The sequence below is a fragment of the Etheostoma spectabile genome, chromosome 15, assembly GCF_008692095.1.
Source record: "Etheostoma spectabile isolate EspeVRDwgs_2016 chromosome 15, UIUC_Espe_1.0, whole genome shotgun sequence".
NCBI classification, from domain to species: Eukaryota; Metazoa; Chordata; class Actinopteri; order Perciformes; family Percidae; genus Etheostoma; species Etheostoma spectabile.
In genome coordinates, this window is record NC_045747.1 from 24,885,252 (window position 1) to 25,113,743 (window position 228,492).

A 228,492-nucleotide genomic window follows, 5' to 3' on the forward strand; every position below is an offset into this window, starting at 1 on the left:
CAGAGGAGTCCTGCCGGCTCGGTCGAGGGCGTCCACACGGGCTCCTGACCAGACACCACAACAAAACACAAAACTCTCAGTTAAACATATCGTATCCACACACTCTTCATTCTAACTGAATATGTATCACACTAGAGTTTATTAACTCTGTTTTACCTGTCTGTTTATAATTAGGGTGTTATATAGTGTGTATAATGTATATGTTACTATAACTGTTATTCTAGTTTTTCTAGTTCTTATGATACTTTTTGTATATTTTTCCTATTTTGATTTGTGTATTTGTCTTATTCTGATGTGTGTGAAGTTTTTTGAGCTGCTGTAGCAAGGGAATTTCCCTAGTGCGGGATTTATAAAGTCTATCTAAACTTATCTAAACTCTTAAAGCAGAGATTCCCAACCAGGGGTACTTGTTGTTGCCATGTGAAAAGATTGGAGAGTAGTAAAAAAAAAAATTACGATTTGATTTAAAGAATATATCCACATATTAAGAGGGTTAACACTGTAACACCTGAACACTACATACTGCAGTCGTATGAGAGTGAAAACTAGTCAGCAAGCGAGCTGTTGCTTGAGCACAGAAGTTTAAACAGGTATCCAAAAGTCGTGAATAAAAAGTTCAAATAATTAGCTAACGGTAACGTTAAAGGTGCCGTAGGTAGGATTGCGAAGATCCAGGACTTAGCCAACAAATTTGAACATCGACAACTTCTCAGTCCCTCCCCGCTTTCCGCTAAAGCCCCAAAACGGTCTCCTAAGCCCCTCCCCCCACGAGGGAGAGCTGTGCATGATGGATAGAGCGGGAGGAAACCTATCTGCAGCTCGTGCGCGGAAGGGAGGACGCTATGAAACACATGTGCATGAATAAATAAAAGAAAAAGGGTCTTTTGCATGGCAAGTTCAGTTTCTTTTTTTTTTAAGATTACCACTTTTAGCAAGTTCAGTTTCACAGCCCCCCTAGATGGTTCCCTCCACAAGACTAATTTATTTGCATGTATATATGATTGGAAAACTGAGTTACATGCATGTGTGCACACAGAATTCAACACATCTACAGCGGTCTCACCTCCTCTCAGCAAAGTGGTGATTACAGGCACATGGTTGGTACAGGCCGCTGCAGAAACACACGTGAAAATGGGCGAGTTGCAACACAAAATGCAAGAATCAACACTTGTTGCATGCAAAACCATCACGAAAACTGCCTTTATGTCATTCTGCTGAATTGCTGTTCATGTTTAGCAGCTGCACAGTTGTGTGTCAAAGTGAAACCACAGTCATATGCATTATTGGCCACAGTGCTGCAGGTTTTACGGGCCGTGGGGATTGTTCTCTCTTACCCAGATGGAGGGGGGTATTCCCCAGACTGTCTCGCTGGTTGGGGTCAGCGCCGTGGCTCAGCAACAATTGCACTACAGACATAAAAAAATATATTGGATTAACTGTCGCTGATGCTAAAAATGCATTATACAATAAAGGGGAAGTGTATAAACAAATTAATGAATGTCAGAAATATTTGCAGTATGGTGAACAAACTGGTTTTCTAACTGAAACTTACATTTGGGATTTCCTATAACACTGTCACAATAGTTAATCACCAACCTACCTATGCTCTCATTGCCATTACAGGAAGAGAAATGGAGGGCTGTCCTCCCCTTGTCGTCTGCTGCACAGGGGTCTATGTCATCTTGCAGGAGCTTTCGAACTGGAATAACACAATTGTATTAGGAAAACACAACCGTTTTTCATCTGGCCCTCACACCACTTGCAGGGCATTTTACTGCATCACCTCACTGTTGTTACCTGTGTCGATGTCATTGCTGTTTGCTGCTTCCCTCAGTCTTTTCACAGCTGTGGAGATAAGACCATCAAAGTGACAAGTATGTAAATAAGGCTTTGTGATGAGATGAATGGGGTCATATTGCAGGACATCGGAGCAACAAAGACTTCATTCATGTAACCTTGGACATCCACCAGGGCCAAAATTGAAAACTTGACTTGTACATACATATCAACTAACTGATTACTTTTAGTACTTATTTTAACCCAAACAAAAGCAAAATAAACGGGAGAAAGTTTCAGGATGAACTTTGACATCTCATCTTTTAACTTTTGTAAGAAATGTTTCACTGGATAGAATCTGCAGATTAACTTAAATGGCACTTCTTTCTTTTACATTATCAGTTAGAAGGAACTCTTGTGGTAATATAGTGACGTTTATACGTGCATAAGAGTGTGCGTGCTTACGCAAGGGTTTGTTGTATGTGCAAGTCAAGTATTACATTTTGGCCTAGGCGGTTTCACATAGTGGATAACATGTTATGCCTCAGAAAATCAGAGATGAGATTAGATAGCTACTGAGATTTTCGTCATTACATCATACTCTGACACACAGTTATCTTACATGTTTTCTTCTGGTATTCACTGCATAACACTGTAATAAAACTAAATTGCCTTTATCTGTTAAGAGTATATCTATATTTCTCATACGTATTTATTTTAAGTCACCATAACCCAACTGTCATTTGAATAAAATCCCCATACTCACAAACCTATAAATCTAAATATTATTAAACACAACACACAGTTTATAAGCTGACAGGAAGTAAATTGGGGAGCAAGCTGTTGCTTAGCAATGGAATTACATTACGTAGGTCTCACAATACTTGTTATCTATATTTTATATTCATAGGACAAACCCACCTGTAAAATTCTGTTTATAATAGTATTCATTTCTATATTTATTCAGTACATATCCATGTCCTACACTTATGGAACCAGTGTTTATCCTGCACCTGCTGCTATTGCACTTCTGGTTAGACCTGAACTGCATTTTGTTGCCTTGTACCTGTGTAATGACAATAAAGTTGAATCTAATCTAATCTAATCTATAAATTGTAGCTAAAACAATGTAGCTAACGGCTAACGTTAGCACTCTCCAAACCACAAACAAATTCTGGTTTATTAAGTTTAAGTTACTAGAAAATGTGACTGTCCCTTACCATAGATGTCTTTACCCATAGGACCGAGGTTCCGGAAGACTCTGTGGTGCCTCCTGGTCCTGGTCCCCGTCACCTTCCCCATCTTGCTCGCCACCCCACCGGCTCCACCGAGCTCACCTCGCCCCGGCTCCCACAACAAGTGCAGGTACCGGACTTCTTTGTCGTCTCTCTGGTCGACTCGACCCAACACCACCTTGCCCTCGCCAGTCCCACTTATCCCGAACCCCACAGCGGCGGTACCCCCCGGGTCCATCCTCTCCAGGTCACACCGCGGCTCTCGGTCCAACACCTCCCGGGTTTCGTCCTCGGGTCCCCGCTCCACCATGTACTCCCCCTCGGAGCTCGAGCGGTCGTTGTCCGAGGCTGTCGCAACGATTGGGCTCCACCCGTCCATGCTTTATCGTGACATAGGTATGTTGTGTTTCTACTACGGTCCTTACTACTACTATTACTACCGCCAAAGCAAAAGGAAATACAGTCGCCTTTAATTTTGGGCAATATGACAGCTGCGCCGTCAGCGGCGCCATGGGGCCATTGCGCGGCACGTCAACACAGAAACTCCCCCCATTTAAGTCTTTGTATCCTGGGTAATTTGCAGTATTTCAACAGCAGAAGACGTTTCCTTTACAGCACCAAAATGTCCACTATTTCACTTCTTCATTATCGGGTAAAACAAGGTAGTAAAATACACACTGATTGTACGGTTAACAGCGCCCAGTGCAATGACGGCCAATCAGATTCCGTGTTGTTCATTTGCTCCTGTCCAATAGGAGCTACGCAAACGGGAAGCCAATCAAACAGTCCTTGTGCTGGACCAGTTGATCAGCGCATGCGCACCGTGAAATACTATAGTCGACAAAACATACAAACATATTTCCTCTTTAATGTAAGTCTCATCAGGTAACATGTAAAATGCATAATCATTTTTGACACACCCACCCACCACCTATACAACTTCATATAATCTAGATTTCCATGATATAAAAATGACATAATATAAAGTATATCCATATTTTGTGAGGAATGACAATAAAGGGACATTCAATGGACAAAGTGCCTCTCCAGTGATATGCAATAGACACCCAAGAGGTTGCATGATGATAATAAAGTCAGAGGGGCCACAAAGTAATTACTAAAAGAGAAAGAAGACATGGTTATGCTTCTTTCTTTTCTTTTTTTAAGACTTTTCAATCATCTTTGATTATTTCTTGTGAATTACTGGATCATTTTTTACTTCTTTGGACATTTAAACACAATCAAAATAAAGAAAGGAAAATAACTCTTTGGTTAAAAAAAAGTCATGTGCCATTCATTGTCTGTGTAAGCAGCCGTGCAATGAATTCTGGTAGTTGGAGTCGAGTTGCTCGCGCCTCATTTGCATAAAGTTAAGGTCCAGGCTACTGGACTTTCTACTCCAGCTTGACTCTCCACCTCTCGAAAACTCAGATTTATTTTTAATGTGACGGTTGTCAACTAAAATGAAGACGGGTTCATCACCTGCAGCTCTCTCACATAACATGTTTTCAGAAACACATTTCGGTGAGCTATTTCATGTGTTTTCAAACGAGCCGCCATGTTGGCCGGTTTTTAAATTCAGGAGCAGACGGCCCACGAGTACAGCAGTCATCCAATCAGGTTCAGCCAGAGTGGTTGCCTGAGGGTGTAGCCTGTTTTCCTTACTTGTCATTGAAGAGAAATTGATAACTGCCCGTCACAAGCCCATCAAGAATGTGGACACGTACCATTAGACATTTACATCTGGTGACGAGGGTTTCTAAGACGAATTTGCCGTACTTTTAGGGTATAGTATCCTGTCAAAATATTTGGTTTTGTGGAGGGAATTATGGGTGCTGGAGGTAGCGAGTTTGAGTAACTTAAACAGCATCAGAGGCATGGCTTTAAAACACTGGAGAAGAACAATCAGGAGTCAAGTTTCAGTCCTGAGGACTCGGAGGCTCCGGCTTGGGCCAGGCAGTTGGGGAATGCGGGGTCAGCCACGGATGTGCCTGCATCTCGCTCAGTAGGCATCAGTCCAGCGTCACGTATGTGCTGCCACGGCTGTTTGATGTGAGCGACACCCTGCTGCTGCAAGTATCCCTGCTGACAGAACAGCGGCGGCTTTCGGTGGGTAAGGGCCGAACGGAAACATGATTCTAAAATGAGAAAGCACAGGAATGAATCTGCTGTTCTATCATCTCCTATTATACAAGCTTGTTAGTCATGACTAATGTTGTTTCGCATTGCCAGACCTTCTTCCACAGAAGGTCTGGCTAGTCCACACAGCATTCAGGGATGGGAGAAAACATGCTCTGGTTTATTGGCATTTTTTAAAAAACCAATCACAATCGTCTTGGGCGGGGCTAAGTGCCAGACAGTGCATCTGCAAAATAGCCTCAAGAAGGAAGTCGTTTTAGTGAAACACGTGTACGTTCAAAAGTAGTTTTAGTCGTGAAACAGAAAACTCAGATTGGACAGATAGTCTAGCTAGCGGTCTGGATTTACCCTGCAGAGATCTGAGGACCAGGTAACCATAGTCCTCAGATTGGACAGATAGCTGTCTGGATTTACCCTGCAGAGATCTGAGGACCAGGTAACCAGAGTCCTCAGATTGGACAGATAGTCCTAGCTAGCTGTCTGGATTTACCCTGCAGAGATCTGAGGACCAGGTAACCATAGTCCTCAGAAATCCACCGGAGGTTAGAACGCCAACACAAAAGAAAGAGGAAGGGGACTGACATCCGGCTGGAAAAGAGACCACCAGAGCAATCACGGAGGTGGAACACGGTGGATGGAGACTATAACTAATGGACTGTATCTTGAGTTTCTTGGCCCACTTTGTTGCTTGGCAGCATCATCCGCATTAGATCAGGCGATCTGGCAATCCGGCTATCCGCCGCAAGGTTTTGCAGCGCTGGGAGTGTCACATACAGTATATGGCCTTTTTAAAATTTTTATTTTTATTAATTCCAAAATTAGTGTTAAATTCATATTTTAAAAATAGTATTTGCAGCACAAACACACAGCTTTACCCGCGTAGAAGGCCCTGAGGTCAGTCTGGACGCAGTGCTCCAGGAAGCGCCGCAAAGGCTGGATGTGAGATACGGGACTATCCCATTCAGCGAGGAAGTCCTCGACCATGTGATGGATCGCCTTGGGCCTCGGTAAAGCCCAGCCAGAGGGACGGAGCTTCATTTCTTCCTCTGGGGAAAACAAACAAAAGAACTTACATTAATCTTCAATCCGAGTCAAAACTGCAGTAATTTTACTCCTAAGAAGGGACACTTTTTAACGGGACAGCATTTCTACTCACCAGTAGGAAGTGTGTCATAGTAGTATAAAACAGGGTGCAGAAAGTTGGATTTCCACGCTTTGGTCCAGTCTCCTTCCGTCCTTTCCGGCCCCAGATAATCTATCTTCTTCTTCCCGTACTGCATGACTAGAACGATCAGTCCATGGCGTGAGACCTCGTGGCCCGAGAGATTGGAGAACTGAGGCAAGGCCTGGAGTGTAAACTCTTCCACGTATTCACAGTGAGAGCTTAGAGTCAAGGAGACAAGGAAGGAACAAAATATGTTGAGCTTAAAATTTAAAAAAAAAGGGACTACACTGTGCATTTGTTTATTGTGGAAAAAGGTCAGGCAATGTCATTTCCAGCAAGATAATTTGGTGTTTTTAGGTCTATGGAGAGCAACATTCAATGTAATCAGTATACACAGGGAGTGTGTATACTAGAGTATAACAGACTTAGAGGATGAATAAATAACCAGTTGTTGCAATTCTACTCTGGATCAACAAAAGTACTTTCATTTTCAGGATAGTGGAAGGATCTCTGTGTGTTACCGTTCTCAAAATACCTTTTACTACTACTTCTTACTACTTTTACTTACTACTTACCTGCTACTTTAAACAACAAATAACGTCGAGCGAGCATATGGAAGCGAATAAGCGACATAAGTCTTTGAATTTTAACAGCCACTGAATACTTAATATTGACATTTTTATTTTGAAAATTATGTATCTGAATTTATTTGTTCTGAATTCACCAAGAATTTTCAAATTTAAATTTCAAAGAGGTGAATTCAGAACAAATAAATTCAGATACATAATTTTCAAAATAAAAATTTCAATATTAAGTATTCAGTGGCTGTTAAAATTCAAAGACTTATGTCGCTTATTCGCTTCCATACGAGCAAGCTTGACGATTAAAATGTCAAGTTTTGAAGAAAATCGTGCAACAGAGCAGGTCTGCTTGGCTCATTTGGTGAATGATTGTAAAGATTTACAAATATGTTTACGGCATTTACTCTCTAACTAGGACGTTTCAGGGATTGCTGTGGATGAAGTTAAATGGAGATTCACTGGTCAGAGCAAATGAGGTTATATCAAAATAACACATGCTCACCCTCGGAGAAGTATAACGTCCCCCAGCACCTCAAACATTTGGTACGGCCCAGAAGCCTCGCCGACCCGCTTCAGAATCCAGGACTGCAGCTGCGATGTCAACAGTTTTGTCGAGGGCCACGGGTTACTATGGTAACGTTGTTCAAGTACACGATGTACAGCACGCACTGTGGCAGAAAATCAATACAATGTATTTAAATATCACCTAATTTACATAATTGGCACAAAGGGCTGTTTTATTCAAATGCACAACCGTCCACTGTGTTTGTCTGCAGTGTAACTGTGTCGTGGTCCACGTTTGACCACACACCCAATCACAATGTTTCTGTAAACGTGTTCAGCTAGAAACCCAAAATCTGTAAGACCCTTTTACAAGATAACCCTTTTGAAACGAGTCAGCTGGAAACCCTTGCGTTGTCCTCCCAGGTCAAAAACTTTGACATTTTCGACATTTCCTTTTTCAGACTTTATTTCAGTTTTCACTACCACCACCTTACTACCACTAGTTTACACTACTTTTTGGAATTCATGGTCAATAACCCTCATTTATATAGAATTATACCTAATATTTGAGCTAAAAAAGCAGAAATTATTAATTATTTGGACTAATAGTTAAGATCAGAGAAATAAAAATGATCAATTGTACTTGCAAAGAGCGTTGTAAGGAATCCAATCCATTTTGTGTGGTAATTTAGTTTAAAAAGAAACCCATATATTAGATACAGACATTTTTTAAAGGGGTCAAATGTGACCCGAGGACAACAGGAGGGTTAAAAGTCAGAGACAGTGTTTTTAAGCAGCTCATTGAGTTAATGTTATTTTGAGCTTGCTAGCTACAGCTGATAAAATCAGCTAGCAACAGTTTTAATCCACAACTGTGTGTGGCCTAAAAATAAGAAGCCTGGTTTGCTTTGTCTAACTCTGTCTGGAATAAACTGCGTAATGTGACTGACAGGCGTAGCAACAGTTAGTGATGGCCAAAGGAAGCTTCATGAACCAGTGTGTTTATTTTCTGAGCCCACTAGATGGCGCTCTTGGTTTTAAGAGAAAGGCCAAAGGCTGTATTTTGTAAATGTGCTGTATTTATATAGCGCTTTTCCAGTCTTAACAACTGCTCAAAGCCCTTTTACATCTACAGGAAACATTCACCATTCACACACATTCATACACTGTGGCCGGGGCTGCCGTACAAGGTGCCACCTGCTCATCAGATAAACAATCATACACATTCACACTCCGATGCGCAGCACCGGGGGCAACTCGGGGTTCAGTGTCTTGCCCAAGGACACTTCGACAATGACTGCAGGGGCGGGGATCGAACCACCAACCTTCCGATTGGCAGGCAACCGCAGGCAACCGCTCTACCACTGAGCCACAGCCGCCCACTGTAAAGGCATTACAGTTCAGTGTATTCTCAACCAACTGTTGAACAGCGAGCGCCATCAAGTGGGCTCAGAAAATAAAGACACTGGTTCATGAAGCTTCGTTCGGCCATCACTAGCAACAGTAGCTAAGAGGAACAGGGCTTAGCAAACCGTCAATAGACCCAATCACAATGATTGTTAACAATAAAGTCCAGGTAGAAAACCCAGGCCTGTACATAACATTTTTTTAGCGTTGAGCAAACGGGGACGAATATCAACTGAATATTCTCTCGTCTCATTCATCTAAAATGCACGTTTGATGCATTTATACGTCAACACTTTGACTAACTGGGTGACCTAATTTATACTAAAGAAAATGACACCACCCAAACTAGCAGTCAGTCCAACTGATGGTGAGATGTTGCTGTTTTTAACACTAGAATTGATTTAACAAAGATGCTAGCAAGGCAACACAGTCCAGACAATAAGCACATCAGAGACAATAGATAGCTCACGCCTCAGTGTTTAACTAAATATCTTTAAACAGAAATATTCTGATTTCACATTTCTCCGCAATTCAAATCCACGGATATGGTCTACCCGAAAGTGTAAAAGCGCGACGTCATGGGGATTCGGTCTATTGACTACATGTCTTGCATTTGGAAACAGACCAAGATGTGATAGCTATGGCAGAAAGGATGCTATGAACAAATGATGCGGTGTTTATTTTAAAAATGTCACAAAATGGCAAACATCTCATCCTCACTAAGGGGGAGGAGGAAATAGGGCAGAGAGGACAATACATACACACATACACACATACATACATACATACATACACACACATACATACATACATACATGCCCACCTGGACTTAAATTCACACCTGGTCACTTTATCACTTTAACACTGGACTGTGTCACAATTATCACTTTAATAATAATTTATGGTCTTTTCTTTGTTTATTTGACAAACGTTCTTATTGTTGTTATTATTATTGTTATTTTGCTGTCTTTATACTGTCTTTTTTATCTATTTTTTGTTTCTTTTTCCTGCTAAAACTGCTGCTGGAACTTTAAATTTCCTCGCGGGAGTCATCCCAAAAGGATTAATAAAGAGAAGTCTAAGTCTAAGGCTGAATCCCATTTCTCTGTCTTACCCCTTACCCCTACCCCTTGGCCCTTGAAACCAAGGGGTGAGGGCTAGGGGTGAAAACATCCCCCTATGAAATGGGACACCACTTGGTTACATCACCATACAGAATTGATCACAAACTTCCAAGATGGCGTCTCTGTCTGTCAACTTTGTGGGTTTTGACAACAGTGTCACATGCATTTATATATTTATAAATATTATAGTTATTTTATGTTCACTTTGGTGGTGCAGAGGCAGATGTTATCTGTGTAGTACTTAGGTCTGTTTGTCTCTCTGGTCAACGCGGCAGCCATTGTTGAAAGTGTGTTTTCAAGTGAGGTCGCGTCCACGCTTGGTTTCTAGGGGTATACACCCCTTGGTCTATCCCCTTCCCCTAGGTATTGGGACACCACTAGGTCCCGCGTGAACGCGCAAAAACTAGGGGAAGGGGTAAGGGGTAAGGGGTAGGGGTAAGACGAAGGATTGGGATTCAGCCTAAGTCTAGTCTAAGTCTATCTGTTGGCCTTTCACCTGTGTACCGGAATCCATGGACGAAGCCGCCGGCAGACGAGCGGTAGTCTCTGGAGTGAGCAGCCGTTCCCAGCACAAACAGGCCAGGAGTGCTCTTCCCTTCATACCAGGCTGTCACCTGCGGCAAACGCCCTTTGGCATTGTCACTTTTCGGTGGGCAGGTAGAGCTGGGGAGATGGAACATCATATAAATCAAACAGCTTGGACTTTTTAAACATAGTAACATGATACAAGAGAAGGGCATTGCATTAAAGTATGGATGTTGACAAAATACAGTATAGACTAACAGTGTGGATTCAGAAGTAAAAATGCAAATGTTCTTTAGCGCGGAATCAAATGTTTTACGATCATGGTTCTTCTCGTAGCTGGTTGGCTCAGATCCGTGCTCTTTGTATAAGCATTTTCTGAAACAATGGAGATATTGAACGGGAAAAAGTTACTTCCAGAACCAGAGCCATTAAAAAAAGTGGGCGGTCACTGTTGAGCTTTATAAGCCTACTGTAGTGAATGCGACTGTGTAGTTGAATTTCACACATATCTTGAGTCTCTTAATTTAATAACTAATAAAAAAGCTAGATTCATCCTTGATCTATCCCCCAATTTATTTAATTAAGTACCTCTGTTTTAACATTTTATACGCCTTTGCAAATCTGTCACATTCCTATTTCTTTTTACTATTACTACGATGTCTATTTCATGCTTTTATTTATCCTGTGCCACTTTTATTACTATTGTTTCTTGATTTATATAAGTTGTAATCCCTTTCCCATAAGCTCATATGTTGAACTGCTTTGTCTGAATGTTTGTAATGTTATCTGTTAATAAAAGAAATAAAAAATAAAAATATTTAGTGAATGTGACATACATAAATCACCATGTTGCTAAGTGTGGTTCCACACACCTTTGATTAGACATGTGATTTACTGCCCTTAGTCACCGCAGGTAACGTTAACTGTTCGGGGAGCACGGCCCCTTTAAATGTTGGGAATGCGTGATGACGTTGGCATTAGGCTCAGCACCTTATTCTGTTTATACGTTTTTCCTGTGAAATAAACAGGCCACGCATTTGTGTGCTCTCAACGTGAGAAATTGTCTCCTGCATCTTGCTGCAATTTCCACACTACCATGTTACGTAAGCCCATACCTGTCAAATATGCTGAAGTTGAATCGGAAGCCAAGGCATCGAATCACTCGGTCGTAGGGCTTCCGCAAAGAGAAGTTGTCGATGTAATACCCTGGCAGTTCTTCTCCTGTCACATCTGAGCTGTTCTTCTGTCCCTGGTGTTGAAGGAACTTCTTTAAAGTCACGTACAACTGTCCCTTCTTCTCTTTCTTCTTTTTACCTGACCTCGTCCTGCCTTGCTCCGTTCGTTGAGCGAGGACTATTTTGTCCAGGTGTGCCTCCAACAACCCATCAAGGGACTTCAGCTGATATGTGTCTATGAGCTCATTATTCACAGCTCTGAAAAACAAATAAAGTTCACTTGTGGTAAATTGGGAAATAGATAAAAGTAACTGATTAACAGTTAGCTTAAATTAATGCATAAACCGTTGAAATAGTTAGCTAAAAGTAATAGATAAACAGTGTAAATTGTTAGCTGCAATTAATGGATGCACGTTTCAAGAGTTAGCTAAAAGTATTGGATTAATGTTTCAAAAGTTAGCTAAAAGTAATGGATTAATGTTTCAAAAGTTAGCTAAAAGTATTGGATAAATGTGTCTAAAGTTAGCTAAAAGTATTGGATAAATGTGTCAAAAGTTAGCTAAAAGTATTGGATAAATGTGTCAAGAGTTAGCTAAAAGTAATGGATAAATGTGTCAAGATTTAGCTAAAAGTAATGGATAAATGTGTCAAGAGTTAGCTAAAAGTAATGGATAAATGTGTCAAGATTTAGCTAAAAGTATTGGATAAATGTGTCAAGATTTAGCTAAAAGTAATGGATAAATGTGTCTAGAGTTCGCTAAAAGTAATGGATACACAGTTGAAATAGTAAAAGTAACGGATTTCAAATAAGTAGCTAAAAGAAATAGGTTAAAATATCCATCCTCTGCCGCACAGACATAACCAAAATAACCTTTACATTGACAATTCAATTGTATGCAAAGAATATAGTAAATATCCACTGTGGGATCTACATCTGGTTTTAGACCACCGATGTACAAGTAAAGCAAAATCACAATGACTGTAAAGACAAGGGAAGAAATGACCAAATATTTAGCGCTACCTGAGATCTCCAACGTAATGTGTTTGCCAAGCGAGTCGAACGGGGCTGGAGCTGATCATGTGCACATGACTTGCTCTTCCCAAGATGCTCTGGGCTGTTTCAAACGCCGAGTTCCCCTTGCCCAGAATCAGCACGGACTGGTCCTTGTAGTCCTCAGGATTAGTGGAGATGGACTCGTAGCCTTCGACCAGGTGAGACCCGACAAACTCTACCTTGTGAGGAACCCACAAACCTGTGGCTGCCAGAAGGACGCTGAGGGAGAGAAGTACAACATGAAGCAATCCGAAAGCCAAACTAATTTTAGTCTGCATCTACACTACTACGCTTTGGTTTAAAAACCGAACATCTTTCGTTCCGTCTACGCCTCACTTAAATACTCCAGAGTTTGCAAGCCCCTAAAACGGAGAAATTTGCAAACACGGATGTCACACACACACACACACACACACACACACACACACACACACACACACACACACACCACACACACCACACACACACACACACACACACACCACCACACACACACACCACACACACACACACACACACACACACACACCACACACACACACACACACACACACACACACACACACACACACACACACACACACACACACACACCACACACACACACACACTTTGAGGTTGCAACTTTCTGGTTGGTCTGGACTTCATCCGTTGACTTCATCTTGAACCAGAGTTGTTCGGACCAATCAAATTGTGAGGGCGGGCTTTAAACAGTAACCACGTCACCAAAGAGTGCTTGGGTTGAATTAATTTACAACAAAGATGGCTGCCACCGGAGAATTGAGATGGGTAGATTCCACCATTGCGTATGGTATAGAAGATATCAACAGCGCATTCATTTTAAAAGAGGAACAGAGAGCCGCAGTTAAGACATTTTTTCGATCGGAAAGATGTTTTTGCCGTTCTACCTACAGGACTCTGCAATAGTTCAACATACGTCACATACTCCGTTGCTCTAATTGGTTGTAGGTCTATCCGTTGCTCTGATTGGTTGTAGGTCTATCCGTTGCTCTGATTGGTTGTAGGTCTATCCGTTGCTCTGATTGGTTGTAGGCCTATGTAAATGTAAATGTGCTGTATTTTATATAGCGCTTTTCTAGTCTTAACGACCACTCTAAGCGCTTTTACATAGTACAGGATACATTCACCATTCACACACATTCATACACTGTGGCCGAGGCTGCCGTACAAGGTGCCACCTGCTCATCAGATACACACTCACACACATTCACACACACTCACACACATTCACACTCCGATGACGCAGCATCGGGGGCAACTCGGGGTTCAGTGTCTTGCCCAAGGACACTTTGACATGGGACTGCAGGGCCAGGGATTGAATGCCTCAATGCGTTGTTCTGATCGGTTGTAGGTTTATCCAATTGAGTGCAGAGGCATTTTCTTTCCTGGTTCGGTTGAAACACACTTCATAATCACAGCCCAAAGGAGCAGAATCAGACCGAGTATGTCGACGTCAGGCTACTGCTGCCCCAGGTTTGGTTTGACGACGCCGGGGTTAGATTAGATTAGATTAGATTATACTTTATTCATCCCACAACGGGGAAATTTTGTTGTTACAGCAGCAGCATTTTTTTTCAATAACAGCAAAAAAAACAAAAACACACAAACAAGTAAGCACACACTTTGTGGTCAGGTCTGGTACAAACCTTTGGAAACGATGGTCGCCTTGCAGTCACCTTACACATTACTTTCAGTAAGAGTTCTACCTCGTTGTCGGTCCAAACAAAGAAGAATAAATCCCTTGTCTTATTTTTTGCCATTGTTGCTATTCCTACATAGTTTCTTCTGCAACTTCAAGCAACTACCACAGCAACTACCTCAGCAACTACCACCAACCGGGCGGATTACACATGCTGCTCGGAGATTAGCTCGGCTACTGGAGCTTAAACTCTTGTGTGCACGGAGATTGTTTTTTTGGCAACAAACAACCCTCAAAACCAAAAGCAATTATTGTAATTGTAGCGTCAGCGAAGCAGACTACCTGCATGTGTAGTCCGACGCATGTTGATCAGTCAGGATGTATCTTCTGCCGGCGGCTGACTGCGCTGCCCTGATCCTTCCGATGTCCACCCCATACCGGACCTTCAGCCCGAGCTCCTTCACGAACATGGACAGGTAGAGCGGGAAGGCGTCCGCTGGCGGGTAAAAGTCCCCGCTCACTCTCTTGAGCAGCAGGTCAGGTCTGTCGCTCAGCAACGAGTTCCAATCGTGGCGCAGGTTGAATTCTCGGTTCTGCCTTCCTGTGTGGATCTTGTTAATACTAATCAGCTTCCTGTGCCTGGGATACCTTGGACACACAGAGCAGAGCAGAAAAGGCACGTATCAAAGGTGATTGAGGACGGTTAGGACGTGTCAAAGGTGATTCAGGACGGTTAGGACGTATCAAAGGTGATTCAGGACGGTTAGGACGTGTCAAAGGTGATTGAGGACGGTTAGGACGTGTCAAAGGTGATTGAGGACGGTTAGGACGTGTCAAAGGTGATTGAGGACGGTTAGGACGTGTCAAAGGTGATTGAGGACGGTTAGGACATGTCAAAGTTCATTTAGGACGTGTCAAAGGTGATTCAGGACGGTTAGGACATGTCAAAGGTGATTCAGGACGGTTAGGACGTGTCAAAGGTGATTCAGGACGGTTAGGACGTGTCAAAGGTATTCAGGACAGTAAGGACGTGTCAAAGGGTTCAGGACGTAAGGACGTGTCAAAGGTGATTGAGGACGGTTAGGACTTGTCAAAGGTGATTGAGGACAGTAAGACGGTCAAAGGTGATTGAGGACGGTTAGGACGTGTCAAAGGTCATTCAGGACGGTTAGGACATGTCAAAGGTGATTCAGGACGGTTAGGACGTGTCAAAGGGGATTGAGGACGGTTAGGACGTGTCAAAGGTGATTGAGGACGGTTAGGACGTGTCAAAGGTGATTGAGGACGGTTAGGACGTGTCAAAGGTGATTGAGGACGGTTAGGACGTGTCAAAGGTGATTGAGGACGGTTAGGACGTGTCAAAGGTGATTGAGGACGGTTAGGACGTGTCAAAGGTGATTGAGGACAGTAAGGACGTGTCAAAGGTGATTGAGGACGGTTAGGACGTGTCAAAGGTCATTCAGGACGGTTAGGACATGTCAAAGTTCATTTAGGACGTGTCAAAGGTGATTCAGGACGGTTAGGACATGTCAAAGGTCATTCAGGACGGTTAGGACGTGTCAAAGGTGATTCAGGACGGTTAGGACGTGTCAAAGGTGATTCAGGACAGTAAGGACGTGTCAAAGGGATTGAGGACGGTTAGGACGTGTCAAAGGTGATTGAGAACGGTTAGGACGTGTCAAAGGGGATTCAGGACAGTAAGGACGTGTCAAAGGGATTCAGGACGGTTAGGACGTGTCAAAGGTGATTCAGGACAGTAAGGACGTGTCAAAGGTGATTCAGGATGGTAAGGACGTGTCAAAGGTGATTCAGGACGGTTAGGACGTGTCAAAGGTGATTGAGGACAGTAAGGACGTGTCAAAGGTGATTCAGGACGGTAAGGACGTGTCAAAGGTCATTCAGGACGGTTAGGACGTGTCAAAGGTGATTCAGGACGGTTAGGACGTGTCAAAGGTGATTGAGGACGGTTAGGACGTGTCAAAGGTGATTGAGGACAGTAAGGACGTGTCAAAGGTGATTCAGGACGGTAGGACGTGTCAAAGGTCATTCAGACGTTAGGACGTGTCAAAAGGGCATTCAAGCGGTAGGACGTGTCAAAGGTGATTGAGGACGTTAGGACGTGTCAAAGGTGATTGAGGACGGTTAGGACATGTCAAAGGTGATTGAGGACGGTTAGGACGTGTCAAAGGTGATTGAGGACGGTTAGGACGTGTCAAAGGGGATTGAGGACGGTTAGGACGTGTCAAAGGGGATTGAGGATGGTTAGGACGTGTCAAAGGGGATTGAGGACGGTTAGGACGTGTCAAAGGTGATTCAGGACGGTTAGGACGTGTCAAAGGTGATTGAGGACGGTAAGGACGTGTCAAAGGTCATTCAGGACGGTAAGGACGTGTCAAAGGTCATTCAGGACGGTTAGGACGTGTCAAAGGTGATTCAGGACGGTTAGGACGTGTCAAAGGTGATTGAGGACGGTTAGGACGTGTCAAAGGTGATTGAGGACAGTAAGGACGTGTCAAAGGTGATTCAGGACGGTAAGGACGTGTCAAAGGTCATTCAAGACGGTTAGGACGTGTCAAGGTCATTCAGACGGTTAGGACGTGTCAAAGGTGATTGAGGACGTTAGGACGTGTCAAAGGTATTGAGGACGGTTAGGACATGTCAAGGGATTGAGGACGTTAGACTGTCAAAGGTGATTGAGGACGGTTAGGACTTGTCAAGGGGATTGAGGACGTTTAGTGTCAAGGATTTGGGACGGTTAGGACTGTCAAAGGTGATTGAGACGGTAAGGAGTTCCAATTGATTGAAGACGTTAGACTGTCAAGGTCATTCAGGACGTTAGGACGTGTCAAGGTGATTCAGGGCTAGGACATGTCAAGGGATTGAGGACGGTTAGGACTTTCAAGTGATTGAGACGTAAGAGTGTCAAAGTGATTGAGACGTTAGGACGTGTCAAAGGGCATTCAGGACGTTAGGACGTGTCAAGGTGATTCAGGACGTTAGACTGTCAAAGGTCATTCAGACGGTTAGGACGTGTCAAAGGTCATTCAGGACGGTTAGACGTGTCAAGTCTTCAGACGTTGAACTAAGTTCAACCTGCACATTGTTTATTTACATTTTAGCATACTATTTAAGCGTTGCACATTTTGTTTTCCCTTCCTGTATATATCAAATATTTGTTCTTATATTTATTCCTATTATTATTATTATTATTTTATTTTATATTCTGTATATGTATGTTTGTATATTTTATCCTAGTATTCATTTATGTTATATCTGTGTTGGTTACTGATGTACGTGTGCTGCTGTACCATAATTTCCCATTTTTGGGGACCATATCTCATCTACTATCTATCTATCATCTATCTACTATCTACTATCTATCTAATCTATTATCTATCTATCTATCTATTGATCTATCCTCCATCCATCCAATCTAGACAGGGAAAGTGTCTCATTTTATATCCTGTAGTCGAATTATTGTAGTATTGTACATTTCCAGGTTAAGCTGACAGCGCATTGCCCCTCACCCTCTACTCTCTGTGTTTTTCTGAAAATCCCATCGCTACGGGAAACATCTAGACTACACGCTGAAAATTGCACGTGTTGAAGAAAATTTGGATTTTGCAATAAGGCAGGCCGGCTCTGGCATTTCTAACGGGGACGTTTGGCGAACGATTGGTGGGATTGCTGTGAACGAAGTACACAGAGATCCACTGGTCTAGCTGAAAAAAGCTCACGTTACCGTCTTGTGTGAACAGTTAACTTGTGTTTTCTTTTGCGGGGTGCAAGAGTTCCTTCCTGAGACTACTTAGCAGAGCCACTGTCACTGTGTCCGGAGCTAAGCGCCGCCCTAACAACTGTAATTGTTTTTGTTTTTTTTGAGGACAAGGAAAAAAGTATAAAGGCTGTGTTATACAGAGAAAGACAGACTCAAAGGGTAACACTTTAAAGAAGAAGTGTGAATGTGTAGTGTCAAAAAATAGACACGAAAGGCAGCGCTACATCTAACTAGATCGGTTTAATTAGTGTGAAGAAGAGTCCAAGGAGGCGAAAGGTAACGTCTCTAAAAATAGAGTCGTGAAGGGTAGAGACACTGAGGGGGATCACCAAAGGAGCACTAACATGGACTGATTAGTGGAAGGTAGTCTCAAGTTTACACTTGTGTTTTATCTATTTTATGACTTTATTTATTTACTTTTTTTTTTTTGAGGATCCTTGTGTTTTATCTGTTTAACTGGTTTTGTGTAAAGCACTTTGAATTGCCCTGTTGCTGAAATGTGCTCTACAGATAAAGCTGCCTTGCCTTGCCTAAAGAAATGCAAACAACCCAGAGCTTTTTTTCCCCCTCTTATCCCAGAATGCATCTGTGACGTAGCCAGAGCTTCCTCCACAGCGCTGTGGAGATGTGATGCGGAGATGCTGGAAATGTGAGACTATTACCATATGACATGCTTCCATAAAGTTTCCTACTTGTTAAAGAAGCTGCCCGGTCCGGAGTTCCTCTCCAAGATGATGTAGTCTCTCTCAGCCTTGGAGAGGAAGTACCCCATCTGCAGACCCGCGGGCCCGGCTCCGAGCACGCAGTAGTCATGGTGGCGGGTGCCGTTGTTGGGGGGGTCATCAGAAGAGCATCTGACACAGCCGAACAGGATGAAGAGGATAAAACAAGGAAGGTTCGAATCCATAACCTGTTGGACAGGACATGAGGCAACGTGGTCATTTTTAGAGCTGCAAAGAGTCATCGAGTAGTTGTCATCTACTAAATTAATCGGCAATTATTTTGATAATAAATTAATCAGTTTGAGGTAAAAAGCATCTTGATTGCAGCTTCTGAATATTCCGGAGGTATGCTCCATTTACGGCAGCTATACGCACTTTTTTTTTCAAGCCATTTGATAAACAAATAAATTGTGAAAACCATGAGGGTCACCAAGTAAAAAAAAAATCATATAGACATAGTTTTATATCTAACTGTTCCACTGTCATTATCATTCTGAAGCCTGAACACAACTAATATTGAGGATGAGTAATTCTCACTTCTGACAACAACAAAAAAAGAGTAAAAAATTGTCTGATGTTGCTATGTTTGAGTTTCATAACTTAAAGGGGTAAAGTAGGAATTTGGCAAGGAAACATCTTTATTAATCCTAAAACAAACTGCTCCAAACACGCCCTCATACTGTGCTTCTGACTGGCTAGTAGTCCTTACCTAGGTACTGTCAGGGCCCTCATACTCTGCTTCTGACTGGCTAGTAGTCCTTACCTAGGTACTGTCAGGACACGCCCTCATTCTCTGCTTCTGACTGGCTAGTAGTCCTTACCTAGGTACTGTCAGGGCCCTCATACTCTGCTTCTGACTGGCTAGTAGTCCTTACCTAGGTACTGTCAGGGCACGCCCTCATACTCTGCTTCTGACTGGCTAGTAGTCCTTACCTAGGTACTGTCAGGACCCTCATACTCTGCTTCTGACTGGCTAGTAGTCCTTACCTAGGTACTGTCAGGACCCTCATACTCTGCTGACTGGCTAGTACCTACTAGGTACTGTCAGCTATTCGCTTTGTAGAGCCTACTAGGTACTGCCAGGGCCCTCATACTCTGCTTCGGACTGGCTAGTAAAGGGGTAGGGTAGGAATTTGGCATGTAAAGAGCTTTATTAATCCTAAAACGAAGGGGATATTCCCCAGTAACTTCAGTGATTTACCGGTCCAGTCAGAGAGACAGAGGCGAAACAACGCCAAGTTAAAGTTACTTTAACATTTAAAAAATGCGGGGCTTTTTAGAAAACATTGGGGGCGCTGAAGCCCCCCTCCGCCCCTGGCTAGGACCCTTAACCCTTGTGTTGTCTTCCCATCAACCATTTTTTTTTTGTGACTTGTTTTTCAAAAGATTGTCACTTTAAAAAAAAAAAAAATTGTTGCAAATTTCCAATGTTATTGTCGATTTTTCGGCACTTTTTTTGTGACATTTTTTTCTTTTTTTTTCCTCAAAAAGCTATAAAATTAAAGACCCAAATTTAAATGAAAAATAGAGAACTGATCATTTATTTTACTTGTAAAGAGTAATGGTTGTATATGGAACTATCCACGTTATGTTTGTGGACAGTAGTGAAAGAAAACCAGATTTCTGATATGGAAAATTTTTGAAAATGGGTCAAATCTGACCCGAGGACCACAGGAGGGTTAAGAATAGGAAACTTCTGGCAAAAAAAAAAAAAAAAAAAAAAAAATCTACATTATGCATTTGGATGGATCTGGTACAATTGGGACCATTGTGGTGACATAATTCTACATTAATTCAGTCATATTTTAAAAAAAGCCTATGATTTTAGCACTTGTATCATTTGCTTCATTCCAAGCCTGCATGGGCATGTGGGCCATAATTTGGGAACTGGCAACATCGACTAGATTTGTGGCTCGCTCCTCTGGAACATACACAAATTCAGCTCAACATTATTATGGCGTTAAAACTAGTTCTAGACGCGTTGCCAGTCCGCTTATTCAGCGATGTGAAACAGGAATAGGTGTAAACGGGGTAGGAAGCAGCGGTGGGCGCGTGGAAGAATCCCCCGGCTCTCCACCAACTCTCCCCCCGAGCCTGAGGTCCTCTTCTGGGGATGCGGCGGCTGCCATCGCCCGCTGAACCAGATGTGAGCTCGGCTACATTACAACACACGACAACACGCAAACATACGTTACCTTTGTTATATTAGTCGATCCCTCGAGCGCAACATCTGTAGTTTAGCATGTATCAAACCTGTCGAGACTGCTACATAATTGCGCTTTTGCATCTTAAAGGACAATTCACTGGTAGGCTAAGACCGTACTGTTTAAGGGTAGAAGCCCCCCCCCCCCCTTCCCCTGGATAACACAAACCCACGGAGAGCTCTTTGCATAAGGGGCGTGGTTATAAAAATCATAGAATAGAATAGAATAGAAGAGAAAAATAGGCAAGGCAGCTTTGTTTGTAGAGCACATTTCAGCAACAGGGCAATTCAAAGTGCTTTACACGAAATCAGTTAAAACACAAGAATAAAAATTTACAGTGCAGTGTAAGAAATTAAACATTGAAAAAATGAACATTTCAAGAAAGGCAGCATCAAAAAGAAAGGTCTTCAGCCGTGATTTAAAAGAACTGAGAGTAGCAGCGGATCTGCAGGTTTCTGGGAGTTTGTTCCAGATATGAGGAGCATAGAAACTGAACGCTGCTTCACCCTGTATAGAATACATATAGAATAGATATATAATAGATATAGAATAGAATAGAAGAGAATGAAGCCTAGTATCTGACCAGTTGTGATGAGTTATGTGTATGAACCAGTGGTGTAAAGTACATTTACATAACCCTCATCTTGTCCTCGGGTCAAATTGACCCGTTTTCCTATATCAATGTTCTTCTTAATTCCCCAAAATAACATGATTGATTCCAAACAACGCTCTTTGGCAAGTACACATCTCTACTTTCATTAATTTTGGGGCGTCTTATTCAATTTTATAGCATTTGGAAAACAAATGGAAGTGTTTTTGAAATAGTATTGAGTGAAAGTTGACATATTCCAGTCTGTGATTATCATCAACATCCATTCCTTTAATTTTAGTCTAAATAATTACTAATTTCTGCTTTTCTAACTCCAACACTAGGTATAATTTCCTATAAATGAGGTTTATTGACCATAAATTCCAAAAATAACTAAAGTTAATAAGTAAGTGTTACCTAGGTACTGTCAGGGCCCTCATACTCTGCTTCTGACTGGCTAGTAGTCCTTACCTAGGTACTGTCAGGGCCCTCATACTCTGCTTCTGACTGGCTAGTAGTCCTTACCTAGGTACTGTCAGGGCCCTCATACTCTGCTTCTGACTGGCTAGTAGTCCTTACCTAGGTACTGTCAGGGCCCTCATACTCTGCTTCTGACTGGCTAGTAGTCCTTACCTAGGTACTGTCAGGGCCCTCATACTCTGCTTCTGACTGGCTAGTAGTCCTTACCTAGCTACTACACGCCCTCATACTCATGCTATGTGCAGTACAACAAAAACATGGTGTTTTTTGAAAATAAAACCACATAAACCTATTCAGGTACAACCTCTAAATACAATTATGAACCTGTAAACAGTCCCCTTCAAACCAAAGTGCGGAGTATGGATTGGTAGCTGGAGAGAGATCACCTCCTGGGCGTTGCCAGGGGCTCTTGAGCAAGGCACAGTACGCCCCCCCCCCCCCCCCCCCCACACACACACACACACACAAACACACACACACACCCCGACATCTCTCCATTTATGCATGAATAGGTCCTGCTCAGGACCATGTGTTTGTGTGTGTGTTTGTGTGTGTGCGTGTGTGTGTGTGTGTGTGTGTGTGTGCGTGTGTGTATTTCAGGCCTGTGTGTAGTGATTACTAACAAAACAGACATAACATTGTAATTTCCCCACTGGGGATCAATAAACAGTATAAATTATAATTATTAATATTGTCTGGATGCCTGCGGGCCTTTTCACAGCCTATTACTCAACACAGTTGCAGGTTATTCTCATTACATAATTCACACTTATCTAATGTTTTACTTACGATTTAAACAAACGATATTGTTGTTACGTGGCTCACATCTTGCTGATAAAAACCTTTTAGTCGCCCTCAGGTGGAGGACGTGGGGCGAGCATGAGGAATGAGCATGCACCTGAAACTGCTTGTTCCCCTGAGTGTTTGTTTAAGATTGGTTTTTACTTGTACTTTGTTTTTTACTATGTTTTTTTCCACTTGCTTAAAACATCTGGATACTTCTACCTCTACTGAGAATACTGCACAGTGGCAGCTCTGGGGGGGGCAAATATTTTCATATACTTTTAACCCCACCTTTATCCCTTTTTTCGGGATAAAGGTGGGGTTTTTCAATATAATCCATGTGCAGTGATAGATATGAGTATTTGTCTTCTACAAACAAACCATATGGAAGGTTTTTGGTCAGTCTTGCATAAAGTACTTGAAAGTAATACTTGAGTAGTACCAGTAGTATTCTCTATTGATTTATTGTGACAATGGTTCGGCCCTCAGACCTTCTTTAAACCAACAATCCACTGAAGTGTATCTGAATTTCCCCTTTTGAGTTGTCTTTAGTCACGGGCTCAACGCCTGGCTGTGAAGGACCTTGAGCTTTTGATTTCTGCCTTATCATGTTTTTCCGATTTTCCCCTCATCATGTTTTAAACATCTGCTCAGTCATGTTTGAGCCTCGGCAGCAGTGTGTTAACTGTAATGTGAGTCAGCAGTCCCACTTCCCCTTGGACTCGGCGGGGCTGTATAAAAGAGGCAGGAGAGCGAGCTGTGGGAACACAGACGAGCTTTTACTCAGCAGACTCAACTCTCACGGGAACAACCAGCGGGACTACAGCTCGTCACAGGTGTGTAAGGTATGTACATTTCATTCTATCTGACCCTTTGTCACTTGTCAGGCTGCTATTGTTAATAAGAACTTGTTCTTAATGACTTAAAAAATGTTAAATGCATTGTTATTCATATTGAAAGTGTTTCATTTAACCATTTAAACTTTCATTACAGTCTGTAGAGACGGAGACCATGAAGAGTGCAAGGAAAAATGACATAGGGGACGTTGGCAGGTGGGACAATTTATTTAAAAAGTACATTTTAATGACACTGAGCTGTTTGATTTTGAAGTGAAATGTTTTTTTTATGCTTTTATACATATGCTCCTTCTGATGCTGGGTCCTTTTTGTGTTCTATTTGAAAAAACGAAAAGAAAAGAAAACTCCTGCACACGCTTAGGACATGCAGAGGGGAGAGTGGGGGGGGGGGGGGGGGGGCTTGTGGCTCGGAGGTGGAGTGGTACTCATAACCACGAGGTTGGCGGTTCAATCCCAGGCTCTTTCAGCTAAATGTCCAAGTGTCCCTGAGCAAGACACAGAACCACAAGTTGCACCCCGGATGCTGCATAAGACAGCTGTCCACTGCTACTAATACTTAGGATGGGTTAAAAAAACAGAAATAACATGTCACTACATTGTACTGTGTGTACATATGTGACTAGTAAGTATCTGTGTGTGTTGGAATTTTCTTTTTTTCCTTCTTTTTGAAATGGATCTTCTGAGGATTTAATTCCCTGCCCCACATTAGGAGACCAAGCAAGTTGTGTGCGTGTCGCCGTCTTCACATCTTGTCTTTTTTGTGTTCTGGCGCTCAGGGATTTATCAGAGCAGCTGAAAGCCGTCACTCAGCACGTCCACGTCCGAGCTGAAAACACACAGCTGATGCTGAGTTACCAGAGGGGACAGATCACCCTGCCACAGTACAAGGTAAACGCGTTCACTGTAACTACCTCATTATTGTCTGTTAACTGTTTCTTGATGTTTAAAATGTCCCAAAAAAGTGGATCTTTATGGTTATGCTTGCTTTTAAAAATTAAAGTGCTCATATTAGGCACATTTTCCGGTTCATACTTGTATTCAGAGGTTATACCAGCACAGGTTTATGTGGTTTAATTAAAAAAAAAACATATTTTTGTTCACTCTGCTGCAGCTCCTCTTTTCACCCTGTGTGTTGAGCTCTCTGTTTTAGCTACAGAGTGAGACATCTCACTTCTGTTCCATCTTTGTAAGGACTACTAGCCAGTCAGAAGCAGAGCATGAGGGCGTACCCTGACAGTATCTAGGTAAGGACTACTAGCCAGTCAGAATCAGAGTAGGAGGGCCCTGACAGTACCTAGGTAAGAACTACTAGCCAGTCAGAATCAGAGTAGGAGGGCCCTGACAGTACCTAGGTAAGGACTACTAGCCAGTCAGAAGCCGAGTATGAGGGCGTGCTATGCTAGCAGCTAGGCGAGCATTATAACGTGTGTTACAAAGTGAGTCACGTTTGTCTCTGAAGTAAAGAATTTGGTCTTTTTCACTTTTTAAAACAATAGCGTGCACTAAAAAGCAAAATAACAGACAAAGGAAAGGGAAAAAAAGCCCAATGTAAAGCATATTATGAGCACTTCAAACTATTTTTTTAAATTTTTTTTAAAAAGGTAGAAAAAAGAAGTACATCTTGATCAAAGCTCCCCCTCCTGTTACAGTTTAGTGAATGGATGAGGTTACTTTTATTTGATATTCTTAGTTTTTTGTTGCTTCAGATGTTTTTGTTGTCGTTGTATTTATCATCTGGGTTATTTTCTTATTTTATTTGTATAGTGCTTGGAATTACTTGTAAAATTGGAGTGAAACAAGCAATATAAAATTGCCTGTTTTGTATTTAAAAGCATTGAATATAATAATACTAATACCAATCTTCCTGCTTCCGCCAGGCCCTGTTGTGCTCCCTCTACATGATCTACAAAGCGCTAGAAGAGGAGATGGACAGGAACTCCTCCCATCCAGCTGTGGCCCCGATATACTTCCCCCAGGAACTGGCCCGTCTGGAAACCTTAGAACAGGACCTGGAGCATTTCCTGGGCTCGGACTGGAGGAAGAAGGTCGTCGTTCCCGCAGCCACACTCCGATATGAACAGAGACTCCGTAAAGTGAGTAGAGAGTCTTTGAAAGCAGCACTTGGGTAAAAGTACAAGCATCTTAACCAGAAAATGACTTTGGTAGAAGTTAACGTCTCTGAACAGGGACATCCTAAAACGCTTAACGTGGTTCAATGTACATAAACAACGACCAATCATCACCATATTTGCCATGGCCATATCTCCTCATGAACACTTAAACCTGTCAAAAAAACTAAACTGAAATCCAAACGATTATAGAAGTTATCTCACGTTGACGTTTTCTTCTTCATTGGTGTCTATGGCGAGGAAAAGGCTCAACGTGGTTTAATGGACCCAAACAATAATAAATGATTACCAAATTTCTCTCTCATGTTGATCTCTATAACCAGTGAAAACTGGCAAAAAATCTAACCCAAAGTCCTATTATTATGGACGTTAGCTGACATTAGGCGTTAAGCTTTTTCCTTACCGCATCCCTTAATGAAGCAGACACGCTTCACGTCAGCTAACGTCCGTAATAACAGGACTGTGGGTTCGATTTTTTGCCAGTTTTCACTGGTTATAAGAAGCGATATTTGAGAGAAATATAGTGATAATTGGTGGTGGTTTAATGAGTAGGCTACATTAAACCACGTTAAGCTTCTTCACGTATTAGACACATCAGACCTCTGCTCAGGTTGAAGGCGGGCCCGAGATGAGAATTTATTACGTCACAAATTTCATCCACCAATAAGAATGACAAGCGGTCATCTGTCCTCCCTAACAGGGGTAACACAGCTGACAGCAGACTCATGCTACTTTTACAGGTGGTCGGCTATTTTCATAAACAAACATTTCAACCTCTCCGTTTTCTAAAATACCATCGTGCACAGCTGTCAGTTTTCAGAGAAGTGTTCATTTACATGTACCCTTATATAGAAAGGCAAGGCAGCTTTATCTGTAGAGCACATTTCAGCAACAGGGCAATTCAAAGTGCTTTACACAGAATCAGTTAAACAGCTAAAACACAAGTATAAACAGTTAAAAGTAAAAACATTAAGACAGATAAAACCCTAATCTAACCCTAACCCTAACCCCCTAACCCTAACCCTAAACCCTAACCCCAACACACTATACCTAACCCTAACCCTAACCCTAAACCCCTAACCCCAACACACTAAACCTAACCCTAACCCCCTAACCCTAACCCTAAACCCCTAACCCTAACCCTAAACCCCTAACCCTAACCCTAAACCCCTAACCCCAACACACTAAACCTAACCCTAACCCCCTAACCCTAACCCTAAACCCCTAACCCTAACCCTAAACCCCTAACCCTAACCTTAACCCTAACCCCCTAACCCCAACACACTAAACCTAACCCTAACCCTAACCCCCTAACCCTAACCTTAACCCTAACCCCCTAACCCCAACACACTAAACCTAACCCTAACCCCCTAACCCTAAACCCCTAACCTTAACCCTAACCCTAACCCTAACCCTAAACCCTTAACTCTAACCCCCTAACTCTAAACCCCTAACCACTAACCCTAACCCCAACCCACTAAACCTAACCCTAACCCCCTAACCCTAACCCATTCACTGCATTCTACCCTAACCTAACCCACTAAACCTAACCCTAACCCCCTAACCTAACCCCTAACCCTACATTACAGTCACACACTGGTACACAAGCATTTTATTGCATAGTCATATCATTTTTTTGAACTATATATTTGAACAAGTGGGCTAATCCTATTTTGAGGAGCCATCATTTAAGTTAACATAACAGTTATATACTGGTACACAAGCATTTATTGCATAGTCATATGTAGAATTAATTTTTTTGAACTTCATAATTTATAAGAAGGCTAATCCTATTTTGAGTAGCTATTATTTAAGTTATTGCTGGGGTGGTCTCGTGTGGGGTCGGTGGGGACCCCCAGGTAAGGAGATGTCTCTGGTTCTTGCTTTAATAGAACCACCTATTGGTGGTACATCGCCATTCTCTTCCAGATCCTAACCCCCCCAACCCTAACCCCCTAACCCTAACCCTAAACCCCTAACCCCTAACCCACTAACCCTAACCCTAAACCCCTTAACCCTAACCCCAACCCACTAACCCTAACCCTAAACCCCTAACCCCAACCCACTAAACCTAACCCTAACCCCAATCCTAACCCTAACCCCCTAACCCACTTGAGACTACCTTCCCACTAATTAGTCCATGTTAGCGCTGCCTTTCGTGATCACCCTCAGTGTCTCTACCCTTCACGACTCTATTTTTAGAGACGATACCTTTCGTCTCCTTGGACTCTTCTTCTCACTAATTAAGCCGATCTAGCGCTGCCTTTATATATATATTAAAGCAGCAAACATACATCAGTCATACAGCACAGAATATAAATTTAAAAGAAATACTAGGATACAATATACATACATACATACATACATACAATGTACAGAGAACAAAAATTTCAATATATACAGGTTGGGAAAACAAAATGTGCAACTGCTTAAATAGTATGTTAAAATGTAAATAATCCAATAATAAAAAAAAAAACTGAATAAAACCCAAATCTGAGTGATTTCACATACTTTAATTCTTTACACATCATGCAGAAACTTTATGTGACAGTTTATCGTTTGTACATTCTGCCTTAAAATCCAGATCTTACTGAGGCTCCATTTACACTGCCATGTTTCGTAACGTTCTGGTGTACTGGGCATGGGCGTGCCGGGGTAAACACGAGGCAGCATGTATACCCAATGCTGGTAGTTGCCAGGGTTGCCACAGTAACGTTAGTGGCTAGTCTCGGAACGAGACGAATGACCGATCCGGCAGCGAAGCGTTGGCGTCAGTTTTTCCAAAAGGTCTCATTTTGCAGCCGTTGAGACTGCAACACAACGCCGCAGATTCCAAACCAAACCGGGTCAGAAGTGATTCCAAACGTCTCCGGTTGAGGGGCTTGGAAACGCCGGAGCATGGGGAATGAGAGGGGGAAGCGCCAGAGGAGGGGGAATGAGAGGGCTGGAAACGCCAGAGCAGGCGGAATGAGAGCGCTGGAAACGCCAGAGCAGGGGGAATGAGAGGGGAAAAAGCGCTGCCTTTCGTGTCTTATTTTCGACACTACACATTCACACTTTTTCTTTAAAGTGTTACCCTTCGAGTCTTTCTTTCTCTGTATAACACAACCTTTATACTTATTCGTGCAGCCCTGACTCAGGGTAGATGTTGTGAAATAACAGCCGGGCGTGTATATATATTTCCAGATCGGCGAGGAGAGCCCAGAGCTGTTGTTGCCCCACGCCTACACTCGCTACCTCGGCGACCTATCGGGCGGTCAAGTGCTGGGGAAGATTACCCAGAAATCTCTGGGGCTGAGCTCCACCGACGGCCTTTCGTTCTTCTCCTTCCCCGGAGTGAGCAGCCCCAACCGCTTCAAGCAGCTGTACAGGAGCCGGATGAACAGCGTGGAGCTGACGGAGGAGCAGAGGGCGGCGCTGCTGCAGGAGGCCGTCGCCGCCTTCGAGCTCAACATCCAGGTGAGGAAGGGAGGAGCACCGGGGCCGCGTGCAATCAATCGCATTTTAATCGTGATTTCTTATCGAAAGTAGTGTTCAGATAATTATCTTAAGTAGATAGATAGATAGATAGATAAGTAGATAGATAGATAGATAGATAGATAGATAGATAGATAGATATTGATCCCAAAAAAAATGGGAAATGATGGTGTTAAAGCAGCAAACATACATCAGTCATACAGCACAGAATATAAATTTAAAAGAAATACTAGGATACAATATACATACATACATACATACAATGTACAGAGAACAAAAATTTCAATATATACAGGTTGGGAAAACAAAATGTGCAACTGCTTAAATAGTAAGTTAAAATGTAAATAATCCAATTGTGCAGGTTGCCCTTAGTGCAGTATTGTGGAGTATCTATCTATCTATCTAAAGTAAAAGTACTAATTCCACACCGTAAACATCCTCTGTTATAAGTAAAAGTACTAATACCACACGGTAAACATCCTCTGTTATAAGTAAAAGTACTAATACCACACCGTAAACATCCTCTGTTATAAGTAAAAGTACTAATACCACACCGTAAACATCCTCTGTTACAAGTAAAAGTACTAATACCACACCGTAAACATCCTCTGTTACAAGTAAAAGTACTAATACCACACCGTAAACATCCTCTGTTACAAGTAAAAGTCCTGCATTGGAAATGTTACTTAAGTAAAAGTATGTACAGTAAGTATTATCAGGGAAATGTAATTTAACCCTTGTGTTGTCTTCCCGTCCTCCATGCACATTTTTCTGAGTCAAAACGTAAATTAAAGCGTTTGTTTCTCTGTCAAATTATTCAACGCGGAACAATCCTCCCAATTTAGAAAGTGTAATTTTAGAAAGTGTAAAAAACGGTTGTGTTTAAACGGTTTTATCATTTCAGCTGGACTTGTAGGCCGTTATACTGTTGTTTAATTTAGCTCATTATAAAAAATCTGATTATATAAACTGTGAGAAAAATCTCAATTTATAAAGTAACTAATGCTGTCAGATGAATGTAGTGCAGTAAAAAGTTCAATATTTCTCTCTGAAATGTAGTGGAGTAGAAGTAGAAAGTGCCATGAAAAGAAAAGACTCAAGTAAAGTACAAGTACCTCAACATTTTGACTTAAGTACAGTACTGGAGTAAATGTAATTAGTTACATTACACTGGTGACTTAATGGAAAAAATAAGCGATGACACACACACTTTGGCGCCTCCCGAAGGCTAAACTCACTCAGCCAACATTTCAATACACTTTTAACTATTTATTTTAAAGGGAATTCAACCGGAAATTATGAGAGTATTAAAGGAAAGGTCAGTTCAAGGTGATTTAACTATTGATTTGTTTCTCTGTTCTTTAAGTTCAAAAAGTGCAACATCTTTCCAAACGTCAATGAGTACTCGTGTTGAATAAAAAGACACTAAACCTTATTAAAAAAATAAAGTTTAGTAACTCCTGACCATGTATATGTAGTGTCCGTTACTAGTAAGAGTCCAGAAGTGACACCGATACTAGGAGGAGAAAAAGAGGAACTGAATCTGTCAACCAGCTGATACATTTTCATGTCTTTTTCTACAGGTTTTTGATGACTTGCAGAAAATGTTGAGCGTCTCATCAGAAACAGCGGATCAATCAGAGGGCAACGTGGTCAAAACTGTGTGGTTTCCATCAAGACCCATCATGCAATTCACCGTGGGATTGTGCGTGGCACTGACCACGATTGGAATGGGAATCTACGCCTTTTAGACTTTACTGATGTCATTTATATGCACACATAGCATGTGGATTATCACTTAATTTATGCAAATCCTTAACCTTTTCCTCCGTTCTTTGGTGAAATAGGATAGATCTGTTGATGTGTGTTTTCATCTGGTTTTGTTTCTCTTTTCTTCTTTCACAACATACAGTTGATTGCTTAAGATCAAATAATCAACAGACATTTTTGTCTCCTCTATAAACTCAAATAACAGCTGGGAAGTGATTCTCCACTTGTCCTTTTTATGAACTTCATTAAACAATCTGTAAACACTGGAAAAAAACTTGACTTTTGTGTTAATAAAAAAAAAAACTGAATAAAACCCAAATCTGAGTGATTTCACATACTTTAATTCTTTACACATCATGCAGAAACTTTATGTGACAGTTTATCGTTTGTATACATTCTGCCTTAAAATCCAGATCTTACTGAGGCTCCATTTACACTGCCATGTTTCGTAACGTTCTGGTGTACTGGGCATGGGCGTGCCGGGGTAAACACGAGGCAGCATGTATACCCAATGCTGGTAGTTGCCAGGGTTGCCACAGTAACGTTAGTGGCTAGTCTCGGGACGAGACGAATGACTGATCCGGCAGCGAAGCGTTGGCGTCAGTTTTTCCAAAAGGTCTCATTTTGCAGCCGTTGAGACTGCAACACAACGCCGCAGATTCCAAACCAAACCGGGTCAGAAGTGATTCCAAACGTCTCCGGTTGAGGGGCTTGGAAACGCCGGAGCATGGGGAATGAGAGGGGGAAGCGCCAGAGGAGGGGGAATGAGAGGGCTGGAAACGCCAGAGCAGGCGGAATGAGAGCGCTGGAAACGCCAGAGCAGGGGGAATGAGAGCGCTGGAAACGCCAGAGCAGGCGGAATGAGAGCGCTGGAAATGCCAGAGCAGGGGGAATGAGAGGGGAAAAAGGCCGGAGCAGGGGGAATGAGAAAGGTAAACGCCAGAGGGGAAACGCCAGAGCAGGGGGAATGAGAAGGGGAAATGCCAGAGGGAAGCGCTGGAGCAGGGGGAATGAGAGGGGGCGAAACGCCGGAGCAGGGGGAATGAGAAGGAAAAGCCAGAGGGGAAGCGCTGGAGCAGGGGGAATGAGAGGGGGAACGCAGCCAAAGATATTTGGTTTTTAAACCAACCCGTAGCGGTGCACTGTAAATGTAGCCTGAGTCGATCCCAACAGTTTCCACGACCGAGGGATTATTCTACAGCTTTTTATCTGCAGATACACAAAAAGCCCCGATAGGCAGAACACGACAAAACTATTTACATCAACAACACGGTCTCTACTTGACTCGGTAGAGCACCTTCCTCTGCATGCGGTGCTGCAGCTCGCCGCGCCGCAACATCAGCTGGAGGACTTTGTAGATGGCGTGCTCCGGATACTTCTGCAAACACGGGAGAATACAGAGATTACCGGCTGTGGCTAGGGATGGGTTAAAATAAAAAATAAAAAACTAACAACGATTTTCAAATTCAAAATCATTTCTTTATTTGAAGGATCCGATATTGACTCACAAACGCCTGAAATGCTCTTTTAAAAGGCTCTGTTTTAAAGCTGGTGTGAAGAGGTTAGCATCATATGAAACTAGACGACCTACGGAATCCATATCACGCTAATAACGCTCCAAATCTAGGCTGAATATTGAAAAAAAAGCACTTTTACACATTTTTTTCCGGTGTCTACGCAACAGTTTCGAGGTCACTTCTCAACACTGAACACACACACACGTAAATAAAATATATTTATTAGAGTAGATATTGAATCAAATAGACCTTAGACCTTAAATGGTAACTACCATTTTTTTCAACCAGGACCCTATTATTTTATGTTTTTTGTGTCTAAGTGACTGATGGGAACAACAATCTTTGACATCGCTCCAGTATTAAGCGAGATCGCTGCAGTTGGCAAGCGCAAAATAAGCTACAATGTTAGTGAATAGGGCATTTTCCATCTTTATTTACCTTCACTAAAATACTCATTTTGCCGCTGACCTGCTCAGATTATTATTCTAAGTCGGTGGATAAAAGAGTCAGCTATATTAAACGTAACATAAAAGCACTCCAGATTCTATCTTCAATGAAAATAAATGTATTGTCGTCTTTGCTGCTTTGTCTTGTTTTAATACACTAAACTGAATTTCATTTCCTACGCAAGTTGCCTTTGAGCTCTGTACTAATTACACCCCCCCCCCCCCCGTTCCTCTCGCCTGAGGCGATACACAACCCTCGATACAAATCTACATATTTCTATGAAGGTAAATATGGTGCAAAATGTGAGAGCACGTAGATGCAATATGAGCACTTGTAGATTATGGTTTGAAAAGCTTGTTAAAATAGTTGAGTGGACTGCCAGCTGAACCAGCGCCCTGAGCAGTTGGGGGTTATTGCCTTGCTCAAGGGCACCTGGCAGTGACAAGGACGTGAAGTGGCATCTCTCCAGCCACCAGTCCACATTCCATACTTTTTGGTCCATACGGGGACTTGAACCAGTGACCCTCCGGTTCCCAACCCAACTCCCTACGGACTGAACTACTGCCAAAACGAATTTGTCCCTGTGGACTTAGTCTGTGGAGCTCTGAGCCAACAGGAGGGGGGGGGGGGGTGAGAACAGATTGTCTTCTACAAGCTCCCAAACCATATTCTACAAGTGCTCACATCGCATCTACGTGCTCTCACATTTTGCACCATATTTACCTTCATATATATTTCTATGTAACATGAATGGGAAATGTCATTATTATCCCCCCCCCCCCCCCCTCCATTCTGGTATTGAATGACCGTACAGGTCACACAATCTTCATCACTAATTAACAGGAACAGCGTGATAAAAGCCCAGCTTTGGTGGTCTCGGGCTGACCTGTTTGGTGAAGTCTTGGACGATGCTGTGCTCCGACACCTGCGAGCCGATGGCGAAGCGTCTCTTCAGCTGCTTCTCAACGCGCGAGATCACTTCCTGGTCTTCCTGGGAGGTGAAGCCCTCCACTCCTAAGAGACAAAACGTGTTTGAAAAAAAAGTGTTAAAAACGTAAAAATCATTGAATTGTTGCACCGTTTCCTAGTTTAAAGCCGTGCCCTGTGGGCATGGACTGCAGCAACACCGTCTGGCTCCAATTGCATTGCAGTCGCATTGCATAACAATTATGCATTTTGAGAAGAAATTTATTTTTATGCAGATATACTGTATGTGATATATGTGATGACAAGATTACGATATCAGGGAGCTGCAAATCTGGCCCCTTGAAAAAGTGCTAAACATGTCTGTATGTTGCATAAAAACTGGTTTTATGATTTGCCAAAGGGCAAAACCCAACGGTAACGATGTGGTTTCTACGCATATGTAAAATAAGGAGCTCCGTTGCATAAGTTTTGATTATTTACAGTTTTTAGTACAATATATGTACATACTGTATATCCAATGCAATTAAGTTTATCCAGCGATATCTTAATTGTAGCCTACTGCTAATGAAGTTTGTAAGTGACCGCGCTATTTTATGTGGTTTCCAAGTTTTTTCCAAGTTGAAAAGCTTTTAAAAGCCGTCCTTAGAAAAAAAAATTAAAAAAAAAAGGTCTGTAGTCTTCTGACGTCAGACCTAATCTCCTTAAACACGCCTTGGCAATCACCAAAGGTCGTAAAATCTGTTTTATGCAACACTGAGGCATATTTAACACATTTTAAACATGGCTGCTTTGGCCTTTGGGCCAAATTTGCAGCGCCTTGACATCTGCATCTTTTCCTCACATTTAAACCTACAGTACCAGTCAAAATGTTTCGACACAGTTTCCCGTTGACTGGAATGAGAAAGTGGGTCCAAACTTCTGACTGGTACGATACATCTGCATCACATGTAATATGGATGCATTTGTTTTAACAAAACAGGAGCATGTAAATACAACGTTTACAAAAACGCTTTACAGTAGTTTATCAGAAGTTACTATACACATATCTCTATGCAGGAAAGATGCGATTTGGCTTCTTCAGAGCTTCTTGTGATGTGTAAACCTTGTTTCTGTCACTCCAACAGCTTTCCAGTAGTTTCTTAGCAGAAGTTCTATTACACATATATCTATGCAGGAAAGATGACCTTAATAAGAAAGGTTTTGGGCCTTTCTAAAAATGTTATTAATGCTTCAACCCAGCCGCCTCACAACACCGCCACTACTTGTCATATATATCGTCATCGATATATATTAACTGGTGCAATAAACACATCGGAAAGACATTTTGTGTGTTAGTTGAAAGGAAATATCAGAATACTGCACTTTAAAATGTAACCGTGGTTCTTTTTTAGAGGTGATTATTATATTCAAATCAGTGTTTCACTTTACAGTGGACAAATTAAAAAAGATAATTTAAAAGATGTCCGATCACTCCAGTCACAGATAAAACACACTGAGAGACACACACACACACAAACCAACACACACCTGAGAGACTGCCCGACAGCGCTGCGTCCAGCGTGGAAACCTGGAAGAGTCGGAGGGCCTCGTCCACCTCTTCCTCTCCGGCCACGGCCTGCAGCTTCATCTTGGCCAGCGACTCGGCGATACGCACGACGGCCTCCAGCTGCCTGAAGGGACACACACGTAAAACCAGTACCAGAGATGAGCACTCACATGTCAGAAAGGTGGGAGTGAAAAAGGTACATGTCCATCACTGACAAGGATCTTATGGTTTTGAATTCAATTAGGTATACACAAGCTTTGAGCTTTTTTTGTCTTATAAAAAAGTGCTAAGAGACAAAAACATACACCCGTTTTCCCCATGCCTAAAGGTACACACACATTTTTTTTGTAATTTTCCGTTTAGTGAACATATTTGTTGCTGCTTGTGTAGATGTGGAAACCAGCGTATTAATGTACCTGACAGTGATGGGGATGGAGGGCCGCTTGTCGCTCTCTCTTTCGTGCTCCCTTGCGCCGCTCCTCATCACCACGTATCGGTTCTTCAGCTTCTCCGCCGCCGCCGCTGACAGCCGCGGGCCGCATTTACTACGAGAAAACATCCAGAGCGAACAGCATTAATGAGTCGAATAAAAGCGCAAATAACTTAAAAGGTCCCATGACATGGAGTTCTTTGGATGCTTTCATATAGACCTTAGTGGTTCCTAATACTGTAACTTAAGTCTCTTTTATATAGACCTTAGTGGTCCCCTAATACTGTATCTGAAGTCTCTTTTATATAGACCTTAGTGGTCCCCTAATACTGTATCTGAAGTCTCATTTATATAGACCTTAGTGGTCCCCTAATACTGTGTCTGAAGTCTCTTTTATATATACCTTAGTGGTCCCCCAATACTGTATCTGAAGTCTCTTTTATATAGACCTTAGTGGTCCCCTAATACTGTATCTGAAGTCTCTTTTATATAGACCTTAGTGGCCCCTAATACTGGATCTGAAGTTTTTAATATTAAGTGCCACTATGCTTGTTGAAAGCCATGATATCTCTCTTATGGGTAGTCAAAATTCTCTGGGTGGACAGAGCAGAGAAAGGGGAGGTAATCTTGCCCCTTATGAGGTCATAAGGAGCAAGATTCCAGATCGGCCCGTCTGAGCTTTCACTTTCTCAAAGGCAGAGCAGGATACCCAGGGCTCGGTTTAGACCTGGGGGGCCATAGGCAGGCTGGGGGAACTCATATTCATGTTCTTAAACCTCATGAAGTGAATTTTTCATGCCATGGGACCTTTAACAGTGAGAACATCTAGCCTTTTGTGTAGTCAGGAATACAAGTTTAGACGAGACTCACGTTCTGGCGTAGGCGATGTATTTCTTGAAGGTGGCCAGTGGAATCTCGCCCTCGACCCCTTCGGTCTGCGTCCGAGCGCTCAGGTGAACATTCATCACGTGGCGAGCCAGCGTCTGCAGACAAACAGGAGGGTTAAAAGAGCGTTAATGTTGCCGCAGTCTGTCTCCGCAGGGGACATCCAGACAGCCTAGCTAGACTATCTGTCCATCCTGCGGTCTGGCGATGCGAGACGTACGTCGCCGCGGCTCGCAGGGATTTAAAGCAGCAAACCTCTCACCATGTCTCTCTGATGGTCGTGGTGGTCTTTGATGATGAAGATCATGTCGAAACGGGACAAGATGGTGGGCATGAAGTCGATGTTGTCCTCCCCCTTGGTGTCGTCCCAGCGGCCAAACACGGAGTTAGCCGCCGCCAGCACCGAGCAGCGAGAGTTCAGGGTGGTGGTGATGCCGGCCTGCGGGGAGTCATGGGGTTAGTTTGCTCCGTTTCCTTCCCGGTACGTTAATAAAAAAGGGATAGTCCTGATGTTTTTAAGTGTGCTTGTTCAGAAATTACATCATTTTACTGTAATGCAGCCTTTAAAAACATATCCAACATTTACAAAAGATATCTAGCCTAATATATTGATGTTGATATAACATCGATATATTTCCCAGCCCTAAACATAAAAATCTGTAAGTGTACGCTACGGTATGTTTAGAATATTTGCACCGCTTTACGACGGGGAGCCATGAGACTCCGTTGACAAAAACAAAAAGGGAGAGCGCAGAGATGATGGATTCAGTTCCCCGTCGTAAAGGGATTTCCACACGGGGAGCAACACTCTGCCCGCGCAGTCGCGGTGATCTGGTGGTCTACCACGCTCCTCACGTGAAGGACGCTCCGCAGTCAAACGCCAGGCGATCACCGCGTGTACCAAACATCCCTAATGAACTTTAATCCCTAGCGACGTCACGGCGCTTGTGTAGGTAAACGTTCAACACAATCTGCAGCGGCCGCGTGACGAGCACGAACGCGACACCGACTACGGAGAAGTGCCTCGAACAACCACACTGCAAAACATTCCCTAACCCTCTCTTCAAAAAGGCCATTGTGTGGTTACCTTGGCGATGGAGATGGTCTGCTGCTCCATGGCTTCGTGGATGGCCACTCTGTCGTCCTCTCTCATCTGGAAAACAAAAAGTGGTTTCGTCTTTAATCCCGGGACACAAACTAAGTTAAAGTTCCTCGTGCTGTTACACCAGATTCTTCTTTTTTTTTTTTTTTTTTTTACCTTGTCAAACTCATCGATGCACACGACCCCGCCGTCGGCCAGCACCATGGCCCCCCCCTCCATGATGAAGCCGCGAGTGTTGGGGTCCCTGAGCACGGAGGCGGTGAGGCCGGCCGCACTGCTGCCTTTCCCCGAGGTGTAAACCTGACAGGACACGGGAAACAATGAGCGTCGGCGGGCCAACCGGCATGAGAGCAGACCACTGCAGGAGGAAGCGGCGCCGGCGAGCGGATACCTACCCCGATAGGCGAGCATCTCTCCACAAACTTGAGCAGCTGAGACTTGGCTGTGCCGGGATCTCCGAGCATCAGCAGGTTGATGTCGCCCCTACGAGTGAGACCGTCGGGCAGCCTGGAAACGGACAGGAAGCAAAAGAAAAAGGAGGTGACACCTGCGACATGGCGGTCTGACGACGCATCATCTCCATAGCGACAACTCCGAGTACTTCCGTTCTAACTTTCAGGTTTTTTTTGTAGTTGGATATCATTTGTGGCGTCTTAAAATATGAACAAGGGTAGAGATCGTGAGATACTTGCATGTCTAGTAGAGATGACGCGGCAAAAATAAACACTTTCTCTGCATTTATACGATTTTTTTTTAAATACTCATTCATCAGAATCATTTAAATTATTCAAATAAATTATTCTGATAAATGAAGATTTAAAAAAAACAAAAAAAAAACGACTGTCAACCATGTTATGAGTGTTGCATAGTCTGACCACCAGAGGACGCTCTACAACATCCCCTCTTGCGTTGTGAATCCAGTCTCTAGAGACCGGACCAGCGCTGCTGTGGAGCCGGTTCAGACCGCGAAAACATATCCCTGCACCGCTCTAAAACAGTTAATTGAAGTGGGCCCTATGAAGAAGGTTTCCACCCGACTGTGCTGATCTGAAAGGCGGCCTCACCTCTTCCTTGAACCCCCAAACAGCAGACAGGTGATGGCCTTCTTCAGGTCCTCGCTGCCGTAGATGGAGGGAGCGACGGAGCGGGCCAGAGAGCCGTAGACGTTGGGAGAAGCAGCCAGCGCTCGCAGCTCCTCCTCCTCCAGCGGGGACACGGAGCCGGTAGCACCACGACCTGGGAAAGCAACAAGTCCTTCATTTATTTCCCAAAACACAGAGACCTTCGCCATCCTAATGTCCAGAGACGGTGAGATCCACAGTTTTCACAGTGAAAGCAGAATCCTGAAGTCCCTCTTTACCTGCGCCCTCGGTGTCCACCTGGATGCCAACCACTCGCAGGTAGGACGCACGAATGCCCACGCCGGCACTTTTCTCATTGCCTCTGGCCTTCGTGGCCGCCATCTTTTTGATGGAGTAGATGCCCATGATGGTCACTCTGTTGCCCGGGACAACACGGTCACACAGATACCTGGAGGAGGAGGAGGAGGGAGGAGGAGAGGGAATTGGTTTGAGCCGACAATCCCACAGACCAGATGAATTCAAAGCGGTAGCTCGGGGGGGGGCTGCTTACCGGTCGCAGTAGAGCTGCAGGTGGCGGGGCATCTCTCCGTGAGGAACCGCGTCCGGAGACTCCTGCAGGCGGAGGGTCTGGAAGTCGACGCAAACGCAGCGGTCTGGGATGATGAAGTAGGGGTCCACAGGACACTTCGCGCCGGCATTCTCACTGAGAAAAAAGAGAAAAAAAAAAGATGTTTGACGGATGGGGGGAATAACAATTAAACCAGGGACACAAATATCCTTTAACTCTTAGAGAATGAACCTGTGGAAGGTCGGTGCTTACATGATCCTGTCTAACATCAATAGATACGTTACGGCTAGAGCATTCCATCTTTTTGCAGCAGAAAGCTAAGGCTCATGTCTTCTGCGTCATTGCGTTGCCGATTTACACTCGAGATGAAGTAAGGGTTGTCACGAACCACTTTAGCCTATTAGGTGCTCTAAGCGATGTTGGGTGACGTCACTTATTGTCAAACAAAATGGAGACTAGCTATTTATAATGACATGATTCTAAAAACAATATTTAAAAAATAAAAAACAGACTATACCAGTTGAATAGTTTGTCCACCAGAGGGCGCTCTACAACGTCCATGTTGGCAACACTGACTTCTTTTTTATGTGTTTTTGTTCACAGGACTTTAAGTTTCATATCTTAAGTTTGTATTTTTATACATTTTATTTATCAGACCTTTAATATATTTTAACGTTCCTCTGTGACAATAAAACAAATGATTGTCTTATTTTAGTGAGAACTCAAATAACGAATGTTAGGGAAACCTGTTTGTTCTGTAATGCGTTTCTGGATTTCTTTTTAAATATATATTGGTCGAGATCAAGGCATATCGTATTTTTAAATAACTAAATATTCGTATCAGTATTGGCCTTCAAACTTTTTATCGATCGGGCTTCACCGCTCTACCAGGCGAGCTACCCAGGCACCATTCTATCGCAGATGAAACGGACCTTGACTCAACCTTTTAGCCCAGGTTGTACTGATTTTAAGGAGGAAGCACTTGAAGATGTTCAGAGATGACTCTCAACAGGCAAAAGTAGCATCGGCGGCGCTGGCCGGAAGAGGAGGGACTGCCGTGCATCGGCGGCCGTACTCACCTGTTGCACTTGCGCGGCAGAGCGTAGCCCTGCAGGCCCGGGGGCAGAGGGATGTTGTTGATGATGCCGCGACAGCCGCGACACTGCAGACACACCTTGGTGGCCTTGGCCCTCACCGCCGTGGCCGAGATGATGATGCCGTGCACCTTCACCATACGAGACACCTGCTCGGACTACAAAAGGACACAAAATTACGCCAAAAATAAATAAATAAGTGAGACAGTGATAACTATGGAAAATATAATTCCCTTTTTTCTATTAAAATGTGCATGTATATGCGGTTATTTACAAGGTACCCCAACTTAAAAGGTCCCATGACATGGTGCTCTTTGGATGCTTTTATATAGACCTTAGTGGTCCCTAATACTGTATCTGAAGTCTCTTTTATATAGACCTTAGTGGTCCCTAATACTGTATCTGAAGTCTCTTTTATATAGACCTTAGTGGTCCCTAATACTGTATCTGAAGTCTCTTTTATATAGACCTTAGTGGTCCCTAATACTGTATCTGAAGTCTCTTTTATATAGACCTTAGTGGTCCCTAATACTGTATCTGAAGTCTCTTTTATATAGACCTTAGTGGTCCCTAATACTGTATCTGAAGTCTTTTATATAGACCTTAGTGGTCCTAATACTGTATCTGAAGTCTCTTTATATAGACCTAGTGGTCCCTAATACTGTATCTGAAGTCTCTTTTATATAGACCTTAGTGGTCCCTAATACTGTATCTGAAGTCTCTTTTATATAGACCTTAGTGGTCCCTAATACTGTATCTGAAGTCTCTTTTATATAGACCTTAGTGGTCCCTAATACTGTATCTGAAGTCTCTTTTATATGACCTTAGTGGTCCCTAATACTGATCTGAAGTCTCTTTTATATAGATCTTAGTGGTCCCCTAATACTGTATCTGAATCTCTTTAATATAGCCCTTAGTGGCCCCTAACACTGTATCTGAAGTCTCTTATATAGACCGTAGTGGTCCCCTAATACTGTATCTGAAGTCTCTTTTATGTAGACCTTAGTGGTCCCCTAATACTGGATCTGAAGTCTCTTTTATTTAGACCTTAGTGGTCCCTAATACTGTATCTGAAGTCTCTTTTATATAGACCTTAGTGGTCCCCTAATACTGTATCTGAAGTCTCTTTTATATAGACCTTAGTGGTCCCTAATACTGTATCTGAAGTCTCTTTTATATAGACCTTAGTGGTCCCTAATACTGTATCTGAAGTCTCTTTTATATAGACCTTAGTGGTCCCTAATACTGTATCTGAAGTCTCTTTTATATAGATCTTAGTGGTCCCCTAATACTGTATCTGAAGTCTCTTTAATATAGACCTTAGTGGCCCCTAACACTGTATCTGAAGTCTCTTATATAGACCGTAGTGGTCCCCTAATACTGTATCTGAAGTCTCTTTTATGTAGACCTTAGTGGTCCCCTAATACTGGATCTGAAGTCTCTTTTATTTAGACCTTAGTGGTCCCTAATACTGTATCTGAAGTCTCTTTTATATAGACCTTAGTGGTCCCCTAATACTGTATCTGAAGTCTCTTTTATATAGACCTTAGTGGTCCCCTAATACTGTATCTGACAGTCTCTTTTATATAGACCTTTGTGGTCCCCTAATACTGTATCTGAAGTCTCTTTATATAGACCTTAGTGGTCCCTAATACTGTATCTGAAGTCTCTTTTATATAGACCTTAGTCGTCCCCTAATACTGTATCTGAAGTCTCTTTTATATAGACCTTAGTGGTCCCTAATACTGTATCTGAAGTCTCTTTTATATAGACCTTAGTGGTCCCTAATACTGTATCTGAAGTCTCTTTTATATAGACCTTAGTGGTCCCTAATACTGTATCTGAAGTCTCTTTTATATAGACCTTAGTGGTCCCTAATACTGTATCTGAAGTCTCTTTTATATAGACCTCAGTGGTCCCTAATACTGTATCTGAAGTCTCTTTTATATAGACCTTAGTGGTCCCCTAATACTGTATCTGAAGTCTCCTTTATATAGACCTTAGTGGTCCCCTAATACTGTATCTGAAGTCTCTTTTATATAGACCTTAGTGGTCCCCTAATACTGTATCTGAAGTCTCTTTTATATAGACCTTAGTGGTCCCTAATACTGTATCTGAAGTCTCTTTTATATAGACCTTAGTGGTCCCCTAATACTGTATCTGAAGTCTCCTTATATAGACCTTAGTGGTCCCCTAATACTGTATCTGAAGTCTCTTTTATATAGACCTTAGTGGTCCCCTAATACTGTATCTGAAGTCTCTTTTATATAGACCTTAGTGGTCCCTAATACTGTGTCTGAAGTCTCTTTATATAGACCTTAGTGGCCCCTAATACTGTGTCTGAAGTCTCTTTTATATAGACCTTAGTGGTCCCCTAATACTGTATCTGAAGTCTCTTTCCTAAAATCCAGCCTTGGTGCAGAATTCCAGCCACTAGAGCCAGTCCCACAATGAGCTTTTCCTTAGTATGTGCCATTTTTGGGGGTGAGGGGGGGGACAAAGAGGTATGCGGGTACCTTAAGTCCACGGATGGAAGCGTGATGTGCGTCGCTCTTCAACATGACCTGGATGTCCTGGACCGTCTCGTCCCCTGCGGGCCGGGGCCGGGTCACCTCGTCGGCGACCTCCTTGGCCGCTTCCTCCAGCTGGGAATCAGACCACACTGTCATGGGGGAGTCGCCATGGCAACTCAGGCTGCGAGACACAAATCTGAACCGTTTTCAAATACCTTCTATTTCAGAAATGTGGTTCTCGTTCAACCAAGCTGTCAAAACCCAATAACGTGGATGGCTCCACACAGCGCTCGTCATAAGTAACATCAATGTCCAGTTGACGACTTTTATTGAGTTTTGGTGTTTTGTTTGATTTAAAAAGCATTTACAGAAAAAGGAAAACAGTTGAAAAAAGTGACAAAGATGTTAGGAAAAGCAAACAATGTTAACCCTCGTGTCGTCTTCACCTCCGGGACCCTCATGGTCCCTCGGGTCAAACTGACCCGGGACGTATTTGGGGTTTTAAAAACAATTCTGAAAAAGATTTTTACTTCATAATCTATTAACAAATGTCTTTATCTCAGTTTCCAACAGCTGAGATAACATCTATGTTTAGGGAATGCATCAGTCTCTACTAGCACACTATTAAACATGGAAGTGGGGTTTGTTGTTTGTCATAAGGTTATAATTCATGTTAAAAATCCACTATGGAAACAACATAAGTGTCATATCCAGAATAATGTTCTGAGTCAGGAATACATGTTTATCTCAGGAAATAAGGAAAGGACGCTGATAGAAGGTGTAAAAAAAAATGGAACTTGGACCATTTTTATCTTGTAAAAATTTGAAATGGGTCAACTATTAGACAGCACAACAAGCACTTCAAACGTACATTTTTTTTTAATTTTATTTTTATATTGTATTGATGTATACTATTGTAGTGCATTTGTGATATTGTATTTATTCTCTAGTTTTTAATGGGTAAGATGGCGAGTGCGAGCACTGTTATTTCCATTTCTTTGGATGAAATAAACTTGACTTTGACCCGAATACCATACGAGGGTTAAAAAAAAAAAAAAAGCCCAGGAGAAACAAAACCATCAGGACAAGTGACAAAAATGTGGGAAACGGTGACAAAGACATCGGGGGAGGGGGAGCAACTTGTCAGAAACCAGCCCCAAAACATTGAAAAATACTTTTCATTTTACATTTTTTGACCCAGAAAAACAAGAAAAAAGAAGCTGCACTGGCCGACTGGAAGGCAACAGGGTTTTAGGATTTGGGGGAAAGGTTGGGGTCCACGTGGCACCGGTTATTGACTCACCAGCGGCAGGTTGTCCGACGGCACCTTGTAGAGACAGTCGGACAGGTCCTCGTCGAAGCTGGCCAGGTCCTCCATCTCCACCTCCACCCAGTACTCCCCCAGGGTGTAGTGCCTCTTCAGATCATCCCTGGGTCAAAGAGAAAGAGGGAAAGCACATGAGTGACGTGGTAATAAAAGGAACTAATGCTCTCAGAACCAATAGTATCTCATTTATATTGATATTCGGAGCTGTGTGACTGATTTTGATTCTACAGAACTTCTACCGTTGTACAATTGAGAGTATACTGACAGGTAACATCGGTGTGTGGTTCGGTTCGGCTACTTCACATGATCGTAATCTTCTGACAAAGGTGGTCAAAACTGCGTCTAAAATCATCGGCGTTCCACTTGAACCGTTGCAACATATTTACTGGAAACGTAGTACTAAGAAGGCACGTAGTATTATGCAGGATTCTAGTCATCCTGCGTACAACCTCTTCTCCCCCCTTCCATCAGGGAGACGTTTGCAGAGTATCCAAACGCGTACATCACGTTGTAGGGATAGTTTTTATCCTCAGGTAATAAGGTTACTGAATGAGGGCACAGCAGGTAGGAGGGCTGGGGTCTGGATTTAGTCACTTAGCCACTGTTTATTGTGGTGGTTTAATGGTTTTATATTATTATTATTATTGTTATTATAACGGTTACTGTTGACTGGTGCTGAGAGAGTGCAATAAGGCATATTGTATTTCATTAATGTGGTACGCTGTACTAAGGTGCATATGACAATAAACTTGAACTTGATGCTTTAACACTATAATTTCCCATTTTATTGGGATCTATCTATCTATCTATCTATCTATCTATCTATCGTTTAATGAAACACACCTGCCAATGAAGCTACTTTAATTGACCGGCTATTGTAAGTACAGGTACACTGATTTACTGCTGCACTAATTTAAAATGGAAGACCCCAAGAACATGGAGAGAATTGAATAGTACGACTGAGCTCCAGAAATGCTGAATCGTGCATCGATTAGTCGACTAATCGATTAGTCGATCAACATAAAAAAAATCATAGCCAACTATTTTGAATAATCCATTAAACGTTGATGTAATTTTTAATGCAAGACAGGCAGAAAATTATATTTTTTTAGCCTCCGAATCTGAGTTTGGGACAACTAAAAGACATTTAAAGACATCATCTTGGACTTTGACAGACTGGGGAGGACATTTTTCTACCCACAATGCAACTCAGTAACTTCCCACTGTATTAGCACACGTTCTTGGTATTTTTTTTCCAAGTCACACGCCCAAACTGAGATAACTTTGACATTTTTTCAGACTTAAAAATAAAGAAGCGCCTCCAGATTCACTTAATAAAAACAGTTTTCACAGGATGAGTAGTTACATCTCATGATGTCGAAACTTCACATGTAAACTGGGTTGAATGTTCCTTTAATATAGGTGCGTGCTTCATGACGTTTATACACCAAATCCTTATGATTCACCCCCCTCTTACAACTTTAATCACCTTAACCCAGTCTTCTGTTACTACCCCACCTGTATTTATACGTGAAGCCGGTGCGGTCGGTCCCCACTCGGAACTGGCGGAGGAACTCGCGGAACCGTTTCTTGATCTGGATCCTCTTATGTCCGCCTTGGTCCACGCCGGGTCCCTCTCCGCCTCCGAAGCTGTCGCTGAAGTACACTCCCGGGTCGTCGAAGCCGGACATGCTGAGTCCACCAGGTCGCAGAACCACACGGCGCGAGGGAAAGCTGAAGCCGTGGACTGGTTTCTCTTAATTTTGAAGAAAAACACGCTGGATGTGAAGAGACAGAGACAAAGCTGCTCAGAGAGTCTGTTCCGCGGCAAAAACGGATCTGCTTCCTGTCTGTTTTCCCGCGACTCGCTTCTCGCAACGCCCCCGTTCTGGGCTCTGATTGGCTGGAAGCCGGCACCGCCTGCTGCTATTGGTCAGAGTGGCTTTGCGGAGGCGTGTCTTCAGGATACAGGCGGAGTTTGTGAGGACTGGTGGCGCGAAAAAGGACAACAGCAGGAGGAGGCATAGACAGTTAAAGAAAAGGAGGAGGAGGAGGAGGAGGAGGAGGAAGCATGTGGACTATCAGCAACAATGTGCCACAAAGAAGCATGAATAACACACAAAAAAAACACGTTTAACACATAAAACTACTGCAAAAACTTTGAAAATACAATTTTTTTTTAACTGAAAGGCATTGCTCAGAATGTGCCTTGCTAAATTTTTTCAAATGTGAATTTAATTTCTATAGCATGCGTCATAGTATTTTTTATAAAGTGTATTTACTGTTAAAAAGAAAATTAAAGCAATGACAGATGAACAACTAAACACGGTTGCTTTCTTTCTTACCAAGATTTAGATGAAATCTGTATTTACAATGGGCATAGTTTCAGTAAAATGATCTTCAACTAGGTCAGTATTAGATGCTCAATGCTGTCATGTAATCTTGCATACAAGATCTATCTCCACAGCGCTGTGAAGTACCATGAAACAGCCCTGAACTCACCATCGCCAAGCTCACCTGACTCCATATAAATAAACAGTAATTTTATCATCGTAAAACTCACTTCATTCAAATTCAACAGAAACAAAAAACAACTGTCAAAAGCCGCCTTGTTTCCTCTTTCCACTGTTACAACAATCACCACTTTGGTCTGGTTGAAATAAACCCTTAACTCACCCATTTACATGTGGAAACATGTTGGCTCTATACACGCTAAAAGTGATGATTATTTACATGGAGCCTGGTGGGTTTAGTGATGGGGATTTCTGGGTCGTTTCATGTTAAACAAAAAGGATCTTACTCTTTAAGAGAAACGTCTATCTCTGTAGGGATCCTTTCCATAATGTTTTCAGACACTTATATACTTATATATTCTAATCTGAAACAGAACATTCAGTGGATGGAAACTGACGATGACTATTTGCCCCAACATTGCAACCCGGTCCACGGGTGCCAGTTATAGCGATCTCACTCAATAATGGACCAATATTGGAGATTTTTGTTCCCATTAGCATCTGGTAAGGATGCCTCCTGGGTTCTAGGCATGTCCAGCTGGGAGGAGGCCCCGGGGAAGACCCAGGACTAGGTGGAGGGATTATATCTCCAACCTGGCCTGGGAACGCCTCAGGACCCCCCAGTCGGAGCTGGTTGATGTGGCTCGGGAAAGGGAAGTTTGGGGTCCCCTGCTGGAGCTGCTGCCCCCCGAGACCCGATACCGGATAAGTGGACGAAGATGGATAAATGGATGGATGTTCCCATTAGTCACTTAGCAATTCATGGAAAGTAGGGTCCAGGTTGAAAAATACCATAATTACGCTTAAATATCTTCATGATTCAGATGGTTCAGATTAATTTTGCATGTTGAAAAACACCAAAATTAACCTTAAATAAACACGTGTCAACATATAAAAAGAATTAATAGAATCTCCTTCATGTAATTCTTTTGTGGGATGAATGAAATGAACAACCCTTTTTCTTAAAATGCAAACACCTTCACATGTTGGCAAATGTGCTTTATTCAGCTAAGCAAAGACAAAAATAACTTTGACTTCTGTTGACCTACAAATGTAACTAATATTTCCATCATTGACATTCATAGGTCTTGAGTAACAGGCGCCACAATCTGTAAGAGCAAGCGCTTCATCGTTGTTCAGTAACTCATTCTGGTTCCTGGGTCTGTCTGACTCCTGCTTACTTGTCCCGTTTCAGGAGACGACTCCGTGCTTTCTGCCCGTCTGGATGAAAGCGTCGACGCAGTGGTCGATGTCTTCGTTTGTGTGGGCGGCGGAAATCTGGACGCGGATCCTGGCTTTGCCCTTTGGTACGACTGGGAAGGAGAATCCAATCACATACACTCCTGTGGAGGGAAGAGACGAGAAGAGAGTGAGAACAGAGTCTGAGGAACTTTTCTGTGGATGTCAAGAAGGTTTATTCACATCTATCTATAAATCGGTGTGTCTCTGTGCGCGTGTCCCCACACATGTGCAGTACAGTGGCGGGGGGGGCGGGGAGTTCTCTTAACACTGCCATGGGAGTTGCTGAATCCCTACAAAGCTTATTGATTGGGCTTTTACTAGCTGCAGATGTCAGGGCAAAAACTGATCATCTGCCAAAACTCATTGCAGTCTACCCTACATGCAAATAATTAAATAGGGGACACGCTGAGTCTCTAGATGAGCCACAGCGTGACCTAAAACTACCGCAATGTGTGAGTGCTACAGGAAAACAAAAGGGGAGCACGTTCCCAGATGAAACTGGTTGAGAAGTTCCCAGCCCAGTGGGTCCGGTTTCCACGGCGGTCTCACCCAGCTTCAGCATATCATCGGCCATCAGGGAGGCCAGCCGCGCGTCGCCCAGCATCACAGGACAGATCGGGTGAGCCGAGCCTGCGATGGTGAAGCCGGCCTCAGTCATCTTGTTCCTGAACCTTAATGGATAGCAGAGAAAGACTTTTTGGTTTTTACAGTAAATATTACAGAAGGAAAACAATGCAAGGGCCCATTCAGACCAGAGAAAGTGACCCAGCGGCGCGAGTGTCTCCGAAATGGCCCCTTTGTGTGACATCCTGTGTTATTAAACCCCCTAACCTACCCATAATCCTGTGAAATATACATAAGTACATCACATGCATATATCTTTTTTTTCCATTATGGTTGTTGAACTGCTTCCCGTTCTGAGCGTCTCTCTTCCACGAAAGACTTCCTCCTGAGAGTCCCTGTGGATTATATTTTGCTGTGAAGTTAGATGGCGGCGGGTGTTTTTTTTCCCCACTCTAAGTTACGAGCCAAGTTTTTTTTTAACCTGAGCTGTTCGGGGCGCTTCTGCAAAAACACACAATAAGGCACTCAGAGACGCAACACTCAGAAGGAGTAGGAGAGGTAGCGCAGGTCCTTCATCCCGGCCGCTGTCAGACTCTACAACACCTGCACTACCTGAGGATGTTGGAGTTTTCTGTTCCTGTTTTTCTCCCAGCTACATCACACACTTTCTGTTCATCGTTAATATCGGTATTTATATGATTTTATTACAAGTACTTACTTTTCAATATTTATGGTCTCAGGTTTATATAATTTATATTATGCTGCCTACTCTTGCTTCATTTCTCTAATTACACATTCAACTTAATTTGAACGTCACTTACATCGCAATATTGTTTCTCTTATCATGGCAACCGCACTTTAAAATTCCTTTATTTGACGCCCTTTTGCTTACTCAGCCCACCATATTATCATTGTCTATTGCTTGCCTGTTTTTCTTGTGTGCTTACTTGTTTGTGTGTTATTGGTTGTTTTTTTTTTTGTTATTGAAAAAATGCTGCTGCTGTAACAACAAAATTTCCCCGTCGTGGGATGAATAAAGTATAATCTAATCTAATCTAAGATGTGTGGTAGACCGTTGAAGCAGCTCCTGATGTGTTCGTGGATTTTGTGTGTTCTTTAGTCATTTTTAGTTTTTTAATAGTTATCTAATCTTTTGTTTGTAATCTATCCTATTTGCTAGTTATTGTATATTCTGTATGTGTGATGTGTGTCTTAAAGTATTTTGTCGCGGTAGCACTGAAATTTCCACAATTTGGGATTAATAAAGTCTAATCTAATCTAAAAGCAGCGAGGAAATCGCTTCACTTTCATTAACCTTGTGTTGTCTTCCAGTCGACCTGGAAATTTACTTTGCTGTGTAAAAATTTAACTTTTTTTTTAATGCTTTCTCTTTTTTGAAACTTTTGTCACCTTTCCCAATGTTTTGACGTTTTAGTCAGTTTATTCTGCACTTTTTCTGACGTTCTTTTATCAATATTTTTTCAAACGCTATAAAATTGACTAAAACAGCCAAATTCAAAGAAAGTAGTGAACTGATCATTTAATTGACTTGTTAAGAGCGTTGTACAGAACCATCCACGTTATTTCTTTTGACAATTTGGTTTAAAGAAACCCAAATTTCTGGTATAGAAACCTTTTGAAAATGAGTCAAATTAGACCCGAGGACAGCATGAGGGTTAAATCCAATCCCAAGAAGCCACCCCAGGGTGCTAAAACTCGCCCTGTCTCATCGGCACCAGTCGCACCACACTGTTACTTTTGTGTGACAGACTAATAAATGGTGAAAGTTTTGGAACAGTGAAAAAGAAAATATCTCTAATGTGTTGTATATAATGATATTGTTGAAGATAGTGTGTTTTCTCAAGACCTTATTCACGAAATTCTATCTGGGTCACATTTGAAATGCAACATTTGTTTAGTATTCATGTTTTGTCTGGAGTGTAGCTCACACTTGCATAATGGGGCCTGAAGGCAGCATGTGTGTGTCCCTGAACGAGGTTATGAAACAAAATGCCCAACACCTTTATTTCGCTTCACATCTAGAACTGTGCCGACAGTGCAAATATTAGCTTATTTAATACCAGAACAAAGCCTTTTCTTCAGTTACCCCTCCTGGGTGTTTGCCGTATCATTTCCATGGGCAGATACGTTACCTACATACGTACCTAAAAAATAAAAGATGAATGCCCTTTGTTTTGCCAGAGGGCAGATACAACAGCTGTAATGTACAACCCTCCTACACCTAATTTTTCCAATGACTACTACCAAATACAGGAGGTTCTGGCTCAGAATTATGAGCTGAATGAGTTAAAAACAGGGATTTGATATGTATACACAATTTAACTGCAGGATTATTTGTTTATGGTGTGTTTAAAATCAGGTGTTTTTCACATGGATTCGGTGACAAGAATACATACACAGTCAACGCAAAAGACATAGCGCACGTCATGTGTTCTACGAGATGAGAGACAAACACTGCAGGGACAAAGACATGGTGTTAGAGGTGCGTTACCGCCACTGGGTTATAATCTCATTATAATCTCTATAATCAGTTTCTATGGGGAGCACCTGAGTCAAGTGCAACATCTAGTGGTAACACTTGGTATACCGGTTCAGTGTTTGGCTTAGTATCAAACTGGTTGGAAACGATTACGCCGGCCCAAGCCTAGTAGCTCACTTAGGAAGAGGAGTAGGGCCACATGTGGAAGCATGTATTGAGTTCTGAGTGGAAAGTCAGTGTAATTTAAGAAAAAAAGTTAGAATTTTGGGGTGCCTGGATAGCACACCTGGTAGAGCGTGCACCCCATGTACAAAGGCTCAGTCCTTGTCACAGCGGCCGCAGGATTGATGTCTTTCCTCTCTCTCTCTCTCTCTCTCTCTCTCTCTCTCTCTCTCGCTCTCTCTCTCTCACATCTTTAGCTGTTCTATATAATAATTCAGGGGCTGCAGCCTTTGGAGGCCACGAAGGCTGAAGGGAACGGTCTTCGAAATGAGACGGTCTGGTCTGCAGAGCATTTCCGGTTTGCATCAAAAGCGCCGCTCCTGTCGCCTAGCAACCTTGACAGCTGTAGCTGATAAGTGATCAGAAAATGTACCGGAGCGTTGTCGAAATGTACTGGAGGAGAAAGTACAGATAATTGCTGCAAAACCAAAATGAAGAAAAAGGGAAAGGTATGCATTGTTGATTCTACTTACTGTAAGTAAAGTACAGATACGTGAAAATGTACTTTAGTACAGTAATGAAGTATTTGTACTTTGTTACATTTCACCACTGAATATAACGCAATACTTCCTGACGCTGAGGCGTTGAAAAATGTTTTTTTCCGCTCACAGGCGCTAAAAAAAAGTCATATAAGTATTCCAATGACTCCGAAGCTGTTCAGTTAAAGTAATTAAAGCTTAAAAAAAACTGCATACCGGTAATTTCCCTTTAATAATAAAATAGCAGAGGAAAATAAAAAAAATAAAAAATGTTGGTTGCTTCTGATTGAATGCTTAAATGAATGGAGGCTGCGTTTGTGGACCGCATTTGAAGGAGCCTTTGGAATTAAATTAAATGGGACGGCCTGCGTTGCGCTGGTGTGATCTACGAAGGCTGCAGCCTCTGAATTGGGACAGAGCTTTAGAATAGTTTCAAAAATGATGACTCCAATGGAATTGTTTGTACTCCGACCGGTTTCAAGTTTAACACAGTTTGGGTTTCTGTGGTGACCGCTGTGCTTCCAGGCGCTTGTTGTGTTGCAGCCACGGAGCACAGTAAGCCGTGTGTGGCTTTATTTTACACTGAAAAAAACCCATGAACTGGAAATCACCATTGAATCAAAATAAAAATAAAAACTCCACCCCTAAAAGAAACTGGAATTGAGAATTCATAAGAACCGGAAAAGAAAGAATCGGAATTGTAATGCGAACTGGAATCACAAAACAAACCCAACCCTGGAAATAAAGTCAGCTTTACGTGAAAAAAACAACATGACGGGGGGGGGGGGGGGACCTCTAGCTCACCCAGTAAGAGCATTGCCCCATGTTGGCTGAGTGCTGGATGTCATCCCCCCATCTCTCTACCCCTTTCATGTCTATCCACTGTCCCTACAATAAAAGGAAAAGCCCTAAAAATATATCTTGAAAAAGATAAATAAACATTATGTTTCCTCCCTGAGAATCTTGACTCACAGGAATACATAAACGCAGATTACTAGTGATGGCCAAAGGAAGCTTCATGAACCAGTGTGTTTATACTGAGCCCACTAGATGGCGCTCTTGGTTTTAAGAGAAAGGCCAAAGGCATTACAGTTCAGTGTATTCTCAACCAACTGTTGAACAGCGAGCTCAGAAAATAAAGACACTGGCTCATGAAGCTTCATTCGGCCATCACTACAGATTACCCCCCCCCCCCCCCCAATTTAGATCAAACGCACCTCATGGTTTTGGCCGTCATGCTCTGTGAGATCTCATTGGAGGCGAGCAGCAACTCCACCGCTCGCAGGGCGCTGCCCACCACCGGGGGGGGGAGGGAGTTGGAGAACAGGTAGGGCCGCGAGCGCTGCCTCAGCAGATCGATGAGAGGCTTAGGCCCAACCGTGTAGCCACCTGGAAGAGAAAGCGGACGAGACGTTAGGTCTGGAGGATTAGTAACATAATGGTGGAAAAATACAGCATGTAGGGACATTTTAGGGCAGGGGTCTTCAACAGGGGGTCTGTACTGCATGGGGTTCCGCGAAAGTTTTGGTTGATTAGACTTTTTTTTTTATATTGCCCCCCCCCTGCAATTTTTTCCACTAATTGAAATGTCTTTAAATACACATTAACATGAATTCAACACACTGTAGTAAACAGATAAATGGAGGCAGAAGATGTCTTTCAGTCATCAATGCACACATGGCACTATAGGACCAGTTTGATATAACACAATTTTATACAATATATATAATTAGGGGGTCCCCGCTCCATCTCGCCATCCGTTTGGGGGTCCTTGGCCTGGAAAACGTTGAAGACCCCTGTTTTAAGGCGTTCCATTTGTACTCGGAAGTCGGATTTTTCAGTAATCGAAACCTGGACAAACACTGAGTACCCCTAGCTAAAAATCCAACATGGCTGCCCCCGGGCATCAACAGTAGTGAAAGCTGGGGTAACACACTGTTATAAGCACTTCTGTCTTATTTATGTCTCACTAAATCGTACACGCAGCGCTGTTAATCTTTTGTGGATATGTTAACGCATTAATTTCAACTGGCATTGCTAACAATGGCTAGCCTGGCTAGAGCCCATGAAAACAATGAACATACAGAGAGCGTTGTGTGGAGCTGATAGTCTAAATGAGCTGTGTAGTTACTCATTTGGCAATGGCTTGAATGTAACGGACGTTCGTATCAAAAAGTTACGCACTAAAGCGTGAATGTCACACTGATTTTACATTCACTCAGCTTAGGTGGTGCACAAAACGGCTCGGGTGCTGCACCTTGCACTGGTAGGGAAAACCCTGACTTTCCATGCAACAAAAGCTATTTTTAGTCTCTCAAATACGAAGAGTTCCTGCTCTTTTCTATTTGAAACCATGTTAATCTGAATGTCTTTGGTTTTTGGACCACACAAGACATTTAAAGACATCACCTCGGACTTTGAGAAACTGGAATGGAAATTTGTTGCTATTGTCTGACTGATTTTATAGACCAGACCCTTCATTGAGAAACTAATCGGCAGATTAATAATCAGATTAATTGTTCGTTGCAGCCCTAATAACAACGGTATAAGACAATAATATGCCAGGTGGTGTGTTTTCATCTTGTAGGACCTTGTATCTCTGGAGTTCCTCGCCCCCAAGTGGCCAAAGAACATCAGTGCAGCTGTAAAGCTTTATGTTTGAGGAGAAACAACAAACTGGCCAAAGTCACAGGCCAGACGGGGACAGGCCAGACGGGGACAGGCCAGACCGGGACATACCAGCGGCTCCTCCCAGAGCTTTCCCCAGGGTGGAGTTTACAATGTGAACTCTGTCCATCACTCCCAGGAGCTCGTCCGTTCCTCTGAAAATTACAGAGAAGCACCATTAATTACTCCCCTCATAATACAATCAAACAACATTGCTTATTGTTGTTGTTACAATATGTTGAAAGTTGTAATTAGCAGTTGTAGTCAAGACCACCTAAAACGGGTCAAGGCCAGACCAGTGCAAATCCCACGCTGCATGACATGATATAATGTGGAAAATGTTAACAAAAGGCACTCCTCAGAATCAGAATCAGATTTATTTGCCAGGTATGATTACACATACGAGGAATTTGACTAAGGTTGGAGCAAGCCTCCGGGCGGCAGCTATTGAACAGCGCCACCACACGCTTTCCCGAAAAAGGATCAATGCAGACAACAACATAGTATACAATACATCACAACACCGTCACAACATAATGCACAAGACAACACACAGTACATGTGATCACATGAAGGAATATTTTGAGGTGACGGGGGAGGGTGGAAAAAAACAAGAAACCAAGGCAGTCAGACGGAAGCGGGGAGGGATGGGGGAGGGCGTGTATGGTGCGGTGTAAGATAATGAGTTGTGTGTGGGAATATGAGGCGTCAAATTGGCCTGAAAGAGCCACATTCCCAAAAAACAAACCAACACAGAAAACTAATTTAGATTTGTCTTCATTCACCTGTTTTGTGTATCGCGAGAAAGACCTTGATAAAACAATACAAAGGCAGATGTGGTCTGGATGTTCTTGAAATAAAATCTTATCTGATGGTATACTACAAATAAAACATGAATTAGAATGCAAAAAGAAATGCATCTTTTTGCATTTTTGCGTTACTCTGGATCTTACCCACCTGCCCCGGGGCCCCAGGAAACCGGTGGCGTGGCATTCGTCTATGAACACCATGGCTCCGTACTGCTCCGCCAGGTCACAGATTCCTGTTAGGGGAGCCACGTCTCCGTCCATGGAGAAGACTCCATCCGTCACCACCAGGCGCATACGAGACGACTGAGGAGGACCAAACAGACTCATGACCTAGTCTAGACCAGGACTCTGGGATGTTATTTATCTCCCAGGTCTTTCCATAAAGAGCAGGTCTAGACCAGAACTCTGGGATGTTATTTATCTCCCAGGTCTTTCCATAAAGAGCAGGTCTAGACTCTGGGATGTTATTTACAGAAACCCAACAGTTCCCACCAAGAGCAAGCACTAGGACACAGAGGCAAGGAGACACTTCCTTTAACTCAGAAAGGCAGAAACCTCGAGCAGAACTATGGCTCAGGGTGGGGGGCATCTGCCTCGACCGGTTGGGGGTGAGAGAAAGAGACAGAGACACAGACAGACAGACAGACAGAGAGAGACATGGAGAATTGTAGCAGAGGGTGTGGAGCAGGAACATGGAGGCAGCAGGTGACTCCAACCACAGATCCAGAGCCAGAAACACCTGCAGGAAGCAATAGGAGGAGAGAGGAGAGGGGCGAGAGAGCACAAGACTCCGGGAAAGGGAAGAAGCCGAGTATGAAATGAACATGCTGTGAGACTGACCTGTGTGACCTCGTCTGTCCATTAAATCTATTATGTCTCTCAGATGGGGACAGTTGTGCTGAGCATTAATCATCATCATTGCCGTGTCTTGTCAATATCGCTCGTTTTTTCCACAAAGTGCACACACCACAGACTGTAAAAAGAATGGACGTTGCATCTGTGAAATTTTTGGCTTGTGGGCGGCTGTTTTGAAGCATGGCGCTTGGCGATACGGGGGCCCGCCATCTTGGTTTTTTGCAACAGTGTTTGACAGTTTTTGATGAGAGGGTGGAGCTGGGGAGGATGAGGCGGCCAAGCCAGTGTTGCCTATGGGTGGAATGGCGCTGCGCTAAGCTAAACGCTAGAGAGGGAAAGTTGTGATTTTCAACCCTTCTAAAGCGAGTCGTCCAGTGGGTATTGTTGGAGCTAAATCCTGCTCCGGTCTCAGGGGTCAGTCAATTAATAGTCAGAATCTCAGATGTTGATGTGTGAATCCGTTTTATTACGTAGAATATATTCTAGAGACAAAATAAAGAGATCAAGCTAACAAAGCTCTCCTCCAAATTTGTCTGTCTCTTTTACTCCGGCACCCCCGGTCTTATTCAATAAGGGTGGGGTCTCTTGGTCACAGTGGTGTGATATGTTCGTGTGCTTATTCGCTATCTTTCCATTGGTATGTGACTGACAGTTTATGACCTTTTCAGGACCTCCAGAGAAACTGTTGGGCTGGGAGGAGGAACTGCAACCAGGGACAGGATGAATCTAATCATCAATCCTGCTTCTGACACATTTGGTAGAGCTGAGTTATGACCTCTTATATTAAAGAACAGAAGTATTGCAAAACAACTTACTGCCTGAATGACAAACTCAATGCATGACCAACGTGTCATCATTTATGTTGAAATAATGTTTTTGCCTTTTGGCTTAAATGTTTAATGCAACTCACACACAATGTTTAAGCACATATAACATTTTAAATTCCAACAATATTGACCGACGGGTAAACGTGGACCTCCGGGTACCGACACCAGAGCTTGTAATTAACACCCCACCACGTGCCAAATGTGGGAGAATTTTGCCATTGGTGGGTAAAACTGTCTACCTGCCACCTTGGCAGCCAATGAGAATTGTGGATTGTGGGCCTATCAGCTAAATGCTTAAGAGAGAGGGCGCCCACCTGCCAACCCAAAGGGTGCCATCACTCAACTGACCATCCCACGGAGTCCCATCGGTGCCTGAAGTACGTATTCATTGAGGGATATCTACATCTAGTCCTACACAACGTATCTTCAATACTTGATCATCACTCACAGAATATCACTCACTTATCACATGTTCAACTACTATTATCCGTGGCAAACGTATTCATTAAATGCGCAGACATAACGTTCGTTTCCATGCCGTTCCCACACACCTGAGACTCTTTGAGCTTGCTCTCCAGATCACTGAGGTCCATGTGTTTGTAGCGCAGCCTCTTTGCTCGACACAGTCGGATCCCATCGATGATGGAGGCGTGGTTTAGCTCATCAGACAGCACCGCGTCATCCGGGCCCAACAGAACCTGTGTAAGAGTAACAGGATACGTCACTGCTGCCAGCAGGAGAGATCTTTCTGTTCTGGTCCCATGCTTTAAAGGGTAAAACATGACGACATACCTCAAACAGTCCAGCGTTAGCATCAAAACAGCTAGCATAGAGGATGCAGTCCTCCTTCTCATGGAACTCGGCTAGCTTCTGCTCCAGATTCTTGTGTAGATCCTATGAACACAGAGTGAGACTTAGCTGCAATTTGGCTACATGTGTTATGTTGTTTTTCATTTTTGGGCTGGGTTTTTGAAAAATAATTGATTTTCCGATTTCAAATCGACTTTTTAATTTGAAATAACCAAAATTATAAAGCAGCACATATCACAATAGACACAAAACTGATTAAATATCCTCCTCCTATCCTATCCTATTCCTCATATCATGCAGCCTTGTTCAAGACCTTGTGAATCGATTCAGAAAGCCATTGACGATACCCAGCCCTAGTTGATGTGCTGATTAAGTGCCGACACAGCCGTCATACCTGTGTGCCACAGATGAATCTGACAGAGCTCAACCCTGCACCATATGACTTCAGAGCATCAATCCCCGCCTGCACCACCTCCGGGTGGCTGGACAGTCCCAGGTAGTTGTTGGCACAGAAATTCAAAATGCCTGAGAGACAAAGACAGAGCTTAGATGGAAAGCATGAAACCAAAAGGTAAAAAAAAAGGTATATCAATATAAACAGTAACCTCTGTGAGCAACTCCAATTGTGTCCGTCTTTTAGTTAGGCGAGTGACAATAAAACCAACATTTCAGGACAAAAGAGTCAGAGAAAACAAAGCGTGGGACCGAGGCGTTGCCATTCAGATTGATTGAACAGAGCTGGTTTCACACATGAGGGGCCACTGCCGAAAGTCAAAGGGCCATTCATAAATCAGCAGAGTCCATTTATGGGAAAGCTTCATCCTGAACAGATTAACTGCTGCAATTTGTCAATTTATGCTTTCTTTTACTAATGAAAGCTGAGTACCTAACAGCTTACTGTTGGTGTTATAAACCACGTTAAGACCTTTTAAGACCAACATTACTCCGACCTATTTGAGATTAGCTCATTCGCTTTTAAAAGGCTGTGTGGTAGGGTGGGTGGGGGTTGTATTTAATAATCTTTATAACTGTCTTTCTGTACCTTTTTCTCAATAAAAAGATGAAAAAAGTAGTGTGAAACAAGAAATGTGTGTCCTTCAGACATTTAAACCGTTACACAACTGAAGTTAACTATAGTTGGAGTCAAGTTCATGAAGGTAACACTGGGGCAGAGTGCCAACTGCAACTGTGACATACACATAGAATAGAAATAGTACGTTAAAAAATACGCAAAAGACTCTAAAAATGTCTACAATATAACAGTTTTGGAAAAGAAAAGAAGGCTTTGGTTGTGAAAAACCTACTAGCGCCTAACGACTAGAGTTAGAAACTATATTTCTATCCAGAATGTCTTCCCCATGGTGCGTTTAAGGTCTTATTGCTCCCATGTATAATGAAGGCTAGCGTACTGTGTCCAGTTCGCTGCTATTGGTCATATCCGGACACTTTCAGCCTGACGCACCTTCTGGTCTTTTCGCAATACTTTACATTTCCTATCAACACCAAAATGTTAACAGAACTGATGTATAGCCATCTTACAATCTACGTATGAATTGTCCTCGTACATGGACATTTAGATGTCAAATTAGTGTATGAAATGAGGGAAATACGTAAGAACGCAGGGGCGATGTATTTTCCTCTTCTATTTTTACTGAACTGGACATTAAGGAGCTCTTATTGCATAATTCAGAGTTGTTGAAGCATGGTATTTTATTGGAAAGGAGAAGTAAGATCCAGTAGTTTTGACAGCATTGGTGGGACTTTCTTTAACTAACTGTCTGTAGCGGTGTGTCCGGTTATGGTCAACTGTAGCCAACGGCTGATTTACCGGCGATAGCGTCCTTTACCCGGCTCTTGGGAAGTAAAAGTTAAAGTAACGGGTTAAAACTATATACCGTTAGAAAGGTAAGAAGTCACACGATAGTTTTACACCATTCTATTAACTTAAAACATCAACATTTACATTCGTATTTTAACAGATAGTTTGAAAGAACGTAATAGCCAATAAGTGTCCGAACGTGGACACAGTGACGTTACCACGGTTACCTACCAACTGCTGACGTTACTACTGTTAACTACCAACAACTGACGTTACTAACGCTACTGTTAACTACCGTTACTACTGTTAACCACTAACTACTGACGTTACTAACGCTACTGTTAACTACCGTTACTACTGTTAACCACTAACTACTGACGTTACTAACGCTACTGTTAACTACCGTTACTACTGTTAACCACTAACTACTGACGTTACTAACGCTACTGTTAACTACCGTTACTACTGTTAACCACTAACTACTGACGTTACTAACGCTACTGTTAACTACCGTTACTACTGTTAACCACTAACTACTGACGTTACTAACGCTACTGTTAACTACCGTTACTACTGTTAACTTAACTACCAACTACTGACGTTACTACCGTTAACTACCAACTGCTGACGTTCCTACTGTTAACTTAACTACCCACTACTGACGTTACTACCGTTAACTACCCACTACTGACGTTTCTACCGTTGACTACCAACTGCTGACGTTACGTTCCTACTCACTGCTACGGCTGCCGTCCACGTTGATGTGAGGTCCCTGCTTTGACGTAATGACCCTCTCCGCTTTCCATGTCCCCGCGGCTCGGATACCGTCGAGCTCGCTCTCCAGCACGGCTCTGGCTTCCGCGACAGCGGCGAAGTTCCGGTTCAACGCCGAGGACGAGATCCGGACGACACCCCGGGCTGGTTTCACCAAACTCCGGGTAACTTGTCCGAGAGACATGGCTGTGTGGAGTAGCGTGCGCTTGGGGCGTCAAACTGAACGTGCATGAAGGTAGAACGTACGGACCGAACGTTGCGTCACAAAACAAAGGTAGGCGTATGTGCGGTGAGCCAATCAGAGGTCAGGGCACTTGCGAGGTGGATTGTTATTATCCAATCAGATTTCAGTGTGTTTACTATAGATAGGCTTTAGATATGTATGTCCACACACACACACACACCACACACACACACACACACACACACACACACACACACACACACACACACACACACACACACACACACACATAAATGTGCTATTTAATGTCACAATGTTTGGTGTTTTGAATAAGGCAGAATGTTGTTGGTCCGCAGAAAAATGACTGAGAATTAATAGGGTCTTAAAATATAAATGAAATAAACCTAATAGAGGACTGTTACATAAACTGTATTATGTATGTATTATGTACTCCTATTTTATTTACTGTATGTATTTTTAATGCATTATCAATATGGCCCTTGCTGTTTTGGATGTTTATATGGTTTTCGAGGAATGAAAAATGAATATACGGTACGAGAACTTGTATGTACTGAATTGTTCTTAATAAAGTTTAGTGGGGAATAGTTTGAATGTGACCTGCTGCAATGTTTAGTTTCCTTTTTGTCTCTTTCTTGTTTTTTCAAAACAACTTTATCTAATTGTATTTAAAAACACACACACACACACACACACACACACACACACACACACACACACACATTGTGTTCCAACTAGGCTAGAAAAGCACATTTCTTGTGTAACCTTATACACACACTAACCCTGGTTAACCTCTGTGTAATGAATTGCCTTGCATTGTCTTTTTAATTTCTATGGATCTTTCTGTAAAAACTCTGAATTTAAGCATTTCTTATCGGTTTTCCTTTGTCTATCATCTATATAACACTTCTCCTCCCTGAAGATATGAGTGAACCTACCTTGAACCAATCCTGCGGTACTCTCTTATCGTTCTACTCTCTCGTGTTCTACTGTTTGTGAAATATCCCTGTGTGTCTCATTACACCTTTACAACCTTGTGAAGGTATCCCTGCTTCGCGCCGCTTTGTTCTCCGAGCTCGCCACTAAAAGAGGTCAGAGGTCAGAGAGATGATAGGATACGAAACCACAACACAACCATGTCTGGATTGTTTCCTAACAACAGGCTAAAACAAGATGCATAGACATGTCGGAACTTTATTGTCTATTTTGTGTTGTTGTGTTTTACATATTTTATACTGATGAGATGGGTGCCTGAAATAAAGTCAAATTGTAATGCAGCTCTAAAAAACATGGAACTGTACTGCACATATTGATAATTTGATGTTAAATGGAGGTCGGTTTCTGTAGAAGTCTGGGAGAAAGTGACCCACTTCTCACTTGATTTATTAGCTCAGTAAACATTTTCATAATGAGTTCATGGTCTCAATCATTAGTTTTAAGTCTCCTGCAACACAGAATGATGTTCATCTTCTTGTCTCATTGATTTTAAAATCGGCGATAAAGCAGGGGGGTGAAAGTGTGTAACGTAACATCTCCACAAACCATCGGGTGACGTCACACATGCTCTGTCCATTAATATTAATAGCCTATGGTAAAACCAATGCTTGTGTTTCAGCGTCATAACATACATGCAGGGGCGGCTGTGGCTCAGTGGTACAGCGGTTGCCTGCCAGTTAGAAGGTTGGTGGTTTAATCCCTGGCTCTGCAGTCTCATGTCGAAGTGTCCTTGGGCAAAACATTAAACCCCAAGTTGCCTCTGATACTGCGCCATCGGAGTGTGAATGTGTGTGAGTGTGTATCTGATGAGCAGGTGGCACCTTGTACGGCAGCCTCGGCCACAGTGTAGGAATTTGTGTGAATGGTGAGTGGTTCCTGTACTATGTAAAAGCGCTTTGAGTAGTTGTTAAGACTAGAAAACCGTTATATAAATACAGCACATTTACATACAGTATATGGGAAAGTAAGTATCTCCAAAATGTGACTGTGTGTCTCTGGCTGTCATTAACAAACCCTGAGGGGAATGTTCAGGACCAAAGCTACAAGTCGACCTGAATCAACGACAGGAATTAAACAAGATTTGCAGAGGCTCCAAACCTGCAAAGCCAAGAATTGGATTATAGAGTAAGACACCTTAATGAAGAACAGCAGGGTGTCCAGTTAATAGTTTCAGTTTATTATGTGACAGCAGTCTGTCATGGCTTCCTGTTAAACAAACATCTTCACACGGGAATGTTGGATGTAAAAAATCAAACTATTTTGTTACATAACAGCCGAGTTTCTCTTACATACGAGTTACCAGCGTTTGCTTCTTTGACAGGGACGTTGTTTTTGTAGCCCGTTGTCATGTTTTACAATATATATTTATATCACAGCACTATAATACATAACCAATGTTGTAAAAGGTTTTTTTTCTGTAACAATATCTTCTCTTTCTTTTTTCTAACAGCAGGAATGTAAGTAGAGATGTTCCGATACCGATACCAGTATCGATATCGCCTCTGATACTGCTTAAAATGCTAGTATCGGTATCGGGAAGTACTGCAGTTTAAGCACCGATCCGATACCACATAATAAAGCCCTGAAGAAAATCTACGTTAAGGTAATTAATTTATGTTCTTTTTCTGTTATAACTGACTGTCAAACTGGATGATAAAAGAAAGTTCATTGTTGGAGAGTTTAACCTGAGCCAGACCGACAACAAAGATAGAAATCATATCACATCCATACAGGGATAGTAGTATACAGCTGTTAAAACAATACTAAGATATATGACCCACTGGTGTCACATCAGTACTCGATATCGGCCAATATCAGAATCGCTATCGGGATTAAAAAACGGTATCGGACCATCTCTAAATGTAACCATAGAAAATGTGCAAATTTTTGCTTTCCACACACGGGCAAACCCTCATAACAACGGGAAGTAAAAACCTCTGCCCCTCATCAGTACATTACATTACATGACATTTAGCTGACGCTATTATCCAAAGCAACTCACAATTCCTATATATATGTCAGAGGTTGCACGCCTCTGGAGCAACTAGGGGTTAAGTGTCTTGCTCAGGGACACATTGGCTGATGTATCGCAGTGGAAATCGAACCCGGGGTCTCCCACACCAAAGGCATGTGTCCACTCTGCCATCATCATCCCATGTGTCCACTGCGCCGTCATCACCCCATCGAATAACATTATCATGAGTAGACATTTGCTCCGCAGTAAAGAGCAGTATACACAACTGAGACGTCCTTCCCCAGATCCGTAATATGTAATTCCCACGTCGAATGTGCCAATCATCCGTCCGTCTAAAAGAGATCCCTACGTTTGTCAGCCGACGGCGCCGGAGCTTCGGGGGTGCTGTTAGTTTGGCGGGTGTAGGACTAAGACTCGGAGTGGTTGGCGTCCTGCGGGGAAGCTCTCACCGATGGCAGACGCTCGGCTGCTTTGGCTCTTTCTGCCAAAAACCTGTCGAACTCTGCGGAGGGAGAGCAGCAGGATTAGGTGGGATTACACTTCATCGGTTATCTGAAGTACATTTACTGAAAGGAAGAATGGGATAAAGAAGTAGGGAGGAAAAATGGGATTTTATGACATGATGCTGGTGTGAATAAATGAGAAAAATACCAGCTAAGTCTTTTGTAACGGCGGTGCACGGTCGGGAATCAGTGACTACGTTTACAAGTTGGCCCTGTAGCTCCAAATTTAGCCAGTCAATTAAAAAAATCATTTTCCTTTTTAAACAGTCAAAGTGCCGAAGCTAGTGTGGACACTGCCATTACAACAAACTACACACCAAATACACAGGAGGCTTTACGTACACAATGACGCCTCCGATACTGCAGGTGTAAGTGAATGGCAAATAAAACAATGGTTGATTTAAAACCACAAAAAACAAGTGTGAAGAGCCTCACCTTCACTGGTTACACCGTCTGAATCCTCAAAGTCATCATACTGTGTCACAGAGAGAAGAGACAGACGTGGACACACATGCAGGCTGGTGAGTTAGGCGATTTCAGGTTAAACAAAAAGGATCTCAACCTTTAATGAAAGCTCTATCTCTGTGGAGATCATTTCCATAATAATCTGAGCCTGTCAGCGGCAAAAACAGAACTTTTAGCCACTGCAGCGGTCTTGCTTGGACTAATTTGATAAAATGCTGTCCCCAAAAGTCACTTAGACTTTGGGTCCAGGGTCTAGTTTGAAAAATACACAAGTTACCTTTTAAGTGTTGAAAAGAAACACAATTGTCCTTTAGTGTGAAAGAAATAAACAGGAAAAGAATTGCAGTAAAACCAAATACGTTTTGAGTAAAAATGTAGGAATCCAGCCATTTACCTCGTCATCCAACTCCAGCCATTTCTCAATATCATCCATAACAGTGGACTGGTTGATAGGAATCTATGAAAGAAAAATATGAAGCGCTTGAACTTTACATAACATGAAGCAGTGTTTCCCACAGATCAGACAGCAATTTGTGGCGGGGGGTGGGGGGGGGCATATTTGTATATTTGTGACGCCATTACGCAATCATTTGCATAAAGCTTATTGGTTGTGTCAGCAAGGTAGATTAAAAGAAATACAAATCTTTAACCAAATAATCACAAATTCAATACAGGATACTGCTCCTCTGCTCCTCACAAAACAGATTCAGAGAGAGGTGACTGTTTTGGCTCGCTGGACAATAATCTACTGACGACCTTTCTACAGAAAGGCGTTATCTTTTCAACGGAAAGGAGCTGTCTTTTCTACGGAAAGGCGCCAGATTTGTCATTAGTCACTTTTGTGAGAAAAACAAAGTTGCTAAGTCAGCAACACTGCACTGTTTTCATGGAGACAGGCGCTGTGTGCACGGAGGGGAGGGGCTGTATGTGTGTGTGTAGAGTGACAGAGAGACGGAGGAGAGCAGGGAAAGGAAAGCCAGCTGACTGAATGCGAGGTTCAAATAGAGTTACAAAAAAAACAATTAATAATAAAAACAAAATTCAATGTGTGGCGGCCGGTGTTGACTGTGTGGCGCACCGCCACAAATGGGTCTGTGTGTGGGAAACACTGTGAAGATGTAACAGAACTACCAAACCATAAGGAAACACACACACACACACACACACACACACAGGAACAACCACGTAGGGAAGCATTGCATGACAGGAATGACACCGATGGAGCATATCAGGACAGTGCAACCCAAACGTCGTCATGCTCCAAAAAACATCTTACTGCCCTCTCTGCAAATAAAAACATGCAAACCATTGCGTTTTATCTCAATACCTGAACCCAAAAAGTGACCAAACACAAGCAATCCAGATTAAAGCAAAAGTACACCGCAACCGCACGACAAAGCCGAGAGACAGAGGGTGTGGGAAGAGGATTCGATGTGAGACCAGGACACGTTGTGGACACGGACCCACCATTCCCCTTTTAATCATCCAATCTAACTTTGGTGAGGAGCTGCGGGTGGAGGCCGGGCTGTCGTCCTTCACACACGGACAGAGAGTTCATTTAAGAGGAAAACAGTTGCGGAGACAAAAGCAACAAACACATTTACTCAAATCACGATTCTCCAAATCCTCGATTTCAACATCTGATGCCCCAGTCGGAGCCAGCAGATGGCAGCAGGGTACTTTGCAACAACAGTTCAGGTTTAAAAAGGTTGAAGGAAACTGAGGCACTTGAGAGGGTGAAGTTTAAGAAGCCTTTGATATCTCCTTGGCTATGAAGTCAATAAAACATGCCAACACATTCGGCCATTAAGGCCTTCCTCAAGGCATGTACAAAATGGTCTTGCTTGTGGGCTGTCTCTTATAACTCCATTGGCAAGTGATCACATGGTCAATATGCAAAGATAAAGAAGTCACATGATTAGTATAAACAGTGGGGCCGCACAAAATATATATATATTTTTTTTAAAGGTCCCATGGCATGAAAATGTCACTTTATGAGTTTTTTTTTAATTAATATGAGTTCCCCCAGCCTGCCTATGATCCCCCAGTGGCTAGAAATGGTGATAGGTGTAAACCGGGCCCTGGGTATCCTGCCGATCTGGAATCATCTGACCTCTTTAACGCCCCTTTCTCTGCTTTGATCAAAATTAACCAAATTATCAGTAGTGGCCCATAGGGGTCCATAGGGGGGGGCGGCCCTTGTGGCATTTGCCCAAATTCCAGATGGCCAGTCCGTCACTGCATGTAAGGCATACAGCATGATCCAAAGTACTGGGGTTTTCATAGCAAAAAGCTAGAAAAGTGTCCTAAGCCAAATTGGCAATTTCCACACTGAATTTCTCCAGTGGTCCCGACGGTCACACGACAGACAAGAAACAGATCATCTCAGACATCTTGTGACTCAAGCTGCTCCACTGTGTAACACCTCATTACACCGACTCTCTGCTTACCGTTGGAGCGTTGTGCAGCCGGCGGTGCTGAGCCTGAGCCGGGCCGTCCACTGCACCTTCACACTGCTCGCTGGAACACAACATTTGCACACCGGTTAAGTGCCATTTAAGCCAATAATTTCGGTTTAACACAATGAAATGCTGGCACCTGTCTTGAAAAGGAATTAGAGGGACTGAGCGATCAGACCTCAAAACAAAGATCAACGTATTTGCAAATGCCGATGCTGAGAATTTGCTAAAGAAAAAGCTGCGTGAGTGCTTTGTGTCAGATTGTTAATTTTCTCCTGATGCGTTTGTCTGAAAAATGCCATTTTAGTGTCAGAATATTCTGGCGATATGTGGCCTGTGAGAAATGGCTCCAATATTTACTTTGGTGACTAGGAGGTGAAATATACTACCTAATGTGTGTTCACGTTTACTTCTCCAATTGGACCTGCCGCTGACCCAGATACAGGAAGTTACTCTGATTTGAGTCTGGATTCACCCTGCAAAGACCTGAGGAGCAGGTAACCATAGTCCTCAGAAATCCACCGGAGTTTAAAATTACAACACAAAGAAAGAGGAAGGTAACGGACATCTGGACGAAAATGAGGGACATCCGGCGAAATTTTCCAGCGGCACCTAAACAATACCAGAAGTGGAACATTGTCGACATAGACTACGCTAACTATGAGTACTAATGTAACCTGCTCTCAATGGGAATCACTGTTTTAGTTGATACCAAAAATACAATCTTTAACTTTTACAAATTAAAGATCATAAGGTCTGTCTGTACCTTGGTCTTTGTGGAGTTGAGACATTGAAGTTTTGTGACAACGGGTCGTCTGATTCACTTGTACCTGCAAAAAGAACGGCGTTTAAAGAGAATTACGGTCAATTTGAACACGTAGCTCTGTTGTTCGTAAATGTGGAGTGCTGTCAGTAGAGACACAAATGAAAACAATCTGCTACAGCGTGTTATCCTCCTGCTAGAGTTAGCACCCAACAGGCTTGAATAGGGCCAGTTTTAAACGTGTTTTTATCCTCTAAACATGCTCTAAATGTCATTGCAAGTGCCAACCCATGTGCAGTTATTCCTAATCTATCTAGAAAGAGGAACACACGTTGTAGACAGCACAGATTGTTTACTTTTTCTTGCTACTGACAGTGCTCCAAATTTACTAACAACAGAGCTACGTATCGAAATTGACTGAAATTGTCCTTTAAGTTAGCAGTGCATAGGATAAGTAGACGCATTCGTACACTGAACATGTGCAGGATGTGGGTATGCATGAAGACTGAGGTACTCACTAAGTCTCGCCATCTGACTGGACACACTGTCCGCCTTTGAGAGGCTGTACGCGCTGTCATTGGTAACTGACGCGATCCCTGATTGGCTGACGGACTCTGGTGTCAAGTCGAGGTCTGCCAGGTTGACGTATGTGTGACTCTGGAGGGACGAAAAGTCAAAGTCCAAGACTCAATTATATCATAACATTAGGAGTGTTGAGTTCAGAAGGAATGACAACCAATTTGAATAATACGGCCATGTTCTTTACCTTCTCTGCCGAGTTTTGACCATTTGGTATTCGTCTTTCAAACCTATAAACACCAGAACAAAGGAATGTCAAAAGGCAAAATACAACCGGTTAAAATATAACAGTCCTTTTCATTTTCTGGAATATTAGTTATATAGCACTTGATAAGCATTTAACAAATAGTACTTTCCAGATTAAAAAATTAAAATATATGACATACAAAAATTAGGAACATGAGAGTACATATTTCAACTGAGCCCATACAGTAAACAAGGAAATAAGATAAGATGTCAATAAAAAATAATTTGTGAAAATGCAACAAAAATTCCTAAAATGATAATACTAATCTAGCATGATTTAAATATGTAATGAACATAAAGTCCAAAATAAAACACCATAAAATAGTTATATACAGAGGAAATGTGAAGTAAGGCAATAACGGAAAAGAAAACATGTAAAGGTGAGTTTTAAGGAGGCACTGCACAGCGACAATGGAGCGGGACGTGGTTCCATAAAAAAGGGTTTCTGCAGGTTCCACCAAGTCGTCAAATTTAAGCCTTTTTAACACAACTATGAATGAAATTTAAACAATCAAAATCCGTTTTTTTTATGGCTGTGGTACAAACCGAAAGAGACCAAATAACACTAAAGCAGATTGGCCGCAATATAAGTTGCATGTTGGTCTCATGTTTAGTTGTAATACGAGAAATTATAGTGGACAGAAAGAACTATAACACAACAGGAAAACACTCTAAGTTGCTGCAGCAGCATTTCAATGAGCGTTAGGACTAGCGTTACACGGACATAGGAAAATTAAGACCGGTTGAAAATTATTCAAGCCCTAGAACACAATTTTAGACTTCATAAGACACCCTGATGAAAAAGGTTGGTGGAACAGCTAGCAGATTTTGATAAGCTGATCAATATAAGATGAAAATAAGAGAGTATAAGGTGATTAAATATTGTTAACCTGTGGTAGCGTGTGAAGGCGGTGTTCATCTCATCGTTCGCTGCCAGCAACTCTTCGATCAGCCTCTCCTCGCTGAGCCTGGGGACGATCTTCACTATCCTGTCTTGCATTTCCTTACATACTGTGTATAACTGCTAATGACACAACCAGACAAAGAATGCGTGGGCGGGGGTTTGGGGGGGCAGATGCAACACAAAATAAATAAAGTACTAGATCAGGTAAGGGCAACTCCACATACTCTCCACATGACTGGAAGGGAATGAGATACTTCACATTAATAAAGGTTAACAGTATGGTTCCAGAAGGGAAGAATCCACTTCATTTTCTCTGGAAGGATTTTGATTATTAACCATAATGTCTAAAGTAGGGATGCACCGAATCCAGCATTCGGCTTAACGTAGGTGAACCGTTCGATGCAGTAGGCTGTGAGAAAGTGAAAATGGAACTTGTGAGCACAAAAAAAACTGTAGTTTGGCAGTACTTTCAGTCAAAGGAAGGCGATTCAAGTCGAGCAACATGTTCAATTTGCAATGGCGACTTACAACAGTACACAACATGGCCGCTGTTACAACATTTGCATATGAAACAGCCGAAAGAATACGAGTTGTGCATGAAGGAATCTATAGACAGCAGCCAAAATGCAGCAACTTCAGGCACGGCAAAGGAAGGCCGGTCCCACTGAGGACGGGAGGAGGATCTGGATTCGGTGCATCCCTAGTCCAAACCCACCGAGGTAGACTGACCACGGGCTACCAGATTGTGAAAAGATGGTTTATGTTCCGGTAGAAGCCACAAGTTTGCATGAAATTAACCTTGTTTTACTACCCACAACCCTAAGCGTAACAGGTGGAGCTCGCTGTTACCATGGAAATGTTTCCCTCACACGTAAACAGCTGGTGAGATGCTTCCATTGAAGTCTATGATCGTTTCTGTACACAGTCTTGTACCTCGGCCTTTTTTTGTTGTTCTCTTTTGAGCCGAATCAAATGTTTTAGGGTGGCGATTCAACTTGAGCTGGTCTTATAAAATAAATAAATAACCAAACTCCTGCAAACCACCCCGGTAAATAATGAACTATGGCTTTCCTGCCCACAAACAACAAATGCAGATACTCCAACTGTATGCAGACTACGGTTACTGTAGAGCGAAATGCAACTTTTCTTTGAAATCCCCACTCTGAGAGGTTCAGTCAAGAGTCCAGTTATTAGTCCCCTCCCACAGAGAGCTGGGTTGAGTTCTGTAGTGGGAGGGAACGCTAATGTAATCCAGTCCAGTTTATCCCATTTGTGCCGGATGCTTCGCGCCGACACATTACATCTACCGCCGGTTACTGCGTCGCGCAACTCTGAACCTCCTGCCGGCTGCTGCTGGCGCGGCATTTTGTATTCGTCGGCCTTTTCATGACGCGTGCAGCAGAGCACTGGTTCAAATACGCATGAGGCGGGTCTTGTTGGCTATTTAAAGCCATGTGACCACCCAAATGTACTGTGGTTTGCTGAAAATCATGTCAATCAACCAGAAATACATGTGTGTTTGTTTTTTAATTTTTGAGAGACGAGTGAAAAACTGGCTAATAAGAGGAGGATTTTGACAGCGAGGGCAGTGACGTTGAGTTGGAAGATAGTGAGGAGTTTGAGAGGGAGGATGTGGTAGATGATGATGATGAAGAAGTGATGGATGATCCTTTGGATAGAGCACAGGAGTGGGATTTGTGGGACACAGACGGAGAGGAGGAGGATGGCTTTAAAGGATTCCAGGTAGACTGGAGAACCGAGGGTTACCAGCCGCACAAGGCTAGATTTACAGCAATGTTTGCCAGTGACGACCCGCCTCGATGGCCAAGCTCAAAACTCGTCATGTAAGGATTTTCTAGAACGTCATTAAAGAAATTGAATGAGGAAAATCCCTTATGAAACCAGAGCCGTTCCAGCACTGTTGTGCTCTATAAAAACCAGTTTTTGTTTTTTGTTTTTATACCTCCAGCAGCTCCATGTCGGCTTGTTTTACCGTGACGGGATCCAGCTGACTCATCATGTCTGACATCATAGTCAGGTTGGTTCGCACCACTCCCAGCTCTGTCTTCAGCTGTTTAATCTGGAAGAAAAACAAAAATCAATGTCCTGAATACATGCAGCCATAGTAACTCCTTGCAAAGGCAAAGGGATTGCTGGGGGCACACAAGAGTTGTGAAGCAGCATTTCTTCAGCCAAAATGGAAAAAAGACCAGCGATTTATGTGGAAACCGTGTGATTAAATACCAAACATCTGTCTCTAGTGTAGCAAGGCCATCACCTGGCTGGGAGTGAAAGCAGTGTTTCCCTCTAGGGCCAGTTTTAGCTCAGAAGTCTGGGGTGGGATGAGCGGAGGTTTGGAAGAGAGGCGCACAGCAGGGAGAGTAGTGACAGCAGGCCCGTTCCCGGGCAACGTCTGCCAAGCAAAGGCACAGAAATAACCCGAAAGAAGAATTACCAAAGATATTAGCACCCAAATTTTATTTATATTGCAGATTTATCTGTCCATTGTTTTCTCGATCAATCGATTAGTTGTTTGGTTCATAAAATGAGGAGCCCACAAAGACGTCCTCAAATGTCTCATTGATATTTAGTTTACTGTCAGTGAAGAAACTAGAAAACATTGTCCCCACTGTGGGACAAATAAAGGTTTTTCTTATCTTATCTTATCAAGCTGCACACTTTAGATTTAGATCATCAAAATAGCTGGCGATTAATTTAATAGTTCACAACTAATCGATTAATCTTTGCAGCTCCAACCCAAATATCAGCAGTGAGTGCACACCAGCAAAGCTTGTACCTTTTGGGGGGCTTGGACGGGTGTGTAGCCGTCCAGCTCTGTCATGGGGAACTCGAGTCCCTTCCGCCGCAGGTCTTCGTACACGGACACCACGCCCGTCAGGTCGGGTGAGCTGCGGAATGCATCCGCCCACGCCTCGACAAGAGAAAAGCACACATTACAACCAGACATTTGAGCAATGTGACCACGCCAAGAATGACATGACAACATCTCTATTGCTATGCCATGCTGCCTCTGGTATGTCTTTTCCACCCAGGCTAACCAGGTGCTGGTTCTGGTTCTGGTGCTGTTGACAGTTCGGTGCTGGTTCTACTCGCCAGTTATCTAAGAACCAGCTCGATTTTCCAGATCTTGTGTGTGTAGTAGCATATGGCTAACACACCAATGGGAGTGGCAGAAGCTGGACATTTTAACCACTTATTTATTACTTTTATCTAACTATTCCAACTGTTTATTATTTAACATTAACCTGAGAGCCAGAGTAGGGCTTCGGCACAACGTGACTGCAACGCGTCATGACAATCAACCATAATGGAGGACTACATACCCGGTACTTTTGCTCCTGGCTTTACAAATTCCCACTGGATTTCAAAGACGGGCCTCGACAGCTCTTTGGGACCGCTACGGACCGAGGATACGTTTTAAGAAGAAAGGGAATTATCTCGCATAATTTAACTTTTTTATTATAATCTTTTGCTAGATTGCGATGGCAACATCAGCAGCGTCAAGCAAAACACCGTTAGGGTGAACAGACGTCCCGGTTTGACCGGGGCGGTCCCAATTTTCCCGACAAAAAGCCCATCGGGACCTGCTCCCAGCGCTGAGTTGGAACCCGTGTTCTTGGCCCAGAGCCAGGTTTATTTGTGTGGAAAAGCAAAGAACCGGTTTAATATTTGGCACTGACTCCGAACCAGCACCAGAACTGCCTTGGTGGAAAGGACATATGTGTTGCCAAACATGTCACGTGGCTCTCTCTCTTTTTTTTTTTTTTTTACCTGTATGATGCCGAGCACTCGGTCATGCAGCACTAATGGAGGGTTGTTTCTCGGGATGATCGCCCGGACCAGAACCCCCTCTACAAAGTCCCGCGTCGTCACCAGGATGTGAAACCTGTATCCGCAGTTCTTCACACACGTCTCCAGCACCTAACGTGAGAAGCAGACGTGGAGAATCAGCAGGAAAAGGCCTAAATATACTATAAGACAAGGGGTACCGGGACAGGCGGAGCGTGAGGGCGATAAAGGGTTGCGGCTAGAAGGGATACAGGGATATGTGTCGAGCCTTCTTAGTGTTTTAAAAATAGCTATTTTGAGGCTAGCATAAAGCCCCTGGCTCTCCCATTCAAAAGGCCATTTGACCTAAAACGAGTACGGCACATTTTAAAAGTGCTTTCACAAAAAGTCCCTAGGTTGCATTTTGGGGGAAATGAGTTACAATGCAGGAACAAAGACTCACAGTGAGCGCCAGCATAACCTCCTTGAAGTTCTTGTTCCCCACAATCCTTTTCTTTAGGGCTCTGATCGCGTCTCTGGGTCTGTAATCAGAGGATTTTTCAAAAGTCAGAGAGGCATGTCACCTCCAGAAGACCAATTTGTTCCTGATTTGTCGACAGATAACACACACACACGTACACACACACATATACACACACACACCCATACACACCCTTCCTCTAAGCTGTTGATCATGTCACAGATCTCCATGTTGAGTGCCCAGTCTTCTGCCGGCAGGCTGGAGCCGGTCGCATTCTCTGTGGGAAATAAATGGATAAACAATGTTGAATAGTACTATCTGCAGACTAGAGTAACATGAATGGTGTAGTAATTGCAGTTTACTATGGTATACATCTTATGGCTTGCCTTTATTAATAATTAATAACATGATTTTATTAATGCTTAGCACATGTTCTGACAGTATAATAATAGTAATGTCTTCTTAGCATAACAAACAAAATACTTCACAGTCGCTACAGTAACGTTACACTGTTTTCTGTGTTACATTAAAATAGCTGTGAACTCGCTTTTGGGTGCTTTCACTTCATTAAAGTTAATTGGACCATCTTAAAAATGTCAGCATTCTAACAATAAAGCTAGCCAGCTAGTTAGCAAGTTAGCTAGTTAGCTGGTAACCAGAGGTGTAGTGGTAAAAAAAGAGGTGGGTAAACTATAAATTCTGCGATCAGGTGGACCACGACGCGATCACCGATAAGGGGGGCCACGGTCTACCGGTGCACCCTGATGACATTGGGTCATCAGGGTCTACCGGGACGGTCTACCGGTGCACCCTGATGACAAATTGAATTGAAAAATTGAATTGAATGACATTGCTATAGGCAATTTATCATTGGTTGTTCCCTCATAGGTCACACAATCAGTATTCAGTTCATACATTAATCAAAGTTCTTGTTAAAAAGACTCAAGAAGGAATTATATGGTTGAAATCTATAAAGTTTACTAAATGACAAACAGAGACAACAAAATATGTGCAAAATATTCACATATAACAAGCTGGAATCAAAGACCTTTTTACTTTGTCTTAACAAAAATTACTCAACCAACTAATTGATTAACAAATAGTTGGTGAATACAGTTTTTTCCAATTGCTAACACAATAAATGACATGCATAGAACAATTATTTAAACTGACACACAGAGCAAAACCTCTTCTCAAGTCCCCAAAAGTCTACACATATTTAATGCTTCACACACATTTTGCAAGACACAACAATCTGACATAAAGTCACATGTTTACCATTTTCAAACCCATTCATCATTAACTACATGTAGGATAGTATGACATGACCGACGAATCTTTGACTTTAGTCTGCCGCTTCCTGCCTGATGTTTAATGCCCTCAACTTTGACTTCCAGGCAGCGCTGCGACCGGGACTTCAAGGCACCCAACCATTGCCCAATCCTAGTACATTACAGGTAGCGCTGCCTGGAAGGCAACGCTGGGGGCTCAGTACCCCAAACACCGCAAGAGATTAGTCAACACTGACAGTAATGCAGCGCAATATGATGGACTTCGTCTTAGGTTTAACAACCTATGAAACTAATAATGAACAATATGAAACTAAAACGACATAAGCTTAATTTAGAATGGCTTTGGGACAATAGGCTATTCAGAGGTGGGTAAACGCACTTTGGAGGTGGGTAAACGCCATTTCCGAATTTTGAGAGGTGCATAAACGGCGTTTACGTGCGTTTAGCCTCCACTACATCACTGCTGGTAACTAACAGGAATACATCTTATAGCTTGCTCACAGTACACTTTGTATGATCTGTGTAATAAGCACATGTGTACTTAACATGTATGTAAAGGTGTGCAGCTTGTATAGTAAGTAATGTGGTATTTACTAGCTATATTTTAATGTGCTTATCTATTTATTTTAATGACTAACGTTTGCTCTCTATTCAAATCAGTCACTGAGCACACAGGTGCAGCAAGTCTACAGTTGAACCAACGTGCATCTAATTTGGGTCAGTAGAATCTGGCCCACTTTCGGTCCCGCCCAGCCATTGGCAGGTTTAACAGGACAGACACAATAACAACCAATCAGGTTGATCTTCCCAGCGTCTAAACCCCGCCCCTGTCCAATCATTGTTCAGCGGACGCGTCAATCAAACTACATATCGCTCCTCAGTCAGTCGTAATAAATTCACCTTAGCGTTAATATTGCAACGTACTGACGTGATATATACCTATTCGCTCGCGCATTTAAGCCATTCATAGTAAAAAATGACAGAAGCAGCTCGACAGAGATGCGAATGTCCGCGGCGTAATTACTCCGTTGAAAGGTGACTGAGCCTGACTGAAGCATTTGGTTATTACAATGTATCGATGTGCGTCGGTTCTAAGAACGGCTCACCGATACGCTGCCCCACCGGCGTGCTGAACGGATTCCCCATTAGAAACTCCATGTTGAGGGCGGAGAGATGGGCCCAGCGAAGCACCGACGTCCCCGGGCCGAGCCGTAAGCAGCTCCCTGCTCCCTGCTCCTGCTCCCTGGCTGCAGACTGCTCCCTGCTCCTGCTCCCTGGCTGCAGACTGCTCCCTGCTCACACAACCGAGCGGGGCTCCAGTCCCATTACGTCATGATTTAAAGTGACAGTAGCCTGCAATTAGCAAACGGTCGGTGTGTAATTACGCAAACGTTAGCATCACATTATAATGATGTTACTAAATTACATTAGAAGGGAAAAACATATTTTCACATTGTTTGAATGTAAAGATAGGAACTTAAGTGATATTTTTAATCTTTACGTTTTACTTTACTGGGAAAATTTCATATCCAAAAAAATCCAAGTTCTCTGATTCATAACCCTGCTTTAAAGTATTTCCAGATTGAAGTTGATATTTACTCTGAGTCTCTTAATTTAATAACAAACAAAAAAAGCTATATTTATTTCTGACATATACTCAAAGATGTTTAATTAAAGATTTATATTGTAAACACTTTATTTTTCTTTACAAGACTGTCACATTTTTATTTCTAGTTCTTTTTTTTCTTTTTTATTATGACCACTTTTTTCTATTTTGTAACTATTTATATTGTAACCGAGATGTCTGATTTTTTGTTGTGTTACTTGTTGAAATAAAGCGAAAAAAAATAAATATATATATATAAATATATATAATATTAATATATAACGGCAACCAACGGTGTAGTTAACAGTAACAACAATAATAAACAATAACCTTTATACCACTTGTATGTATGCCCATTATTATTGCCATAGTAACATATGACCTGTATAATTCATAGTACATATTGACCTGTAAACTCTGTTATAGTACAACCATCTGTATATATGTTTTATTGTACATATCTGTAAAACATATTTTTATAGTAATATCCCCCTGTATATTATAATCAGTACATATCCAGCTGTATATTATAATCAGTACATATCCACCTGTATATTATAATCAGTACATATCCACCTGTATATTATAATCAGTACATATCCAGCTGTATATTATAATCAGTACATACCACCTGTATATTATAATCAGTACATATCCACCTGTATATTATAATCAGTACTACCACCTGTTATTAATCATACATACTCCACCTGTATATTAAATCCAGTACATGATCCACCTGTATATTATAATCAGTACATATCCACCTGTATATTATAATCAGTACATATCCACCTGTATATTATAATCAGTACATATCCACTGTATATTATATTCAGTTACATATCCACTGTATATTATAATCAGTACATATCCACCTGTATTATATAGTACTATCACGTATATATATCGTACAATCCACTGTAATTATAATCAGTACATATCCACTGTATATTATAATCAGTACATATCCACTGTATATTATATCAGTACATATCCAGCTGTAATCTGTTATCAGTACTATCCGTTATTATATCTATATTCACTGTACATTATACAGTACATATCGCTGTTATTATAATCAGTACATATCCACCGTATATTTATCCAGTACATAATCCACTGTTTTATTCAGGACATTCCCTGTATATATTCGTACTATCCAGCTGTATATTGACTTCGTTCATATGCCACCTGTAAACTGCTTAATCAGTTACATGATCACCTGTGATAATTAAATAGTTATATCCTTATATTAATCATACATTCCACCTGTATTAATAGGACATTACTTATTCATCCTGTATGTCATAAGTTCAATCTGCTTAAATCTGTATCCATACATAGTGATTCTTATTGATTTATTTAAGGAAATAGTACTAAATCATGCTATATACGCCTCAGTCATCAATATTTGATCCAGTTTTAATATCCATGTCTGCCTTATGAACGTTTTTTAGCTCTATTGACATCTTAACCTGAAAATGACATTCTAATCTACTATGTCACTATTAATTACAATAAGGGTTGACGAACTATCAAGTTGTTATAAAGGTTAAGATTATTGCCCCGGACGGAAATTTGCTTATATGCTTTAAATGTGGATTTTACAGTCGAGTTGAGGAAAAAAACATCTCACCGGGAAATGTCACGCTTGTTTGTTGCACATGGCACTTTTATTTCACTGTGTCGTATTGCCTGTTGCTTTTATTTTGTACATCTTTGTGTAAAATGCTGTCAAAATGAAATGACAAACACACTGACACACTAATTAGATTAGATTCAACTTTATTGTCATTGCACAGGTACAGGTACAAGGCAACGAAATGCAGTTTAGGTCTAACCAGAAGTGCAATAGCAGCAGGTGCAGAATGACCTTAAAGGACAATTCCAATGCAAAATGAACCTAGGGGTTAATAACACATGGGTACCGAGTCGACCGTTCTCTGGGATCTGTTTTCACGCTCATCAAATGTGACCAGTTAGCCTATAACGCTAAAAGTAAAAAGAAATCTCTATTTCTACACTGCTAACCAGGCTCAAAATAGCACCACACTTCCACATAATGAGCATAACGAGGGTCCGTACATGTGAACCGAAGCACTGAGAACTTTGTAAGTGCACAGACAGTTTATTAAGTTCAGTATACAGACGGGTGCCAACGGCGACTGTCATGACCTTTGGCCCTTGTGTTGTCTTCCCGTTATGAACGGACGTTCGTTATGAACTTGTCCTTCCAGGTCAAAATTGAAAATGAACATTTTTTTGTGCTTTTCCGATGTTTTTGTCGCTTTTTTCTGATTTATTTGTCACTTTTTTCATGCTTTTGGTGCTTTTTTTAAAAACCTGAGCTGGTTTAATAACAGGTTTCACACTTATTCTTGGAGTTCATGGTCAACTAACCTCATTTATATCAAATTATACATAAGGTTTTAGTTGAAAAGGCAGAAATTATGAATTATTTTGACTAATAGTTAAGATCAGAGGATGTTGAGGGGATCTCAGAGGGGTAGATATCAAAGTTTAGTCCGGATACTGTTTGGAAACCATTAAAAAAAAAAATTCAAATGCTAAAAGAGTAAATAAAACACCCAAAGTAATCATTAATTTTACCTGAAGCACGTTGTATGGAATCATCCATGTTATTTTGGGGCAATTTGGTTGAAAGAAATCCATATTTCTGATATGAAACACTTTGAAACGGGTCAATTTGACCCAAAAAAATCTTTCAAAAATCTTGTTTAAAACCTTCATTATTTCAGTTCTGTGCCTTTATGTTGCATATTCCTAAATCTATTGGTGTTTAACCTTTTGAGGTTCAATTCTTCTCAATTTCTACATTACTGTTACATTTGCATATAACATGATCAACGTGTGTTTTATATTAAAATGTTTAGATCAAACTCAGCTTTCTGTATAGTGAGACTGAAATTTGTCCGAGATCAATGTCTAAAGAGACAATTTGACCCTAAAGCCGAAAAGTTAATGTTCATTTTTTTAGGGAATTCCTCAAATCTCGTGAAGATGAAATCAAACCTTTACTCACAAATTATTTTGTTGCTTGAAATGAGTTAACCAAAGTCTTAGATTCACAAAAGTAGCGTAAAATAAGAGTGACGACACATCAAACTCTGGGGTCAGGGAATATATTATAATAGATTAACTATTAAATATTAATCAAATAATACAATTTTAATTGCTATAACCAATCGTACACTTAGTGATACCAGATATTCGTCAAAACTATGGAATCACTGGAACACGCACCTGTACCTGTTTTAATTATTAGGCATTGCAATTTGTAGATTTGTATGTATGTGTGTTTCTTTTGGGATATTTTTGGGGATATTTTTGGGGATCAGTTTGTCTATGTGCATTTATGTTTGTGTTTGGTCTGAACCCCTTTTGTAATGTGTTGAGTGTACTTTTTTTTTTATCTGGACCTTGACGAAATATATGTACAGCGTTGAAAAACTGTACGCACTGTACAGATAGTGGAGACAAAAGGCTGTTGACAAGGTTTTTCTAGCCTACTTGCAGTTAGCAAACACTCCCGTCTGCATATTTATGTCCATGTCACACATTAATTGTAACCTTCCAGACTATTTATAACAAAATACAAAGATTAGTGTGCTGATTTCTAAGATATGTGACACCGGGGAGGCGCATCTGTGGTGTTTGATCACGGCCGTGCTGAGGACGCGTGACTCAGACACAGTGACTCACAACCCGGTAAGCGACAGAGATTAAAGTCTTTTATGCACAACCTACGCCTTTATTTACACCAGCAGAAATGATCCAGTTCTGCCCATTAAAAGAGAACCACATGTGTGTGATCACAGAGCAGATAACGATCCAGGCAGCTTCTAATCGCAGATCCTTTCCTCAAGGCCTCATCTAACATCTGACAGAGTTCCTTGTTAGACCTTCATGCAGAAACAGCGGTGACCGGGTGGCTTTTGCACTGCGTGAAACATTCAAATTGGTTGAGGTACAGTATGACTGCAATTAAATCTCTTCTGAGTGATGGGTTCATACAGAATGTGTGTGTGTGTGGGTAGATGTACGATGTACTCTCTGTGCAGTAATGCTGCTGCGCATGAAGACCATCAGGGTTCCTGCAGGGCAAGGGCGACTCTAGGATTAGATTAGGTTAGATTAGATTCAACTTTATTGTCATTACACAGGTACAAGGCAACAAAATGCAGTTCAGGTCTAACCAGAAGGTCAATAGCAGCAGGTGCAGGATATACACTGGTTCCATAAGTGCAGGACATGGATATGTACTGAATAAATATAGAGATGAATACTATTATAAACAGAATCTTACGGATAGATTTGTCCTATGAATATAATACTGAACAAAATTTACAGCTGGATATGTACTGAATGTAATATGCAGGTGGATATTGCTATAAATAGAATTTTTACAGATTTACATAATATACAGATGGTTGTTACTATAACAGAGTTTACAGGTGAATATGTACCATGAATATATACACAGATGGCCATTATATAGACAGAATGTGAACATTATATACAGATGGTTATTAGATTTTTTTTATAGATATATATAAGTTTGGACAGACCTTAAGGGGGGCTCTGCCCCTGATGAGAATGTGACGTGGATACAATGTCTTGCAAAAGTGTTAGCTCCCCTTGCAAAATCAGTAATTTTACTAGATAACAATGACTATATGTATTTATTATTAAAACAGATGATAAATGCAAATTTGGCTTGAGCCCCCCTAAAATCGCCCCTGCCGTAGGGGTCTGAAAAGTATTACAAAGCCTTTGAGAGAATGCCTTAAAATCTGTACATCATTTGAAAAAAGGTCTGAAAAGGGCTATTATGAGGACTTACATCATCACACATGAAAACAATTGGGTTTTTTGAAAACACCTGTCCAGTCATACCTAGTTTATGGAACTCTAGCTGTGAAGGGACCCTTTTGAAATTGGCCCTGCCAGTTTTTCCCTTGCCCAAATTTAGCCTAACTTTGGAGCATTACTTATTCCGCTTCTGGACAAGCTGGCATAGTATGAATAAGGTTGCTTAGTTTCATATAATATCAATATAATGCTCTAGCTTTAAAGGTCCCACACATGGTGGTCTGGATGCTTTTGAATAGACCTTAGTGGTCCCCTAATACTGTATCAGAAGTCTCTTTTATATAGACCTTAGTGGTCCCCTAATACTGTATCTGAAGTCTCATTTATATAGACCTTAGTGGTCCCCTAGTACTGTATCTGAAGTCTCTTTTATATAGACCTTAGTGGTCCCCTAGTACTGTATCTGAAGTCTCTTTTATATAGACCTTAGTGGTCCCCTAATACCGTATCTGAAGTCTCTTTTAGATAGACCTCAGTGGTCCCCTAATACTGTATCTGAAGTCTCTTTTATATAGACCTTAGTGGTCCCCTAATACTGTATCTGAAGTCTCTTTTATATAGACCTTAGTGGTCCCTAATACTGGATCTGAAGTCTCTTTTATATAGACCTTAGTGGTCCCCTAATACTGTATCTGAAGTCTCTTTTATATAGACCTTAGTGGTCCCCTAATACCGTATCTGAAGTCTCTTTTATATAGACCTTAGTGGTCCCTAATACTGTATCTGAAGTCTCTTTTATATAGACCTTAGTGGTCCCTAATACTGTATCTGAAGTCTCTTTTATATAGACCTTAGTGGTCCCCTAATACTGGATCTGAAGTCTCTTTTATATAGACCTTAGTGGTCCCCTAATACTGTATCTGAAGTCTCTTTTATATAGACCTTAGTGGTCCCTAATACTGGATCTGAAGTCTCTTTATATAGACCTTAGTGGTCCCCTAATACTGTATCTGAAGTCTCTTTTATATAGACCTTAGTGGTCCCCTAATACCGTATCTGAAGTCTCTTTTATATAGACCTTAGTGGTCCCTAATACTGTATCTGAAGTCTCTTTTATATAGACCTTAGTGGTCCCTAATACTGTATCTGAAGTCTCTTTTATATAGACCTTAGTGGTCCCCTAATACTGGATCTGAAGTCTCTTTTATATAGACCTTAGTGGTCTTGAATTTTTCCTTGTCCTTTCGTAGGATTATAGAAACGCCGTAATGTCATTAATAAATATTCTGTGTGGGTAACTTTTAAATCTACTTTATTTTGTACTTTTAGTTTCATAGCATAAAAGCTCTAAACGCGACAAACATTTGATTCATTTTACATTTTTGGAGTACAAACCCACTTTGCAATGTTGTATTAGGTATAAATAAGATTGCTCATAGTCATGTTGGACACTTTTGTCAATACAACCCGACATGCCACACATAAGAAACTGCAAAATGTTGGTGTGGTGTTTATCCAAAAGGTTTAAATGTCACAGACGTCGCATCATCAAAGTCAATTTAGTAAATATCAAACAAAAACATAAACTGATTCTGTGCAATTCAGGAGTTGGTCATTGTCTGCCTGCCCAGTCGCATTTCTTCTGCAAAAACTGACCCGATCATTGGACACAATACAAATACAGACACAATGAACATCATACAGACAACACACTCGTCCCTAAATGTCCCTAAACTGAATCATACGGCAAAGAATAAAAATGTGTTTTAAGATGAGACTCAAAGATCTTGGCAGTAGAGGAGGACCTAATATGAATGGGAGGTTTGTTCCAGAGTCTCGGGGGCCACAACGGAGAAGGCACGATCACCCTCGTGGCTCGTCAGCCTTCAATCAAAATTGCATAAATCTTTTTGGGAAATGCAGTATCAATATTTTCCATGGAAAAGCAGACATGATCTGTCGTTTACGTTCCCTGGTCTTAGAGACAGCTGCCAGAGGGATAATACATAAACAGCTGGAGGGCTGTGCAGCTCCTAACATACATAAAGTACCCTAAAGCAGGGGTCTTCAACAGGGGGTCCGCGACTCCTAGGGGGTCCGCGGAGGTACTGCATGGGGGTCGCGAAAGTTTTGGTTGATTAGACTTTTTTTTTATATCCCCCCCTGCAATTTTTTCCACTGATTGAAATGTCTTTAAATACACATTAACATGAATTCAACACACTGTAGTAAAGAGATAAATGGAGGCAGAAGATGTCTTTCAGTCATCAATGCACACATGGCACTATAGGACCAGTTTGATATAACACAATTTTATACAATATATATAATTAGGGGGTCCCCGCTCCATCTCGCCATCCGTTTGGGGGTCCTTGGCCTGGAAAACGTTGAAGACCCCTGCCCTAAAGTGTAAAGCCCAAAGACTGAGTCTGGGATTATTAAATGCTTTCAGAAGAGAGTCAAAGCTGGAAACAAAAGAAAGAACAAAGCACACAGTCCCTAGCTGGCAGAGCATGAGATCGCCTGCCAGGGGACTTCTATATGTCTAACCAACGCTGCATACAAGAGCAAGCAGCGTTGTTCCCCCCAAGCATCCAATTAGAGTGGATTGGCAGTGACTTGTCTACATTCACAGTATGGAGCCCTCTGATTAGGCTTCTCAGCCTGCAAATTAAATACAGGGGAGAGCGTTGCAGGTCCGTTAATCTGCAGCCAGCTGTGACAGCCGTGGAGGACGTGAGACAACATCACTGCAGGCAAAGAGGCTCAGCAAGAAGCCACGTGGACGATGCGGCTGACTATGTTGAACGGGAAAGATAAAAGCAACAACTGCATGCTGGTGGTTGCCGTGACAACATGCTGGCTATAGAGCTGTGTTGGAATGGACATGTATATTATGCACAAACACATTAATGTGTTTGCCTTATGTCCTCACTGCACCTTATTTACTATGCAGTCCCACTGTAGTTGTGTTTGCATCCCTCCTTTTTATATGCATTTCGAAATGTATCTTAACTGTACTGTATTGTATTTGAATGTATTATACTGCATTAATAGTAGTATTTTATGTTGTAACTATCTATCTAAAGTAGTGGATATTGAAGAAAGGGAAAATGCATACCAATCATGTCAACCTGAATGTGAAGCGGAAGTCACAATGTATTGTTGTATGTTGTTGTATGACTTGTACCTTTGTATACAGTATATCTATTTGTTTCTGTGGTATTATTATGATTTTGTAAAGGAGGGGCAGGACTATATAAGCGTTAGGCGGTTGCATGCTCCTCCCCACTCATTTGTTCTTTGATGAAATCAGATTGATGTATCTATCTTTGATTTATGTTTTAGTCAGATATTTTGCTTCTTTTAGAGTCTGTGGATTGTTTGAGATGAATACAAAATCAAATCATGTCCATAATTTATAGGAAAACTGAGTATTCTTCAGACAAAATGCTCCATCAGATAAATCAAAGATTGTGGTCTTGCTGCGCTGTATAACTCATCTGTGGCTGCAGTGTGTATTATTGTATTACACACATACACACACACACACACACACACACACACACACACACACACACACACACACACACACACACACACACACACACACACACACACAGCCTTTGTCTGAAATGGAAATATTTCTTATTCATCTTTTAAAATGTGTTAAAAAAGTAAGATTCTGCACTCTGCTTTTGCTACAGCAACATCATTTATTGAAGAAACGTTTTGGCCCTTCTGTCGGTCAAGAGTATTCAAATACTCAAAATCTTTAAATACTCTTGATGAAGCTCAAAAAGGGGCCGAAAACTAAACAGCATTGCAAAGATGATACATTCTACAGTCACAGAAAATAATATTAGACTACACATTTTCTCTTTTAAGCTAAGTTACTTAATTACATCGGAATCAGACATCAGACTTTGGTTTAAGTTGTGGTCTGCTGAGTAAATAAATAGCAAACAGAAATGAACAATATCTGCAGACAGCCTTCTGCATAAATCCGCTCAGCTGTGTCTCCATTGGATGACCAAAAACAAGTAAAAAGGTCTGCATTTTTATTTTATTCATAAAATTGTCCTTTTCACATAGGGCATCTCCCCTCGTCCGCTGCTAATGCCAACTGTAACATTTTCATGGTCCCAACCATTAACTGAATAAGAAAAAAAAGATGAAACCACTCCAAATAATCAAAAACAAAAGTAATCACAAGCCTAACAATAATACTAAATACAGAACTACAGCAAGTGTAATTTGTTCCCTCAGTGACGCTTTAACAGCTAACAGAAATTCAAAATCCTACTCTACCTATTAAAAACATTCTCACAAACGGGTTTGTACAATGCAGTATGTACGTAAAATGCATGCACACCAATCTTAGCCGCCAATAGGTGATTGGGAGCCGGATTCAGGCAGTTGCAAATGGCGGCCCATTCCGCCAAAAGGTGACAGCATGGAAGACACACACACACACACACACACACACACACAGTATTACATGATGGAGCAGGTGAAGCTGCAGCAGTCTTTCAGCAGTGTGAGTCCAGTTTTACTGAAAAACGGTGCTGACGTCTGCTGGGACTTGGACGCCATGTTTTGATCCTGCAAAGCACCTGGTTAAAAATGAGACGTGAAAATAAAGTCATGTTCACACTCTCGTCCTCTACAGCTTCACTTAAAGTTATATTCCTTAAAAGAGGTTTTCAGGGAATAAGCTACTACAATTTCTTGCCACGCTCATATCTGCATGCAGCTGTTAGCTGCAGTTTAGCTTAGCTTAAATACTGGAAACAGGGAAACAGCTACCCTGGCTCTGTCTGAAGGTAACAGGAGCTTTTCATAAATAAGCGCCCCCTGGTGGTGGCAGGAAATACAACCTCATGTCTAACCCACAGAACATATACATTGCAGTTTGAACGTATTATTAACATTGTGAAATGATTGCAGTTTGGTTGGGTTTAGGCACCAAAACTAAAAAGTTAAATCTAGAAAAAGATTGTGGTTTGGGTTCAAATCAGATGTTGCGTCACTACACACTTGATGCGGAACATGACGTATCTCTGTTTGTACCGTAAAGTTCATAAAAAACATTTAAAATGGGACATGAACCCCGGTCTGCTGGGTGGAAGTCCTGTGTTTGTTTGATCCATACACCACCCCCCTTCTTTAGTGTCATATAGTCGCAATTGGACGGGACCCTAGGCGTCACTATTTGACGCTATCGGGTCTCGCGTCTAGCCCTTTGGCGTCTTATTTACGGACAGTACGTAAAAAGTGGACATGGCCGGGCAAAAGAGGACGTTTGGTAATCCTACTGTAGGTTACCAGTTTTCTTTGAACGCAGTTTCATTTTTCCGACAACGGCAGCTGCAGATTGTTACATCCCGGTGTTGGAATCCTCTACACTGAAATACAGTCAAACGTTAGCGTTAGCTGTCAGCATTTTAACCGTGTTTAATCCAGCTACTAGCTAGCGGTGGGCTAACGTTAGCTGCTGTCGAGTATAGTGTTTACTAGCATCGCATGCAGCAACGTTTCTGTTGCCTGTAACGTCTGTTTCCGATCATCAGAGAAGCGCAAACATATCAGTGGCATTGAAATGAGGCGCCCGAAACCCGTGTTTCTATTCTGTCCGGTAAATACCAGGTTGTTAAGTACGGCCCAGGTGCAGTATTAGCACCAGATTTCAGTACCCAACCCTACTATTTACGTAAATATGAGTTGTAATTGCTGTTTGAACAAACGATTTATGTGGCCGTTTTTCGAGTGAAGAAAAGTCTTGGTTGAACTCACCTTTTGCAGCCGGTGTCTTGGGAAATTTAGACTGTAAGAAGACTGCCATCTCTCTATCTTCCTCTCTTTCCCTGCAGAGGAGAATATATCCTGGTTTTTTAATTTGTCGAGTTTTTTAATAATGTTAAATGTCACTGGGCTGCATGTAAAGGAGAAACCAAGGCCACAGGCTGGATAGAGAAATCCTCAGGAGAGGGTTTTAATCCTCAGTACATGGTGTGAATTCACTGCTGCATTCGCATACAATCTCATAAACGCATCTTATAATAAAAGAAGAAGATGGCCTCTCGCATCCCTGCAGTCTTTCTGAGGCCCGTCAAAATGTCACTCAAAGATATTCTTTGGCATGAACAATCGCCTGCTTATCAGGCATGACAGCTAATTTTACACCACAAACAAACCATCTGAGCGACAGCGGACTTGCACTCAACGTTATTATTATTTTTCAGTGTAAATATACAGAGAGGATGCACAGAACACACAAAGAGACAAGGCTTTGTAAGAACAAACTACCTTTTAAAATCTCACTGGATCAACAGTAAGATCCCGGTTGTCCTGGAGATTCAGTCACATAGAAAAAGCTGTAGGCCTAATTAAATTAAAGTTAAATTGTAGAAGTTAAAGTTCAATCAACATAATCTGAAGATCCAGACCTTTAGAATTGCTCAGAATGTTCTGGACAAAAAAAACATATCTTATCACTTATTTTTTACAAGTTAATTTTACAACTTAAAAAAAAGCTTACCATCTCAACTGGAAAATTCAAGAAAGATAACTATGTAAATATAAGAGTTATAGATTTATATTTTGTTCATAAGACAGTGTAACATAAGTTATATATTTCTTACAAAGGTCTTTGCCTGTCTTGTAAAAAGCACTGTCATGGCTGCTGTGTGTGTGTGTGTGTGTGTGTGTGTGTGTGTGTGTGTGTGTGTGTGTGTGTGTGTGTGTGTGTGCATGTGTGCATGCATGCATCCCTAAGTGATTTGGAAAATTGCGTTTACCGACTCTTGTATGTGCTGAAGATACAGAGAAGACATGATTGAAATGTATAAGCTTGTACATGGCATATACATATGAAGTATGTATTATAAGAGTTAAGACTGATCAACATGCTAAAAGCTATAATTGTAAAGTTAAATTGTTAAATTAAAGCTCAAGCAACTTAATCTGGTAGATCCAGACCTCTAGATTTACCTTTAGATCTTGTAAAAAGCACCATAATGGTGTGTGTTTGTGTGTGCGTGAGTGCATGTGTGCGTGTGTGTGTGTGTCTGTCTGTCTTTTCAATCAATTGATTTAATAACCTGAGCCTCTCGAACTCCACGTCATCCACCAGGAAGTCTCTGGTTTCCACCAGCTTGTTGACCTGCTGCAGCAGCTCCTCCTCCCTCTCTCTGTGCGCCTTGGACTTCTCCCCGTCTGCTCAACAGTCACATCACAAGCCCCAGGGTGTTAACATTATGCATCTTTACATCCGATTTTCTTTCCATTTTCAGACAGAAGAAGACAGGTGAAATGAGATGTGACAAACAGTGTGACGGTGACGGCTTTTTAATTCACCTGGAGTCGAGACCAGTTTCTGCAGCTCCGTCTTCAGCCTCGTGATTTCTCGGCAGAGCTGGATGTCGTCCATCCTGAGTGGAAAACAGACACATCATCAATGGATGGTTTGCAGGAAATCAGAAAAAAAGTATCTAAACAAATCAAATCAAATCAAACACTTGATCCAGGAGGATTTTTTTTAAATAAGCTCCACTCTCAATAGGAAATTCTAAGAACCAATAGAAATAGAAGTAAGAAATATGTGAATGTGTTACTGAAATATAGTGTTCTCTTGATGAGGCGTTTAAAATATAAAATGGAATTTTGTACCAACGCAGCAAGGCAAGTTCCCTCTTAACTTAGCATGCAAACTGTCATGGTCGTGGTTTTTCTCTTGTGGTTGTTCCTGTCTGTTTTGTTTTCCCTCGTTCTATCTGTGTGGATGCTTCATGCTTCAGTTTCACTTTTCTGCAATTTGGGTCCAAATCTGCACACCCCTGACACAATCACCCATGTGAAATTGTCGCACACAGATGGCGTCAAGGTGTGAGGTTTATTAGCTGGAATGACTCGGACACGGACACGCTGCCCTGTGTGAATGACTCACAGCTGAAAGCATCAGATCTCATTTCACCGTCTGACTCGGATGCAGACTTTAAAACATCAGAGGCCGTCACACGAGTGTGTCTCTGTTTGTCTGTGTGTCTGTGTGTCTGTGTGTGTGTGTGTGTGTGTGTGTGTGTGCTGTTACTGTGTAAAGAGAGAAAAGGCTCTAACAGAAATGTGTACTCTGAGCTGTTGGTTCAATAAATAGCTTTCACTCGAGTGTACTTCAGCATATTTTAGGATGACTCACATGCTGCCACCCAGTTTATTCAGACTTATGGTAGAATTTCCACCATAACAGCAGTAGATAAGTCACAACCTAGTCTGGAACAACGGAAGTACTTGAAGGATAATTGCCTGACCCGGATCACCCCTCGCCTCCTGCTTTCTGTGTGCTGTTGTTCTCAAACTCCGTTCCCTTTTGGGAAACAACAACAAACTTTGAGCTAGCAAGCTACCTGCTGAAAATATCAGTTTTGAAGAAGACATGGATGGTGCAACGAGGCGGGCCTGCTTGGTTCTTTCTGGGAATGATTGTAAAGATTTACAGAGAATATGTTTATGGCATTTCCCCTCTAACTGGGACGTTTTGGGACTGGTTGGTGGGATTGCTGTGGAAGAAGTACACACAGAGATACACCGGTAAGAGCCAATGAGGTTTAACCATGTATTCAGCTAGTGTACCAGTTGACTTCATATGTATTATATTTCTTTTGCGAGGTGAAAATGTTCCACCAGAGACTGTTTTGCAGAGCCACAGTTGCTGCGTCTGGAGCTTAGCGCCAACCCAAGATGATTGTGATTGGTTTAAAGAAACGTGAACCTGCCAACCCTGTTTTTTTCCCTCCTATACCAGAATGTATGTATGGAGTAGCCAGACTCAAAACTCAACCAAGTAGTTTCGCTGTCTAAACTCGACCAAACTGCGATCATTTCACAACGTTAACGGCGTATTTTAAAACCTTGACCTTCTTGTTTTCAGACGAGCTAATTTATCTCCCTACGGCTGAGCTTCAGTAACTGTCTGTGTAGTCTTGCTTTGCCAGACCTTCCTTCACAGAGCTGTGGAGGAGGGGCTGGCTAGTCCACACAGCATTCAGGGATGGGAGAAAAACATGCTCTGCTTAATTTGCATTTCTTTAAACCAATCACAATCGTCTTGGGCGGGGCTAAGCACTGCACGGAGCCATGGAGCAAAAATAGTAAAGTGAAGCAACTTGTTTTGGTGGAACATGTGTACGTTCAGAAGTAGTTTTAGTCGTGCAACAGAAAACTCAGATTGGACCGATAGTCTAGCTAGCGGTCTGGATTTACCCTGCAGAGACCTGAGGACCAGGTAACGGTAGTCCTCAGAAATCAGCCGCAGGTTAGAACGCCGACACAGAGAAAGAGGACGGGGACAGACATCTGCTAAAAATGATGCTTTCATCTGCTTTCATTGTTTATTTGACAAATGTTCTTATTGTTGTTATTATTTTTATTGGTATTTTGTTGATTTTGTTGTCTTTATACTGTCTTTTTATCTATTTTTTATTTCTTTGTTCTTGCTAAAAACTGCTGCTGGAACTTTCAATTTCCTGCGGGAGTCATCCCAAAGGATCAATAAAGAGAAGTCTAAGTCTAAAAAGACACGCATCTGAGGGAATTTCCGGCGGCACCGGAGCAACCCCAGAACCGGAACATTGTGAACATCATAGCCTGCTGTCTGTGTTGCAGTTGACGTAAAACAAGTCAACACATGCAGCCCCGCGGACACGAGAAGGAAAAGAACCTATTATTGGGAGTGGGAATGTGCATCACTTTTGAACACGGATGGATATGAGAACGACATGTGATACGTGGCATCAAGAACCACCTGAAACACTGATCTGATTTTAATTTGAAGGCTTGCACAGCAAAGCAAAGTCCTTATTCTCTGCTTTAGTCTGATTCATCATATAGCCACATTATGCAGTGTTGGTCTCTGCCCCCCACAAACATCCTCATGTGTTGAAACTAGGGATTGACCAATACTGTTTTTTCAAGGACGATACCCATTATTAGTAGTTAACCCCTACAGCTTCAGAACAGATATTTGGCGGCTCCGATGTTTCCTTGTGTCTGACTCCTCCCTCGGTCAGTCTGACGTTTCCTCTTTTTCTGTTCCTCCGACAATGCTTTCCTCGCTTTCTGCTTCCTTTTTGCCGGCTCAACCATAACGATTCGGTGAAAAACTCCATCACGACGACCACCATTCAACTCAAAAAAAAAAAAGGGAAGTCAACCATTCCAATGACTCCAAACCTGTTCAGTTGAGGTAAATTCAGCTGAAAACACTGCATAGTTCCCCTTTAATGAAACCGATAACCGATATTTGGAACCGACATGTCTTTACAGTAAAAAATGAAAATCTTGAAGTCAAAATTAAGTTTTGGAAATGTTACAAACTCTAACACAAAACGTTGTTTAAAAACTTAAGCAATTATATTTAATAAATTAGAAACTTTGGGGGGGGGGCGGCATTAGGTCAGACTAAGTGGGAGCAGAAGGACAGACACAGAGGTGTAGCTGAGCCAGAGTAGCACACTTTTCATTCATTAACTTTATCGGTTATCAGGCAAATAAAATGCAGACATAGATAATCTGCAAACTTCCAAAAAAAATCAATAATAACAAAAATAATATGTGTATTTATATAGTACTTTTCAAAAGAGATCTTTCAGTGCTTTGCAAGACAAAAACAAGAAATAACGAGGAAGGTCTCGGAAAAAAAAATGAGACAATAATCAAAGAAAGGACAAAAGGGCATCTTTTGAGATCTGAAAACAATTCCTGATATTTGCTAAGACCTTTAATTGCCCTGCTGTTTTTTTTGCCATCATGCACATGGCTGCTTCAGTGTTGGTGTGTGACAGACATGGTGCATCATGTCTTCTCCCTGGGGGGGCCGTTTACAGCAGCTCGGTGTGTATTCAGATCCCTGCACAACAGAGCTTCACGTGTCGGTGCAGAGGACCAGAACGGTGGAACGTAACGTGAAAGAAGAGAGGCATGTGTTATCATCTTGGCTCTAATGTCATCATGCCATGTCATGTCCTTTTAAATACCGAACACGAGAACTCGTATTGAAGACGCAGATCTTACATGTATCTCAGCTCCGATTCCCTCCGGACGAGGATGTCTCTTATGCGATCGATTTTGCCCAGCTCTCCTTCAATGTCCTCGATCGTAATGGTAGAGTCAGCCATGGAAATGACATCCTCTGCTGAAAGACAGGCGAGACCAAAAACACATCTGTGATTTAATTCTAATCATGGCAACCGGAGTTAGATACTTTCTTCCTCCATCCATCCATCCATCCATCCGTCCAACCATCCATCCATCATCGTCTGCTTATCCAGTATCAGGTTGCGGGGGCAGCAGCTCCAGCAGGGGACCCCAAACGTCCCTTTCCTGAGCCACATTAACCAGCTCCGACTGGGGGATCCAGATAACGTGTCATACTGAAATCTGTGAAATCCATGAAATAATCTGCTTTTCTCATTACAAACAATAACAAAAGATGGCAAGCATTTCAAAAATGTTTTAGCTAGCTATGGTTGTTTGGTTGCTAACGCTAGCTCCAAACACCATTCCACTGACAGCCTTTGTTGTGTTTGATGCTAACTTGTAGCCAACAGTGAACCAACTTCGTTCCATCCATCTTCATCCGCTTATCCAATATCGGGTCGCGGGGGCAGCAGCTCCAGTAGGGGACCCCAAACTTCCCTTTCCTGAGCCACATCAACTAGCTCCGACTGGGGGATCCCGAGGCGTTCCCAGGCCAGGTTGGAGATATAATCCCTCCACCTAGTCCTGGGTCTTCCCCGAGGCCTCCTCCCAGCTGGACGTCCCTCCACCTAGTCCTGGGTCTTCCCGAGGCCTCCTCCCAGCTGGACGTGCCTGGAACACCTCCCTAGGGAGGCGCCCAGGAGGCATCCTTACCAGATGCCCGAACCACCTCAACTGGCTCCTTTCAACGCAAAGGAGCAGCGGCTCTACTCCGAGCTCCTCTCGGATGACTGAGCTTCTCACCCTATCTTGATTGGTTAATTTTTTACTGTGTTGACATTACAGAAGTCTCTCGTTAGCATCTTGTATACTACATGTGTATACTACACATGCGCAGGGAGTGACAACATTAACAGTTCGAACAGGGGGTGGCCTGGGTGGAAGGTGTCCTTTAGATTGTTCTGGAGGACACCTCCCACCCAGCCCCCCCCTTTAAAACCATTCAAGGTCATCAATCTCAAGGGACTCTTGAGACTTATGATGAAAAACCTAATGTGAGAGTATTTAAATATCCGGACACAAACACACATCAACACACACATTTATGAATGAGTCAGTGAAACCAGTTCAGCTGTAAACATGGAAAACGTCCCTGGATCAGATTCCAGCGTCCTGCTATGATCTGATCACAGCTCTGTGGGTACGTCCCTCACCCCCAGTTACTCTTCAGGCATGGCTGACTGTCTGCACTGCCTGCCTCCTGCAGCCTCCTACTCCTCTCCAGGGGCAACGATGACTCATCCAGCAGAGCTCGGATCCGCTTTTAATTACCTGGCCTTGTGCGAAAAGACATTACAATCCCACTCGCTGGATCGCTGGGGATATCAGGGCTGCACAAACACTCAACCTCTCCACACATGTACGAGGTGATTCCACAACTTTATTAATCCGCACATGCACATGAATTACCAGCTGCTGATTGGGTGTTTTAGTGTTGAAACAACCTGCATGGGTTGCTTTTGGTCCAATTGTTCTGACAAGCTCAAAGAATTTAGTCAAAAAAAATTTTTTTTAACAATTAATAATAATAGACTCTTTAATTAAACTTATGTTACAGCAGGTTTGTGTTTATAATGTGAGCTTACTTCTTACAACTAAAGTAATACTGTTCCACCCTTTAGGCACATTTAAAGTCAACCATTCTTATTACCTTTAGTTATCCAGGTAAGTCAAATTAAGAACAATTTCTCATTTGCAACGACGACCTGTTCCATTCACACAGTTCCACATTCATACCTGGAAACTCTGACCTGCTGCCACTGAGCAGCTCCACTGAAACGGTTTGGGTTTAGGGCCTTGCTCAAGGGCACCTCAGTGATGGTAATGAGGGAGGGACAAGCGCTGTCTTTCACTTTCCCCACTCAGATTTTATCCTGTCGGTCTGGGGATTGAACAAAAGTACTCCCGGTCACAAGCTCGCTTCCATGACCCCTAAGTCACCACTGCCCCAAAACATGTTGAAGGAGATGGTTGTATAAAATGGGAAAAACCAAGTAGTGAGCCTTGAGGAACGCCAACAACAAAATCTCACTTTCGAGCATAACATATCAGGGTGTCTCCATTAAAGTGACATTTTCAATGCAGGACTTTGCAGCGTGGTATCGCTACTTTTACTTAGGTAAATCATACTGTATGAATACTATTTTTAAAGACTAATATTTTGGTCTTATTATGACTGAACTTTAGCCAATTGCATCAGTATGATTTGACATTGTTCCTCTGTGTGGATGCAAATAAACTCCTGTCTCTACGTTCTTAACTGTAGTTTCCTAATAGTTTAAGAGGAATTTCCCAAGAAAGAAATTAATTTATTAGTAAATATAGGGGAAGATAAGTTCATCCTAAAAGAAAAACTCAATACAATTTTCCATTCATTACTGTAATATTTATTGTTCATGTTGAATGTCTCTATAACTAAAAATAATTAATTGATTTTCTTTCAAGCTGCAAAAGTGAAACATTCTCTAAATTCATCTGTCACATGTGAGGATAACAGCTTTTCTTTGCCTTAATGTGGCAGTAAACTGAATATATGTTGGACAAAGACAAGCTATTTTACAGAAATTGTGCCAGTATCTTTAAATGTGTCTATTCTGAAGCAAGGAAAACCAAAAAATGAAATAACCAGAAGCCATTATTGGAATTTTTATTCTTCGCAGTGGGGAACATGGCTCTTCAAGAACTAAATTTAGAGGGGATTCCACAAATTGTCTTGTTTTCTTCTTTTCTTTTCTGTATATGTCATGTAATGTTTTAATATTGTCTGATTAAATGTTGTTTTGGACCACAGGATGACTAGCTGGTCGTCTGGGGATCTTATAATAATAATAATAATAATAATAAAAATAAAAAATACCACACACGTTGGAAAACTCTTGGACAAATGTATAGCCTTTAAAGAAATACAACAATAGGCCTACAACCGTCAAATTGATCAATTCAACCAACGTCGCCTCCACATCATCCCCTCTACTGGTCCTTTTCAGGATGTCCACAATCCTGCAGACAGACAACTTGGACATGCTCACCGTGAGGATCTGCAGCACCTTTGTCTTTCACTCCCTCTGATAAAAAGTTGGACCAACAGAAACATCCTTTCCCTTCGCTGATTACTGTATGCAGAAACACAATTTAAGCGTGGGTCTACACCCAAACCCAAACGGACTGTGGTGCACGTTACACTCCAAACTCACTGGATTTCTCCGTCGCTGTGTCCACCTGCGTCTTCTCCAGAGAGCCGTACTGTTTGGAGGATCTTCTCTCTTTTTCCATGTTGTTCCAAAATACTCCCCCTTTATAAGACACCGCGCAGAAAAGAAATCAAGGAAATACTTTAGCAGCTCGAGAATTTCTATTAAAAAGGTAGTCCAATCGACTAAGTCCATGCAGAAGTGCTGTAAGGTGTGAGGGAATCTAACGAGAGGAGATGGAGTGACTCCCACCGAGCAGGCTGTCACCATGGAGCGGGTCTGCGCTGCGGGGCGCCCCCTGCTGGCGGGCCGGCTCCACGACAATTACAGGCAATCACAACCTATGATCAACATTGGGCTCTTTTTCGAAGTTTTTGTTCCTTTAATATTTTTGTTGCATTTTTTTAGTGTTTGAGTTGCTTTCTTCACAGTTCTTGTCACCTTTTTTCGATTTAAAAAAAAAACGTTTTTGTAGCCTTTTTGAGGTTTTTTTTTTTTTAATTTTTTTTAATCGACTTATTTTATGTTTTTAATGATTTAAAAAAAATGTGTTTTTAAATACACGCATACACGCCCTTAATTGCACCCAGCATCAGCCCAATGAGAACAGAACAATGACATTTAAGGGGCAGTTTCAGTGACTTAGTTTTCAACCGGATTTGTCCCATGTTTTTGTGTTTAAGAGGATAATGAGAGCAAAAATCTGGAAAATTGGTCCAGAGAGCTAGACAGCTGTATCCCCCACTACGGCCGGAAGTTACGCAAAATCTCGCAAAAAATAAATAAATGAAAAAACCTAGACTATTATAATATGGCCTAATTTTCATACTTTAACCCAGGAAACAAGTGTTCTTTCCTCAGGAGTGTTTTAATCCAAACAACGACCTTTCTCCTCAACTAAGGCTAACTTGTCATTTTTGTACCTAAACCGACATGAATTTCTGTCCTCTAAAAGTTCTGTTTTTGCCAGACAGGCTCAGATTATTGTATGGGCTATGTATATATATATATATATAATATATTATATATATATATATATATATATATATATATATATATATATATATATATATGTAAGTGTCTGACAACATTATGGAAAGGATCACTACAGAGGGTTTGGGTTAAGGTCCCTATAAACATGTTTGTTAAAGATTAAGATAATTTTTGTTTAACCAGAAACCGCCATCGCCAAACCCACCAGACTCCATTTAAATAAACTGTACTTTTACCGTGTATAGAGCCTGCGGTTTTCATATGTAAATGGCTGAATTAAAATGTACTTAAAAAAACAAAAAACAGAGGGGTGATTGCTGGAACAGTAGAAAGACAAACCAAAACGGTTTTGGATTTATTTGTTTTATCTTTTTTACTTTGTTTCTATTCACTTTGAATGAAGTCTGTGTCTATGATTAAATTACTGTTTATTCAAATGGAGTCTGGTGGGTTTGGAGATGGCGATTTTGTGGCTGTTTAAAAGACTTTTTATAACTTGAGAAGTAGGAACACTTCCACCTTCAGTTTGTCACAAACGTTCAACATCAACACAGGTGGTGATACAGGACAGGAAGCCGGAAGAGGATAAAAAAACAAAAAACAAAAAACAAAAAAAAAACTGTCATCTGATTCTCAAAAGTAGTGTCTGGCAAATGTAGGGGCTTAAAAAGAACAAAATATATATAACCTACCTCTGAGATACAGGAAGTAAAAGTATAAAGTAACAGGAAATGGAAACACTACAGTACGACCTGTAATTTGTATTTAACCCTTGTGTTGTCTTCCCATCAACCATGATGAAATGTTTCACTATTTCCCAACATTTGTGTCACTTTTTAAATGTTGTAGGTGCTTTTTTTTTTTTTTTTTTTTCCCCAACTTAATTTGATACTTCTAATGTTCACATTTTCAGCGCTTATTTGGAAGACCCATTTTTTATGACTAAAAAAAACCTGAAAACCGGTCAAATTTGACCCGAGGACAACATGAGGGTTAAGCAGCCTACATGTACTCTGTTACACTCCACCACTGCATTTGTATTTATAAGAGAAGCTGACAACCAATCATAACCGAATGTTTCCCAAAGAGAGCAAATGTATGGAATCAAATCAGAGCAATGCTTCAAAATAACAACCATGTGCCATTTTAATGGTCCGCTGCGCTCCAACCACCACATCCCTCTCCACAGGAGGACGGAGCCGTCCTCCATCCTGGAGTTTTTAAAATCGCTCAGCTGGTTACGGCATGTCGGGGACGACTTGATTCCACGTAGCCCTGGAGGGCGACGCCAGATGTTCGGGGAGAGCAACTTGTGCGCGCCGGTACCGGCTCAAACAGGAAGCAGATTGTCTGACGTTACTCTGCGGTTTTAAAAAAAATCATGAATGTTTGAATTTAAAATACAGAAAATACTGTGGAGAAAGAAGAACAAGGGTGAAAAGGAGGAGCAGGGATTCATTTGCTTGGACCAACGCCGGCCACACCCAACCAACAAAAGTTTTTTGTTTTTTTTAACTAAAATGTAGTAGGGAAGATGTAGCTTTCCCCCCCCCCCCCAAATTTTCAGCATGCAGCGTCAAATAATTTTGAGTCGTTAACAAAAATAACTCAACGCCATGCTACATTGGCTAGCTAGCTAGCTGCTTATGCTAATGACTGTAAACATTTGGAATTACATGATTTGGCTTTGAAGCAAACTTTTATTTTTGGCTGCTGATTGCACTTTATATAACGCGCCGCACACACACACACACACACACACACACACCACACACACACACACACACACACACACACACACACACACACACACACACACACACACACACACACACACAACACACACACACACACACACACACACACACACACACACACACACACACACACACACACACACACACACACACACACACACACACACACACACACACACACACACACACACACACACACACACACCTCACCATCTTTGTGGGGACCAGTCATTGACATAATGCATTCCCTAGCCCCTTACCCTAACCATCAAACCTAAATGCCTAACCTTAACCCCCACCCCCACCCTAACCTAATGCTAACCCTGATCCTAAAACCTAGTCTTATTCCTCAAACAGCCCTTTAAAGTTGTGGGGACCAGCATTTTGTCCCCACAAAGCTGTCAGGACCCCATAAGTATACTGTATACCCAGTTTTTGGTCCCCACAAATGTAGTTAAACATCTCTCATACGCGGATGCGCGCGCACACACACACACACACACACACACACACGCACGCACGAGAAGAATTTCTTTTAGCAGGAACAGTTTACTCTTCACAGTAGTCAGGTCTGTAACAGGCTGAAGACTTAAATACAACATAGACATACAACAACTTTCTGGACAAAGAATATTACATTACAGCCTTTTATATTTGTATTACATGTGATCTCACTCCATAAAAGTGTAGTATGTGTAATCCACATTTGGGATTTTGAACCTAAGGCAACGCTTTCTCTTCAAACTAATGTATGTTGTGTATGTGACGGGTTACAATGGACCGTTTGACATGAGGTGTGTTCAGAAAAAAACGATTAGACCAACATTTTGTCACAAATGCGTCTGTTCACGTCAACAAAAAGAATCTGAGGCCATGTTCACGCTTGGCGTCTGTTTTCAAGTTGCCAGCTTCTGTTTTAAATTACAATCCTACGGAGTAAACCGGGTTTCAAAAACGTCCCGAGCGCTTTTTTAAACAGCGTCGAGGACTTCTTTTCTGCAGCTCGGAGCATCTTTTTAAAGTGGAAAAAAGTTAAACTTTTATGAAGAAGAAGAAAAAAAAACTATGTCAGGCGCTTTTTTTTGACAGCCGACCAATGACAAGCAGAGTAGCCAGACCTGTCGTTTTCATAACAAAAAAAAAATGGAGTCTGAGCGCAGCGAGTTATGACCGTGTGCTCCCTGTACAGGGACCTCGCTTTGTTTTATGAAACGTTAGCAGCACCAGTCTCCTGCTCCGCCGCTTTGTTTCATCTAATGCTAGCAATTCTCTCTCTCTCTCATCTAATGTTAGCACAGCTCTCTCTCTCTGTTCTTTCTCTAACTCGCTACACCGCTTTGTTTTATCTAATGTTAGCACTGCTCTCTCTTTGTTCTTTTTCTAGCTCGCTCCACCGCTTTGTTTTATCTAATGTTAGCACTGCTCTCTCTCTCTGTTCTTTCTCTAGCTTGCTCCGCCGCTTTGTTTTATCTAAGTTAGCACTGCTCTCTCTCTCTGTTTTTTCTCTAGCTCGCTCCACCGCTTTGTTTTATCTAATGTTAGCACTGCTCTCTCTCTTTGTTCTTTCTCTAGCTTGCTTTGCCGCTAACGTTAGCACTGCGCCACATGGCGTTTTAGCTAGGATACTGAAGCAGTAGTTATAGCAACAAAAGACGCTCTCGGCTGCTATTTGGAATAAAGAGAAGTCAACTTTTTCTTGACAAAAAAAAAAAGACGCCAAGTGAGAACAGCCATAGTTTGAATGTGCAGTTAAATACACATAACTGAGCTGCTTTAACCATTTCATCAGTTCACACAGCCCAAAATAAAGAACAATGAGTGACTTTAGTGGAAGATAAACAGACGGTTTGGGGTGGGGTGAAACAGGAACACAGTCTACTTTAGCCTCACCATGTGCACACAGCTTGTGTTTACATTCCCACTAAGGAGGCGTCTATCGCCACGGTGACTGAGCCGAGTCCGTCCTCTACCCGCCCATAATCCTGCTACCTTGTTTGCTTTAAGAAAAGCACGATTGCTTACGCTGAAGTACAGGTGCGAAGGCTCAGGTGCACAGAGATGGATCCTCCAGTCCATCAGTCTGTATCTGATCAAATGGGTGGGGCTGCCCCTTCTTAGTTGATTAATCGATTAATCGGTCACTTTGGTCGACAAAGACTTCTTTAGGTCAATTAGTCCCTTTCTTTTATTTCTTTTAGTTCCATGCTAAATGTTAAAGTGGTGCTGTAGCATTATTCTTTGCGGAGGAACGATTAAATCGACTAATCGACAAAATTGTGTAAGTGTTAGTTGACTAAGATTTTTTTTTAGATGACCTAAAAACGGGATGTCACAACATTAAACCCTGATGAAAGAGCTATGAGCAATCATGAGTTAAAAGTCAACACTAGAGCTGCAACGGTTAATCGATTAGTTGTCAACTATTACAGAAATCGCCAACTATCAAGTTATTTTTTCCTAAAAAAAAAAAAAAGTAATAAAAAAAGGTTTTCTAGTTTCTTCACTCCTCTGTGACAGTAAACTGAAGACTTGAGGATGTCATCTTGGACTTTGGGAAACATTTTCTGAAAATGTTATAGACCAAACTAATCGATTAATCAACAATGAAAATAATCGGTTTTTGCAGCACTTTAATTTGAATTAAAGCTGTCGAAGTAGGACATCAACTACCCGGCTTTGAGCTGCGCTACCTGACGATGAAGAGAGACATTTTTGTAACAGACCTGGTGGGAAATTTATCATCATTTTCATACCGATAGAAATGATTTGGTTTTGTAAAGATAAATGCCTTTTATCCACTGCAGTCTTTAAAGTGTCTCTGTGTCCTCTCCCACTGTGGTTTCAGTTTTCTATCCTCCGTCCACAGTTGTTATTGCTCCGGTCGTCCTCCATTGCTTTTTCGAGCCAGTCCCTCTCCTGCTCGGACTCAGAGTCGCTGGCTTCACTCGCCCCGGCCGCCAGCAGGCGAGAATAGTTGATCCGGCGCTGGCGTGGGGCTTTCCACTGGAGCAGCGGCAGACACACGCACCACGCCATCACGCCCACCGCCGCGCCTCTGAACAGCCACGTCAGCCCGAACTGCTGCACCACGAAGCCTCCGGCCAAGCTGCCGAGCCCGCTCCCCAGGTGGAGCGAAAGCGCGCCGTAGACCCGGCTCACGCTCTTCTCGGCCCCCGGCGTGGCGACTTCCGCGCACTGGACCTTCACGGCCCACCAGAGGGCGCCGCCGCTGAGGCAGCTCAACACCTGGGCGGGCAGCGCGGCCCACGGCGCCCACAGGAAGGAGTAGTAGAAGCACTGCAGCCCGAGACTCGCAGCCCCGACGACGAGCACCCGCCCGGGGCTGAGGAGCTTCGAGAGGCGGCGGGCGAGCAGCGGGAAGGCGGCCTGCGAGAGTCCAGCGAGGGCCAGAGACAGCCCCATGTGCAGCTCCCCGCTCCCGTGGTCCTGCATCTGCCACAGCAGGAAGTTGTCCACGGCCGAGGCCGCCGCACCCACCAGCAGCGTGGTGACGGCGCAGAGCGCGGCGAGGGGGGAGCCGCGCACCAGCTGCACGGCTTTGAAGAGCCCGGTGGCCCGGTCTCGCTTCTTGTTCAGGTACAATGGGAGGCAGGCGGCGGCGGGCAAAGCCAGGACCGCCAGGCTAGCGTAGCAGAGGAAATGCACGGCGCTCCTTGGCATCTGATACGCCAAGAGACAGCGTAGCCGGCTCACCAGCACACCCGCTCCCCCGACCCCACACGCCGCGCCGAGTAAACCCCACACCCGGGTGCTGCTGTAGCGCTCCGCGGCATACGCCAGGTCCAGGTACTCGTACAGGCCGTCGTCTGCCGTCCAGTCCAGAGGCGCCGACGCGCACTCCCACACCGACACGATGAGGAGCGTCAAGAAGAAGAGCTGGTGTTGAGGGTCCATCACTTTTAGGCTGCCCAGAAAACCCAAACGGCTTTCTTTGGTCTCTTCCTGCTTTTCTCCGGACCCTGAGAAGAAGCTAAAGCTGGACCTTTTATTCCTCACTGCAGCTGTGGAAGAGCCGATGGTACGGGGCGCAAGGTTTGGATCCCCGGACGCGTTCTTCTCTGACAGCCGAGGATGGGATCCATCGTCGTCATAATGCCGATTCGGTGCAGTTTTGCTCGTCGGAACGGGAGCAGATTCAGTGTCAACGACAGTCTTCGCGGGACGAGGGAGACCAGGAGTGGAAACGGGAGCCGTGGCGTTTTCAGGGCGAGTTCTAGTCGATGTCGTTGTCATCGTCGCCGGGGCAACGCTGCTCCTGAGCAGATCAGCGGCCAGACTTTGAGTTGGGCCGCTGATCAGATCCGACGCGTTACAGCCGGCGGCCCGCGTGCCAACGTGGGCGGGCGGGACCAGCAGCAGAGCCACAGCGGCCGCGGCCGAACACACCAGGGAGCCGATGATCACCATGCGCCTCTTGTTGTAGTGTTTGGAGAGCAGGCTCGCCGCGGGGCTCCAGACCAGCGATATGAGGTGCTTGGTGCCCATGACGACGCCCGTCATGGCGGGGGTCAGACCCAGCTGTCGGAAGTACAGCGTGAGGAAGGGGAGCAGGCAGCCGCGAGCGCAGCAGCACAGGAAGTGGAAGGTCCCGGCCAGAGCTAGGGAGCGCTTGATGTCGATCTGCTTGTTCCTCTTCATGGTCGGCAGCTCACGGCGTCACATTCAAACTGGCAGAGAGAGAGAGAGAGAGAGAGAGAGAGAGAGAGAGAGAGAGAGAGAGAGAGGAGAGAGAGAGAGAGAGAGAGAGAGAGAGAGAGAGAGAGAGAGATAAGGGATGGGGATTGTCAGTGAGTACATCTACAGGGCAGGCACAGCGATATTCCACGATTATTCCGAATATGACCATATTCCGAATTTGATACGGGTCATGTAAACAGAATATTACGGTTGGACATTCCAATTAAGACATTTTCCAAATACAGCATTTTCCGATTAAGACATGTGGGATGTTCCCGTATTATTCAGGTTTTAGAGCAGAGATCTTCAACAGAGTTACTGGGGGGGGGGGGGGGGCACCAACTTTTGGTTAAAGTAAAGAGATTTTTTGCTCATTTCTAGGCCTTTCTTGACAGGACAGTTGAAGTAATGAAGGGGGAGACAGAGAGGGGGGGGGGGGGGGGACAACATGCAGCAAAGGGCCGCAGGTCGGAGTTGAACCCGGGCCCGCTGCGTCGAGGAGTAAACCTCCATATACGGGCGCCCGCTCTACCATCTGAGCTATCCAGGCCCCCAACTTTTTATCAAAGTTTTCATCAAAAATGAAAATGTCTTAAGATGAATCGAACATATTATCAGCAAATATAAATCAGCCTTTTTGTGAAAAAATAAAACCGCATTGATGTTAGAATTACTGGCCCAAGTATAAGGATCCACCGTGCCACATGTATTTATGAAACCATGCCAACAATTAATAAATAGCTTGGTATCCTATGCACTAATAAAAAGGTGTGTTTAAAGGCTTTAGGCCACCCACATGTAATTGTAGGCCCAGTTTAATATGTAACTTTTATACAACATATGTAGTTGGGGGTCCCTGCTCCATTTTTCTCGTGGGGTATTAATAATTCCTAATAATATAATAATAATTCCTAATTTCTGCTTTTCTAACTCAAACATTAGGTTTAATTCATCAATCCCAACTTGGCCAAAAATCAACTAAATAAGAGAACATTTTGGCCACAACATGAACATATCATAAATAAAGAAATGACAATGTGTGTACAGGCTAGTATTGAACTAAACTAAAATGCAAAGGAATGTAAACAGACTTTTTAGAGAAAACATAATGTCTCACAAACCTTTAACAACAACCTTGGTGACTTCCCTGTTGTCAACATTGAACTACTGTAAAGGAGAACTAACTTCAGTCTAATTGAATGTAACTGAATTGCCTTGTTGCTGACAGGTGCTGTAGAAATAAAGTTGCCTTGCCTTACAGCCGCAGCCTGTCAGTCAGTGACCAGGGCATAGTAACCCCTGCTGTGCCTGCTGGTCTCAGAGGGAAATCTTTTGGAAAAATAAACCATTAAATGGCACTTTTTGGAGAGTTTTGTGCAAAGAAATGGAGAAATAGAGTCTTACATGAAATATGCAAAACTGTAGGGTTAGAGCCTTTGTAATGTTGTAGTATCAACAGGTATTAGGGCATTTAGCATTTACATTAATGTTAATTTGTCATCACTTTGTTACACATTGTGTTGTTAGTGGTTCTTTAAAATGTCCGAAAATGCGGATCAGTGTTTCCCAAAGCCCATGAAGATGTCCTCAAATGTCTCACTTTGTCCCCAACTCAAAGACATTCAGTTTACTGTCACAGAGAAGAGAAGAAAGTAGAAAACTTTCACATTTAACAAGCTGGAATCTGAGAACTTTGACTTTTTGTTTTCATGAAAGATGACGCAAAACGATAAATCGACAAAATATCAAAATAGTAAAATCGTTGACGAATCGATTAGTAATGGCAGCGTGAGAAAAACAAAGCAGCAAATCCTCATATTTCAGACGCTAGATCGGAGGATGATTTACACTTTTTCACAATATTTACTTGGAAAAATATCAATTATCAAAGTACAGTTGCAGTAACACGACGCTTTATGCACTTAAAAAAAGTGAAAGCGTGACTAGACCCTGGGGATCTTTCAGCAAATCTTAAAGCCCACACCACAACCCTCTGTAGTCTGGGTTTGTAACCCTAAAAGACGAGTAGGCTACATCTGTAATGAATCGCCCCAAAATAAAAGCCTATCCTAATATTTGCACGTGACAGGGTGCACCTGTTCCCTGCAGGATGTGGACATGTGGCGCTAGTCCACGTCACGTCATGTTTGTAAGATAATGAAATAAAAGTCAACGTTACACATTTACCTTTTTAACTTCCTCTCTCTCCCTCTCTCTCTCTCCCTCTCTCTCACTCTCTCGCTTTGAGTCCGCACAAAGTTCTTTAAACTGTTTTTACCGACCACCTTCCACCTCGTAGTCCCGCATCGCTTCCACGGTGAACCGCCGGTTCTCAGCTAGTTTTATAACCTAGTCCCCGGCCTGGGGGGGCGGGAGGGGGAGGGAGAGCAGCACACCTGGTACCGCGAGGACCACTCGTTTTCTTCGGGTCTATGGTCTACACCTGGACCCGACATGACTACAGCGCCTTCTGGCGGTGTGGGTGTGACCTCCCTTCTCCGTCTTCTTCTTCTTCTGATTTTTATTTGTCTTATTTATTTTAACCACCTTGAAATACGTTACCGCCACCTACCGGACTGCGTTGCAAAACAGGAGAGTAGCAGGAGAAAAATTAAACAAAGCAAAACTACAAAATAAATTAAATAATAAAAAAAACATTCTGTATGATGCTTACATTTTATGAACAGTGAGGGGATCATCACACTGCAATACCATCTAAAAATCTAACTATTTTGGACAAATCTCTATGAATGGAATATGCAGTATATGTCTATATATGTATATAGATAAATAGATATACATATACTGTACATATATATATCTATATCTATAGATATAGATATAGATATACACATATACAGTATATAGACCTACTGTATAAACTGTGCACATACATGTATGTATTTACATAAACTGAATATACAGTATACTGTATATACAGTACATATACAGTATATATCTACACAGAATATATGTATGTATACATATAAATATACATATATAACTATAAAAATAAAAAGTGTGTAGCAACATACCAAAGGAAAAAGAACAATGTGTATACAGTGTTCAGCTAACAATATAACAATGTAAATACAATAAGGAGTAAACCTAATATGGGCACCTGCTCTACCGACGGAGATCTTTTTTTAAATACAGTGTAAGTAGTAAGAAGTAATTGTAACTTTTCCCACCTCTTATTGCTACCTGTCCCAACTTTTTTTTAGAATGTGTAGCTCTCATGAAGTCCTAAACGAGCCAACATTTGGCAGGACAATTTCAAAATGTCTCACTTTCAACATTTGATATGTTATCTATATTCTATTGTGAATTAAATATAAGTTGATGAGATTTGTAAATTATTCCATTACTTCTTTACTCACAATTTGAACAGTGTCCCAACTTTTTGGGGGAATCGGGTTTGTACTCACCAACAGAATCAACCATCTCTCTGCTTTTCAGACCCTCAGAACATGAGCTCCCAACCGGGAAGGCTGAAAGAAAATCTGCAAGATTCACGTGCAACCCACTTCATTCTGTCACAACATGACTGGATTGCATCTGTCCATTCATAAATGTCCTCCACTGCTGCTACCTTTAGGTGCAATGATGTAAAGAAATAATGGCATGTACCATGTGAGTGAGACGGGGGTGTGACTCGTAGCAGGAAGTTCAGGAGAGCAGTCACTGTCTAACGCTGAGAACAAAGAATCAACACAACTCACTTAAGTAGAATTTTTTATTGCAATTGTGTGACACATTAAAACAATTGTTTTCATAGCTATCGCTTCAAAAATAAATAGCTTATTTTACAACATCTTTCCAAAAAGAACAAACGTAATTATTTAGTCGTCATAATCAAGTATTCAGGTTCATGCTGCTGACAGCAGATAGTTGCCATAAGCCCTGCTCTACAGATAGAGAAATTATCTTTTGAATGGTCAATCAAATATGTGATAAGGGGAAATAGAAATGAGGAATACACTCCTCTGAACACACAGACACACACTCCTTCCTTCCCCTCGATATCAGCTACAGGACAAACCTGAAATACATGTGGTCAATAACCATAACGCTTATAATTAGCGCTGTGCTACTTCTGCTATGCTATGTGTTTTCTGGATCGCTTGCTTCCCAGCATTTGATGCTTGATGGGCTTTCCACGAGCAGTTATCCCTTTGCATACACTATACTTTATCCTACAACCGCGATGGCTGAACCTGATTGGACGAACGCCTCGGTCGTGGGGCTGTCTGCACCCGGATTTCCAAACGGACCAACATGGCGGCGCGTTGGGAAACATTTAATGCGGGAAATTAGATGAAGCTGCCCAATTTGTCACCATTTTAAAATCGACAACGAACGGTTTAAAAGATTTTCCGGATTTTTCAACAGGCGGCGAGTCGAGCTGGGTGCCCCTGATTCACATAACGTAGGACAGCTTAGACTTGAAAGGTGAGAGAGAACAACATTCAGCAAAGGGCTGCAGGTCGGAACCAAACTCGCAGGCGCTGCGTTGAGGACTGAGTCTCTGCACACAGGCGCGCGCTCTACTGGATGAGTTACCCAGGCGCCCAATTAAGTACATTCACTCAAGTACAGTACTTAAGTACACATTTGAACTACTTGTACATTACTTGAGTCTTTTCTTTTCATGCCAAGTTCTACTTCGACTCCGCTACATTCATCTGACAGCTTTAGTCACTATGTAGTTTATAAAATAAATTTAATTATAAATGAAACTATCCAACAGTATAAAGACCTACAAGTTGAAATGATAATACCATTAAACACACAACTGTTTGGATCCTTTACACTTTCTAAAATGGGAGGATTGTTCTGCATTGAGTACTTTTACTTTTTATACTTTAAAGACATTTTCCTGATGATACTTGCATACTTTTACTTAAGTAACATTTCCAATGCAGGACGTTTACTTGTAACAGAGAATTACAGTGTGGTATTAGTACTTTAAAGGTCCCATGGCATGAAAATTTCACTTTATGAGTTTTTTTTAACATTTATATGAGTTCCCCAGCCTGCCTATGGTCCCCCCAGTGGCTAGAAATGGTGATAGGTGTAAACCGAGCCCTGGATATCCTGCTCTGCCTTTGAGAAAATGAAAGCTCAGATGGGCCAGTCTGGAATCTTGCCCTTTATGAGGTCATTAGGGGCAAAGTTACCTTCCCTTTATCTGCTTTATATGCACATACTAAGGAAAGCTCATTGTGGGACTGGCTCTAGTGGCTATAATTCTGCACCAAGGCTGCATTTTGGGAAAGAGACTTCAGATACAGTATTAGGAGACCACTAAGGTCTATATAAAGCAGACTTCAGATACAGTATTAGGGGACCACTAAGGTCTATATAAAAGAGACTTCAGATACAGTATTAGGGGACCACTAAGGTCTATATAAAAGAGACTTCAGATTCAGTATTAGGGGACCACTAAGGTCTATATAAAAGAGACTTCAGATTCAGTATTAGGGGACCACTAAGGTCTATATAAAAGAGACTTCAGATACAGTATTAGGGGACCACTAAGGTCTATATAAAAGAGACTTCAGATACAGTATTAGGGGACCACTAAGGTCTATATAAAAGAGACTTCAGATACAGTATTAGGGGACCACTAAGGTCTATATAAAAGAGACTTCAGATACAGTATTAGGGACCACTAAGGTCTATATAAAAGAGACTTCAGATACAGTATTAGGGGACCACTAAGGTCTATATAAAAACATCCAAAGAGCACCATGTCATGGGACCTTTAAGTACAAGATCTGAATTCTTCCACCACTGCTAGATTTAATGTTATGAAAATGAGGAGCGGGCAACCCCAAAGTCTTGCAACGCTACCAGAATGCATTGCCCGGCTGGTTTCATTGACAATGGAAAGCGTGGAAAAGGCACTTGCCAGTGGACACGGACCATTACTGTTTACTGATCTCTCCTTCCTTTCTCTAAACCTTTTCCTCTATCTGTACTCTGCATCCTGTGTTGCTTTGGTTTAAAACATCCAGTGGATTCTGTCAGAGTAATAAAAAGTGTGTCAGGGAAATGAGGCGGTAAAGGAGGTGATGGGCAGACAGAGCAGAGAGCAGTAGGACGGGTGCAGAGGCTGGACTTGGCCAGGCGACGGCTTGTAGGACCTCCAGTCTGAACCGCTTCCTGGTTTACAGCACAGAGACACATCACACCTGCGGACACAGAAGACACAGAATCACGGCACCTGGGTCTGACTCGCAGCTCAAACAAAGTGCAGATCCACTTTTGCGACACGACTGAAGCGTGGTGTCGCAACGTAATACATCGATGGTTGATGCTCCACTCCCTTGACCAGCGGCTGATTGGACGAACGCATTACGTGGGTTTGCCTACTTCCGAATTTCAAAAACAACAGTAACGGCGGCTCATTTGGAATATGATCTCATATTTTACGAAAACCGTTCCACGAAACGTGTTTCTGAAAACATTTTTAGCGAGAAAAGGCCATCCAGTTGTTGAATCGGTCTTCATTTCAGATCGACAAAGGTCAGTCTGAAAGATTTTTGTCAACTTCTATTTCATAGTCGCGTCACGTTCAATGGATTCATTTGCATAAAGATGCGCATTGGCCAGATATTTTTAAATGCTGCCTTCTTGGGCTGCTTTGTGGGTGCGTTAAAGTTGCTTGACATCACCCCCGTGAGCGTGGGTGGAGCATGGCGCCACATCAACGTCGCGCAGTCAGGTGGATCTGCACTGTCACACTGTAGCATGAAAAAAAGACTCATGCAAAGAACAATTACATCAACATTTGTATTAAAGTACATACAATACTTAGTTACATTCCACCACTGGTTGTCAGACGTGTTAATATGGACGGAGATTAGTTCTGCTGCTGGAGCCAAAATTCATGTGTGGACAGAGATCGTTTGTGTCTCAAAACGCTGTTTTAAAATAAAAACGTAGCAGTAGCATGTAGTAGTGACGGCCAAATGAAGCTTTGTGAAGCAGTGTCTTTCTTATCTGAGCTCACTAGGTGGCGCTCTTAGTTTTAAGAGAAAGGTCTAAGGCGTTACAATTCAATGTATTTTCAAGCCTTTGTTGAACAGTGGGCTCAGAAAAATAAAGACACATCTTCTTAAAGCTTCATTTGGTACATCACTAGCATGTAGCCTATGATGAGAAGATTGATTCCACTTTCATGTCTAATGATGCTCGTGTACCTGGTGACACTTTGGATGAACTTCTTCTCATCCTGATCCAGACACACAGCAAAAGTGGTCCCAGCGTCTTCGCCGTTCATTTGCACCTTGTCCACCTTCACCTCTGAGACGGAGATGTGCTGCCAGAGAACAGAAGTGTGAGGAGGGGGTGGCTTTTAAGAGGAAGGGGTGCATGAAGCGTTTAATTTCAACTCAATTACCTGATTGAAGCCCTTTTTAGACTTGGGGCACTGCCTCTTCAGGACTTCTGTCATTGTCAGCTGCAGACTTTCTATTCTTGAATCTGGACGGACAAGATTTTGATTAGACATCACAATGCAGACAAGCAAAACCCAATCAATAATAATTACTGGAATATAATCAAAAGACTGGGATATTACTGTCACATACCTAGCTGCTCAGGTTTCCGGCAGGCTTTGTAAAGATTGATCGATGTGCAAACCATCTCCGTCTGCGTCCACCGGCTCCTCCCGCTAACAGCTACCTGTAATCGGGAAGACGAGGCAGATGTAAAAACGTCTCTGTCTGTGAACTGTAACGTGTGTTGTGGTTTGTTTTTGCGGAAAATAGGTGAGCGTCAAAGCTGTAAGAATACCTTGTTGTAGGCAACACTTAGTGTTAAAGGAACAGCCTCCCGTTCTTCATCAATTCCAAACCTTTTGCTGGCAGCACCTACAAAGAGACACTTTAGACTGTAAGTGTGTGTGTGTGTGTGTGTGTGTGTGTGTGTGCGTGTGTGTGTGTGTGTGTTTATAAGCTGTTGTGGCTGTCTGGGTGTGTCTCTCAATGTGTAGTCTCATATTGCCAGCTCTCTCTCCACAGTGCTGTGCAGTGAGGTCTGGCTAAACCACAGATACACTCTGGGTTGCTTGCATTTCTATACACAATCGTCTTGGGTTGTGTTGTTTGTTTGTTTGTTTTATTTGGATCCCCATTAGCTTCAGCATTCACTAAAAGCTATTCTTCCTGGGGTCCTACAATCTTTCCTTGACAATACTCATAACATTTCATTACACACACATACATACATTTGAAAATACAAATCATAAGTAAATCTTACAGTTAACACAATTAATAAAAAAATTAAACAAAAGACACTACTCCGAATAGATCAATCCATTTTAAGAAATACAATAACAAAACAAAAGCCCTGTACCAACTCATTTTATCTTAAATATTTAATTCCTTTGAAATAAATATGTCTTAAGTGATTTTTTAAAGCCATACTGAGAGTTGTGTTTAATAGTTGTTAGGAGAGAGTTCCATTCACACATTGCTCTGTACCTAACTGAACGTTGAATTGATTTAGTTTTCACTTTAGGTAAAATAAAACTCCCTCCTACTGCATGCCTTGTTGGATAATGATGTATAGCAGTACTAAAGGATAGTTTTGTGTATAAAGTAAAAGGTGTGAAGGGGTTAAGCTCCGGACGCAGCAGCGGCGGCAAAATAGGCTCGGGAAGGAACTTGTTTTGGTGGAACATTTTTATTATAATTATTATTATTACTCCTCTTCATCCCCTATGGGACACAAAGCTTCAGTGAGCTTGTAATAGCCATCTCAGGCGTCTGTGTAATCTCCTTGGTGATGCTCCAGCTTCCCGTTTTCTTGTACAGTTCAGTGTTGGAGATCTTATTCCAGGGTTCGTACACCTCTTCCAATTCAAGCACTTTTCAAGCACATTCAAGGTCCATTTTAAAGCGTTTTCCAGCACCTTTCACCACCTTAATAACATACCAATACATAGCCAAATTTATTATTTAGTGTTTTTGTCACATTAAAAGACATAAGGCTATGAACAGCCAAAATGGTGTTTCGTAATAGCGGAAGGATCAGATATTAAAGCAAAACACAAGTTTTATTTTCAAAATATATCACTGTCTAAGTAGGCTTTGCTTGCTATCTAACCTTTGAGCCGAAATATGTTTACAGGCCTTGGTTTTGGGACACGTTGTTGATATATACAAGGTTTGATCAAAATCTGAGACAGTAACAACAACCTGTAATTCCATTTTAACCCAGAAGACTTTGACAGTGCACAGGCACCTGCCTGAAAAATATCCTATATCAATTTAAAAAATGTATTTCATCGCCAAGACATGTACATGTATCTAATAGAGCAGTGTGAATATTATATGAGGCCATCCTCAACCTTGCAGAGGGCTACTACCTACGTAGCTAGTAATGTTCACTCAGCGTTTTGTTGTACCTTCTGAGCCCTGAGGCCATTTTTACAGTTTATTGTCAGTCTGGATTTATTTTATAAAAAAGCTAAAGCTGTAAAACATCAACCCTGTTGTCTACAGTCAAGATATGAACATCATTTTTTTAGGACAAACTGGGTTATTATAATATTTGGGTTGCAGTGAGGTCACTTGCATGTTAAAAAGGGTTGTAGGGCCTTACAGACAAATAAATAAATAAAACGGAACATGAATCTTCCAGATATATATTGATATCACAGACAGATAAGTAATAAATAAGCCATTTTCCTTTCAAAAACACTTCTCATATGTCTTGGGAGTCACACTGTGAAGAAATAATCATCATAACTTATACAATTGACAAAATACATACATTTTTTCAAAGAAAGTCAAGACGCTTTTGCTCTCATGACATTTACTTATGCCAATAATAACATAATAATGTCATATTTATTGATATTACACCCACAGCAATGCTACACAAGCAAATGCGTGTCAAATATGTGCACCTCTTTTAGCTTTCCATACAGCCTATTGGCCTTTTTGTCCCCTCTGGCTTTCCATACAAGAGGGGTGACGTTATCTCCCATATATGGGCATACTGGGGCCTTTATTACCGTAAACGGACACAGAGGAGAGACGGAGCCGCGAACTAGCGGCAGAAATGAGCCAAAACGCGGATCAATCTTGGATGTAACAGTTTGGATTTAAAGCCCAACGACCCCCAAAGAGGCTGGAAGTTCCAGGCTCAATAGAAAACCACCTGTAGAGGCTAGAAAGACCCGAGAGACCTCCGTAACAGCTAACTCATCAGGTTTTAGAGGCAACTTTTGGTGAGTCGCTAGCTGTTATGTTTAAAAAATGCTTAAACTATGAATCGGAGGTGCTGTTTTTACGCGTGGGCGAGTGTCTCGTCTCAGAGGTTACTGTGCGTTAAAAGAGCGCTGCCGTTAAATCACGGGTTTCAGGTACGTACGGCACCGTCTGGATGGTTTCAATATTTCATAAAGTGTTCTTTCTGCCATATTTTAGGAATCATCAGAAATCAATACATTCATACTCTATATTCAAACACAAATAAGCTGGTGTCCCATGGCAACAACAGAATCAATAACCATTTGGATTGAAAACATAAGAATACATGTTGTTGTTGTCATAACAACACATTGAATCCTAGGACCCAATTTAGCTCTGACACAAATTCCCTCAGACAGCAGTTTATATTATAATAATAATAATCAATTTTATTTATAATGCACTTTTCATCAATAAATCTCAAAGTGCTACAGGTAAAAAAAAGAGAAAAAAATCAGAGTATCAGAGTCATTTGACTGTGACAATCCAAAGGTGCACATTGCAACAGGAGAAAAAAAACACTGGAAAACATGGAATTTAACTCCAGAGAGATTCAACCGCAAATACATTTCTACCTCAGTAACCTTGAAGAACAAGTACGGTGTGAACTGAAGGACAGCGAGGCGACGCTCACCCAATGTGGATCTGAGGGGAGAGTTCACCTGATCCTCCGAGGAGGATTTGCTGGCCGATCTCCTCGACCAGCTCCAACAACAGAGAGAGGGTTGGAGCCGTGAGAAAGAGCTGATGCAGAGGGAGATTTCTGGGACTTTGTGGAATAAAGCCTTTTTTTAATCCTTCTACCTACTCTGCTTTTGGGTCCTCCTTCCGCACCGTAACAGTCCTAGCTGTTTCTGGGAAACACATAAGGTCTCAAATAGATTTTAAAAAAGGTCTCTGAAGGCTTCAGACATGTAACACTGTTGTTATTTTTGGTTTTATTGATATTCGGATGTGCACCAAGTAGCGGGCACACTGTCTCCCTTTAACCTTTGGCTCTGCGATGGAGGAAACTCTGATTTCCAATTCTGCAAAACACACTTTTTACCAGCTGTAAAACGCCGTATTTTTTAAAAGACAAACAGATGGATGAGGAATTTATTTTCAAAATATTTTTGATTTTATTTTAATCTTGTATCTGTTGTGTCAGGACCACCGGATCACCCGGAGTCACCCTACATTTCTGCATCTAAACCTGCAGGTCTTTGGAGTAGGGCAGGAAACCGGATCACCCGGAGTACTGCCCCGTCTCCTCAGAAGAGGATAGATAGATAGATAGATTGATAGATATATGGATAGATGGATGGATAGATGATGGATGGATGATGGATGGATGGATGGATGGATGGATAGATGATGGATGGATGGATGGATAGATGATGGATGGATGGATAGATGATGGATGGATGGATGGATAGATGGATGGATGGATGGATGGATAGATGATGGATGGATGGATGGATAGATGATGGATGGATGGATGTATGGATGGATGGATGATAGATAGATGGATAATGTCCAGTTCACACAAGACTTTATCCCAGACTTTAGAGTAAAGTCTAGCGAGTGAGGGTAATAGGTGGGGAATTCAATTCCTCCTTCCTCCCTTTCTTGTCTCTCTTCTCCTTCCCTTCTTTTTTCAGTCGTTTCAATTCCTCCTTCTCTCTCTTCTCATTTTCCTTTCTCATTTTCTTCTCTCTCTCTGCTTCCTCCTTCCTCTCCTTCTTGTCTCTCTTCTCCATCTCCTCCTTTTCTTTCCTCTGTCTTTGTAACTCCTCCTTCTCTGCTTTCTTTTCCTTTCTTCTCATCTTGGCCTTCTCCTTGTCGGTTTTCTGGGCGAGCTCCTGGAGGCTGAGTTGAAGAACCCGGAGCTCGGTGTTTTTCCGGGTGAGGTTCTCCACGTCTTCCTCCCTTTGAGTCACCTTGAGGTGCCACTCCTTCTCAGTCTCTCTGTTCTTCTTCTGCAGCTCCGTCAGACTGAGGCTGAGCTTGATGTTTTGCTGTTGGAGGATCTTCATGTCTTCCTCCATTTGAGCCTTCTTTTCTAGCTTTGCCACATACTCTGACATCTCAGTTTTCAGGTCGTCCTTTTCCACAACGACCCGGCTTAACTGCTTGTCGTAGGCTTCTAGAGCAATTTTGAGCTCAACGACTTCCTGCTGCGTTTTCACAATTAGGCTTTTTTCCCAAAGTCGGTCTGACTCCATCAAATCCTTAATTTTTATCGTCATATCCTTATTTTTCTTCATCAGATACTCATTTTTCATCGTCAAGTCCTTATATTTCATCGTCAGATCATTATTTTTTATCGTCAGATCCTCATTTTTCATTGTCAGATCCTCGGTTTTCATCATCAGATCCTCAGTTTTCATCGTCAGATCCTTATTTTTCATTGTCAGATCCTCAGTCTTCATCGTCAGATCCTTATTTTTCATTGTCAGATCCTCGGTTTTCATTGTCAGATCCTTATTTTTCAATTTAAGGATGTTGACCTCGTCCTGCCAGGCCTGTCTCTTGCTCTTGTTCTCCTCTCTAATGGATCCATTGAACCCGTTTAACTCTGATCTTTCTGACTGTCGAGCCTTGAGAAATTTGTTTTGCTGTTGGAGGATCTTCATGTCTTCCTTCATTTGAGCCTCCTTTCTGTCCCACTCGGCCTCCGTCTCTCTGCTCATCCTTTCCAGCTCCTCCTCTATCTCGGAGATCTCCTCCTTGGCAGCTCTCTCGCTCCTCACCTGATCTTCCAGAGTCGCCACTTTTTTTTGCCACTTGGCCTCACTCTGGATGATCTCCTTCTTCAGGTTTTTCCTCATGGATCTTTCTAACTGTAGAGCCTTCAGGATTTTCCCCTTCTCCTCCATCAGGCCAGCATTCACTGAGACCAGCTCCTTCTTTTGGTTTTGGACCTCCAGAAGGGTCCTTCTCAGCTCCTCGAGCTGTGCGCTGGTTGCCATGATAGCCACAAAAAAATATTTTGAAGATATTTCAACAATATTTCTTGCGCTACTGGAGTATTTTCTAGTAGTACTGCTAGTGTTGCAGTTTAGAAAAGTGTTTTTGAGTCTTGAGCTCTGTGACAAAAAAGATGTGTCTCTTTTGAAGGACAGGGTTCAAGTGAAAGGTGGTGAGTCTCTCAGTAAGATACAGGCTCTGTGTTCAAAGCCACAGAAATTCATCAAAGGACAAGTGATGTCACACACTTGTGACATCACACCAAACCTATATCAAAGTCAAAGAATGTGTGATGTCACACATTCTATAGACCTTCTATAGATCTTAATCTTCTCCAAAATAAAATAAGTACAATGATAATAATAATAATAATTCCTTCAAAATAAAAGTCCAGTTAAGTGAAGCATGACATTATTATTATTTATTTTTTTATATTTTTTTTAATAAAGATATTTAAATTAAGACTGGTCACTGATCCAAAACTGTGTACCGACATCTGTGTACCAGACATAGGCGACATTATTATTAAGTGATCAACATGTAATCTGGGGAATTTTTTTTTTTAATTATCGTTTACGCCAGGCTATGAATTACGAGGTGTTTACGTGGTGGCCAATCCAAAAATATAAAAGGAGCTAAGATATTTGTGACTTTTTGCAACAAAAATCAGGGGGTTATGAAATCATGCAAGCCCCGCATTATTTTGCATGGAAATCTGCAATTTATGCAGCAAAATAATTAGCACCCCGCGTAAAAATGCAGACTTTGGCTGATTTCAAATGAGTGTATGTTAATGTAACATGTTACAATAAAATAAAACATGATTTAAGGCTTGTTAATGTGGTGCTGGAATATTCTTTTTACTGGACTGGGCCCAAAAGGGTGTATGTTGATGTAACAACTCCTTTATACAACAACTCCTTTATATTTTTGGATTGGCCACCACGTAAACACCTCGTAATTCACAGCCTGGCGTTAACAATAATTAAAAAAAAAAAAAATCCCCAAATTACATGTTGATCACTTAATAATAATAATGTTGCCTATGCCTGGTACACAGATGTCGGTACACAGTTTTGGATCAGTGACCAGTCTTAATTTAAATATCTTTATTAAAAAATGAAAAAATATCTATTATATCTAAAATAACTATTAAAAAGTGTAGATTACATGTTGAGCACTTGTGAACTACAAAAAAGTCTAGGCTACAAAAAAATATATAATTTATATATATATATATATATATATATATATTCTGTATATGCACCTCTGGTATTGACTTTTTGTATATGTACATACTGGCGATATAATTGTTCTTTGTTAATAAAATGAAAAAAAAGAAAAAAGCTGTCCGTTATGATGCTTGCGTGGTACCAATAGTGTAGGGAAACAGAGGTTTTCAGCTACGTATTTATGCGCATGCGTGAACATCGTGCGCATGCACAGAACGGATCTGGATTCGGGTCAGAATTGTAGCTGATAGACAGGTGTTCAAATACTTATGTGCAGCTGTATCATACAAATAAATAGTTAAAAAAATCATATATAATGATTTCTGGATTTTTTTTTTTAGATTATGTCTCACACCCCCATTCATCAGTGATACTGACAATCACACCTCATCACGCTCTTGTTTGCATCATTATTTAATAAATGTCACTTTATTATTGTTACGTCGCGGTGCATGTCCCTCTTTTGTTGTGGCCTGTGAGCCGGTCTTAACAAGTTGGGGGCTCGTTTGCCGTGAGTATAAAACCCGGACCTTGTTTGTGGTTTTCTTTAATTAATCCTAGTTAGTCGCTGTTGAGGCAATTCGGTTTAATTGAACTAGTCTATTGTTGTTTAAATGTTAAGATGCACTACAGTCATGTGTAATATAGTTTGATGTATAAATCAGGGGGAAAACCCTCATTTGCATCCTAAACCCCCAAAATACAAATTGGCTCAAATTATTTTACATGTTAATTATAATATACTAAATATAGGTTTTTGTTTGTTGTCTTTTGTCTGCTTTGTTGCTCGTTCCAAATTTTCTTCAAAACCTGACATTTTCAGTGTGTACCTCGCTAGCCCGAAGGTTGTTGTTATTGTTGTTGTTGATTCCCGAAGCAAAGGGACTTGGAGAACAGCAACACAGAGAGAGCATCCTACATGTGACGTGTTATCCTGGAAATTAACTTCTGTTGATCCAGAGTACTCACCCATGGCTTTAACAGCTCTGGTTCCAGCAGTGTGCCCGAGCTCCAGAGAGTGAATAAACACTTCCCTTCTCCTCTCTCCTCCAGCTAGGGTCAGCTGTGCGGACGAAGAAACCAAAAAAAATAAAAAATGAATCAGGTAGTTACTGCGGTATGTGTGTTTTTGTGTGTGTGTGTGTGTGTGTGTGTGTGTGTGAGATTATGGTTTTCACACAGAAACACCAGTTAATGCAGGGAAGTGTATTTTGATGTGGCTGACTTTTGGCGGCTACTTTTGACAATGTGTGCGTGCTGCTCCTCTCACCTCGGCCTGGTAGAGCTGCACCAGAACCGGCTGGTCTGCATGTCGGCAGTAATAAAGCACCATGTCGGCCAGCAGGGGGAGTTGCTCCACGCTGCCACTGCTCACTGACTCATCACCTTCCTTGCACGCCGTCTGGTTCATAGAGAACACACACATGGATTTCAGACAATACAAATTGCAATGAGGGAATAATGTGCATACAGTTGCATCATAACACAGCTTTTACCAAACCAAGATCTGGTGTGAGGTGGACAGAACCAGCATTTTCATCTCTGAAAAGGCAGAATATCACCTTTCTGTGGGGTTAATTTTAGTTAGATAAAGAAAAGTCTTTTTCATAAATATTTATCGTTAGAATTATTAAGTGTCTTAGGTGCAATGGAATAAATTTAGTGTCTCTCTTCTCCATGACATGAAGAACCCTCCTCTTCTCTAACTCCTCTGCCTCTATTAATAATTTCCCTAAGTCCCTTAGAAGAAGACATTTAAGTGAAGCAAGCACTTTTCGTTTACGTTATTGCTAGTCTCGCATTACCAGACCTTCCTCCACAGCGCTGCGGAGGAGGGGCTGGCTAGTCCACACAGCATTCCGAGATGGGAGAAAAACCTGCTGTGGTTTATTGGCATTTCTTTCAACCAATCACAATCTTTTGGGTGGTGTTAAGTGGCAGACGTAGCAATGGAGCAAATGGAGCAAAACCGCCTTGGGAAGGAAGTTGTTTTGGTGGAACGTGTGTACGTTCAAAAGTTGTTTTAGTCGTGCAACAGAAAACTCCGATTGGACAGATAGTCTAGCTAGCGGTCTGGATTTACCCTGCAGAGATCTGAGGACCAGTTAACCATAGTCCTCAGAAATCCACCAGAGTTTAAAATTCCAACACAAAGAAAGTGGGAGGTAAAGGACATTGGAAAAATTTGAGGGACATGCGACCGAATTACTGGCGGCAGCTGAACAATCCCGGAAATGAAAAGTTGTCCATATAAATTACATCATTGCTAAATTTAGAAACACTTTTTGTTGCTCAGAGTCAAGTGCCGGAAGACATGGACCTGAGAAAGGGGGCAGTATGGAAGGTACCTGACAAAGGACGTCTGAGGACAGGCTGAGCAGGCTGAGGACGTTCTGCTCGTACCAGGGGTCGATCATGCCCAACATCTGGGCGATATCAGTGGAGCTGTCATCCAGTACGCCGCCATTAGACTCCTATCACAATGACAGAATAAAATGTGATCATTCCTCAATAATCCAAACTATTATACATAAATAACATTTCATCAACGTCATGATTGACCTTCAACACCGCGGCTCCACCGCCCGGTCACTACTGTGCAGACTCTGACTCCAGAATTACAATATGGCTAAGTCGGTAAAGGTAAATAATAGAACAGCTATTAGGGTAAGTCTGTTCAGAAAATGATATCACTTTACTGTAATGCAGGCTTTAAATCCAGGAAAAGACAACACACGTGTCATATCACAATATCCAAAATGTAAAATGATATCCAGCTTCATATACCGGTGACGATATATTATATTGATATATTGCCCAGGCCTTCCCTAGTGTACGCGTACCCCCTTTTGAGAAACTCTTATCTAAAGTATGACATATAGAGGTGAAAACGTGCAACACAGACAGATGTTCTCACCACAGCGGCAGCAGCTTTGGTTGAACTTCCCATCGGGCCCTCAGTTGGCGTGTGTCCTCCCTGGCTTCCCATCATTCTCCTTTTGGTGGGAACAAGGTAAAACTGCAGTTTGCACGTCTTGGTGAGTCGGGGACATTTGCTCTCTCTCTGCTGCAGGTCGTTGTACGCCCTGGCCAGCCTTCCGGCTTCTCTGTCGCCTCCGAACACCACCACTTTGAGCAGGGTGGGCGCCTCCGCCACGTCGCCTTCGTCGCAGCTCAGGATCGGCCTCCTGCGGACGCACACATGCTTCCTTGGGGCTAGGGGGTCCAGGGTGGCAGTGGACGCATGCAGAGATTGAACGTGTCTAGACATGGTCGTTGAGTATTTGAGCTGCGAGCCATTTCTGTGAACGTCTTTGGTGAAGTCCTCGCGGTAGCCCATGCTCTGGGCCCGCCGGCAAACGCTCGGGCTGCGGGGGCTCTTGAAAAGCGACGAGAGGCGCTCAACGCCTAAGATGGATCTGGACTTCTTTTTGGGTTTCTTCCTAAGCTTTGGTTGGTTGCTTTGTCCTTCCTCTGTGTCCTTGTGTGTTGCTTCCTCGCTGAAGTCGCTCTCCACCCCCGACGAGCCAGACAGCGTGGAGACGGCGGACCAGCTGGAGAAGAGCGAGTAGCCGGAGTCCCTCGAGGAAGAGGATGCGCTGGAGACGCGGTGGCTCTGAAGCCCGTTGTCCACTTTGTTCCCCTCCAACTCGTCTTCCTCATCCACACTGGTGTCATAGTTGTCGTCCTCATCCACTTCTGTTTTGAGGAAACAGTCTGGAGGGAAGTCCAGGTTGGACTCCAGAATGCCATTCAGAACATCTGCACGAATGTGAAGACGATTTGAGAACACCAAAGAGGTTTTTTAGAGTTAAAGACACATCTCTGGTAAATATTGCAGGCCATTTTTTTTTAAATTGAACTAATTACCAAAATTGTCGTTTTCCCAAGAGCATGTTTGACATTTGGGGATGGGCAGCATGAAAGTCTCCACAGCCCCTAATGAGAGGAGATCACACTCAATGTAAGGAAGAAATACACAAAAACAAACTCCTTCTTTTCTAGTTGCAGTGTCACTTTTGAAGTAATTCTGGATGCAGACACCACATAGTCCATGCACACATGCTGCATGATTATGAAAAAAAAACATAATCACAATTATTTTGGTCAACATTAAAATCACAATTATTTAACACAGTTACTCATTTAGATATACAACAATGTTGCATTATTGAACTTTTTAGTTGCGTGTGTCACTGAAACCAACATTTTGTAACCCCACCTGCCATCTTTTCCAAAACCTAACTGTCCTGAGCTTGTGCCGCATGTCACTTAAACGTACGTCCAGATCATTAAAAAGTAAGGCCAATATTCCAGACCAAGTGCGTTTAAATATGAAGCCAGGGGCAACTTTTTGCGTCAATAACTAAACATCAAAGGTACATCAAAGTGCCTCTTTTTGACACAGTAAGATAAGATAAGATAAGATTAGCCTTTATAATCTCCTATGGGAGAAATTTGCCTTGGGCAGTAGAGAGAACAAATAAATGGCATCACCCATCCAACATTAACATAATAAACATACAGTAAACATGCATAAAACGCATGTGTTTCTGTCTCACCATCTAGGCAGCCATCAGCGGGAGTAGGAACCACAACGCTTTCCCTGAGCCTCTCCATGCTGTGTAGTAGACCTTGTCTGGCTGCGCTGAGACCGGCTGTAGAGGCGGCTGTCTCCATTCGGTCGGTCACGGCCTCCATGAGCTGCTCCAGCTCCTCAGGGCGCTTTGTCTGGCCAAACATAAGGAGGGTTTGTGTTAGGAATTGTGGAAGAAAGTGAATTGCCTAAAGGTTTTAGTAATTAGTAAAGGTTAGTAAAGGTTTTTTAGGTTTTCTTAATTTGCTAATGGAGCTTAGTCTAAATTCTTGCAGAAAGACTTCCAAACTAATCACATTCTCTCTCCCTTCTAAACTGAACAGTTGTTAGAGGCATTTGCTTATATTTTAACCAATCAGAAGTGGCCTTGAATTTAACGAGCCAATCACAGCATGACTTCCCTGTTTTAAACCTGTCTCTCTCTAATGCTCAGTTGTCGTTTCAGGCTAAGAGCACAACCCTCTTCCCCCCCTCGCTCCTCCAGTCTTCATCATGCTCGGCTCCTATATATATATATATACACACACTACCGGTCAAAAGTTTGGGGTCCCTTACAAATTTCCATTTCACTCCATTATAGACAGGATACCAGCTGATCTGAGTGGGGGGCTGATCTTTAATGCAATATCTACATTTACCATTAACATCAACCATTCATCCAATTTTCCAAAGGCACATCTGTTTACTAATCTGATATTATTTTAAAAAACTAACTGAGAAAACAGTTACAACCCCTTTGCAATTATGTCAGCACATAATGTAATCTGGAAACTGCTGCCCTGGTTAAAAAAACAAGGCAACTGATCTCAGCTGGGATTCTGTCTATAATGGAGTGCAATGGAAATCACTTCATAATGATGAAATTTAATCTCCAAAGACTGTACATGTCATATCATGCATTGGTACAATAAATCTTATCTTCAACAAAGTCTCTCCTGATTGAACTATTGTAATCGCGACTTTCAACGTCATTGCATATTTTCCTTTCAATGTTATTATAATATTTCCATATTATCCTTATTATTAATCATGCAGCTCTTTTCTCTTTCCTGTTCCCTGATCCAATTCCTGCTGTTCTGTATATTTTGACTATGCTAAAAAAAAAATGGCCATGCACCTACAATACCTAAACAAATTTTTTGTATGTGTAAAAAACGTATTTGGCAATAAAGCTATTCATGATTCTGATTCTGAAAACCCTGGCCAGAGACTCATTTGGGTCAGAGAGAATCCTACAGCTTCTCGTGAACGTATGTCTCCACTGTGCAGTGAATAAAACTCTATTGAACCAGCCACAGCTGAGACAATGTTTCTATCCTAGGAAAGAATAAAAAAGGAAGTGTGCTTCCAAATCCCATTTGGTGGGTCACCTGCAGGGCAGCGTGGAGCGCCTGCGGGTCGTGATCGGTGCCCAGTGTTGCCTGGAAGCCGTGCACGATGAGGAGGATGGCGACGTCTCTACTGGAGGGCGCGGTGCAGCCCAGCTGCTCTGAGACAGACTGGACCTCTAGAGGGACGTCCTCATCTGGGCTCACCAACAGCACCGTCCTGAGCTCACATACACACACACACACACACACACACACACACACACACACACACACACACACACACACACACACACGTTTTTGAAGTGCCATAAAGAGTTTAAGATGTGTGAAAAAGTAGCCATGTTGTGAATAAACTTACATTGTTTTGGAGTGAATCTCAGGGGAAATACCCTGCTCTGTCCGCACCAGTCTTTGAAATGAAATGCCTGAAACAACAGTTGGCAGACAGTTTAGTTTAGTATATGTAAGTGGGTAAACACTGCCCCCATATGGTCACACTGACACATGAAGAATGCCTAAGCCTTTTATTTTAGATGTACCCCACATCCCTGTACCCCTTCATCATCATATACACAAAAACTGCAGACTACAGAGATGCAAAACAACCACAAAGAGACGCTAAATGACTAAAATTAGACAAAAAGCTATCAAAAATGTACACACACCGACTACAAACAAAACAGAATGACCGCAAACGCAAAATGCATTAAAATAGATGTGAAGCCACCACAAAGACAGAAAACAACCACAAAATGATCACAAGAAGGTGCAACAACGACTAAAATAGATGCAAAACTAGAAAGAGACACGGAACGACCACATAGAATCCAAAAAAGTCTACAAATATCTACTTCAAGCAGATGCAAAATGACTACAAAGAGACCCAAAACTACTACCAAGAGACGCAAATTGATTAAAAAAAGATGCAAAACCAACGGAAAAAGACAGAAAACAGCCACAAAGAGACACAAAAAGACCACAAACGACCCAAAAAGCCCTACAAAGAAACACACAAGACCACATAGAAACATTTAACCTCTACAAATACTGTAGATCATAAACCAGACCAAAAACTTACTACAAAGTGATGCAACTAGATGCAAAACCAGCACAAAAAAAACATATACAAAAGGGACGCAAAATGACTTAAAGACTCTTAGAGAGTCTTTGAGTTTGGGTGTCCCCTTGTCTTATAATCCTTTCATGAGTACCCCCTGTGGTGAAATGTCCAGCTTACAAACTCCTGCTATGTAAACTGAGACAGTGGTACCTCGTCTCATTCAGGTCGGTGTCCAACATAACCTCATCACCTTTCCAGGCAGAGGAGTACTTCAGCTTTGTGCCTCCATAGATGACGGGAGACGTAACAGTTGTATAATGGCTGTTTTACAGTAGCTGCAGCCAAGCTGGCCCGCGCCTTGGTTTGCAAAGCGGAAACAGGGAGCATGAACGAGCTCCTGGGCAAACGGATGACAGGACTCTAAAGTTAAGAGTGACTGCAAGTCTCTCTTACTGGAGTAAACTTGCTGGATACGAGTTCTTTTATGGTGAATGAAAGGCTTGATCCGACCAAGTAGATCATTCAATCAAATCAAAGCATTGATTGATTTCTACTCTGTAGAAAGAGCAAAGGCGGAACCTCTGTTCAGGAGAAGACTGAAACTAGTGGTGCGAGCACCAGCGCAGGTATAAATAGTTACGGCGATCCTATGACGTCACATATGCGCACGCCACCTTGGCTGCGTCTACCATAAAATGCGCTTAAGTCAGTGTTGCTCACCCTGCCAATACTATAGAGAAAGAAACACGTAACTCATTTAGTCTGAGATGAGATATCAATGTACCCGCAATATCCTTATTTAGCATAAAAGATGCCGCTAAACTTAACACCTCCAGCATGAGTTAAAATACACCTTTAGGGAGATAGGAACTTCAGAGGTTGGGATAGCAACCACACTATAATGTGTGATTCTATGTGGGAATGTGGGATGGGAGAAAAACGTGCTCTGGTTTATTGGCATTTCTTTCAACCAATTCCAAACGTCTTGGGTGACGCTGACTGCCGGACACAGTGCGACAATGCCGCTGCAAAATATCCCCGGGAAAGAACTTGTTTTGGTGGAACACATGTACGTTCAAAAGTTGTACAGATAGTCTAGCTAGCGGTCTGGATTTACCCTGCAGAGATCTGAGGACCAGGTAACCATAGTCCTCAGAAATCCACCGGAGGTTAGAAATACAACACAAAGAAAGCGGAAAGTGACGGACATCCGGCTGAATGTCCGGCGGCCCTGGAATAATCCCAGAAGTCGAGCAGTGAGGTGACATTGGGCCTTTTTCGTTGCGGTGTACGAGCGTCAGTGGTACCTGGTGCTCGGAGCTCCTGCTGGATGATGTTCAGGAGGCGTTTGCTGGCAGAGCTGCACGGCTCCGGCCAGGCCAGGAAACTGTGGAACAACCGGTGTGCCTCCTGGAGCACGTCTGGAGCCACATGAGGAGCCTGAGAAACAGAGGTGGAAGGTCACTAAGTACAGTTACTTATCTACTGTACTTAAGTATAAATTTGGGGCAAGGTTTTTCTTTTCATACCACTTTCTACTTCTACTTCAATTCCTTTTTTTAGAGAGAAATATTGTACTTTTTATTCAACTACATTAATCTGATTAAACTTTAGTTACTTTACAAATTAACATTTTTGCACACAAAACACAGTTTACAAAATATGATGTTGTATTAAAAAATGTAACTACCCAATTTAGGCCCACAGCTGAAATAATTATCTACTTAAACACTTAGTTTTTAGATTTTCTGCAATGAGTACCTTTACTTTTAAATACTTCAAGTAAGTTTTCCTGTTGCTTACATACTTTTACTTAAATTCATTTTCATGCAGGACTTTTACTTCTACTATTTGTACAGTGTGGTATTAGTAATTTTACTTGAGTAAACAATCTGAATACTTCATTCACCACTGCTGAGAAAAAACAAGTAACCAGGTGAAATAAAGAGTACAGAACAAACTGGGAGTCTGTGTGTGTTCCTCTCCTGATTATAACATGCACCCACTCACCTTTAGGAGGGTTGAAGAGAACAGGAGAGTGAGGGGCACCACCAGCTCATACCGACACTGCTCTAGCACCTGCCAAAAAATAGTAAAAAACCTTGAATTGAAACACGCTGTCGTTCCTCATATTACACTTTTGGAAAATTATGATGTTGTTGTTGTTTGTTAGCTTGTGACCTCCTTTGTTTTCCTCAGTATTTTCTGCAAAAGGATGAGGAAGTTGTGCGGATCTCTCTTCACAAGTTCCTCCAAACACCAGCGGCTTATGCACAGCCCGGCTGCTCAGACAGACAGAAACACACAACTTATTTCTCCTTTTAGGGTTCATCCTGATGACAGGCATTAAATATGCTTTGTAGATACATTTTATCAATGAATCCTCAGAAAGGCGCCGAGCTAAAAGCAAAAAGATTAAGCCACTTTCCCTTGTCCCTTGTTGTATGATCTCGTTTCTTTTAGTAATTCTTTCAAAATCAAACCTGCATTAAACAACATGATACTCCTCCACATTGTCTGTCACTCCACATTCTGTGCCACCACTTTCAGTTCCCTTTTGTCTCTATAAGTTGGACAATGTGTTCCCGATTGATTCGCTGGGTGTGTGTTTTGATGAATTAACAGGTTAAAAATCTACTCAGTATTTACACCCAATATTTCAGTGAAGAACAACAACAGCAGCCAAGACATGTACAAACTGTTTTCAACATTTTGAAATATCTCCACGTGCATATTTCTGGTGTAAATCAAGGACCCAAGTTGTGTTAAATCTTCAGCTTTGTTTTTGTATTGTGTTAGCGTTATGGACAGGTATGGGATTGGGTCTTACCGTTCCAGAGTTGCTTGTCAGGAGTGTTGAGGCCCAGGCCACAGAGGCAACGCTCCAGGACATGCTGGATCCGATCCTCAGTGCAAGAGCTCTGCTCCATCTTCGTCATCATCTTCTGCAGAGGCATCACAAAGTCCACAGAAAAAAAGCAGGAGATAAACCGACAGGAAGTCCAGAAATAAAAACAATAATTACACCCTATTATTGTGTTCCGGTAAACCAATGTATTGGGTCTCTTCAGTAGTCCAAGCTTCCTGTTATTGCTGTTGCCAACACTTAATATTCTTTATAGTTACCCTCAGGAGACAATCAAACACAAATGTCCACAGCAAAGACGTCAGGGCAGAAAATACAGCTTGCCACTTCCTACTGAAAGCAGTGAGTCACAGACTGTGTGAACAGACCGGAGACGAGCTGGTCGAAAAAACAGCAGCCGCAACTTCTACTTCTTCTACTTCTCTACTATGGTCTTAAAATCAGCTGCTGACACCACATTTCAAATGACTCAAAGTGGGATGGAAAGGAATCTTACAAAAGGACAACTTCCCTTATTGGTCTTATTGGCAAGCAAGAACAAAGTATGTACGTTTTTTTTGTTTTCGTTTTTTAAGTAAAGACTGTACAGGTCAGTCAGGTCAGGTAAAATAATCAATTTAAAGCACATAAAAAACACATCAAGTTACATTCAAAATACACATTTTTGGAATTTGCTTACTAGAAATCACATGCCACCTGGGGTTAGGGTGAAAACGCATGGGATGACACAAGTAAAACCCAGTGACTACTCAATGAAATGGACAATTTTGGAAATTAAGGGGTAATTAAATACGTTATTCCAAGGCAGGGCCTGTTTTAAACACCTATTGTGGTTGATTTCACAATAAACATATCGCTTAAGATTGCCATAAGACAAAACATTTTCCTCATAAGTATATTTGGCTTCCAGGATGTCAATGTCAATAAGGAAGCTGCGATTGTGCCCAGCTGTGGCAGATGTGTCAATGCAGTGTTGAATAATGTGTGTAGTGACACGACTGGAAAACTGGGGTCACCTGTGCCCGTCAAAACAGGAAAAGGCCTTTCCGGGAAGCATTTATGCAATATTAGGACGGGAAGGGAAGAAACTGCCTCTGACAGAATCATTTTAAACTAAATAAAAGTGGATATTGCAACAATTTGTTCTTCTTCTTCCAATTAAATTGGTTTGGTTTGGTCATGGATGCATTTGTACAACAAGCTGTAGAAGCTACGTTTTCACCCATTTACCATCCATTACTTGAAGCTAAATATTTGAACTGTCTATCCATTTCCTGAAAGCTGTTGTAGGCAATTTATTTTTGGGCGACATTGAGCATAAAAGCCATTGTAATCTCACAGCATATTGTATTTGAAATGGTCAATTTAGTCAGATGATGTTGCAGTTATAAAAACATGATTTTAGCAGAGTCCAGGGCAGCAGCTTGGAAACAACTTGAACATTTCTACTGGTTAACATTTAGTGTGAAGCGGCCACATTTCACTCACTATTTCATCCTTGTTCCGTTGTCTGACAACAGAAGCAGAAAAGTATGTGAATGAGAACAGCTTTATTGGGAATTTGGTTGTATTGAAATCCTTTATATGTGGACACCGAGTAAGAGTAGCAAGCGTGAAAAACAGACACTGGCTTAGTCCGTAACTCTACAGGATGAAAATCATGGCTGTGATAGATTGGTGCACGGCGCAAATACGACAAAATGGCGTCATGAAAAAGCTAATTAGTGCAAGATGAAATCTAGCGACATTTAGCAACTTTCCGAGCAGGCTCTATGTACTTTCCATCGAAAGTAGTTGCGTAGTAACACCGAGGAAGATGTCTCACTCGACTTTAACTGTTTGCTTTCTACTGTTGGGCCGAAATCCTGCCCTTCTAGATTCTTTCAGGAAGAAGGGTTCAAGTCCGTAGGTTGGATAAAAGAACGTTTATTACAATAGAATATATTCCAGAGACAAGGTTACAGAGAATATGCTTCCATAGCTCTCCCTAAGTTTGTCTAACTCTTTTCCCTTTCTGCATGATCTTATGTGCACAGGGGGGTTCAATTGTTACCACGTGACATGTTTGTGCTCCGTGTTTTGTCTTCAGAAGGTTAGTGCCTAGCAGAGCTTGGCCTGCAAAATAGATAACAGGTCTCAGACTGCTACTGGAGAGGACCTTCACCCAAACACAGGACGTGTCCCAAACCACCCTTGGCCCTGCTTTTCAGAATTAGACTCACTCGGCAGAGCTATGGTTGGACACATTGTACCAAAACAACTTATTAAAAAGGTCACAGTAAACTTATGAACTATCACACTGAAACCAAGCAGACTATGTGTAATGCTTTTGCCCTTTAGCTCAAAATATAATGATTTTAACACACATGATTAATATAATGCACTAGTGAATATAATGATGTTCATGCACACATGATATGAATACATTTTATTCCAACACTACCTACTGCAGCTTTAAGCTAAGTGTTTACCCATAACTTTTAGCTAACTAGCTAACTAGCTAGTTCAACTGTTATAACGCTAGCCATTATTTAAGCTAACTATAGCAACGGTCAGCCATTAAGATTAGCTAACAATTTCAACTGTTTATACATTACTTTTAGCTAACTTTTTAACTGTTTATCCATTATGTTTAGCTAACAATTTCAACTGTTTATACATTACTTTTAGCTAACTTTTTAACTGTTTATCCATTATGTTTAGCTAACAATTTCAACTGTTTATACATTACTTTTAGCTAACATTTTAACTGTTGACCCGTTATGTTTAGCTAACAATTTCTGTTTGGCTAACGTTAGCTATTTCAATTGTCTACTTCAGCAAGATATTCTCTGCTAATTTGCTAACTAGTATTTACAAGAGGTGTAAAAAAAAAAAAAAAAGTCAGAAAATCTGTATACAGCTGACTTTTTTCGCCATTCTGTCTTCTTCAAATTTTTTGAACTAGGTGATACCCCAACCTCACAGTAAAATGACTAGCACATACAGAAATATTAAACCATGAAGACATATCTTACAGTACGTGTAGCAGGGAGGAAGCAGGTGTTTCTCCATTGTTTGTTGTCAGGCTGTATTGTCCAGCCCTGCCCTGCCAACCTGACTTTTAATGCCACAAAAACACTGAGCTTTGCTGGTTGGCTTTAATTGCACAAAATGGATGATGTGTTGTTTGGTTTTTAGCATGTTTGCATTTTAGAAAAAAACATTTTCATATTTTATTTTAATATATTATATATTTTCATTATCTTTAGCAAAATTTCTCATTCACAAAAGTAAATTCAGTATCAGAAAAGCTCTGTTTGAAGTTGATGAAATGCAATAACACATAAACTAATCAGCCCTCCCTAAACTGCAAAGCCTTAAATACTATATGTATACAGTGGTGTGAAAAAGTGTTTGCCCCCTTCCTCATTTCCTGTTCCTTTGCATGTTTGTCACACTTAAGTGTTTCGGAACATCAAACCAATTTAAACAATAGTCAAGGACAACACAAGTAAACACAAAATGCAATTTGTAAATGAAGGTGTTTATTATTAAAGGTAAAAAAAATTCAAACCATCATGGCCCTGTGTGAAAAAGTGATTGCCCCCCTTGTTAAAACATACTATAACTGTGGTTGTCCACACCTGAGTTCAATTTCTCTCGCCACACCCAGGCCTGATTATTGCCACACCTGTTCACAATCAAGGCATCACTTAAATAGGAGCTGCTTGACACAGTAAGGTCCACCAGAAGATCCTTAAAAGCTACACATCATGCCGAGACCCCAAGAAATTCAGGAACAATTGAGAAAGAAAGTAATTGAGATCTATCAGTCTGGAAAGGGTTATAAAGCCATTTCCAAAGCTTTGGGAATCCAGCGAACCACAGTGAGAGCCATTATCCACAAATGGCGAAGACATGGAACAGTGGTGAACCTTCCCAGGAGTGGCCGGCCGCCCAAAATTACCCCAAGAGCGCAGTGACGACTCATCCAAGAGGTCACAAAAGACCCCACAACAACGTCCAAAGAACTGCAGGCCTCACTTGCCTCAGTTAAGGTCAGCGTTCATGCCTCCACCATCAGGAAAAGACTGGGCAAAAATGGCCTGCATGGCAGAGTTCCAAGGAGAAAACCACTGCTGAGCAAAAAAAACATCAAAGCTCGTCTCAATTTCTCCACAACACATCTTGATGATCCCCAAGACTTTTGGGACAACATTCTGTGGACCGATGAGACAAAAGTGGAACTCTTTGGAAGGTGTGTGTCCAAGTATATCTGGTGTAGAAGGAACACTGCATTTCATAAAAAGAACATTATACCAACAGTAAAATATGGTGGTGGTAGTGTGATGGTCTGGGGCTGTTTTGCTGCTTCAGGACCTGGAAGACTTGCCGTGATAAAAGGAACTATGAATTCTGCTGTCTACCAAGAGATCCTGAAGGAGAATGTCCGACCATCTGTTCGTGTACTCAAGCTGAAACGAACTTGGGTTCTGCAGCAGGACAATGATCCTAAACACACCAGCAAGTCCACCACCGAATGGCTGAAGGAAAAACAAAATGAAGACTTTGGAGTGGCCTAGCCAAAGTCCTGACCTGAATCCTATTAAGATGTTGTGGTATGACCTTAAAAAGGCCTTTCATGCTCGAAAACCCTCTAATGTAACTGAATTAGGACAATTCTGCAAAGATGAGTGGGCCAAAATTCCTCCAGGACGCTGTAAAAGCCTCATTGCACGTTATCGCAAACGCTTGGTTGCAGTTGTTGCTGCTAAGGGTGGCCCAACCAGTTATTAGGTTTAGGGGGCAATCACTTTTTCACACAGGGCCATGATGGTTTGGATTTTTTTCACCTTAATAATAAACACCTTCATTTACAAATTGCATTTTGTGTTTACTTGTGTTGTCCTTGACTATTGTTTAAATTGGTTTGATGTTCCGAAACACTTAAGTGTGACAAACATGCAAAGGAACAGGAAATGAGGAAGGGGGCAAACACTTTTTCACACCACTGTGTGTGTGTGTATATATATATATATAATGTATTTACCACTCCTGGTACAGTATATATGCATGTTGCCATTGTACTTGTACTTTTGCTATAAAGAATAAAAACTTTTTTTTAAAGACAGGGGAACAAGAGGTGACACTGCCAGATGTAGGCCTACAGCTGCCCCCTACAAAGCCCACTTCATTATGCGTATCCCACAACCCATCAATAACAGAAAAAATATATATAATACTACTGAGATTCAATACTCTACAAACTACAACTTTAAGCTGTGTTATTCTGAACACGGTGATAACAGCCTTCTGTAGCTTGTAAAAGGGGAACAGGAAATAAACAGAGCTTAAATAACCCTTTGCAGTTAGATATGATGGAAGATTTGCAACAGAGGCTTGTTCCTATGTTGAGAGAGAGAGAAGGCCTATATGAAATGATTAAAATAAATATATGCAAAGGCTCCTCTGGCCAACCTGACACAAGCATTGGACATATGGTACAGATGCATGGAAATATACTATAGACGAGTTAATGCATAAAAACTAAGAGATTAAAAAGGAAGAAGTACATGACTTAAGTCTTACCTCTCTGCTGCAGTTATCAGTGTCCTAGATCATCCCAGATCAACCACAGCTGAGGCACAGCAGTGACGGAGGGAAACAATACAGAGACCACATCCTCCTGTGTTGGAGCTTTTTCAAAAATAGACCCTCTGACTGCTCAGTCAGAGAGCATGTGCTGCAAAACAGGAACTGAATGAGTATATAGGCTAAAGTGGTTTACATTATACAATCTGCTTATGTCATAGGAGAAGTCTGACTAAAATGCTTTGTAACTGTTTAGCCTTTTTATATTACTTTATCATAGGATGCCCATTAGCTATGCCCTTAAGTACGGTTACCCTTCCTCGGGTCCACATTAAACATTACAGGCAACATGAATAATAATAATAATATAAGCGTGTAATAGGCTAGAGAATGAGTAAAACTCACACGTATATGTGCCAATGAATCTAAGCTTATACACTGATGACTCTCTCAACATAGAAACCAGAAAAAAAGGTTTATGGCAAATGAGCAACTTCTCCTGGGAGACACATAATGTAAAATTTAAAAAAAAGTCATGACATTGTGTTATTTGAGCCCAAATTATTTGGAAAATAACAATGATGTACTGACTTAACTTCATCCCCCCCCACCCCCCTCCCCCCACTCAGATGGACAGTTATACAGAAAATATACAACAAATGTTTGAGTAAGGCTGCACAATTAATCGCAATTTAATCAAAAATTGCAATATGGACTAGAGCAATATCCAAATCGCAGAGGGGCAAAATTTTTGTCAAAGGTAAATATGTGTCTAACCGCTCTGAATGAAGTATCGTGGAGCTGCAGAGACGTCCCGGACTACAAATCCTATCCTACAGACTACAGAAAACATCTTTGTTTGGTACACATCCTAGCAGCAGAAATCACACTATAATCATTTTCATTTTTTAAGATTTGATATTAGTCAGGGAAAATGAGAATAATGATAACAGGATAATTTCCGCCAATATCGTGACTCATATTGCATTATCAGTCAAAATAATCGCATTTAGATATATTCCTAATATCGTGCAGCCCTATGTATGAGCATCAAATTTACTTCCATTCAGCAAACCTGTATTCATTTTCTCCAACATGACATAAAAAAATAAGTTTTATGTTTAAAAATGGCTCATGAGCTATTTATCCTGGCAAATAATTGTTATTTGAGCCCAGATTATTTGGAAAATACCTTGACCTAAGGTCCTAAGAAGCCACATTCTTCCCTAGTTAAGGGTTAACAAAATGTCCTCTGCCCTTTTTCAGATGGACAGTTTGTCTTTCACAAAAAAGTACTTAAATTAGTTAATTAATTGTTGCAACATGACTGAGGAAAAAACCCATTTGTGAGGAAGATGTCATGTGTGTAAGGCCAATTAATTAGGCTATGAATAAATGTTTCATATTTTTTAAAACACAACATTTCAGTGCATCATGTTTCTCTTTATTGGGACTAACGCGGATTTCTTTTGAACCTGCAGTGCAAACAATCTGCCGGAAGATGTCGCCCCCCCCCCTCTCTGTCTCACTCTGCTGAGACACTCAGAAGGCTCCGACTCCTCTCCTCTGAATGAGTGGACCCCCTTTATCCCTTTTATAACAGAGAGGGAATGGGACAGAAAGAGATAGGTGGGCAGAGGTGTGACTGGGAGGACAGGCAGAGGGAGACTCAGAGCCAGCTGGGCTTTTGCCATATCTTATTTTTATTTAGGAATCTCAAAAAAGAGAGTGAGAAAGGGGGAGAAAGTACAGCAGTAGTTTTTCGTGCGTAAAGGGGATAGGTTGTTCTCCAAATTCTTTGGAGTTGTTCTTCACTTTCAGACTGAGCCGTTTATTTGCAGGCAGTGTCCTGGGTTTCTTTGCCTCGTAAGAATATTTTTATTTTTATTTTCATGCTTTAGTGCGTCCAAGTTTTCCATACATCCACCAGAGCATCATTTACTGTGATAGTTGTAGTCCTGTCTTGGATTTGCCTTCATCGTTATAAATTCCATTGTTATTAATTCTTTTTTGCCTCCATTAGGCTACATTTCAGCGGTGCACGGATTACAATGCAAAGGATTGTGGAGGTTTGGGTCACCTTGGTGACAGTTTGCGCGCTGACCGAGGGGGTCTTTGGAGGATACGGGCTGAGCATGTTTGCTGCGCAGTCTTCGCCCCCGGACCCGTGCTATGACGAGAACGGGAACCCTCGGCGGTGCATCCCCGACTTCGTCAACTCCGCTTTCGGAAAGGACGTGCGCGTGTCCAGCACCTGCGGCAGCCCCGCCGCCAGGTACTGCGTGGTGGCCGAGAAGGGCGAGGAGCGGACGCGGGACTGTCACACGTGCGACGCCGCGGACCCCAAGAAGTCCCATCCGCCCGCCTATTTAACGGACCTCAACAACCCGCACAACCTCACCTGCTGGCAGTCCGAAAACTACGCGCAGTACCCGCAGAACGTCACGCTCACCTTGTCGCTCGGGAAAAAGTTCGAGGTCACCTACGTGAGCCTGCAGTTCTGCTCACCCAGACCCGAATCCATGGCGATCTACAAGTCCATGGACTACGGCAAGTCCTGGGTGCCGTTCCAGTATTATTCCACTCAGTGCAAGAAAATGTACAACAGGCAGAACAAGGCGGCGATTACGAAGCAGAACGAGCAGGAGGCCATCTGCACGGACTCCCACACGGACATGCACCCGCTGACGGGCGGACTCATCGCCTTCAGCACGCTGGACGGCCGGCCGTCGGCGCACGACTTCGACAACTCCCCGGTGCTGCAGGACTGGGTGACGGCCACCGACATCAAGGTGATCTTCAGCCAGCTGCACACCTTCGGCGACGAGAACGAGGACGACTCGGAGCTGGCCCGCGACTCGTACTTTTACGCCGTGTCGGACCTGCAGGTCGGAGGACGGTGCAAGTGCAACGGGCACGCTTCGAAATGCGTCAAGGACCGGGACGGGAATCTGGTCTGCGAGTGCAAACACAACACGGCGGGACCGGAGTGCGACAGGTGCAAGCCATTCCACTACGACCGACCATGGCAGCGCGCCACGGCCCGGGAAGCCAACGAGTGTGTCGGTAAGTCCCCCCCCCCCCCCCCCACTTCCTCCCTCTTTATTCCTTCACTGTGGAATTGTTTTAGCTCTAAAATACGTTTTGGATTCATTGTATTATTCGGGTCCTGTGAAAAGATGCTGTTACAAGTAATCATAATCACTATGTCCTGTCATTACGCACAAAATACACACCCACCGACCTGATTCTCATTCGTTTATGTGATTTGAATTCAAAATTTATTTAGTTTTCTTACTGGGAATAAACTCTCGCCTCAAACCATAATGTTCTGGATTTTTGTCAGAAATGTTTGTGCTGAAGACACAGATTAATAAGTGGTAATCTGACTGTAAAAATACACTCTGTAAGAAATTTGGTTGTGGCTAAATAAATCCTAGTTGAGGCAAATAGAGAAAAGAAGGCCTCAAGCTAAAATCCACGAGGTAAAAGAACCATTCAGATTATTTAAATCAAGAGACGGTTTAATTAGGCCTACATGAAATATCTATACTCTATTAAATGAATTCAATTGCACATTCAAAACGTGTCTCCTTGCTGGTATTATTGCAACTTTAATATGTCCAAAACAAACTAAACTACTGCTGACACAAGCACAGAAACAAGTGACATATGTTTGTATTTACATCTTCTTTAAATGTAGATTGATGAAATCTAATTTAGGCCTAAATACACTGTAAATTATTTGGCCTTAATAAATTGATGAATTCAATAATTTGATTATGTAAGAGATTTATGAAAATCACGTCAGACCTTTTTTTTTTTTTAAAGAAAATTAAAATGCAATTTAACTGACATAGACATTGATCCAACAAAGGTGTAAGCTATTTTTCCTCTTTAAAATAAGAAAATGTAGCCTTAGTGTTATTTTCTGATTTCTAGAAGCTAAATATTCTTGTTCTTATTAAAGTTATTGCACTTTGTTGACCCCTGATTTTTATCAACATTCAGAAGAAAAGAAAGGGCAGGAAGTCATTTCAAGGAACAAGGTCTGCCTGTCCCAATGCATAATTGCGCTTTGACCTGTGTTTCTGACTGCGGTAGCGCTTTAATAGGAAGGAAACATGCAGTTGTGGAGATAGACTGCAGGGGCGGGTTGTGTTTCCATAAGCAGGTGCTATTACAGATTGGATGGGCGATTAGGGCGGTTTTATTGACATTTTTGGCACGTTGAGTATAAACTTCCACTTTAGAGCCAGTAAACTATTCAGAGAGGAGGACAAAGCGCGAGGTAATTTGAAGCCTGATGTGAGTTTTTATTCTGTGTGAGTGTATTTGCTGTGATGCTTATTTTCAGCAGAGCTTGGGGGGGGGGGGGGGCTACATCAACAGCTCAATCCCCCCCTGAGCTACAGCGAACCAAACCTGGAAATGTAACAAGTTCCGACAGCGCCATGGTTGGCTTAACTAAACGAAACAAGTGAAGAAGTTGTTTCCCTTGGCCTCCGCCTTTTTGCCTCCGCAAAGCCAGCATCTCAGTGTATTTTACCAAAACAAAAGGTTGTCACTTGTGGCATCCATTTTGCTGTCAGTGGGAGGCCCCCCTTTCACTATCTCGCTTTTTGTGTGAGCGGTGTCATCAGATAAAAAAAAAAACCCCAGCCAAAAGCCAGACTGAGCATGTCTTCCAAAGAGGAAATAAGGGTGGCCTGACACCCAAGCATGAAAGAAGACGACCCAGGGGAGGGGTTGTTTTCATTGAGCAGTGGGTCCATATGGTCTGGCGGTGGGGATGTAGAGTGCTTGGTGCTAATGATCTGTCTGGATTTCTGGACATTCAGACATTGAGAGAAGGGCAAAGAGAGGTGTGGTTGTTGGAGAGCGGTTGCCCTCGCTCACTGGTGGCCGGCATCAAGAAAGAAAGAAAGACAGAGTCAATTTCCCGTGACTTTGCATGCAGAGATGTCGTCATTTTGTCAAAAGGCATTTACGTTGGCAGAAGCAGCTTTCACATTACTGTCAGCTGCGCTACAAATATGTTCATATGTGGTGAGAGAGGTTGGCACAGGCCCCCCCTATTTAATCTGGGGCCTCCCCCCACCAGAGCCAGGAGGTGATAGGTATAGGCATGGATGGACCAGAACCTCTGTACTAAGTGTCTGTTACTACTTCTTGTTGGAAAGTCATTCATTCATGCACTACAAAATAACCACAAGGTGATGCAAAGTGACTGCAAAGAGACACAAAAAGACTACACAAAGATGTGAAATGAAAACAAAGTGATGAGAACTGTCTAACATGAGACACAAAATTGAAAAAAGTAGACACAGAATGACATCAGAGACGCAAAATGACCACAAGTGATCCAAATGGACTGCAAAGAGAAGGCAAATTGGTCTCAAAGTGACGCAAACTAACTACACAGAGATACAAACTGACTACACAAAGATGAAAAAGGGCAACAAAGCAAACACAAAATGACATTAGGAGATGCAAAATGGGTGGAGGGCCTTGTGTCTGTGTCCAGGGGCCTGGCCTGGCTGTATTGATTTGATATTATTTCACATTCATTGGTGATGTGGCATTCATTCATTTGGCATAGTGCAATTACTAACAATGGGGTGTGTATTATTGCCCGGAACCAGGGAATCCCCCCCTCTTAAAAAGTAAACCCGCCCCTGCATTAAACCTGCGAGCGTAAATCTTTACACTTGTTTAATACAATAATGCGGCTAATGTTTGACCACCACCCATAATCATTTATGTGAAGGAATGGTTGAGAAACACACATATGGTGCCACGCCAGGCTCTGCTGTCCCAGGCAGCTGCTTCATATTCTCCCCATGTTCAGCGTAGCACTGACCCCTGACGGTCCCCCCCCCACCCCGCTCCTCTCCGGCCTGACTGATGGGCTGTGAAGGGAACTGTGGGAAACTTCTACTTGCCAAGTGGGTTTTGAGGCAAGGTGGAAATGGTAGCCTTAGTCCCTCATACATGTCATTTTGCACATTCGATTTCAACTTTTGTCTTTGCTGTCCCCGTGCCATGCATTGTTCTCTTTAATGGCGGCTGAGAGTCAGCTGGAGGTTCGATCGGGCTGGTTTCTTTACACGTTGGATGTGCTTTCAAAGTAAACGTTCACCTTCACGTGTTTGTTCCTACGTTTGGTCGGCGCTTTTCTTGCTTCAGATGTATTTTGATATGAAAGAAAATAAAATTAAAGCATCTGTGAATCTTTGATCACATAGTCAGTGACTATCTGTCCCAGGAGAGAGCCTTTCATTTTGTGCTCTGCTCAACGTATTTATTTTAATTTTATTAAACTTATGTACACAGATCTGTGTGAGGGAGAGCCGACATGTTTGCCACCCACCAGGTAGCTGAATTAGGATATGATTGTGTCAATTGCTTACTGGCTCAGCTCCCGGGCTGTGCAGCACGTACTGGCTCTCTTTCCAAAAGCTCTAAAAATAGAGTGCAGAATAGAAATGCAGGCTCACAATCCTTTTAAAGAACCAGCACGTTTGATGATAAATATCATGGAATAGATTTCAAAGCACAAATGCAATGATGAAACCAATACTTTTGATTGGCAAAAAAACCCCACCTAAAATTACCTTGTGACAGCCTTTTTACATTTATCTATTAGTTTAAACTGTCTACTGTAACCATTCGTTATTTTTAGCTATTTCATCTGTTTATCGTTACTTTTAGCTAACTATTTTAACAGTTTATCTGTCACTTTTACGGTTTAGCCTTCTCTGCTTGCTTGCTAGTTTGTTGCATGTGGTGTTATGGACCAACTCAATATGTGAATATTTATTTTTAAATCAAATTGTGATTTCATGGAAATCACACATCAAATCACCTACAGCCCACTTGCATGACAGCAGCTGAGAGAGAGAGAGAGAGAGAGAGAGAGAGAGAGAGAGAGAGAGAGAGAGAGAGAGAGAGAGAGAGACCCTCACAGTACAAAGACGCCACAGTTACCACAGTCTTACAGAACCAGTGGTTTTACAGAACCACTTTACATCCAACATTGCATTTCCTGTTTAGTTTACAATTGAGCCATGGTGATTTTAATCACAAGATGGTTTGAGGGATGCACGCTGAACCAGTCTTTGTCGTCCATGTGGAGGCCCGGGACCATTGACGCTGCTGACGGTGAATGTGGCACCACGGGTTGCCAGGTTGGGCCAGGCCGGGCCTGCTCACCATCTGGGTCATATGTCAGCTTCATGTGACAGGAGAATTTCTGTAAAGCATGATGTCATGGTTCCTCTCCTCCTGTTACTCCTGTCGTCCTCTGGGCCATCATTGTCTGCCAATGCCAGGGGCCGGTGAGCCATTTCCATTTCATTTGTAAGCTGAGATATATTTGAAGGGGTTTTGATTTTTCACATGAAGTTAGTCAACAATAGCTAGAGGACCCGACTATTTCTGTGGTTTGGGTTTTGTTTTGTTGACTCCTGTTTTGATGGGTTTTACGTTTAAATGCATTAGCTTAAGGTGTTGTACACTACAGTAATGAAAACGGGCTGTGTTTGTATAGTTAATGCAATTCAATCAGGAGAGACATGTTTGCTGATATAAAATAAGATATTTTGTACAGCTCATTAAAATGTACAAAGTCTTTGGCGATTGGACTCCATCGCTATCTGAATATTTTGTATATTTATATATAGCCAGAGAACCATAAAACCCCCAGATGGAATCTAGACGCCGGTGGTGGCGACAAAGGAGCCCGAAGACTAGACCTGGAGGTGGAAGGGGGGGTGGAGGGTTGCACTCTTTGCTTGCAAGACAGCTGATAGCAAAGGGAGAAACCGATTTTTTTAAAGCAGGGTTGTGACTCTGTGATTGGCCCTTGCAATTTGTGTATGATTCTGATTGGTTTAGCAAGAAAGTGAACACCTCCAAACAGCTGATTGGATTCAAGAGCATGGATTAAGAGTGAGGTCTTCCAGATAGAATTTACACTAGGATACGTTTCAATCAGGAGAGACTAGTTGCAGATGTGCGACAGCTATACACAGCATGATAAAATGTACATTTATTTGGATAACAGTGGAACTGATTTAGGAATACATCTATTAAAAGTTTGGTCTTCCTGAAAGAATTCACGCTGAGCTACATCAGAGGTGAAGCTATTGTTAGAATAAAGAAGCTGGTTGATACCATATGTCATAGTGAAGTAGGCCTACCCATAAGCAAGGCACTGAATCCCCATCGCTTCACCTTTGACCTCGGTCTGGTCAGCAAAGAATTGCTTCTTTTTGGGGTGAATTCAAGCATGACAAACACAAATTCACCGACACGATACATTTGACTGAATGAGATCAAACACAAAAAGGAAAACAAGAAAATTTGCGTGTCTTTCTCTTGTTGTGGGTTGTTTGTTCGGATCCTCACTAGTGATTTTTGTGGCAACAGGCATTTCCCCTAGGGTCTATAACATCCTTAACATTATAACCTTTAGATGTGCTGTGCAAAATGTTTTAATAGATACACGTAGATACACACTAGGGATAGACCGATTAGCATCCCTGGCTGATTGTCGGGCCGTTTTTTTGGCAGTTTGCGCATAATCAAGGTTCAAGGTTCAAGGTTCAAGGTAACTTTATTATCCCCAAGGGGCAATTTGAATTACAGCCAGCAGTAACAATATTTTATCAAACCACAACAATAAGCACAGACCACAGTACAGCATAATTTAAATTGAATTCACAGAGTATTATTAACAACGGTAATAACCGCCGGGATGAATGACCTTTTTAGTCTGTTTCTTCTGCATCGTGGCAGACTATATCTGCGCCCGGATGGCAGCAGCCTGAATTCATCCCACAAAGGATGACTAGGATCAGCCAGGAAGACTAGGATCAGCCAGGATGACTAGGATCAGCCAGGATGACTAGGATCAGCCAGGAGGACTAGGATCAGCCAGGAGGACTAGGATCAGCCAGGAGGACTAGGATCAGCCAGGAGGACTAGGATCAGCCAGGATGACTAGGATCAGCCAGGATGGCTCACGCCTTCTTCAATGATCTGGCCTTATACAGGTCGTGTAGGTCATTTAAGGGTGTGCCAACAATTTTGCCGCACACCTTCACAATACCTTGCATGCGGTTTCCCTGTTTAATGGAAAGTGACCCGTGCCAGCAGATAAAAGAAAAAGTAAGAACTGATTCAGTAAAACAGGAATAAAACATTTTCATAAAAACAGTGTCGACATTAAAACTGCGAAGCTTCCGGATCTGCATCAGTGTTTGATGTGCCTGATAAACCGATACAGTTAATGAATTAAAAGTGTTCTGCTTTGGCTCGGCTACGGCTCTGTGCCTGTCCTTCTGCTCCGGTTTTACTCACCACTGAGTCTGACTGAATGTCCTGCCCATAAAAGGCATTGATTTTGGTGGGGGTCATGAGTCATTATTGTACCTACCACTTTTTTTGAAAAGCTCAATTTAGTCAAAAAAAATAAGGCGAGGCAGCTTTATCTGTAGAGCACATTTCAGCAACAGGGCAATTCAAAGTGCTTTACACAAAGACAGTTAGGAAACACAAGAATAAACAGTTAAAAATAAAAAAAAATAAAAACAGATAAAACTCAAGAATAAAAGTTACAGTGCATTATAAGAAATTAAACATTAAAGAAATGAACATCATTTTTATATTTAATAAAATAAAGTTCATAACACATATAATTCTTGAGCGACAGATGCCAACAAATCCACAAAGATCTCTATCCCCACAGGGCAGGCACAGACAGCAGTAAGCCGCAGGACAGCGTCTTTCTTAGCTTCTTTCAGAAAATGACCTGCAAAAGAGAGAGAAAAAAAAATGAATAAGTTATCGTACCCAGCACTTCTGAAAAGGCACGTCCGAATGTGTCTCGGTCCCTAGCACATTTCAAACCAAACTGCCGCCTGTGCCGCCTACAACGCTATCTGACTATCTCTTATTGGGTTATGTTGACAGTTTCTAATTTCTTAAATAATTGCTTAAAGTCTTTAAACAAAGTTTTGTGTTGCAACAATCCAAAATCTTTAATGTGGACTTTCATTTCCTCTGTAAAGGCACATCAGTCTTAAAAACTACTAATAATCGGGATCTGAAGCGGCCTTGAAAAAACAATCCATCCCCAATACCTACTACATTTTACAGAATAAACACAAGTATGTGGAAAAAACGAGATATTAGGTGAAAACAAACACAAACTCTGGAGTGGTTAATAGAGACCTGGTGAGTTGCAGGTTAGGAGACATTTAGGAATTTTAATGGCAGCAGCGTGAAAGTCCCATCAGGAGCAGAGTGCCAGTGAGATGGACTGACGAGTCTCAGTCATCTAGAACACGTCGAAGCTTGAGCACAGCTCAGGGGCACTGGGGGGGTGAAACTCACATGGTACGACCCGTGGGAGTGCAGAGAAGGGAATTACAGGCAAGGGTGACCCTAAAGCAAAAATATATTGAAGTGCTCATAATATGCTTTTTGGCTTTTTCCATCCATCCATCCATCCATCCATCCATCTATCTATCCATCATCATCCACTTATCCGGTATTGGGTCGCGGGGGCAGCAGCTCCAGCAGGAGACCCCAAACTTCCCTTTCTGAGCCACATCAACCAGCTCCGACTGGGGGATCCCGAGGCGTTCCCAGGCCAGGTTGGAGATATAATCCCTCCACCTAGTCCTGGTCTTCCCTGGGGCCTCCTCCCAGCTGGACGTGCCTGGAACACCTCCATAGGGAGGCGTCCAGGTTTTTGGCTTTTTCCCTTTCCTTTATCGTGTTATAGAAGGTTTTCACGACGCGTCATCAGACCGTCAGTTGCCATATTGGAGGTACTCCGCAAAGTACAGGCCCTGAAGTAGATCCTGTACGTCATCAAGGAAAATGGTTAATTATTGCCTTGTTTTAGGTTGTACCAATAGGTCAGACCGAGAATAATATTTGGAATATTATCGACTTCCAAAAGGTATTAAAAGCCAGGGAGAGGAATGACAGAAATAATCAGAGGAATTGCAATGATGTCATACGTTATTGCATTACTTACTTTGGCCTTCACAACACAACGGTCATTAATGACTTGGTACTGTGTCTCCAAACACATCCACACACCATCTGGTTATAGGTCTCTGAACCTTTGTAGGATTTAAGGTCTACCGCTGTGCATGGGCTCGGCGAGAAAAGCAGGTAGTTAACTAGCTATATCGGGATATGCAACTGAAGGAAGAATCACCGGATCTAAGAAGAGGGAGCCAACACGTAGAGATCTGCACTGCCAATAAACCATAATTTATTGAGATATTGCGCCTTTTCTTGTGGTCCAAGTCCTTTCCTATATGCCTTTGCATCTTGGACTCTTTTCTGTTGTTTAGACATGGCTACATTCACTTAAAGTTTCCAAAGTGCACAATACTCCATTGTACCCAGTTGTTTACACCGAGTGCATGGAATGATTACAAAATCATAACCTCAGTAGACAAAACATTTCCTTAAAACTTGAGTGTGAAAAATTCTGCATATGTCAAAATCTAACAAACTAAGATTTATATGTATATTTTTTTTTAAATCAAGCATGGAAATGTACATAAAAAAATTACTCAATCGATAATTGGTTTAGAATTGAATTGTTGGCCTCTGACTCGGAAGAGAATTGTGAGTTGCAAAGAGATTCCCACCCCTAGTCCTTACCTAGCTACTACACGCCCTCATACTCTGCTTCTGACTGGCTAGTAGTCCTTACCTAGGTACTGTCAGGACCCTCATACTCTGCTTCTGACTGGCTAGTAGTCCTTACCTAGGTACTGTCAGGACCCTCATACTCTGCTTCTGACTGGCTAGTAGTCCTTACCTAGGTACTGTCAGGGCACGCCCTCAGACTCTGATTCTGACTGGCTAGTAGTCCTTACCTAGGTACTGTCAGGGCCCCCATACTCTGCTTCTGACTGGCTAGTAGTCCTTACCTAGGTACTGTCAGGGCACGCCCTCATACTCTGCTTCTGACTGGCTAGTAGTCCTTACCTAGGTACTGTCAGGGCCCCCATACTCTGATTCTGACTGGCTAGTAGTCCTTACCTAGGTACTGTCAGGGTACGCCCTCATACTCTGCTTCTGACTGGCTAGTAGTCCTTACCTAGGTACTGTCAGGGCACGCCCTCATACTCTGCTTCTGACTGGCTAGTAATCCTTACCTAGGTCCTGTCAGGGCCCTCATACTCTGCTTCTGACTGGCTAGTAGTCCTTACCTAGGTACTGTCAGGGCCCTCATACTCTGCTTCTGACTGGCTAGTAGTCCTTACCTAGGTACTGTCAGGGCCCTCATACTCTGCTTCTGACTGGCTAGTAGTCCTTACCTAGCTACTGCACATCTGCAACTCCCAACAAAGATGGAACAGAAGTGAGATACCTCACTCTGTAGCTAAAACAGAGAGCTCAAAACACAGGGTGAAAAGAGGAGCTGCAGCAATGTGCAGGATGACAACAAATATGGTGTTTCTTTAAAAATTAAACCACGTAAACCTATTCTGGTACAACCTCTAAATACAATAATGAACCTGAAAATGAGCATCATATGGGCACTTTAAACCAATCACTTTCAATCAACAAAAAACAAATATAAAGCAGACTGACCTAGAGAGGGTCTAACAATATCAGTGCACCCGGTTAATGTGACGGCCTCCCCTGGAGACGCACTAACATAAACCAGCAACAGAAAACTGGAGACAGACTCTGGAAACTGTGACAGAAACCATGTCAAATCACAGGGATACAATTGTTACTAATGATTAAGCAAATCAGTCACACTCTGTGTGTGACATGTTAGCATAGCGAGTTCTGATGTTCAGAAAGATGAACTGACGTTGATATTTCTCCGAGTTCTCTGGCCCTCGTCGAGGGCAGAGTACACATCCAGCTTTAAAAACACAACAACCAAACGTGACAGGGATTCAGCACCTTTCCTAATACTTCTGCATAGAAGACGTCACAGGGAATTCGGATTGTCCGGTTAAGTGTTGATATCCTGCCACAAGCCTTACATTCCAATGCGCTTTCCTTTGTCACCGAGAACAATACTTCTGAAGTTGGCTTTTTACTGTCGCCTGCAGTCTTTTCTTGCAACATAAGCTTATGTGTCTCTGGTAAGAGGTTTCTCTGTATACAACCAGACCATAAAACAAAGAGATCTATTTGGTTGGATCCCAAAAAAAAATCCCCTGCTCTGCTACAATCCACTGTCCTTTGGGTAAAAGCTGCATGTTTTGAGGATTTTGTTTTGTTGAGCTCATAATTCAAGACAGACACGGTGGTTTGAGCCAGAAAGGTTTCACTCAGGCTTTTAAGAGCATACTGAAAAATGTTGTTCTGCTATGTTGTGGACGGCGGTTTGGAGATGTTGGAGATTTGATTTAATGTTGGTATTCTCCATGCATGGGATGTTAGATGGATAAGCACGACTGTTGCCCTGTATGGAACATATGCAGAACACAGTGGGCTTATTCTACACTTAGATTATTGAGTTTAACATTTGACTGTAAAGGCAATTACTCTGTCAGATGGCTTGAGACACACTGATGCCCGTGTTGTGTCATCATTTTTCATGCAGTGAACAGTAGCGTTGATGCATGTGTCATAACTGGGGATGTGGACGACGAATACGGAAACAAATTTCAGATATGAACAGATGTGAACAGGAACTGCGAGTAGCCAAAGCAGCGTGACTTTCCGTGACGCAGATTTTTAGATACTTTTTTTATTTATTGATAATAAACTGGTAAACCTTCAATAATAGTACAGGTTTAGACTTTTTAAAACATCACAAAACCCTATAGCTCACTAAAACAGAACTTTGAACTATGACTCTTTGAGCTGTAATGACTGTTGTAAATACCTTTTTAATTATTTTTTAACACTAGAAAATTCAAACCTACTTCACATTGAACTGGACTGCCTTTTATTATATACACAATCTCTACATAAAAAAATAAACAACATGAGAAAAATCTTGCAATATAGCTCAACGCGCGTCTGACTTTGATTTTCCAAGTGTTAAAGCAATCCGATATTCATTTTTACCCGTCAGTTTTCTGAGTGTGTGTGAGCTTAACTTTGCTTTTTTTATTTGTTTGTGGCATTTCTGAAAGTTTGTGTGAGTGGGCAAATAAGACATGCAACTCACCTTTGAATTTTTTTGGGGTGTAGGGTTGGAATACAAATTAGGATTTAATTATTACGTGTAGTTGATTAACATTCAGATGTTTTTACAGTTTTCATCTGCAGACTGTATTTTTGCCTGGGGAGGAGATGTGTCATCCTGAGGTTTATTATTATTAGTAGTATTATTTTATTTTATGTGCTTACAATCTGAAGAAAAATTCTGCAGCTGCGGATTCTTTTTTAAATTTTTTATAATTCTTTATTTTTGAAACATTGGGAACAATACAATAGTCAAATTTACATCACAGTTCCAGTCTACAATCTAGACCAAAGTTCTCCATTCCCAACGTTCCCTGCAGCCGCGGATTCTATGTGGCCCTGGTCCTTACTGGAGCATTTTACCCTGAGTAAGGGTAAACTGTGACCTGAAATGCAATGCAACGTTTTGGGCCTCGTCTCTTACAGACAGCAGTGTATGACGCTGGATCCTCAGTGGCTTGGACAGTTCAAATATTTTGCTCTCGGCTTTTCCCTGGGCCAAGATGAAAAAGACGCACATGTTCGAGCGTATGTGTGGATGCTCGGCTCTTTGTGTCCTCCGTCTGTCTACATGAAGCCGACTGCCGGGGCTTCCACGGTGGCATCAGGACCACCTAGTGCGTGCGCATCGAGCCCCTTTGAGGCGCCGAAGCAGGGCAGCCTGGGAATGATTAATGGGGCCAGCGGAGTGACACGCTCCGCAGCTCAGCTCCAGACCCCCAGCCAGCTCCCCTGCTGCGCTGCCACCCGACACAGCGAGCTCAGTGACAGCAGTGTTTGTACGCTCACACACAACACACTTCCTCAGTGTCACTTACCCGACCCACCCCCTGCACCACTTCCCCTTCAACCCCCAAAAAGCATTAAGGAACTCTGCAGTGGAGGCATAAGCTCCTTTGGCTGGTACCATCCTCCCTGCTGCGCTGTCGACTCGGGTCTTTTTACCGGAAGACAAAAGCACCAACTGACAAGTGGATTATTTATAGTTGAATAAAGTCTTTATCCTTATTAGATTCAACTTTATTCTCATTGTGCAGAGTACAAGTACTCCTTATTAGACACTTACAGTAAGTCTGCAGGGGCTTTCCTAAAGTTTATTTATTAAATTATTATTTTTATTGATTGGAGCCTTATAAGTAGAGCTGCAATGCTTAATTGATTGCTGTAGTTGTCAACTATTAATTGCTATTTTTTATAATAGATAATTCATTTTGAGTCATTTGAAAAAAAGAAGTAAAATATTCTCTGACTCTAGAGTTTCTAGAGGGAAACACGGATACACATTTTTCACCATTTTCTGACATTTTAGAAACCCAAACAACTAATCGATTAATCGAGAAAATAATCGCCAGATTAATCAACGATAAAAATTTAATAGTGAGTTGCAGCCCTACGTCAACATGTTAATTAATTGTGACTGCTGATTAATTCTCCACCAAGCATCAGGAATGTCTGCTGCTAATACCCTGCGCCTCTTTTCATTACCAGCCACTTATTTCCAGAACCTTTTAAAACAAACACAGCGTAGCCACAATAGGCCCGCCTTGAAGAGGAAATGGAGTCATTTCATATTTATTTTTCCGTATAACTTCTGTGTGAGCCTGTCCCAGAGTCTCTATTGCCCCATAATGGATGTCGACATCCTCCCGTGCTCTGCCTCCATCTCTCACATACCCTGGTGACCAATTCTTCTCCGAGAGAGAATGAGGAACCACTTATTGGATTTGAGGGGATATCCAGCAGGATAGATAGAGGACAGGAGAACACAGTGGCTACCAGACACTGGTCCCTACGTGACTATAAATCACTGCGGTTCCACATCTGCTCAAAGGAGGGAAAACCTGGGGATTCATCAATTGCAATCCTCCCTCTGCACTCTGTGTGCGCTTGAGCTTGAGGCCGATCTCTTGGTCAGACAGGGACCAGAGGATTAGGCCGCCTTCCAGTCTTCCATAACCAGGGCCTGAAGTTACATTATCACTTATTCTTTAGATATAGATTCATTTGCAGTTGTGGAATGTCTGTTTTTTGTGTAATTCTGTCAACATATGAGTTGTATTTTGTGTTTACATGTAGAGTAATGTCTAATGTTTGTGTTTAATGTGATTGTGTGAATTCTATTGTCACAAAATAGATAGCAAGAGCCCGGGTAAAATGATGGATCAAAGTAGCCACTCAGGCTTTTTACCAGGTCATTTTCTTTTTCCTCAAAAAGGTGGAAAGGTGGACTTTCTTTTGCAAGTTCACAACTCAATGTGTGTAGGTGGCTTTTTGATGACTCGTGGTCCTTAATCGGTTCTAATACGTTTTTAGTCCCGATCCCAATAGGATTTAACTTTGCTTTCTCTGATACATACACACGACCGTCACTGCACTACTACTGCTGAATCTATGGGGGCACAAAGTTGTTCCCCTCGGCCTGGAAAGGGTATGAGGTTATGTTGGACACTGACCTTTAGTATCAGACCTGGGGTACCACTGTCTCAACTTAGATAGAAGTTTATTTGCCTGTTGCCGTAGCTACTGTGGGACAGATGGCTCACAACTTCTTCACACGCTCACAGCAAACCGTAGAAAGTCCCTTCCTTCCTCTCTTGATCGGCCGAGATGTACATCAGACATTTCTCAGTCAGAGCGTAGAACAGCTCATAGCATGCATACATGTGTATGTGTGTGTATATGTGCCATGTGCTTTATTTAAACAGATAGTGAGGCTCAGTTTGTCAAGATAGTGAGGCAGAGATATCACGCTGTATCTGGTTCCCACTTGGGCCGGCAGCTGGGGAAAGAATGACCTCAGAGCAGCGAGCCCGAAGACCATGTTGGACTCCACTCTAAAAAACAATTATATGTGGGTTAAGACAAGAGCCCGATTTGTCAAGCGCCATGTAAAAACCTTTCCAAAGCGCACGCTTCAACTGCCCCTCAACCGGACATGCTATTGAAATGATATGAACAAACAGAAATGTATCTTTTTAGATGAAACAGATGTTGACAACGTTTCCTTTTGGGGACGTCATTTAAAATTGGGAAAAATTAGAAGTTGGAAAAAGGTTGTAAATTGCAATATATCGCGGAAAATTGTAATATTTTTAAAAGCGCAATAGTATCGTGGCATAAGTACCTTGATGATATTCCATCGGGAGGAGTCTGGTGAGGATTTCAATTGATTTATATATTACGATTATATTTTTAAATTTTTTTAACACCTACCTTCTATCTGTAAAGTATCCTGAGATAACATCTGTTATGATTTGACACAATAAATAAAATTTAATGAATGAAAGTTAAATGAATTACATTCACATTTGATTGACAGAAGAGGGCCCTCACACTGGATGTCCTAATTACTCTGAGCCTCATGGTAGGCCTATATCATTTGCTTTAGTCATTCCTCCCGTAGTTTAACCGGTTTCCTGCCAGTGGTTGGCGTGCTTCAGGAAGAACCAAGCCTTTTCCTCTTCAGCTCAGTACCATGTCCTGGAAGCCACCTAGCAACCACAACAAACTCTGAGATTGCTTTGGTTTGGCCTGTACAATGACCTCTCGGTGTGTCCATAAAAACAATCATTAACCTTTTAATTCCCTACTTTGTCTTTCATATTGAGAGAAATACGTAATATATTGAGACCCCAGTGTTCAGGCTGTGCCCTTTTTTTCTGAAGTGAGCTGGTTGTCACATTATGAATTGAACAATTGCTTAGACCTGCAGAGAAAACAAACCATATACGTGCAAAGCAGAGTTGGAAATTAACACCAGGCACAAGCCAAATGCTGGTAAGATATCCAAGTAGCTGCTAGATTTGTTCAAACACCAGCCAAAAAAACAATGGTAATCTGCTGAGTTGCTAGTCCACTAGCCACGGTGGCAGGTGGACCAAAAAGTTATCTTCCAACCTTGGTGCAAAGCCTCAGTGAACATCTCTCTATGAGCTGAATAAAAATGGGAAAACTGTTCTTCAAATTATTCTCTGATCGTTGAGATATAGGGTTAAATGTGTTGATTCAATCCTAAAAACACACGGGAGAGATATTTTTTGACGTGGGGATGTGGCTCGTTATAAATAGGCCCTTGGAGAAAAGGGGAGAAAAGCACAATAAACATGTCAGAAGAACGATGGATTGTCACCTCAGCGTTATGATTTACAACCTAGTGGCTTCCTGCCTCCCATCTCCCTTAGTCCCTCTGCAGGGAGGAACACGGTGGAGAACACACGTGCCGGAGTGTTACAATAACCTCCCTGCTCTGTGGGGAAGATTTGGACCTCAGCCTAACACTCGCCAGCAAAGTCCCACAGCAACCTGGCCCTGTTTAGATGTTTCATACAGGTTTAGTCTGGAGAGCGTCCCCTCTCTCCACAAGCTCAATTATGCTGCATTCAAGTTTACTGTAAATACAAGCTTCCAACTGGAGAAAACCACTCATGTCAGCCTCAAGTTGGTGATTTTGGTTGAGATAAGTGAGTGATTTTCAGATGTCTCTGTGTTGTATCAACATTAAAACCAAACTCCCTCTCATCCAAATTACGTATAAGAAACGAGGAGTAAGGAATTTACAGTCATTTAGACAATTTGGTTTGAAAGGTAGAATAGTGGTGCCACTACTTACAAATTTGATGCTATATCTGTCATCTGTCGTACCATCTTTCCCGCTAAACTTGTAGGTAAACTTGTATCGGTGATAGAAAACAGGGACTCCTGACCAGCACCACTTGCCCAGGGGTTCCTCCTGCAGTTGCCAGTTGGTACGTGGATTGTTGATTGTGGAGTGTAGCTTCACTTGAACAAAATAAAACTTTGATTAAAGAATTTATATTCACATATTGAGCTTTTAACAGTACACCACGTGTTTGCAAAAACAAGTCCTCCAAACTATACAACGATATGGGTCTTTTATTTCCTATATTCTCTCAAATACGACCCACAGGAGAATTTTCCGTCTAAACCAGAGAATGTACCGGTCGCTCAGTTTTAAAGATGTCGTCTACGTTGTGAAACGATCAACATTTGGTTACGTTTAGGCAGCTAAACTAAAAAGGTTGTGGTTGGGGTTAAAATACGACATTACTTCACCTGTTTGTTCCGCAAAGTTTTAAAACAAAACTCGGCGATTACTTTTATTTTTATACCGGACATGAATCCCGGTCTCCTGGGTGATATGACCCATCCACCCCCCCCCCACCCTGCCTCCTGATGAGGAACTTGGTGCTCTTACCCCCAGTTTCCACAGGATGCGTAACGGCTGCGGATCTGCCCTGAGCACGGTTTATTTTATTTTGAAAATTAACCGGATGTTTTATTTCTGTTTTTATTCTGTGCTCGACTTCCCGTCCCACACTATCTGCACAGCCGTTCCGCATCCTGTGGAAATTGGGGGTTATACTTTGTCATCCGTCTTTCTGCTTTGCTCCCGTCATACCTACTACAGCCACTAGAGGGCGCCACCACTAGATATGTAAGTATGAGTCGTAATTGGTCGTACAAACGACCCATGGGGGTGTTTTTTGGGGGGAGGACAGTTGAAACCGCTGTAGTCACCAAGCAAGAAATAGTTATTTAAAAAAAAAAAAAAACACACACATCAAATCTTTCAAACCTGTCTGCGTCCATGCAGTGCACTACCATAGAGAATACAGTAACAACTTCCCTCAGAAACCAAAAAGTTGGAACAGAATCTGCTTATCGGGCTTAATGACCGTGGACCTTTAGACTTAGACTTAGACTTAGACTTCTCTTTATTGATCCTTTGGGATGACTCCCGCAGGAAATTGAAAGTTCCAGCAGCAGTTTTTAGCAAGAACAAAGAAATAAAAAATAGATAAAAAGACAGTATAAAGACAACAAAATCAACAAAATACCAATAAAAATTATAACAACTATAAGAACATTTGTCAAATAAACAAAGAAAAGACCATAAATTATTATTAAAGTGTCAGTGTTTAGTCCAGTGTTAAAAATGATTATAAATAAATTGACCAGGTGTGAATTTAAGTCCAGGTGTGCATGTATGTATGTATGTGTGTATGTATGTATGTATGTATGTATGTATGTATGTATGTATGTATGTATGTATGTATGTATGTATGTATGTATGTATATATGTATGTATGTATTGTCCTCTCTGCCCTATTTCCTCCTCCCCCCTAGTGAGGAGTTGTATAGTCGGATGGCATGAGGGACAAAGGAGTCCTTGAGTCTGTTGGTCCGGCACTTGGGGAGGAGCAGCCTTCCACTGAACCGGCTCCTCTGGGTGCTGATGACGGTGTGCAGGGGGTGGCTGGCATTGTCAGTAATGTCCAGCAGTTTGTCCAATGTCCTCCTCTCTGCCACCGTCACCAGTGAGTCCAGCTTCATGCCGACCACAGAGCCGGCCCGCCTGATCAGTTTATCCAGCCTGTGGGTGTCCTTCTTGATATGCTGCCCCCCAGCACACCACAGTGTAGAAGAGGACACTGGTGACCACAGACTGGTAGAACATCCACAGCAGTTTGCTGCAGATGTTAAAGGAGCGCAGCCTCCTCAGGAAGTACAGCCGGCTCTGTGTCTTCCTGTACAGGTGGCTGCTGTGTGTTGTCCAGTCCAGTTTGCTGTCCAGCCACAGCCCGAGGTATTGTACGACTGAACTGCCTCCACCTCAACTCCCTCTAGCAGGACCGGTCGTGGTCTTGGTCTGGACCTCCCAAAGTCAATGACCAGCTCCTTCGTCTTAGAGGTGTTGAGCTGTAGGCAGTTAGTGCGACACCAGAGAGCAAAGTCCCCCACCAGACTCCGATACTCCTCCTCCCTGTCACCGCTAATACACCCAACGATGGCTGTGTCATCTGCGTACTTCTGTATGTGACACAGCTCCGAGTTGTAGCAGAAGTCCGAGGTGTACAGGGTGAAGAGAAGAGGGGCCAGCACTGTGCCCTGGGGGGCTCCAGTGCTGCTGACCACAGTGTCAGACATGATGTCCTTTAGCCTTACGTACTGTGGCCTGTCGGTGAGGTAGTCTCTGATCCAGTCCACCAGATAGGGGTCCACTCCCATCCTGATCAATTTGTCCTGGAGTATAGGGGGGCGAATGGTATTAAAGGCACTGGAGAAGTCCAAGAAGAGGACCCTCACTGTGCCATTCCCCTTATCCAGATGGGAGTGGACCCGGTGTAGCAGGTAGAGGATGGCGTCCTCCACACCAACGTCTGGCTGGTACGCAAACTGTAGGCGGTCCTGGGCGTGCTGTACCTGAGGTCTGAGGAGGCAGAGGAAGAGCCGCTCCAACGTCTTCATCAGGTGTGAAGTGAGTGCCACCGGTCGGAAGTCATTCAGCTCGCTGGGCCTGTTCTTCTTGGGAACTGGAACGATGCAGGATGTCTTCCAAAGGGTGGGCACTCTCCCTAGCTGCAGGCTAAGGTTGAAGATCCGTTGGAGCGGCTCCCCCAGTTCTGCTGCGCAGGTCTTCAGCAGTCTCGGACACACTTTATCCGGGCCTGCTGCTTTCCTGGGCCGGAGCCTCCTTAGCTGTCCTCTGACTTGGTCTGTGGTGATGTGGGGCGGGGGTTGTATTGAGGAGTAGGGGGGTATTGTGGTGTTGGGGGGGAGGTGTGAAGAGGGGGGTATTGCGGTGTTGGGGGGAGGTGTGAAGAGGGGGGTTTGCGGTGTTGGGGGGAGTGTGTAGACATCTTTTCATCACCTCTCCCATAAACTCGAGGAAGGAAAAGGGGCAGCCCTCCAGCGGGCCTGTTTCCACACCTACGCTATGGGAGCACTCCAGTCCATGACTGAAAATATACAAGGCATCAAACACAAACACACAGATAACTTCAGAAATAAATAAGCTTTAATGAGAATATTACTCAAGATAATAGCTTAACAACAGTCACAGAAGGCATGGGTAATTGCTGACGCAGTTGCGTGTCTGTTCACGCACGCACAAACACACCATACACACAGAGTAAAGAGGAAGTACCTCCTGGCAACCAGCGACAGCAGGACGTTCCTCCTCCAATCTATCAGCTTTATGCTTTAATTGGACATTTTAAGTCCAGTCTTGTTTCCTCTAGCTGTCACTCAGGAAACAAACCTCACATTTGATAATGTGACTCAATTCAAGATTTCGCTGATTGTTACATTTAAACACTTGAAAAGCTGATCTGGGGGGGATCAGGTCTAAGAGAGTCCCTGAGAACAGGCCTGCACATCTGAGGGAAAGCTAAATAAAGCTAATAGCCGACGCTGAAATTCATGCTCCGCGTTCCCACTCTTCTTTGCGTTTCCCTTTGTCCCATTCGCTATTTCTTCCCATTTCTAAAACACATTGCTGCTTTAATTGGCAAATGTAAAGTATACAAAAACAAGACAAATGGGTGATAGAAAACGAGTGACATGCAACAAAGATCCCAGGCGAGTTTGTTGCAATTACATGGCATACGTTCAGCAAACTGAAGCAGCAGTACGCCCACTCCCGCCCCCCCTGGAACGCTCCCAACCCTGCAACAAGAGGATAAATGGGCTGAGATATGCTGGCCATTATGCATTATTATTCATAAGAGGGTGTGTTATCATTGGCACCACCAAGCAGCGGCTGTTAAGAAAGGAGAGTGAATAACTCTGGTCATTACTGATTGCACAATTACAACATGTCAGCTCTTTTTTCTTGTATGTAAAACAGGTCACGGTTCAGATTAGTCTGGGCTCACACACTGCATACGGGTTGTGACATGTTTCACAATACTTTCTGCAAATGCAGTACATTGCGATGGCATGGAAACGGCAAGAGACAAAGTTATTCAGTCCTGTTTTAATGGAACCATGAATCACACATATGATGTTCATCAATTTAAAGATAATTTTCATAACAAGTCTGTTTTAAACTGTTGAAGTATAAGCCTGTGAAAATACATCATTAGAAAGTCTACTGACCCCAAAGTTGCATAATGATAATTGCATAATAACATGTAATTTATGTTCTTTACATAAATTACATAATTATTATTACATGTCGCTGGAGCTACGACGTCTGTGTGTTTCGTACCGGGACGTAAAGTTACTCACATGAGCAGCAGGTCTTGTTCGTTCTTTCGCTTCTCAGCTGAAAATAAGACGTAGGATAAAACACACCAGATAAGATAACGTTACATGTTCTGTGTTGCTAAGCTAGCTAGCTAGCAAGCAAGGTGACGTAAGTTGTGCAAGACCGGAAATGTAGTTCTTTGAGCGGTTTCACACCAAAAAACCAAGTGGAACTACGACAAACCTACAACAAACTGGGACTATCTTGACTTGCAGACTTATCTTTTACATTCACAAACATTCATGGCTCAATTCAAGCAGGATCAAAACCCAATTTGTCTCTCCCCGATCAAATCCAATCCACTTTATTTGTATAGCACATTTTACAAACACAAAGTTACCAAAGTTCTGCACCAAAAAACTCAAACATACAAAACAATTAATGTAAAATATTTTAAAAACAAAATAAGAGAATCGGGTTTAAAAAAATAAAAAATAGATAAAATGAAAAAATACTAAAATACAGTAAAACAATAAGAGACATCAGAGGACCACACAACTCACATGGAGTTAAAAGCCAAAGAATAAAAATGTGTCTTAAGACGAGACTTAAAACACTCAACTGTTGGGGCTGTTGGGGCTGTTCTGACATGGAGGGGCAGAGCGTTCCAGAGTTTAGGTCCAACCACAGAAAAGGCCCTGTCCCCCCGAGTTTTAAGTCTTGTCTTGGGGACCACAAGCTGGAGCTGGCTCTCTGACCTCAGTGACCCCGCTGGCCTATAAATCTGGATGAGGTCCGAGATATGTGTTGGGGCCAGTCCATTCCCAGCTTTAAAAACAAACAATAAAATCTTAAAATCAATCCTAAAACGTACACTACTAAACATATTGTTTTCCCCCAAAAGAGGTCCCACGGTGGTCCACCAGGACGGGACTTTTCCTCTTTATACAACACATCAACCTGACGTCATTAAAGCCTCTTAGAAATAACTACTGTTGAAATAATCATTCACCGCTAACAGCTCATTATTAATATGAGCCCCACACATTAATATCAGATAATCTTAAATTACATTGGTAATGGTGCATTGCCTGAGCTGATGTCACAGTGCATTACCTAACGGCACACAGTGTGCTGCACTGGGACGAAGCCTGCGGTGCTGCTCCGGCCAGCTTGACTTGGGTGGCTGTTTATGTTGAGGCAGTGCATTCCCCGTTCGCCAGGCAACCGAACGGTTTACGAGCAGTTACCCAGACAAAAGCGCGGGGCGGGCTGATTGCCGAGCTAATTGATCTCCGCCAGAGATCACAGAGCCGTGCTCGTAAAAAGAAAAGGGGAACGCCTCCGGTGACATCACCGCACGCTGCATGGCGAAACGAGCCGGGCAAGTCAGGGGAGAGACTTATTCCCACACTGAGGGGGGGGCAGACTGCAGAGAGAGGAGAGAGAAAGGCTCACATGGAAAACACACATTTACACTTAAAAACACACACACACACACACTTAAAAACACACACACACACACCCACACAAACATCCACCTATTAATCAACAGTTAGAAATGGGCAGAATATTCTGCTGCTAATATAGAGCGGCTGGTGGCATTAAGGCAACTTTATTAGGCCTCGAAGCGATAAAATAACACACACATGAGCTGCAAAAGCCTTGGAAACCTTCGTCAGGCCATGTTATCTACAGTATAGGGCCGGCTTTACCCTCTTATAGGAAGTTTCCAACCAAAATGTTGACTATTCTTACTGTGAAATGCACAGGGAAATTCCTGTGAGGTCAAGTTTGTCTTAACTTATTGTAAGTTTGCATGGAGCTGATAGGTATTTAGGCTACATCCACACCAATACATTGTTCTGTTTAATAGCAAACATCTTTAATTTGTTTTTGTTTTTTTTGCTCCTGCAGTTACCACTTTATTCATAGACATAGTCACACACACCACACACACACACACACACACACACACACACACACACACACACACACACTATCCAACTCCTTTCAACACCCTAACCGTGACCACCCAATGACACAATGTGAATTGCTGCTCCTTCTGCCTAATCACTAATATGTCCTTGTGTTTGTCAACTGTCCTGTCCAGTCTCGTCCCGTCTCACTTCCCTCTGTTGTCCGTCTGTCACCATGTCGCATTTCATGTGTTATGTGTTACGTGGTGTTTTATTCCACCTGCCCTTACATGGATCCAGGTTCAGTAAATGTACTCAATCTAAATTCTACATACTGTGTATATAAAAATGCATGTATATAATATACAATATATAACAATTTCGTTATTAAAAATAAAGTTGTCCTCCGAAGAGGTGGGGGGGGGGCATTTCAACTTATGCATCCATGATTTTCAATCGCAGAGTAACTTCATCTGCCTTCTTTTTACACCGACACACACATGTGATTTGGGTTGTCAGGTAGCGCAACATATTGAGGTCATATCGATATTGTGAAATGAGACTATCTGTTCTGTTATTTGCCTTTACCGACTTCGTCATCTTATCAACATAATTGATTTTTGTTTTGTTAAAGCACCAATTGTCAACCCTATAATATCGTCACAACATTGACTGAGGTATTTGTGGTTGTAGCCTAAGTGTCTCTCTGAAGGACCCAACAAGAGAGATTAAACTCAGATTGTCTGGTTAAAGAGGTCTGGCGAAACACTCTAGCACCCCAATGCCCAGGATGCAGGAGACTGAATCACTTGTGGTAGAATCATGTCATTTCATTTTTGTGTAGTTCTTTTTTTCACTATTACTTACTATTACTTGTATCTGCCGGGATAAAGAACTTATTTTTAAAGGTGCCCTGCCACACGTATTCCATTACTTTGTGGTAATGTCTGAAGTCCTACCATGGACTCTGTAACATTTTCTGTGAAAGAAATGCCTTTGTTACTTTGTTTTAAGCCCTTCTAGCGTGGTATAGAAAGCCTGCAGGAAGACTCAGCTCAATGTGTGCCAGTTCTCATTAATATTCAACGAGCTAAGCTGCTTGACTCTGATTGGCTAACAGCTAGCCAATGAGAGCCTGGCTATCAGTATCCTTTACCCAGCCCAACTGGATGAGATCATGAATAGTAATGAGCTCAGGCAACATGACATCAGACTGACCAGATTTTGTGATTGGTCTGATTTCTCCTCTTATTTCTTTTCAGTGGCTAGAGCTGACAGAGGACTTCACATTCACCACATAACACACACGTATATGGACCTGGAATATTTAAAAATGTGTGGCAGGGCACCTTTAAGGTTAGGGAAAGATGGTTTTGTCAACATATTAAAATAATTTCGGGCTTCTAGTGTCTAACCTATATATCTAAAACAGCAATGTGATCAGTTTATACCTGCACTCAGGCTAAAACTGGACCAACCTAGTGCCTAGCAGACTTGTACACAGATATAGGAACGCGCTCAGACCTGGGTGAAGGAGGAGAGCGAGATGGCTTTAGATAGCCTTTCATCTCGGGGAGAACTCAATTCATTAGCTCAGCATTTACCTTTTCATCTCTTATCTGGTCTCGCGGCACAAAGTGCCCTCTTGTGTTGTTTGGCAGCTTCTCAGAGGTGAAAAATGAGCTGAGTGATGGTTCATGTTTCTCTGTGTGGCTGTTATGGCAGCAGGGCTAGACACAACTCCCCACAGGGAACAGAGGTGTTGCAGCCAAACTGGCCATGATGGCATCATTAGAGGGATAGCATCTGTCCTTGTACAACCAGGCAGGTGCAGCTAAACTGCTCTGTTGGCCTTTGCCCTTTGGGATCAGTTTGGAAGTGGACCAGTAATAGTTCCTGTCAGAAACAAATCAATGTCATGTCACCTAGAGGCTTCTGAAAGTTTGTGGTTACCGTTCGTTGCGTCTGGTCAGTTGTTTCTAGCCACAACCCCCCCCCCCCCCCCCCCCCCGTGCCAGAAGACATGCCCATGGGTGTCACTGTGCCGCTAGCAGGAGTAGGTTCTCAGCCCAAAATCGCCACTCCTACTACTGCCAGCCGGTTTCGGTCGTTATTCAGTGCTAGGACACAACCTGAACATGGTGGAGCCTGGAGACTTACATAGCAAAAGACATGTCTGTAAGTCAGTGGATACATTTTCTCTACTGCGCCTGTTCTATGGGCCTCACAGTGCAGAATGGGCAACGTAGATATGACATTAAAGATCAGCCACCCACCCAGATCAGCTGGTATTCTGTATAAAATGGAGTGGAATGGAAGTTTGTAAGTGACCCTAAACTTTTGACCAGTAGTGTAGAGTAATAGCTGCTTTGTTTGTTGTTGTTGTAGCAATGGATTTGATTGATTGATTGATTGATTGATTGATTGATTACCTTCTGCTAAAAATAAAAGGAACCATTATTTGATGTCCTAGAGCAGGGGTGTCAAACTCATTTTCACTAAGGGCCACACTGGAAAAAGAGAATCACACCGAGGGCCAGAAATGTAGAGTTTATGACAAGGCGTTCTTTTTTTTTTTTTTTTTTTTACTGCATGTCACTTTTTTTAACATTTTGGTAGCTTTTTCCTAATTTTTGATGTTTTTGTTCTGACTTATTTGTGTATTTCTCAAACATTTGTCATCTTATTGTAAATTTGTTGCTTCTTCTAACATTTTTGTACGCTTTTTGTCACAGTTTTTGTTGACAAAAGTCATCTAAAATGTATCAAATCAAGCAAAAATCTATGATAATTTTTTTTTAACAACAACCTGTTTCACAGCCTGAATATGAAAACTCTATGCTGCTTCTGGGGGAATTTCTGAGTCTCAATGTCTGCAAATCTGCCATATTCAGCTTTGATTAATTGGGATTTAAAAAACACTTTCCTGGGTTTTTGGTTTGGCGCACAACTAGTCGGGCTAAAAAACTGATTGTGAACCCAAATTGAAATGCGGGTCTTGAGTTTGACACGTGTGTCATAGAGGGACAACAGAAGAATTCTGAAATAAGCTGATGGATTGATATAAATGTCTACGAAAGCCCACAAAGCTCTGGTATGCGCTCAGCACTGAGGCAGGCGCAGCAAAGTGAACCAAGCATTCTCATTTGTCAACCAATCTCGATGTTTGGTGTCGTCTCCTTCCAGGCAACACGGCAATGGTTATATTTAGCAGCAACATCCTCCTGCCTCTAACATGTGTCTCATTAAAACCACAAGAGTCACACAACTCCTAACTCTACTAACTAACTCCTCATGTTCCAGCTCCATTGTTTGCCTTAGCTATGCCATCTCCTTTTTTCTTTTAACTGAATCAAAGAAGGTGGTCCTTAAATCATTCTCAGATTGGCTCACAAATTTTGTTGCTTTATTTGTTTCTGTGACACCGAGGTGACGGGGTTGCTTGTCATTGCGTGCACCCTGCGCCGTTCTGTGCGAGATAGAAATCTCCCCGTAACGGCTCCCAGTTGTCATTCTTTCGCTGTTAACATTTTTGACCCTCGAGTGGAATCATCAAAAGCAGTCCCGGGAACTTGTAAAAGGATGAATCATCTGGCGGGGCTGGTGCAGAAGTCCTTTGTTGTTGGACTCGCCCTCATTGCGATCCCAGCTGCTGCAGTGATGTGTGATCGAAATGTTGATTGTGGGAATAACGTGCGTCTGGTGGAAGTCGCGGCCGAGGGTGACGGATTGTGGCTTTTTATGGGTGTGCATTACCGAATCAAACGCGCTTCATCAGAGAAAGTCCACGAATGCTTTCAGAAACCAAAACACTTGTTCGCTTCTGTTAGACCCGTGGCAGCTGATTCCATTTTCTATGACGGATTTATTGAACCGTTACCAGCAGAAATCAATTTACTTCCATCATATTTACTTCCAGCCGTCCTGTATTATAATGATATATATGTGCCATCTCTTTTCATGGAACACGATGTGACCCGTTACATCTCAGTGATGTCTTTTTAATCCTACAGAGGAACTACTTCCAGAGAAGAAAACCTAATCACTGACTTATTCATTGCCTGGTAGGGATGTAACAATACACTCAACTTAAATACAGAAAAATAAAAAAAACACTTCACACATGGATATTAATGAACTCTTTTGACTCTTGTGCAACATCCCCCACATATACAATACATGTGTTATGCAAGCATTGCGTAATCTTCATATGCTTTGCAGTAAGTCCTTAGAATCAAGTACTTTTGATGTAAATTTAACAGAGTGTGTGTGTGTGTGTGTGTGTGTGTGAGCTCAGTGAATGTAGTAGCACCCTTAAAAGCTAAGCAGTGGTGCACCCACCTTAAACAAAGCATGTGAAACTGGCTCATAGAGACCTTCAGAACACTACAGTTTGTGTGTTTCTGTATGTGTGCGTTTCTTTGAAAATATCCAACTACTAAACCAACTTCTGTGGTAAAAATATGTTTCTGTAATCTGTTAAGGGCCAAGTGTTGTCTTTTCCTCCGATGGCAGGCTGGGATGAATCCTGTTTGATCTGGCACACGTCGCCAGCTCGCGGTATGAGTGACTGCGCGGGATTATACACACTGAGAGAATAATTGGTCCTGAATAAACAACAAATGTGCTGGAATTCCATCTCTCTCCGTGTCTGAAGAAGCGGTGCATTCTTCAGTCGGTACGGTTCAAATCTGACACCTGTTGACAGGCTTGGGATACATCTGCAGTTCTTCAAACCGTCCATAACCAAATTTCATCAGCGATGATCATGGACAGACGTTTGATTGTTTCTGAAGTGAGCTCTTCTCTGTAGACGGAGCAAAAAAACCCGCCTCCACCAAGCTGTGGGATACGTAATTTCCATCCAGTATGCACACCCACCACGAGCGCTTCCTTCGCTAAGCCTGATAGATGGCACTTGAACATAAATAGATTGGAATAGCATAGCTCTAAGTAGGCCCTTGAAACCAAATGAAGCAGACCCAGAAAAGACACCTTGGTACTCTGGATGTCCAGTGCAAAATCACAGTAAGCTGCTGATTTGCAGTTACAATGCATTTATAAACTCACTTTATATTCAGAATTTTGATTTAGTTTTTTACTTGAATAGTCATTTTATGGGCAATAAGATTCTATAAAATTATGTGTTTACTAATATGTGTGTTTTAACTCAATTTGGCTCATGAGCACTCATACACATACACTTAAAGTAACAGGTAAACAATCAAATACTTAGCTAAGTAAACGATATATGGTTGAATTGGTGGATGTATTAAGGAGGTCTGGATACTGTATTCAGAGATGGCGCCCTATCCATTCCTATAAAAAGTTGCTTGATTGAGTCCTATGGGTCATGCATACTTTCCAACTGTCATTGGACTGAATGGATCCAACTCTGATGATAAAAGTAATTTCAGGGGGTTTGTGGCACTCAGAAAAATGTCTTTCCCATTTTACAGACGCTCATTTTTCAATGATTGTGTAGCCTACAGGGAAAATGCTTTTTGGACCAGTGTGCATCCCGCTATGAATGCAGAGGTTGCAATATTTTTTGCTAGTTAGAATCCATGGCCCTGGGCTGGCCTTGGCTCTGAAATATCCCTAGCATATATAGGATGTGTATTGATAAATCCATGGTGCTGTCTGTGGTGCTGAAGTAGCAGACGGATTTGAATTTGCTTTGAATTGGGGGGTAGGTACGTCCCCTGTGTTAAAAATGTACAAATCGCCACCTGGGTGCATGGGTTCATCTGACAGGACCTTGAAAAACAATTAAAGGCCCTTCACTTAGTGATTTCATATACTTTTAACTTATATCCCAAACCACAAAGGTTTACTTGTGCCTTGACTTTTCAATAGTTCCTAATTCAGTTATCTGGCAAACGTGTGACAGATGTTGCGAGGGGCATTTGGAGCCTGTTGCTCTGAACCCGGCTTATCAGCGCTCAAGCTGTTGTCACTGCTGGACGACAACTACAGTGACTGTGTGAGCAGGGCGCGGATGTGTTGGTGAGATAGCACAGTGCTTATTAAAGGGCCTGGAGACAGCTGTGGAGATAGCGCTTATTAATCTCATGACACTTTCACACAAAAGTAAAAGTGATATTTTTTTACCTTTTGAGAAAGTCTCCAAAGAAACAGATTCAGATTGAAATACTTGCCAAAGAATTACCGACTTCTATTTCTATTTGCTTGTACTCGATCGAAACACAAGAAAATGAAGTAATAGTAGAGAAAAAACACCAAAAAAATAAGTAATTGTGTTCTTTGATAAACACAAACACATCTGTCTCTGAATATTAGAGCAAGATGAAAGTACAGCACCAGCATCTCTTTCAAGCACGGAAAACTAAGAGCATTCCATTTCCTATTCATGAAAAAAGCCCCGTTGTATTTTCCCTAACACTTCCTTTAAGTGGAGATAACATCTGGGATAAGAAAGCGCTAAAGAGTAAGAGGGAAAGGGAAGGGGAGGAGGGTGTGTGTGTGCGGGTGTGTTTAAAGCTTGTTATAGTGTGTGTTGGATCGGCCCTGGGGAGGGTAATGTGGGAGATAAGCCTGTGACAGCTGCCAAACGTGTGTGTGTGTGTGTGTGTGTGTGTGTGTGTGTGTGTGTGTGTGTGTGTGTGTGTGTGTGTGTGTGTGTGTGTGTGTGTGTGTGTGTGTGGGGCCCCCATTCAAAGGAGTGTTTCTGAATCCCAACCACCTGCCAGCACTGGTCCCCTTTGGCAGGTGTGATTTGGTTGGTACTTGATTCAGACCACTGGTGAACGTTGAGCATATGCGTGAGTCTTATCGCCAGCATCTCTATGTAATAACATTAAGACGGTCGCATCGATGGAGAGATTACCGAAATGTGAGGGACTGTGAGGGCTGCTCATATGATTGGTCCGTGCTTGATTCAGCCTAGAAAAGGGGGAAAAAGTAACCTAAAAGTAAAAATATTGCTAACACGAGGATGACTGAAATGTTATTTCATCATTCTCACTTTTCATTTTTATTGGAATTCCATTTTTTATTTTCTAATAGGTATTTAATTTTCTTTATTTTTTGGTCACATAATGGGGTTTTTTCACAACCCATTTAATTTCAACAGGCTGAAGATTTTCAACCGGCTCTGTGTCACTGCAGTGTGGGCACTAGCTCCAAGCTCACCCGCCGGCAAAAGTCAGCTAACGCTAAACGGGTCGCCGATGTGTCGTCCGGTTGACTTTTGCCGGAGGGTGAGTGTGGAGCAACACAGCTGGTTGAAAATAGCAAGCTCAAGAACTGCTACCAGATTTAGCCAGTTAGCTGCTCCTGTTAGCTCAAGCAGCAACAAAGTTATTAAGTAAGTAAGTAATTCTGAATTAACCAACTGAGATATTTAGCGTATCGGCTTAGGTTTCATCACTTGTTTATTACTTTTCATCAAAGTGAAGAGACAGTAATAACAGCAGCAGCTAACGTTAGCTGGTGAATTTACCTTGGCAGCCTTTTTGGTTGTAAAGATGTTCCTAAAAGAAATTTTGTGAAGAACAAAATGACCACTTGTGTTTTCTCTGTGGTTGCGCTAGACAACATGTGCTAGCAAGCTAACACCGCTAACACTTTCTCTTCACTTTTATGCTGAATAATAAGAACCACCTAGCATAGTTGGTTAGTCGGCTAGTTGGGGAAGCTAAATAAAGAGATAGGTGTAGTTACTGTGTCTCCGTGTAGCCTATTGTGTTCAATTTTCAAGTTAGTAGTTTATTTATAATTACAATGACATTGTTGTTGCTCTAGCTAACAGGAGCTAAATGGCTAAACTTGGTAGCAGTCGTTGAGCTTTCTAGTTTAAGAGAGGAATGTAAATGGCTGAGAGGTGAGAGGATTGGTGACAACACCACTGTCACAAAAAGTGACAATAATAAAAAAACAGTATAAAATGACATAAAAATAACTTCCAATAAAACTCTTCTAAAAATAGAAATGACATTAGCTTTAGTATTTTTTAAGAGAGGCCTGAGATTGTTGCAGTACATCAGTGCGTGAGGAATTTGAACTTTGGGGTCAATATTAACGACTGAAAATAGCAATGACAATAAATCTGCAGTCTTTCAGATGTGTGGGAGAGCGGAAGAAAGTTTTCCTGCCTGAAATCACCAGAGTTCAGAGGTTAAGTTCACAAGCAGGTGGCCAAGCGAACGAGAGCCTGAACCAGGACGTTTCTTTTAGAGGCTCCATTATTCTCAAGCCAGACCAAAGCGGGCCGAGCCACGCCATCTGTTTCAATAACCTGTTGTCTGAAAAAATGACAAACTCAGACGCAGGAGATCGAGACTGTGATGTCTTTCAAATGCATTTTCTCAGGATCTGCGTTTGGCACCACAGTTGCAAATTGGAATTGCTCTTTGTGTGTTTAGTTCATCGCTGTCAGATAACAAGCATATATATATATATATATATATATATATATATATATATATATATATATATATTGTATGTAGAAGAGTTTGGAGTTTCTCAACTGTCAGGGGACTATGTTACCATGCAACTGGAGTAAAAACATGAAAATCAGCCAAACTGGAGTTTCAAAATACTGCCACATGGGATTGTTTAAATTTGAGCACTGAACATATTTCATTTAAAATCATTATGACTAGCTGATCTGCAAAATGTCATGGTAGAGTTTCTCAGTCTCTCTCTCTCTCTCTCTCTCTCTCTCTCTCTCTCTTTTGCTCTGTCTACCCAGCATGCCACTGTAACCTGCACGCCCGCCGCTGTCGTTTCAACATGGAGCTGTACAAGCTGTCAGGCCGGAGAAGTGGCGGCGTCTGTCTCAACTGTCGCCACAACACGGCGGGACGCCATTGCCATTACTGCAAGGAGGGTTACTACAGGGACATGACCAAGTCCATCTCTCACCGGAGGGCCTGCAAAGGTAACAGAAAATTCAATTCAGTTTCATTTATAGTGACCAATCATAACAGACTTGTCTCAGGAGACTCTACAGATAGAGTAGGTCTAGACCACACTCTCAAGGACACAAGACTTTCACCCGGGAAACGGGTGTTCATGTCCTGTAAGTACAACTTAATGGAAACGGTGTTTTAACCCGTTTAAGACACCATCTTTTTTTCTAATGTGGTGGCTTGGTGTCTAAACGTTACTGTAGTTGTTGCATGACAGTCACCTTTTGTCATTTTAAACTTAACTGCGACAGCCTCTACAACGACAGTAACCTCATGTTACTCTGTACCTGGCTCACAGTCGCCTTTTGTTGTCTAAACTTAACTGAAACAACCACAAAATTTCTTTTGATATCATACAAACTGTTGTCCATACGTTTTCGTACAATAGCACACAAACCTGTTATGAGAACGCTTTGCAGGAAGGGCAGGATCAGCTACAGCAGTAAAATGCTGCGTAGACATTGGTGCACTAGTAATGACAATCTACTACTGTACTTTTTCTGTAAAACAATACTTTTGATAAATGAACTGTATCTTGTTGATAATACGTGTACTTTCACATAAGTAAGATTTTAAAAGCAGGACTTTAACTTTTAGGATCTGTGTACTTCTTCCACCGCTGTCTGTTTCCCACCTCAGGTATTAATGGAATTGTTTAAAAAAGTTGTGGAGAAAAGCGCCCACCTGTCTTGGTGTCAGTGAACTGACCCATGCAGCTGCCAAGCTGTTTGGGGTCCTCTGTGGATCCCTGACGAGACAAACAAAACAAACAGAACAGAGGTGTGAGCTGATCCGCCGAACAGAGTCGTGGAAACAACTCGCTAATCGCCCATCTCCCCTATTCATTCTTGCAACACATTGCATAGGCACAAAAAAAACAACACACACGCAGGTGTGGGCACATACGTCAGGCTTGAGACCAAGCGGCCGGGGATTAACGTGTGTGGAGACAAAAGCTGGGCTCCTTCTGTCTCGCAGCACCTCAGAGAGTAAAGGCAGGCTCCGAGGCCCCGAGCAAACAAACTGCTGTCACTCAGTCGCTCCGTCTATACACTCACCGGCAAAATATCCCACAAATGCACAAAATACGTGCACACATGCCTGTCTCTGACTATGTAGTCTCGCATTCACAAAACTATCTCCACAGCCCTGTGGAGTAAGGACTGACTACACTACAGATGCATTCTGGGTTAGGAGAAAAAAAACGCTCTGAGTTGTTTGCATTTCTTTAAACTAGGAGTTGACCGATACTGTTTTTTCAGGGCCAAAACCCATATGCACTTACAGTAAAAATGAAAATGTTGTAGTCGAAATTAAAACATTTTAGAAAAATGTTTAAATGCTTTAAGCAATTATTTACTAAAACTGAAACTTTAACCCTCCTGTTGTCCTCGGATCAAATTTGACTCCTTTAAAAAATTTCAATATCCGAAATATGGGTTTATTTTTAACTGAATTAACACCAAAAAATGGATCGGATTCCATACAACACTCTTTGCAAATACAATTGATCACTTTCATTACTGACTATTTTCCTCTGTACGTTCTTCTGATCTTAACAATAAGTTAAAATAATTCATAATTTCTGCTTTTTTAGCTCAAATATTAGGTATAATTCTATATAAATGAGGGTTATTGACCATGGATTCCAAAAAGTAGTGTAAAACTAGTAGTAGTAGTAGTAGTAGTAGTAGTAGTAGTAGTAGTAACTAAAAAAAAAAAGTCTGAAAAGGGACGAAAACGTTAAATTTTTGTCCGTTTTTTACCCAGGAGGACAACACAAGGGTTAAACATAATACATCAAACAAAATAAAAAATGGCTTTCTCAAGTTTTAACATGCTAACAGTTTGTTTGCAGGTGTTGCAGACTGCTTACAGAGCTGTAGCGGGGCCAAAGTAGCGCACTTTCTAATTTACTATCTGTAAAATAAAACACTGATACTGATAATCTGCTTATTGCCCAATATCAAATCATCAAAAATCGGCCAGGACGAAAATTGGTTGACCCCTACTTTAAACCAATCACAATCATCTTGGATGGCGCTAAGCTCTGGAAAATGCCACATACAACACTGTTGACACAATACAGTAACATGAACTATTTAAATTAGCTGCTCTTACGAGTGTATCACCCTGTGTTCTTCCTCCACGGCAATCCCATCAATCGGTCCCAAAACATCCCAGTTAGAGAGGAAACGCCGTAATCATATTCTTTGTAAATCTTTATCATTCCCTGAAAGAACCGAGCAGGTCTGCCTTGTTGCACCATCCAAATTCTTCTTCTTTTTTGTTTGAACTTGACATGTTCAGCATGTTGCTTCCTGTAGCGATGGGATTTTGAAAACGGCAACACAAAGAGAGTGGAAGGTGAGGGGCAAAGCCTGACATCTGGCTTTATCCAAGGAAATGTACTCTGGTTCTTACAGACTACTGACTAGGTGACAGCATGTTTGCCTACAAACATTGAGGTTTATGGGAGATGCTGTTTTCGGACAGAAAGTCTGTTTATAGTCTGTGGGGGAAAAAAACTTTTTAAAAGTTACTAACTTCTTGGCAGTGGCTGCTTTTAAGCAATATTGAATCCCGTTGTACATTTACATCACAATTTCTTACCACACACTAATGGCAAATTAGTGTGTTAAACAGATGCAACATACACCGCTGAGCTCTGATTGGCAGGTGACAGGATGCCTAATCTCCGGGGCACCCATCCTCGGTATACCACTGGCTATTTTAACACAGGAACAGCAACATGATATTTCCTACTGCATGTCGCAATAGTCCTCCCCTCTTCATTTTCTCTCTTAAAACTCATTCAGCTTGCATTAAATGAAGGAAAAGTCACGAGCAACTGGGCCTACAAAAAGTGTTTTCAGAGTTGCGTTGAGCGCTGGGGTCAATTTATTGCACATGAACACAAGTTTGACAGATCGTTTGTACTTAGCAAAAAAAATGACAAATGGTTCTTTGCAGCATTGTTTAACTCCGCCAGCCTAAACATTTTCACAAGCTATACTTAGTCAGGGGGGTGGAGCTGGGAGCAGGTTAGCGTAACAGAATTTCTCACTTTGCCTAATGATGTAGAAACATCCATAGATCTTTGTAAAGTCTTTCCAAACAGCTGGATCAGTAACCTGAACACTCCAAGCCCCTGACCCCATCTCTTCATATCCCCAGCTCGGTGCTCTGGGATCAAACCCAAACAGCCTGATTGCTGCCTTTCTCCTCAGGTGACAAAAACAGGGCAACGTGACATCAGTTAGAAACCACTATATTTATTGTTCAAATCAGCCAACCATCCCACTCTGCTGTTGTTGGACAGGAAATACAGCGCCGCGCCAACACAGCCAGGAGGAAGTCTGCTTTCATTCTCCATTCCATAACCCCCCCCCAAAAAAATGTCTCAAAATGATTTGCTTAATAGTTAAAGGTTTAGTGCACTATGCAGCGCCTACATCTCCAGCGGCAGCGTGGAATGCCTCATGCTTTATTTTCCAGATTAACAACTTCACCCCTCATCAAGCGCAGTGTAAACACAGCTCTTGGAGAACCAGAGTGCCCCCCCAACCCCCCCCATCCCCTTGTACATTAGGCAGTCTAAGCCTTTAACTAGGAGTCCACAGAGATGAAGCTGGTACATGGTTCACTGCACCGCACTCCTCCGAACCCTCTCCGCAACCATTCAGCTCCACAGGCCCCGCCACTGCAGGCTGAGATTAATTAATCTGTCCAGTTTGAAGCACCTCCTGAAGGCAGTGAGGCTGTGGTTTTGCCTTCTACCTGTCATTACAAAACAACTGAGAAAGTGTTCTGTTTTATTTTTTTATTTTATTGCATTATAAACATTATTCAGCCTTTCACATTTAATGTAGAGTAAATCAAACAAGAAGTAGTGTAACGTGTTTTAGTTGGTAGAAACAGTAAAATCTCCCCATGATGTAATTCTTCCTTTTTTATTGTAAACTGTGTTGTGTCAATGATTCTCAACCAGGGGTACCCCAGAAGGTATTTGTACAATTGCCAGGGGGTACGTGCACAGATTGTACAATAGCTCAACTAATTTGAAAAAAAGAAGAAATTATGATATATTGTATATAAAGACTTTTAAAAATACAAATAAACAAGAAAGAACCAATAAAAGCAGAGCAGAACTTGGCACAAAACAAGACACAGCACAAAAGAAAAAAAGAAAAGCAACAAAACAAAGCACAAAGCCGAACAGGAGACACAACTCTTGAGAGCAATATTAAAAGAATAGCCACATATTAACAAGTCAGAATACGTGAGAGTACGTGACAACTTGTTAGCAACAAGCACAGAAGTTCGAACAAGACAGCTAAAAGTAATGACTTTTAGTTCAAATGGTAAACTAAAAGTAACGTTAATGGATAAATGGTCAGCTTGATTCTCAAGCTCCAAGTAGTAGCAGCCTGGTAGTCTGGTAGTAGTACGATAGCTGACCAAACCAACCCTTAATAATGACAGTTTTGGGGCGCCCAGATAGCTCAGTTGGTAGAGCGGGCGCCCATACAGTGAATGGAGGTTTACTCCTGGACGCAGGTTTGACTCCGAACTGCGGCCCTTTGCTGCATGTCTTCCCCCCCCCCCCCCCCCCCCCCCTTTCATATCTTCAGCTGTCCTAAAATGCCCATAAAAGGATCCCTGATAAAGAAAGAGAGGAAATATATATATATATATATATAGACAGTTTTGTATGAAATTGTATTAAAAACTTAACAATATCAACTTTCATGTAACATACTTTTCTTTATATGAAAGTGGATAATGTTTAGTTTTTCATTTGGAACATTTGTTTTGAATGGATGATGGGGTACGTAAGTTAATTTGACAGGGCATTGGGGTACCCCAGACTACTATGGGTGGGAATCACCAGAGGCCTCACCATACGATATCATCACGATACTTATGTCACGATACGATATTATTGCGATTTTTAAACATTGCAATATTCTGCGACATATTGCCGTTTAGTACCTTTTCTCCAATTTCAAATGACGTCCCCAAAAGGAAACTGTTTCAACATCTGTTTAATCTAAAAAAGATAAATTTCTCTGTTTGTTCATCTCACTTCAATACAATTGTCAAGCAGACAAACGGACCAACACATACATCATAATAGATCAATACTTGGCATCCGTGCATCGACACAGTATATTGCCAAGATATTGTGATACTATGATGGATTGAATTCTCAGATTAAACAAACTGGAGCTCTGAAGATTTGACCATTTTACTTTTATTTCAACAAATGCACTCGGAAGACACTTTAACGATACATATCAAGTAGAAGAAAAACAAAGGAGTTCAGACCTTTTAAAAAACAGACTTAATAAGCATCTCGTTATGTTCATGAAGCGCCATAAATTCCAACTAAAAGCAACTCCAACCTCTACTGGACCACTTCAAGCACATTTCAAATAACTCTGCTGGTACATATAACACATGCAGGGCTAATAGGGAGGCTGGGCTTCCACTTCAAACACTGGCTTTATGGTAAACGCTTGGCAGAACACACACACACACACACACACACACACACACACACGCACACACACAGAGAGAACAAATTTCTCACATTTAAATGTGCGACCCTCCCAACTAACAGCTTAAACAGACTTTGAAGTGCGTTCCACTCATCCATTAATGGGAAACATTATTCAGGCAGTATTTGCAAGGAACTCTTTGCCAAAAAGCTTTACATTAGAAATCCAATCTGAAGAGCACACAGTCTGTCTGATCACAACGGTGCACAAAGCCTGCTCTCAAGGAGCTCAAAGACACATGCGCCCGTTTGCAGACGCACAACGCGTGCATTTTGCGTTACACACAGCAGGCCAGTACAGTGCGGTGCGGGCGAAACCCTATAATTAATCAAGTTATTTACTCTCCTGCGTGCCTTCCAGAGCAGACCTAATGAAAATCCCATCGTCATTATGGGTGGAGGGAAGCGGTGTAATTTGATTGAGGTTTTCTGCTGGTGCAGGGCCCAGTTCCCCATCTGTGGTGGTCTGGAAGGAAAAACCCAGCATGCTCTAATTTCTCACTAGGTTTTTTGCGTCAGATGACTTTTTATTGTATGGATTATGTAGAGTCAGCAGAGGACAGGGCGGAGACGCACTGTAGCCATTTGAAAGCTGATATCTGTTTTTGTAAGGGCACTGGTTTTGAAACTTTACTTGGGTACAATCAAGCTTGATGTCCTTGTTCTTGTGTTCTAGCGTGTGATTGCCATCCAGTTGGAGCGGCGGGGAAGACGTGTAACCAGACAACAGGCCAATGCCCCTGCAAGGATGGAGTGACGGGGATCACCTGTAACCGCTGTGCCAAGGGTTACCAGCAGAGCCGCTCTCCCATCGCCCCCTGCATCAGTAAGGCCGACTCGTACCACCGTTACACACAATGATTGGATCCAAAGAGTTCATCTAAGTTGACTGCGCCAGCAGCAGCCTCTGATAATGTAGGGCCTCTGGTACAACTTTCTAATGAAGAATACTTTAATAAAGTTTAATAGCCAGCACACCACTTACCTCTTCTTTGTGGTGCAGGAAATCAAATCTCCTAAAATGAAATTCCCGCACACACGTTCCACCTCTGCATTTGATTTATTTGTCGACATTTGGGTCCCAGGGACCTTTCTCAAGACACGTAATAGTGGCTGTTACGTATCTTGAGAAATGTGAAAAGTGTGTGGGAATTATCTTTTCTTTTTTAAATAGATTTAATGACATGTCTATACTTGTATTGTGGGTTTCTACCAGAACATGTTTACATGCTTTAGTGTTAAAAAAAACTCTTTATTTTTCTCATACTGTGTGTCTGAATCTACCTGTACTCACCTGTCTCTTTAAGCCCCCCTCTCCTGAAAAAGCCCAGTCTGCTCTGATTGGTCATTGTTTTCTGTCTATGCACCGTCCTAGCAGCAGGGAAATGACTTGTAGTGTCACTTTCTACCAATATATAAAAATAAAGTTCTTTGCGCTCAAGTGCTTTCAGTCAGTTGGCAAACTCACGTGTTTAGCTTGATCGCTAACGGGGCTACAGCTTCATACAGTTAATTGATGGTGACACAAAGCTAATGAGCTGCAATCAGTGTTGGGCAAGTTCCTTCCAAGTTACTGTCATTTGAGAGTAATTAGTTAAATTACTGTATCTGAATTGTAATGGTTTACACTACTTTTGCGTTACTTTTGAGTTAGTTTCACCAAAATAACAGCAGAAGTGGGTCTTGGCAAGAAGCTTGTGAGTTTCACCACGGGATCATCAGAGTCTCTATCTTTATCCACTATAATACATCATACATTATTCATGATATTTTGTATTAATCTGAATCAGCAAACTAAATAAATCTATAGGAATATAATACATATATACCTAAACATTGATTCCAGACATGTTAATATCTGTCAGTTGCTCGGACACACGGCTGTCCGCACTGACTGTCGGAACACAGATGTTGTGTGTTTTGTACCTGCTGGGACAGATGTTGTCCATATCGAATCTGCTGGGACACAAATGTCCATATCGTACCTGCTGGGACAGATGTTGTCCATATCGAATCTGCTGGGACACAAATGTCCATATCGTACCTGCTGGGACAGATGTTGTCCATATCGAATCTGCTGGGACACAAATGTCCATATCGTACCTGCTGAGACACAAATGTCCGTATCGAATCTGCTGGGACACAAATGTCCGTATCGGACCTGCTGGGACAGATGTTGTCTGTATTGTACCTGCTGGGACACAGATGTTGTCCATTTCGTACCTGCTGGGACACAGATGTTGTCCATACTGTCTCTGGTTTGGGCTCTGACCATGGGAAAAGTGACAGGACAGCTCGCGTCAACACAGCGTAAAACTCTACGGACAATAATGTCCATCTCCCAAATGTCTCCGTCTACACAGTCATGTTAACCTTCAAATCCAGCAACAGGAAATTAGACTCAGACTTTATTTCTGTGCCAAAATGTTTTGCAGTGTTGGTGAATTCTTAAAAGACAGACAAAAAAAGCCCACAAAATGTTGGGTTTTAATGCGTTTCTGAGATGGTAACAGGTATATTATTACCAACATTTTATTTGTAATCCTTTATATTACAGCGCAACAGCAAAAAGGAATACATTGCGTTACTCCAACTCCGGTTACAATAGCTTCCTCCATGTTGGACTCTCCGGCTCGCCGTTCCCTCAAAGGTCAACTCTGTCAAGATGGCTCGCTATTGGTCGACAGTGGAACGTCATGGATCCTTTAGAATTACTTGATTGCTATTTTTTTAAACTCTTAAATTGCTGGTGTTAAAACTCCGATACCAAAACCCCATTAGCGATATCAAACCCTCAGAGAACCGTAGAACAGGACCTGAAAAGGACAGGACACATGTTTGTAATCCATAAATTCATGGCTCGCACTCATTTTGTGTTATTTTTTAAGATATTTCGGGATGGATATTTAGCCGTTCAAACCCGAGCCTGGATAAACAGACCATTAGAGCTTGCCTAACATGGCCATGTGTGCCTTCAACAACATTAACGGTCCGTCTCACAATAAATCCCCAGAATGAGTCCAAGGGAATGATGGCTGATATGTTTATTGGCTGTATCTGCTGCCTGCAGATTCCAGGCCCTCGGCAATAAACGCCAGCGCCTCACAGAAACGGAGATGGGTTGCTGGTAGTTGCTTTCGCTAAGAGCATCAGGTGGCTGACTGGCGTGGTCAGATAAGATAACGGTGATGTCTGGGGGGAGATGTACACACTAACAATTGTCCGCTATGTTGCTGGGGTTGACATTTCTGATAAAGTGAAAAAGTGGACATGGCCTCTGTGGACTTGTTTGGCTGCAATCCACAATGATAATTTAACCTGCTGGTATAGGATTTCTTTAATTTAGTTGGAAAAGTAACAAATGCGGTGTAAACGTTGGGGGAAATAAGGGTTCTGGATGAATATATTTGGCTTCTCGTATATATTTTTGAGATAATGTCTTTTGGTTTTAATAGCACAATATAACATTTTTGTGATATTCAACTCTCTGCCGGCTCCAACTTTAACAAGACCTGTGGCCTTGGCTCTCTCTAACTTCTACATACAGGACATAACATCCAGGAGGGAGCGGAACATTAATAGGAAAATCGCAGTCTTGTTACATTTTCCGGCACATCTGTGTGTCAAAATCAGCTGCCATTAACGAGACATCCAATTACATCCATCCCTAAGTGTAGCTCCTATACGCTCTGAGGTTTTTCACACAGCGTAAAACTCTGCTCTTCGGAGAATAATCACAGGAAATTGAGCTACATGTGTTTCCCCATCAGACAATTTTCATTCTGTTTAAACTGCCATACGATCCCAATGTAAAGTCTTTCCATCTCTTTGTCACAGAGATCCCAGTTGCATCTCCGACAGCAGTGTACACCAGCTACGAGGAGCCGTCAGGTGAGTAACAGCACACATTCTGCTCATTTAACAACAATAAAACAAACCATCTTTTGGATGATAGCCATATTTTTTACGATATGTTCTGTTTTCAAGTACCGGTACTATTTTGTCCTGTTGCTCCTTCAATGTCCTTTTTGTCATTTTATTACCGTGTCCTTTTTAATCACAGTGCAACAAAACTAAAATTACTGCTCCTTCGAACATGTAACTCTGTGCACGTGTAGTGTTTCTACACATGCATGTTTTTCCATCCATTCTTAGCGCCAGTTCCTGGCTAAACACACGTCAGTGAGGTCTGAGTGCTGCTGATGTGAACTCCAGATATTTTGCCAGTGCTCCCTGCGGCCTCGTTGCCTGTATTCCCAGCCGGCTCAGCCCCCCCCATCCCCCCCCCCCCTCGGGTCTCAGCCCTAATCTGATTACATGCTTCATTTGCACCAGTTTGTATTTCAATCAAGGCCGGCTGTGCCGACAGTGAAGGCCTGCCCGACCCTATTGTTCATGTGCTCTGACAAGGGTGTCCGTGTTGGACTGCTTACATTAGACGATATGCAACAAAAATATTTACCTGCAGCTTTACACCGACCCAAACGACTTTTCAAGCCGTTCCACTTTCGCAGGCAAAATTCCAATAGACTAGATTAGATGTTTATTGCCATTTGTACACGCCCATATAATTACACTGGCATTTTTGTGCATTGCTCTTGGAGTCAGTTCTACAAAAAAATATCAGAAATTCAATAAAATAATACAATGAAAATATAAAGCTATATAAATGTAAAATACAAAGTACATGTAAGAAAAAAACCCTGTGTAAAAATAGGTTATTATTGTAACAGTGCACCGAAAACATACTGTCTATGAAAAATATATCTGAATGAAATTATGAGTCTTGCTAGAGTAGAGCTCCCGTCGTCTCAGTCGTAAAACTCTCTTTTTCTCAACTCGGCAAAATTAAACGAGATCGACATCATTGTAAATTTGAAGTTTTGCTTGTAAAATCTTCTAGTCTGTGACTTAAAACTCAGTGACATTAGGACAGATTGTCTTTAAATGTCTTTAAATGTACGATGGTGATGGACTTTTCAATGTCTTTTGAGAGTCTGATAGTGAATGCTTGGCTTTAGTGTCATTTCTGTGCCTGTCCTTTAACGGCTGATTATGATGGATATTCATGAATGTAATTGACCGGCTAACAGGCTGTAAACCTGATATCTCAGCTGTTTAGGTGTTTTTTGAATCGCTGTGTATCAATTAGTCTGTATTACAATGATGCAGGTCGAATAGGCTGAGTCACTTCTGATCATCGATCAGTGTCGGACGAGAGTGGCGCCACTGGCTTGTTCCAGCTTTGTTGTGAGTCCCACTTCCTACTATAGTTCCTGGCGAGGCTGTGTGGAGTTTGGATTCCTGTCAGCAAACTCCACACAGATTCCACCCTCCAAATTAGGAGCAGTGTGGTCCCCCGGGGGGACCCCGCAGAATGAACGTGGCGCTGCTGCAGCGACACACAAAGGGGGCGTTTGTCCCCACAGCGGGAGATTGGACCTTAATGAGAGCGGTGGGTGTAATGGCCCGGTGCAGCGGTTGTGCTTAGGGGCTAATGGGCAACGTCAGCTATCAAAGGGAGGTATGATAAAGGCCCCCAGGGGCCAGCGGGAGATAAAGAGCCCCCCCCCTCCCCCGCCCTCGGCACTTCATTTACATGGAAATCAGGCGTGCTCGATATGGACTCGTCAAATTCATTTACTTTGGGATTTCCTCTTTTCTTATTTCCCCCGCCACCCCAGAAAGCAGCCGGGCTTTCCACCAGAAATGCTTTCTCTACATACATGAATTCGATCCTCATCCCACGTCCCAAACCACTTTTTTTCCCTTTTTTTTAGTTGAGAGAGAGAGAGAGAGAGAGGGAGGAGAGGGGCGTTTTTTTCTTCCTCAATCATTACCCAGGCAACCTCATTCACACATAGTATAATGGGGAAGAAAGGGGAAGACTGGACAGAGGGCTGGAAGAAATAATGAAGTTTGTCCATATTCAGGCAAGCTGAAAGGTCCCCTCTCTCTCTCAACTGCCCCCCCTCCTTTCTCCTCAGACTGCCCAGCCCAGCTTTCCCACCCCCCCCAGAAAAGAGCACAAGGCTTATTGCTCTGGGAGAGGCGGAGTGGGGGGGCAACAACACTCACAGATGATCTGGTTCCAATTTATGTCAGCCAGTGGAAAGTGGGAGGAAGCAAATGATTTTAATTTTTAGTTTGGCCTCTGGTCTCACCTCCAGCTCCCTCCTTATAAAAGATATCTGGCGCGGTGACAGAGCGACATCCTCGGCCGTCGATAACGTCCGTTGTGTTGTCTGGGGAAGACTCCAGGCCGTGTCACACTGAGTGTGTGCCCTTAGGCTGTTAATGCCGGGGCTTGTGTATACTTGCATTTATTATGAATCAGTGTTGTTTATGTCTGTGTGTAATTATTGATAGATACATACAAATTGTGTGTAGATTACATTGACGTGAGTATTTCCTGGAACATACTGCCACTTTTCAAACCCCTGAAGGGTTTTTAGGTAATTCTCCTTCACATTTCTCCTGCCAGACACACAGAACAAGAGCTGCAAAGCTACTTTATATATTTTATTTTTGATAACCCATTGGGTTGGTTTGAGTCATTTCTTTATGGAAAATATCTCTGATTACGGCTTGTGAAATGTGAATATTTTCTAGTTTCTTCACTTCTCTGTGACAGTAAACTGAATATTTTTGAGTTGTGGACTAATATAGACATTTGATGAAGTCATCTTGGAACATTTTTCCCCATTTTCTGACATTTTATGGACCAGACAACTAATGGATAATAGACTGTGAAAATAATAGTTAGTTAGTTGTGCCCTACGCAGAACAATTAGGCTCGGCCAGTGGTCGAGTGTTCACTTTCTTGCCTCCTGTGGGTGAGATGGTGCCCCCCCCCCACTTCCTCCGTGACCTCCTTTTGTGCAGGGGCGACCCCTGTAGCCTTCAGAGCTCTCACCATGCATGCCAGGACACTGACGAGCCCGGAGGAGTATAGTAAGAGTGTGTTGGCAGACACAGGAGGATCTGTGTAAGCTATAACCAGTTTCACAGTGGCACTTTGAAGGCATCATAGAGACCCTGGGGGCAGGAAGAGTGTGACGCGTGGGGCCACATTTAAAGTCCATCCAGCTGGAGTCTGGCCTGATGATGCTGAAAAGTGTTTTCCCTGTCATAGGAAGCATGTTATGAGTCACAGGATGACCTTTGCTGTCTAATTTGCCTCTTTCTTTCCCTGTCACCTCTTTTCTCCCTAGATTGTGAATCTCACTGCAAAGCGTCCAAGGGAAAGATGAAGATAACCATGAAGAAGTACTGTAAAAAAGACTACGGTGAGTGAGTCCAATACGCAGAAATGTTGCCTGACGTCAGCCAGCAGTCAAGAGCTCAGATGTCTCAATTAATCGGAGACCCCGAGCAAAGGCAATCCACTCCGCGGTGCTGTTCTGTTTCTGTGACGTCTTACTTACACAGCCTCAGGCTAACACGGGTTCATCTGAAAACATATCATTCCTCTCCGCTGTGGGCTTCCATACGCACGAAGCAGACTGTTCCCACACCTGGAAACTGAGGTTTTCAAAAAGAAAAATAAGCGGGGATAATCTTGAAGTCTGCACAGGGAAAAGTGCACTTTTTTTTATTTACCCTCCTGTTGTCCTCAGGTCACATTTGACCCCTTTAAAATAATGTCTATATCTGATATATGGGTTTCTTTTTAACTCAGTTACCACAAAAAGGGATTGGATTCTATACAACGCACTTTGCAAATACAGTTGATCTCTTTCATTCCTGACTAAACTCATCTGTACGTTCCTCTGATCTTAACTATTAGTCAAAATAATTCATAATTTCTGCTTTTTTACTCAAATATTTGGTATAATTCTACATAAATGAGGGTTATTGAGCAAGAATTCCAAAAAGTAGTGTAAACTAGTGTTAGTAAGGTGGTGTTAGTGAAAACAAAAAAACAAAAAGTCTGAAAAAGCGACAAAAAATTCTAATTTTTGCCCGTTTTTGACCCGGGAGGACAACACAAGGGTTAACACTGTCAGCCATCGTTATGTTACCCACTAATTTTGTATGTTGAAACAGATCTGATGCTGTGTTCATTGACATACACTCTCTTTTTTTGATGTTAAAAAACTGCAAGAGTATGAAATAGATTTGCAAAATATTATTTCCATAAAGAAATATTCCACAAATTTTCCACTGTGCATGCAGAATACAAAATAGGATGTTTATGTTGGTAAAACCCCAATTTAGACGAGATTTCGAGTACGCTGTATACATCTCCAGCGAATGTTCCTGAACCTGAAAAATACCAGCAGTTCTTGTCTTAATCAGAAAAAATGCTATATTTTGAATAAGGCCCAATTTGGAACATCCTTTATTCTACATGACCCGCATCAAACTCAACATATTGTCATATTTTGGAATAATGGTGTGTCTGTAAACACAGTCATTGTTAGGATGGGTCAGCAGGTAGCATTTATTCTCTCTCTCTCCCTCTATCTCTCCCCCCACCCACCCACCCACCGCTGCCCACCTACAGCCAGGTTCACTCTGAGGTGTCTCCTTGTTAAAATGATAAAAGTTCCGTTATGATTTGACACTATAAATAAAATTGAATTCAATCACAGTCATACGCCAGTAGAGATATACCCTAACCAAAGGCAGTCAAAACACCTGTAGCGTGTCATCAGCTGGTGTAAAACACAGGGACGGAGGCAACAGGACAGAGCTTTGGAGGTGCTGACAAGGTGGATTTTGTTCCCTTTGTGCAGAGCCAGGCGGAGCTAATCCACTGCTGGTTCCAGCTACATATTTAGGGTACAGAGATGAGAGTGGCATCAATGTTTTCATCTAACTCACAGCAGGAGAGCAAACCCTATTTCCTCAAATGTTGAACTATTCCTTTAACGGAGTAGGCTTTGAGGATTAGGATGTGTGAGTGATTTTTAATTTGAGCACTAAGACGTGTTGTCTATCCACCGCAACTAAATGTATTGTTTCAAGTAAAAGCTTGCCCCCCCCCCGCACTGCAGCACCTCGACCCTGCTTGGTCACAGAAGGAGTCAAAGTGTGGATGTCTTAGCTGTGGTAGACGGAACGGACCGCACAAGTATAGCGGATACGCTTTGTCCAACTCAGTCAGCCTGAGGCATGATAAGAGAAGCCAAAACACACACACAGTATTCACATTGCACTGTCAATGTATCCAGAGAACAAGTGGTGCAGCTGAAATACATTTAAAATTGGGATGCCAGGTAAATAAACATCATATAACAGGGTCTGAAATGATTAATTGAAACGCTGCTTCCACCAGAATGAAGCAAAGACAGCCGTGTGTGTCTAATCAATCAACCAGTTGGAAGAAGAGGGAGATTATATGCACGGTGATTAATGTTTGTTGTCTTTCACCACAACAAAGGAGAGTATCATACCTGTAATTCCAACACATATAAATACATAAATACGTTTTTGCATTGCACTGTCCCACAGTGAAGCTCTGCTTTCACTCACGTGGCAAATGATCCACTGCGATCCTTGGATTTTCCGCCCCATTAATCGTAGCAATATAACAGTTTATCTGTCACCGGTGGATCCACATCTGTAAAACACAGAGACACAAAAAACCTTTGAGGCAGATCCAATGGTACACAGGATATAGTCTACTCCTTTAGCAAGGATTATATCCCTAAAACCACAATAAAAAAACACAGTAAATGTGCTCCTGTAAATAAAAGCTACATTTTTTTTTTCCTGTTAAAACGGCTCCGCTAGAGCCCTTGTAGCTCCCCTCATGTTGATTCCTTTCAGACATGCCTAACTCCATCGTTATAGGCTTTAAACGGCATCCAACTGAAAATTGGCCAAACATATTTTACTCCCCTCTTACAGTTGTGTCAACAGTAAATCAGTCGCTTTTTTTTTTTTTTTTTTGCTCTTTGCTAGGACGCCAAACTGAGCAATTATTCATATTTCCACTGATTTAAATCTTAATCATCGGCGCTGTGACAGGCTCTGCATCTATATATCAGTCAGGCAGATTCAAGCAAAGCGGGCGGTTCCTGTTGCTTTTCTCTGAAGTTCCTCAAAAAAAAAAAAATCTTTTTTAAAAAATGAGTCTGGAAGCAGATGATTCGGCTCCAGCAGTATGGCAGACATCATTTCATAGCATGCGTTCCCTCTGCCTCGGCCTAATTCATTTCTCAGGCCTGTCGCCTTGCTTTAGGGGGGCTTCAGAGTCTCCTCTCTCTCCTTCGGGGGCCACAACCCCCATGTGTGCGCGGTGATGCGCCCCCCTCCCCCCGGGGGGTCACGGGAAGGGGCCCTCTGTTTAAACACAGTTGTGCGCTCTGCCGGCACGGAGCATTCCTCAGGGCACAAACAGGTGGTAAATTAGGCAGACGGTGACGGATTGCCACCCCGGAGAGAAAGAAATATGTTTTGTTTATTCAATTTTTGTTTTTCATCACTGGCGTAGCTACGGAGACGGAGGACACAAAGGGATTATATGCTCGTCTGACACCCTCCTCTGCACACACGCACCCTCCCTCTCCCTGCCACCGGGAGGACAATGAATCAAAAGGGCCGCGTGTTTACCGACGCTCCGGGATAGGGCTCAAAGGCAGGGCCCCCCAGACTCTGTGGTCACCCCTCTGTGCTCACCCAAGGGTAACATGTCCCTGATCATTCACTCAGCTGATAACCAGAGGGGACAGGGGCCTCAGTGCGGTAATTAAGCAAGCTCTAATTTCATTAGCCCTTGCTTGTTGGTGGCATGCCGTGTCAAGCTGCAGCACACTACCCAAAGAAGATAAACCCAGCTGGAAGTTTGGCTCTGAGGGAGGCTGGCTTGGCAGCCATTGTGCACCGAGTTCAGGACCATCTCACACTTATCTCTTCTCTCTCACTGTCTCGCCAAGACACTGTCGGCATGCACCATTTTGTAATAGATTGTTCGACCCTGTGCTCTCAGGCTCTCTCCGCTGTCTATTTAGCTCAAACCAAGTGGCAGAAGGTGTGTGTGGATGTGTGTGTTTAAACACACTGCACAGACTGAGAACATACTTGAGAAAGAAAGGAAAAAAGAGGCAGACCCTGACAAGAGATACTGGACACTGTAACCGAGTCTCCTCGGAGAGCGCTATCTCCGCTGGATTCTCACGCTGTGAAGTTGGATGGAGCTCTGGGAGCAGAACCCGGATAGCTCATGAGGTCGGAAACACATCACGATTCTCCTGGAAGCTTTTTTCCTGTGGCTGGGAAGACAAATAGTGGCCCCTCCTGCCTCCCCCTCACACACCCTTTATGTGTCCTGATGAAGGAGAGGGCTGCAATGAATGGCAGGGCTGTGAGAGTTCGCTCTACTCAGCCCAACAAACCTTCTTTCTTCTGAAATCGGGTGCAATTTGCTCACACCGTGCATTGACACACACATACTCAAACACCCCTCTCCTCCGGTTCTCTTCAGTCTTGGCAGTCGTTTGGGTTCGACTGACAAACACTGAAAGTGATCATGTTCAGCCAGGAAGGCAAAGAAAAGGCTAAGCTACCTGGCTTTTTAATTGAAATAAGAAGGAAATACATTTTATTAGTATTACAAAAGTATTTGGGTGACCATTCCCTGACAATGTGCAGGGTGTTCTCATGAACCATTCATTTATCTATCTATCTATGAAAGGCCCCGAAGTGGACCAGCTGCTGTGTGTCCTCCTGCGTCCCTGTGTGATACAGGACAGTATATAAAGCACGTATCGATGTCTCCAAAGGAAGTAGTGTTCACTGATATCAAACGAAATTCTCTGCTACTGGTTAAAACTGTAGACACGCATGGAGTCCATTCAAGGCAGAGAAATGCGGGACTATTATGCAAATCATTAATGTAACGTTCACGTTAGCAGTTAGTGGTTAGTTTTAGCATAGCGAGCTAGCAATTTTTAAAAAGTTTCAATTCAACATGGTTGGAAGTATGTATGTGCAGGACTGTGTAGAGCACAAAACAACAGTGTTGGAATTTTTAAATCAATTATTTAAGCAAAAAATACTTACATTTATGGGTCTTTCTGTTCAATTTGGCAGCCATTGTTTCCTGTTGAGCAATATAGTAGTATATAATAGTATATAATATAATAACTATATACTATAATAGTATATAGCTACCAAGTCAGCTTGCGTTCTCCCTAGGGTTAAAGGGGTATTCACCCCTTTGTCTTACCCCTACCTCTTGATCAAAATGAGTATTGGGACAGGCCTTACTCTCACGTGAACACGCAAAACCTAGGGGTAAGGGGGTAGAGGTAAGATAGAAAAATGAGATTCAGCCTAATTTGGATGTGTTTCACGTATTTTTGACCGTATGCACCACATTGACTGCTGTTATAAAACCGCAAAGAACCACAAAACACAGGGCTTTCAAGCAGGGGAGCTGAGTTTATATCCCGGCAGACGTTCAAGGCAAACACAACAAGACTTTCACCCAGAAAACAGGTGTTTGTGTCCCGGGAGTACTACTTAAGGAGACAGGTGTTTTAACCCAAACCACTGTCTTTTATTCTAATCTTAACAAGTAGTTTTGGTGCCTGAAGGACGGTCACCTTCCGTCGGCTAAATATAACTGCAACGGCCTCTGAAATGACAAGTCAAATCACATTTTCTCTGCTATATGTAGCTGTAAAGAATGCTAACCTTAACTGTCACGTGACCAGTTGTCACCTGGCCGGCCGGCAGTCGCCATCATTTTCGTCTGTGTGACCCGTGTGTGTCGAACCCAAACCACAGGCATTGCCTGATCGTCGATTTGTTAAATTACATTTGTTATTGATTGAAGATGAATAGATAAATATAAGATTGTAAGATTGTTACACATCCAACTAACTTGGTGCATCTTGAGTCTTTCCCATCACCTAATCTGAGTGGATCTCCCCCCACACACACACACACACACACACTTAAACATTAATAGCACATTCCTAGCTAAACCCACGGGGTAGAGCACTTCACTTCAAGCACAGATTAGCTTCGTTGCTGTTGAGCTGTTTGCCTCTTGTGATGAGATAATAGCTGCTTCGTCTGACTGGAGAATCCGTGCGGGGGAGCTTCTGCCAACAGAGCTTTAGACATTTCCTGGTACGAAAATATCTGCTAAAAGTGGTGTTCCAATAGTTACCAGGTTTAGCTGGATGTAGCCCGAGGTTGGCGATGTTCAGAGTCCATCTTAACACCTGATAGATCATGAGCAGATGTGATGTTATTCTATAAAACAATCTCTTTTGGCCATTTATTTTTTGCAATAAAGAAGCTGATATCCATCTCTTCCTCTTGAAACTCTGGTCCCCTGAAGGAAACGTTCTAGGCCTACTAATAATAACAATAATAATCTTTATTTATAGAGCACTTTTCAAAGTCCGTGTTACAAAGTATGCTACAAAAACAGCAAAGTGAAACAGCAGTTATAAAAACATTAAAAAAACAAAATGACTAAAGACTAATATGTGTATAAAACCTGTACATTGTAGGTAATAATAGTAAAAAACATTTTTAAAAGAAATAACAGGCAGTTCAAACTCAAATAAAATCAGGAAAGGCTCTCAGATAAAAGTATGTTTTCAAGTGACCATATTATGAAAAATGGGATTTAAAGGGGTTATTTTGTGTTTCTGGTGCTTCCACACGCATACAAATTTGAAAAAAAACTATTCATGGTGTTTTGAGTGAGATCCGGTTTCTGAATGTCCTCTGCCTTCGGTCTCCAGGTGAGCTGGTCAACATCTGCACGGCTTTCTACATCACTAGCCGAGACGAGGTGGCTAACAGTAGCATGCTAGCTCGTTCTCAATGGAAAAACAGTGCCACACTAGTAGACCAAAATCTCCAAAAGAACTACTTCCTGTCCCTTTTCTGCAGGTATTCCGCAAGTGTGTCCTCCTTTAGAAGAAGTCTCCCAGCTAATCCTGCCTTGGACTGACCAAAGCTGGAGAAAGAGTTATCTAGCTGATGGGATCTTACCGAGCTACTGAGCATGTGCGACTCCCAACAAAGATAGTATAGAAGTGCGATGTTTCACTCTGGAGCTAAAACAGAGACCTAAACACACAGGGTGAAAACCGAATCTGCAGCAATGTGCAGTACAACAAAAATATGGTGTTTTTTGAAAATAAAACCATGTAAACCTATTGTGGTACAACCTCAAAATACAATTATGAGCCTTAAAGAAAGGGTCTTAAAGAAAACCAGTGACTCAGCCGAGCTGATATCCTCGGACGAGTTGTTCCAAAGCCTCCAGCCTTTTACCCCACAGTCACCTTAGCTACAAGAGACAGCAAAAAAGCCACCATTCATTTTCAATGGGAGTGGCCGTTTACCAGCGACAAGCTTGCCGCTGCCAGGAGCAAGGCAGGGCCAAAACAGACAGCAAGTCTATTTAATGCAAATGCTGAGCGATGCGACAAAGCAACTGCCAATCGGAGTAAAGGCAGTGTGACGTATGTACGTTGGTTGATCGAGTCGAAAATCATTCAAGATGGCGGAAACGCTTCAGAACATCATATTTCTGTATATATCTGATGAGTTTGGCATTCATCGCACATTTTGATAATCCTATCAAGAAATGATAAAAATCCAAAAATGGTCGTTCTTGTGACTTGATAATACCTCTGAAGTGACTTGTAAGACCTCTTGCAGATACTAGGCAACATCATGCTGCTACCGAGACAGAAGTGGCGAGGCACGCCCAGCAACACCCATCAAGCGATTGTGTGTCGCTGGGTTTTGTAGTTTTGTGTGACTGCAGGGTTCGAGAAATGTTTCACTGCCACTCACGTGGAAGTGTGCTTTCAGACGTTCTCCGCCAGGAACCTTTGCTCCTCGCACAGAGAGTGCTATGGCAACTGTTGCTGTAATAGGGAGTGTGCTCAGGAGCACAGCAGGGAAAGGTCAAAGGTCAGTGAGGAGGAGGGGGGGGGGCTGTGACACGCAATAAAGTCAGCAATTTCTGGGTCATGTTTATACGGGAGGTTTTATTGGACCTTTTTATACAATCACATCTGCCTGCGTGTTGCCTCAGACGGATGCCAACGCTTTGACGGATGGGGCTCAGCGGTAGAGCGGTTGCCTGGCAATCAGAAGGTTGGTGGTTTGACCTTTGGCCCTGCAGTCCCATGTCAAAGTGTCCTTGGGCAAGACGCTGAACCCTGAGTTGCCCCCAGTGCTGAGCATCAGAACGCAAATGGGCTAACGATCAGTGTTGCCAGATCTTGCGAGACAAATACGCAACCAGGCCTGTGAAAACAAGCCCAAAATAAGCGACTTTTTGTACGGAGCCCCCCTAAGATCCTGGAAGAGAAAAATAAATCAAACTGTGTGCACGGTTTTACAATCCATGTGGACAGATTGGTAAACTGTCCCCACGGTGGGCTAGAGTTTATTTATTTTCTCCCCCTGAGCTTCAGGACAATGACCACAGGAGGGAGTTAAACCACCTTTTAACATTATTTAACATTAGAAAACTGATGGGATTTGAAATATAGACACTTTTTCACAGTGATTTTGAGTTGTTCTTGTTCCCCACGACGGGTTGAATCCATTCTTTTCCTCCTTTCTCTTTCTCCCAGTCTTTGTTATACTTCTTTCCGTATTTCTCCCACTTTATCCCGGGCATTTATTCCTCCAAAAACTCTCCTACAGTCCAGTCACCATTTGTCACTACTCGCGCATTTTCCTAACCAGAAAACAACAGACTGCCCTGCTCTGCCTCTGATTGGCTGGTACTCGTTTCCATCTGGGTCAGAGCCAATTAGAAGCAGGAAGTGGGTGGGAAATAACGCTGCTGTCTATAGTGTTTATGGGGAAAGGGGCGGGATCGAGCGAACCAGCAATAACAAGCTGGGAACAAGCCCAAATAAGCAACTACACTTTAGTGACAAGCCCAAAAAAACAACAACCCGCGACTACCAATATTTGTAAACGACTTTACAAAAAAACAAGCCCAAAGTCGCTTATGATAAGCGGACTTGGCTACACTGACGATTGTGTCCTGACCACATGACTTACTGTCGCATAGTTGACAAATCATCGTATTGGCAGGAGAAGCACGCAGACAGTCTGGACTTCCCTTAGCTGTTTAGGTTTAATTACTAAGGTTAACTAGCATGTTAGTTAGCAGTAATTAGCCTGTGCCTATGTTAATGTTAACTAGCATGTTAGTTAGCAGTAATTAGCCTGTCCCTATGTTAATGTTACCTAGCATGTTAGTTAGCAGTAATTAGCCTGTGTCTATGTTATCTTCTAACATATACCTATCTCTCCGTCTCTGCTGATTGGGAATGATTGAGATTTCTCTTGCACAGCTACCAGAAGACTTACAGCTTTCAGACACGTTGCTCACGTCACATCTACGTTGTCAAGCTCAGTTGGAGGCTGCGCAGTAACGCTCAGCGTCACCGGAAAAGTGCTAATATTGTTCACTGGTCTCCGTTCGGAGCAACGGGATCTGTTGGTCCATTTCTTTAACTGTCTATGGTTTATTGCATGTTACGCCCAAAACACACCTTTGAATTAATGAAGACACCACAGCCCCCTTTTTTCCGTCAAACTAGCAAAAGGGGATTTGGACACGCCGTGCGCTTAGATAATTAAAATAGGGATCTTATTGTCCGTGTAGGTGACTCAACCCACTTTTCTCTTGTCCTCCATCAGCTGTACAGGTGCACGTTCTGAAAGGCGACAAGGCCGGCGAGTGGTGGAAGTTCACCGTCAACATCATCTCGGTTTACAAACAAGGGGAGCACCGCATCCGCCGCGGCGACCAGCTGCTGTGGGTGCGCGCCAAGGACGTGGCCTGCAAGTGTCCCAAGATCAAGCCCGGGAGGAAGTACCTGCTCCTGGGCACAGACGACGACTCCCCCGGGCAGAGCGGCGTGGTGGCGGACAAGGGAAGCCTGCTCATCCCCTGGAAGGACCTGTGGGGCCGCCGGCTGAGGAAGTTCCAACAGCGTGACAAGAGGGGGAAGTGCTAAAAGGTTCGCTGGAGAGGAGGGAGAGGGAGATAAGGAGAGAGAGAGAGAGAGAGAGAGAGAGGGAAGGAGAGAGGTGGAGGCAAAACAGCATCTCTGCTGGGATGAATGCAAGGAAGAGGAGAGGATGAATGAAAAAATAAATAGACTGGAAGATTAAAAGCTAGCAAGACAAGGTAAAAAGTAGGGGAGAGGGGGAAATGACTGCGTGCTGCTGCTCTGAGTTGGAGCGAGGAGATTAGTGTTTTTAGGAACTTTCGTGAAGGAGCTCATTCTACAGTTTTTGTTTCTGTTTGTCATTCAAGGTTTCGTTTTGTTGTGTAATTGCAGAGTTTGCACCTAATGTTACAGATATGTCACACCTTGACTGTTTTACCCATGATGCCCTTGTTGTTTTTTTTAAAGTCCCTTATTTAGTTGATTTGAAGAGCAATGCGTCTACCGTGTCACCCTTCTTTTGTATTTTAAGAGGATCTAGTTCCACTGTGCTGTGTAAAGCAATACCTAGTTAAAAGAAGAGACATTTCTCGGCATTGAGGGACTCCACTCATGTATGATAAGTTGCTCTTGTAAGCTGCCAAATTAATGGGTAAACCTTTTCAACAGCTGAAAGTGAAAAATTGTGAAATTATTTTGCGGAAAGCCTAATAGGTGCCATCTCGCCTGAGAGCTCCTCTTCTCCTATGTGAGTGAAACCGCTGGTGTGGGGGGAACGAGACGGCATAATGATCCCCCGCCCGCTCTGTGTAAAGATCGTCTGTCACGTCCCAAGCAAGTCTCTGCTCGGCGCTTACCGATGTATCGGCAGCATGTTGTGGTCGAGCCCTCTGCGATGTAAAGTAACCACACGCGCACGCATACGTAGACGTTGTTTTTAGTAGATGATGCCGTAGCATCGACTAGATGTAGAGTAGACGTGTCAACCATGCACTTATTTTTAAGTAGTCACAAGTTTTAGAACATACGAGATATGTTCAAAAAGAGAGAAAAAAAACATACTGTACCGTATGATGCAAAAACGCTGTACAGTTCAAACCCTGCTTGGCTCACTGATGACTGGTCCGTATGGACTGATGGTCAACTACATGCATATAATATTCCAGTTTTTGCCATTATTCCGAAAAAGACAATATTCCGACTAAAACATGGCTAATGAAAGTGATTATTCCACTAATATTCCCGTTTACATGCAGTCGTTTAAGATTATTTCTTCAACCACCTTTTGTTGATATCCAAGTCTTTAATAATGTTTAAAAGTAGCTGTGTTTCTCTTTCTTTTCTTTTGTCCATGCATCTCTACCGCAGCTTTGCAAACTGTTGGTTTGTTGCTTTGTGTACAGTCTATAGCGCTGATGTTCAGCTTCCGAGATCGCTCCGATGGCGCAGGAAATTCTGCCGGATGCCTTTTTGCAGATGTCCGTTTCCTTCCGCTTCCTTTGTTTTGTCATTTTAAACTCAGGGTAAATCCAGACAGCTAGCTAGACTATCTGTCCAATCAGAGTTTTCTCTCGCACGACTAAAACAACCTTTGAACGTACACGTTCCACCAAAACAAGTTCCTTCTGGAGGCTGTTTTGCAGCGGCGCCGTGCGGTGCTTAGCGCCACACATGACGACTGTGATTGGTTTAAAGAAAAGCCAATAAACCAGAGCACTTTTTTTTCCCCATACCGGAATTATGTGTGGACTAGCCAGACCCTCCTCCCCAGCGCTGTGGAGGAAGGTCTGGCAAAGTGAGACTAGTTTGTGTACAAACAGCCATAGCAACGCACAGAGGTGCCTGTGAGCCGTGAAGATGCGAGATGCTGTAAACTGTCACAAACTGCAGTAAAAACCATGGTTGAGACGTAGATTCTGAATGGGCTGTGTACATGTCCAAAGAATGCTTCTAAAACCTGAATAATACCTGCATATCACACATGACTTAATCAGAAAATGCTTCATTTGGAAAAAGGCCTCATGCTGATCTTACACCAAACAATTTTTCAAGCGATTCCACTGTCGCAGACAAAATTTTGGTCCTTAAACTCAGTCCCAACTGTCTGAAGTCAGTCTTTTTCCCATCCTGACATTCCGAAAAATCCAACGAGTTGGATGCGATTGTGGGATATTATCATAAGTTTGAAGTCTTGAAGACAGATTGTCTTTAGATGTGACATGGTGTAAGACTTCAGTCCTTTCAGAGTCTTCTAGTCTGTGGTAGGCATTAGTCGGAATATCTAACCGGAATATGCTGTTTACATGACCTGTATCAAAATTCGGAATATTGTTGGATAAATTTGGAATAATAGTGGAATATTAGTGTGCATGTAAACCTACTCAGAGCCAACCCTGTTCAAGAATGTATTCTCTCATAAAGGTCCAAATGTAAGTCAGATGACCCGACCATTTACAAGCGAGAGAACTGATGAAGTCAAGCATCTTGTCGTCGTTAAAAAAATAAGAAAGAAAGAAAGAAAAAATCGACCTATCAAGCGCTCCTCATACCACTGACCTACCATGCATGCTCACTCTTTTTACTGTAGCTGCCTGATAGCTAACAATGATTGTGAATTATGTACACATTTAATTTGTATACGGTATTCAATGTTGTGGGAAAATAACCTGTGGAGTGATGAAATATCACAGATGTTTATTGTACAGTGCGTTCAGCACGCTGTGTCAAACGTCCGTCACCTCAAAGCCACTTTTCTGAGGACTGGATTCCAATATCAAGATACTTGGTACTCGAGATAAAAGGCATGACCGATTGTCTACGTGTTATATAGCTGTATAGTATTACTTTATATTTTTTTTTGATAAACATTAACTAGCTCTATCTCCATGTGAACTTAACCAGAGTTTTAAATACTAGCGGGATAATAAAAGACACAGAAATAAGTCAGAGAAATGTCTCCCGGAGGATCACACGCTCTCTCACGAAGAATCAGTTTCCACGTCGCAAATTAAAATATTAACACACACACACACACGTACACATAAATACAAGAGGACACTTCAGTACTCTGTGCATCATACTGTATGTATTTTAAAACTACAACGCACTTCTGTACGGACACACTTCGACCTGTTTTCCAGGCGTGTTGCAGAAACCTGACTTCTGCTCTCCATGAATATTATATCTGAATAAGTATCCGCTCATGTTTATACATTGGCTTGTAAATGTTGTTAAGCAGTGTCCATTGCAAATGGTTTGTGTAATGTCTTGTAATACTAATATATTATGTTTATCACAAATGAATATATTTAATGACACATAAAACTATGTGGCTTTTGTGGTTTTTATGTTTGATCTTTATATTTTTTACCTTTTTTTTTGTGCGTTTGAATTGTAGATGGCTGTAATGAAAAGTATTGATAATTGTTTGTCTATTGAACAGCCTGATAGAACTGAAAATTAATTCATCTGAAATAAAGCTGTAAAAACAAAACAAATTGAGGATGATTCCAGCTAAAGGGACATTTTAACTTCTTTTCTCTTCTTTGAATCAGAAACTGTCGTTCCTTTTAAACATTTAACACCACATGCAGACGTTTAAACTTCTGCGATTGCATTTACAAACAACAATGTGCTTCGTTTATGAATTTTAATTGTCGATTTTAAATTGAAAATAAATTGAAATGAGATTTTGATTATCCAAATCAACAGCAGGAATAGCGATTTATCCACTATTTTATTTATCTCTCCACCTCACCACCACACAGTTTAATGTTAGCTTACCGGCTGGTAGCATTTAGTTAAAGACACAGTTTAATGTTAGCTTACCGGCTGGTAGCATTTAGTTAAAGACACAGTTTAATGTTAGCTTACCGGCTGGTAGCATTTAGTTAAAGACACAGTTTAATGTTAGCTTACCGGCTGGTAGCATTTAGTTAAAGACACAGTTTAATGTTAGCTTACCGGCTGGTAGCATTTAGTTAAAGACACAGTTTAATGTTAGCTTACCGGCTGGTAGCATTTAGTTAAAGACACAGTTTAATGTTAGCTTACCGGCTGGTAGCATTTAGTTAAAGACACAGGGCGTTTCACCAATACCAAGTACGCAAAGAACGGACTTGTGTTCTTGGGGAGACCGTACTTGCAGGTTGTACCTGGAAGACTGAACTCGCAAGTTCAGAAGAACACAAAACGCTGTTGACAGTTTTGAGACGAAGCGTTCTTCCTGTTATTGCGCAACACCCCCAGCAAAGAGGGCGCTTTACTTTGATGTGTGTATTCATAATAAAACATGGACGGTCACCTTTCACACCGCCTTTGTTGTTTTGTTACGTTTTCATTTAAAGTGCTATTAAGTATCACGGGGCAATAACTTTATAAATAACGACTCAACGGCGGGAAAAAAATCCTTGTAACATTGTTCGGGATTCAATTTTAATTGAAAGCAGAACAGAAAAGTTAAAATAGTTATTAAAATTATAGATGGACTGGGTAAAGTTAGTCACTGCCGTCTGTATATGTTACAGAGAAGCAGAAGAGGAGCCCGAGAGGGAGGAGAGCCAGGATGAGGAGGACAGATATATATAACAACAGCGGTAAAAATTGCTTAAAATATCTTACAATTGTGGACCTGGCTTTGCTGCAGGGGTCTGTCTAAATGTGGGGCCAGAGGGGTCTGTCTAAATGTGGGACCAGAGGGGTCTGTGAGCTGACTGACTGACCGGCTCGCGAGAGTCATTCCCGGCTGGCGTAGCAAGCTCGCCCGCTGGTAACATACAGCTAAAGACACAGTGAAACGTTAGCTTACTGGCTGGTAACATACAGCTAAAGACACAGTGAAACGTTAGCTTACTGGCTGGTAACATACAGCTAAAGACACAGTGAAACGTTAGCTTACTGGCTGGTAACATACAGCTAAAGACACAGTGAAACGTTAGCTTACTGGCTGGTAACATACAGCTAAAGACACAGTGTAACGTTAGCATACCGTTGCCGGTTTGGCAACATTTAGCCTTCCCCATCAGGGAGTTATGGAAACAAATAGCCAACAGTAACGCATGTGGCCTCTGATAGGACATCATGGTGCATTCAGGTGCCCCTTGTTAAAGTCATCTGCAAGCATTAATTGTACCTCGTAAGTTAAATAAATAAAAACAAATCGTGACCCTAAAATTAAAAGTAAAATCCAATCATGGATTTGGAGAGTGGTGACACCCCTAGCTCCGATACCATCTAGAGGCACCGGCACGTTTTAATTCCCAGGTTTTGTCAGTTGTAATTGTGTAAGCCTGCAGTGTGTGAAATAGGTAACCATACAACTTAAATATAATGACTCAAATAAAACAGTTGTACCGTATTTGAAATCCCACAAACGTACTTAAGTAGGTATACAGTATCTACAATGTATGAAGACATAAACAAAATATTTCCACTGAAATTTGTGAACGGTTGTCTAATTTATAATATTTTTCATCTGCTGAAATACAAGGTGCATGGAAGTGATACCCTCAGCGGACTCAATGAGAACTTTTAGCTGTTATACAACAATAATGAAACACTTTTGAAAGAATGAACCTTTGTAACAAATTTTAAAACTAACAATGAAGGAAAAATAATACACTACCTTTACTTTTAACAGACACTTTTCCCATTGTAATGATGTTTACCTCAGAAAATACGTGAATGCTCAAAAGGGGACGTTGTCATTGTGACATTAACAATGTGATAACAATAGTTAAGCAAGCAAATGAATGTAAACATGAGCTTCTGCCAAAGAGCTTCAGCCCGGTCCTGCAGCGCAGCTCATCGTCGGTGTTGGATCCTGAGCCTCTACAAACTTCTCAGACATTAAGGACTGGCTGTGCAATTGCCATAATGCATATTACTCAAAGGGTGATATCACCAACGTGTCTAATCCAAACCGCAGATGTTATTGTTGTAGCTGGGAGGTTTTAGCATCAGTGGAAAGCCCTTGACTTATTCCTGTGGGAGCGTTTCACACAAAAACGCGAATCTGAACCGGCTCCAAATGAGCGTCCATCTGTCTTGGCGTGAGGACCGGGGATTGAAATACTGCTCCCACAATGCCCGGTGCAAAATACTCTAAAGGGGCCGACCAATTACACAGTCACTGCTGAAAGCTTAAGCTGTGTTCTCCATTAAAGGCCACCATGATTATTAGCCATAAAACCGTTCTAACTATTGGTAGATGGAGGAGAGAAAGTGAGGGATGAAGAGGCCAGTGGATGGAGGTATGTTTAACACAAGTCTTCCAAGCCATCCGACGATTGGCTGTTTGTTCCTACGCTTTAATATGACCCATAAGAGCGGATTTCATGCTCATATTCAGGGGCAATCTTAGCCCTAAACCTGATCCCGGCACCCCTAAAGAATAATTGCTGTATTTATCTATTGTGTTCTGCTTTGGGAATATCTCAGCACCGTGAAACTAAACCAGAATATAGATGCCAAGATGATTAAAAAAAAATCGGAGCCATTTTTCAGAAAGCAGTGCCTGTCAGCCAGCTAGTCAAAATTGTATAAATCTTTAATTTTCAAAAAATACTGATACTGATTTTGGAAAAGTCAAATTTTTCATGGATAAATATCCAATTTCATTTGTAATACCACCTCATCTTTGTGGTAATGGCCCTATGGTTTAACATTAAAGTGCATGAAGACATAGAAGTACAAGAAATCTACAAGTACAAGAAATGTTGTTGCCTTATTAGTTACATAATTCAGTGTTCCCCCTACCATTATGGTCCAAAATGATGTTAAAATGCACAGTAAGTACAGTAGAATAACGTTATGAAAATCACTTTAAAAGGGTGCCGGGCCCCCCCCCCTTAAGATCTGATCCTAAAATCGCCCCTGCTCTTATCTAAACCTAAGAACGTTGTCGCGGTTTTTGACGAAAACTTTTCGTTATTACACTTCTAGTTTGTTTGCTTTGGTTTGAATCAGTTGGTGACTTTGTAACCTTGGAGCAAATTACCCTCGGTTTGGTTTGGTTTAACTTCTGGAAAAATCCAAGTGAACCATTATGTGTCATTACAAACGACGTAAGAACATCCACTCCTCTTAATGGTCGGATGTGTCTGGCTCTGTAAAGCGGCCTCAGGAAGGAAATTGCTTTGTAGGTTCAAAAGTTGTTTGTTCATTAACTCAGATTGGACAGATAGTCTAGCTAGCTGTCTGGGTTTACCCTGCAGAGATCTGAGGACCAGGTAACCATAGTCCTCAGAAATTAGAAATTAGAAGGTTAGAACACCAACACAGAGACAGAGGATGGTGAAGGACATCCGGCCAAAAAGAAGGACATCCGGTAGAATTTCCGGCGGCACTGGAGCAAACCCAGAAGAACCGGCCTGGATGTAGACTACTGCCTTGGTGACTTCATCAGCCCTCCGACACGCTGCGTTTGCTATAATCCGTTTGGCAAGGTGTTCTACATCAAGTCGTCCCTTCGTACTTTGCAACAAGCAGGGTGTTTCGTGACTTGGCTAGAAACGGAATTGTCTCTCACCAAGAGGACATCAATTTAGATTCATACTTTTTCTTTACAGGAGCTGTGTCATCTATTTTCAGTGTTGTTAAGTCTGACTCAAACGTAATGAGTGAGGCGGGTTGTTAGGGTTGTGTTGACAGGTTTTGCCACGACATATCCTACAATCTGGACCGGGGACTTATATATATACATTTCTATGTTTTGGACAATTCACAGAAACCATAAAACACACAATTAGCGGGATAAATTACCATTATCGGGAGCAGGGTTAAAAGTAAAGACAGTGTTGTCAGGTTTGTCATTCAGACTCTGCAAGACGTAAGAAATTCCACCTCTGCTTATTAAGGCCGACTGTTGCACCAGCTCTCTGTGATTTCTCATGATCTGGGCAGGGTGGGAGAGTTGAAAAGAGATCTGGGTGTGTGTGAACTTACCTCTCAGTACGTGCCAAGATGAAGCTGGAACAACAAACACACAGACTCCAAATGACCGAAAGCTTTCGGCCTTCATGATTCTGTTCCACAGATCTTATGTTGAATCTGTCCTGACCTTCTCCCGTCTCTCTTGGTTCGGAAATCTTAACATCCAGTCCAAAACTGCACTAAACAGAGTTGTGAAGATGAGCAACAACATATTGGGTGTCCAACAGTGCACATTATCAGACCTGTTCCCTGGACAGATAGTCAGGAAAGCTAATGCTATGTGCTCCGACGGTTCCCACCCCTTATTCCCTGAATTTCAGTCTGTTTCAGTCTGGCTCCCGTCTAAGATGTCCATCTGTGAGGAGTAACAGGTACAAGTGCTCCTTAATACCTGCAGCCACTTCCTTCCTGTTTACGGGTCAGGGTCAGGGTCTTCTTTGAACTCTTTGACTGAATTTGTCCTCGTGCTGTTACGGTTGTGTTCCTGTTAGACAGTAGCTAAGTTTCCATCCACTTGTCAATCAAATTATCGTAAGTTCTGTAAAAAAAAAACTCACGCAAATAAAGCTGGTGGAAGAGTGTTTCCACACAACGGCTTCAAAGCAAATGAGAACATGAGCGTAATGACGTCACACGCTGTTGTGCGATCAAATTGGTATATGGAGTTGATTTTTTCTTGACAAAATGGATCACGCCTTCCACCAACACATGATCAATATTGGACAAGTTGTAATAGTGCTTATGTGCCAGCTGATAGCAACATATTGAGCTATGATAAGAAAACAACGACGCTATCAACACATCGCCTTTTATTGTCCCTCCGGCACCGCTGCAAACTCTTTTTTTGAGACATGTCTCGCTGTTTCAGCGTCTTCCATATACTCATGAGGACGTCCCACGGCTTGTCGTAACCTTTGTCGGCCATGTCTTTTGCGAGTTCCTGATAAATTATGGCATTTATTTGATTTTTGCTATCTTAAATAGCCGTTAGTCTCTCGTCTCCTCGTTCGTCCACTTCCATCTGTCTTTGTTGACGCCCGCCATGTGTGCAGACAGCGGAACTACTGGGCGGAAATAAACTACAACTTCTTCTTCTTTGTTTTGTGGCGGGTTGCAACCATGAAATGACCTAGAACTTAATCACAATTCATTATTTATTCGGCAAATTGTGTTTCCATCGGCGTTTGTCGCACAAGCCGAATATCGATCAAGAGAAAATCCGATGAGACCGGACGTGTTTCCTTTGAGTCGACATTCATGAAATTCCATCAATTTTGCTGTTTCCAAAAGGCATTTTTCATTCGATATCACTTAATTTGGATAAAAACGTGTGGATGGAAACACAGCTTGTGTGTAGAACTTGTATGTATTCATGTATTCATATGTCTTGTATGTGTTTATACACCTAATCACCCTTCAGGGACACAAATAAAGTTGAAGTTGAAGTTCCCACTACGCAGAGTGGACCGCATGCAAGGGGTCAGGTTTCCATCGGCACCACCACCACCACCACCTTGGAACTTTCCACCCAGATGAATCCCGTCCAGTGTCCCCGCTGCCATTGTCTCCCTGTTAACGGAAACAGTTCTCCTTGGAAAACCAAGTCAGGCAGGGCGGCGCTGCTGCTGCGACACGCTGAGGTTGTCCCGGGCTGCGGTGCCAGGGCGGCCCTCTTGCCCTCTGATTGGCTGCTGTGCTGACAGCTGCCAGGAAATGGAAACAGCGAGTGGTTGAGTGACACGGCTTCAACTCCCATGACATGGATTCAACGAGTCTGCCTGTTGCGGACAGGATGGGAAAAAAACAGAGCCTGATTTCTTTGTCAGATTGGTCCCATAAAAACATTCGGAGGATCTGAATTTATGGCCTTTTCCTCGTTGTTCCTTACCCCCCGGGTTCCCCCTGGAAGGTAAGCGCTGGTTTTGGGAGTGTTACGAGATCGCTGCGGCGGTCTGCAACGTTGAAACAACATCACATCAGGGATCGTGTGACTTCCACGCGTTCAGCTGCATTTTATAACTCTGTGGGGACACTTCAGCTCCATTCGCACGGGACTGAGCATTACCACGGGGACCTCATGTGATTAACCCTCGTGTTGTCTTCCTGTCAAAATTGAAAATCAACACTTTAGTTGAAGCTTTTTGTCAATGTTTTGAACTTTTTCTTACAATTTTTTCACTTTTTTCAACACTTTTTACACTTTTTTCAATGTTTGTCACTTTTTCTGATGTTTTCAGCACTACGTAACACTAACTTATTAACTTCAGTTTTATTTTTGGAATTCACGGTCAATAAACCTCATTTATAGGAAATTATACCTAATGTTTGAGTTAGAAAAGCAGAAATTAGGAATTATTTAGACTAAAATTAAAGGAATGGATGTTGATGATAATCCCAGACTGAAATATGTCAACTTTTACTCAATACTATTTCAAAAACACTTCAATTTGTTTTCAAATGCTATAAAATTGAATAAAACGCCCCAAAATTAATGAAAGTAGAGATGTGTACTTGCCATAGAGCGTTGTGTGGAATCAATCATGTTATTTTGGGGCATTAAAAAGAACATTGATATAGGACAATGGGTCAATTTGACCCGAGGGCAACATGAGGGTTATGATATTACCCCCCCCCGCCCCAAGTCTGTGTTTTGTGCAGCACATTCACGCGGGAAAAGTTATGTTTTCTTTTGTTAATTCATATTTACGACATTATCCCCAACATATGATGCCAAGGCTCTGTCCAAGCTTTCATTTATAATTAAACGCAACAACACAACCCCAAATCACAGAGATCTTTGTTCCGCACTCGACTAATATCATCACACAACCTTTCTGTTTGGAGAAATATGGTTGGTAATTGGCGGTGGAATTTTTACTCGACAAATTACAGACATGGCACCTTCGCACGGGATCATACAGACGACCGATATTTTTGTTGTCAACTTTCAAAAGCAGTACTTTACAGACTTTGAAAACTTTACAAAATGTATTTCTTAAAGCCAAAGTTTGGTCTAAAATCACCAATCTAGGGACACATCTACAGCTCCTAAATATCTATTGAGAAAAAGGACATCACAGGCAGCCTAGTCCCATTCACACCCCCCCATCAACGGCCCGACAGGGTCCTCTATAGGAGTTTATAAACAGGAGGCATTCCAATAGTCCAATAACCATCTTTTCAGCAGGTGATTACAGTTTATTGACAAGACATTTATTAACTGCAGTTTTAATGGCTATGATTGGTGGTTTTATTACACGGGGAGGAAGAAAATGAATCATTGAGATCTACCCCTGAGAGGCCTGTGATGCTTAAGTGGATTAGTTGTTTGGGGACACCAGAGGGGGGATCCCAGAGATTTGCATCCATCACCCAGCAGCCTCCATCTCTATTCACCGATGAACGCAGCACCGACTGTCAGAGAAGAACGTAAAGGTCCTTTGTTGTCACATACACATACATGTAGCAAAGTTTATTCTCTGCATTTAACCCATCCCTCATGGGAGCAGCGGGCAGCCCGGGGACCAACTCCAGATCTGAGGATCAGGGATCAGGGCTGTGAGGCCGCAGTGCTAACTGTTGGACCCCCATGCCGCCGTTACGTACCGAGTGCCACCACCTTTCATTTCAGTCGGGGAGATTCAATCATTTCAATGAAGTCCCGTCAGTTTTTAGATCAGAATATAAATGCATGAGACCCCTACTACTGCCACTTTAGCGGGAAAGCTACATGCAATCACGGTCTTGTCTTGTTTGTTCTGAAACCCACTTGGCCCCCTGCTCCTTCTTAACCCTCCGTAAAACCAGATCTGCACCACAGATGCGGTTTTGTTTGCTCCCAAGCACCCGACTTAACACAGAACAACTCAACACTGGGTTTTCTCAGCTGACTAAATGCATTTTTCCAGCCCTGTTTACTTTGCTTCACGTAAGAATGGGGGAAACAATCATATCATTTAAAATGAATATGTTAAAGAGATAACAAAAAGGATTCAAAGTGATAGAATTGCATAATGACTGTATGGTTCCTTGGCTTCTATATAAGTTCAGTATGGATGTGTTATTATTTAATCTGCTATAGATAGATGGTAAAGAAAGATGTAGAAAGAAAAAAGAAAATGTGTGTAGGAATGTATGCATGCATCTGTGTCTGAGATGTGTAAATAAGTGAAGCATAAGATTTTGTATTTGCAAAAGGATCAAAACAGAGAAGAAGTAGGATCCTTCTCCTTTTTGAACATGGGAATTTTTTGTTTGAATTACTTACGATCATTTTTGGAAGAATGTGCTGAGAAGACCTTATCTATCTGTCATTTTGAATTATATGTATATATATTTATGGTAAATTGTATTTTTTATTTTTTATTTATTTCATTTAATTCCCGCTAATGTGCATGAAGATTGCCAGAACACATCGAATAAACTTTCAAAATAACCACAGGAATTTGGCTTTCCTTTCTGGAAATAATGTGACACATCAGCACGCTTCCCTCCTTCCCCTGCTCCATGTTTTTCACCTCACCTATTTGACTGGGCTCTAGACACACATGGTGCCTTTTCCACTCCTTTTTTTTAACGCCGTCTCTCCGTCTTCCATCCGCTCTTTCGCTTCCCAGCCTTCATTCACAGTCTGGCTTCGGCAGAATGGGGGAATGGGGCTCCATGAAACAAAGGGTGAAGCACCTTTGGAGATGGAAGGAGGGCTTAAAGAGGTACTTGATATCAGCCCACTGTGTGACGGCCACCACACACACACACACACACACACACACACAGGCGAAAAAACACATACCCCCAAAAACAACATGTATGTGCACACACACAATGACCAGGATTTGCATACAGAAACTTATGCACAACAATTTGTATATGATTGTGATTATATACTGTATGTATATACAGTGTATATAGGTTTATGATGATATGAAATTACAGCAACTGCTGGACGGTCACGTGACATTTTTTTAGCCAAAATAAAGGGGACTGTGAGCCGGCTACAGAGCGCCGTGAGGTCACGTCGAGGCCGTTGCTGTTAAATTTAACCCAAAAGATGACAGTTAGTTTAGACAACAATAGGACTAGTTAAGATTAGAAAAAAAGATTTTGGTTTGGGTCAGGGCTGGGCAATATTTCACTGTCATATCGATATTGCGATATGAGACTAGATATCGTCTTAGATTTTGGATAATGTATTATATGTATGTATGTATATATATATATATTTATATATAATATCTCAACACGGCTTAAGTGTTGTCTTTTCCTGGCTTTAATGGCTCTATTAAAGTTTACTGTCCTGTTCTTTCTATTTACTTCTATTATTTGCCATTACCCACTTTGTGGTTGTATCCACATTTTGTGAAGACATTTTGTTAAAGCACCAATTTTATACACTACAATGTTGTCGCAACATAGACATCGAGGTATTTGGTGAAGAAAATCGTGATATCTGAATTTTTTCATATGGCTCAGCCTTAGTTTGGGTTGAAACACGAGTTGTCTTAAGTAGTACTCGGAACACAAATGCCCATTTCCTGGGTGAAAGTATTGTGTTTTCCCCTTAACGTCTTCCAGGACAAAAACTCCATTTCCCCGCTTGAAAGGACCCCCCCATCCACCCTGACTTTCTCCCTATGCCATTCTTTTGGCTGTTATACAGCCGCAGTCAATTTGGTGCGTACAGCCATCAATGCGTGGAATACATATGAACTACAGCGCATACTTTTCGTAGTTTTATGTACCTTAGGTTCATGGGAACGGCCTGCACACAGACACACAACTCAGACTCCAAATGTATTACACCCTGTGCTTTTGACACCTTCAGAGCCCTCTCGACCCCCCCCCTAACCTCTTCACTTACTCATTCACACTCTCCCAAACTGCCTCTCCATTTCTCTTCTTTCTTGCAATGCACATGGTTCAAAAGCTGTAATTCTGGCTTACTAGATTGGAGCACAAAGGCTCTTCTTATGCATCCCACTAGAGAGAGGCCTCGATCTCATCCTGGATAGGAGAGCGCACACAGACAGAGTTAGTCCTCTCTTTTTTCTCATTACCATTTCCATACAGGATTAAGCCACTTGGCTTTTGGATGGTGTGTACTATATTTTTCACCCGTCCCACTCCCCCCCCCCCCCCCCCCTGCATTCTCAACGTCCAAGTTAAACGATCGGTAAGACCATCAGCTAATAAACTAGCTCTGTTAACTGAGTCTATTCACGCACACTGTCGGGTCCAGAAGATGCCAGAGCGGATGGATCTGATTAGAGTCTGCAACACGATGAGGAGAGTCCTTTAGTGGTCTCACAATAGCGCCCTGCTGTCCCCCTCCAGGCTTTAACTGGGACAAGAGGACACCAAACGCTAAAAGCAATTTGACATTTTATATGCTGTTTGAATGTGACCTCAAAGTCAAGCTCGGTTTTTGATACTATTTACGGTCTTTATTTTTACTGCAGTAAACCCTTCAATGTATTTATATTCAATGATAATCACTATATACAGTGTTCTTTATTGTTTGTGGCAGAGTCTTCCATTTCCATTGCCCACATATCAGGATCAATGCAACGTGTACATGTACAGTGTTGCTGTCTGTAATACTACCTCACTGATATCAGCCTCAGGCTACAGCTACACTACAACGTTTTCATTTTAAAACAGCGTTTTGAGACAAAACCCATATCTGTACACACAAGAGTTCCTGTAGCTCCTGTGGCAGAACTAATCTCCGTCCATGTTAAACGTGAAAACACATATCACATGACCATTCTCACACACTGGGCATGTGCGGCCCGGTGTAAACAGGAAGGAGATTGTCTGATGTTACTCATGGATGTGTAAGCTAGAAATACAAAAAAATACTTTGGAGAAAGAACTACAAAAGTGAAAAGTAAGAGCAGGGCGGAGTGACAACGAGGTGGAACTGTTACTGAAAGGTATGTGGCTCCCTAACCGATAAGACTGACTGACTGGGTTGCCGTTTCCAAACGTTTGTGCCCGTCCAGACTACAACGCAATCCCGGAGATTTCACACCAAAACGAGGACAGCAGAGTTTCCAAAAGTCTCAGTTTTAGGGGCTCGAAAACGTCAGAGTAATGCGGACACATAAACTTTTTTTTTAAACCAAAATGTAGCAGATTAGACGTAGACTCACTGCTGTTGACTACTCACTCTCCTGTACAGCCATATCACAGCTGATCCAACATTTCCACTGCTGCTGAATCACATTAAAATCATTCAACCAGGAAAACACGGGGGGGCTTTTATTGTGAAGCAGTCACAGGAAACGCAGTCTTTTTGTCAAATTGACAGGAGTTATAATCCAGTGTTGGGATACACAATCAATAAAACTTAAAGAGACCCTGTTTTACTCCTTTTCAGTGGCATATTTGTACTCTTGGGGTCTACTAGAAGAGTTTAACATGCTTTGATGTTAAAAGAAACACATTATGTTTCTCATACTGCCCATTTCTGCAGTGCCTCCACCTGAAACACTCTGTTTGAGCTCTTGCCCCCCCCCTTCCTGAAAAGCCCAGTCTACTGTGATTGGTCAACTGGTCTTCTCTGTTGTGATTTGTCAACCAAATTCAGACAAGCCACTGGACGTGCAGTGCTTGCTCAGGCAGCAAATGTGAAAAACTGGGCTGGCATTCCCAATCAGTGACATCACTAATTGAGGAATTTCCAATAGGAATGTGAGTGAGACGTTTTCAGACAGTTGGGAAAAAGTGATGTCTGTGAAAAGCTCCATTTGGAGTGAAATGTGTTTTTTGTACTTTATACAGTACATCTTTTGCATAACATATCAAAAGACTGGAAAAAGCAAAAAAAGCATAATAGGGACCCTTTGAGTTGATTATTTTTGCTATGATTTGTCTTTATGTGAAAACCTATGATTCCGTCTCAAGGATGTGAAAATGATTATTCTGATTACCGACTGATGTAATGTTTTTATCATGACAGAAGAAACTAGACGGAATATGGAAAAGGAAATTTGGATTTTTTTTCTCCTCACTGCTCGGCTGTATCCTCCTTTTCCTTTCTCTACTCCACCCTCCCTTCCTTCCTTCTCATCCGACAGCATTAATATCTGAAAGTGTTGGCTTGGACCAAAAAAATACTCATGAACTGAACAAAGTGCAGAGTGACTTCAGGGTCTGGGATCTTCAAATAAACCCTGCCTGGGTGTCATGGGGACCAGGAAGTGGAATTAACTGCTATATTAGCTGACCTTCATCTTGTTGTTTGTCCCAACCTGCCTGGCTGGGCCCCGGGCTGGCCCGTAACCACGGTCTCCGGGCCCAACAATGTGGGCATTTCCCTCGGCGAAAAAAAAAAATAAGACAGGCCTCGGGGGTTTACTGAGCAAACAAGGCGAGCTGTGCCAAACACTCCTCGCTCCCACATTTCACAATCACTTTTTCTATCGCCATTTTCCCTCTTGTCTCTCTCTTGTCCATCCACGGAGTTCTGAGAAGCTACCAGACAGTTCTGGGTCGGGTGTGAGACAGAAATGGAGGAAAGCACCGACCTATGTTGAGATTTAGTGTTAGAAAAACTCCTCACGCTGCCGAGGTAGACCCATAACTCTCGGGATGTCTCGCTTTAGTTTCCAGAATGGCTGCAAAGTGAAGCTTTTTCTCTCATAAATGTTAAATGTCTAAAGTTTCCTCCTGTACAACCTGGTGTGTAACAATTTATATTTGAGTTATTGGTCCTAACATCAGGAAATTATGAACAATATTAATACTTCTACAGAATTTTTCAGAGCGTGAGCAACCATTTTGTAAAAGAAATCCCATCAACAATTGGGACAGTTCGCCCTAAAATTCAAAAAATACTTTTTATTAATGTTGGAACTATTTTCTTTCTACTGAACTACACCCGCCAGCCATATCACCATGCAGAAGGAAGCGTTTCTGTTTGATAAAGAAGCAGTAGTTGGTACAGTATTTTCATATTTTTACTAAAATTCAATTTTCCATCTAAATTCCAGCTGTGGATGTCTTCATAACAATCTAATTGTATAAACAGTTTTAAAGCTGAAAATGCTGTAACATGAAATGAACCACGGGTGTACCTCAAGGATCAGTGTTAGGCCCCCTGTTATTTTGCCTGTTTATTAATGATGTTACACAACATTGTCACAGGAGAGGATGGCAAATGTATGGGGATGATATATTCACATGTATCCATGTCTTCATTTGATACATTAAATTAAATATTTGAGACTAATTCAAATCTGGATCAAAATCCAATTCAATACAATCATTGTTGCAGGATTGTGCTATTTTTTTTTTTTTGCACGTCATTCCCCATCTCTCTCTTTTCATTTCCTATATGATAAAACCATGAATTTAATGTAGATCAATAAATCGAGAGTGATAAATATAACATTACAGGTAAGAGCATAAATGTTTATTTCTAAATTTTGGGGTTAACTATCCCTTGAAAGGATCAAAATATCCCAAAAGGTCAACATTTTTCTTAGATGAGAAGACTGACACCACTCTTGTGTCTGTAAGATAGATATGAAGCTACAGCCATCTGCCAGTTAGCTTAGCTTAGCATCAAGCCTGGAAACAAATGGAAACAGCTAGCTTGACTCCGTCCTAAGGCAACAGAAAAACGTTGTTTTGCTTCAACAATAGATCATATTCAATGAAAATATCTTGATGTACTCCGATTATGTGACCAGAAACTGAATTTCATTTCAAGAAGCTGCATGTTTTAACGGTCTGGGTCTGCTTTTGCCATTAGTCGGTACAGTATGTTGTTCCATCCTACAGAACTGGACATAAAAGCCAAGTAAAAGCAAAGTGCTCCTGAGTTGCTTGTAAACCAGGCTCCTTGCTTGCTCGGATTAATACAGGAAGACATCAAACGGTCAGGAAACAGAACTGTTGTAGAAAAACCAATAGTGAGCTACAGGACAAGACTTTTATTTCACTACAAGGCCGAGACTTTTTTTGTATTTCCTGTAACAAAAGCACGGTATCAAGTGATCTCAGAGGAAGAAAAATCAAGAGCTGTAAAGAGTTATCCATTAGTTATTCAATTAATCTTTAACCCTTGTGTTGTCTTCCCTTTAACCATGAACTTGTCATTCCAGGTCCAAATCGAAAATGTCGATTTTTTGTGCTTTCCCAATGTTTTTATCACTTTTTCTGATTTATTTGAGCTGGTTTAATAATAGGTTTTGGACTTATTTTTGGAATTCATGGTCAACAAACCTAATTTTTATCAAATTATACACAAGTTTTTAGTTAAAAAGGCAGAAATTATGATTATTTTGACTAATAGCTAAGATCAGAGGATGTTGAGTGGATCACAGAGGGGTAGATGTCAAAGTTTAGTCCGGATACTGTTTGGAAACCATTAAAGAAAAATTAAAATGCTAAAAGATTCAATAAAACACCCAAAAAATTAAATGAAAGTAATGTTTTATGGAATCATCCATGGTTTTTTTGGGGCAACTTGGTTGAAAGAAATCCATATTTCACTTTGAAATGGTTCAGTTTGACCCGAGGACAACACGAGGGTTAGGCCATCTGTTTTCATAATCTGTCATCGGTTGAGTAATCTGTTATGGAAAAAATTCCAAAAGTTTCTTCACTCCTCTCTGATAGTAAACTAAAAATCTTTGAGTTGTCGACAACACAAAGACATTTGGGAACGTCATCTTGGGCTTTTGGGAAACACCGATTGACATTTTTCAGTACTTTCTGACATTTTATAAACCAAACAACTGATCAATTAACCAAGAAAATACTCGACAGATTAATTGAAAATAATTGCTAGTTGCAGCCCAAAACCAATCAAAATGTCAACAACAATAAAAAAGCTAAATAATACAATGTTATATTTCTGAGGTTTGAGGGTTATAGACCAAATCCCTCCTCGCAGGATATTAAATAGTTGACGCAGAATGTCAAAAATACGACAAATATTAACGCTGAGGCTCAAATAGAGGAGGAAGAAATGGCACCTCCTGTTGAGATACAAGGTCGTGTGGTGCTATTTGTGTGTGTGTGGTGTGTGTGTGTGTGTGTGTGTGTGTGTGTGTGTGTGTGTGGGGTTACAGAGGGCAGTCGGATTCTATTTTTTGTTCATCAAAGCAGGCCAGCCATCAAAAGCCCAGCATCAGGACGGGGATCAAACCCGTCTCAGTCACAGCAATCATCCACATGGTCAAAGGAGGAGGACCGGGGTCAGATCACACACACACACACACACACACACACACACACACACACACACACACACACACACACACACACACCTTCAGGATGGTGACCTTGGGCTTCTTGCTGTACTAGTATTTATTCAACATTCTCACTCTCATATCTCACTTATTATTTGTTCTTTATTCATCATTCTTATTCCCTATTCCAGAGCTGTTCATACTGTTCATATTGTAATATAATAACATAATACTATTTCTCCCATCATCCTTTGCACTATGCTCCACATTTAAATAATTTTTATTGCACTCTTCATTGCACTCATTGCACTATTGCCTCTATATTGTTTCTGTTTAGAGTATGTATATATTAGTGTGTATATATTGTTTCGGTTGTTTTGTATGTGTAAGCGCATTGTGAGCAACGATGTTCCAAAGAAAAATTCCTCGTTGGTGTCCTCATACCTGGCAAACAAAGCTGATTCTGACTCTGATTTGATGAGAATTATTGGATCCATATTTTCAAAGAATGATCAACAGAGGTTAAATCAACCATGAAATGTTCTTATTTGGTGTTGTCAATTTTGTTCTGCTGATAATTTCTTCAACAAGCACTATTTTTCTTTTGCAGCGGGGCTGGATGTAATATATCAACGCATTCTCATGAACGCAAGATAATTTCCACATTGCATAGTCATTTCTATGATCGTGCAAAATTAAAGCCGATCAAGTGACGACCGTTGAAATGACAGCTAAGTTTAGCAAAGGCGGTAGCGAGAGCAGCTAACAGGCTTTCTTCTTGGGGTTCTGTGTTTGAGCTGCTGTTACTGTGGCGGGGGAGGGCGGAGCTTAACGCATACGCAGCGCTGGTGGCATTTTCAAACAGCAATCAATACCCGAGACAAGTCCCTCCCTAGCTTGGTGTTTTTACCGGAAAAACATAAACATGCTAAACCAAATCGCGTTCTGACTTCTATTTCACGAGGCCTTTAAAGGGCACTGGGGGCCGAGTACCGGGTCACCGTGAGATGTCGTTTCAGACGTTGTTGCAGTTGAGTTTAGCTGATAAACGTTGACTTTGAGCCGGGTACAGGACACCACAAGGTGACCCCTTTTAGCAGCTGTTGCAGTTAAGTTTAGCCGTCAAAAAGTGAGCGTCATGCTGCGATGACAGTTAAGTTCAGGCACAAGAAAAAACAAGAGCGGTCTTGTACAGCAGTATTCACTGTGATGTGTGTTTAGTAATAACCACGTACTTTGTTTTCCTAAATCAATGCTATTGGTCACCCTTTACGTTTGTCTGTGTGTGTGTTTTACAAATATTAAAGCTTAAGTGTGTAACTTTTTGATATTAATGACTGTCCGTTACATTCAAGCCGTTGCCAAATGAGTTGCTACAAAGCTAATGAAGACTCTCAGCTCCACACAGCTCCCTCTGGATTTCTCAGTACGGCTTTGTTTAGAAGATTGTGGCGTCCGGCAACTTTCAGAAGCTCGAGCGAAGAAAATGACCTCTTCTTAGGAGTCCATCTTCAAGTGTCCTCTTTGGGTACTATCAACTGCGTGGAGGAGGTGGGGGGGGGCGCATGCACGATCACGTAGGGCTTAGGTCATGTGGACGCACCGACAGTGTTGTTGTCATTACTTCCTCCTGGTGGAGACAGAAACTACGCACTATAGCTTTAAATACTGACGAGGCAATTTTGTCTGACTTCATCTAAGGTAAATAGCTCAAAGAAATGTTTTTAAATTAGCATTTTTTCATTCATTCATTTCCTATTTTTTTGCTACAATTTGCAACAATTTCCTACTTTAAGTAAAAAGTAGCATGGTACTTTAAGTGAAAGTAGCATGGTACTTTAAGTGAAAGTAGCATGGTACTTTAAGTGAAAGTAGCATGGTACTTTAAGTAAAAGTAGCATGGTACTTAATAATTTATACTGTTTATTGAATCCCAGTGGGGAAATTACACTTTAATTAATTAATTTACACTCTGTTTTTGTTAGTAATCACTACACACAGGCCTGAAATACACACACATACTCAGGACCTATTCATGCACAAATGGAGAGATGTCAGAGTGAGCGGTACAGTGCCTTGCTTAAGAGCACCTTGGCAGTGCCCAGGAGGTGAAGTGGCATCTCTCCAGCTACCAGTCCACACTCTGGACTTTGGTCCATACAGGGAACTGACCCAGCGACCCTACGGTTCCCTACCCAACTCCCTACAGACTGAGCTACTGCCACCAAAGCAAAGACTTTGTGTAGGAGCTGGTACACTTGTTTTCTACAGCATTAAATGAACAACAAGGGGTTTTTCAACGTAAATTTAAAAAAAGGGAAAGCTCTGTGATCCCCGCTGCGAGTGAGAAACCGCCCTTGGCTTTTACACTCGTCCTCTGTGGCCAGGAGAGGAAAACAGCTCAGAGCTTCTGACTCACACACACTCTCTCTCTGCTCATCCAATCATGTTTGAGATTCCTGAGTGATGTGTGCTGTCTGCTCCCATCTGGACAACTGCTCCTCTTTCCATGATGAAAGACAGGGCAGAATGTGGTAAACCTGTACGGGGAAACTAATGGCTGCTTTTATTGTTGTTGTACCGATAAAGATAAAGATACCCGGACTGTGAAATGTCTTGTCTTATTCAAGACCTGTCGCACAGACACGTGCACACATAAGATAACTAGCCATGCTTCGAAATCCACAGGTCCCCAATTTGTTTTGGCTGAGAAAACAAGCACTCCACGTTCAGACCAATTTAACAGCTAAGCTGTCCTCGTGCGATGGAGGCAAACGTTGATAAGCCGAGCACTTCTAATGACACACACTCGTTACCAGAGTGTGTCAGCGCATCTCAATGCATGCGTATCTCACAGGGGGAGGGGGGCGCATGAATCTTTTAGCACCATGATAAGTATTGTATAAACAAGTGTCCTGCAAATTATCCTCAATTATGTCTGTGTGACAAAAAAAAAGAAAGAAAAGCTTTTGATTACATAATTGAAACAATGTGGAGTGTGTGATGCAAATTTATTGAAATAACTGAATTCTTGTTTTGATCTTTCCAACTCTGGAGTTTAAAAGTGAATTATTTATCTTGTTTACACACCGATATTAATCAAACACGTATTAAACATATTTGTCATGGAGCTTGAAGAGCCACCAGAGACTCAAAATTGTCCATTAAGAGACGCAAACAACCCCAAAGAGACAGGGAACATCTAGAAAGACACACAAAATCACAATAGGAGCTTTATATGAGAGTCTTTGCATAATTCCTTTACAAAAGTTGTAAATTGGCACCCTTTGTTATCAGTTATTCTGACCCGCCCATTGAAAGTGTGTTTTGCAAACAATGGATCAGGATGGAGTCATATTTTATTTCTCATTCTCTGACTCATTCTCACCTCTGTCTTTGTTATTAAGCAATCATCAGAGAGGCGTCGCCGACCTCTTCCTTTGCTAATGCTTGTTTTTCCTCCCCAGCAGGAACCCCTTAACCACTTTCAGCCGCCAAGCTTTCTCTCTGAGACTCTCGCTAACTCGGTTTGACACCAAAGACGGTCCCTCCGTTGGGTTTGTGGAGGAGGATGTGTGCGATCCGTCTCTGCTGTGATCCAGACAGAACTTCGAGGACGTTGTGCACAGGCGAGGAAGAGGGTGGCGTCACATTATCTGGGTTCTCTGGACTGCGCCAGCCTTCCGGTTTGGACAGGACTTCAATTTCACATGGAGGTTTCTAACTACATCACAGTGGGGCGCCGATTCTGAAGTGGCGCACGCTGGAATGAACAGTAACATTTTGTCACATTTGGCTCCAGATTTTTAGACTTATATTTTAAAAAAACAACAATCACCAATAATAATGAATTGATTTATATACCGATTTTAAAAGTACTCAAAGGCACTTTACAAGGAAAGATCAAAGAAATACACGCTCAGTATAAAAACAATAGCAACCAGAGATAAATATGACAAAGGTGCAGAAAAACAGCATAGAAACAGGATACTAGAGCAAATCACATCACGTTTTAAAAAATGTCTGGCACAGTGTTGCTGTTAATTCCAGCGTGCGCCCCATACATCACCACTTAAGACTGCACTGTGTCCCAGGATGATCTCTGGCCGGCCTGCCACGCTATCCTGATTTTTTTTAAACATCTCTATTTACCTGTTTTTTTTTCCATAACTAGCTGACAAGCATCTTTTTAACACGTATTTCTCGTAAGCCTACGCTTCATATCCATATTGAGTCAGATTGGTTGTTGATGTTACAGCACGTCCGACAGATGAGTTAATGACGCTTCTGTGGCAAATTAGAGGAAGAGACAAGACCTTGACATCCACAGGAACAATGCTGCTGATGGAGCAGGGTGGGGGGGGGGGGGGGGATTACCGGTGCGACAGATGAAACACATTGAGAGATGGTAATCATTAACCACTTTAAATAAGACGTCAGATCGGAGAGGTCAAGACTGCATCAATAATAGGTCGAACCGCAGGCACCGGAGTCTGAACGTGACTTTTACTGAGGCAGGCAGATCATATGGAATAGATAGATGTGAGCCCCAAATCCCTTTTATTAGACTATTTCACCTTGCGTGCTGCATCGACAAGAGGCAGAGCGGAAACATGTCTACGTGTAGACTCAACAACCTGAATGTGTGTGTGTGTGTGTGTGTGTGTGTGTGTGTGTGTGTGCGTGTGATAGAGAGCATTCCTGACTGTGCCAAACCAAATGAACATGGTATGTGTATCCGTAACGTGCAGATTTCTATGTCCAGCATGCGTGTGAAGCTCAAAACCGTTTTCCCCGCTCTTCTCTCCAGGGGAGGTGTTGTGAAAAACCTTCGATGGACGTCTCTCTCTTCCCAGCATCTGGCTCTTAGAAGTGTCTGTGAACACATGGAGCCATTAGTTCCACCTCCGGGTGGACTCCCGCCCGACGCACACTGATGTGATCTCACAGGGGCCCGGGCCAGTCTTCCCCGGGGACCCATAACCACCCAGGCACAAGAACAAATAGCTCAGTGCTTACGCACGCTTTCTTTATGGCAGGTGATTCCTTGTTTCCAGAGCGTACGGGAACTTCAAAGCATCCCACTCAGACCGTTGTTCTCACCCTTGGCCACGTCGGCGGAGTCTTGGCTGTGGCTGGAGTGAGGCAACCACAGGGTGAGGTCACGGAGGTGTACTTTGATGTTAGAGAAAGGAACTGAGTAATGAAAGTGTGTTCATATAAAGGAAATATAGGAAGTTGCTGTGCTACTGTCTAGCACAACTCCCTGGAAAACTACAACGGAGAAGTAAAATGTAGAATTGTCATTTTTTAAGGACGATACTGATACGAAGATTTGGTTATTTAAAAATCCGATATGCCAATAAATTGGCCGATATACTTAATAGTTTAAAAAACAATCCAGAAACACATTACAAAACATAAGTAGATTTCCCTAACATTAGTTATTTGTAGTTATTTATGAGTTCTCACTAAAATACAGACAGAACAGAGGAACATCAAAATATATTAAAGTTCTGATAAATAAAATGTATAAAAATACAAACTTAAGATATGAAACTTGGACTAACAAAAAAGAATAATCAGTGTTGCTAACAGGGACGTTGTAGAGCGTCCTCTGGTGGACAGACTATGCAACGCCATCACTAACAGGGACGCTGTAGAGCGTCCTCTGGTGGACAGACGATGCAACGCCATCACTAACAGGGACGTTGTAGAGCGTCCTCTGGTGGACAGACTATGCAACGCCATCACTAACAGGGACGTTGTAGAGCGTCCTCTGGTGGACAGACTATGCAACGCCATCACTAACAGGGACGTTGTAGAGCGTCCTCTGGTGGACAGACGATGCAACGCCATCACTAACAGGGACGCTGTAGAGCGTCCTCTGGTGGACAGACTATGCAACGCCATCACTAACAGGGACGCTGTAGAGCGTCCTCTGGTGGACAGACGATGCAACGCCATCACTAACAGGGACGTTGTAGAGCGTCCTCTGGTGGACAGACGATGCAACGCCATCACTAACAGGGACGTTGTAGAGCGTCCTCTGGTGGACAGACTATGCAACGCCATCACTAACAGGGACGTTGTAGAGCGTCCTCTGGTGGACAGACTATGCAACGTCATCACTAACAGGGACGTTGTAGAGCGTCCTCTGGTGGACAGACTATGCAACGCCATCACTAACAGGGACGTTGTAGAGCGTCCTCTGGTGGACAGACTATGCAACGCCATCACTAACAGGGACGTTGTAGAGCGTCCTCTGGTGGACAGACTATGCAACGCCATCCCTAACGGGACGTTGTAGAGTGTCCTCTGGTGGACAGACTATGCAACGCCATCCCTAACGGGGACGTTGTAGAGCGTCCTCTGGTGGACAGACTATGCAACGCCAATGCTTATAACATGGTTGTTTTTATTTTTAAATATTCATTTCTCAGAATCCTTTCTTTATTATTATTAATGGCCTTATAAGCTGATACCAAGATGGGAAAGCTAATATCGGCCATGAGTTTATCTGCATTAAACTTCACCTTCAGCTTTGATTTACCACTAGAATTTCAGTCCTTGATTTCCTTCCGAGGTAGACAAAAGCAACTTCTTATTTCTTCTTATTGTCCTCGCTGTCTGAAATGACAACATTCACTGGCAAATTTTTTTCAGCTGTAGCTAGCTAGCTAAAGAAACTTCATGAGTTGAATGAAAGTGCAGCGGTAATTATAGTTGCTTAGGGTAAAGTTGGTTAATCATTGTCCGGAGGAGGAGTTTAGCAAGTTCAGAATCTATTTTTCTTTCCTGTCCATCAGATTTGATCTAGCTTGACTTTAGCTCACAGCGAAGCTGGTAATGAGTTGGTGTCAGTCACGTTGACTGCCCAGTCAGGTGTTGAAAGACGGGCCGGTAGGAGGCAGAGAGGAGGAAACCGATGGCGGAGGGGGAGATGCGTGAGGAGTGGAGGTTACTCACCAGCTGAGGAAACACGGCGGCTGGCATGTCCTGGTGAAAGTCAGCTCTGGGGCCAATGAAAATGTTAGTGTAGAAACGTTTAAAACATCCACACAGGAAATAAGAAGACTACTCTTCATTAACAGGAAACACACATCCTCTTACACACACATCACACAGCGCAGCAAAGGACTCATTCTTCCTGACACCGTGGCTCGGACCTGGGAATGTGCTGGACTTCCATCATAGGAATTAAACTGTCACAATAGCACAGTTAGATGTTTTCTTTTCATCCTGGAATTCATTTTGAATCCTACTGTGCATTGTTGCCCCCCTGTTCATTTCATGGCCAAAACCTGATAAAAAAACAATCTGAATGCATGGAACCTGCTTGTTATTTCATAAAGGACATTTGGTCAGATTTATCTTTTGGTCAAACTGTTCATCATATGAAAGGATGTTACTGATTGACCGTCACCTTCTTTGGAATTTCTCGCCATTGTGGGACTTATGAACATCACCAATCATACCATCGCTTGGAAAACACAGTTTTACTCCAAGTCTCCATTCATTCTGCTTACAATCTGAGGGAATTAGACATAAAACCTGGAAATGAAACAGCTGGCAATCAGTGCGTTCATGTGCAGTTTATGAAAATTGTTATATTTGGGTTAAAGCAATGTCACAGTTTCTCAAATGACATGTAAACACCTCACCCCCGCTGTAATCTGAATTCTCATCCCCCAGTTAACAGCTAACCCCTTCAGTAACTAAGGTATTTGTGCATGTATGCATTTATAATAATAAAGTATTTCTGATTAAATGGGGTAAGCTTATGTATGCGTCTGCCCATGTTCCACAGGTTATGGGTCCAAAATTAGCAACATCTACTAGCCAAATGCTGGTAAAATATGCAGACGGATGGTAGCTTTGCTTCACTCACCAGCCAAAAAACACTGGTAATCTATTGATTGGCTGGTAACATTTGAACATTCACTAGCTATTTGGATTGGTTGATTTGGGAACTACAACTCAAACTAGCGCACAACCTCAACGTCATCGTTCTCAGCCACTCCCTCTGTTCACTGATTGGAACGGTAAAAAATTGGACTGTGGAAAACCCAAGAATATATCGCACACCTGAGACTGAGACGAAAATTGAGCGGAAGTACATAGGAGGGCGGAGCCAGACTACTTATTTTCTGCAACAAGCCAAAATCCCCATGGATAAATCCCATTGTCTTTTTGTCGAGGGAACCAGGGTGTTGTTAACTTCCGGTTTGGCCCAGTAAAAATGCATCATCCCTGCAACACTCTGCCGCCATCTATGCCAGTGGAGAGAAAGGCATGTTATTTTATCTGCCAGGCTAATAAACATGTCAGATTCACATTTCCTGAGGCATGAAAGGAAATAGAGAGGAGGCGTTACCGCTAATGGAATTACAGAGACATGTCACAAAGAAGCATGAAGTTTGGAAATGCCCTTTTTTTTTTCTTCTTCTTTTAAAGCCTTGTAAGAATGGACTGGACACCAAACAAGGGAAAATGTGTCTCAGGGTAGAAACCACAAGAGATTCAGGTCTGCTGAACCTTCACATATAATGGAGGTGAAACAAACAGAAACTGTGGACCTGGAGATGACATCACCGGCCAAAGCTCTGTTGCCAGACGCTCAAAGCGGGGAATATCTTTTTTTTCCAACACTTGGCAAGGGAAACATGTACACTCCAATCCCCTTTTATTGCTATTTACCTCTTTGCCAAGCTTTGTTGAAAGCACATAGTTTCACAAGATGAATGTGAAAGTGAAAAAAAAAAGACCCTGCGGCACAACTCTCCCTTTAGGTCTCAACTCTGCATATTATCTGTGTGCTTCTATTTGACCTGAATACCAGTCTTTTTAGTGTTGATTCTTCCCACCTATAAAGGATTTCAGCAGCTTTTAGGGTTGTATCTCATTAGGCAGCCAGAGAGGTGCAGCGGCATCCCAGCAGATAGCTCAGGCGGTCTGACCCACAACAGAACAGCGCTCCTCCACCCTACACTTTTTCCTAATGTGTCCATACGTGCACAGGAGAGCGCCGGCGAGGCCGAAGGAGGCTGCGCCGGCGCTCGCTGCTACACCCAGCGAACAGTAAATCCACCATCGGACAGGCAGGTTGAGCCGGAACAGTTTTTTAGACACCGTGGACCGCTGTGTGATTTACGATCGATGTAACCTCTGGAGTTTAAAGATAACAAGAGCCAATCTCACTTGGGATGGAATACCTCCGCACGGCACCGAAACCTTAAAACCGCTTTAACCCTTGTGTTGTCTTCCCTTCAAAATTGAAAATGAACACTTTCGTTGACGTTTTTTATCAATGTTTTTAACTTTTTCCTAGGATTTTGTCCCTTTTTTTCAATTGTTGTCACTTTTTTGACGTTTAACACTTTGTAACACTGACTTATTAACTTTAGTTTTACAGTTATTTTTGGTCGATAAACCTAATTTTTAGGAAATTATTCCTAATGTTGGAGTTAGAAAAGCAGAAATTATTGAGACTAAAATGAAAGGAATGGATGTTGATGGATAATCACAGACTGGAATATGTCAACTTTTAATCAATACTATTTTGAAACCACTTCAGTTTTTTTTCCAAATGCTATAAAATAAGAAGCCCCAAAATTAATGAAAGTAGAGATGTGTACTTGGCAAAGAGCGTTGTTTGGAATCAATCATGTTATTTTGGGTAACTACAATTGGGTAGTTAAAAAGAACATTGATAAAGGAAAACATGAGGGTTAAACTATTGCAAAGGTTTTTGGATTTTGACAATGTTTTCTTGGTTGTATGCTTGCACTTTGCGAAATTATACATTCAAAACACTTTGATAGGGGATAATTTGGTAATTAAATATGTAAATGTATGGACATTTCCAAAAAGGGTAGGACCCGAAAAGTTTTCCTGATCAAAACTGAAGGAATTATTATTAGCCGGCAAATTTTGAGGGGCGTAACATACTCAAAAACTCACCAAAATTGACGGTTGCATCAAACCTGGTGAAAATGTACTGTATGTATTTTAAGTCGTACGTGTGCATGTATGTATGTATATGTGTGTAGAGGCGCGAGGGCCCGTCCAACCCTGCTTGCAGCTTTAATTTAGCTTATTCTTGCTTTTTTTCCATAGTAAACTACTTTTGTCTCTTGTGTTTTAAGTTTTTTTTTTTTTTATTATTCCTTTGCATTTGGTTCGAAATAAACTATTCATTCATTTATTTATTCAGTGACATTTCATCCACTCAACACAAAGGTGTAATATGAGTTATGTGATAGAAGGGGTCATATATATTATAAAAGACCCCCAGCTCTTATAAATTTAAATAAAACGTTGAAACAAAGCCAACGTAACACAGGGAGCTTTTAGGATCTGAAAACAGAGGGAGTTTAATGAGAAGTCGTTAATGGAAATATTATTGGAGCATACTGTTAACAGCCTCTTTCCTCGCTGCTCAGGCCAAAACCATTTCCTTGTGACTTCTTTGTACATGCTGTTTAGAAAGAACATCACTCACTCTGTATAAGACCCCCCCCCCCCAATGGTTCTACAAGCAGGACAGAGTAGAGTGCCAGTAAGTCACGCTGGGCTAGAAACCCGCGCAGGTCTTTCTGGTCGAAAGCCTTCCCGCCCGCACATGGAGGATTTACTTTGATGACAGAAACCGACGCTTCCTTACTCGGGCCTCACGTTTAATGGAGTGCAAAGTTCCCTTTAATATTTCTACAGGTGTCAGAGACAAGGGGGGGGGGTAGCAGAGGTCTTCTTTTAATGGTAAGCCTCGTAAAATGTTCCATAAAAGCTCCTTCTAAAGTGGACAGCAGATATGAAATATAGGGCTCGACTTTGTGAAAGTGGTGTAAAACCAAGCAAACTATATGGCTTAATTCAAACTGCCGTCTACCGAAGAACGTTTGGGTCGTGATTGAAATTCAAGTAAACTGCAAAGTTTTTTTTATTTTTTATTTACTGAACGATCGCCCCCTTCAACGTCACATACACAACCTCCAGGAAGGGAAGTAATGCTCTTGATTTTCATCCAAACCATGATCCTTTTCTAAACTTAACTTAATCGTTTTGGTGCCTAAACACAGCCAAACCGCGACCATTTGACAATGTTAAAGTTGTGTCCAAAATTGCGATCTTTACATTTTAAACCATGACCGATGTTGTCAGGTTTAGATATGAGGTTGTATTTCTGCCTCCATTGAGGGCGCTATATCAAGGAAAGCTCCTCTGGGTCATAGGAACAAACAACCCATATCGTTATATGGTTTAGAGTACTTGTTGTAAAGGATGTCTGCGGGTTTGTTTAAAGAATTTTAACTTTATCATGTCAGTAATGCGTTCCATATGTACTCAGAACTCTGATATTTTTAGGTCAAAGTTGGAAACGTACCACCCGGACCTCGGATTCCCGAGCTTGGACCTTGGACAACCACAGAGTACCCCGAGCTAAAAATCCAACATGGCTGCTCCGTGCATCAACAGTTGAGAAAGCTGTAGTAACACACAGTTTTTAGACCTTCTGTCTTATTTGTGTCTCACCAAATCCATCATACACACAGTGCTGTCCATCTATGTAGACATGTTGTTGCGCTGTTAGTATGCACAAAAACACTATGTAATGCCACTAATAAACTGGCATTGCTAACAATGGCTAATCTGGCTAGAGCTAGTGAAAGCAATGAAAATCCAACTTGGAAATGGAACGCATTCAACTTGGCTATAAAGTCATTCCCAGCTTCGGCTTCTGACTTCTGAGATAAATGGACTGCACTATTAGAGCTGTAGGACGTACTCACATACGGCCCAGTTGCCTTGAACCCTGTCCGAGCATGATTGCCCCACCCCCCCTCCTGGCCTGCACTCACACTGCAATAAAACAGTTAGGGCCAGAGCACGCTTACGTCATTATATTGCGGGATGCACCAACTGCACTTCCTGTTCCTCTGTAAGGTAAGAATCAGACCTGGGCCACCTCTTTCAAGCCTGCAACCTCGCCTGGGCACGGAGCGGTCCCACTAGTCAAACGAACTGGACCATGTGGTCAAACGTGCTCGGGAACGAGTGTGAGTACACACCTATCTGGGGTTTTACTCATGTTCTTGCAGCAGCAAGTAAACTTACAAAACGCGACACTATCTATGTTAACTTAGACCAGTGGTTCCCAAACTTTTTCAGCACAGGACCCAAAAGAGAAATTTGGTGTCTCCCCGGGACCCAAATTTACAAAAGTACACCATGAATCATGGTAACATCTACATTTTTAAACTGTGGACAAAAGACGGAACAAACCATGAATTTAAATGTATCTGAAGTATATTTATTGCATAATCATAGGTCTCTATTCTCCGTTTTGTGTCTCACCCCTTTCTCAACTCATTTTCTTATCCCCTCCTAGGATAGGAGAGGAGAGAGAGACCCCCCCCCCCCCCCCCCGCATCTGAGCTGAACAGACCAGTGTAGTGAAAAAAGAACGCTCATTCACATAAGATTGAGATGCATTTTACTCTGCCAATTGGCAACCCAATAAAATGGGTCTGCGACCCAATTTGGGTCCCCACCCTAAGTTTGGGAAACATTGACTTAGACGATAACCTCCCCTCATTTCTCAGCAGGATAACACAATTTGTCTTCTTTTGCCACCAAAAAAATAACGCAACCAAAGACCTCAAAATCAACTAAATAACGAGCGGCTTGCAGACAGACCGCTGTTCTTCTGGCTCACACAAGAAGCATTCTCTGTGGTAGGTGTTGTTGTGTTTTAAAGGCACTGAGGAACAATCTAGCGCTGTTTCCCCAGCCGCATACAGCTGTCATCATGCCCCTTCACACGGCCTAGATGAGCAGCTAAACACAAATCATGTCATCACTGTTCCGCATAGGAGCCAGAGCCCTATTTAGCGAGATAGCAGCTTGTAATTACGGCGTCCTCCAGGGCTGTGGCAGTGTGGTGGGCCTCGCCGATGCCAAAAAACAGCGGAGGAGCTGATTAACTTGGACTTACGTACATCTTGAATTCTTTTGCAAATGCCTCGCTGCACCTAGCTGCTGCTGATGCGTCCTAAACAACCCTCTCTAATGATGTTCATTAATGACAAGGCAATGTTCTCCAAATACCTCAAAGACCTCCGCGCGCACACACACACACAACACACACACACACACACACACACACACACAGAGCGTAAACACACTGATGGAAACATGGTGCCAGTCATACATTTTAAAGTCTGCAGTTTGCTCATACATATCCTAACTCACAAACAAAGGCACAGACGCACATGTTGTAGCACTTGAGAATGGGCTGAAAATGTTTGATTTTTCTCAGCCATTGCTGGATGCTGATTTTACTTTAAAAATATTTATACATACATATATATGTTAACAAAATAAAGAGTCTTCTGCCATGAAAGAGACTGTGAGGCTGTACTAAATGCTAATGCTAAATGCACTTTGAAAATGCTAACCGGATGATGTTAAGCAGGCGTGGAATTTCCCACTTTCTGCTCTACATATCCCTGTTTCTGCTGAACTATTTTTATTATTGAAGATGAGGACTCAAGTCTGACACTCGGACTCGAGTTGCACCTAAGTCGCACGAACAGCTGACTTCAGGCTCGACTTGCAACTCGACCCAAAAGACTTCAGACTTGACTCAGACTCGATCTTCGAGACTCGTCAACAACTTCTTTTCCTGCAATTATTGCTTTTTAAAGCTAAATTCATTCATGGATATTTATTTTCTTTTATTGGGGCATATATGTTGGGGAGCTACATGTCCCCTGCCCTTTGCCATAATGTGCAACGCTATGTGCGCACACTCACATAAATGCATAGACGATGGCCTTTTATTATTAGTTTTGCTTTCAATAACTTTGTAAACAGTGGCAGTAAGCAAACAGCTACATGCAAGGTGTGAGGATCCAAGATAATGATGTTGGATCAACATCATCAAACTTCATCAGGTGTCTCAAAACTCACCCAGATAGGTCAGTCACTTGCTAATGTGAAAGAGACTGAAATTTAGCATAAGTAACAAGCAAACCATTACAAATTGTATTTTTATAGTTGCATCCATGTCATGTGACAGACCTTCACATTTCACCAGGTTGTTGTTAAATAGCACTAGGGAAAGTATCAGATCTCTCATGTTTGCACCATGGTTGGTGAATTAACTTTCATAACAGATGTGTCCCTCAAATGTTGAACACTGAAACATGTAATGCATGATGAGGTCGGGCTTTGCATCCAGTTAGTAACACAGACAAACATGTATTCTTTGGTGTAGATGCCAAAATGTTGAAAATTAGAGTAATGAAACTAAAACAGAGTTCTTAATTTGTGTTTCTTCAGATTGCATCGCAGTAGACCCCATTTAGTTATCCTACAACTGATTTTGATACCGTACTGTATGGACGGTAGCCACAGGACATGCTTTAAATTCCTTTTCCTCCTCTACCAACATGGATCTGTGGTGAAGCCACACCTTGTCACTTGCTAACATGTCACTAGTTTTGCAGCTATTAGGTTATAAACCAAAGTCCAAATTTCGACCAGTGTAGAATTTGACCTGATGATGGCGCTAGATGAAAGGGATCGCGGTTATCTGTTCAAAATGTCATAGAAATGGACGCCTGAGTAGCTCTCCTGGTAGAGCATGCGCATTTAGAGAGGCTCCGTCCTCGACGCAGCGACCATGGGTTCAGTTCTGACCTGCGGCCCTTTGCTGCATGTCCTTACCCCTCTTTCTCCCCTGTCATGTCAAAATAAAGGCCCCAAAAAAATGAGTAAATAAAGATATGCCATGGAAATCCTGGGAGAAGTTGCTGAGATATTTCAGTCTGGACCAACAGACCAATTAGACCTGAAAGATGATACCAGACCTCCACACACTATTGGTCAAAATGTGCCGGGTACCTCACAGAGCTCTAGAGGACAGACATGTATCTCTATTCACCCCTGAGAAACACACAGAGTTTTAACATTGCCAGTCTTACATTGAAGCGCACATACCAGACAATAACCCAGCTATCACTAGGGCCACCTAGTCTTATTGTTTCTGGAACGACGTGCAGACTGTTTATTGCCTGGTTCAGTCTCAGTCACAGGAGCAGCTCTGCCTCTGCTGTAACTCAGTCTCAACCAGCTTTAGATTTGTTGAAATGTACTTGGACTTGCTTCAGGAAGACTTCCTCACGCGTAAAGGACACACATTCACAAGGACACCTCCGGCAAATTGGTGACATGGAACAGGAGGCACCACCCGAGGATATCCTGGTACAAGCACTGACAAAAAAAATGGCCTCTTCAATTGTTCAAAAATTTCAAAGAATTTTATTTGCTTTGACATAAATTCATTAAATAAATAATCCAATGGAATCAGATAAATTCTTAAAAAATATCTTTTTGGATAACTCTTTTTTTATAAAAAACTTATTTTTTAGACTATCTTTCTAATAAAAAAACTTATTTCTTAGATACACTCTTATTCTTGTTAAAAATCTTATTGCATATTAACCTATTATCATTGGATATACCTTATTTCAATAAGCATACCATTATGCTTACAAATCTTATTTGTTATAACCACCTATTTTCAGACACAAAATCTATGTCTAGATACACTTTTTTTTCCTTGCTTAAACCTTGAATGAACTTACCCTGACGATACAAGCTTACATGTGTACTCAAGCCATCCATTTGTTATCCAAAGCTCGTCGCACCGGTTGATTTTGACAATATTAGTGAAGAATGTTTTTTTATCATTCGGTGTTCTCTTTTTTATGAGCACTTGTGCATTTTATCTGTGAAAAGATTGAGTCCACTTGATGTATCACGACCTTGTTGTCACCTTCAGACGCCACCAGATCGACTGTGGTTTTCATAATTGTTTAAATTTCATGATTTTCTATATACTGTGTTCTATCAGTTTTTATGTAATCATTTGTTATTTATTTTTATTTATATTTCTCACTTAATTATTTAACAGATTGACCTTGAGTTGATCCTTTGACGTTCTGGAAGACGTATAATGATTTGAACTGAATGGCTTTAGAAGATTGGTTTAAAATTTTCATCACTGGCATGTCTAAAAGCACGGTCCCATGTTCCTCTGAATATCATTTGTTAGGTGATGTTTTATTTTTATTTTTTTTACTTAACCTTTATTTAACCAGGAAGTCCCTTGAGATTGAAATCTATTTTTCGAGTGTCTCACAGGAAGTGTTATTAGATATTTTGACTAGAAATTAGATTACTACACTTGGTAAGATCTTGTTTTTTTTTGCAGTGAGATGGTAGCGCGGCATTCCTGGCCACCAGTACACTTGCATGTTTTCTGTGTAATTTGTATACATTTAGGTACGTTTCTGTACATGTGGAAACACATCTGTAGTTTCTGACAAATAGAATATTTACAGAGTAGAAGTATGAAGCATGTTGTAATAGCAAAACCCCTCGCTGAGCACACACTGGAGATGTAATCACAGTTATGGATCACAGTGTTTTACGTGCATGGATTTCGCTGCATAAACACTTCTGTGTTTTGTCAGCGATGGCTGACGAATGTTTTTAATCTGCGAGCCGAGCTCAGCCAATGAGGTGAAATGAGGAAAATCGTATTTAGTGGGGTTTTGCAAAAACATCATGTTGCGCTGCCACTACATCATGTGAAATTCTTTGTAAAAGGGCGATACGAGTGCATACCAGAGTTGTCAACACATACAGTACATGCTTTATGTCCTGCCACAGTAACACTAAACACCTTGATCCAAAAGGAGGAGAACCCAAAGAACACAGCCAGAAGAAAACACAGAACTTAAGAAGTGGGAGACGTCTGCAATCTCCAATCTCCAACCTCTTGATGATTTTACAAAATGGCGACACAAAAAAAAAAAAAAAAAACTCCATAGCTATCTGCTTCTTGCACATCCTGCATGTTAAAACCAAAAGTGTGTTAAAAACAAAGAAAATAATTCAATATATATTTCCTAGGAGCAAAGCCAGACGTGGTAAATATTCGGGGGACACTTTTTACCATTTACGGCCGCCATATGCACTATTTTTCTAAATATTTGATAGTGAAATCTGTACTTCATTTGGGAAAAACATGATAAATGCAGAGGAAAAGAACCATCTTGGTTTATATCTAACTGTTCTCCAACTGTCTTCATCATTCTGAAACCTGAACTAATGTTGGGGATTACTTATTTTCACTCCTACCTCCTAAAAAGGGCCAAAGATTGTCTGAGGTTACTGTTTTTTAGTTAGGCAACGTAACAAAGGTAGGGTAGGATTTTGGCATTAACAGCCATAGGAGTAATTTATGTGTGTGTGTGGGGGGGGGGGAGGGCGTCAAGAATAGGCTTTTTCCATTCAGGTTTTGTTCTTTTTCAATGTTTTATGCGGCTTGTATCAATGTTTGTGTTGCTTTTTCTGGATATTTTGTAACCTTTTTCAAGGTTTTTTCGATTTTTCCCATGTTTTTGACGAAAAAATGATGTTTTTTGTGCTTTTTCCACATTTGTCGGCTTTTGGCGCTTTTTTTTGTCAATTTTTCCAATGTTTTAACGCTTTTTTAGTAATTACATACTGTACATACATGTCCTGGGACCTCCCTAGATAACTGGAGATCTCAACCCCCCAATGTTGAACCCAAAGTTAGGTCCTTGTAAAAAGCATTTCTAATCTTGAAACCTATTTTTAGTAGAGATGGCAGAATAAATGGAGATATTTCCGTAGTATAGAATGTTTGCTCCGTTGATTTGCCGGTCCAGTCAGAGAAACTGAGGGGAAACACAAAGTTAAAGTCATTTTTAAAACCTAGAAAAAATTTGGGGCATTTGAGAAAACACTGTGGCCAACCCAAGGCCCGCCTCCCACACGCGCACACACACACACACACACACACACACCCCTGCTCAGCCCATAGTTTTCCACAAGGACAGATGTTTAACTGCGTTCAACAAATCGTTTCACACTGTGGTTTCTATGTAATCCTTCACCTAGGATCCGGCAACGTAGTGGTGCTGTGAAGATTACAAGCTTATCCAATTAGCCGTGTGCTAACACCAGCTGAGCCAATCAGACACATCTAAAAGCCACAGCCGCACTGGAGTGCTGCCGGGCCGCCACACATCGCTGGAGCCACTGACAAAAACATGAGCGGCCTACACACCAGAATAATGGGTTTTCCTCTATTTTTGTCAAAATGTAATATTCAATTGGTGCCCTGCTTTGCAAATTGGTTTCAAACTCAAGTATTAGAGAGGAAAGCTTAGGTAATTCAAGCGTGGATAATATTATTACTGCTTAGAGAGACCCCACACTGTGTCTTTTAGCTTTCTTTTTGTCTCATACAGACTTTGAAAAAGGAGAAAAGATGAAAAGGTTCAGAGTTCTAATGTTTTGATTCCATTTCTGTGTCATCTACTCAAATATTGTTGGATTTGATGTAGAATTACAGGTTTTATTAAAACTCAAAATACACAACAAATTTGGTTCTTGCAGTTGTATTTTCTCTCAAATGTGATAATAAAGATGGGTGAGACTTGGTGGGGTCTCAAGACCAGTGGTGGAAGAAGTAGGGTATTCAGATCCTTTACTTAAGTAAAACTACTGATACCACACTGTAAAAAATACTAATAGGCTACTACTTAAAGTATTAAAAGTAAAAGTACCTCATGCTGAAAAAACCTCTCATTTTAGAAACTGGAAACGACCCAAACAGTTCTGTCAAGCAACCAAGTGTTTAATGGTTTAATCATATCAGCTGGACTTAGATCTATGAACTGTTGGGTACATGGACGTGCACAGGTACGGCTTTTGTTGCTTAGGCAACTGCCCGTTTGCCCTGATTAGGGGAACGTTTTCTAAAGGTTGAAACGTTAGGGGAACGTTAGGGGAACATTCTTTAAAGGTTGAAACGTTAGGGGAACAGTAGGGGAACGTTTTCTAAAGGTTGCAATGTTAGGGGGACGTTTTTTAAAGGTTGCAACGTTAGGGGAACGTTCTCTAAAGCTTGCAACGTTAGGGGAACATTAGGGGAACGTTCTCTAAAGGTTGCAACGTTAGGGGAACGTTAGGGGAACGTTAGGGGAACGTTCTTTAAAGGTTGCAACATTAGGGGAACATTAGGGGAACGTTTTCTAAAGCTTGCAACGTTAGGGGAACGTTTTCTAAAGCTTGCAACGTTAGGGGAACGTTCTCTAAAGGTTGAAACGTTAAGGGAACATTAGGGGAACGTTCTCTAAATGTTGCAACATTAGGGGAACATTAGGGTAACGTTCTCTAAAGCTTGCAACGTTAGGGGAACATTAGGGGAA

At 42.2% G+C, this 228,492-nt stretch overlaps 11 protein-coding genes and 1 long non-coding RNA gene across 19 annotated transcripts in view; 3 read left to right on the plus strand and 9 right to left on the minus strand.

Annotated features, from left to right (window-relative positions):
• ankrd54 (ankyrin repeat domain 54) overlaps positions 1-3,698 on the minus strand; it is a 5,455-nt gene extending 1,757 nt beyond the window's left edge. Inside the window, exons 1-6 of the mRNA XM_032536580.1 lie at positions 2,997-3,698; positions 1,798-1,845; positions 1,601-1,699; positions 1,335-1,406; positions 1,064-1,111; positions 1-44 (exon numbers count right to left, since the gene is read on the minus strand). The exon at positions 1-44 is cut by the window's left edge and continues 81 nt beyond it. Of these exons, the coding sequence (XP_032392471.1) occupies positions 1-44; positions 1,064-1,111; positions 1,335-1,406; positions 1,601-1,699; positions 1,798-1,845; positions 2,997-3,390 (705 nt within the window). The 5' untranslated portion in view covers positions 3,391-3,698. The remainder of the gene's footprint in view (positions 45-1,063; positions 1,112-1,334; positions 1,407-1,600; positions 1,700-1,797; positions 1,846-2,996) is intronic.
• A 170-nt stretch (positions 3,699-3,868) lies between these two features.
• On the minus strand, positions 3,869-21,198 carry foxred2 (FAD-dependent oxidoreductase domain containing 2). Its single transcript, XM_032536551.1, has 10 exons — positions 21,041-21,198; positions 18,816-19,033; positions 14,688-14,993; positions 12,653-12,904; positions 11,572-11,889; positions 10,428-10,594; positions 7,399-7,564; positions 6,307-6,533; positions 6,026-6,196; positions 3,869-5,149 (listed from the first exon to the last, which is right to left on the minus strand). The coding sequence occupies exons 2-10, from the start codon at positions 19,028-19,030 to the stop codon at positions 4,917-4,919; spliced, it is 2,055 nt and encodes a 684-aa protein (XP_032392442.1). The 5' UTR covers positions 19,031-19,033; positions 21,041-21,198; the 3' UTR covers positions 3,869-4,916.
• Positions 21,199-23,542: 2,344 nt separating this feature from the next.
• hmox1a (heme oxygenase 1a) lies at positions 23,543-51,778 on the plus strand. Of its 3 annotated transcripts, XM_032536575.1 has the most exons (7): positions 23,543-23,746; positions 23,895-23,953; positions 24,535-24,646; positions 25,636-25,851; positions 29,074-29,346; positions 30,948-31,147; positions 51,748-51,778. In XM_032536575.1, exons 1-6 carry the CDS (start codon positions 23,558-23,560, stop codon positions 31,113-31,115), a joined length of 1,017 nt encoding a protein of 338 aa, XP_032392466.1. In that variant the 5' UTR covers positions 23,543-23,557; the 3' UTR covers positions 31,116-31,147; positions 51,748-51,778. The 3 variants fall into 3 exon arrangements, with proteins under 3 accessions (XP_032392466.1, XP_032392465.1, XP_032392467.1); XM_032536574.1 differs by lacking the exon at positions 51,748-51,778 and having other exon boundaries at positions 30,948-31,448; XM_032536576.1 differs by lacking the exon at positions 51,748-51,778 and having other exon boundaries at positions 23,543-23,737; positions 30,948-31,448.
• On the minus strand, positions 32,347-46,440 carry mcm5 (minichromosome maintenance complex component 5). The gene is made up of 16 exons (XM_032536547.1): positions 46,091-46,440; positions 44,549-44,675; positions 43,249-43,377; positions 40,718-40,890; positions 39,621-39,773; positions 39,349-39,518; positions 39,053-39,224; positions 38,384-38,495; positions 38,145-38,288; positions 37,974-38,039; positions 37,149-37,325; positions 36,872-36,984; positions 35,988-36,116; positions 35,553-35,695; positions 33,985-34,112; positions 32,347-32,512 (listed from the first exon to the last, which is right to left on the minus strand). Exons 1-16 carry the CDS (start codon positions 46,261-46,263, stop codon positions 32,411-32,413), a joined length of 2,211 nt encoding a protein of 736 aa, XP_032392438.1. The 5' UTR covers positions 46,264-46,440; the 3' UTR covers positions 32,347-32,410.
• gcat (glycine C-acetyltransferase) lies at positions 48,068-60,902 on the minus strand. The gene is made up of 9 exons (XM_032536568.1): positions 60,618-60,902; positions 58,455-58,585; positions 58,043-58,144; positions 57,802-57,948; positions 55,717-55,871; positions 54,832-54,914; positions 53,310-53,481; positions 48,877-48,998; positions 48,068-48,428 (listed from the first exon to the last, which is right to left on the minus strand). Exons 1-9 carry the CDS (start codon positions 60,835-60,837, stop codon positions 48,277-48,279), a joined length of 1,284 nt encoding a protein of 427 aa, XP_032392459.1. The 5' UTR covers positions 60,838-60,902; the 3' UTR covers positions 48,068-48,276.
• Positions 60,903-63,007: 2,105 nt separating this feature from the next.
• tom1 (target of myb1 membrane trafficking protein) lies at positions 63,008-76,640 on the minus strand. Of its 4 annotated transcripts, XR_004335140.1 has the most exons (17): positions 76,414-76,640; positions 74,208-74,292; positions 73,998-74,076; positions 73,538-73,687; positions 72,543-72,677; positions 72,024-72,158; positions 71,709-71,825; positions 69,732-69,865; positions 68,783-68,825; positions 68,535-68,673; positions 68,020-68,083; positions 67,245-67,314; positions 66,262-66,327; positions 65,189-65,251; positions 64,765-64,804; positions 64,031-64,328; positions 63,008-63,794 (listed from the first exon to the last, which is right to left on the minus strand). XR_004335140.1 is itself a non-coding variant. In XM_032536563.1 (16 exons), exons 1-16 carry the CDS (start codon positions 76,463-76,465, stop codon positions 64,234-64,236), a joined length of 1,467 nt encoding a protein of 488 aa, XP_032392454.1. In that variant the 5' UTR covers positions 76,466-76,640; the 3' UTR covers positions 63,008-64,233. The 4 variants fall into 4 exon arrangements, 3 of the variants coding, with proteins under 3 accessions (XP_032392454.1, XP_032392456.1, XP_032392455.1); XM_032536563.1 differs by having other exon boundaries at positions 63,008-64,328; XM_032536565.1 differs by lacking the exon at positions 72,024-72,158 and having other exon boundaries at positions 63,008-64,328.
• Positions 76,641-85,523: 8,883 nt separating this feature from the next.
• Positions 85,524-96,452, minus strand: zgc:171844 (bMERB domain-containing protein 1). Of its 2 annotated transcripts, none has more exons than XM_032536587.1 (6): positions 96,200-96,452; positions 92,820-92,937; positions 89,109-89,182; positions 88,853-88,967; positions 87,546-87,616; positions 85,524-86,365 (listed from the first exon to the last, which is right to left on the minus strand). In XM_032536587.1, the coding sequence occupies exons 1-6, from the start codon at positions 96,276-96,278 to the stop codon at positions 86,247-86,249; spliced, it is 576 nt and encodes a 191-aa protein (XP_032392478.1). In that variant the 5' UTR covers positions 96,279-96,452; the 3' UTR covers positions 85,524-86,246. The 2 variants fall into 2 exon arrangements, with proteins under 2 accessions (XP_032392478.1, XP_032392477.1); XM_032536586.1 differs by having other exon boundaries at positions 92,820-92,940; positions 96,200-96,451.
• A 3,028-nt stretch (positions 96,453-99,480) lies between these two features.
• On the minus strand, positions 99,481-106,089 carry mfsd6l (major facilitator superfamily domain containing 6-like). Its single transcript, XM_032536555.1, has 2 exons — positions 105,832-106,089; positions 99,481-103,634 (listed from the first exon to the last, which is right to left on the minus strand). Exon 2 carries the CDS (start codon positions 103,603-103,605, stop codon positions 101,788-101,790), a length of 1,818 nt encoding a protein of 605 aa, XP_032392446.1. The 5' UTR covers positions 103,606-103,634; positions 105,832-106,089; the 3' UTR covers positions 99,481-101,787.
• Positions 106,090-109,318: 3,229 nt separating this feature from the next.
• Positions 109,319-131,092, minus strand: LOC116702367 (phosphoinositide 3-kinase regulatory subunit 5-like). Its single transcript, XM_032536545.1, is given in 20 exon segments — positions 109,319-109,841; positions 110,853-110,971; positions 111,053-111,135; positions 111,243-111,336; positions 111,448-111,524; positions 119,066-119,159; positions 119,367-119,498; positions 120,445-120,570; positions 121,014-121,858; positions 121,967-122,035; positions 122,659-122,827; positions 124,064-124,241; positions 124,383-124,449; positions 126,392-126,524; positions 127,095-127,163; positions 127,266-127,366; positions 127,915-128,029; positions 128,211-128,272; positions 128,275-128,328; positions 130,968-131,092. Coding segments are annotated over 20 exon segments (2,772 nt in total). The 5' UTR covers positions 131,005-131,092; the 3' UTR covers positions 109,319-109,693.
• On the minus strand, positions 114,413-117,013 carry LOC116702381 (trichohyalin-like). Its single transcript, XM_032536566.1, has one exon. The coding sequence runs from the start codon at positions 116,864-116,866 to the stop codon at positions 115,472-115,474; it is 1,395 nt and encodes a 464-aa protein (XP_032392457.1). The 5' UTR covers positions 116,867-117,013; the 3' UTR covers positions 114,413-115,471.
• A 3,759-nt stretch (positions 131,093-134,851) lies between the features above and the next one.
• On the plus strand, positions 134,852-193,533 carry ntn1b (netrin 1b). Of its 2 annotated transcripts, none has more exons than XM_032536560.1 (7): positions 134,852-135,390; positions 135,548-136,590; positions 167,348-167,536; positions 173,807-173,956; positions 176,968-177,021; positions 180,345-180,419; positions 189,787-193,533. In XM_032536560.1, the coding sequence occupies exons 2-7, from the start codon at positions 135,576-135,578 to the stop codon at positions 190,104-190,106; spliced, it is 1,803 nt and encodes a 600-aa protein (XP_032392451.1). In that variant the 5' UTR covers positions 134,852-135,390; positions 135,548-135,575; the 3' UTR covers positions 190,107-193,533. The 2 variants fall into 2 exon arrangements, with proteins under 2 accessions (XP_032392451.1, XP_032392452.1); XM_032536561.1 differs by having other exon boundaries at positions 134,852-135,165.
• Positions 193,534-226,164: 32,631 nt separating this feature from the next.
• The window catches only part of LOC116702418 (uncharacterized), a 13,831-nt gene continuing 11,503 nt past the window's right edge, over positions 226,165-228,492 (plus strand). Inside the window, exon 1 of the long non-coding RNA XR_004335162.1 lies at positions 226,165-226,176. This is a non-coding gene — a long non-coding RNA (uncharacterized LOC116702418). The remainder of the gene's footprint in view (positions 226,177-228,492) is intronic.

What these genes read in the sequence shown, in the direction of transcription:
- foxred2 (XM_032536551.1), bottom strand. Translation starts at nt 19,030, where the DNA reads ATGGATTCGAACCTTCCTTGTTTTATCCTCTTCATCCTGTTCGGCTGT. An exon ending in AACTTCAGCATATTTGACAG is followed by an intron (nt 10,595 to 11,571) that starts GTATGGGCTTAC and finishes CCATCTCCCCAG; the next exon opens with CTCTACCTGCCCACCGAAAA. An exon ending in CCATGGATTCCGGTACACAG is followed by an intron (nt 7,565 to 10,427) that starts GTGAAAGGCCAA and finishes TTTCTGCCACAG; the next exon opens with TGCGTGCTGTACATCGTGTA.
- hmox1a (XM_032536575.1), top strand. Translation starts at nt 23,558, where the DNA reads ATGTTTGAGCCTCGGCAGCAGTGTGTTAACTGTAATGTGAGTCAGCAG. An exon ending in GCTCGTCACAGGTGTGTAAG is followed by an intron (nt 23,747 to 23,894) that starts GTATGTACATTT and finishes CTTTCATTACAG; the next exon opens with TCTGTAGAGACGGAGACCAT. An exon ending in ATGAACAGAGACTCCGTAAA is followed by an intron (nt 25,852 to 29,073) that starts GTGAGTAGAGAG and finishes ATATATTTCCAG; the next exon opens with ATCGGCGAGGAGAGCCCAGA.
- mcm5 (XM_032536547.1), bottom strand. Translation starts at nt 46,263, where the DNA reads ATGTCCGGCTTCGACGACCCGGGAGTGTACTTCAGCGACAGCTTCGGA. An exon ending in GCATCGATGAGTTTGACAAG is followed by an intron (nt 38,040 to 38,144) that starts GTAAAAAAAAAA and finishes TTTGTTTTCCAG; the next exon opens with ATGAGAGAGGACGACAGAGT. An exon ending in TCCAAGACTTCACCAAACAG is followed by an intron (nt 32,513 to 33,984) that starts GTCAGCCCGAGA and finishes CCGTGTTTGCAG; the next exon opens with AAGTATCCGGAGCACGCCAT.
- gcat (XM_032536568.1), bottom strand. Translation starts at nt 60,837, where the DNA reads ATGTCTCTCGGACAAGTTACCCGGAGTTTGGTGAAACCAGCCCGGGGT. An exon ending in CGTGGACGGCAGCCGTAGCA is followed by an intron (nt 58,586 to 60,617) that starts GTGAGTAGGAAC and finishes TTTGTCTCTCAG; the next exon opens with GCATTTTGAATTTCTGTGCC. An exon ending in CTAACGCTGGACTGTTTGAG is followed by an intron (nt 57,949 to 58,042) that starts GTATGTCGTCAT and finishes ACTCTTACACAG; the next exon opens with GTTCTGTTGGGCCCGGATGA.
- tom1 (XM_032536563.1), bottom strand. Translation starts at nt 76,465, where the DNA reads ATGGAGTTTCTAATGGGGAATCCGTTCAGCACGCCGGTGGGGCAGCGT. An exon ending in GTCAAAACTCGGCAGAGAAG is followed by an intron (nt 68,674 to 68,782) that starts GTAAAGAACATG and finishes TCGTCCCTCCAG; the next exon opens with AGTCACACATACGTCAACCT. An exon ending in CAGTCAGATGGCGAGACTTA is followed by an intron (nt 68,084 to 68,534) that starts GTGAGTACCTCA and finishes TTCTTTTTGCAG; the next exon opens with GTACAAGTGAATCAGACGAC.
- zgc:171844 (XM_032536586.1), bottom strand. Translation starts at nt 96,278, where the DNA reads ATGGAAAAAGAGAGAAGATCCTCCAAACAGTACGGCTCTCTGGAGAAG. An exon ending in CACAGCGACGGAGAAATCCA is followed by an intron (nt 92,941 to 96,199) that starts GTGAGTTTGGAG and finishes CCTGTCTTTCAG; the next exon opens with CAGAGGATGTCATTTCCATG. An exon ending in GAATCGGAGCTGAGATACAT is followed by an intron (nt 89,183 to 92,819) that starts GTAAGATCTGCG and finishes TTTTCCACTCAG; the next exon opens with GATGGACGACATCCAGCTCT.
- mfsd6l (XM_032536555.1), bottom strand. Translation starts at nt 103,605, where the DNA reads ATGAAGAGGAACAAGCAGATCGACATCAAGCGCTCCCTAGCTCTGGCC.
- LOC116702381 (XM_032536566.1), bottom strand. Translation starts at nt 116,866, where the DNA reads ATGGCAACCAGCGCACAGCTCGAGGAGCTGAGAAGGACCCTTCTGGAG.
- ntn1b (XM_032536560.1), top strand. Translation starts at nt 135,576, where the DNA reads ATGCAAAGGATTGTGGAGGTTTGGGTCACCTTGGTGACAGTTTGCGCG. An exon ending in TCACCGGAGGGCCTGCAAAG is followed by an intron (nt 167,537 to 173,806) that starts GTAACAGAAAAT and finishes CTTGTGTTCTAG; the next exon opens with CGTGTGATTGCCATCCAGTT. An exon ending in TCCCATCGCCCCCTGCATCA is followed by an intron (nt 173,957 to 176,967) that starts GTAAGGCCGACT and finishes TCTTTGTCACAG; the next exon opens with AGATCCCAGTTGCATCTCCG.